The 226,952-nt window shown below is 40.1% G+C and overlaps 2 protein-coding genes across 6 annotated transcripts in view; one reads left to right on the plus strand and one right to left on the minus strand.

Annotated features, from left to right (window-relative positions):
- The window catches only part of LOC104383051 (riboflavin-binding protein), an 11,512-nt gene extending 9,644 nt beyond the window's left edge, over positions 1-1,868 (minus strand). The window contains exons 1-2 of the mRNA XM_086617624.1: positions 1,730-1,868; positions 909-1,008 (exon numbers count right to left, since the gene is read on the minus strand). Of these exons, the coding sequence (XP_086473750.1) occupies positions 909-1,008; positions 1,730-1,868 (239 nt within the window). The remainder of the gene's footprint in view (positions 1-908; positions 1,009-1,729) is intronic.
- Positions 1,869-12,244: 10,376 nt separating this feature from the next.
- MAST2 (microtubule associated serine/threonine kinase 2) lies at positions 12,245-207,112 on the plus strand. 5 transcript variants are annotated; one of them, XM_086617846.1, is made up of 31 exons: positions 12,245-12,430; positions 32,249-32,396; positions 36,097-36,239; positions 94,902-94,933; positions 103,829-104,035; positions 136,831-136,922; positions 143,756-143,831; positions 146,302-146,322; positions 148,893-148,971; positions 154,395-154,549; positions 163,139-163,214; positions 164,505-164,714; positions 170,844-170,945; positions 174,581-174,713; positions 176,370-176,431; positions 177,080-177,165; positions 179,117-179,325; positions 180,722-180,860; positions 181,291-181,423; positions 182,772-182,937; positions 183,975-184,076; positions 185,677-185,799; positions 188,038-188,147; positions 193,701-193,855; positions 194,536-194,840; positions 197,527-197,742; positions 199,546-199,772; positions 201,285-201,407; positions 202,457-202,593; positions 202,824-203,011; positions 203,705-207,112. In XM_086617846.1, the coding sequence occupies exons 1-31, from the start codon at positions 12,245-12,247 to the stop codon at positions 205,780-205,782; spliced, it is 6,219 nt and encodes a 2,072-aa protein (XP_086473972.1). In that variant the 3' UTR covers positions 205,783-207,112. The 5 variants fall into 5 exon arrangements, with proteins under 5 accessions (XP_086473972.1, XP_086473973.1, XP_086473975.1 ...); XM_086617847.1 differs by lacking the exon at positions 103,829-104,035 and adding an exon at positions 155,755-155,820; XM_086617849.1 differs by lacking the exon at positions 103,829-104,035 and adding an exon at positions 155,755-155,820 and having other exon boundaries at positions 12,245-12,418; positions 32,252-32,396.
- Positions 207,113-226,952: the final 19,840 nt, after the last annotated feature.

Genomic DNA, 226,952 nt, shown 5'->3' on the forward strand with positions numbered 1-226,952 from the left:
ATGCATATTTCAGCCCTATTTGTGTAAGCTTTCCGTAAACTTTTGAGGCCTTGACTTTTCCTGGCAAGAACTATTCCAGGCAATAATAAAATATAGTTTAAAACTATTGCACAAAATAACTTCTTTGCTGTAGCCTCGTGGCTTCACTAATCTTTAGATTTTCCCACAGCCCAGCTGAAGTTACTTAAAAACGCATGTTGTTGCTGCTCTTCTGGAAGTGGCAGGCAATAGCTGTTACTTTTGCACATCTGCTTTTGCTTAATTGTTTTGTACTTTCATTCTTTTATTTCTATAACTTGCCATGTTTCACAGCTCTAGCATCTAACGGGGTACTAAAAATCTTAATTATGAAGACATTCTTCATGGTTACAAAACCCACAGGACTACAAGCATTTTTATTCTAAATATTCAGAGGTTTTTGTTTGCATTTTGTTTGCAAGATTTAATCACCTACTTGATCTTTCTAAACAAAGAAAGAAGCCTCGTCAGTATTGACTGGGGGTCACACTCAATACTCACTGGTATATGATTGTTGCTTTGGAGAGCTACAGAGGTGCGGTGTGGTTGTCACCTACGGGGTTTATGACTTCTTTACATTGCTCAATCTGGTTTGATACTGAAAGCAAACTTGAAAAAACATAACCCTTTCTTGATAAAATGGCATGAATCCTTCTGCACAAATAATGTACACCTAGGCATTCATGGGCTTTTGTGAGAGGAGAAGAAGAAGAGCCAGATGTTGGTCAGGTATAGAAAAGAGGTGATGGGAACTAGACTGTGTGGCATCATCTCTAGGGCAACCTAGGGACTGTCCATCAGTAGCTCCAGGGGGAGTCACCATGAGCTGTGTGGCTGCTACAGCACAGATCTATTGAACCAGGACACAGACAACATCAAAGCTGACTTACGATTTACTGAGCTGCCCACATCTGTTCCAGTAGCTGTTGTTTACTTTAATTACTGGGGAATGAGCCAATTGTTCTGTGAAGTTTGCATAGCAACAGGAAGCTGTTAGGAATGAAACAGAGATCTTGCAATAAGGATTTCCTTTAATACTGCATTTGGAAGATTCAAAATGTAAGATAACTCTGTTTTGATCTGTAACATGATAAAGTCTCTTAGTGCTCACTAGAAGATGTACTCAAGCTCTAACGTTTTTGGTTTTGGAAGTAGCAGAGTAAACGTTAAGTGAGGTGGACTGGCATCAACTGTGCTTCGTCAAGGCGTGCCCAAAGAGTTTGAAGAATTTTAATAGTGTTGTGCCAGGTGTTATGTCCTGAGGCATACTAACGTTGAAAGCTACCAAACATAAAAAAAGAGTTGAAGAAATATTATAAATACTATACTTTGCTTACTGTAGAATTTTGATTTTAAACTTTCCCAATTGGTGTCTGCTACAATTAATTATTTTTTATACTTAATCACAATAAGCCACATTCATCCCTGCTGTAAGCTTTTTTAAGCAGATGGAGCTACAAGAGAAGTAAACTGCATGAGAATTTTTTAAACATAATAAATGAAGACAATTAGAGTTTTGCAGCTGACTTGCTAAGAACCAGAATCTTACTTTTGATTTGCATGCAGGAAAATGCCAATGAAGGAAGCTTTTCAAATGCAACTTATTCTGCATCTTAAGTATTTTTGAGAAATTAAGGGAGCTGCCAGAACAATTAGTGTGTACAAAGCGGTACTTCTAGGCTATCTTAAGCAGAAATTAAACTCCTCTTACATTCAGAGTACAGTGTGCATTCCTGCATATCTGGCTCAGGACTTGGCTTCAGTTTGTGGGTGTCCCCTTCCAGACATCCGTATTTTTGGCAAGTACATGATGTTACGACAGCAAAGAGGGTGATGGCAAACCTCAGCATTGCTGTTCAGTTCTTTTTCCTGTATGGAGAGAAGTCTTTATTTACATCCTTTATTTCTAGGAGATGCCATGTCATTAAAAGGAAGGACTGTTTAAAAGAGTTACATATATAACCAAATAAAATATGCTCAGCAAAGATGCACACGTAAATATTAAGGCACATTCTTCCTTTCTTTTGCTTCTATCTGAACACTTATACTTCCGCTACATATTTTTGAGGTTTGGTGGTGAGTGATAAAGGCTATTTATGAAAATGTTATAATTTTCAGTATTTAAGAAAATGATTTAAAATTTGTTACACCGACCTGAATTTATCTTTGAACCTTCCAAGGGACATTTCTCTGCTTCACTAGATTTGAAGAAAAGATTGATTAGTTCCAAAACTTGCAGAGTTGTTTTGCACACTTGGAAATTACACTCTTGATACAGCTCCAAGGGAGCTAGTAGAGTTCAGCCCCTGAGCTGGATAAATTACATTGATAAATTGCCTTTGCTGAGGCTATGCTAGGTTATATTTAAGAATCTGATCCATTATTTTTTGTCTCTTTCGTAGAGTTTGGTCAAAAATGCAAGATAAAAGTGTTTTGTCTGTGGAACTAAAATTTCTCTAAACACAGACTACATATTAGGGAGCTATACAGATGAATCTAGAACCTGTTACATAAATCAATGCATAATTCTTTATACATGTTATTAATTTAACCCTTCATTCTTTTGTTAAATATTCCTGTTATCTTTTTGGAATCATTTTACCCAAATGAAGACTGCAGCTCCTCTATCTGCCTAGACTTTTCAGATATAAAGAAAACATGTTACAGAAGAAGACTGTCTCTCCAATTTCTCAGTAGTTTCTCACCTCTTTTGCTGTCCTTCTGGGTGATACTTGTCCCTGGAACAGGAACACAGTAAATTGCTTTTCTTATTTTCCGGTTTATATACACACCATCTGGCATCAATGTTCCAGAATTTGTTTGCCCTGGAAGAGTTCCTTGACCTTTTGGAATGCTAACATAGATTTATCTCAAAAGCAGATGCAATGACCAGCACATAATGCCCTTTTATTGCTTGCAAAGGTGGACACAGTAGAGAGGAAAGTACAAACACAGGTAAGAATTAGAAAAACAACAGCTCTCCTATACACCAAGTACCACTAACCCCGCTGTCTGATTTTTCAGTGATTCCTTTTATTATTCATTATTAGATTCATTTCTACAATGGTTTCATGGGGCTTTTATCACAGATTAGGACTCCACTGAATTAGAGACATTAAAAACAATGCTTCATATTTCAGCCTGACTGGCTTAATTTTGACTATAGAGATGGTGGCTTCCTTCATTTACACAGTAACTTTACTGCAGCCCCTGGAGGACAATCCACATCTCCCGATTCCCAGGTCTTTGCTCTTTGTTCACAAGATGCCTTTAAAACCTTCTGCTGTTTCCTCTGGTTGCTCTGCCTGCCTCACATGGACTCTCCAACCAGTGTCACAAGCACTGCAAGAAACTGTTGCTTGTACCATTGATAGCGATTCCTGATGGGATTTCATTGTGAGATCTGCTTTCTGCAAAGAGAATTCTGCATCTGAACATAAACCATTGCATGAGGTAGACATGGTGATTACAAAGAGTTACACTTAATTTCACAGATCAAATCTGTAAAGAGAAGTACCGCTCACTACCTTGCAATTATTTAGATGCACAAGGAAAGTAGCAGCTGTTGCTTTTGTGTTTAAAACAGAACACTGGTTTGTCAGATAATACTCTGGGGCCATTATTTACAAACATTTTTTTATTGAAAAAACTAACAGTGGAAGTGTGGTATGAATCTCATTGAGCAAACTCACTGAGCATGATAATAAAACAATCTCTATGAACTATAAGCACTGATTCTTATCCTAGCTCTAGTAAATGCCTCAAGGCAAAAGTGTTGCTGGCCTAAAAAAAGCCATTTCCAGATCAGTGGAAACTGAGCGATTTTTATGTTCCAGAATGAATTTAATTAAGACAAGTTTAAAGAATGGATTTAATTAAGGCGAGTTTAAAAAGGCATAAAGTAACTACAGGAGAAACCAAAGTAAATCTAACGGCTGATTACCCCACGCCTTCACCTCAAGTAGCCTGATGTAGTGTTGGCCGAAATAAATGGACCTCCTTGCTGGTTTGTCATGTAAGGGATTTGTGCGCACTGCTTGGCACCTGGATCTGCGCATTCATACAAAATAAAGACCACTGTCTAACACGAACACTCGCTTTCAGCATCGCGACGAGGGAATGGGCCATCCAGCCTGGTGAAAAGAACAGAAACAGTACGTGCTGTCTGCCTCACTGCTCCGTTTGCACAAAATATATGCACGCCTGTAAAGGTGCAAGGATGCCAGGAGGTTTCTTGTAACGCCTCTGTTCACTGAATTGACACACAAATTATATTAAGCTATAGGAAACTGGGATCTCTCTCAGCTTTGAGCGTGAGCCAAATGGGACCACTTGCTGGGAGATTAGGCAGTGTCTAGCAGCAGGAAGGAAAATTGTCATATGTTTGTGATTTCTCAGACTTGGCTTTGGCTCGCAATACGTGTAAGCTGGCTCAGGCTAAGGAGCTTTTTGAGATCTCGGCTATACATGTTCGTCACCTGAGAAGTGAATCTCGATTCTTTTTCCTTAAAGTATTCTCTGACTAGTTATTTTGTGCCATGTCTTATACTGAGAAATTCGTTAAAGGGAGTTTCTTACCCCTTCCCATACTTGAATGGGACATTTCTCTTTATTTGTTAAAATTGAACTTATTTTCAAGTTCTTAGCGATTTTCTTGTGCTTTTAAGGCTCCTGCTGCCATTTAATTTTAATATCAGTGCCCTGCAACTACTGATCATCTTTTCAAGAGCTGGAGTTAAAGCATGCATGATGTTAAGAGAAAGAGCTAAAGCATGCACAATGTTAAGATATCACCAGAGACAGCAATTCAGTCACCACAACATTAAATTACTATTGTCATTATCATCTGATGATCTAATTGATAGTGGCCTACGATGCAGGTAAAAGCATGCATCTATTCCAAAACCACAAACACTGCTATACTAGGTCTCAAGAGCCATCTACATGAGCAACTTGCTTCTGGCAAGAGCCATTAGCAGAAGATTAAGGAAAAAACTGTTGCTAACTTCCCAGCTTCTGGCAATCAGTTTAGTAACTATGTCAACTGACATCTCCTAACTCAACATAGCGATTCCTTTTTTGTGAGTCAGATCTCTTTAATGACTGAAGTAAGCTTTTGCGGTTTTATGTGCTTGGTAACTCTGCAAAGCCGAGATGGTTAAGGGAAAAATTGTCTGCACTTCCAACCAGTGACAATTGCCAGATCCATTTCCCTTCTTGGCACCCTGAAAGTGTAACAACAGTGTGACCAGAGGGAGACAGAGCTTCAGGAATGTAAATTAGAGCACTTGGCCTGTTATAGCTTTATTATAGATGGCAATGTGTGGTAATGAAATTAATCTGTTTGTTCCTCATATCTCAGCGTGAGCCTGCATGCTCAGAAGTTGCAAGTGTTTTTCTCCTCAACCACAACAAGAAATGTAATTAGGAGCACAGGTTCTTGGCTAATTTAGTGTCATTCCTGAAGCTCCTTTGCAGAACTGCATTTAAAGTTCCAACAAGGGCACATTATTCGATGCTCAGTTAAGCATATATTCTCTGCTTTCATTACGTTAGACTTCAGAACCGAGCGTTTGTGTTCGTAAGTCTCTCTGCTGAACGTATCGTGTCACAAGTCAAGCTGAATGCCAAAAGAGATGCTCCTGATGGACTCGGTCTGGCACTCCTGACTCTGGAAAAAAAAAGCTGAGGTCAAATCTTAACGCGACTGAATTTAAGGTGTGATTTGTTTCTGTTCACTTTGGTGGGGCTGGGATTTCTCCTTTTATTTTGTCTGTGTAAGGAATACACCATGGCACAAAGTAAGGCTTACTTGCTTTATTTGAGTACACAAATGTTGCTGAGCTAGTTCTCCAACCGGGCACGGGAATGACAAAAGCACCCGTAATTTTATGTAACCAAGAGAGTGAGTCAGTGGGAAGAAAAAAAGCAGATATTTTAATGAATAGTAGGTTTAAAAAGCAATCACAGCCCAAACAACAAAATTATCATTGTAAAAATCTTATTTTAAGCCTCATGTTAGCTTTTTCAAAATTAAAGGGGACAAAAACCTACTTATTTTAGCTTATTACCGACTTGAAAGCACCCCTTGAAAGCGTAACTGAATGCTCTTCCTTCGCCCTGGTCTTTCATTTGCCCTTCACATCCTGCTAGGCTGTTACTGTGAGGTTCCCTGAGCCACGGACAGTTACTGTTATTTTTTCTACAAAGAACGGGCTTTGGTTTGGATAGCTACTGGCTGGGCGGTGTGATGTGGGCTCTTGCAAGTCACACAGAAAATCTGGGTCCGGCTTGACCTACACTCCAGAATTAACCAACTCCAATCTTGTTTCTAATTTAGACTGTTAATGTTTGACTGAAATTTCTACAATAACTCATGAATGATGAATTTCTTCTTAGGGGAGTATAAATACTATTTTCTTTTACTTACACTTTTATTATGGGTATTTATTATTTGTGTAGAGGCAATGCCTAGGTGTCCCTGCATAAAGCCGTGATGCAGTGTTTTAAAGTATTTGGTGCTGATACTGGATAAGGGATGGCCGTGTCACACAGCCCCCTTTTCTGCCCTGATACTGTGCTGCCCCTTTCCCTCCATTGTGCTGGCACAACCCAGGTGGGGTTGTACCCCTGACCAGGTGAGGGAACTGATCCAGCAAAAAGAAATCGAGCACTTCCCCCTGCCTCCAGTGTTTCCAGGCAAATCCATGGCAGATTTCAGTTTATAGCACAGCTGTAGAAGGGTTGTGTTGCTGTGAGGAAAAGGGTGGTGTACCACCATGAGAGAGACAAAGAGGGGAGGGTAGGACTGGCAGTACTTTAAGTCAGAACTGCCAACCTCTAAGCCTCATTGTGTTAGTGTTCTGGCGTTTTTTAATTGTTATGTTGAACACCTTGTAAGAAACATTAAGAACTGACAGGTCTATAAAGAAAACAAATAATGCAAGCACAAGGTAACAGTGAAATCATACTGGCCAACATATTAAAAGGCAGCGACTGGAAACCACCAGATTAATCATTGCTGAGCTTTTCCTGTTTGTGTCACAGCAGCGATGGATTTTAAGGAAGACACAGTTGAGGTCCATGGAGTGTCTCTGGAGACATCTCTGAGGAGTGACTCCCATATATGTCGTATTAGTTCTAGATAGCTTGACTCATTGCCCTGAGATGAATCTGTGGTTAGAAAATCGACCACAGCACTCATGGAAAAGGTATTTTTTCCCAATACCTTTCTTTATATTGTCCTCTCTCTCTGCATCCCTCAAATGGCTCCCCTCTCTGTTGTGTCAATCAAAAGCTGTTTTCACTTCCAACTCCCTTATCAGTTTAGCTATGCCCCTTCTGTCTGTTCTCTTTCAATACAGACACGTTCAGTCTCTTTAAGTGTCCTGATGCCAGTCTCCACTGAATACACCTGTTGGATTTCCATGGTTTGCTTTCTTGTATTTGTCATCTCTATCTGGGAGGCATTTCTATAAGTGGCAGTAAAACTGTGTGTAATCTTTGCCCTAGCCACCCTTACAACTCATCTTTCTTTGAGTGCCCAAAGAAAGGGTGACAACAGTTAGGATATTCCTAAAGCGCGTCCCTTTCTGGACCTTTCAGAAATACAGACAAATATACATATTTATATGCATATGTAATTTGTTAGCACCTGGGGGTGACAGCTCAACTGTGGCAATTGCTGTGCAATCCCGTCCAGGCTGACAGTGAAAGCAGCAGATTCACCGGTCTCCTCCTGTCTCTTTAAAGCTATAATGTCTTTGATGAGCTTTCGTTGCTAAGAAGTGCTGTTAGCTTAGCTGTTGCACTAAGCTCTCCCTAAAAGCCATACTTTCAACTTCTTTTGTATATTTGCGTATTTATATCTTCTATCTCCTTATCAGATGTAAATATGATATCTAGAAAAGGGTTACAGCAGTGCAAAGCTGTCACTTTGACATACTGCATCACTGCAAGCAAGTATGTCTTTCATGGTATATAGAGAAGGAAAATAACAATTGGAAACCAAACCATATCCAGTTAGGACTGGATTTTTTATATCTAGATCTAGTACTTGCCATCCTGGACCAAGCTGTCAGTTGGTTTAATTCATTATTCTGTCCCTAAGACTGACTAATAGTAGTAGTTTCCAGTGAAGATGCACTGGAATAATATACTGTATAATATACTTTTATGGAATAACCTGCCTGTAAGAAATGTCTTTCTAATCATCCTTAATTCAATGATTAGCTTGTGCCTTGAGACGTGTTTATATCCTTCCTCTAAAACGTCCTCATGTATCTACGAGTATTTTTATTAATTACACAAATGTCTAATGCGTAACTTCTCAAGCAGCAGACCTCACTAGATTCAGATAGTGAGTAAATTTTGCCTCAATTGTGTCAAGGTCCCAGACTTACTGATTCTCCTGCATTCTTTTGGAAAATCCTGTATTTCTTACCATTTCCCTGGAGCTTAAGGGTGGTGGTGGGAGCTGCACTCTGTGGCTGCAGTTCCCAGCTGTGCAGGCAGCATGCACTGCTTGGCGAGCCGGGCAGAGCTGCGATCGGTGTCTTGCTTTTTGCTGAACAAAATGATGCATCATTCTGTGAGGAGTAATTGATTTGTCTTAGTCAAAGCTGTTCCTAGCAAATCTCACTCTCACTGCAGCTCATGTAGCTACTTTCTTACCCTTGTTTTTTATTTTGTTCCTAACTGGTATTCTTTAGTTGTATCATGCTGGGGTTGTTTTTGTGAATCTCGAAAAAAGAATGCTGTCACAGGGGTGAAGTTAAGGAAATAGGCAGGAGTCATGGAGATGATGTGCAGCCTGTGTAATTACTGGTCATTACTGACATTCTATGCAGGCGTAGTACAACATCCTAAAGTACCATGCTGTCGTCCGGGCTGACCGCGTATTGCCCATTGCCAAACATGAGTATTCCAGTGTAACGACTAACACTTCTCTGTGGGTGCCATCAGAACTGGGTCACTAGCAGAAGGCGTGTGACAGCTTAACATGCAGAAAAACTAAAACCATTTCCTCCGTCTCACACAGAGCAGAAGTACCGAGAGCGAAGATTATGTGTTCAGTGTGAGCGGAATGACAAATGATGAGCTTTAGCAATAACTTGTTTGGCAGCGTTAGCGATGCGGTTCTGCCTTGGAAACAGAGAAACTAGGTGACCAGCTGCATTTTGTGCTGCACTGGTTTTGCTAAATGTTCAAATTTAACAGGAATTCAAACGATCAAGCTAAGTATTTCATTTTGTAGAGGAAATTCTCTTGCTCAGCAGCATCCTAATAACATCCAGTATTTAGCATTTTCTATTCTGTTTGGAATAAAGAGGTTTTAACCTCACAGCCTCAAGCTGTATATTTCTATTCCAGCTCTGGGAATTATTGCTGTAGCTGTGTGCTCAGCAGTCACAAAAATGCTGCAGATGGATTTATGTCATTTCAGAAAATACTATGGAATAAGCTGGACTGGACTCTGTGTTCTGCCTTAGCAAAGTCCCTTTAAACCAGCTAGAGAAGAATGGAAGGGAACTCTTCCCGGATAGCGTCACTCCAGCTACCTTCTGAATCAGAAGGGCATGCTGAGACCTTCTTTATATGCAGAAAACGGAAGGTGGAAGCCAGGGAAAGGCTGAAACTGCAAAGAAAAACAGGATTAACTGAGTATCAGTAAGTGGGCTATGCAGGCTCTCTGTGGTCCCCTGCTTCTGCTCCGCGTTAGTCAGTCTGGATAACAGGAGAATCAGCCCCTTTATACGCCTTTATTAATTACCCTTCTATCTGTTTTGGATGTGACCGAGTATTTCTGGAGACAAACACACTGAGCCCAGGCATGGCACTGCACCATGCTCTGCCTCATTCATCTGTACCCCTTTTCCCTGCCACACCTCTCATGATTCGGTCACTTTTATTTAAAGTTGGAAAAAAAAAGCTCAGAAAACTAGCTCATACGGAAAAGAAAAATCAGGTCACTCAGACTGGTCTGCAGATTCAGGTCATATTCAGTGACGAGTTTAAACGGAAAAAATACAGGAGAATCAGTAAAATGACGAGTATTTTTCCATTTCTTCAACTTGAAACCTCACTGTTCTTTTGTTTCAAAAATATTGTAAAGACATCTTCAGTCTAAAATACAAAACAGGGATTAAACAGAGGACAAAATAAACCAGAGGCAAATCAAACACAACCTTTTCACAAGCAAAATGTCCTGTTAACCCCCAAACGGCTTTTGGATTTGGAATGATCAAAAAGGTTTTTAAACCGTTTTGAGTAAAATATTGAACCAGAAGGCAACTATTTGCAATTCTACCTAAAACTAACAACCGAAGATTTGTTTTTCACGTGTTTCAAAGGCAGGTAGAGTTATTCAAATCCTCATTGTGACTTTTCTTTCCGAACTCATGAATTCTCTTTTGGCACACGAAGTGAACAGGTGTGAGTCAGTGCAAGGTGGCCCACAGGCCATAACCAACAAATAACTAATTGGCATCTGTGTTGCAACAGGGCAAAGATCCAGCCAAATTATGACGAGGCACCCTGCCATCCTAATAGACTCACATTATCACGGATGCCAAGATTCCATAAATTTGCATTATTTACATTTTGTTAGGGCGAGATTCCCAGATGGGAAATTCCACATGGTTGTCCATCTCTATCATATACAATTATGATGGAAAAAGATCTCTCTGACTAATCCAGCATCCTGAAAGGGTTTTCAGCAAGAATTTACATATTCTTAATAACTATTTAAAAACGCTCCTGCTCATCAACATCAATAAATCACTTGAAAATGTATTTTTGTTGTCTTTGTTTGTACAAAATAAATAAAAAATTTATAAAATCAGACTTCTGGTTGAAGATGTATGAGCCTTTTCAGCCTAGTAAAAAAGGAGAAAGGATTGTTTTTTCTGCAGCAGTAGCAAGGTTCCTGACTATGTAATAGTGGAAAAAAAGAAGAGACAGCTTTGAAGTTGCTTTTTGTGAAAAACGAATGCAGAAACTGGTAACTTCCACCCTCAGGAAATGATTTGCAAAGAGAAAAATGCCGAGAGGGTGTGAATTACTGAGATGAAACACAAATGATGATATATGCTCTGATTACTCCTTGAGGTAATGAAATCTCTGTCGGTTTGTCTCTTCCACCAAGAAGATAGTGAACTACATCCTAATATGCTCCGTAATAAAGTGGGCTACAGCACCTGACAGCACAGCTGGTAAATGTTCTCCTGCAGCTCAGCAGCTTGAAGCTGCCCAGAGATGCTCCAGTCACCTGAGCACTGGGATGGGCTGCGGCTCACTTCCCACTGTGTCACGCTGGAGGAGCTGGTGGGCCTCTCGGAACAAAGCAGTTTGGCGTTTTCCAAAATATTCCCTACTGCTGGTGACCCCACTCAGGAAAGGTCCTCTGCTCACCTTACGTTTTCAGGGGCAATCACGAATTTGACACAGAAGCTGGACACCTGATGATGATGATGGGGGCAGAAACGCTGCCCTCGCCCCTGGGAGACACCACTGCATCGCGCACCCTCAGCTGACGCTCCTGAGCCTCCTTTCGCGACCGCAGCGAGCCGGCCCTGTTCCTCCTTTCCCAGCGTGGAAGCGGAGCCTCCGCAGCCCGGAGGCACCGCTTGTCCGGACAGCTCCGTGGGAGCCCGGCTGCCGGGGCGGTGCGGCCGGTGCCCCCCGGTTTACTCCTCATTTCCGAGCGTTCTCACCGGCGGCGTGCGGGGCCCTGCGGACCACCCGCCCCGGGACTGCAGCGGCGGCAGCAGCAGTAGCGACCCCCTCCATCCGCTCAGCGGGACCCACCGCTTTCCCAGGCTACCCCGCGCCCTTTCCCGCCTCGCACCTCCCGCCCGCCCCTCGTGACGAGTCTCGCGCGCTCCTCTCCTTCCCCGCCCCCTCCTTCCAAGTCTCGCGCCTCTTCCCCGCCGCGAGGCCGGTGCTCTCGCGATAGGCAGCGGCCGGCGAGAGGGCGGGCGCGCGCGCCGTCGGGGGGGGGGGGGCGCCGCAGCAGCAGGCGCGGCGCTCGCGCTCCCTGACAGGCGGGCGGCGGGAGCGGCGGCGGCGGCGGGCGGGCATGTCCCTCCGCCCCGCGCGCAGGTGGTGGCGGCGGCGGTGGCGGCGGCGCCGCTCCGGCTCTCCGTGACTCCCGCCGGCCATGGCCGGCTCCGCGCCGCGGAGGCCCGAGTCGTGCCGCAGCCGCCGCTGAGGAGAAGCCGCCGCGATGAGGAAGGGCCGCTCCCGGGGGGACAAAGCGGCGGCGCCGCCGCCGCCGCCGCGGAGGGAGCCCGGGCGGGCGGTGGCCGCCAGCGCGGCGGAGCGGAGAGCCACGCTGCTGGGGGGCGGCGGCAGGAAGGAGCCGGAGGACGCCAGGGCCACGGGGGCGCCTTGCCGGGAGGCGCTGGAGAGGGTAAAGCCGGGGCGTGGGGCGGGGGGGCCCCGCCGGGCCGGTGGCGGCCGTTGGCATGGCGACGCGCGCCCCGCGTGGCGGCACCGCGGCGGGCGGGGGCGCCCGGCGGCGCCGCCCTCCGCGCCCGCCCGGGTGCGGCTGCCGCAGTCGCGGGCAGCGGAGCGCCCGGCCCGGGCGGGGGCTGCCCGGCTCCAGCGCGGGGAGGGTGGCCGGGGGGCGGCGAGGTGCTGCGCCCGGCGGGAGGGGTCGGCGCGGGGGGGGGGTGGCATCCTCCAAGCATCCTTTCGCGTTACGTGCGCGTCCGCGGACAGGTGACCCCAGAAAGGGAGAGGGTAGATGCGGCGGTCAGAAACGGAGGGGTGGTGTGTCAGTGGTCTGACGGCGTGGCCTGGAGTGAGTGGTGGGGCAGTCGCCGTGGTGCCAGAAGTCCTGCCTGCGTGCCGATGGAGAAGCGAGAGAGGATGCAGTGAAGTCTAGCGTGTGTTATGTGCTTGCTGGTGTTAAGAATTGCGGAATACTTCTTGCTAGTAACCTTCTGTAGGTCACTTCCAGTTGTGACGTTAATTATGATGCATTTTCGAGCGTTTTTTTAGGTCTTAATTCTTAACGTAAGAAGTATTTTATTTAGGAAGCACACCTTTGCAGTATTTGAAAACACGTAGGCTCGTTAAGAGTGAGAGTTGCCTAAGTTCAGTGTGTCCGCTTTTATGTCTTTGACTCCCACAAAAAAAGGATCTACTGATTGCTGCTTCGGGTTACAGGGATGAGAGACCCAAGAGATCTTAAACTCTGTTTCGATGTGTTTTGACATTCCTAGTTTTACAAGAGAGAAAAACGGGGGATGAGATTTGGCAGTTTAAAAACGTACATGGAAACTAATGCTTTTTTTTTTTTTTTTTTTAAAGAGAATGAGAAAGCATCACAAGTATAAAGACTCCCAGAATGCAGTGATTCAGTGCTTTGTTTTACCTCTTTTAGGGGCAAAGTGAAAAACTAGGTTCTTCTACTTTTCTGGTCAATAAGGTGTCTTAAGTTTATCTTGTTGCAGATGCACAGGTTTACTCTATTTTTGTAATAATTTCTTAGGTTTTTCTAGAAAAGCTGCATTACATTTCCTTCAGTTATAGGAGACTTGTATTTTGGCTTAGACTAGTGGGAATCTCTTGAATATTGATTTCTCAGACTGGGCCCTGGAAGAGGAGAGCTCTTTTTATTTTATTCCTTGTGCCATGTTAAGCTAGGTGGCGAAGAGGTGCTGCTGCTTTTGATGCTTATCACTTCCTGAAACAATTAAAGAACACTAATATCCTTATTCAGAGGAAAAAAAAAAGAATCTAAAAGCAGAAGAGGTGACTTAATTTCTTCCCAACTGACTATTAAAATAGCGGCTTGTAGAGCTATCAAATGCAGTAGCAAGGTGTTTGTTGTACTGTTTTGATATATTGTGTATGATATTGACACAGGAATTAGAGGAAATTATTTCCATTTTTGGTAGCTGCACACTAAGCTTTCTACAAATCATGCGAATAGAACACAGCGGGTACCATAAAATGTATTGAACACTCGGGAAGCTTCACCGAAACAACATTAATATTGCAAAACAGGAAAGGCTGCAAATTCAGAAATGCCCGTTTTTGAGATGCACAAGGCTTTTTAATGGGAGATGCTGGCAGCTTGTTTTTAGCTTGAGTGCTCTAAGACCTGATGTGACTTGTAGGAACAGATCTTTATGTGCGGGCAAGAATTCAATGTGATGGAGTCCTTGAGAAGTTTTGCAGCTAAAGTTAAGAAAGCCTCTACTCAACCTGTGTGAGACGCCTCCCAGACTTCTTAGGAGAACCTCTCATCCCCTCTCCCTTTTTTATCTTCCGTTTGAAGTTGTGGAAGTCTTGTAAATGTGGTAAGGAACTGGAAAGAAATAGATATGTTGGACAAATTTAATAAACAGGACAAATAAGTCTACACAGCATTTCTGTCTTTAATGTTGATAATTCAGTATTTCTTCAAACATCAGGAGTTGGTAGTGTGGATGTGGTGGAAAGGGCCTTCTGAGATGGAAAAGGCAGGGTGATACTCTGTTTCCACTGATGCAGCTTGTAGCTTGACAAATATTTCCTTTGGGGCCACTTCTGATTTAAGTAGCCCTGTTATTTCCAAGCCTGCAACAGTGTGCACAGCTGCAGGGAACCGTTCTGAATTAAATTCAGATTTCACAGTTTGCTTGCTGTACATTTGCACAAGTTTGTGGTTGGGGAAACGGAGCTACTCTAATGTTGGAAAAAGTACTTATCAGACTGTGACCGCAGTAGTTAATCGCTGTACTGACCTTTAAGCCTTTGGAAATCTGGTCCTTTGATGTGCTGCGCTTATAGTTCTGACATGTACGTACGATTGATGTTTTCACTTCTTTATGAGTTATGTAAGAACATGAAAATGACAGAACTTGGTCATGTTAAAGATCCCTCTAGCCCAGTATCCTGCCTCTCTGAGCTGCCGAAGCAGATGCTAGGAGAAGAGTATAGTGTATATTGAGGAAATGCCTCTCCCAGCCTCCAGTAATTTGTGGCTCACAGGTTTCCGGAACTAGAGGTGATATTTGTTTTTAGTGCCCCCAGTGGGTTTTTTCTTCTATGAATTTGTCTGATCAGTATTTGAAGCCATGTATGCTTGTAGCATCCACAACATCCTGTGGCTGAGTGTTGTAAGCCTTAAACACATTTCGTGTGGAAAATAAACACTTCCTTTTGTTTGTTTTTAAGCTTTCTACCTGCTTGTTTCATGCCTTGTTTGTTAATTCTTGTATTGGAAGAGGCAGTGAAAAAGAGAATATATGTTACTCTGTGTTGCTTACGGGTTGATAAATTTTATTTATCGTCCCTTGCTTGTGATTTTTCAAGAGGCATTTTAGAGAAATGACTCTGTCCTTTTCATTGTCCTTGCTGTTTTCTTGGCACCTTTTGTAGGTGTGCTCCTGATTGGAGACAGTGGTGCAGGGATCAGAGGAACAGGGTTGGGGAACAACCACCAGGGCTGCCTACCATATTTCGGCGATGATACCCTGTAAACTTACGTAGCGTGTTAGGTTTTATTCTTTAATCTTCTACCTGCCTTCTCTTGACGATATGTAAGCGTTGGGTTGGCGTGTCCCTGGAGCTCTGTTATGCCTCCACAATCACTTTTTAAAGTGGTAATAGCTAGTTTAGAATTTGTCATTGTGTATATAAATTTAGGATTTTTTTTTTTTTTACACTATGCATCACTTCACATTTATCTACATTTAATCTTATCTGCTGTTTTACAGCCCACTTAAACAGTATCATTAAGATCTTCAGATCTTTGGCCATCGCTTTTGCAACCTTGAGTAACTTTAAGCATTGTTAGCACATTGCCTCACATGAGTTTTAAGTTTCTTTGCCAGATTTTGCTTTAAAATGTTGAATGTGTTGATCCCAAAACAGATCCTTGTGGGACTTCACTGGTGATCCTTCTTTTTTTGGGAAAAGGGCCAATTGTTCCAACTTCTTATTTCCTGTTAGTCCATCATTAATTCGTAGTTGAATTGTGCTTCTTATCCTGTGACAGTTTAGTTTCCATGAGTGAAGGCATCTTTGTCAAACACAGCCCCTTGGATTTACATGAAGTACCAGTGTAATCATCCTGTGTTTGCTGACTACATCGAAGGAGAAGAACGGAAAGGTGAGGTGAAAGTTATTGTTGCTTATGAATGACAGTCGCCCTCATCCAGAAGCACGTTAAAAGCATTAGATTTCCCATGTTGTGCTTGGATAATTAGTTTGAGACATTGTGATGTCGTAAAAGATCTCGCGTGGATCATAGCCAATATTTGTCGGAGGTGCTTTTATGAGCATTTTCTGCTTGGGGTAGAAGTCAAAGGTCAAAGTTCGCACATAAAGGACTCTGGTGTCTAGAAGATATGGCTTAAGGGGGTTATGATGGAAGTATACAAGACCATGGTTAGTATGTAGAGGGAAGACAGCAAACAGCAGCTGACTATTTTCCCTGGTATAAGCTAGGAGTCAGGCTTAAAAAGAGATGGATCTTCATGCAAAAGATAATGCATGTATGTTTTTTTTTTTTTTTTTTTGGCCTAGAGATGTAATGGATGCAAAAAGCGTGCAGAGGAGGAGTGATCTAGTGAAGATTATTACGTAGACAGACTCCATCCACCAGAGGAAAACAACTGAAATTAACTCCTTTCTAGAAAAACATTAGAATGGGGCAAATGCGTGATGCTTCCCTTTACTTGTCTGTAGGGACTGTCATTGCTATTTTTATATTTTTTTTTTTCCATGAGGAGTGGATGTTAGCCCGTTGTTAACCCTAACAAATCTAAATCCTGCCTTCCTCTGAAAGCAGGGGGAAAATAAACAGATATGAGGAAAGCTAAAGTATTGTGGCAGGTCTAGGAGGATGGAGGTTGAAGGTCAAAAGATTAAAAATAGAGGACACTGAGCATCGTTGAACAGCATCCTCTGCTCTAAAGGCATCCAGGGAACAAGTGGTGCTGCACAGTGGTGCTTTGCTCAGAGATGTGACAGGGTGAGGGAACAGAAACCGACCCTGTGCTTGTCAGCATTTTACCCTCACTTCTGTCGAGCTTCCCTTTCCTCTTGCTATGGATGGCTAGAGTCAGGCAAGGACTTCTGAGCAGATTCCATGACTTTGTGATTTTGTAGGATAATAAAGAGGTGAAGGGGACAACAGTAGCAGAATCTCAGCAAACACTTCAAGGGGCTGACAGAGGGACTGCAAGTTGTAGAGGTGAGGTTTCGGGTTAGAGGAACCCTTTTTCTGGTATGAAGTTTAGCTTTGCTGCTGCTGAAGAGTTGGACTGAAATGTCCAAGGTGGAGACTCCTCTCCTGCACATGTGTTTGTTGTATGGGAAATGTTCAGCTGATGCCAACAGGCAAGCTGCACATATAATACAGAGAAAGATTAAACCCCTCCTTCATCCAGGTTAGTTTTGTGTTGGGAGAGCCCTTTCTTTAGGATAGTTTGGCATGCCTGGAGAAGAGGGATCTTGTGTGTTCCCCAGACAGTATCCCTCAGTTCTGCATCGGATAGAAAGTATTTCCTGAGCTTTGAACAAGACAGCTGACTTGCAATCAAATCATTTAACTGTTACACTCCTTTGGAACCGTAGTGCTACGAACTTTCTGAGAGTAGCAAAAGTATTCCTTTCTCTCCATGTGTCTTTGAAACTTTGTAGATCTGTACGTCCGAAGCCAAAATGGATTACTGTGCTTGTCCAGTGTGATTTCCCCACGTGTCCAGACTGTGGAGCTTTCCTGAAACATAAATTAAAATGTCTTTCTTAGAAATTGATCTTATCTTAGCCTTAGATCATGGTGTGTCTGTCACCTCTTCTGGAAAGCTCTGCCAATGTTTAATTATTCTTGCAGTCAGGAAACTAAACCACATCTTACTTCAAGGCTTTTTTTTGGTCTAATGTCCAACTTTTAGCTCTGGAATATGGCTGTGCTAGCATAGGCAGTAAAAATTCTCTACTATCTGATATCTTTTCCATGTATGAGTATTTTAAATGTAAAATCTAGTTTCAGTTGGAACAGAAGACACTGAGTTCTTTTGCTTCTAGCACTTTGTACTTTGCCCCCAGTTGTTCTTGGAGTGTGTGCATTGAAAATAGGTAGTATTCTGGCAGCAGCCTGGAATAGTGTGATCACAGACAAGGTTATATCTCCACTACTGTTTGATACTTGTCTTTTTACAATTTCTGGAATTGCATTACCACAGTTGGGTGTGTCATATGAGAGAGTTTTGTAACGTTATGCCTGTGTGGATATTTCTACTCCCTGTATTCAGGACATTGTGCAAATTGGTCCAAGACTACTTATATATGTTAGGTTAGAAAGCTTATCCCCTCTTTCCTGTTGTCTTTATATTTTGATTTTTTTTTTTTTTTTTGAAGGAATAACAAAGGATCCTCTCCACTGGCTTCTCACCCTGTCTGTTTTTTTTGGAAACCAGTCAGTGACCGTCAAGGAGAAACTGGCCAAACCCCAGAGTGCTAGTCAGATTTGTTTTGCCTCCACAGCTGCAAAGAAGCCGTTGCCATGCTTTCCTTGCTGCGTGGCAAGCCTGGAAAGTGAAGAGATTTTTTTTTTTTTTTTTTCCTAATCAGAACTTCTGTGCTTCAAATATAATAAGAGTTTTTTTTTCTTTTCCCTCTGGGTGCCATCAGTCCTATTAAAGGCAGTGCTTCTATTATGATGAGCCCTGTATGTAGACTGCATAACAGTTTGATGTTCTTTGATTATTTCTACCATGAGTCTTCCCTTTTGTTTGATAGGTGAAGAAGCAAGGTTTTGGAGTTCATTTGACGCTTTGCTTCTGAGCTTTCTCTACACCTCTGTCTTTCAGGCTGCTGATCAGAGAGAGCTCTGTTGCAGCTCCTGTTCTGCTCCCCCAGCCATGGACCCTATGATTAACAGCTCACAACGCTCAAAGCTAACTTCATATCAAAACCTACAAAGTGAGATGAAACTTAATCTGAAGAAGATGGAAGTTTATTTCCAAAATTCCAGCAAATAAACAGAATCAAACGGATGTATTGCTGGCAATGCAGATTGCATTTGGAGTAAAGTGTAGTTTTTAATATTCACATTACAGATTCCATAAAAGCAAACGAAGATTAAATGTAGCCAATATGTTCTGTAAGCATAACTGTCCCTTCTTATCAAAGGAGAGAGGGAATGCTGCTGACTTCTAGAAGATCAGGAACCATCTGTTTACATAAATACTTCTAGCTACCTGTTTTGGGATATTGTTGCTGTTTAGGGCTGATTTTAGGGCAATTCTGTTCTGTGCCTGTTTTGTGAAGGAACCTAAAGAAAGTGTTAAGACAGATGTCGGTAAAGACTCCTAAATTATGAGCTGTGGATGTGACTTACCATTAAAAGCTCAGTTGCTGTTTGCAGACCTCGGGCTTCCTTTTCCCATCTCTCTTTCTTTGTTGGTGTCTAGCTCTTTTTCTCATTACAGGGAAGGGGCAAAAAATAAGAGTTTTTTTAATAAAAAGATGCCATGTTCTAGCCCATAAAGCTTCTAATAGGGTGAACCAGAGTCCAGAGCATATGGCTGGCCGGCAGGCATTCTTACTCATCCTCAGAGTGTGATTTCTTAAGTTTATCCCCTTCTCTGTGGAGAAATAAAGGTAGTGAAGAAGCCAGAGTATAGCTTTGGAAGAAGGAGCTGTTCCCTATGACATGTATAGTTCTGTCTCTTTTTCTTTCTGACCTTTTCCTGAGGAGGCAAGAAAAGAAAATGGAAAGAACAAACCTCTCAATGTCCTGTGGGTATGTCTCACTGCCTTCCATAAGCTGTTTCTGGTTGATGCCTGAGCTACTCCTGCGTGACTTCTTCCTTAGCCATAGTTTTGCCTTTCTGTGTTTCAACCGGGCAGCAATGGCAGCTGCTGGTAACACGTCGTGCTGAGTTCACTTGTATGTTCATACTGATGTTTAGAAGAACAGGGTCGGGAGAAAAGTAACTGAAGAAAAGTGTCGTGTAAAAGCAGGCAAAGAGGTATAAAGTCAAGTGATCCATTCTGCCATGTGCTTGTTGGATAATAGCAGAATTGAGCCACAAGGTTCATCTAGAAGCAGACCAAAGGGGCATAGAGTCAAGTGAGCAATTCTGCCATAGGCTTGTTAGAGCACAATAGAGCCAGAGGGCATATGGCACTTCTCAGGCCTGATGTAGTAGAAACATCACCTCCCTCAAAGTTGAATAGCAATGGGAAAACCTAATTTGTTTAAATCTGTTTTTGGAAATCAATGAGCAGGTAGGCATTGCATCAGCATCTTAGATAATTCAGCCCGCCCATGTGAGATTTCAGTTTCCTGTCACAAGTGAAGAGTAAGAGCAAACTCTGCGCATGAGCCCTGTTAATTTCGTGTCTTTCAAATGAAATAGCTAAGCAGACAGTGGGGAGATTGTGAATTTATCGGTGTTCATCTTGCTGGTGATTTGCATCTGAGTTCAGCAGTGCACTGTATTGTCCGAAAGGAGTATAGAAGTGAAGGAACCGAGAGAAGTAATCTACCAGAAGTGGCTGGATTTGGTGTGGGACTACTTGTCTTTATAATCGTAGTCAATTATTAGCTCGAAGGGAAAAGCTGCTGCTACTTAGAATTTGTTACAGAGCAGTTCAGGATAACAGTGTGATGCTGTTGGAGGCTGGGATTAGACATCTACAAAACACTCAGAAAGCCTGGATGTGTTCCTGGCTATAGGCTTCGGGAAGCCAAGCAACATTTTGTGTATTGCGTTGGAGGAATGGGTGTGCATTACTGACTTTGCGTCTAGAAGTTGGCTGACTTCTTGAGCAGGCTTATATGCCTCACAGCGCAAAGAACGCGAGTGTTGACCTGCCTGTCCAGGTAGTTCTTAGAGCTCTGGAAGAGGCAATTCTGTATTTGTATCTGGTGGGTTATTTTTATAACCTGAGTGTCCTGGTGTGCTCCATAAGCCAACATAGCTTTGGCACTTACAAGAAATGCAGTGGATTATTGATAATAGGCATTTATTTAAAATAAAAGGTTTTTCTGCTCTTATTTAGTTCTTATTCTTTGAACCTGAGTAGCTGAAGCTAAGGAAGCAGTGAAGACAACCAGGTCAGTGAACTGTTTGAGACTAAACCAAAGAGCTTTATCATCTATCAAGACCTTGTTCCTCAAGAACCACAAGCTAAATCAACAGGTCGTGTAGAGTCTTAACAATTTCATTTCCACATCAAATAATGATGTGCTGTGGTCAGTGTCTTTTTGCAGGGATGTAGTACTATTTGAACCCTGGTGAAAATGCTGCTCTTTGGGGAAGAAGCTGAGTCCATGGTCACTCAAAAAATTCTACCTTTTTGCATGGTAGTAGAAAAATCTGTTTCAGGTGAGGAAAATGCACTTGATTTGTTGTTGCCTTGATAGGTGTCACTCTTGGCCATAGGAATTAGATGCTCTGTGATGTGTCATTGTAGTAGAAAGATCTGAAGGCCTTGTTTGGTTTGTAACGAAGTAGCTCTGTTGTTACCTTTAAAACCTGCATTAAACTTTTTTCACTTGCTCTCCTCTAAGCTGTGTTTTTTATGATAGTGTATTACCTCACTTACAGCTCAGGTCCCATGAACCCTAAAACTAGTAATCTGTCAGAAATTATTTTCAAATATTCTGTTACAAATACACATTACAGTGCAGTGAGGGAAGAGAGCTCAGGACTGAAAACCCAGCAAACAAAAAAATCTAGCTGTCTAGCTTGTCAGTTTTTTGCTGTTTGGAATTGCTCTAGCATTTATGGAGATTCACTATTTACATGGAAAATAGGATGATGCTCTGTTTCTTTCCAGGAAAAAGTCATGCCTTTGCTATTAGAACCACATCGTAAATATTTTCACTTTTTGCTATACGTATAGTAAACAATTTAACAGTAAAATATTTCTAAAACCTTTTAGTTGGTCTGGATTTTCATGAATGTAAAAGCAAGACTGCTTTAAAACATTACATGTACCTGTTTGAATTTCCAGGAGCAGATAGCACTGTAAAGGTTGGACTGTGGAGAGTTTAAGAATTTTTGAAATAAATTTCTGATTCAGTTTCAGTACACGTCTTCATGAACTGACTATATAGGAAGACTTTCTCTAGTGTTTTTTGCTATATGGCATGACAAGCAATCCACTGTAACAACAATACAAAGACAAAATAAGTTATTTAACTACTTAATTGAATGACACTTGGATAATTTTTTTTGGCCTTTACTGTGTTGTGCTAGTATTTCTAACATTCTTGTTGTAGGTGTTTGGCCTCTCAGCTAATTCTGCTAATAGTAAAAATACTTAGCAATAGTTCTAATAAGCTAAATTTCAGTGCACTTCTGGAGTGCCACTTCCGTTATCTGCACGTTGTCCAAATGTACAGCAATGCGTTCAAGGCAGATTTCCAGTAACACTTGCATTTGTTGCTTGTGTGAGGCTGCATTCTGCTGGCCCGAACTTCTCGCAGTGACTGTGAGCTGTCTGATGGAAATTAGCTCAGTATATGCTACGTGTGTTTATCACTTGAATATGTTAGTTTATAGCACACTAGGATTTAAAAAAAAAAAAAAAAAAGATTTTGTAGGTCCTAACGTTCCCATTGACTTTTCTGTGCTTGATTTGATGGAAGAGTTCACAGACCAGTTTATCTTTCATGACGGAAGAGAAAGTACAGAATGGTTACAATGGTAAACAAATGCTAGCCTGTAGCATATAGAGAGCAGTTTTACTGAAGTCTGAATTAGGTGTATGGCTGGACCCAACTTAATTTGTACCCTCTGAACTTCTGGTGCTGTCCAGAACGGTTAATGTCAGTCCTGAACACTTGATTTCCTTTCAAAGGTCTTTTCATAGATTCATAGATTTCTAGGTTGGAAAGGACCTTAGAGATCATCGAGTCCAACCATCCCTAATCCCCGTTAAACCATATCCCCAAGTAGATCATCCACCCTATTCTTAAACACATCCAGGGATGGGACTCAACCACCTCCCTGGGCAGCCTATTCCAGTGGCTGACAACCCTTTCAGAGAAGAATACTTCCTAACATCCAACCTGAATCTCCCCTGACTAAGCTTATACCCATTTCCTCTTGTTCTATCACCCAACACTAATGTAAAGAGCCCTTCCCCTACCTTCCCACCATCTTTTCTCAAGTATTTGTAGGCTGTAATCAGGTCTCCCCTCAGCTTCCTCTTCTCCAGGCTAAACAGCCCCAACTCCCTCAGCCGCTTGTCATAAGTTTTATTTTCCAGCCCCTTGACCAGTTTAGTCGCCCTTCTTTGGACCCGCTCCAGGAGCTCAATATCTCTCTTAAAGCGAGGGGCCCAAAACTGGACACAATATTCCAGGTGCGGCCTCACCAGTGCCGAGTACAGGGGCAGGATCACTTCCCTGCTCCTGCTGGTCACACTATTCTTGATACACGCCAGTATCCCATTGGCCTTTTTGGTCACCTGGGCACACTGCTGGCTCATATCAAGCCGGTAGTCAACCAACACCCCCAGGTCCTTCTCCGCCAGGCAGCTCTCCAGCCACTCTTCCCCGAGCCTATAGCGATGCTTGGGGTTTTTATACCCCAAGTGAAGGACTCTGCACTTGGCCTTATTAAAGCTCATGCCATTGGCCTCAGCCCAACGATCCAGTCTGTTCAAATCCCTCTGAAGGGCCTCCCTACCCTCAAGCAGATCGACACAGCCTCCCAGATTGGTGTCGTCCGCAAATTTACTGAGGGTACATTCAATTCCCTCATCCAGGTCATTGATAAAGATGTTAAACAGAACTGGACCCAGCACTGAGCCCTGGGGAACGCCACTGGTGACCGGCCTCCAGCCGGATTTAGACTTTTCTAAGACTCCATATTAAAATGTTATTTTAACAGTGATTGAGTTTGAGGGAAAACTTGTTCTCAGGAAAACTTCACATAAGGGCTTCTTATTTTTGCTGTGCATTGATGTGCTTATCTCATTTGTGGTAGGAAGTGAGAAGATTCCAGATGGTTCATGGAGACAAAAATATTGATGCCAAGTATTGGAACTTCCATCATCACAAACAAAAGAAAAGTATTTTTTTTTTCCTACTGTGGATATCTATTCCTCAGTGATGATAACACCAGATTAAAATATATCTTGGTCTTTGTCATGTATACAAGCAAATAGTGTTCTAACTCTTAGCAGACCATTGTGCCTTGTTAGATTTTATTTTGCCACTAATCTCTGTCTAAGGACAGGTAGTTCCACTACCACTGTTCAGGTGATAGTTGCAATATATAAAAGCATCCTGGGCAAAACGGTAGTGTGGTTGGAGAGAATTCCTGTGGTGGTGTTTGATTTCGTGCTTCTCTTTCTGTGCAGTGTGCACTATTCAAGTGAGCTTTATAAATTAAATCTTAAAATTGTGTTGTGCATCTATAAGCAGTCGTTGAATGTCTAATCTGAAAAGCCCCTTTAACTCCCCTGCGCAGTTCCCTGCCGAGGTTCAGTTCATGAGTTACCTTTTTCTTCTCTTTGTAGGCAGCTTCATTTGAAACAAGCCTTGGAACAGCAGCTGGGTATGGATTTCTCTCTTCTAGCCCCCTTAGCCTTGGGACACTTTTTTAAGGGCTGTATCTCGTACTGAACCAACAGAGACTTTCATTTGAGACTCTGCTTCAAACTTAACAACTCTTAACCTATTTCTTTGGGAAGTGCTTTTTTCAAAAGAAGTTTAGAACTCTGCACTACTAGTAAATAAGTAATTTTTATACAGCATGCGCATTTTAATACACTATCTTATTGTTCACTTGCCAAACTTGGTATTTTTCAGCTAGTATTTTAATTTTATATATATAAAATATATTTATTTGTGCCTATTCTATATTGTTTTGGGCTGAGAATCAAATATTAATACAGATAACTTCTCAGTTTTTGAAATGTGACCCAGAGGTTCCTGTCTGTAATGTATAAAATCGAGTGACACTCTCTTCCAGATCCTATTGCCATGAAGCAATTGTTCGTTTATGTAAATTGAATGAACTTTAAACCTATCACTAGGTTTTGTTCATGTCTCACCATAGACAAACAGGGAGTTTACATTGCCAGAGAAAATGACTCGATAGTAACTTTGTTTGTAGACATTAAACAGAATTTACACAGGTATAAGTAGGTATTTTGTGTTGTTTTGCCCCTTTCCTGATAATGAGACAGTGAGGCAGTGTTAGTACTGTGAACAAAAATAAATGTAGTTGGAGATCTGAAAGCTCACTCATTGGAAAAAAAAATAGCATCAATGTTGCAGAGAATCAAGGCACCCTGCAGAATGGTCTCCTAATTCTCTCCCTTTTCACAGCAAATGTGAAATCGTAGGTCTTTTTACACGCACAGCTTAAGATGCAGCTGTGTTTCTGCTTCCTCCCTGGTTCCTTCAGCAGTTCTCATTCTGATCTTTCTTACGGCATAATCATAATAAAAGGTGTTAAATTTGGTGTTTTCTGTGTAATAAATATCTAAATAAATCTGTAAGAAACTGGCAAATGAGAACAATTTTAGCTTGTTGATACTGTGAATTATGGTCTTTAGCAAATCTAAACATCCATCTCCAACTCTGTAAGATATAATAGACAAGAATATAGAAGGTGATGGGATGCTAAGAGACTTTGCAGCAATGCTGGTCAGTGATGTTGGGACACATTGCATGCTTGGCACATCTGCTGAGTTCAATGGAAGAAAGTTTTCAGAGAGAAGGTGTTATTGATGTCTTCTAACAACGCTTTTTTTTACAAATCACTTTTTTTTTGGGTCAAAATTCTTTTAATCTTTACAGCAGACAGGATTCTAGTACAGATGATGAATTATAGAGTTGCTTATGTGTGTTTTTTTTTTTTTTATCTGGCCAGGAAATACTTTCCCTGCTCTAGACACCTTTTAAATACTCATGCTAGAATACCAACGATAAAGGAACGATGTGGCCTTCAACGTGCAGTGTCTTTGTTCAGGCTGGTTTTGTTTTCAGTGTAACTAGTGAGCATGTAGTGGGGTTTTGAGTCTTGATATATTGGTAGTGGTTTGTTTGGGCTTCTGTAAAGTTTAGTAGAGACTCTAGTAGAGGCTTCGTTGCTCTTTCTTTCATAGATGAAATTCTTTTGACTTTAGGCATTTACGAGCTGAATTCAGGAATTGCACTACCCGTTTGTCTCTTAGTTGGGAGATCCTGAAGTAGGATCAAATACTTTGCTTGTGCAAACCGATGTGGTGGTGGTTGTTGTATTTTCATATAAGGACTGAACATTCAAGCTGATATCATTTAATCACAGATTACCTCATCTTCTAGACCATGGTTCCATTTTGCATCCCAGTGATCCTCAGGAAGGGGGTAATAATGTACATAATTGTAAATATTTACTTTTACTTTTTAACAAGCTTTTTAATGTGTTCCTGCAGCTGGGAACACTTGGCAACAAAGTTAACAACTTGGACTTCCCTGCTGAAACAACTTTGAAGCTCTGATTGATTAATTCTCATGAAACATACCTTGTAGTTGTTTTCTGAAAGAGTTAAGAAAAAAGTCTTCCCATTGGAAGAACAAGAAAAGGAGGGTTTATCTCATAGTATAGGTTTCTGATACTATGTCTTTCAGGAAACATTTTTTTCATGTTCATTTGTTTTTAACTGGGGGATTTTTTTTTTTTTTTTATAGAAGGATTTAAATGTCTTGTAACTTTTCTGTAATGTGTGTTATAACTACAGATGAATGTACAGAGGAAGCTAAAGGTATTCAGAATGTGCATGTTACACTGTATAACTATTGAAAACATCACTGTGGCAATAATGCTGAGCTTTCCGGTCATTTTGAATACTTAATATTGACATTAAATTAAGTTTTTATATTTACCTTTGTGAGAATATTGGGATTTGTTGCAAAGTTCTTCAAATAAATCTATTAAAGAGAAAAAAATTCCAAAACTCATTTCTGTCTTTAAAATACTGAAAATTTTATGTAATGTAATATATTCTGTAAAGCTTTTCTCTCCTGTTGATGTAGTAAACCAATATATTATAGTCTCTAGCAGGCTATGTTGATTTAATGTAATTTTTCTTGATTCTGCTGTCTGACATTTTTCAGGATTCTGCTGGCAAGTTCATGAGTTAAGCAGATACAGTTAAGAAGAGTCTTAGTTGCAAGTTCTCTTTCAGCCTACAATTTTGGTCACATTTGGGATCACCTCAGCTTTCTGGTAAACTGTGGGCCCTCTTCCCTCAATATGTAATGTCCAGGCTAGAAAGTTAAGGCAGATTTCAGTACTAAATACTAAAGCATAAATACTATGATTCCGTTGCGTTAATTGCTGCTTATTTAGATAGATATTGGGTTTGTGATATGTTCTCTAGGCCTTTAATTTGCTTTTTCAATGTATTTTAAAGTATATTAGAGCAGACTTAATGACAGGATCAGATTTATCTTTTTTTAAGAGTATGTACACACGTTATATAAAGTGATGAGGAAAGGCTGAGAAAGAAAAGAATGCTTCTCAGATACATGTACATAATCCTGACACAACAGGCTTTTATCTTTTAAAGGACAAATGATACTGTATTAAAAAATGGGAAATGCGTCTTTCAACATTGACTACAGCTTAAAAAAAATTCAGAAAGTGTCAGGTTATCCTTGAGTTGCATTACTCACTGGTTTTCGTCCTTACAAAATAGGGCAGTATTAGTGCATTCTTTGCTAATTTATTGTATTTAAATTTTCATTCTTTTCTTTGTTTCTATAGTTTGCTAGAAATCACTTCCAGATAACCTTAGGTGGTTATGCTCATTAGGCTTAAAAAACCAAATGATTTCTCATTTTTCTTGTTCATGGATTACCCGTTCATATAAAACTTTCTTGTAGATTTATTTTTTTTCCCTGCCCACCTCAGCTAATAGTTTAACATGTTTTGACCTGCAGATTTGAATATCTGTTAGTCATATTTGAGTATTTCTGCTTGTTGTAGAGACCTCTAGGAAACAGATATTTTTGAATTAGTTATACACAGTTACATTTAAGGAAGTGCTCCTTTGTATGATCTGTTACACCTTACATGTAGGCCATAAAGACAGGTCTTAAGAAAGTTTTTTCCTAACATTTGTCTAGTGCTTCTGTGTTAGACTCACTAACTGTGCGGTACTTCATCTGGCAGTTCAGGGAATTACTTTGACAGGCATCCACACCTTCAGGATTCACCTGCCATTTTGAGGGTCTGTGCTGCTGTGTTACTCTTTTGCAGCCCTGTTAAATGAACATGAAAAAAGAAAAGCTGCTGAAAAGCATTGCAGTGGTGTATGTGCTTGTTCTTTTATTTCTTGCTTGAATTGCTTGGGAGACTTTCACTGTGCAATGGAATGGGAAAAGGTGACTGAGGAGGTACCTTTTAGCTATATTCTGAAATTACCAGATCAGGATTTTAATGTAGGATATTATCGTAATCTTATGTATCAGGAAGCACATTGAGTTTCTTATCTTTTGTCTGCAGCTACTGTTGGAGTCTGTCTGGTTCTCCATCTTGCTGAGTGTAATAATCCCTATGTGAGATTCCAGGCAAGACGAGCAGGCTTGTGTGTATATCCAGTGCCACAACTGTTTTAACTGTGTTTCTGTGCAAGCGTGGTAAGTGGCTGAGCTGAAAAATGCAGAGCCCCTCACTCTTCAAGAAAAGCCTTTGCTGTTCTTCATATCCTACTGTCTCAAGTTATGTGAGCAAATTTTGGTGTACCTTTGAAGGGACCGATAGGAAAAATCTTTGCCTAGCACATCAAGGTTGTTTGTGTGATTCTTTTATCTTCAGCCCTAAGCTTTGCAGGATTCATCTGGCTGTTTGAATCTGATTTTTAGCTTGTGGCAAAAGCTACAAGGCCAAAGTAAATTAAGAAGTTTTTTTTTTCTGTCACCTTTGAAAAGAAATTAATGGAGAGAGGCTCACAGTCCCTTTCACGCTGTGTGAACAAAGTGTGTCTGTTACGTGCTTACCAATACTTTCATTTCTAAAGCCGTGAGAATTTTTTCCTTTCGGAAGTGGAAGTAGAGTCCTTAAAATTACTTACGCTGGCAGTCGTATTTACTAATTTAAAAGCATGTAAGCAAAATTTTGCTTAATCACTGCAGAGTTTTCTTTGTCTGTTGATTGGGAATGCTGTGTAAGACTTTTCTGTCCTTTGTATTTATTGCATCTTGCTTTGAGGAAAGGACAAGGAAAGATCTCTTCCTGTAGGTTTTTTTTCTTCCTTGTTTAAGAGTGGTATCATAAACCACTGCTATTTCCATGTAGTTCGTCTGTGAACTGTAATAGTAAAGCTGTTTTTTGGTGGATGAGTGAAACAAATTGCAGTCTTATGAAAGACAACTCTATTGTTGTCAAGTTAAAACTTTCTCTTTTCGTTGTTTCACTGACACGATATAGGCATAGCTCTTAGAAAATGAAGTTTTAAATTGACCGTGTTGTACTTAGCATTTTTAAAAACATAATAAGCTGTTTCAGAAGAGGGCACTGGATTTTTTTTTTTTTTTTAATATTTGAAAAGTGAGTTTAATGGTATATAAACCTGCATGGTGGAAGAGCAACTACAGTTGCTGCATCAGCCTGACAAGCAAGACTGTACTTCCCCTTCCTAAAGGAACCTGAGTGCACTGATGAAGGCAAGACAATCATGGCAATGACCTGTGCAGGCCGAGAGTGGGGAAAAAGCTGGCTTTTCTAGGGATTTATGTAAGAGGGCACTACATGGGCTGCGGGGTTGACCAGTAGCATCTTGTGCATAGGGCCTTTCAAGGGAGTTATGACTAGTTTCAGGGAAGTCACTAGATATTGAAGGATGCTGGGAACATTTGTTGGAATTGAAGCATAGGGAGTGTGACAGGGTAGGCTGGATGGTTTGCTTGAAACCTGGACTGCCCATGGTTGGCTTTTGTTTGTTTTTTTGTTTTTTTTTGAGGTATGGTAATTCTTGACTGTCACAGTTGGGGAAACACATGACAGATTTTTAGATGTTATAGGCATTTAGGACAGGCCATATTAAAAGTGTGTGTGTGTATATGTCTGTGTATCTACTTAGATATGTGTACACATGTAACCACCTTCCACTATCCCAAATAGAAACAGCACAGACTTCCTGCCCTTGGCCTCCACAGCTTTCAGAGGCCTGCTGGGGGACTGCTAATGTTGCAATTTAAAATTACTTAGCTTACTCTTAAGTACAAACAGAAAGTGTGGTACGTGTCTTTTCAGCTCTCCAAATGACAGAAAAACAGAATCATAGAATGGTTAGGGTTGGAAGGGACCTTAAAGATCATCTAGTTCCAACCTCCCTGCCATGGGCAGAGAAATCCTCCACTACACCAGGTTGCCCAAAGCCTCATCTAACCTGGCCTTGAACACTTCCAGGGATGGGGCATCCACAACTAGTGGCTGCTGGAAGTACAGGCTGCTGGAAATGAAGGTCTTCAGTACCTTTGTGGAAAGATCAGAGGCAAATGAAAATGTGAGGTTCTTTTCTCCAAGATGTGTGAGGAACCTACCTTAAGATTAAAGCAGTTTTCAGCTCAAGCAGTTTTCTCTACCCCTGGTCACTTGTTTTTGTGCCTCTCTCCACTCTTGTGCCAACACAAGTGTTTGCAGCTGTGTGATGAACTGGATGAGTGAACTGACCTACTTGAAGTTGCCCAAGTCTCTCTCTTGGTCTGGTTTAGACAGGGCAGTGACTGAATGTCTCACCATAACCAGAGGAAGAAATTACATCAGAGCAGTATCTCTCAACCTGTGAAAGGTGCACCACCAAAGCAGATGTGGAGCAAAGCATTCCTGTCCCTCAAACAAATAACAATGAGGTGCCAAAAGATTCCGTGATTAAAAGGAGATGGAGTCTACGAAAGGTCGAGAATGAGTGACTCAGAGCTAAGTGAGGATTCTATTTCAAATCCAAATTCAGTTGTTTTCAGGTGAAGCCACTTTATTCGTGTCCTCTCTTCCTTCCCTCCCCCACCCCAAAAAACCCCCACAACAACAGCAAAAACCAAACCAAAACCCAAACACTCGCGTAAATTCTTGACGTTTTAAAGCGTGTAGTCCTGGTCTGGATTTGGTAGTTTGAGGCATAACACTGTAGACTGAATAGATTTGAATTAATGACCTCAGAAATAGATTTTGACTGGAATCTGCAAATTTTAATTAAAACCCGCTACTGGTAGATTAATTTTTGATTTAAACATGATTTAAATCTACGTTAAACCACGCGGTGATGTATCATGCAGGGAAAGTGTTCCTTTCAGTTTATTTTCTGCCTCAGATGAGATTTTTATGAGGATAAGCATGGCTTGAAGTGCTGCATAGCTAATGAGAGGCATTTGAAATAACATGGAGCAATCCATTAAGACATGTGGAATGCTTTGTGATACTGCAGAGAAGGGAGAACTTCATCCATATAGCCTATAATGGAAGGTGTGACATTATCTTCAAATCCGTGTGTGGTAGCTATGCTCATAATCCTTCTTTGGTTGTGAAATGAGTTTGACACCCCCAGAACAATTAAATGCGTGAGGAAAACGCTTTGGTTGTGCTTGCCACTGTTCTACCTACTGCTATTTTGATGGAAAGTTTGCTGTATGGTGTGAAAGGAGTTTACATGTGTGAGAGTGTTCCTGACAAATACGTGTCTAATTTTGTTTATAGTAATAACAAGGACGTTGCACGAAGGATGATCTCTATCCTAATTATTATGTAGTGATACATATGGTCTTGTAGTAGAGCTGTAACTTATAGTAGGAGTTTTGGGTTACAATTAGACATTGCAGGAGTTTCTTTATGAGTATATTACTCAAAGACTGGATGGAATAAATATTCAAGAAATTAGGAGAAAATACTCTTCGCTTTAGCTGGATATAGCTTGAATCGAAACAGCCTGATTTTTCAGTAGCTTCTTTTCCTACATACACTGCAAGAGCAAATAACTACTGTACCATAATTACCTTTTTCTGACTATTGTTAATGATGTTCCTTACAGCACCAGTGTTCAAGGCCCATATTTGACTGGGATCTTGTGATATGCTTTCCATGCAGATACGTGGCACAAAAGAGGTTTTAATTTTAAGCAGGTTTTTTTTGTGTGTGTGATGTGTTTGATGGTTGATTGTTTTTTTATTATTATTATTTTATAGTCTCCTTTATGCTTTTGAGATTGTGTGTTTCAGAAAACATATACTTAGCTGTCATTAACAAACTTCTGGTTGTTTTCGTTTCTACAGGAGATGATAACAGAGTCCGCTCCATTACGTTGCAGGAAGCTCAGCAATCCTGACATCTTTTCATCTGCTGGGAAAACCAAGCTCCATCGTCAGCTAAGTCAAGATGACTGCAAGCTGCGAAGAGGTAGTTTGGCAAGCTCTTTGTCAGGTAGGCCGTTTTGTAAAGACCATATGACAGTTCATTAGTATTAAAGATGCAGTATTACTTGTTGGCATAGCAACATAGTAATAAAAGATATTGATAAGTCATTTCTTTAAAACCAGGGGCGACCTCTTGTTAGGAGGGCATGCATAAAATTTTGTAAGAGAAAGATGCAAAAAGAGATATTAGTAGAAAAGAGTGAAAAAGAGAGATTGGGTTTGGAGAAATTCTGTATGTTGCCCAGAGTGAAAAGTTGGAAGCTAAGAGTTTATGTGCAATGTTAAAAGAAGAGAATGATGGAGCTTAAGGCGACACAATGATGTGTTCTGGCCTCTTACTTTTAAGGTCAGAACTGACAGTAAGCTTACCTACTTTGCTGTATTGTTTCTCACTGGAAAGCTGACTTTTATATCAGGTGCGAATTATTATTTACTTTCTTTTTGGCTTCAAAGCACTGTAGGCATTTGTAATTCAAAGTAAAAAATCTTGCTTATTAACTAGGTGTTTTTCAGTTTATATGTTTGTTTTTTTCTTGTGAACAGTCTTTGGCCCTGTCAGAGAATTTAGTTTGTCTACTGTGCAATGATGGAGTGAGCATCATCTAGTAATTAGCCAAAAACTGGAGGACCAAGCTCAGTAGTTTTCTTTTTCACAGACATCGTCAATGGGCTGGGTGATGGCTTCACAAATGTTTAAAGCTGGTATCAAAGTCTGTGATGCTGGCATTGGAACATACAGAGCTGCATGATCAGTCTAGAATGAAATAGCTGATCTGCCTGAACACCACTGTTGTTCTGTAGGGTTAACTTGCAGCCCGTTTCCTCCCTAATGAGGCTGACTGTTTGACTATTTGCATGTCAGGGAAAGAATGAAAGGCTGGAAACCCTCAGGTGGGAGGGGAAGAGGAAGAGGGTGAAACCACCCATTTTGACAGCAACGTAGGCTTGACTTACATGATTGTGAAAATGCATCCAGTCCTGGTCCGTCCGTCCTTCATCGGGGAAGAAAAATATTTTAATGTTCAAACATTAGGTGCTAGGTCTGTTAGAATTAAATAAGCAGTAGAGTGTTCACATTTTATTTTGGCTTGGCCTTGTCTTAACGTTTTGTTTGTCATAAGTGGCTTGTTTCTGAAAAATGGAAACATCCATAATGTTTTATGCTCATGTAAGTTTGTTTTCTAAGGCAGGTTAATTGCTAGAGGAGAGCAGAAGTTTAAGTACATGGTTGTTGGCTGATTACAATAGCTGAAGATAGTACTGTAGTTGGTGTGGGGTTTTTTTTTGTTTTGTTTAGTTTTGGAGTGTTTTTTTTTCTTTGAGTAGGAGTAAGCAAAGAAAAGTAAATAGGAGGAAGCATGAAAACTGAAGTAGTTCTGTTTCTTTTTTAAAAATAATTTTTCTGTTTGAAGTTAACATTATTCTAAATTTTCTGTTCTGAGATGATAATGTTCTCCAGAACTTGTTGCTTCATCTTAACGACTTTTCAATCTACTATAGCCTGATTCAGGAAGGAAAAAAGGGCCCCAACAAGACTGGTTTGACCCAATTGGATAAAGGAAATGTAGATGTTTAGATATATATTTTAAATGTAGGTGTCTGAGACATGGCAGAGAAAGGCTTTAGCTTCAAGCTGCATCCCAAAAATAATTACACCTTATTTTTGCAACAGAAGAAAATAATTTTAAAGAGTATAGATGATTGTGCATACAAACTGGTTGGCTTAGATTTGACTCTTGATGGAATTCTGTCTTCCGGCTTCAGATTTTGTGAAACTAAAAGAAGATATCGATAACTACGTCTTATGGAGATTTAAATAATGTTACTTTTGCTCTCAAGCACTGGTATTTTGAACTGTTAGATAATTATATAGTTTGAATTGCTCTTGTAGGATATCTTTGTCAGTGCTTTACTGAGATAACTACAGCAATGTACATTTCTGTAGTTTTAGATCTCTTTAGACAAGAGGAGTTACTGTATTTACACATAATCTTGAAAACGAGCAAACCATGAAAATCATGTCCACAGCTGTAAGCAGCTTGAGTGGGACTGGGAAAAAGGTACTAATATGCTGTGTCTCTGTTGGCTGGATTTGAGCCTTCTCATCTCTCATGCACTTTGACTCATTCTATTAATGTGTACTTGTCCCCTTGCTTGTAACTTTCACAGAAAATTAAAGCAAGTTAAAAAAACAACAGCAAAAAAAGACAAAAAAGAAAGACACCACTCCCACTGCTCACCCCCCTGGCATCATGACTAATCATTTTGTGTGACAGTCTTCCAAATAGTGTAGCTGCTTTTATGTAGTGAATGTGGTATTTCACATCTGATTCTAAGGTGAAGGTGAATTTGCAAAATAGCTTGCAGCCTCTGCGGAAAAAGTGTTTTTCTGCAGTATATGGGAGTAAAGACGTAGACGACTTCCTGCTAATTATTACAATAAATGTCTTAGTCCCCTGTGATTCCCATGGCAGTATCTGAGCATGTAATAATCTGTTGAATGCAATTATCTTCACCATGCTTGGAAGGGAGGGATGTGTGTTATTTGGTCTCACAGTCCTAATTTTAAGGACAAGAGGTATTATTCACCCCCATTTTGCAGATGGTGAAACTGAAGCACAGAGGTTGACTGACCAAAGTTACAGAGGAAGTCATCTGGAAGCTAATAATGGAACCCAGATTTACAGATTTTTTCACTTATGTGTTTTTAACCACAAGACTATCTTTCTTCTCTTTTTTTTTTTTTTTTTTTTTTTTTGTGAATGACATCGTGCATAAAAGGAAACTGTCAAGCTTGATGGAGTCAAAACACTAAATACTCTGACTTTGGGTCTTTCTCTTTGTGGAAATTTACTGCTTGACATTTTTCAAAAAGGAGTGTTATGTTGACTAGAAAAAAACATGTTGAGCAGATCCTTTTAAATGATTATTGTTCTTCCTGCAGTAAAGTGCAATGGTGTGGACTTGTTGAGACAGGAACTACTCTTCGCACTGTTTGTGTATATAGCACTGGTGATTAGAGTCTACACTAATCAATCAGATACCAGGGAGACTTGGGAAAGCTACAGAGCATTTTGCTTTTGAGATAATGTGATATTGCTGAACAGTGAAACTTTTTAGGTAGAAAATATCCATCCATGGTTCAAAGCAAAACAATATTTAAACATAGACTATATTCTGATCACAGCTGCATGAAATCTGCTGCTGAATGTTCCAACAGTAGGGGAACGTCAGTGTGTCTAGATGGCTAAGCTATTTGGAAGAGGTAATATTTTACAATTATGAATGTATTTGCACAAGAATTTTAAGAATTATACTTAAGAGATTTTGCAACATTAATGTTTCCTCTCTATAGGGCAATAAAGTGTTTAATTGGCTGGCAAATACTGTTTCCTTTTTGAGCTGTGTGAAGTATGGAAAGGTAAAAAGTGGTAGAAGTCTGTTTCTACAAGGCTTTGGATTTACCCATTATCTCATAATGTAAACTAGATTTTGGTGGAAATACTTAGTTATCAAACACAATGAATTCGCAGGTAGTTTGCTCTTACAAGTTCTAACCTATGAAAACCTGTAAATTGTTTGTTTTTGTTTTTTTTTTTTTTATTAAACACTTTTTTCCACATGGAATAGTTGTTTTCAGAATTGTATTTTAAACTTGCACACTTTTTTAAAAACAAGCTGATATTATTTTGGTTTTATTTTTAAAGGAAAACAGTTACTTCCCTTATCAAATAGTGTCCACAGTGGAGTGGGACAGACGGTGTGGCAGCCACCTGGAGATACCTCAAACCTGGTTCGCATGAGAAATCAGTCTCTAGGACAATCTGCTCCTTCACTTACTGCTGGTTTGGTGAGTGAGTCTGGGAATACTCATGATGATTTTGTGCTATAAATAAAAAGTGGTGTGATCCTGTGCTTTAGTTTTTACCTTGCTTTTACACTGCTCCTGCTCAGTGAATGCAACGTTTTGTTCCTGTGGGCCCTTTTTAGGATAGAAGGTGAATTAGGAGGAGAATGTTCATTGTGCTTTTGACAAAAAGCAGGAAAAAAGATGTGTGTGTGAAGAATAATTTCTTTTTTGGGAAGCTCCATCTCAATGCTACTTAAGCTGCCTGATACCTGAAAGAAAATATTCCTGGAAGCCTAGGGAGTTGTGGGCGTGGGAACTTGACCATTTAAAACAAGTTTAGTTGGGAAACAGCTTTCTGAGTAGCTACCTCTGCCTATTTCCCTAGAGAATAGCTAGGGGAGATGAAGCTGAAAGGGATAACTGTCCAAGGAATTGAAGAGCTGGAGCTGACATCTGCTCTTCTGCATGGTTTCTGTCGAAATGTTTTGGTGAAGTGAACATATTTTTGAAGAATGTTGCTAAATTAGCTAATCTGCTAAATTAGCATTTTCTATGTAGAGAGTATTCTGTATAGGGGGGAAATTCAAATGGATGTAGTCAAGACTGAATTGCAAACCAAAAGGGACATACAGTTTGTTTGTAGATGTTCCTTATTACCTCTAAATATCTGAAATCGCTGAAGTGCAAGGAGAAAAGAGTAGGAAAAGATAGTTATTTGTGAGCAGTCATATATGCAACAGAAATTGTTGTTAAACAGTAGACTAAAAGCAAAGCTAGAAGCTTTTTTTGCTGAACTTCCGTAGAGTTGCCTGTATAACAAGTTTTACTCAAACGAGGAAATATTGGTGTGCACTGCTCTATAGAGCTGCAAGTAACTGGGTGAATTTATATTACGTGGTAAGGCTGATTAGAAGCAATAACCTCTTAAGTGAACGGGTGTACCTTGGATGTATCACTGGGATTGTTAGCCCTTGGAATTTTTAGGGGGATCTAGACAGTTTTGCACCATCAGGCTGTGAAAAGAAACTTAAATCTTTAAAGTTCAAAAAGCAGTGTACTTGTGTTACCACTAATTTTGATTTCACAATGAGGTGTTTGTGGTCCTAGCAATTTCAGACATGCTACTATGTTGAAATTCTTCTGATTTGATTTAATTGCCTTGTGTCTTAGTTTGGTGCCTGTTTGGTGTTTGCCTTAAATTTCTGTTCTTAAGAGTGGTTATAATTTGACTATATCAACAGGAAGGGAAAATGCTCGTGTGAACTTGGCATCTAAGTACTTATCTGACGGGGATTAAAAAAAGTAATGTTAAAATACGGGCCTGTTCTCTAGAGGCAGGCAAATGCCTTGAAGCTTCATAGCTTAAGTTAATGAAAATAACTGTGCTTTAAAACAAAGCATTAGTTCTCAGAGATTTAATGTGGAATACTCGTTTGTTGCTTTGTGTACAGTTCAGTGAGCTGCAGAGATGTTTGTGTGCTGCAATTCTGTGTGTTACTAATATGATGTATTTTCAGTTTGTCATGGCAGTGTTTGTGCTGTCCATCAAATGTTGCGATATGAAATGTAATGCCAATAACTTATTTTAAAATAAATAAAAATTCTCTGCTTTCTAATTAAAGCAGTATTTGTCCCTCTGTCATGGTGTTAGGTACTGAAGTATATGGTCCCTTTCCTATCTGTATACTTTATGGTGGGCTGTATGTTAATTACAGTTGCAGTTAATTAAGTCTAGAAATTAAAAATTTTTATATGAAGTGGACTTCTAAAGCAATGACTAAAGAGCTGGTCACAAGATGAACACCTAATTAAATGCAGTGAGTCCTGGGATCCTGGAGCTAGTTACATGTTTGCAGCTGTTTTAATATGCTTATGGTATTGAAATACGTTTCTCAAATTAGAATAGCAAAAGGTCTCTTGCCAGTATAATTAATCTCCTTTGAAGAACAGCTCTATTAAGAGATGAGTAGGTTCAGTAATGCAGAGTGTCATTTTAATATGCCAGCCTTGATTGCTAGAGCATTTAATTCTTTTATTATTTGTTATAGTACAATAGACAGATAGCTAGAGCGAAGTGGGAGTGTGGTACGGGAAAGCCAGAACACTCAAAGCTATGTGCATTGTTTCCGCTCCCTCTTTTTGGCACTGTAGATATCAGTGGATTTTCCTTTGCTAAATTGCTTTGCTGGCATTCAGAAATGTGGTGTGTTTTTTTGGTGTGTGTTTTTTTGTTTGTTTTGTTGTTTTTTTTTTTTTTTTAAATTTGTAACCACTACTAACCCTACATATTGTTTGCTGTGCTTTAATTACATTCTTTTCAACTTTGAAAGTATTTGTAAAGCTATAAAAAAAAAGATAAATGAACAATAGCAAATCTATAAAAATTAATCTACAGCTTCTGGAACAAGACTGATAGCTAGGCTACTTATCAGCAACAACTCAAGAACTGGAAATATATCAAATTCTAACATGCTAAACTACATAAGCACAATTTATCGTTGTACAGAATCTTTCAGCTTGTACAAGTGTGATAGGCTGGATTAATGTGTCTGCATAGCAGCTGCCACTAGATCCTTGACTTGAGAAAGAAGCCAGGGCAGACTGAATGCCGAGTGCTGCCATCGTGGAATGATGGATGTTGATCTGATCTGTGTGCCTTCTAAATATACGTGAGGATTTCAGAGGATGACCTTCAGTTGATCATCTACGCTTAAGACGCATGGCTCTGATCCTCGTAGATTGAATTCTGGTGGAGAACATCCTATTTAAGACTTATAAATCCTTAAGATAACCAAGGAAGTAATCAGAGAAAAAAAAGACATAAAGCATCATTCTGGACATCTGTGTGGTGTTTTCTGTTCTCAAGACTCAGATATAGCAAAAGCTAGGGGTGCAGGGAGTGCGTGTGAAAGTATGTGTTTAAGGAACAGAAGGATAATAATGTGGAAAATCTCTTTTGACTTAGTTTGGGTGTTTACCCGAAATCTCGACCTGCAGGCACCCTGTCATAAAAAGAGCTAGAAGTTGGACTGTGTTTTGAAGGCAACTGATGTGAATGATCAGGAATACGGATGCATTTCTCTTATGAAGAAAGTCCTGAAGAGCGTCTGGGTCGTTAATTTTAGAAAGGAAAAAGAGCTTGTGAAGAGAAGGTTGTGATTGTTGTGGAGGAGGTAATTGGGAGTGTCTTTCTTGCAAGTATTTATTTTGACAAAACTCAATGTGAATGAAATTGATTGCCAGAAGCAATGCTGTAAGGTATTAATATTCCAGGGCTGGAGCGTTTATGGGTGGGCAAGGGAAGATTTTCCCCTCATGTTTGTTATTAAGGACAGGTGGCTCAAGTAGAGCACTACACTAATGCCGAATATGTATTTACATTTGTGGAGAGAGAGGTGGGATTTTTTGTGTGTCTCTCTCACCCCCTCACAGAGAGCATCTCGAGCCCCATTTCCAGCGTTTTGTGAAAATAACATCTGATGGTGTGCTACTATTAATTAGGGCTACATCTTACATGCATTGCTCACTGCCTAATGCCTGGAAAAGTTTGAGATGTTCCAAGAATTAAGAAACCATGCATGTTCCTTCTGCCAACCGTCGTGATGGGAAAACATCTGAAGAAGCCCGTTAGTGGAAAATTAGATACTTCTGTGAAAGAGATTTTTAACTTTTATTTTTATTTTTTCTTCTTTTTTAATATAAAAACTTCAGTTTTCTAAACTGTTCCCAGTACTGAACTGAAACTCGCTGTACTCCTTGAACTGGAAAACTGGACATCATTTTTGAAAATGAGGTTGAGGATTCTAGCCAGGTGGTTGCAGTTCTCTCTTTGGTGTAAACTTTCTTCCTTATATTCTGTACCACATGGTATGTGGTCAGAGCCATTTCTTCATCTTCAGAGACTGCTGACTAAGCAGTTGGTGCTCTGATAATCCTCCGATGCCAGATGTGCAAGATTTCCTTGTAGAGTCAGTCTCCTCTTTGGAGACAATTTCAAATGACTTAGGGTTTTATATTTACTTTGCAAGATAACGGTTAAAACAAAATGAGGCAATTCTTTGCTGTTGTAGAGAGTGCCAGATAGTTCCCCTTTCCCTGGTTTTGCTCTAGAGGAAGTGATTAGAAAAAAAAAAAAAAGCCTCTTGGATTTTGCATAACGATCTGGAGGACAGAAAGGCTCAAATGGGGAGATTTGAAATTGCTGCCAAACTGAAGAACTTCCCGTGTTGAATAACACTGAGCTGGTGACTCTGCCCGTTCAGCCTGATTTATTCTGAAGGTTTAATTCCCCAAAGCTGTGCGGATTAGGCAGTACGGAGTGGAACGAGAAAACGGCCGTCCTCGAGGTGGTGGGTCCTTGGCTCCGCAAGGAAGTGCATGTTGGAAACCTGGTAACTGAGATAGACTTCACACGGTGGCATGTTATCCTTGATGTCCAAGTTGGAGCACGCTTTTTAGGTGTAGGAGAGAACATTACTGTTCTCCATTCTTACTCCTTTGCTTTTCTTAATTTCATTTTGGATATATTGGGATCAATTGTACCTCATACATAAACTTCCTGTAAGAGTGTATTTCCCCTGGGCAGGTTGCTCTCCTTTACAAAAGGAAGTAATTCAAATCTGTGTCATTCCTGGCTAGCAGGAAGCGTGGCTAGCTGCCCGCAGGTTCGGGCTTGTGGGTGAGCAGCTTCAGGCGATTCCCTTATCCGCCCGGGAAAGGTGCCGCCGCCGGCGGTTTTTCCCGTCTCCTGCCGAGGCGTCCGCGGAGCAGCTCCGCCCTCTGCCGGCCCGACCGCGCCGCGCCGAGCGGTCGGGAAGCGTTTTATGGAGATCCTGCGGGCTGTTCGTGGGTTTACAGCACAGGCGTGCAGTTTCTGGGATCGTGTTCCGCAGTAAGTACTTGCTAGTAAGCTGGCTTTTTTTTTTTTTTCCCAGCTGAAGTATGAATTAGCTTCATATTTTAATACTAAACCGTGTTTGCAATGTTCTTTGGTAACAGAGAGATGATGGTTGGGATAGTTATGAAAAAAATAAGATGATTGTTATTATTTTTTTAACTATTTGGAGCTAATTATGTAAACCATCATTGTTTGCAGTTTTTGGGTCAGCAGCTGTTGCCTAGTTGTGTTTTGGTCTGTGGCCTGCTAGGTGGTGCTGGAGTACTGGAGGTCTCCGGATCGTGAATTGCGTTTTAGACACGAAATGACGCCATTGCTACAGAGACAACCTAAAGAAGAGCTAGAGGTGTTTTCCTGTAGGCTATAGCTGAAGGAGACCCGAATTCTGTGTCGATTGTCACTTCAGTGCAGAAATTAATAATTCAAAAGGCTTGATGAAGTGTAGTGGAACTAGAAGTTCAAGCTTCTTTATGCTTTGCTTCAAAAATCCTCCTAGTTATGAAAGAAAATTCTCTGTCTCCTACTTAGTCCCTAATGCTTTAATGGATTTGCTGTTTGTTATTTAGGATCTCTGCTTTATGCACGCATCTGGGTAGTGGTTGTTAATTTCGCAGCGGTGAGGTCTTGCAAGGAATAGAGCTTGTAGTGACTAGCTGGTATCTGATGAGCAAATCAAATGTTAGTTTGCAAAGCACAATAGCTGGTCTTCCACTGCGCTCTCGCCTTTCTGCTTGATATGTATGATGGCGGAGAGGTGAGTTTCATAGGGTTTAGACTTGTACCTCCTCATAAAAGAGTTAGATGTAGTCGCTTTTTATTGAAAAATACAATACTAGTTGGGGGACAAGTCATTAATGCCGGTTGTGCATAGAGCTGCCTCCTGCCGAACGACTGTGTGCTTACTACAGAAGCAGACATTTGAATCTGACCAGACAACTTCATTTACATTTGTGCGTTCTGAAACGTGCAGCTGCTCTTTTCCCAAAATGTTTTGTCACAGATAACTTCACTTTTAATTTGCATTTTAGGTGGTATCATGTTGACTATTTAAATGTTGCTAACACAGCTGAAAATATTTTTGTCTAAGAATATGCTGATGAAGATCATAAATTGTTTTAGGGAGTAGAGAACTTTCAATACTTGACTGTACAAATACAATTTGATATTTTTATATTGTTAGAAAGGCAGAAGATAACAGAAACTATAGTTGTATGAATGGATTTTATTACTGTGTAAAGTCATGGAAATTGTATTTTAAAATAGCAGTTGTAATTGTAATAACCTGAGGTGGAAAGTAAGTGGATTTCCAAATTAAGACCATGTGAAGTCTAAGTTTATGTCATACTAATTAAAAATTTGCATTTACTTATGCTGCAGAGTCTATGGGTGAATCTGTCAGAGTTTGGGCATGTTATCAATTTTGGAAGATGTGGTTATAAGGAGATAGATAGAAGATGGATGTTGCTCGAAGAAATAAAGCAGTGTCCAAGCTTGCATTTGTTCGAAAGAACTGGATTTGAGGAAGAAGTAGGGAGCAAGTTCTAGACAGAGTTGAACGTATTGGCATGAGCTGAATTTTGAAACTTGAAAGTAAGAACAAGGAATTGGGATCTGATAATGAGTAACATTAGTATAAGGCCTTTGCAGAGAAGTAAATGATGTAAGCAAGCTGCAGAAGAGCTTCTTTGAATGTGTTTAAGTATTCTGAGCATTGGGCAGTGTTTAGAGTGCACACGGAGACTTACCTTTGTCACAGCTTTAAAGTGTCTCTGGTAGGAAAACTAAAATGCATATGCTATAATTCCGTGTGATTTCATGGTAGATTCAGGACGCCTGCTTCACAGTGACATTCAGAACTGACAGTCCTGATAAGTTTTTCACTAGTAAACTCCATTCTGAATAATTCGCGTGTATCTTCGTAAAGAACAGCAAATAATTGTGATAAGTTCTGTACTAAAGTTACATTTAATATATAGTGCATGTTACTTAAACACAGTCAGCATCTTGCTCTGAAGAAACTTCAGCATATTACTTAAATGCAGTCAGCATCTTTTTACTTTCTTCAGTTAAGTGAATTCCAGTTTGGAGTGGACTCATTGGCTCAGAGGAGATTTTCATACTTGAAAGAAAATTTGAACACCCTTCTGGTAACCTGAGGCTTGTCATCGTAGGAAATATGAATTCATAAAACTTGCCTTGTGATAATTGTTAGGCACTAGACTGTCAGTTTGAATGATTGCAGTTCTCATTATCTTCAGATGCTGCATGTTATTTTTTTTTTGTCTATGAATATGTTGAATTGATTTTTGGCACATGCAGTCAGTTCTGTTCCTGACAGCAGCACTATAGTAGTTGTAAAGTGAGAAACTGCTGTAGTGTGCATGGAAAATTAGCTTTTTGCTTGGGGAGCTGTGAGGAACTTAAGATAAAATATAAAGAATTATTCAAACTGTCTTGAACACACATTTTCACAGAGGCTTTGTTCCATGAGAGTGTTATTCTGTGGTGCTTATTGACCTCTATATGAAAACTTACTCATGTAGACAATAGACATTCCAGTTTTTAATTTAAAATAGTTGAAAATTGGCTGTTTTTTGGTTATTTTTGGCAGATATTTCTGTAGAAAGGCAGCATGAGATGTCTGCATTTAGTATTTTAATATGACTGCCTTCTGTGTCTGGTAACACTTCTGGGAACTGTTTCCTAGGATGTGATAATAGGAGGATCAGTCTTTAAAAATGAAATAGCTTGTTTGCGTAGGTTTCCAACTACTTTGTTCCAGTAATGTAAACTGTTTTGAGCTTTAGGACATCTATAAAAATCGCCTGTAACTCTTTGAGAAAAAGCTTTGGAGATGCTCTAGAAATTAGTATCATAATCCTCCAGGTTTGACTCCCGGTTTTTGGTCGGTATGTTTTCCTATACTGTATCATTCTGGTTTATCCATGCCATGCAGTGTGTCATTCCAGCTATCCAAACAGTGTTAGCTTGAGACTCAGTGACTGCTTATTTTACCACTTGGAGGAAAACGGGAATATGGTGGTTTATATGCTTCATCTCTGAACAGCTGCAGCTCAGAATCTCTCCTAAGAGTTAATCTAAAGTCCTTATTACCTTGAGATTACTAGAGGGAGAGAGGTGAAATCTCTTGGCAGAGATAAGTGTGGCCTTGTAAGTGAAACACAGCACTAAAGCCTGAGACTTATGCAACAATCCTGATACCTGAACTTTGATAAACTAAGATACAGAGAGGTTAAGTCATTTGGTCATCAGTAGAACTGGGAGTAGAGCATACCTCACAGACTTCCTGTCAAGCACAGTTTATTAATGCTTGCAAAATGTTTGAAGCTCAAATGGATGGTGCTATGAAATAACTTATCCCTGCAGTCACTGTATATAGTGTGCCTGTGTCATTCTCTAATTTCTGACTGTTAAAGATAATTAGATTTTAAAGTAATTGTTCAAAAGCCAGGGAATACCTTGATCTCCTGCCTGGCTTTGCTATGTTGTTATTGCTAACTCAAGTGAGTTTGAAACTCTTCTCTGGTGAGAGCTGCAGAGTCCTTGTGCTGTGAGAACATGAGGTATGAAGTCAGAATAACCATTACGCTAGCGAGCTTGATTTAGAGTCAGTATCTGTAGTTTTTCTCTTTGTGAACAGGGACTAGGATAAATAATGGCCAGGCTGTGTTTTCAAAGCTTTCTTCATTATAGGAATAGATGAGGAGAATTCTTGTATTGTGGCACTTTGGATTGATGAGTGTTTTTTTCACTGAAAAGCAGTTGTGGCTAAGTAAGTATGTATAGTGCAAAATTTGCTGAGAGGGTGCCTTATGTGTTCAAAAAAACAAGCTTACCCAAGCTGTTTTATTAGTAAATAGTGTGGAACATCTGACTGAGGTGCTTCACGCTTTTGTTATTTATTGCAATGACCAAGTTTCCATTAAAAAAAAAAATTCTGTATACATCACGAATATAAAATGCTGTCATGTTAAGACTATAATGCGAGTATGCAAAAATGTGTGTCAATGTGAACTTAAAGTTATTGGCAAGGGGAAGTGTTTGTAATAGAGGATTGAAAGTTGTGCAGGGTTTCAGATCTGTCATAAAAGGATGTGAAATGTAATTAACCTAAAATAACCTTTAAAATATTTTTTGAGCCTGATAAATTAAATGAGCTGTTGAGATAACTTAATGAGAGATTTTAATTTTATACCTTAAATAATATCCTGTTAAAATCCTGAAGATTTTGCTTTGTGATGAAATCCATTGAGACTTACATTTTCACAATGACCTCATGATTCAGTAACACTATTAATATATTTGGTGCATATTTGAGGGGTAAGGTCTAGGTTAATGGCAGCATTTGTTCTTTAAGTGCTTGAAGCCACAAAGCTGTAATTGAAGATATGAATGCTGAAACCTCATTATTTTAATGTGGTCATTCGGCGTAGTGACAGTAAAAGTAGTTACATGATGAACTTTGATGGCAAGGTTCATAATTTGTGCATGAAAACAAATTATTACGTGAAACTTGGAATTAAAATTCTCTGCCTTGGAGTTTAAATAAAACATGAAACTTCATGTCTAAAGTGGTTTCTGTATTTGTCTTCACTCAATTAGAAATAAGTATTTGCGCACCTTTAATATAGAGAATACTGCTGTGTGGTTTGTTTACACGAATAAAGTTACAGTGCACGCACTAAATTTTTCACACAAAGACTTGAAACTTTATTACATATTTGTTTCAAATAGTTAAGTCTGCAAAGGTACTTTTGGCAAATTTGCATCTTAAATTTTCCAAATATTGGTCATGGAACTAATTTAATGGATGAGCCGTTGCCAAGGAAAATACGTAGTGTGTTTATCACAGTGTGGAGAATCCAAGGGTTGAAGACAAAGGTCAGAATGTTCATTACTACTCACGTTTCATCAGTGTTGCTCACCTTGGTTGCCTGTTTGCGGCTTTGCACACTGCTGTCTCTAGCATGAGCTAGATCCCTTTTAAGATCCCTCCTGCCTGCTCTGATGTTTCTAACCTCTCCTTTCCTTCCTGTGTTCTCTCAGAAGTGTTTATTTTTCTCTGTGGCTTCCCCTGCTCCCAGAAAACAGGAACAAGACCTCTCCACAGTAAAAATTAGTTCTTATTATTTGATGATAGCCAAAAAAGTTGTGAATTCGGACTGCTTTGTGCGCAACTGTACTTCTACTGTGACTTCCTTAGTCCTGCTCCACTGTAAATTCTTTGGGCTGTGGACTGTTGCTCTGGGAATCTTAGTGTGAAAGCTCCGGAGTTGTCTCTTGTGCTAGTTTTACGATTGCTCAAAATGTCATAGAATCACAGAATGGTTAGGGTTGGAAGGGACCTCAAAGATCATCTAGTTCCAACCCCCCTGCCATGGGCAGGGAAACCCTCCACTGCACCAGGTTGCCCAAAGCCTCATCCAACCTGGCCTTGAACACCTCCAGGGATGGGGCATCCACTTTTCTGGGCAACTTGTTCCAGTGCCTCACCACCCTCAGAGTGAAGAATTTCTTCCTTAGATCTAATCTAAATCTCCCCTCTTTCAGTTTAAAGCCATCACCCCTTGTCCTATCACTACATGACCCTGTAAAAAGTCCCTCTCCAGCTTTCTTGTAGGTCCCTTTTAAGTGCTAGAAGGAAAAATTTCCACATCTTTCTTACAATACTAGTTCTAGTTCAACCTTTGTTTCTGTAGTATCTCCTTGCTAAATGAACGGTGTTCTGAATCATGGGATTTTATCCACAAGCTCTTTGACTCTGCTCAAATGACAGTATATAATGTAAAATTGTTTGTGGGTATTAAATCTATTGATAACTATTTGTTTGGTCTTAAGTAAATTTTTGTTGTTTTGCCTTAAAATTAAATTATTCAAATAATTTATTTCAAACTCAAGTAAAATATGTAGAGTGTTGTGAATTTAAAACACATGCATACATTTATTACCAATGAAGTTTTAAATCTTATTAGAACAAAATAGGCCAATTAAATAATTAGAGAACTTTGGCAAGATAAAATGATGAGGTTTGTGAAAGAAAAGAGGAACAATTTCTAGTATCGCGTTCAGGCAGAACTATCTGGATTGAGAGGAAAAGTACCATGTCAATATTGTCAAATTATATTGATCAGGCATCAGCATAAATCCTGATTAAATTGGCAGCTGTTTAAAGTGGTATATTTGACAATGACATCTTCTGATTTTCTGTATGGTTACTTGCCTCCTGACATGTTTATTTTCTTGATGTAAGTTACATACTGCATTTAAAATGTTGCTGACTGAGAAATAGTTGAATTATACCAGGCATAGAGTAGAAAGAAAATTAGACCTTCTTATGGCTGATATGAATATGTGTGAATATCAGGTAATATCTACAAACAAACCAGCTGATTTATGTACCAACTTAATTCCAAGAGAGCACTCTCATAAATTGAATGGAAGGTTTATCTTCTTTTTTTTTCTCTTTTTTTTTTTTAATGCTAAAGGTTATTTAGAAATTATATGTAGATTATATTTAAAAAGAAAATGGCAGCACATCTTTCTATAAATGAGATGAGATGAAAACCTTGTGGGACTCCGTTCCATGCGGATTATTGTCAGACAAATCTGTGGTATCAGCTTCTCTGGGAAAGTGTGAAGAATGGATTAAAACCCATTTAACTGGAGGCATGCTTGGCCGTTAAACTTGGCTCTACGATGATGTGATAGGTATCCCTTACTGTTCTAATTGCTGAATTCCTCTATTTTTCCATAAGCAAAAGGTAAACTGCTGATCTTCCCTCTGGCTTACTATAAATTGCAAGAATTTCAAGGTAAAGGTATTGTGTTGCCTAACTTCATTGAAGAAGTACAGTAATGATGCGTGCCCTTCCATCTGCTATCTGATTTCTTTTTTATCTTATTATTAACAAGGCTCTTACAATGCCGGCAAAGCTTGATGATTATCAAATCTCCATCTGAGAATAGTTACAGAGAACCATTAGTAATTGTTAGCTCCGTTTTTCCTTGCACATCAGGAAACTTCAGTAGTTTAGGGGTTCAAAATAGGTAATCACAATTTCACACTCTGGAGCAAGCAGTGAAAGGTTGGTTAAACTCCATTTTGTGTTAAGTAAAATGGATAAAGTTGATTTAACTCCCATTTCACCTATGCTACATAATTGAGCTTATCGTTTTTGTTATAAGCTTCTGTTCTGTGGTGAATCCCTCAGTTCAGAGTAGTGGAAAGTGTATAATAATGTTCACTACTTGTAAGTATAGTTATTACTTTTCTTACTATATGTTTTACAGATAATTACTGTAATCCCATAAAATGCTGGAATTCTGACATGGCTATGCTGAGGACTGGCTGTCTCATTTATATGCAGTTCTGTGTCCCAATATTGTGTCCTCAAAGTACATGGGAAAGGTTAAATGGTTGGGGTAGACCAGGATAGGTGATGTCTGACCAGGATAGGTGATGCTGACTGCAGTGTGCCGAGGAGGATCAGACACTGCAGAATGAAATGCTGGTGGGAGACTTCTGTTACTTATGTGCAGACTGGAGACATGCCACACTGGGACATGGTGAGAGTAGACTTTACATGTTCAGTGACTGTTTCATAAGAGAGGTGAAGCTCTAGCAAAGAGCCCATGGGGAGGAGAGGTAACCTTGCTTTTATCCATAGCAGTGCTCAGTTCTGGTTCAAAATATAAGTCGAAAATGCCGAATAATGTTATATGCGTGACTGTTCTGTTGACGCAGAATGGTCATACTCAGTAGCAGTTCTTCTTCTGACAGCTACTTTTACAAATACAATTGATTGGCAGGTTCTTAACCCAGAAAGTTTTGCTGTTCCCTAGAGATACATTTTTTAGAAATGCAGTTTGCAGACAACTGAAAAGCTCTAAACAATTCCAAGTCTGATGTCTACATGTTTATCAGCAGAGGCAGTAATTTAAACACTCTGACCCTCACCTTCTCCATCCAAAAACACTTAAGAACTTTTCTCAGGAATTGCAGTGATTTATTTGCAACCTTATTTTTCCATAAAAATCTCAACAACTGATGTTACTTCTACTTCAATTGAAAAAGCTGATACAGGATTAAAATAATTATTTTATCCGGGATTGACATCATCCTAGCTGCTCTGAAACCTTGTGGATAATCTGCTTACTCCTCGACTCTTGTTTGGCTGTGTGGAAATTGTCTTTTTTTTGACTTTTCCTCTGCTTCCTGTTGCAAAAGAAGCTTTGAAGGCAGTACTGAGAAAGAAAGGAGGCTGCTAGTGTGGGAAATTAAGGAGTGCAGGACAGAGCAAACTCCTACAATAAACTGATAGTGCTGATGCCCGATAACTTTGATGAGGTATATTTAGAATCGTGCTGCTGTTGTCGTGTTTCTGTTTTGTCCATTGCAGCTCACGCTTTCATTTAGTTGCTTTCTACTTCAGTGACTTGAGAAGGAAACCTTGGGAGACAGGTGTTTCTTCAGCTTCATTACCTATTCTGGAAAGAGCTTCTCCTTCCCTTGAATTCTGCCTTGACTGTTCAGATTTGAGTTCTGCTGTGAGATCTTTCTGTCAATATAGGCTTGTTTACTTCACAACTTTGGCAATTTCGGAAGGCTCCTTTCAATATTAAACCATCCACCTTTTGCATTAGCAGTTTATTTTCCAGCATGGAACTGTGGATTGCTACTGGCGATTGCCAGTGTTTCTTTCTTATATGAAGACCTAATGCTTTGGTAGAATTGAATGCTCTGTTTTCTAATGTAGTTTCCTGCATTAATTAGTTTCTTTCTGAATCTTGTCAGGCTCAGTATCATACCAGTCTTCTGAGAAGCTTCTTTTGTTTCATGCATTTAGGAAAAGCTCTACTTCTTTCACAGAAACAATTTTCTCTAGGGATGCTGCCAAGACTCAGAAGACCAAGAAATCTTACGGCTTTGTGTTTGAATGTAATCAAACTGACACTGATCATCCTTTTGTCTGTTTAGAGCTGGAACAGATCTGTAGATAAATATGTATTTTTGACATTGGCTTTAACCAAAGTTGAAAGTAATGGTGTAAATGATTCTGAGTACCAGAAACATTGAGCAGTGGTAGGAAATCAAAGTTTCTGCAATTATTCCTTCTTTCCTGGTAACTTCCAAGCCACTGGCCAATTTCATCCAGGCTTGAAAAGAAGAAGAAATGTCAAAAATAATTATAATTGCAATTCTTATGAAATTGGAACTGAGTAAGAGACGCTCCCCCACGTTCTCTGAGAGATACACAGTTCGTTGTTTATTGTGGCTTGGCAGCACTGGTTGACATTCAAATATGACAGCTCTTGGTTAGCGGGAGGAGATGCTGTCTCCAGTTGGGTGGAGGTAAAACAGGAGTTACCTCTGTAAGGGCTATGGGAGGGAGCATGATGGCAAACTCAAGCCTGTAGGAAACTGGGTGTCTTTAGTTCTGTTGCTTGAGAAGCAGCTTGTTTATATTGCAGTACTGACAGAATCTGACATCCTTCTGTTTCCAAAAACAATGATGTTGGTGACCTAACTCTGGGCAAGGCTGGAAGGACAGCTTTTGAAACATTTTTTGTAACACTTCCTTGCTGTCAGTTTGACATGTTACTTTTGCTGTGGAAGGAATGGCGGGATGCTACTCCACCAAATTGAAGATCTTCCCACACGCTGCCTTTGCAGTGTTCTGTGGTTGTCCTAAGCTGAGACTGCACAGAAAGGTTCACACAAGAAAGTGCTGGGTGTCTTTCCTGGACCCTAAATCTGACCTTTCAGAAAGGAGGGAAGGGAACCCTCACATTTTGGTAGTGTGCATTGGAGCAGAGCATACTTGTGGCATCATCTGCAGTTTATTTCTTTGCTTTTCACTACTAAAGACATTAAAAAATTAGTATTCTACAAGCTTGAAAGAGACACTATTATCTAATTGGCTTTTGGTTAGGAGGATACTGATTTCTAGGTCAATGTAAAACAAATGAGCGTTTAAATTGAAGAGGAGCAGCTGTTCCAAAGCCCCTTTCCACAGTGCCTGGTTTTGTTAAGGATAATTATGTCTAATTTTAAATTATGATAGCTTTGAGTATTGAGCTTTGCCTTGTTACATCCACAAGCTCATTCTCCTTCATCAGTAAGCATGTTCCATCATGGAGCTAGGTTTCTGATTGGTTTTATTTTTCTGGGCCTTTTGAATTATAAAGAGAAATAAGGCTTTAAAGATGGGGTTTTCAATGCTTTCATGGCGATGTTACCATACTGCCACTTTATTTTTTGAGGTCTCAAAACAGAGACACAAAATGTTGTGTGATTCCTGTGGAAAGACACTGCTGTGAAAATACATATTAATGTAAACATGTAAGACTTTTATTCATATTTTTAGCTTGAAAATGGAAGCGTTAGACTCCAGTGCTGCAAAATCCAAGAAAGCTCTTCTCAGTCCTTGGAAAGAAACATATGCTAAAGATGTCCTGTGGATTACACTGCTTGTTTCAATTAACACATTGATATTCTCTGTCAGTTCTTGAGACAAAAGCCCAGGTGACAATTCAAATGATGCATGAAAATCATATTTCAGTTTTTTTCTGGTAAGCGTAGATATTTTTTTAAACAAAGAACAAGAGATTTCAACTGCTAAGCTCAATGTTATATTAGTAATTTAATAGGATGTCTGAACACTTTAAAGAACATATATTGTAAAAGTATTGCTGCTGCAATGAACCACGTTTGTTTTTATGAATGTTCATTGCTGGACATGGCAGTATTGTAGTGTCATGCACAGGAATTGTGTGTTTTAATTGTATTTGGAGTAAAGTGTAACTATAACTATAAAGAACTGTAAAAGATACATTTTTTGCTTTTTATTTTGAAATCCAAGCATTTTTTTGCCTGCTAGTTTTATGGAAAGAGATTGTCTTCACATGCCTTTTAAAATAACAAATGTCACACTTTTCCTCTGAGAAATATTCTTTGAGGCTCTAAGTCAACATCTCTTACTGACTTTTGTTTCTTCTCCCCTAACTAAATGTAATAGGTTCTGTTAAACAAAACCAAAAAAGTTTGAGATGGCCAAATTATTATTATGTATCTGTTTTTTTTGACAAAAATTAGATTTTAAAGAAAAAAATCAAACAAAACAATACAAGAGAACTCATTAAAATAGGAGGTCTGACACAGATCCTGGAGGAGAGGAAGAATAAAAAAAAAAATAAAATCACAGAATCATAGAATGGTTAGGGTTGGAAGGGACCTCAAAGATCATCTAGTTCCAACCCCCCTGCCATGGGCAGGGAAACCTTCCACTGCACCAGGTTGCCCAAAGCCTCATCCAACCTGGGCTTGAACACCTCCGGGGATGGGGCACCCACAGCTTCTCTGGGCAACCTGTTCCAGTGCCTCACCACCCTCAGAGTGAAAAATTTTTCTTATATTTCATCTAAATCTCCTCTCTTCCAGTTTAAATCCATCACCCCTTGTCCTATCACTACATGCCCTTGTAAAAAGTCCCTCTCCAGCTTTCCTGTAGGCCCCCTTTAGGTACTGGAAGGCTGCAATAAGATCGCCCTGGAGCCTTCTCTTCTCCAGGCTGAACAGCCCCAACTCTCTCAGCCTGTCTTTATAGCAGAGGTGCTCCAGCCCTCAGATCATCTTCATGGCCCTCCTCTGGACCTGGTCCAACAGGTCCGTTTCCTTCTCATGGTGGGGACTCCAGAGCTGAATGCAGTATTCCAGGTGGGGTCTCACGAGAGCAGAGTAGAGGGGCAGAATCACCTCCCTCGACCTGCTGGCCACACTTCTTTTGATGCAGCCCAGGACACGGTTGGCTTTCTGGGCTGCCAGCGCACATTGCTGGCTCATGTTGAGCTTAAATGAACGTCTTTTAAAATGAACATCTTTTAACCTGTGTAGTGTTTTAAGGGGATGACAAAATTGTGAGAGGTGAATAGCAATATTTTGTCTGAGACCAGAAAAGGAAGAATAAAAATCTGTCAGAATCCATCAGCAAAAAACTGCTGTGAGATGCCTCAATGCAAGCTTAGTCTGGTATAGACAAGGAGAGTAGGGGAGAGTAAAACCCTCTGACTCCAAATGTTTTGGCTTATCATCTTCAAGTGATTATTTCAAAGGCAGTGTTTGAACGCATGTCATCTTAAGCAGGCAAAATGGTATGATCTTGGGAGACTTGTCCAAGCACTTTAATGTCAGCTGGAAACCAAAGTAAAATTCAAGGTGTATTGAAATGAATTGCATGTGGATTAAATTGGAAAAATATATTCAGTGATGTAGACTCTATTCTGAGCAGAATAATTAAAGAAAAATCAGTTGTTAACTCTCTTTTCCTAATGAGTATGTTTGGCAGTCTAATTAATTATTTGTAAATGTTATGCTAGTTTAGTAGAAGAGTTCCTTATTTTGCGAAGCGTTAAGTGTTTGTTCTGAAGAACCAAGTGTCCAAAATGACAAATACTCTATGGATACAAGTGAGTGGAAAATACAGTGAAATACAGCTTGGTAGAGACTCATACCTCTGCAATTTCTTGTGCTTAAAACTCTTTAACTCTGTAAAGGAAGTGCTATCTCTATGTGAAAATTGTCTAGCTTGTACTTCAAAGTTAAGTGTGGTTTTATTGATGAAGTATGAAGTGGAAGCAGGAAAGTTGGGAAGAGTTTACAGAGAATTTGTATAGGTATATGCGAACCACTACTGCTGTGGTGAGGCAGCAGGAAGAGTGCTACTAGCCAGGAGTGTGGAAGAACTGAAGAGGACAGTGGAGGAAATCTTACGTATAGTAAAATTTTGGGGGTGTTTCCCAGCGTGTGCCTGCATGAGATATGAGATCCGTCCATATTTTGTAGCTTTAGTATAAACAATTTCTATGGCAAAATAGCTCCTGGACTAGCTGGATTCTTGACGTCTTTCGTGTGGGATTCTTGAAACTACAGGTTTTGCTGTTTCTATAAACTTTTCAGTAAATATCAATACCTTTCATTCGGGAAGCACACAAGTTGGTATTGGGTGCTCGAGCTTTAGTTTTGTCGCCATTCTGATTAGAGGTATTCACTGCTGATGTTTAAATCTGAATGTCTCTAGAGCATGAGGATTGTCTTATATTAAAGTAAGAGAATGCCAATTTTGGCAATGTCATCTAAATGTTCTTTAAACAGAAATTATATTTCTTCAGGTTTAAATTTGCAGCGTATATTGAAAAAGGCTTCTCTACCTATCGAAAAATGTGGTATTGTACTTGAAATGTGACATCAGAGAAGCTAGTTTCCATTCTGTTCTAATGCCAGTTTAACTTCAGAACAAGAACGTTTGCACAGTGAATTCAACATTCTGTAAATACCAAAGTTTAATTGAAGATTCCTTTCCAAAGGTGTTAGCTTTCGAAGGGGCTTGCGCCAAGGAACTTGTTTCTGCCTGGAAGCTGGTGTCTCTTTGGAATATACTTGCTATGGTACAGTATGAAAACAGTTGGTCTGTAGATGAATGAACTCTTTCCTCCACCCTTGTCGACAGCGAATTTACATTTGTATGGAAGATTAGTGGGTGTGCAGCCTTTCATAGTGTATTGAATGTGGGGGATGGGGCAGTCTTGCCCAGGAATCTAAAGCTAAGAAACGAAACAGAAAATTCACTGTGAAAGCTTGGTTGCTGTGTAAACCTTGAGGATTTTAGACGGTTTTTTTTTTCCAGCATTTCTTCTCCCTGGGACCAAGCCTCCTAAGTGGAGTTTGTTGTGGTTCAGAGTGAGTTCCTATTGTGGTTCATTGTTAATGCACAGCTTTGCTCCAAAGGTCTTAGTTTATCAAACTGAATCTTGTAAATAGGCAGGAAATCCAGAAGAAATTCAGACAAGCTGTCAGACTAGTTTCCTTGGGTTGACTGCCAAGTATTTTTTTTTTTTAAACAAGTTACCTCATCAACCTTCCTTGTTTCAGTAGTCTGTCAGTTTATCTCAAAGGGATACATTTTAAAATCTCCAGATAAACATAGTTTGATCAAAATAAATAAATTTTAAAAAAAGCCCAAACACTTAAGTTTCAGATTGACAGTGAAACATTTTGCTTGTTTTGGTTGCAGAGACAAATGTTACCAAAGACTTAAGAAAAAAATTCCATTGAAGTTGTCAGCTGATAAACTTTCAGAAAGCGATCTCTTTTTCCCAAAAGACAGTATGTTATGTAAGGAAATGTTATATCTTTAAGGTTTGCCACAGCTTGATGTTCTGTTGTTTTTAGTTTTGACTAAATAAGAAATATAATGAATTTTGATAATGAAAAATGTGCATTTTGAGTCTTAGTGTTTTAGATCAAGGAATTGTTCTTTTCAAAGTTCCTTGATAAGGTATTCATCGTTGGATCATTGTGTAACGTTTACATCCTTCAGACCATATCTCCCATGATGAGGTCTCAGTTGTGTTGAGAGGCTTTATGGTGTTTCTGCAGTCCATAAGTTGTCAATGTAAGTGAACTCAGACTTGTGGTGTTAGGAGTTTATGGTGTGCAGCTATTGAATTCACTTTAGCTATACTAGAGAGCACACAATTTTTTGATCCACAACGTAGTGATTTGATTGCTGAGATAGCCTTTACTGGTTTTGCTTTTATGGTACTGGTAGGTTTCCATTCTGATGCAACAGTATAAACCTCAAAAGATGGCAGGATGCAGCGCCAAAACCCTGAAAGTACTAGGAAGCCATGGCAAAATGAATTATTCTCCTCTTCATATTGTACTTAATAAACTGGATGAAACTTTTCCTGTGAATGTTGAATTGGCAAGCTGAAATATGCCTCAAGTTTCAATTACAATTTAAGATACGTAGAAAGTATTTTATATTTGGCATACATAGTACAAGAAGCAAACTGAGCACAGCTCAAGATGAGCCATGTGATGCTACATAGATAAGTCTTTGTGCATGTGTATATGTGCACTATAATATGGTAGATACAGCCTTCTTTCTTATTTATCTCCCTTTGCAGTTGCTTTGTGATTAGAAAATATGAGTAACAGGATAATAGCTTATTCACAATTTCTCAATGATTTTTTTGTAAGATGTATTGTACGTAGGAACAATCATGCTGCTTCATAGTGACTTCCTGTGGTCATGGCTTTCCTAATTGAAATTGGTATGCCTTTGGTCATCTTCTGCTGATGCTCTTCAGAAACCTGTGGGCTACAGAATAACTGGAAGAATTGTTTCTTTGATTATAGTGAAGTTAAGAGATGGAAAACTCCAGTCATCTTCAAACAGTTATTGGAACTGCTCTAACCTTTCAGATTTTTCTTCTACAGGACAGAGCAGTAATAGATTTTGGTAGCAGGCAGCAGAATGAGGTCTGAATCAGCATCAGTGAGAAGAGATTTCTTCTTATCAACAGAAATGAAATACTTTTGGAGTCTGCTCACAAGTATGTAATGTGAAGAGAAGGTACTGACTGAAATCTAAACACAGATCACACGTGGAGTTGACGTGCGTGTTGGCACATGAATAGGGAGTGATTGGACCAACAGATCTTTGACCTTTTTGCACTGAGAGGTAGGATTGGTCGCTGTTTAGCGAGTAAGTAAAATTCCAGGTCCTCTTAATATTCTTGAATGTCTTGTTACACTTGTGGTCTTTCCTGTGATAATTAAAGGAGATTGAGTTGCTGAAGTCTTTTAACTCCGATCGTTTCTCTACCGTGAAAACATTTCTTTTGGATCTTTGCATTTTGTCAATACTTATTTTGAAATATAGCTAACAGACATGATTTTCCATAATGTTCCCATGAATATCATATACAGAGACAACATCACTTACTTATGACATGTGAGTTCTTTGATCTGTTCAGGGCTTACATGAACTGTCATAACTATAGCACTATTTTTTGGAATTATTTGTTAGTTTACAATTTCACTATTACCCCTAGTTCCTTTGTGGAGTTGATGCCTTTTAAGATGCTGTTACTGTTGCCTTCAGCAAGCACTGCCTTTGTACTTTCTACCTGAGTCAAAACATAGAATCATTATGCTGGGTGAGCCCATCAGCTTACCTCTGATAGCAGCTGATAGCAGATGTCTAAGGCAGAGTCTCTTCCCAGAACACTTGCAACTGTTTGTGACTCTGGGTCGTCTTCAGTGTATTTTCCTCTCCTAAAAGTCCTTGGCAGATTCTTCAAAGAATTTGTCCAAAGGCTTTTAGCAATGCTCTTGATTTTTTTTTTTTCCAGCCTTTTACAGCAAGAAATAGCCCAATGTGATTATTGTGCAAGGTAGTACCTCCCTTTGTTTCTTTGGAAATTGCTCTTAGCCTCATTTAATTCATCCTAGTATTGGCAAGCTGATAAACTATCCTTCCCTACTTATCAGACTAACCATTGTAGGAACATACTTACTGGAAGTTCATGGCTCTTCCTGTTTCTTGATGTCTTCAAATCAAGATGGAATAGCTTTTTCAGACAAAGCGCTGCAGCCAAACAGGAATTGGTGTGATTATGTCTAAATGATCCTATACCACACAACCCTTTCTCTTTTTTTGTTGCTGCAGAGTGAAGCAAAATTTTCCCCAAACTTATTAATTCGATGCAGGGAGTTGGGAGCTTACTAAAGTTATTGGTGAAAAAACTCTGAATTCCTTCTTTTTATCTTCCTTTCTGATTTTTTTTTTTTTAGTGAAGTTGAGTGCTAAGGTAGATACTGTAACTCCTGAAGAGTTCAAATATCACACGACCTCTTTATTTTGAATTTTTCTTCTGATAAACAGATATTTTATTACACCCTTTCTAAATGCTCTCTGCATCTGAAAACTGAGACGTTTGTTCTATGATAACTTTTAATATAATTGATAACATTTTATGAACTTCAGTTTCTTTAATATCTTTCAGTAATATATCTCTTAGTGAAATGCCTTTATACAAATACATTCTCATCTTTCATTGGAGACTTATCTGCTGACCTTTTGAGGTGTTAAAATGAATGTCTAAGAATGGAGTAATCTTGTGATGAAATGACAGATAAATTTCTAAAGGTAATGTTTTCTAAGAAAAATTTTCCATGTCAGAGAGTTGCTTTTGAATTCCATTTGTCCTTTGCTTGATTGAGTTTGGTACAAAGTAGTATCGCTCACCCTCTTTCATCATTGTTTTTCTGTGGTAGATTTGGTTGAAGGAAGAAAAAGGGAGAGTGGATGAGTGTTAACAGTTAAATAGGAGGAGAGAAAAGGTGGTTACCACATTTGGGATCTTTTTGGTGGTGGTTTTTGATCTGACATTTAAATTAGAATTGTTTGCTCTGAAGAAGGGAAGAGGAGAGAGAAGCTAGAGGAAAAACCATGCCTGCTTTTTTGCAGCAGCCCTGATTGGCTTCTCTACCCCAGAAACTGGGTAAGCGTGGCAGGCAGCCAATTTGAAAGCATTCTCCCCAAGAAAGCTTGAAATTTGGAAGAGAACAGATGATTCTTGTGGTATTTTGAGATTTGTGCCAGCCTCAATCAATTATTAGTCACTTGTGAAGACATTTTGAGAATTGGCATCGTCTGAATATTAAGGTAAACAATCCAAGAAGGATTAGGTGTGTGTATGTACTAATAAGAATGTTTAAAATTACGTTATAGAAATAAGTGGGGCTATGTACACATGTGTTATCACGCTCAAACCTTTTCATTTAGTGGTTGATTTAGGAAGAAAATGTAACGTGAATGGGATTGCATGATTTTTAAGATTGATTCCTCTCACAGTGTATGTTGTTTAATGCTGGTCACCGTAGTCAGATGAGGTAAGACAATGATCCAGTTGGTTCATGATCGAATATAAATATTATCTATTGCCTATTATAGACTAAAATGAACTGTAAAATGCATGTAATATATCTGTGCATGCATGCCCAAACTTGTTTCTATGGGCTTTTTAAAGTAAAAATAGGATTTGTTTGACACTAATGTCTAATAAGTGAAGTTCCAGCCTTCGGAATATTTTTCCAAGGAAGCTTATTTGATAGCAAAATGCAGGAAATAATACTGAAATCCGTCATAAATACTATCACAGTGAAGAAATATGATCATCTCATGTTTTGGTCTGCTCTTAAACAGAGCTTTATCTGTGTTTTTACGTTGCCGTTCTCCCTGGTGACGTGTTGTTAAGTTCCCCTGCGGAGTTTTGCGCTAGCTTGATGTTTTCCAGTTCTGTTTGCAAAAGAAGATACTGTTCCTTTAAAATGAAGTGGCGCACGGAGTTGTTTTTACTAGTGCGCTGCTTTTTCCATGGTACAGGATACTCCATGCAAATGAGCCGCCTGCTCAGCCTCCGTGTGGCTGCGAGCCCTGTTGGGGAGGCACAAAGGCTCTGCAGACCTAATTCAGCATTCAGTTGTTCGGAACGGCAGATGGAAGGAGGTATCGGCAAGATGAGGATTTATTAGCTGCTCACAATAAAAGAACACGCTCGCTCCACCGAGGATCAGAAAAAGCCTGGTGAATGGGATTGAGTTGTATCTGCCTTCAGCTGACTTTACAATGATGTGTTTATCTCATGTGACTTGGCCACTTAGCATGAAGATCAGCTAAAGATTTCCATGTAAATATATTTTCCTTTAAGCACCAGCAACCTGTGTGCCTGTACTGAGACTTTTTTTGGCTTGCAGCTGTCATAACTGTGGGAACAGGAACACTTCCTCACGCTGTGGTAGGCAGCCTACGGTCTGGGCTCTCATTGTTGGTGCATTTGCACACTTCAGGATGTCTGGCTGAAATCCCCTCATAAACACAGCTCTCGATGAAGTTTGATTTCTTTGATATCAATCTCGGGAAATCATTCAGAGACTGAAGTTAGGTTCTTTTTAAATACAGTATTTATATTCAGAAGTTATAAATAGGCTCTTCCTAAGCTTTTATGAGGAGATGAAATCTGTTGCTTTAGGGTTTTGCTAAAAAAATTGAAGGTCGTTGCGGCAGTAGGTTGTTCATTATATTTGCAATATTTCCTTTTTTCCTTTCTAATATAGAACAGGCGTGTGTAGGACAAAGGCTCCTTGACGTGCTCAGTAATTTAAATAATACTGGGATGAGCATATCTAGATTTTTATTTTTTATTGAAATGGTGTTTGGTATAGCTAGAAGCGTTATCATTGTTTGTTTTTCAACACACGCTAACAGCTCATTTTAAAATGTGATAGAGATACTGTATATAAAGGGGCAAAGCCTTTTTTGACCTTGCTGGAGTTGTCCGTGTGAAGGTAGCTGGAAAACAGAAACTGCAGGACAGACTGAAAAAGCCTCAGCTGAACTGTGCTTTTTTTTTTTTTTTTTTTTTTTTTCCTTTTTGCCATGGATGACGAAGAAGGAAGGGCTTCTTAAGACAGCTCTGTCAGTGATGAATAGATGAATGAATTCTTAAATGTTCAGAACTTGCAACATGTGTTCCAGACCCTTCAGCACGTAAGAGTTGCAAGATCTCAGCAATGAAGTAAAGAATGTGCCATGTCTGCTGCATACGAGGAGGAGACCAGCATACCTCAGAGATAGCAGAAACAAAAGAATGTGCGACAGTATCTGAGGAATCTGACATTTGCTTTGTCCTACAAAGGAGTAAAGGAATTTTCAAAATTTGAAAAAAAAAATTTATATTTTTTGCATAGTGAGGTTTTTCTGTATTTTAAATAGTGCTGTATCCTGTGTGTCCACAGAATTGATTTTTTTTTTTTTAGTTAAGTGTGACCATGTGTTTTTTAAAGGAAATGTGAGCTGGATTTTGTGAGCTTATTATAAACAGTAAATGAAGGCAGCTGTTGTAGTTTACTGATCCCTTATAACAGCTCCAGTAAATTGAAATAAAGCAAAAATATGTGTGTGGGGGATTGAATTAAATTCCACTCTTTGGCCTTATATGGAGTCATGGATTATTATATATTTCTAGACAGTTGTGTATATGAGGAGAATGAGACATCCAACCTTGAAAAGATTTAGCAAAGTCAAACAGATTTTTTCCAATATCACCTGCTAAATCTGCCACTAAAGAGGCAGGCAAAATTATGTACAGATAGTCAGAGACCGTGGCTGCAGTTCTTCATGACAGGCAAGTGAAAGACCATGTCCTATTTTTAGAAAGTGAACGGAGAGGGGGTGGGAGAGGGAGAAAAGTTTGAAAATAATGGACTTCTTTAACAGTTAGAGAGCAAAGCTAGCCAGAAGCAAGTGAGCTTTAGCAGGAATTTGTGATCAGCAGAGTTGAAATATGGATGATTCAAGTATTCTTCGAAGAAGAGGACTGCAGGTAAGGGTAACTTCAGTCTACGTTGTTTTTTTTCCTGCTTGCAATGTTGACAGTCTCTTAAAACGATGACAATCTTTTGAAATAAATCAGGTTGACTGAGTACATAGCAGAGATGCTGGAATTTCAGTTCTTCTGTTTTCACCCAGTGTATATTTTATTAACTGAAAGTAAGATTTTGTATAAAGTAATAAAATGCAGATTTTAAATTTCTTGGTTTGTATCCAGTAGTCTTGTGAGTGTTCTTATGGCAAGAAGCGAAGTCTAAACTCTAAGGCTTACCTTATTTTTGAAACTTCCCTTTTACAGATACTTAAAAACCTGTTAAGTGACTTTTCAGACTTGCCTTAAAGTAGCCATTTTAGTTGAGCATTATTTAGAAATTAAATGTCAAAGCAGAGTGAATACTTTTGTTTATTTTAGAGCTATGCTTCTTTATTACTTAAAATACACAGTAACCCAAAACCAGAATGCAATTCTACAATGGAAATAATATTTATATTTTGTTTTCAACAGCTATCATTAAGTTGGAATAAATGCTGCCACAATTTGTTTTGAACTTGAATGTACTAGTGAGGTTTAACTTTGTAGTGGTGCTGTGGAAGTTTTATTCAACTGCAATAGGATGACAAATGTGGCAATCTGGGTTAGTGTCAGTGGCGTATGACGACTGAACCGATTCTTACGGATTAAAACAGCTGGAAGTGAGCGAGCTCCAAAATCTTATGTGAGCTGGGCAGGGAATAGATTTTTGCTTGAAAGCACCATATTCCTTTTTTTGCATTGCAATGTGATGTAGCCTATTTCATACTTGCTAGCATAAATAATTGTTTATAGACCATGAACCTTGCCTATTAAACAATAGGACAGGCATGGTTAATTTAACTTCCTTTGAGGAAAATAAATCTACCATTTTATCATACTACCATTCATACCTTACTGACACTTTAAGGTAATTACAGAATTATTATTGCATTATCTGAATATGTTCTGTGTCTCATCTTTTTATATTTTGTGTATGTTTTTATTTTTCTTTGTGCCATCTTATTCTATGATTAATATTACTGACATAGTCTGACAGTATGCTGCATATAATACAGTGACAGTGTGTTATGGTAGTGCATTTGCTCATCATAAAATTATCTGTATTTAATTTTTGTATAACTGAGGATATAGGAATAAGATTGTTTGTGGATAAACTGGTATTTATTTTCAATGTATTTAACTAGTTGGAACTTCATAACCAAGAAAATTGTTTCTGACCACAGATAATAAAAATTTTTCAAGCCCTATGTGCTGATTGATTAGAGCCTAGAATTTCTCTGGGATGTTGTATCTGACATGTGGGGAGTGATTTGCATGATGATGCTTCAGGAGAGTATTGGAAAAGGAAGGGAGGTTGGAGGAGCCCAGATGTCTACCAATGTCAGCAGAAGACATGCTGGGAGTGAGAATGCATTTCCCTGGTTTAACTGTGTAGTATGTTGGAATTTGATAATTTCGGTAGTCTTGAGTATTTACGGTCTATATGTGGTGCTGTGTCCGTACACAGTTGAGTAGACATTTATAAATACACATGCACACATATATATATATGTGTGTGTGTGTGTAACTAATATCTACATCAAAAATGCTTCTGGAACTAAGAAAATATGGTGAAAGGACATCAGGAAGTAAGGCAGATGTGTAAACTCAAAAGGAAGTTAATGTAGGATTTTTTTTTCTGCATGTTGGAGTAGACTTTTTAGAAGAAATTGTGGCTCAGAAAAGTGACCATTTTGTAGATAACTTCAAGTTTAACAATCAGGAAAAGTTAAAAAGCTGCTGATTCATGTTGGCACTGCCAAGGCAATATGTTTTAATTACTTTTTTGGGGAGCTGGGTGATAATAGTTTGGAAAGTCACTGATGAAAAAAAATTGCTTTCCTAATTCAAACTGGATGTTGATGGCTTTTAAAATGAACATCACAGCCTAAATTAGGTCCTCTAATCCAACCTCTCTGCTCAAAGCAGAGCTAATTCCAAAAAGTTAGATCAGGTTACTGAAGATCTTGTCCAGGCTGTTTTGGGGTATTTCTAGGGATGGAGATTTTGCAGCCCTTCTTGGCACCTGTTCTGGTACTTAATCACTTGCACTGTGAAAATGCCGTTTCCTTTGTGCTTTGGTGTAGAAGAACACTTTCCACAACCTCTTAGTACTATTTCATGTAATACTTGCAAATTGATTATTGAAGACTGATTGAGATGAACAAATTGATTATCTTAGTTTATTTTTTTTTCAAGGCTAGTTTTCCTGGCTCTTCTTCATAATCTGTGATTTTTTAAACTGTTTTTAACAGTTGATTTAGACTTGTACTGATGTGGCTTTGCTGAGTCTGCTGTGTTTTAGGGTTTTGTCCTTTTTTGTTTTCGTATCTTCCTGCTCATTTGACATCTTACGTGGCGGAATCTTTTTTCTGGTGATGTTTCAGACTTCCTTCTCTTCTACCTTTCCTCATATTCTTTCCTGCAACTGAGTTCTCACTATAAAGACAACAAACATACCTCTCCTTTCCTGTGTTATTCCTGCTGACTAACAAAAGCAAACTGATTTTTTTGTTTGTTTTCCTTTTTTCTGTTCCTATGGAGAGTACCATCTATAAATCTGAATTTCCAGTTGCTTTTCCAGTCTCCCCACTCCTTGTTCATATCAATGGAAATTTTAAATTTGAATTACTGAATCAAACTCTCTAACTTTTCTGGAGTTTCTCTGACTATTTTGGAAGTATTATTGGTCTATTGCTTTTGTATTTTCAGTGGTCACCACCTGTTCAAGGACCTGAGTTGCTTGACTTTCAAGTTTCCTTGTGCTCATCACTCACAGGTGGCTTACTCTTTTCAAAACCTATTCCTTTTTTTCCCTGTTGAATAATCCATTTGCCATCACTAGCTCTTCCTGTTTTCTGTCAAACGCATGTGGATGTTTTCCTTGTGCTTCTTGTTACCTCTATTACCTGACATATACTTGATATCACTACTGTGATACTTTCTATCTTCTCTGGGAAGTCTCTTCTGCTTGATCCCTGCAGTAAATAGCTATGTAGTGTAAGCAGATAACCTCAAGAAATGGGAATTGTTCCTATAGGCAAAGTCAATATATTGGCATGTGGCCCATCTCAATCACCTTCCTCATTTGTTCAGTTTGCTTTTGTTGCATCCTGTTTGGTGTCACGAATTTAATATACAAATTTGTAATAGTGAGATACGTGGAAATGAAGATCCAGGAGGGGCAAATCAAATTTTCTGTGTATGTATTAATATATATATATAAACACATACCTACACACATATGTAGCATTCTCACAGTCTGATGTAGCTGTGCAATAGTATTGATAGAAGGCTGAGAAAGTCCTTCTAGTAATAGAATATTCTTTTAATTTCTAGGCTTTTGTTTTAGCTAATGAACTTGGACTGTTGACATAAGTTACTGCCTAGGGACAAGGGCTAATGCAGGTGGTAGAGCTGCTTCTGCTGCATTGGGCAGAGATGTAGGTTTTTTTAATTATTTGTCATGATGTTAGCCGCTAATGTTATGAGACTGCCTAGGTTTGTTTTTGTTCCCATACATGTGTGTCATTTGTTGTTGGTGATATTTTTGTGCAGATGAAAAGTAGTAGTACCCAGTGACTCCCTGTGAAGATGAGCTTGTATTTTGAACATCATCTTGTACTAGAAATTTGTGATTTTTTTTTTTTTTTTTTTTGCATTGCGGTAGCTGCTGCATGTATGCTTTTACTCCTCATATATACAAGGAATTTGAGTTTCTAGCCACAAAATCCTTACAAGTAAGTGCAAGTAAGAAAAGTAATGCAGAGTATGATATTCCAAATTTCAGATGTTTGTCATGGAGCTTATATTCTGCCATTTGTGGTACTTGAGCAGTATTCAGATGTTGTTGGACATTATCATCACCACAGTTATCTGTGTGTTAGCCCTCTTTCATTTTCTACTGAAATTCAGGCTAAGTTCATCTTGTTAATTTACTTTGGACCCTTTCTGTGCTGGTTCAGTGCAGATGTGAAACACAAACTGCATCACAGTATTTGAATGTGTTTATCTTGGCTAGTGTTTTCTACTACATGGTATATTTGGCTAAAATATATATTTAAAAATATAGAAAATCCCCAGTAGAATGATTTCTTCATTCTAAAGATAAATCTTACATTTTTCCCCTGAGGGGGAGTGTGTGGGGAAATAGGGCCTGGAGAATATAATCTCAGAATATTTGGTGGGCTTGTTTTTGAACTTATTTATTTTACTTGAAGGACTGAGCACTTCTTTTATTTTATGGGGAAAGGGAATCAGGGAATCGGTGGTTACAGAAACGCTAAGCTTCAGTATACTTAACAAGAGAAAGCTTACTGTACTCCTCGGTTTTCCGTGCAGTTTAAACCTGTAAACCTGCTTTCGGACATCTTTGGACATAATTTAGAAACCCTGAAAATTGTCACGCTCTTCAATTTTGTTTCCTTAAGAGTATCTTTCATTATCACTGAAGACATTTTTTACTGGCTACAGAGCTGGTTACAAGATCTAATAAAGCATGCCGTTAGTAAGAATGTTGCTTTTTACAGTATTTTTATTAAAAAGTTAAAGTAGAAATTCTGTCCTATAGAGGAAAAGAAGCTGTTTATGGTGGGGGGAGACTGTGAATGGGACTCAAAATTAGATTTTTTTTTTGTTCTGCTTTTTAAAAACTTTTGAAATATGTGTTAACTGAAAAGTTAATACCTAAATTTTTAAATTACTTTAAATTAAAGGTTAAATTTAGCATGAAAGTGCATGCATATATTCACACATGAAAATTTTTAGATATTATGAGTCTATTGGATTTGAGGTTTTGGAACTGCCCACTACAAGGTATCTTGCTATGGGAAATATTGTCACCTCCTCCCAGGAGAAATCTAGCTTTGCTTTTATAGTCTTTGGAAGAAATTTTGTGGCTTTTTAGAATTATATACACCTTTGATTCTTGTGGTGCGTTTTTCTTGACTGACTTGTTTTCTAGTGCTATGCTGAGCTGTGAAAACAATCTGTTAACTTTCAGTTACTCTGCACCCTCCTTAAAACTCCCTCCACTCCCCTAGAACCTCACTTCAGTGTTCCCCAAACTAAACTTTGTCTGGCAAGGGATGTTGTTTGCCTTGGTTTGGGGTTTGGCCTGGACTATATAATTTTCTTTGTACTTGAGACTTGGTGGGAGACAATGGAAAGTATGCTGAAATGAAAGAAAGCATTTAGCTTTTGAAGGGGATTGGTTTCTCTTTCATACTAGAGATTTATATCCTTTTGGGATACCTACGATATGTTTAGAAGAAACAAAGGGAAAAAACCCTTACAAATTGAGATAAAAAAGTTTGAGCATCTTTCCCCATAATCTTTGAGGGAATTGTTTTAAATAGTATTCTAAAATCTTTGAATAATAAGCAGCATAAATTAGACAATATTTCTCTTAATCGAGCTAGACACTGGTGCATATGCTGACTTCCTCTAATTACCAGTAGTATTCTCATGTGTATGTGGAATAATGACTCTGCTCTGTTCTTAAGACAGCAGAAGAATGACAGTGTTATATCAAAGCAAAGCTGACAGGTCTGATTTGAAAGCACAAGCTTAAAAGTTCTTTAGAAAGAAAAAAACCAAAACATTTTATTGAAATTATGTTTAGAAAAAATGTGGATATTTCGCTGAGTTATGAAATTTGCCTCTGGAAGATAACATTAGAAACTTGGGTGTAAAGTGTCACATTTGAAGTCTGGAATAACTTAGGGTAGTTTTCTGCAGTTACTTGTCATTTTAGTTACTTGAAGAATTCAGAGCTCCAAAAGCAAGACCAAATTTCTCATGGAACATAATCACGTTTTCTTTCTCATTTTAGATTCTTTAACAAGACTTATTTTATACTGCTTACAGATTTACCAGGAATATAACTGAATCCACAGATCAGATGTCTGCTGAAGGGCTTCCAACAGTGATGATGTAGGCAGTCACTAGTTATTTGACACCTGAAGAAGAGGTGCTAATGCGAGAAGATAAATTTATGCCGATACTGAAATTGTCGACGTATCTTAGGATACAAGAAATTGCATACTGTTTTAAAAATGTGAGTTTTAAAAAACCTTATATTTTTAGGCTAACTTCCAAAAGAAACAATGTTTTTATGCTCAGGCTTGGTTCCTATTCTCACAGTAAATTTTCAACACCTGATATTAATTGAAATTTGGACTGGAGATGATATCCAAAAGGTAGTCTGAGTTCTTCACCTTCTGTGAAAATTAGCAGCTGACAGAAGGAGAGGGGTCTGCAGTAGCATTAGCACAGTGGTGAAGGCCAAATGAACTTGCTGTTACACGTAGGTTGGCTGGTCAATAGCTGTGGGTGTCCACACTAGCTGGACAATGTGCACTGTCCTTTGCTCAGGTGGAGCATCTGAAGGGACTTGAGTGAGGGGAAGAAGGACTGGACAACACTGACTACAGATTAATGGTTCCTAGAATTCATTAACCAGATCAGTCATGAGCAACTCGTGGAAACAAATTGAGAAGTTTTAGTATGTGAGTCCATTATAATCTTGTGCTTGGATGCCGTATAACATAGGAAAATGTATTGTTATGATGTATATGAGTGCACTACATCTCTTTGTAGGACTGAGGATTCATGCTCAGAGAGGTATGGAGCATCGCTGATGTTTGGTGGATAGCCGCCGGGCATGTGAGCTTTCACACTGGTTTGATTTTTTCAGGATTGGTGCTTGTGGTCCACTTCACAATAGAGTAGAAAATGGAACTGTGGGGAGCGTATGCTGCTGGCATGCATTTTGAAGACATTAGAAAATATACCAAGGAAAAAATGTGAAAGCTTGTCAGAATAAAAAGTCCTTGAAATATGGACAAGGATAAAAGGTTAAATGGTTTGCTCAGGCAGAAAAGGTAGTATTTAGCTGCTGTCTTTGGGGTATTGCTAAATTGGTCTGATAATTTGCTATAGTTATGTTTAAATAAGTGCTTTCAGTTTGTCAGTAAGCATTCACTTTGTGAATGCTTGTATAGCTGAACTAAACTTTTTATTTTCAGCCTGTGAGAAAAAATAAAAATGCCAGTAATTCATTCTCCTACTTCAGGAAGAAAGGTTTTGTTAGCAGATGACTGCATGAAAGAATGGTTGTACGTGTGTGCATCTGAGTCTAAGTAGATGTTGGACAAAGGGGTTCTTCCCGGAGATAAACAGTAATATCTTTTTCATATGTTTCATTGGCTTGAAAGCATCTGCTTGATAGACTTGCTCGTTGCCACGAGGGCAAGACGAACAGTTTTTGCTGCTGCTGCTAGTTGCAGGGGTTGCTGTGTACAGAGTGGCTTTTGTTTCTTTTCCTTGCCAGTAGCCACATGAGGTGCTTCACTTCTGTTAATATAACTTCATTTTGTACTTGCTTAATGCTAGAAATCCCAGATCTTAAAAGGAAACCCAGTTCTCCAGCCTAGCAACATAAAATGCTGCTACTGTGCTGCAAGACCAGTGTTTAATCTGCTTATCTTTAATAGTCTTCACTGCTTACACAGACCCACTTACCTCTTTAATGAGAAGAAATGTCCTGCAGTGAGGCAGCATGTATTTTGCTTCTAGGCTTATGTCATCAGCCTGGAGGTTGAATTTGGTTAGAGCACTTTTTTATTTTCCTGTCAGTTCTGTTGATTGTGGTTGCCTTTTCAGTTTTTCCAATACATTGAAAGATAGTGTTTATTTAAAAAAAAAAAAGAATCCCAGCAGATTTTTTTTTGTAAAAAAAACCCAACACCTAATTAAAACATGCCAAGTGAAAATATAATTTTGAAAAGCTATCAATATTGATTGAGGGCAGGTAGTCCTTTCATATTTTCAAGGGATAAATATGAAGTATCTTTGTATTCTGAATATTTTAAAATTCTGGCTACTAGTCAAATAAATGACAAAAGTATATTATGAGTTGGAGAATTTTGATAACACCTAGAAAAGGCTCTCTAAAATGTCAAGAGACATTTAAAGTCAGTTGTAAATATGTAGCAGTATTTCCCATATGATTTAACAGTTGTTCTTCTTTTACTTTGTATTAAATTGCTTTACCCAAGCCATTAGTATTTATGGAACTTACAGAAGGTATGAGATCTTACCATTTCTGGGATCAAGACAGGATAGGCTTTTCAAAGTTGGTTGTTCTTGAATTTCTAGAAGCTACTACCAAAAAATAGAGTAATTTGTAGACACGAAAGTGTCTGTGCGAAATATCTGTGGTGTATTTGTGTTATTTATTTATTTTGTGTTATTGTGTTATATTTGTTATATTAAATCTTCAAATGGTGTTTATTTTTAAGAGTTGCATACCCTAGACTTTTTTGATACGCATACTTGGCAGAACAGTGAGATGCAGGTATCTGGATTACTTTATTCAGCAGCTGCAGGAGTGCAGAGTCTTTTTGGCCACCAGAGCAGCGTGCAAACACAGCTATTTTTCTCTTAGCATCCAAGACAGTTCAGGTATTCCCTGTAGGGAATTGTGTTCAACTGTGAGGATGTGTGCTGAATTTTCGTATCTGTGAATATACTTTAGGAGCCTTTTTCATTACAGGAACAAGCTGTTTAAAGTTTACATACTCTTTCAGGAATCAAAGAAATGGGGTTGGCTTTGCGGATTTACTAAAATTTTTCCTATCTGAATGCTCATATTTCTACCTGTTTTCTTAATTGTCATTTTTCTTAATTTTCATGCAGGTTAAGTAGTATAATGTCTCCCCTGGTTATCAGTGGCATGTTTGAAACAAATTGCTAAACAAAATAAAAGCCACCTAAAAATACAGGAAATTCAAGTGACAGGGAAATGATGTATTAGGCTAGATTTAACGTAGCCGGGTATGCTTTAGAAATACGCCTTTTCACTTTGCTCATCTTGTGTGAAAACATTGTATTTATACCATAAATAATGCAGTGCAGAGTTCCTTAAACTTGGCTTATGAGGTCTGAAATCATTATCTCGATTTGGAAAATTTAGTACAAATCACATTTTGTAGTTTTGTGATTCAGAGACAAAAAGAAAGACTGGTAGGTTGTGCATCTATTCATTTGAATTTGCTAATCTTGTTTATTCCATACTAGAAAGCTAATTTCAGTTTGAATTCAATTATTGTATACTATAGCATAAATACATAATACATGGCATTTTACATGATTAAACTTTGAAGTTTCTCTTTTTGCCTTAAGGGTCAAGAATGATATCCAGTAAAAAGTATTGTTGTTTGATTTTGATGGTCTATATTTTAACGTTCAGCCTCACTGTCCTTAACTATTCTTCCATATCAATTTTGTTGATAAATCTGAAGGTAATAAGGTCCATTTTATTCTGACATGCTGTTGTCTGCTGCGGGCATTTGGGTGTGGAGTGTTCTACTGCAGGCTTTTAATTTAACAGTGAATAGAGAGTTTAATTCTTCTGCTTTCTATGCAGGATATCCTGACATAGTCATTGTTGTGCTTTTAATGAATTTCTTCTTCATTTTTTATTAAATTACTGCATTTACAGTTTTGTATTCTTGTTTCTCTTTAGAGATGAGATATATATAATTAAAATTGGCGCTTTGAAGTTTGCAGCACTTCGTCTATGAATACAAACAAGTAATTCTCTAGATGGAAGGTGGTTCAACTTTGTTTTTTACCTGTCTTTGGTCAAATCTATAAATGACTCATTTTGCTAATGGCAATGCTCTTTTTAAATCAGATTGTTTTAGCACAACAGATGCTTTTGTAGCTGAAGGTTACTCTTTCCAAAATACTCTTGGATATTAGCGTGATAAAATCATGTTTGGAATGAGGATGAATATAATTCTTGCCTATTGTATGGCATATCTTAAACAACTGTAACCTGATATAATTACTTTTAAATTACTTCAATCAAAATATGAAAATATTAATTGACTTTGACATTTATCACTTGCTTTATATCAGCATAGGCTAATAAGTGTCACTTGTATTGGCAGCCAAAAAAATGAAATTATATCAGATGTCATTGGGGTATGTTAGTGTCGTCCGTGAATAAGGTCCTTTCTGCTCCATTTGTTCTGTGAGCCGTGGCTTGTACATGCTGGTAATGACTCTAGGCTACGTTGGTTTGAAATAGAACAAGCCAACCCATGGTCGTCTCCTTCCCAGCAGATTTCAGGCCCTCAGACTATTATAAAGTGGTTCCAATATTATGCTGCTTTTTGTGTTTAGGTATATGTAGTGATCTCCTCTGTCAAAATGCATGTAGTTTAGCTTTATTTTTCATAATTGTGACAAACAGTTTGGCTAAGGTGGAAGAATCAGAATATACTGACTAGAAAAGAGATCCCCCTGTGGGGGCTAATTGTTGGATGCCTGTTGGGAGGGGATTAGGGTCTTAAAAAACTTAAACAATGAGGATAAATGTAAAGGCCAGCGTAATGGATTGTGGTGAGGTAAGGGCAATAAAAACATTGGAGGTGACTTAAACAGGGACGTGAGTGGTTTTACATGTCAGATTGATATGAGGATTACAAAGCCTGTGGGCTGACAGTTTATTCTCTCTAATGGTTTCCAGTCATTTACTATTTGGTTTTCTAGCTTTTATCTTCTCTTCCTTTCTTAAATGCGAATGTCACACAGCTTCATGTTCTTAGCTGTGTTGACTGTTTTGGCAGGCCATGCCTTAAAACTCTGTGGGCCAAATTTAAACCTGGCAGTTCTGTTCAACCTGTGCCTCAAAACGTTTTGTTGTGAAATAACACCCAAAACATGTTGAATTGAAATGGGCAAATATGAAAGTTGGTTTTTTTTTTAACACCTGTATGATTGAGGACAGTTTTGCTGTGTACTGGTGACTGCCCGCTTGTAAATTTTGATAGTTTGACAATGCTGAGCTGATATTTTTCTTCCAAAGTGGCTACTGTGAAGAAAGCCCCTCAGGGATGTGAGACTACTGTAGACTTTCAGAAAGCAATGTTGTGCTTGATTAAGTTTAGACAGATGATGGAGTGATGTAGTAAAATCATTTTTGTTAAGGCATAATATAACAGAGAATGCAATGTAGTACCATTGGGACTGCTAAAAATGAAATAGTAAAGAAGAACCATGCCCTTACATATAGCTTTCAGCAGCAGACACAATAGACGTAATTTAGTTGTGTGGTGCTGGAAACATAATATTGATTTACCATGAATCAAGAGAAATAGCTTGTATCTTGCCTGGTTGTATGGATTACAGCAATCTTGGTGAAACGAGTTACTAAAAATGGTACTGTAAGAGAATTCCGTCTTTTCGATAGAGATGGGGAGGCAGTTGTAGCTAGGTTAAAAAAAAAAACAGTTTCATGTCTAAATGAGGATCTGAGAGGTACTTCATGTGCCACTGCTGGGAACTGCCAATTTTCCATGTACTTAACTCACACTTTTTAAAGAATAATTTCTTGAAAGCTACGCTTCACATAACGTGCATAAAATTGAAAGCAGAGATTTAATGGAATGAGAGGGGTTTGGGGTAGAACGTGCCTTGCATTACTTGCAAGTATAACTTAGTCTTTTTTGTGGTATTTGTGTACCACAGGATAACCATGTTTTTTTCCTGTTTTAAAGAAATCAAACACAGTAGTATTTGAGATAAAAGTGCGATGACTTTGGAGAAGGTTAGCTTGGTTACTGCATGGCGTGTAACTTCTATTTTTCTCTTGGTCTTTGCTAGATGAATTACTCGAAGTGATTTCCATTCCTTGCTTGTGTGTTTTGGCAGACAACATAATGCTAACAGTCAGTTTTACTAACTTCGCTTTTCAACCAGAAACAAATGCGTTTTCTTATTGTTTAAGAAGTTGGTGTATGGCTTTAATTAATTTTTTTCCTTTATCCTCAGGTGACCTAGTTTTTTTGTGAAGTAGAATGAATTAAATACTCTTAATATATACATTGATATTTTAAATAAAGCATTTTAGTATTGGTGTCTTGGGTTCTTGAAAACTCTCGTGTCTTGGGTTCTTGAAAACTCTCGTGTCTTGGGTTCTTGAAAACTCTCGTGTCTTGGGTCTCTTGATGCACTGATCATTAATATCAGGTGAAAGTGAATATTCGAGAAATGACTACTTATTTTTATTTTATACTTGAACTTACAAAAATTCCCCATTGTAGGCAAATGAAAGCCTTCTTACAGGAGGCCTTTACCTCCCTTCATTATTCCTCATTTATCCTTAAGCCACGGTGTGCAGATCTTAGTTGTTCTGCAGGTGAAGTCAAACAGCATTGCAGAACTGTGCATATTGTATAGTAGGACTCAAAAGTATCTTCTCTTTTCTGAAAACTTTGGATTTGAACAGCAATCCTTTCAATATTCTCTACTTTTCTGTCAGTATGCTTGATTAGAGAACTGCTAAATTAATGGCAGCAGGGTGCATTGTGCAAATGAAACTTGACCACTAGAGAAGAGATGTTTTAAATGGAACAGTGGCATTTTTCTTCTTCTAGCTAGCCAGCTCAATTTCTACCGAAGTATTCTTGGTGAAGAATTAGTGCTTCTAAACTCCTAGGAGGCAGATTTGAGAAAGCATTAAAATAATTCCTTTTGGTATTTCAGGAGCCCCCTGCTCTCCTGAAATAAAAAAATGCAGCAAGATATTTAGCTGGAAAAGCAGAAATAGGCAACCTTTGTATACGGACTGGGCTTTTGGGTCTTTTCTGAGTGTTTTTTATGGAGCTGTTGATTTGGCTTTTTTTTTTTTTTTAAATTTTATTTTATAAAAAGGGTGAAACGAACAGTTAGTTTTCGTGAGCCAAAGAGCGGCATAAATTTGTAGTCGTCTTATGTGGAACAAGTTGTTGTTAGGAGGAGGAAGGTTGAGTGACCAAATTATATATGAAAGCGCAAGTGCTCAAACAGTTTGAGATGCTGAGTCAATTCTGATAGAACTCTCTCTCTCAAAAAGAAGTCTGTTTGATACTTGTATAACAGGCAGGTTTAGGTACTGTATTATGCTATAGAAGGGAGAAAAACCTTCTATAACCCTTGAAATGAATGAGGATTCTTTCCTGAATATCAACCATGTCCCACATTCTCTGTCACGTGTAGTTTTGGACATGTGTCGATTTTAAAAAAGCAAAACCAGAATAAAATAATTTTATTAGTGTAATAGATAGTGATTGATAGTTGGTGTTATGGCTAGAAATTGGTTTTAGGCATGGTATTTTGGAACAGTTTGAGCAATAATGTAGACTTTCCTGTGCCTCTCTTACAAATCTTGTTTCTGCTGTCTCTCACAGTCTTTCAACCAGGCACACAGATGTATTTGATCAAGATAGCTTTTTTTGATCAGTTTGAAATGACATTCACTTTACTGTTAAATACTTACTATTCTTTCCCCCCTCCCCCCTCTTCCATTTGGAATTTGTGTTGTTGCTAGTTTGTGTACTCTAAAATGTTGTGTGCTTCACAGCAGTTGGAAAACCACATAGAAACAGAAAATGAAAAATTATGCAAAGTATAAAAATATCTGTAAATATATTTTAAGTTATAGCAAAAGACTGTGATTCCCTGAATGGAGTACAGATTTTCCAGATGGAGGGCATGTTAAAGACTTGTACTTAGAAGATGCAAACAAGAGAGCCAAAGTAACTCTAAAGGTCATAAAATACAGCTGAAAGAGCATTAAGGTAGAGATAAACATTCATAGAATCTGAACATGATACTATTTTTTAAAGGTTAAAATTTTAAATGAAATTCAGAGGAAATGTTTTAATTTAAAAATGAGGTAATATAAGAATAAGGAATGTTGAAATGTTAAACCAAGGACTACTAGGAACAAAAAGACCATCTACTCATCCAGCTATCAAGTAGCTGTCAAGTTCTTAGGGAAAACTACAGAATTGAATAGAAAAATCACAGATGGAAACAAACAAAATGCTACTTCAAAATAATTTTATAAGGTTACATGAGAGACGTACTAAAGGGATTGCTTTGGAAATATATTGTCTCTTAATTGCCCCATCAGAGAAGACGATCTAGTGAATGGTTAAGTTTTATTTCTCATATTAAAATCTTTGTTTAGGTCTTGTAAATGCTTCCTTAGACCATCTATTTGTATTATCTTTTACTACACTTCTGAGATAAGTTTTAAACTGAGAGAGTTGGTTTCAAATGCATATTATAGAAGAAAGATTGGAGTGAATGTTGAATCTGATCACATGGATATACTGTCTTTTGAACATTTCTGGAAGCAAATCTTATTTTGCTGCTTTAATATGTTTGAAGTCCAAATTAATCTTACACCTAGATTAGCATTACTGGGATGTGATAATGGATTAAGTACTGATCTTTTTTGCCCCCCGTTTCATCAGCTGCTTTCTTCTGTGGGAGTGGTAATTGCTTTGGAATGGAAATCTTCAAACAGTATTTCAGTTGATAAAGATTTGTGCAATATCCATGCAGATATTCTTTTGCATTAAGAAGGATTTTTCTACTATTTATTTTGACACATACTAAATAGTGTAAGAGATATCAGAATGTGAATTGTAAGTCCTTAAAGAACTAGTGTAATAGCTATATGAGTAGTCTTGTGGAAATACAAAATCGTAACATGGAGATCAGCTCATGAAAATTTTAGGCTAAAAATATGACTAGAACATTTATCACAGTTATACACCTAATGCCACAGGATTGAATGTATACAAAGTAGAACTATCATAAGGGAACAATGTACAGTATTAGCTAAAGAAGAAAAGTAGAAACATTAGTACTAACATTAGAAGAAAAGTGCTAACATTACTAATGTGAATAAGGTCTCCTATTTTTGATCCAGGTAAAAATTCATCTATACTATTTTGGTCTGGAAGATTAAAGACATAGCTGCAAATTTGATGGAAATTCAACCTCAGAACAAATAGAAACAGAAGTCAGCTTTCAACATCAGATGAATTCACCAGAGCAGGCGAGTGTTAAGAAAATTAATGAAGATAATGTAAGTAAGGCTTGTAATGGACTTTCAGCTGTGCACGTGGCTAGCTACTGCATCTGAACTGAGATGTGGCAGCTTTGTGTCCTGTCCTTACCTGACTGCTCACAATAGTTTGACCATGGGCTGGTTTGCAGGCAGTTTGAGAGTTAACTGAGAAATAAGACCGTTTGTGCTGTTCCTCAATGACAATCTCAAAACAATGGGAAAAACTTCATTGCAATTTGTAAGGGCAGCCAGTATGCCACTGGGATTATGATGGTAACTCTTGGTTGCAGGAAAGAGAGTAGAACTCCACCGACAGCAAAATATTGAATAAGAACACTTGCTAAACACAATTTGAACTTTCAACAGAGAAAAACATTGCAGAGGACAAAAGTGGGAAAAACTGCCAACGAGTGACATAAATTTACAAGAAATTGATATCTGGAGGTGGGAAGTTACCTTCTGATGCACAAGACACTATAACGCGCTAATACTAGAAGAACAGCCACATATTGTATAAACTCCCTTTGTCGCCTGGTGGTGGACAAAGTAAAACTTTCTCAACAGTACATAGAAATCTCATTTTCACAAGTAATACAAGATGCTGATGCATTAACAACACTGCCAGCAATCAGTTTTAGAAGATCTGAAATAATTCCTTCTCAGTTTATAAAGCTTGCATCTTCATCTCCAGAAGCTGATCAGGAGAGACCTGTCACTCTCCTTTTATTGCAGTACTAATGGTGGCGATTAATCAACCAGTGTATTTCCAAAGTCTATATCATAAGAATGTGTAATATGACATGTAATAACCAAGTCAGAATTAAAAATATTGTCATTGATTAACGTAAAGGTGCTAATTCTCTTTTCAGTGGTGAAAGCCTTATTGTTTAGAGATGCAAAAACCTGAAATAACCACTCATGATAGTTGCTGGTGGAATAGAGTCAAATGAGAAAGCCCTTGGATTCTTGGTAGCTCTTTCTTCTCCTGGAAAAAAATCCCGATCCACAGTGTCTCCTTCACCATTTCGATTCCTTGTACTGGAGTGCATCCTCTTGTGAAAAGACCTGGTGATTTAGCTCCATCCATCCCAAACAACACATTTGTGGCTTAAGTAGTATTTCAGCTTCGTCCTCAGCATATCTTCAGCAGATCCTTCTGTAGTCTTCACTTGCTGAAAATTGGGGCTGATGGTCTTGCAGGTCGCCTCTTATAAGGTTACTTGTAGCGCAGTGTGCTAACAGAGTGCAGTAAAAAGTCAAAAAGGTCGTATGTAACTAGAGAGGATTTACTGAAGATGAGCCACAAAACAAACAAAAAAGTGCCCCCGCAGAAAATGGCAATGGCAGCCGTAAAATCAGATAATAAAGCGATCCTACCATGAAGGCAAAAAAGCAAAAAACAATTAATCCTCCCCAGAGAATCAAACTAAACAGAAAACAAAAAGCAAACAGGCTTAGAGCACAGAAACACAGGCATATAGCAGCAGCCATGTTGCCACTAAAAAAATCCTGTCCTTAAGCAGATTAGGAAAATTCCTCTTGTGCTAAGCTTTCACAGTTTGCCTGCTATATATATAGTAGGCTGTTTCGAATGCCTCCATAAATTGTACGTCTAGAAAATGCATTCCAGAAACCTGTGGCTTTTAAGCCTTTTGTTTTCTAACGAAAGAAGTCAGTTGTAAAAGAAGATCACAGAATCATAGAATCATTAGGGTTGGTAGGGACCTTAAAGATCATAGAATCATAGAATGGTTTGGGTTGGAAGGGACCTCAAAGATCATCTAGTTCCAACGCCCCTGCCATGGGCAGGGACACTTTCAACTAGAACAGGTTGCTCAAATCCTCATCCAACCTGGCCTCAAACACCTCCAGGGATCAGGCACCCACAACTTCTCTGGGCAACCTGTTCCAGTGCCTCATCACCCTCATTGTAAAAATTTTCTTCCTTAGATCTAATTGAAATCTCCCCTCTTCCAGTTTAAAGCCATTGCCCTTTGTCTTGTAAATAATACTGCCAATCTATGCTGCATCAGTGCATTGGAATAAATTTTTTTTTTTTTTTAAAGTTTGCATATGTACAAATGAAAATGTGTCAGCTTTCTATTTATCCCAAGAAACCAAAATTTCTTTGTATGTGTGTTTATTCATAGAAATTGTGTGTGTATATGTCAGTATGTATGGCATAATGTATATATACTGTCCAATTGTATCTCCTTAGGACCACCGAGAATGTAGGTACTTCATAACCTGTATTGCTACTGTTTCAGAAGCATGGTCTTCTGAAAATTAGAAACTTATAATTTCCATTTCCAGCACACTTACATGCACCCATTTGTATGCATCATTTCTTGTGCCAGCATTGTCCTTTGTTTTGAGTTGCTTCCCTTTCATGGGAATTCTCACTTGATTTTACTCAATGAATCCAAGAGACTGTCCTCACTGCAGCCAAAGACTACTTTTGCTGGAATGATGTCTGCAAGCATTTGAATATTCATTTCTTTTATATGAACTGGAGATGCTCCTTGCCGAACTATGGAAGGCACTGCTCAATGCCTGTGCTGTCACACTGCAGGCCGTTGAAGCTACCTCTCTTCTTTTGGCTAGAAGGCCAAGTTATTTCCTCTCTTCTGAAAACTTATTCCTTGAAGTTGGTGCTTGGAGGTTTTTTCTAGTTTCGGGCTCAAGTATAATGTTACATAGGAAAATGAATTTCAAGAATAGTAGCTAGCCGTCTCGGCTGGAGTCTGGGATTTGTCTTTGTGAATGACATGACCAGACATGGCATCATAGCTGCTGATGTGTTTCTGATTGAGCTAATGGCATTATAATAATTTCCATTTTCTGTTCCATCCTGTTCTTGACGCTGCCTAACAGCTTGTTTGCCTTTTTTTCCAGACTCCAGTTGTACATTGTCTTCAGTGAACCGTTCACACTTTCTCCCCTATCCATTTTGAAATCAGTGCTAGCTTGGCCTTGCGTGAGTGTATGAGCAGTTAGTTGTGTATGTATGGATTCTGGCATTGTGTTGACCATTCACCTAATAAATTCCTCACACTGCCAGGGATTTACAGAAAATCTGCGCGTTTGTTCTTGTGCAGTATCTACTAATATACTGTGTGGTGGAATTAATGGAAAATCTTGAGGTCTCCTATCTAACATTTTGCTGTAATAAAATAATTTACTTCTGATATTGTGCATTTTTTTTCACTTCTGTATGTAAGATGTTTCACACGCCTAAAACATTACCCAGCTTTCTGTCTGAGCATATGGAATACTGAGAATAAGCCTATTCAGAGATGCAGGAGTGCAAGTAACAGAATTTTCTAATTTGTACAGTCAACAGGGGACAACAAAGAGGTTGGCTCTCAGTGAAGAGAGAGAATGCCTCAAGTCAGCATTAAAAAAAACCCAAACATCCACCACTAAACCCACCAAAACAACAAACGAAACATGCTTTTGGATATATCTCACCTATTTCTAATTTGCTTAATAAAAGTAGAATAGTGTGGGAAGAGAATAATCTTAATCACTTACTTAAAGGAGGAGCTTAACTAGTATTAGCTTCCAATACCTAACACATTGTAAACACAAGATACAAGTAAAAATCTAGCATCTAAGTGGAGAGTTCTCTAGTGATTGCAGAGAATGCAGAACACATGTTTGTATAGGCAGGGAGCAGGCCTGATGTGTGCATGTGGTTCGAGGAGCTCCCAGCACTAAGAGAATAGATTTGCTCTTTTAAGCTGAAAGTAGCTGAACTGGACCAACTTAGTAGAGAGGTTCATGGATGAGACATACAGAGACATGATAGGATATTCCCATCTTAATTGTGGCAGCCTCTGCTGCTGCTGAGGATGTGCATTTCAGAAAGAGGGCAACCTTCTGGGAAGCACGGACCCAATCTTTTGGACAAGACCCACCTTCCAGGTGATGTCACTGTATCCTGAGGCTCCTGCAGCAGAGGTGATCGCTAAGGATAAGGGGAAGCTGATTGTGATAGTGGGAGATTCTGTTAGTAGATGCAGATGAATGGATTTCTGGTGTAGGATGTTAAAGGAGGGATACTCTGGAGGCTTACTTCAGGTTCCCAAGTGGGTCGCTGAAATACGAGATTTCTGTGATAACTTTCTGCGTAATACTCGCCAGCTCCATGTGTGGGAATTGGTAGATGAGAGATTAGCAGCCCCCATGTGTGGATGACATAATGGTGTAAAAAGAAGGGATTAGGTGCGATGGGAGCTGATCAACCTTTTAGGACTGAAGGCAACTGCCCAGGAGGAATGCTGCACCTCAGTCAAGATGGAATCATGTTGTGGGCTCTAAAAATTATAAAGAATGTAGAAGACTGGAGACAAATCCAAAATAGTATCTCTTCTTGGAGTTTAGACTGATCTTGCAGGAAGCAATTATTTTATTATGTCCAAAATCTTCTCTCTATTGCTAATCCTGATGAGGCACTGGCCCAGTCTGTGTGGACAACTGAAATCTGTTCTCATGACTTGTCCTGACTTTGCAGCTTCCCTAACCTTATTTACTATTTCCTGATTGTTGTCACTGTTGTGATGTGAGAGTTGGTAGCACAGTCCTGGAACTGCATATTTTTGGGGGATTCCTACCCAAAGAGATTCCGTGATGTTTTTCTTCTGTAATATTGTCATCCTGGTAAACTTCATGTACAGTGCTGTTTCCCTGCCCATACATCTTAATCCATCATTCCTGAGAAGTAGATACTGACAACACTATCCCATATGTTATCCTCGTGTGGGTACGTGTGTGGCATGTGTGTTCCAGAGGGTGTTTGTTTGATGCCAAACGTACTTTGGTTTTATTTTTCAGGCTTCTAGAATTAATGTGGAAGCACTTGTAAGTTCTGCTTTTCTCCATTGCTCAGTATTGCACATGGCAGCTAACTGCCATTGTAGGCAGATTCATTTCCCTTCCCTGTATCTTGCTATTATATCATTTATTTGCCTGTTGGCTTTTTGAGCCCTTTTTTGCTCCCTGTGTTTCTCAGGCTCCAGAGAGTTGTTTACCTTGATAGGAATACCTGAGTCTATGGAAGGCAAAAGCCTGTTAGGTATGAAGGAAACAACAGATGGAGGTTTTCAGGCAGTACAGTGAACTTAATTTCCCACTTTTTCCATTGAAATTAATGGAAATTTGTGCAGTGAGATCCCTATACTGTTTTGAAAATACTATCTTTTTGTCAGTCATTTGCTTTATCAGTTTTCTATCCTGTTCATTATCTCTCTAGGACTGGACAGGCAGTGGAATGCTATTTAAGTACACAGAAATTAGCAGAACTTGAAGTATTAAGACTGAAAATAAAGTTTAGTACTCTTCAGTAGTTGTTATTTTACAAATAATTCTTTCTAGTTTGTTTTACAGTACAGATTCTGCTTCCTAGAACCAGTACACATTTAAATGCTCTGTGTATTTCTGCATTTAATGTTAAACTTGGGTAGAGGCTTATAAATATTTAATTAGAATTATTGGGAAAATGAAAAGAATATTATTCCTCTATAATGTCTATTGATTTTTAAATAAGTAGGCATAATGTCTATTGATTTTATTTTTTTAAGCAAGTTGTACATTGCAATTTAAGCAGACTAGGCATAAATGTTGGCTAGCTTCTTACAGCTTCAGTCGGGGAAGGGAATGTGATTTGAGTTGCTTTACCTCCAACTGAAAAATATTCCAACACCATGTTAACAAAGCAATGCACTTTCCCAGGGGCTCATCTCCTAGCAAGACAGCAGACTTACATCTGATAAACTGCTTTTTGATCTGTAGATACATTTTTTTTTTTTGCCAAACCTCTGATAGTTCTTGTCTCTGTGTGAGCTATCTCAGTATTTTTTAGAGAAATGTCAAGATGATGTTTTAATTTATTTCAAAGATAAATGCTTCTATAAAAATAAATGATGAGAAGAAAAAAATCATAGTCTAATTAATTATTTAAGAAGATAGTGGGGAATTAACAAAAGTGGAAAAAAACCCAAGAGTTTTACCTGTGACTTGCTTTTTTTTTTTTAACATTTAAGTGAGAAAAGAACATTTAAGATATTAAGTAAAAAATGTCACTTAGCATGTATGTAAATCTGCAGTAACCCCAGAAGCTGCACTGGGATTACTTTGGGTTTATGTATGTTACTTAAGTCCCCCTATAGCCAGTCATCTGTTATTTCTGGACAAGATGGTGGTTTTACTTTCTGATGTTAAAATTCTGAATTCAACAAATATGAAGTCTGTATTAAAAATAAACACTTTAATTCCGAAAGTTTCTGTCTGAAGGTGTATCTTTCCTCTTAAGTAAATGGAAATGCTTAAAATGCGGTGGCAAATTTTGTGTAATGGTTTAGCCTGAAGAATAGAATTCAAATGGGAATCACTGTCTTTCCTTTTTTTTGCTGTGCTTTTACTTTGTGAGAAAAGAAAAAGTGAAAATATGTTAAAGAGCTTTGAACCTGTTGCCGTCAGAAAATGTTGCAACTATGTTATCAATTTCTAGACTGTTATATTGAAATGAAAAATACCAGTTATGACAGAATTTAACTTCGGAGGAGAATGAATGATCTTAATTCAGTTTTTGTGTATGCAATGAATGATTTTACAGGATCGCTTTAATTCTTCTAATAACCTTTCGTTCTGGCTGCTGAAATTGCACTTCTCCTGTGAGAATCTGGTGTGCACCAGTACAGCTTGTGATAGCACTGGCTGAGAGAAAACATTAATGTCTAAATATGGATTACTGAGTTAAACATCTAAAGGAAATAAACTGAGGATTTTCTTGATGGAGAAGACAACTTACCATACCAAAGAGTACATAGGTAGAAGGTTGCTATTAAAAAGGTAAATCTCGAGTCTTTGCAAGCTATTTAGGTTATTTCTTCATAGATGGTCACTAAACTTTTATTTTTTTAGCTTTTTCTTTGTAGTTTAGTCCATCTCAAACAAAAATACAAAAAGTTCTGTGAAAAGTCTTATAAGAATTTTTTCTCATTAGCGGACGTCGTAAAAATTAAGCGTTTTAACATCCACAACAAATATCCACGTAAAATGTCCTCTAAGATACAGGGCAAGCACATCAAAATTGTAACTTCTACTCTGAGAAAAGCTGTTGAATTGGGGCCTGTTGTTTGCGGAGTGAGATAGGCAAATGAAAACTGCAACAACTTGAAAAACAACAGCGAGAAAGCTTGTGCAGAGGTATACAGCTCTTTTTTAGGTGCTTCCACACTTTTGTACTTAATTGTTCTGATGTACTAAAAATTTGCCTGTTATATGGTTTACACTTTACATGCTATTTTTTCTTTCCAGTACATATAACGTTCTGTAGGTTGCGTGAAACGTGTATCGGAGAAGCACGGACTTTGATTCTGGTGCTCTGGTTCTTCTGTAGAACGGTAAAGATGTTGAGTTAAAAAACACGTTAAAGACTTTTTGACTCCTCAGAAGCTGTTGTAAGCCAAATGCTTTAACCATCTATTGAATTGAACCTGAAGGTGTGAACAAAGACATTGACTAGATGAGCTGTCGTGAGATCTATCAGGTTCAGGAAAAACCTCTTCCCAAATCCTCTTTGGAGAAGAGGACTGTTCAATGACAATTTTTGATGAATTTGCAAGTCTTGCAAAGGCTTCAGAAATTTCTTCTGTACCCATAAGTACAAACTGGAATATAACTTAACACTTGCCTTTGAAGCCAACACCTGAATGAAATAAAACCCTTGCAGTTTCTTCCAAAAGGTGTAGAGGATGCAGAGAACTGCGTGCTTGATAGTATGGAAGAACAATGACAGAACAGACAGACCTGAGTACCTGAGAGGCCTTTCCTGATGATGAAATCAGTGTTTGTTCTAATTTGAAGTATGGTAAGGACAAAGGACAGAAGTTTCAGAGATTGATTAATATCTTGTGTCTTCATATATTTTCAAGACAGTTCATATTTATAATTTAAATGCAACAGAAAGAAAATCCTAGCCAGAACATGTCCTTGTAATAGAATCAGCTGTTTCTGTCAGTCCATTACAGAGCACACTAATCGCCCATCAGAACTAAAAGTCATTAGGCACAGTCTGCAGTTTCTCAAATCTGTGCTTTGGGAGTGCGTGCCTGTATTTTACCAGTACTTTAATTGCGAATGATTTTTCCTTTACTCTGAAACAGATCTCTTGGCATCAAGTAAGTCTGAATTATCCAACTGTATTAAACGTAAGGTTGTTCAGAAATAAAATCTGTGAAAGATATTTAGATGTATCACATGCTTTTTCATATGAGAAATCTTAGTGATCCAGAAACCTTAGTTCACTGGACATTTGCGCAATTTATGATATACCTGAAGGACAGGACTGGATGTGGTTATTTAAAAAAATACACCCAGGGATGAGGTCAGTCAGTGCCTATGGTTCCCAGCTCTGCTCTCTTTCATTTTGAAAGGAATAGATGTTGCTTTTCCGAGTTATGTTCCGTCTCCTCTTAAGCCTGAAGATTGTCTTGCATACACCAGTATAAACCTTTCCCCACACCCAGTTTGATCTGTAAATTAATCTTGGGTTTGGCCTAGCACCACTTTGCAGTTTCCCATTTTATATTGCACCTCAGAGCACTGTCATATGTGAATACAACAGGCAGTGTTGTTCCTTTGAAATGAAGATATTCCAAGATTATACTTTTAAAATTATGGTGAGGTTGGTGGTTATTACAGTTCTACCTCACCAAACTTAAGAGGACCATTTAATTGCCTTTTTTTTCTCCTTTGTGGTTAATTTAAATATTCCTAAGTAGATAAAATATCTGTTTGAAAGTATGTGTGAAAGAGATTATAGGAGAGCATGTTTCAATTTAATGTTTGTTTTTCACTGAAAATGTTTTTTTCGAGAACTAATTATAAAAAGGTAGTTGTAGAAATACTTTGTGTTGTAACTCTGAAAGGAGTCACGCTCAGTGTGTAACCACCTTGGATTTCCAGGGGATGAATGTCTTTCTATACATATAATATAAATGTAAAACTTCTGCAGCTATTTCCTTTTGCTGTAAAAAAAAAATTATTATCTGGGAATGAAGCAACAGAGCCCTTTCTTTCATCACTTCTGGCAAGGATTTATGTTTCGGTTTGGCTGCAGTTTGGAGCCCAGCAGACATAAGCAGTATCAGAGACCATCACTTTTGAGGGCAAAAGGAGAAGTTAAAATTCTATTGTCTGCTTATGAAGATGTAAATGCTGGCTGGCACCTGCTTCTTCCAGATTTTCACATGGTGCTCAGTGTGTGGATTTCTTTAAGCAGATGATGGCCTTTAACTATTCCTTTGCAAAAAAAGATCAGAGCATGCTTAGCCTGTCCCTCCTTCCCTGCTTCTCTTGAGAAGCAGCGATTTGAGAGGGGTAAGCTGAAGTGCCTCCTGTAGACCAGCTAAGCAATGAAAAATTACATCTGCTTGTTCTGTAAATAATGTCCAGTCAGAGCAGATGTAATTAACTACTGAACTTAATGGATGCCTCGTGAGGTTACAGATGCTATCAGTCATAAACTAGATGAAGGCAAGGAAGCTTTATATGCTTGGAATTCCTTTTAGGACTAATTACTAAATATCTTTAAAATTGATTGCTTTTGCTTTCAATTTCTGAGAGTGTTTTCACATGATCTATGTGGAATGGGCTTGCCGCAGCTTTAGGGGAGGATGGGAGACACCTCTATTGTTGAGGCTTTTTCAGGAACTCAAAAGTTTATCTTCCCTAGGACTTTCTCCCAGAGCTTTACTATTGGGAAACTTGGTCTCATTTCAGGGGTTGCCAAGCTGTCCTGCTGTCTTGGGAGACTGGTCTGACACAGATGTTGTCTAAATTAGTTGAGAAATACACAATTGTAAAGATAAAATTCTGTTGACATGTCAAAAGTCTTAGCCTAACATTGACAAAGCAATTGGAGACTTGTGGAGTGCCTCTCAGAAACAACCACCAAAACTTTATTTCTGCCTGTCTGCTTCCAAATGCTTTACAACTGTGGAGTCAGTGAGAAACCAACCTGACCGAATAAACAGAACCCTTTGGACTATTGCGAGATACCTGCTGATGATGTTAGTATTGAGCTGTCCATGTACCTTTTCTTGGTTCAACTAAAGTGTTGGAGGTTGTCTCTCAGTCAATGTGTTTCAATATAATTTTCTCTGTAACCTTTGATCTTTGTTCAGAGTACATATTAACAGTGCACTGGATGGATATGAGCTGGTGAGCAGGTCCAGGAGTTTTTGTGAGATGCACATTGTTTTATATAACTTTTATGTAGGATGAACCAGAAGGGTCCCCAAACTCAGCAAAACTATGCTGGGCTTTGTTACTCAGTTTTAAATTCAGTAAAGGATGTTTAAAGAGTTACAATAAATAAAATTGGTGGTCAGGTAGCCCTGATGCCAACTTCCAATTCTTTTAGAAACAACCTTTTAAGGAGTAGATGTGTGTATAGCAGAAATGACAACTGACTTAATCATAGATTAATATTAGTACCAGCCAACAAGGGAGAGAATAAAACCGGATTTGTTTATTTGTAATGCTCCTGGCATTTTTAGCAGCTGTGACTGTTTCCTTGTGATCACGGCATGCCCAGTCTTGAAGGAATTTTTGGTGCAAGTCAAGACAGAGTAATTTTAAGAGCAGTTTCTAACAATAGTGTTACAGTTGCAGTCTTGTATGTCTCCAAGATGACACTCTTTTCTGCATTTTCCAAAATTTTGTAGAACGTGACCTTTTGACTTAAATTTCTGAAACTGGTAGAGTCTGGCAAAATGAAAGAGTTTCAAACAGTTGCTCCCATTATTTCGGACGACTGTTCAGTGCTGGGCAGGCTGTTTCATACATAGGGTGGGTCAATAATCTGCTTCATGGCCTTTTAAAACTAGAATTAAGTAATGAGAAAGATTAATGAGCTAAGCTGTGCACTTCATTCTTCTCAATATGCCTTCTCCCTTAGGCTAATTTGTGCAAAAATATAATACATGTAAGGAAGATTTGGAGCATTTATTAAGGGTGTTATTTCTCAAGTTTTAAGGTATAACCTGCCTTTTATTTCCCATCTATCTCACTTTTTATTTTGTTGATCCACCCGCACATTTTGGGTAGCTGTTACTGTTTATTTCCGGGAATAAGTTCTGAAGCTACTGCTGTTGCAATTTATGGATTGTCTGTTATGAGAGCAAATTCACTTTTTTTTTTTCTTCTGCTTTGCTGTTTTTTCTATGCTTCTGCAACACGTCTAGGACTCTGGGTTGCAAAATTCAAGCTGTAATCTTTAAATTTACTTTTTCCTGCAAATGAAACTACATCTTCAAAACATAATATTCTATGTGCTATGTATCGCTTGAGAATAAGTTTGGTAAGTGTATTGGAAGAGGGCTGCTGCTACAGTTTTTTTTTAAGCCTTGGGGAAAACAATGAAGTTGATAGTAAATTAGTTTGTTGTCATCTAAGGATTGAACAGCTGAGTTACTGTACCTGCCATTCTTGATATGACCAGGGTTCTCGGAGGTTGTCTTTAATTTTCAGAAACCATTTGCTGTTTAACCTCAGCTGAAAAGCCTGGGATCGAATATGAAACTAGCTATTTTCTTTACTGTGAAAAGAAAGAGACTGCTGCTTGACTGATAGCATGAAATTAGAGTAACCCTGTGCTCTTAGTCCCAAATAACAGAGATAGGCATGAATCCTGCGGAGGAAATGAGACTTGGAGAATTGCAAGTCATTCACCACTCCGGCTAGCGAGGGATGTGTGTGTACCACCCTGCCCTGGGCTGCAGACGCCCACTCCTCGAGTAATCTGTAGCTCAGCTGTGGCAGCTGGATTATTCCTGGGGCTGGGCAACTCTCCGTTCACTTGGGAATGTGGTTTGCATATATCATTTTATTGTCACCTGCCCGTCCAAGCCATGATGTGCGGTTTCAGTCGTATTTGTTACAATGAGTGGGTTCAGTCTGGCCTGTGGTGTACTGCGTAATGTTGTATTTTGGGCTTGAAAACATGATGCAACGTCCAAAATATGGAATAGGCACTTCAGCTGACTAGAAAATATATATATATATATATATATCTCTATATATATCTATATCTATCTATCTATCTGGGACTGAACACTGAAAATATTTCTGAGAAAAGTGGGAATTCTTGTCTGTTTTGAGATGTATTCTGGAATTATTTTAGGTCAAGTAACCAATACCCTTAATCTTATGGAAAGCCCTGAAGTTAAGTGATAGGAAAGGTTAGCAGGCAACTTTTGGAGCCATATATTCTTGACAGGTTAATGCACAGATATGGCCTGGATCTTAAGCTTTACCTACAAAAGAAGAACTTTGTTTGCCCCTTCAGGAGAGCTGGTGGGGGAGGTAATTTGCTGTGTTTGAGAATTTTGCTTAAAGTTTAAAGGGCTTTTAGCTTTATTCCTTCTGCAGTAACTATAATTTGAAATAAACCCAAAGGCTTTTCTTTCTTTTCTTTTTTTCTTTCTTTTTTTTTCTTTTTTTTTTTTTTTTCCCCTGACTAGAAAGGGATTTCTAAGCTGAAGAGAAGAGAAAGGCTGGAAGATGCTAAAAATGTTAAATGCATCATTGGTTGATTCATGACCCGTGGGTTTGAAGACTGATTATTTAGTGAAATAGGGTTGCCTGTTAGTTAACAGCTGAGGTTTTTTCCCCATTTGGTTTTATATGTTAATGTACTTCGCAAAAGGCATTTCTACTGACACGAAAACTTCTGTTGAGGTAGAGAACTAAGCCAAATAATACGTTTAATTTGCTTTGAACTTGTAGGATGTTTTGGATAACACTGGGTGAACAGGTATACTGTTAACTATTCTCATGCTATGCACATTGTCCTGAAGGCCCTGGAACCTTATAGAATCATAGAATGGTTTGGGGTGGAAGGGACCTCAAAGATCATCTAATCCCAACCCCCCTGCCATGGGCAGGGACATCCTCCACTACACCAGGTGAGATTTCTTAGGAAAGAGCAGTTACAAGCAGTTTGGCTGGTACTGGAAATTCAGGGAGATGCATTGGGACTAAGATTTCCATGGCAATTCAAAATTCATGTGATTGCAGACATAATTCTATACACTGTGGAGAAAGGTCTGGGGATTAAACTCTGTGTCCTCTCAGTATTTTGAATGATATTGGAAAGAGCTCAGGTATTCATTTCTGTATTTTAAGCATCCCTGTAGCTAAGCAGATGATCTAACAGTATGATCCTGAGTTATTTTCTAGAAAGTCAGAAAATTATAGAAAATATCTGCAGCATATTCCATAGTTAATCTGACATTCAATACAGATACGGTTTTAGTGCTGCTGTTTAAAATTCCTTGCTGATGAGTTTGGGAAATAAGTTCAGATGTAATCATTTCTAGAGAGAGAAATTGAGAAGTACTGTTTTTAATAACCATTTACAATTATGTGGTGAAAAGAAGGAAATTATTTTTCTTGACAGATTCTGATAGGAGAAAGAGAAGCTTAGTGTGGGGTGTTTTTTTTAATCACCATGAAAAATTCCTTCCTGTTAATCTGATGGATGGATTAGAGTTTGTCCTTGCATGGCCAGGTTGTATTTTCCATCAGAACTGGAGATTCCAACCCTCATTATATCATTTCTGTAATGCAAATGGTTATGTATAGAAAGAGATCTAATTAATCCCCTGCTGGTTTGTAGTATACCCTAAAGCAAACATAGTCAGCAAAGGAAAAAAATTAAAACATGAGTGCATGGTACCAGGTCAATGAGTGTCAGTGGAATTTCATCATCTGTGAAATATTAACTTATTAACTGAAATGTATTTACTGTTTTAGCTGTAAAAATATTTGTCTATTGTCCCAGCTGGTATGACAGTGAGTTACCTTGCAAGAAAGCCAAGGTCATAGGCAATTTCAGGAATCATGCTGTCTGGCAAAAATATGGAACATCCTGAGTGTAGTGATGGTTCTCACTTTAATTTGAAAGGACTACATTTAAGCTGCCATCAGTGCAGACTCTAGCATCCAACTTTGCCTGTGGGTCTGTGCCATATGCGCAGCTACATATTCAAGGACAAATTACAAGACTGAGAGAAAGTGACAATTTTGAGTGATGGGCTCCTGGTTTCTTCACATTTTTATAACGTAACATACCCATTTAAAAGATATGAATTATACTGTAGGTCAATGAACAAATAGATTTCCAGACTTTATTTCTGCTTCCTATTGTGTACTTATACGCATGCAAAAAGCCACCACTCTTTCTGCTCCCTGAAACATTCCTGTTTTCAGACGCAGTTTCTGTATACAAGAGGTTACAATAGAATATATTTTCAGTACCTATGCACTAAACAATATACTGTGTAAACAGAAAAGTGATGCTTAAAACGTCCAATATGTTTCGTCCTTGGACTTCCTTGCTGCCTCAAAAAAGATAGGGCCAGTGAGGATTCAGTCCTATTGTGAAACCTGAACTGTGTGTGTTATGGTGTCCAACTGATTTTATATCTGCATGATCAGAGACAATAAACTTAAGACAAAAGGAAACAAATATAAGCAACTCTTTTGAAGGAAGGTATTCAAACCAGCTTTCTATAAATTCCATGATGCTCAGTTTCTTTCCCAAGGTTCATTTTTAACTAGTTGTCTGAAAATCTGCTTCTTCTTTGGTCATGTTAGAGATCAAGTTGCATGTTTGATAATAATGCCTTGAAATATGGAAATGATACAAAAAATTAACTTTCAGAACAGTCTGTTCCCGTCATTTGGGTACTTCAAGATTTAATACACTCCTTATTTTTTTACGATCTGTGAAAGTAGTTAATTGTTTCCGCTTCTGAAAGTTCTATGTGAATAATGTGCAACAAGCTTTTAAAATTTTGTTGTGTTATTTATCACTTCATATAAATCAAATATAAATGCAAGCCTCTACTTTGAGAGTTATATTGTTGACCTAGAGAGCAGGTGGCACGAAGGCTGGCTGAAGTAATAATGGTAATATATATAGGTACTGGCAGCAAAAGTGCTCAGAGAGGCGGATGTGCTGTCGGAAGAGGCGGTTTGAAATCCTGAATGTTCATGTGTCATTCTCATCAGAGGAGTGGTCTTAAATGTAAAATGTCCTTTGGGATAAACTAGCATGTTTCCTTAAAGGATTACAGCTGCACCCTGTAAATAGTGTTTCAGACCAAGCAGTCTCAGCTCAGTACTCTTTTATTAGTTATCTTACCTCTTAAAATGTGATTTAGTTTTTCAGGATCCGTGGAAACGTAACGCCAAACTCCTTCGTGGAGTGGGTGGAAACCAGTCAGATCACACCACCTCCCTCATCATTTACTATCTAAAACCTTTATTCTACAAGACTGACTCTGAGCAGAGTTTCGCCTTCGTAGGGTATTTGTGAAATGCCGTTGGACTTTTCTTTTACGTTTCGCATGATTATTTAATCAGTGTTTTTGTGGTGCTACTTTGTATGTTTGGAACTACCTTGTCATTTTTAAATGTAAACTCTCAGTTGGTCCCATTGCACACATGAAAGTGTTAAGCTGTCTTAAGACCCAGCTGCGTCTCCACCCTGTGAGCGTATCCCCATCTCTGGTAGGCATTTTCATTGTCCATTCTGTCCCCTGGAGATCTGCAATGTTCTCCTGACAGTGGACATCCTCAAATAAGTGCCCTGAAATAGGCCATCAGCCCTGCCTGCAGTCTGCTCACTCTTGCTTCCATTTCCAGGCATTTTCTTTCTTTCTTCTTCCCTGGGATGTAACTGTTTTAGACACTATCTCACCGGTGATTCAGGAAAAGCCAAGCTCATAAATATGCTGCTCACAGTCGTGTAACTTCCAGCTCTGATGCTGTTGCGTTGGCTCCACCATTCATGATCTGGTTTGGAGGATTGTTAAGAAGTGCTGTACCAGCCCTGCTTTGGAGAAGCACAAAAGGGTGCAGAGCTGGGAGGGTGCAGGTTTGGCCTTTCTCCAGAGGACAGGAAAAGTGCTGCGAGACTCGGGCACAGCATGGTGTGTGGCTCATAGGGGTTTTTGAAGGGGAATTTAAGACTAACACGAAATGAGGCAGTGGAACAACAGGTATAAAAATTGATTGTTTTGATTGTGCTCTTTGTTGTCAAGACCACAGAGGTATTAAATTTGAGCTACTGCCTATTGATTCCACAGCTGCACTGTGTTTGTCAAGGTGGAGGTGCACAATGAAAGCAATTGCTACATGGATAGAATAATATTTCAGTTGCATTGAGATGTCATCTGCTGGTGCTTTTTCCTCCTTTTTTGGAAACTCATTTGATCACAGATTTCAAAAGATGATTTCAGGAACAAATCCCAGATCAGGCCTTCTTTAACCTTGCATGCATTTAATCCTGAATTAGCTACATTATAGGAAGTATTAAAGGTAATGTGTGATTAAAACAAGTGTACAGCAGAGGAAAGGAAAAGATTTGCCCGCTCCTGTTGCTGGATCACGATTCCTGTGGTGTATGTGTGTAAGTCTATCGCTGGAGCCGTGCTGCTACAAGGAAGCATTCTCTCTTTAAGTGACTTTTCAGCCCTCATGACTAGAGCAAAGCTTGTAAAAATGAACCCTAAAGGCTTGAAAATTAGAAGGTAGATAAAGAGATTTAAAGGTCGCTGTTTTCCTCTTTCAGCCAGTTCTGTGAAATTCCAGAGCTTTATACATTCATTCTGAAAATTTCTGGGGCTGACTGTGTTGGAATAAATGGAAATGCGCCATTTGAATAGAAAAAGTACCCTCTGTTAAGCACTTTTGTTATATCAGATCTTCTTTAAAGTGGATAAATTAAATGCATCTGCTCATATGATGTGAGAGATATATACACATGTATAGGTAATGTACTAGATACACAAATGGAATGATCCATAATAACTATATCTTACCTGTTTATCCATTTGCAGTGGCAAAAAGCTGTCATTGCTATGTAGACTTCACAATTGGAAACTAATGCTTTTTAACAAATGAAAGTGGAAGAAGTACCTTTTTAGAATATAAAACACACAACCTGTTATAGATGCTAATGATTTATTATCTTACATACTTGAAATGTTTTGATTAGGTCTTGACAAGTTTGTCTGATGACAGGAATTTGTTTCTTGATGCTGTAAGCTGTCAGCCTTGTGATAATTCACACATGAAATTTGCTCAGTACTGTTAAACTGTAATGAAATTTCAAATTGTAGAGAACATACTTGAAAATAATAAGATTTAATTATTTTTTAAATTTGTTTTTTTTAGTTCTAATAGCTGTAACTTTTTGATATCTTTGAACAACTTTGCTAAGTTATGTCCAATGTATTACTTAACAGACCAGCCATCGACAGTTTGTCAATAACATTGTTAGTCATTTAAGTCAGCAGGCACCCCATAACTAAATACGGAAAGAGGTTACCAGATTTTATGAATTTGTTTTTTTCTATTGACTTTTTTCAATATTCCGTGAAAACACATATTTTATTTTTTTTTTCGTAGTGGGGATGAAAAATACAGCACATAGACCAGTATCCTGCAAGTCAGAAATGGAAATTTACTGTATTGTTCCTTCCCGTTTTGTTGTGAAAAGCCGAAGCAGCCCTGGACCAGCACCAGGGGGTCTCCGCTTGCCCGCTCCGGCACCGGCGCGTCGGCCGCGGCCGGTGTCGGTGTCGGCTCCGCCCGGCGTGCTGCCGGTCCGGGAGCGGCCCGTGTGATGTTCCCGTCGCGCCGGGGCGGTGCGGAGCGGAGCGGAGCGGGAGGCGCGGGCGGCGGGCGGCTCCCACCTGCTGTCGCCCGGCGGAAGCGCAGGAGCCGGCGGCAGCAGCGCTGAGCTGAGATGGACCTGGGAAACCGAACCAAGCACGGCTGGGCCGTGTCTCGTGGTGCTGTATCCATCGCTGTCTGTGCCTTGAGGGTGCTCGTGGTCGATTCACTTAAATAAAAACCTGAAAATCCCTTTGCTTTTGCTGGTTAGGTTCAAAATGTTGCTTGTAAGTCAGAGTGGATTCATTGGCCTGGGATTTTTTTGTGATAATATATAACACAAGTAATGTGTACGTTTAAAAATAACAAACCCAAAGCCAGTCTGTTGCATTAATTTTTTCCTTTTGGTGAGGATGTGAGAACATACATGCAGCAGGTGCTGGGCGTGTTGCATACTGGTGGTTCTGATACGATGCTGATGTGGTGCGTAGGACAGAATTAATTACTGTCTTATCTGTGTTTAGGCTTGGATTTCGAAGTTACATTTGCTCTGTTGAGGCTTATGGTTTTGTGAGTGCAAAGGCAATGATTGCTCAGACAAAACGAGTAGCTTTTGTACCCCAGTTTACTGTGCGACGAAGGGGTGCAGATTCACCTCTTAACGCGCAGCAGTGCTGTGCGCAGTTATACACCGAGCATGTGTTCAGAAATGGCCAGCTGCTTATCAATTTCTCCTCAGTCATTTACTGATAAATAAATGAGTGATACATTATAACAAGTGATATTAACTCAAGGTTTTCATCCTTTTTTTTTTTTTCAGAAGGAGCTCAGTCTACCCAGAAGAGGAAGCTTGTAAGTATCTTTATTCTTTATTCATCACTTAGTTTGTTTTGAACATGCATATCTGCTCAGTTGTGGAAATAATGTAAACAGGCAGATATTCTGTTTTCTCTGTTAGCATTTTCAAGAATCTGTCATGCACTTGGAAAACAGCTAGCCTGCATTTCTCTGAGACTCTATTCATTTCCTTAAGTGTAGTAGGAAAAGTAGTAGTAGTGTAAGTTTACCTCTAATTATCAGCTTGAGCTGATGCTGATATGGAGGTAGATGCGGTGTTGAGTGTTGCTTGCACTGACGTCGCTGAAGTGACTCCGCAGAAGTCACTGATTATTTATGTGATATGGACAACTTTGATCACTGCTCTTCAAACAGTCTGTTGACAGAAATCTAAGTACACAGTTCCTGGACCATGCAGGTCAGGTGTTTGTGGAGCAGTCAGTGTAACGGACATATTTTGACAAAGTAGCAAATGTCAGAAAAAGTACACTTTTAAAAATGCAGTTTAAACAAATAGCGATTTTTCTTTTTTTTAAAAAAAATTATGTTTAAAGAATTTTAGTAAACTAACTGTGTTTCAATGATATTATGAGAGAAGTTAGCTTCTGCTATGCTTTCAAATTTATGGTGGAAGAAATTGTGTTATTGATTGCATTATATAAAAGAGAAAGCTTTTGTACTGCCTGCTGTTGCATTATGATTTGAAATTGTTTCCCAAAGCTTGTAGGCTACAGGCATGAAGCTCAGCAAACGCATATAACCTTTCTTCCTTCAGTTTCTGGTTCTAATGAGAAATGATTTTCAGTCTTTTAATGTAAGCTCTCCCGTTTGTATAAGAAACAGCTTTTGGATAATGCAGTGTTTGGAAAGTGCCAGTGATTCAGGGCTGAACAATGCAACTGATCAAAAGGCCTTTTTTTTTAAAATGGGGCATGACCAGGTCTTTTTGTGTAGTTCATATGACAATGGTAAACGAGTCAGGGAGTTATTTAAAGAACATGAAACACTGACTGAATTTTTTATTTTTAAACTCGTATGGCTTAAAGGCTAGCTTGACTATATTTGATAGATTTTTAAAAGAGGTGGTGCTCATGATTTGAAGACTGTGAAGGTTGTTTGAACAGATGGTGGACCGGTGAGTTGCCAGTACGTTTTTTGTTTAATGTAACTTACATATTTTTGTACAAAACCTTTGGAATTGAAATTGAGGATGCCAGAGATATTCCCTTCCCTCGGTCAAGCGTGGAGGTGGGTATGAACAAAACTACTGATGTATTTACATTTGAAATATCTGAGATACAAATAAAGTGCTTCGAATGTGTAGTGTTTTATTTAGTAGTAACTAAGCCGAATGACTGAATGTTTTATTTTTATATTGACCTAACACCTGCAGTTTTCATTACTTCACTTTAGTTTTCTTTCACAAGTGAGTGCCTTTTAAGCCATCATTATGTGAAGAAATTTAGCAACCTGTATCAGGAAGATCCAGGCCATAAATTTTAAGCACAAGGTTGCAGCTACTAGCGAGACTGAAAATCTATGAAGAATTGAAATGTCTTCAGTTAGTTGCCTGTGTTATCTAGTTGATTATTTGATTGTGGTTTCTGAAATTACAGATTCTTTAATCTTTTAATAGACTTTTTTTTCTTTTAATAGACTCACTGAACAGGGTCTTGTGGAGCTGATGTCCATCATTTGCATATCCCAGTATCAGAATGCTTACTTGATTTAAAAAAAAATCCACTCTTAGTCTTCAAATCAGGACTTAGAGAAATTTATGTCAAGAAAGAGAGTAATTATGTGTGTGTATATATGTATAAAAAATATAATATGTATGCATTTGTTCAACCGTTCTGTCGCAAAGGATGGCCTAATGATGTGCAGTGAAATACAGACCGCAGGCAGTTCTCAGTTCTTCTGGAGGCTTTTCTCCGCTTGAATCAATTTAACAGTGAACCTTATAAGCAAAAATAACTTCTGAAAATAAAATTTATTCTGAAAAGCTGTTGTTGTACTGTAGCTAATGAGTAGGGATAGTTATGGATGTAGCTAGATCTTGATTCATTGACTGTCATTCATTGACTTTTCTTCACTGACAGGAGCAGAAGCAGGAATTGACGGAAGGATGAAGTACCTGGCTTGGAGCCAGAGGTGCATCCGTTTTCTGCACAAATTCCAGCCTTTGTAGCAGTTTGGTAGCAATTGTATTATACAGAAATATACATCCACTCAGCATTTTTCCGTGTGCTACTCTGGACGCTGGGGTGCATTTACTACTGTAAAAAGATCATATTTGGGGAGGAAGTCATTGTTTTCCAGCCAGCCAGAAGCAGAAGGAATACTTGATTCTTGCTGCTTGCTAGGTGATTGTTTTGATTGATTGTTGAGTTAGAAAAGTTTTAGACTGTGGTTTAGCTAGGGTGTTTGCCATCGCTGAATGGAAAGGGTGAGTTCTTCCTGACAATGCTTCTGACTTTATCTGACTCATATTGCTTCATATTTACTTGGGTCAGTACATTGTGCATCAACTGATTGTAGGCATGGACCGCAGCAGTTGCTGCGTTTGTAAAGGAAAAGAAGGAGTGAAGTTAGATGTCAGTATTTTTGACAGGAGATGATGAGAAATTTTGTCATCTAGAGAAAGTCTTGGGTAGAAGCTGAACAGACCGAATGGTGGGATGGAGCCTTGTGAAGTCTGCTGATTAGCAACTCTTCTTCCATATTAGCAGAAGGGAAGATGAGCACACCGTAAATGATGACTTTGCCCTTGGAGATCTCGCAGTCTAGTCTTGAAATAATCAGCACAGAGTGAGCAGGCACGTAAAACAGACGGGGGAATTGTATGCAGGGTGACATTAAGAGGAATACCTGATTATTTAGATACCATTTTGTTGTTAGTGTGCTTAAAGTATGTGTGTTTCTGTAGGGGGAAATTATACTGAACTGAGCTGTAGGCTGCAAAGAGGTTGAATAATACGAGAACAGGAACAAGTAGTTATAGTCTGTCTCTGGTGTGGTTCAATAATCAGAGTTCAAAGTTTTCCTTTAATAAATTATGCATATAAATATATTGGTTATGTTTTTCTCATGCTTTGTTCACAAAAAATAATTACCGTTCATGAATATTTTCTTTAATTTCAAATAGTGCATGTGAAATGATGGACCCAAACTTTGATCTCCATCCTATTAGTGGAAGTGGTTTAATTATTTTCAGCTATTACTCCATTCTGTTCTATTGGTGCTGCAACGTGTACAGAGATTGTTTTTTGAATTGTTTGCGTCAGCTTTCAAACGATTTTGAAGTGCACCTGCACCTGAAGCGCATGGGAGACGTCCCAGACTTGAAGGGACAAAGGTGGGGACGGTGCAGCAAGATGAGGCTTGCGATGAAGCGCTCGTGTGCGCTCATGTGTGTAACAGCAGCTCAGTATCCGGAAGACCAGGCTGTAAACTGCAGATTTTCATGGCGGCTGCAGGATGCGCAACACCATCCTGGAGCTTGCTATTTCTTCTGATTGCCTCCTTGCCTAATCAGCAGTCACTCAATTGAGTTGGGGTTGCATTTGAGCCATCTGGTTTCGTGTTCAGTACCCCATTTTCAATGAATTTGGTTGTTTATAACATGAACTTTATTGTCTCGTGCAGGTTTTTTATGAAAAATATGGATTTATATTTGAAATCCTCATGGTTTCTTAGGCAGAGTTACTAGCTTGGGTTGCTGTAATTTTTGTTCTGTCTAAACGTAGAATTTTCTGAAAAGAAAATATTGCTTTCCCACATTATATCTAAATTTGAAAAGAGTAATTTTCTCAGCAAACTAAATTTGCTAAAACAGTTTTTAATTTCAGATGCAAGTTATTTTTGTTAGTTCTTTTCTGCTGTCAACCATCTGTATCAAATACACTTTTAAAGTCTGTGTACAAGTGCAAAGAGAACATGGAGGCATAAGAAAGATGAAAAACATTATAATCCAGAATATATCCGGTAAAAATACACATTTAAATAGATCAAATATTAAAACCTGCTGTTTTGATGGTGATAGGTGCTGATAAGAAATAGTATTTTATGTCTACCTTTGTGAAATGTGGTCAGCAACATAATAGTGTTTGCTAAAGACATGTGCAAGGCTTTTATGGTGGTTTTTATTCCTTCTAATCTTTTTTTAAGGCAATTTATGTCCACTGTGGGGCTCGTTTTCTCTCTTTCTCTCCCTCCTGCTCTGCTCTCCCCTTCTAGCTGTAAACCTCCACAGATTCTTAGTTTCTACAGCCCTAGACATTTCATAGGGTGTTTCATTAAACATTCATCATAATTTGTTAAACTTAACCCCCAGCTTCCTGACAGTAAAATAGCACACAAACACACCAAGGAATTTCTTTGGGAGGATATGCTGAATACCAGTTCATACCAGTTTCTACTTGTATTCTTTTTAATGCTTAGACCTTGGAAACAACGAGGAGTTTGATGGCAGGAAAAAAGAATTCTGACCTTTGGTGCTGGTTTATGTCTTTATCTTGCCATGCTCAGGTGCTGTGGGAATTTCCTCTGAATCTGCAGTGAAATGGAGTATATCATTCCATTTCTGTTTGTCTTGGTGGGTAAGCATTTCTGCTGGGGATCGATCAATCCCATTTGCCTGCAAGGAGCAAGTGCTGTGCCTCAAGTGTGGAGAAGCCAAAGGGCTGGAAATGGAGAGAAAAATGGTTCTGAAAAGGAGTAGGGAGTTTTGCTACTTTTGTGCTCTGTTCTGTCTTGAATCTGAAAATAGAGTAAGAAATAATGCCTCCATTCAATGCTTTCTGCTCATGATACCTTGTATAGATTGGGAGAGAAAGAGGTGGTATTTTCTAATCACTCCATCCTTCTTTGAGCTGCGTGGAAGCAGCTCACAAGCAGTTCATCAGAAACAACCCAGTGCTCTTAAGCCAATATGCGAGGCTGGCTCTGGAGGTGGAACGTGCCTGTCTTCAGACTGTGAGAGTTGAGGCTCTTCAGCCGGGAGAAGAGAAGGTTCTGGGGTGATCTTATTTGCTGCCTTCCAGTACCTAAAGGGGGCCTACAAGAAAGCTGGAGAGGGACTTTTGACAAGGGCATGTAGTGATAGGACAGGGTGTAATGGCTTTAAACTGAGAGGGAGTAGTTGTAGATCAGATCTAAGGAAGAAATTCTTCACTTTGACAGTGGTGAGGCACTGGCACAGGCTGTGCAGAGAAGTTGTGGATGCCTCATTCCTGGAGGTGTTCAAGGCCAGGTTGGATGAGGCTTTGAGCAACCTGATCTAGGGGAAGGTGTCCCTGCCCATGGCAGGGGGGTTGAAACTAAGTGATCTTTAAGGTCCTTTCCAAACCAAACCATTCTATGATCATTCCTGCAGGGTTCCGTAGGAGTGTTGCTGTTTGCAGATTAGGCTTTAAAAATAATTTGAAAGCATTGTTTCTATAAAAGTGATTTAGTAAGGGGGGAGGAGGGGGTTAGTGTTCTGTATATACTGTAATCTCAGAGATAAAGAGTTTATGGAGGTTTTTGTCAAGGATTTAAAAGTGAGAAAAGTTTTTCGTGCAGATTTTATTATCAAGTTCCCACTACTTAATCCCAGTTCTCATTTAAGAAGTATAATAAAATTATACATAATATACCAAATTTGTACCTTTTGTTGCTTGCTGTGCTTTCTTACTCTGAAGGCACTGAGTGAAGGGCAGGGGCTCTGGTTGTTTAAGGAACAGCCACCCTGGGCACCCTGGACCTTACTCTAGAGACTGGAAGTTGGTTCTCCTGATGGGAAATAGCTGTTGAGAGGTTGTGATCTTGTAGTGTGGGATGCTCCTGCTGTGATTTGAATGATGGGAGGATCTGAAGATATGAATTGTCACCTGGAATTTGACTTGGTTGATGAGTACTTGTGAATAGCAGTCCTTACCTGCCTAAATACAGTCTTTAACACTTTGAAGTCTATCAAAGATATGTATTTGGATTTTTTTTTGAGGAAAGCTACCTGCTTACAAATACACATTTAAAAAATGTTGGATGTCGTTTTGGGAAAGTTTTGTTAATAGCATGAAATTGATTTTGAGCTGATTGAAATGGCCATTCGTAAACAAAAACGCAAGACTTGCATTGTACAAGGGAACATTGTCTCCTAATGAAGGTGTTTCCCCCACCCCCTCTTTCAGCATTTGGCTCCCCAGGCTGCTGCAATTGCTGTTGCTCTGTTTTCAGTGCTAAAATCCATAAAGTTTGTAGCTGAAACACAGCTTGGGAGTTACAGGAAGACGTTTTAAGATTAAAGTTGTGTGTGTTCTTAAGGGGATTGATTTCTGAAAAAGGGATGGTTCCATGTTCCCCCGCGGGTCGGGAACAGCTGCTCTGCACCGCTGATGACTCTGCAAGGGCTTTGGGTGGGAGCAGGGACTCTGTTCCTATTGCAGTGTGAGTTTTCAAGCTGCTATGCGAGATGTCTGCCAGAATCCTTTCAAGTGTGCCATCACTGCCTTTGGCTTTACGCTTTCATTTTGATTTGGTGAGAGCGACTGTTCCTGCTCCTTGAAGCCCAGAGGTTTGTCGCTGATTTGCTGTGGGCTCAGCCGGAGGGTGTCAGGACTCGGTTGCTGGCTGCGTGACGGGTCAGATAGCGAGTTTGTGTCCTGGACTTTTCTGTGCCTTCGTTTCGTACTGGTGGGCTTCATTTCCTTTCTCTGGATGCTGTGAATAGACTCATAGAAGATTTTTTTTTTTTTTAAATAATCAGGTTTTTGACATGAGCTGTGTGATTAATCTGGACCATTACTGAACTCCTGAGGTCTTTATGACACTGGGAGTACGTGAAGAGCTTGGAATTGCACTGATTGTTCTGTGCTCTGCGTTGGAGTGATAACGGTGGGCTCTCCTTCCTGGCTCTAAGCCTCTTATGCTGGGAAGAAGCACAGTGTATCAGCACAATGATGAAACGGAGGAAACAGAGACTTGGAGCCCCGTCTCTGCGGATCCAGTAAGGACTGTTGTGAAAAATAAATTGCACTTAAACATTTCAAATTGAAACTATGAAGAAAAGCAAGCCAGAGTTTTCTGTGGCCAGTAGGCATAGCTTTTATTTGTTAGAACTTCCTTTATCTGTCATATTTATTTGGCTGTACATGAAATTTCATTTGGAAGCTTTAACATTTTACTCTTGTGGAGCATTTACCATAAAGTATAGCCAAAAAAGAGCAATATTTAGGTGTTTTTAAATGGGGTATGTTGTGGTTAGGTTTTGCCACATTTGTCATTACAAATGAATGTTTGTAACTCTGTCTTTCTAGTTTGATCACTCTTCAGATTTAAAAAGTACTTTTAATAATCTGCCATAGAACAGTCACAGGGCTCAAATCTACAGAAACCTTTGCCCTTTATTATCTTTCTAAATTAAGAATGCTCTTGAAAACTTTCAGATTCGAAGCAAAAAATCTTTATATCGCCACATGTATTTCTACAAATGAATTTTAAACAAGCAATTCCTTTTTAATGGTTGCATCTTTTATAAATGCTTTGAAATCTACTAATGAGAACTGCTATTTATGATGTTCATAATTATTTTTATTATTTTATTAGTTAAAATTAAGGAAATTATATATTTAATACTATGTGTATAAGTAGAGGAGGTTAAATGAATCCATCATATAATCGGTGATGGCAGGAGCAGGGTAAGAGGCAGGCTTAACCTTTTCTGTCTGCGGACTGTAAAGCTCATCAGCTGTTTAAGCAGCAATTGCTAGTGGGAAGGGTTTCCAATACGTAAAGGTTACTTACTGATAAGTATTTGGATTCATTAGGAAATTTAAAGCAAGGAACATTGACCAACATGCTTGACTTCAGGACTTTCAATGTAAAATGTCTGAATACTGAACAAAACTGAAGCATGTCCCGGATTTCTCTTTGCTCGCTTTTATGCTTGAATATGGTAAACAGAAACTCTTTTTCATCCCTCAATCAAAATCAGATTTATAGCTGTAAAATTACAATGGTACTAGTTTGTTTTCTAACACGTAAGTACACTTTATATTACCAATAGTTGTTAAGTTAACTTTTACTTTATTTCTAGTGAAGGACATCTCATCGTGTATAGTTCAATAAAGTAGGTGTTAGAAGCTCTTTTTTATATTTGTGTAGAAGTCTGTTTGCAGCTTTTTGGAAAGCAGCTATTTTGAGAAATTTTCTGTGCTCTCTGTGTATACGAATATATGTTGGCTGCTAACCCTGCAAAAGCAGTATAGTTTACAGAACTAAGCACAGAGCTGGGAATCAGTGTCCTCAGCTGTGATCCTGATGCTGCCATAGGTGTGCTATGGACGAGTCACTTAAGCTCTTTGTGCCTCAGTTTCCCTATTGCTAAAATTAAAATAAAGCCATTTTGCAGTGCTGCTTTCTGCTTTAATTAGTTGTTGTTACAAAACATTGTCAGTGCTAAATGTCGTTTTCTGGTTAATAGTTCATGTGATTGATGTTTTCACAGTTGCCTATCTCTGTTGTTGCCACAGCCACGGTGTGGAACCATGGCTCCCAAACTGTGAAGGCTGTGATATGAATGGTCCACGTCTGTTACTGGTGCCATTATCAACTTTGTTAATTTTTCTCAATTAAATGTTTAACATTAAGGATTGAAAGTGGTGTGTGTTCCAGAAAGCCTGGAAAGCACTACAAAAAGGATGGTTACAAGATTTTCATAGTGGAAAAATAATATTGACTAGATATTATATTGACTGAAAAATACATTTGGATTTGGATGGTAACTGAAAGGATGACTGACTTAGTTTATTGCGCTTATTAAGAAGATATAACTTGTATTCTGGAATTATCTTTTTTTTTTTTTTTTTAATTGAAACAGAAGATGTGATATTGACCCTATTTTATTTTTTTTCTACCGTGGTACCTTGTCAGAATCTCCTCTCCTTTGTACTCCCACTGCCGAGGAAGTGATGTTCATCAGCACATGTTCTCTCCTACATCTGCTCCAGGTCTGCAGCACCTTAAATTCCCATTTAGTGCTGACTGTGCACTTGTTACATCTCCTCTAGTATTTTACCTGAACTCACAAGCCCAGAGCAATCCGTCTAGTCCATGCTACAGCCATCCTTTTCAGTGGAGGTAAGGAGAGGTATCAACTAGGAATTTCTAACAGTTTGGTGTTGGTGTAACCGTGAATGGACTTACCAGCTTTATAGTTTGAGAGAATAATATCTAACAGAAGGAAACAGCTTTGTAGTTGTAATTTACTTCCAGTCACTTAGAGTTCAGCTTGATGTTGCTTATTGGTACAAATTTTTCTAGTTCATGTGTAGTTTAAGGCCTTACGTAGAGAAGAATGTAAAATTAATTGAGGAATGGAAACCTGCTTACCGTGTGTGCATGCAAATTCCTGGTTGTACCTTGTGCTAGCTTCTGAGTGCATGTGCAACTGGTACCATGGACCGAAGGAACCCTCACAGGTATTGCTGATGTCAAGAAAACCATCTTAAAGGTAAACCAGCCTAGCGTAGCGTCCCTAAAAATCTGTGCCTGGAGTAGCGGCTCTGTGCTTATGTACTGCACTGTAAATCCATGTTGGTTTCTTACAGAAGCTAGCGGGCTGAAGCCTCTGTCTCCAGACACAGGATCTACTAAAGATAATGAATAAAATCAAGCCTGTTGTTAGGAGGCTTAAATATGAGATACTACAAGAGTTTGTAAACTGAAAAAAGTCCAAAACAGCTCAGTTTGTATGAAAGCATTTTAGAGCTTGGCTGATGTATTTTTCCTTCAGGAATAGCCCTTCCTCCACATTGTGCTATTATGGAACATGTATGACCATCAGCAGCCCCAGTGGAAACCTTCAGCTTCTTCACTAAGGAGAAAGTTCTCCCAGTGAGATAGTCACTGACAAAGGCTAACACAAGCTAGAGATCTTTGTGTGTGCGGCTGTGAAATCGGAGCTCAGTGGTACCTACTTAAAACTTGAGCCAGCAGAGCTGTCAGAGGGCTGGTTTTGAAGTTCACATGCTGCAGCGTGGATGTAGCTGGTCAAATTTCAGTTACTCATCAGGTGGTAATTCAATAGCCCCTGAATCTAGACTGCTATTTCAGAGGGACGTTGCTTTTGCTGGCCAGCTCTGCCAGGAGTAACCAGAAAATGTGAAGTTGAGCTATTTTAGACATCTGTCCCTCTGATGGAGAGTAACGTATCCTACATCTGTTGGGTGGAAATCAGGTTGTGTGTGTCTGAACTTGATGTGTTTTGCCCTGCCATGAAGAGAGAAGTGGTTGGCCAGTGTGCCTGCCACTTTCTCTGCACGTTGGGCAGCACTTGGTGAAAATTCTTACGATGGTGCTCATTTTGGCAGCACTTGCAGTGGAGGGCAGGGCAGTGACTAAAGAGCAGTCTCAACATTTTAGTGTCATTGTCATTGATGTAATTTAAAAATATTTTTTGTTATTTAAAAGCTGGTATTGGGTAATGTTCCTTTACAAGGGTGATTAAATGTGATTAAATGCTGTTTAGCATTAGGGCTAATTTAACAGACTCATAAGTAGTAATTAATTATCAAAATTAGATTACTGTTAAAGTCAATCGAGAACGGTTCTTTTTGGAGAGGAGGTCTAATGATTATCGATTATTTTCAAAAGCCTTTTTGGAACTTCGCTTTTTTTCTGCTGAGACTTCTCCAATCTTCAGACTTTTGACATGGGCCAGTGAATAATTTTCTCTTTAAGAATAGGTCGTATAAAAGTCTTAGTGTCGAGTTATATTCCGCTGTTACTATGGACTCATCTTGATAATAATCTTTTTCACATATGGAGACCTTCCAGCCATCTGCTCTCTAAATACTGAATGGTTGATGATTCACAGATACATAGCTCTGTGTAAGAACATAGGTCTACTATAATAACTTTTTATTTTCGTCCTGTTACTTTCACCTGTGCAGCTTTTGATCCTGTTTTATCCTGTCTTTCTTTGTTGTAGTTTTGTTTACTTGGTAACAGCACCAGTGATAGCCATTCCTGCTTGCTTAGAGCAAAGGTTTATCTTGGCGAGTTACGACCATCATTGATCTACTCAGCTTAACACCCTCAGGTTAGCCAGGCTGTGGCTCATTTCCATGACTATAAAAGTGATACTAGGAGCTGGTGGTAAATGTAACTAGAAAAGCGTGTGCCTTAATGTTAAATCTTTCTCATTTTCTATCATCTTTATGTTTACGAGTATCTACATAGGTTTCCCCTTCCCTGTTTTTCAAGATGTTGATATTTTTACATGGATGGATGGACAACTTGTTGGTGCATCTGACAACAAGGGTGTTCTACAGCTAGCATGGAAGTTCATGGCTTCTGAAAGAGCTAATCTAATTAAGAGTGAAAATATGTTATATATAGCCTTTGAGCAATTAAAAATAATGTAAACCTTTCACAAAAGTAAAAGGAAATGTGAAGTAGCATGATTACAATAAAAATAAATCGATAGCAGGTGAAATAAGACTGCTATAGTTGATGCAACTGTGGGTTGGAATTAAGGTCATGTATCTTTAGGAAGAAGAGAATGATGTCCAAAATTAGACTGAAGCATTGGCTCTCATATTTGGGATCTGGCTTGCACTCTTCTAGGGGTAGCAGGGAAGTCATGTTACTGAAGAAGAAAATGAGGCCATGTTTCACAGCTGGTCCTCTTTATGAGTTGGCAAGTCTTTGTACACCCATATTTGTCCTTTAATCGAAATATAGATTTACAGCATTTCTTTAGATCAAATTGCTTAAAAGATGTCATGAATTAATTGTTGTAACTTAGAAGTGATGGGCCTTGAGATTAAAGGAACATGCATTTCCCTGTTTCAAAAAATGTGGCACTTTCTGTATCGCTTTCAGCAAGATACAGACTACTTTCAATACTTCGAGAAATGGATTCATTTGTTTATGGTTGTGGAACATGTTCTTATAGGGATATATGGTAGAGGTTATTTTTATAGGACTGTTTTCTCTTGGAGGTTCTAGCCTTAATAAACTCTATTGACAATAACTTATTTTTTTATAGCTTTGCAGAATAGTTTCATGGATTTTTTTTCTAGTTTGTACAAAATCTGGTCACCATTTCTGAATCAGTGGTGGTCAGATCCTTGCTATCTGATTTAAGTAAAACAAAATGGGAAACCTAATGTTGCTCCAAAACACTCAGTGTTTGAGCACAGTGCATAATTACTTGATCAGTGTGTAATTATAATGTTACGAGTTTTATATAATTAGGATTTTATGGACATCTGTGATATAATTTAGGACTACATTAATTTATTTACATAAAACCCCTATTCTAGGAAACAAGCATTTAATCAATAACTGTGGTAAGTAACAAGAATATGTTATACATAGACATTCAACAAATGTACTGGGAGGGTTGCCTGCCTCTATTTAAAGACTTTTTTGTATAAGCTGTTGCAGAGGATGAGGAGACACCTGTGTTTAAATCTATGGCTTGTTTGGGTGTGTGAGTGCAATTTGGTGTGCAGCGCCCTCAGCTATAGTAAGCAGATGAGCTTCCCGGGCGTTGCAGGGTGCTGGCCAGCTCACCTTCACCGAAGGTGGGGATGGCGTTATCTGCCTTGTTCGAATGGGTCTCCTGTTAGACTGTGGTTCTTTTTCTTATGTGTTGGGATTGCTGGTGTGTCGTGATGAGAGTCTTGTAACTCCGGTCTTTCTACTTCAAGGCAGGTGCAGAAATCCCTTCTATAGCATAAGGATGTATTCTCGGCACGCACCGCCCCATATCACCTGTGTTTTGGATTTTGAAGCGTACGTATATTTTAAAACAGCAGGGCAACACCTGTAAACAGGAGTTCCATATTTTTAAGGAAGATAAAAAACATTTCAGAATTCAAGCTTGTTGAAGTTCTTTATATGCCTCAAGGCTTGTCAAGAGTTGGTGATAGTTTCCTATCTCTACTTAAATTTCCTTTTAGTTTAAAGTCACTTGATCCAGGTTTTTAGAGTTTGTTATAGTGAGAATTTCTTATTTGATAAATGTCAGAGGATTAATGAAGAGGACTATATTCAGCTTGAATGACATATGGAAATTGTTCTGGTTTTGCAGCAAGTGATAGACTCCTGGTGCTTGATTTGGTACAGGTTCTGCTTTCTTAAATGTGCTAAATAATTGGTCAGACTTGACTGGAAGACAGTATAATGTCACTTTTGGAAACAATGTAGATAAGCAATTCAGGAATAATGAGTAACAGAACAACTTTGTGACTGTATCATTATGCATAATGTGAAATGGTGAATTTTGAGTAGGTAATCTTTCGGCAACTGAATTGTGATCTACATCTCACATTGAATGAATGAATGAGTTTCCCAGAATTCATTTCTTTTTTAATGGAAATTTTTCTCTTTATTCCTTTTCTTTTGTTCTAGTTATTATTCTTGGGAATAGTTTTTCCCATCTATGTGATGGAGACTACAGGGGAGGGACATGTTGGTGATACCTAAAACTTGACAGGCTCAGATAACTTTTTGTCTTTCTTACCCTGATTGGAAACTGTCCGTTCGCTTGCCACATGGTTGGAAATATTGAGGTATGGTGGCATGAATGGTGTCATTTTTCATGTGACGACGTTACGTAAATGCTAAATCCCTGCGTCCTGCCTGGAGCTGCAGTAGCAGAAGAGTTAAACACTGGGATTTGGAGCCCGAGGTGTGAATTCTTGTCTTGTTCCAGGCTCACCGTTTGGCTGCCCTCCCTGTGACCACTTGTAAAGCATAACTTGGTGGTTTGACCTGGGAAATCGGAGGCTCCCAGAGGGGAGGATGCACTTGTGACTTCAGAAGTTGGAGGGCTTTAATGTTTGCCAGCCATTTCACCTATAAACCAAATGGTTCATAACTGGTTTTTCGATACAATTGTGTTTGAAGGCTGTGATCTGCTGAGGTACACCTGCTTATGAGCTGACTCATTTACTGCCCCTGCGCTATTCAAAGAATTTGAGATGGCTGGGACAAGCTAGCAACTTCCAGTGAGCAATGAAAAGCTCAGAAGGTTCTTAAGAGACTGTAGTAAATATCAAAGCTTTTATTTTTCCGTCCTCATCCTCAAATAAGAGTGATTTCCACAAACTATACTAGTGTGCTCAGTTCTGTACAAATTTCTTCCTTCCATGTAGTCTCTCTCTCAAAAACCTTTTGATCTTGAATACAGATACAGAAACAACCCATGCGCAGAAAGATTCCTGGCGAGGGAATCATTCCGAGAAAGAAATATATATACTTAACCGGTCAGTCATGTGTTTATTATTGTTGATAGACAGTCCCATGCATCTTCCAAAACTTCTTTTGATTTGTACTATGAGACAACCAGGTGCTATTTTTAGTTTTGACTTGGAAAATCGGTGAGTGTGCAAACAGTGCTGTTAACATTCCTTTACTGAAGTACTCATAGTAGAGACATACTAACAGCAAGTACCTACTGTCAGCTTAATGGGCTTGAGCTGAGGAGAAGCAGAGATTATAAGACGCAGCTGTTTGCATTAGCACAGGACTCTTCCTGCCCATGAGCAGGAGATTCCTTTCAGTTCTGTTTTCTTAAAAAATTACTGTTTGAAGCCATGAGATGCAATTTCTCATTTAGATAGATAAACCATTTAGTGGATCAATACTAAACTGAAAGCGTAGGGAAAGGTTAGGACATAAAGAAGGAAAGAAGGTTTCAGGGAAACATTGCACCACTTTTAAGAATTGTATCCCATTTCAGTTTTGTCTTGCTATCCTGAGCTAAGCTGAACTTTTGCCTCAAATTTAAGCTTTTGTTTGAATATTCAAAATTGTACCATGGCAGAAGGCCCGCAGCGGAGCTTCACCCTCTATAACAGATCCTTTTGTGCTCTCTTTTCGACAGGCTATGTCCATACTCCCCTTTTCTTCAGTATCTCTCTATTCCTGTTTTTGTTTGTTCATCTAAAATATGCTTCGTCTAGTCCCTCAGGTTCTCTCTTCCCCTCATTTATCTCCTAAAATTTTGCTGCTTTGGCTAGTGGTTGTTATTCTGTCATTCAATCCCTTGTGTGGTACTTGAGAGCATAATCATCTAACCTAGTTTACATTACACTGTCATTATGAATTATTAATGTTCTAAAATAAAATCTTCAAACAGTAATCTTTGCTGTGGTGAAAGAGCTCTGTGTGCTTTTGTTTTGCTTCCTGTCCTCCCTGTCTTTTCCTTTCTTTAGACCTTCAGGTCTTTAGAGCAGGCATGTTATTGATCCAGCTGTCTGGGAAAGACTTGCTGTGCAATGAGAGTCACGTTGTCACATCTCTGGGCTGAGATAGGCATTTATTTATGTAAAGACTGAAAAAAAAAAAGTTGTGGAAGTAATAATTTTGATTCAATTAGAAGACTTGCTGCACAGGTAGAAGTGATAATGTATGTTTGGGTTATAGCTTGCTTGAGAAGGTGAATAATATTTTTTGTGCTCTCTGTCATATTGTCCCTATTTTTGTTCCTGTGATTCTCAGTTTTATTTGTCACTAGAAGAGAAATTTAAAATAACAACAAAACAGGTCAAGTTACAATTCTCAGCAAATTTTTAGGGCAAAGAAGTTCAACCAAAAGAAATCTGGTAAAAACCCCTATCAGCTTTCCTCCACGCTTCATTTTAAGACAACTGTTTGTCCAGTCTGCTTCCAAGAAATTGGAAGATTCCAAAATCATTAAACGTCCAATTTTCCAAGTGAATCAACCACAAATATTGACCAGAAGTGTTCCTTTAAGTCACAAGTGTCTGCATTGCCCTCGCAGAGAACTTGTGATTAATTTGCACAAAATGGAGTTGATTACAGCTGCATTCATCTTTGGCATAGAGGAACAGCCCATGGGGACATGTTCCAGCCTGCGCCCCATGGCTTAGTGTGCGCAGCCTCCTCCGGTATCAAGATGGATCATAAAACTGTGACCTGTCGCTTCTGCAACTTTCCCCTTCTTATTGAAAATATGGGCAGCTGCAGACTGCACTGTAGAACGCCACAGTCTGTTTTTTACATACCGCTGTTGTAAGTGGTTGGTGTTCTGAAAAGTACTTTATTTATTAATTTTGCAAGTCATGTTTTCTCTGCAGAAAGTACATTCTTCGGACAAGCAGGTGGTGTTCATTTGCATGCATGATCTATGCTGTCTCGGCTTATCTGTTTGTGTAGTAGTTTGTGTGTCGTACCAAATAATTTGACGAGCTGGAAATATTATTTGCTTTTATTATTAGTTGCATTTTTATAGGTATCGCACAGAACTGAATTAGGTTTTGTTAGAAAATATTTAAAAATTGCATGCATTTTTCTTGTATTTTGATTTTTTTGTTCTTCCCTGTATCTATAAAATCTGTATAAGGCTAAATCTGCTGATCAAAATTTGGAAGAAAAGAAAGTAAAGTGAGTAGAAGATGAATATTCCCATTTATCAACATTTTGTTTTTTCTTTATATCAAAGATAGTTTAAAAGGTCATTGGTGAGGTGGGCTATGTAAGTCATATTTATTTAAAAAATGAGCCATTCTCTTATATTTTGTTTGTTTCTAGCTATATTATTTAGATTTATTTGTGCCATTGTTAATGCATTACGGTAAAGTGTAGTAACATTTAGCATTGCAAACTTTTAAATTTTGTTTTTAGTGTTTTAAAATGAATTTTTCTCTGGAGACTGCAGAAATCATTAAGAGTTCCATATCTGTCCATTTTGTGCTTTATTTCAAGGCAGAGAATTCAGTTTTAGCCAATTTATCTTAGTTTGTTAAATCTGCTTCTGTGTCCCAGACCTGTAACATGTATGTCCACCTATATATAAGTAAAGACATACATGTTAGAAGTCATATATAAAATAAATATCTTTGTTAGAAGAGCTTCTAAATTTTATGTAAATTTTAGGAAACATTTTTGTAATGCATCACCTTTGTAGGTTTCTCAGAATTACTATAAAACAGTTCATAGAGTTGTAGTAGTCTGAGGTTATATAAAAATCAGTCTTCTGGACTTGTTCTTATGTTCATATTGTCTCGTACATTATATATTTTTCTGAGGCTCACAACCTTGAGTAGTTTGTTTGCCTGTTGGGTGATATGTTACCATGGATTTCCCAGACTTTAAGATTAAAAGCTAAGGTTTTGCTGTGAAAATTCGTATTATTCCAAAGGAATAGCTAAAATAGGGACTGATTTCTGTTAAAAATTCATGGCCAAATTAGGGTGTAATTCTGCCTTTAAAACTGGATGAACTTTTATCCTTTTTTTTTTTTTTTGGCATACCAGCACTCATGGTGTTTCCCAGGCATGGTTTTGATTTCTCATGTCTCTTCTGTACCATGACTTATTTTGTAAAGTCTATTCTTATCTCATGTTCTAACTTCATTAAGAATTTATACTTGAAAATGTAAAATTCATCCTCGTAGTCTGTTCATTACATTAGCATTACCCTTGCTCTCAGAATAACTCTTCTTAGTCAATATCCTACAAAATAAGCTTTTTCTCTCGGAAAAGCCATGGTAAAAGCAAGGGCTTTACAGTATCCTTAACATTTCAGCTGAACTAAGAAATGGGGAAACAAGCTGCGGAGTGGAAGGTTCTGCACTGGAGATTCAGATTGGAGCAAACAGCCTGAATTATACCTAGAAACAAATCAGATGGCAGAGCTTGTTTTAGAGTTCAGGCTTGATTTGATCTTCTGGGTCACAGGCTGCCAGGTAGGCGAAAGCACGCCCCGCTGGCTGGTTATCAAGTGTGGCCCCGAGCCTGGGGGCACCGTGTTGATCCTGGCACGGTGTCTGTCCTGTGACAGGGGGGTCAGGGCTGCTGCCGTGAGATGGGTGGCGGAAGTTTGTGGTCTTGTATAGATGAGGGGAGCCCTTTTTGCTGTTGTGACCTATTAGTTGTGATCAGAGTAACAAAAAGCCCTCTGATTCACCCACTTAAATACAGCTCTGTTCCCTCTCTTTGCTGTTGGCTTTGTTCACTTTACCTTACTGGCTTGTGTGTTGTCTTGGTTTAGTTTTAACCATCCACTGGTGGTTCTTCAGTCCTCAATCTCTGCGAAGACACAAAGTGTGCCAGCCACCTTTGATGCTGCTTTTTCTCTTGATTTGTCACTTAAGCTCTGTGCTGTAGTTTCACTGTAAACCAGAGGGTAATAACACCTGCTTTTTCAAATTGCTTTGATGCAGCAGTCTTGCTGGAGTGGGTTGTGCACAATGTCTGTAAGGGACTGTGTGTTACAGTTCTTAGGGATGTATACAAAAACCCTGTTATGGGAGAATATAGCAATAGCCCTGTCTTGTTACTCAGCACAGGCATCCAGAGGTGGAAGAATTCTGCAAAGAACTGAAGCCGATGCAAGTGCTGTACTACTTCATGGAGAGGCTGATGCAGGTTGGAGTTGCAGGAGAAGAGATTAAGATACTTTCCTGTTTGCAAATGGTGTTGCACAGTGGATTCATTAACACTGTATTACAGGTTAGAAAGTTTTAAGTGTATCATGATAAATGATACATGATAAAGATGAAGAAATGCTATGGTGGCAACAGGAGGCTCAATCTGTGTTTTCCTTTGGGTAAATTTGGCTGGTGAAGAGGGAAAATCTTTGGATGAGGACGTCAAGGTTATAGCAGCGCTCTGTGATGCTGCGTTTCTTGCAAGTGTTACTGGGTGTCTTCAAGAACACTTTGGATAAAGTGTTAGAAGGTTTCTGTATAAATGTGAAGTGAGATTCTTAGAACTGATGTTCAGTATTGTTATTTTTCAAATAACATTTCTCTCTTTTTATGGTGTTTGGAATCGCATATTGTGGTTACATTTGATTAAATCAGACAACTGACATTTGAATCACACATGAAGAAGACAGGGCTAGGGAAAGAATGTGAGTTCTAGTAAATTATTTAAAGAGGATAATTGACCTTTCCATGGCATCTGAACCCAATCATCAATTTTTTGAGCTTGAAGTAATGTGAAGCTTATGTTATATTGAAGTTGCCAAGCATTCTACTAGTGTTATTTGAGAAGACCACTGTTGTATGGGATATTAGCATACTAATAAGTGATATTTTTGTAAATAGAAATACAAAGAAAGAATCTTTCTTATTAAATATTCCTAGGATTTTGGGCACAATTAACTTTGTGGTTTAGAAGTGCTTGCTTCTTATCACTATTTGGTAGTGTTTTCATTTAGAAAATACTAATCATGATGATACAGCATTAGTTAACATCCTCTGTATCCACGTGAGTACAATTTTGTAGGAGTTGTTTTAGGACTAGGAAATCAGAGCAGTTGCTTGTGTTTAAGAAGTGCAGTGATGTTGTAGTGAATTAGATAGCATTTCAGGGTATCCACTATGATGGCAACCCCTGTTAATTCAGTAACTGTGCCAGATTAAAGTTACATGAGAAGTTGTCAGCTTTTATTCAGGTATGTGAATGTACAACACCTGGTAGCTAATTTTGCCTCAGTTTGGTAAATGTTTCTGATCCTTTTGAAGCATTAACTGGTGTGGTCACTAGGATGTTTCCTGTATGGGAAATGCACACCAGAAGGAAGTTTGATTGTTCTTCACCCCCAGAAAACTTGACCATCAGTTCTTTGTTTAATCTCAGATAAATGTGTCTTTGGGAGCCCTTTTACACAGAGATAACGAATGAAATCTGCGTGAACCACTGTAATAGAAGAGTATGGCTCTTCAGTTCTGTACTGGCTTGGTGATTTCTGCCAAAAAAGGAAGAATCATAGAATCATAGAATCGTTAGGGTTGGAATGGTTAAGAAATCTAAGATTATATAACCTAGCAAATAATGACCGAAAAATGAACCTTACAGATACATTCAACTTCATGTTTTCTGTCAGACTGTTACTTACAGGTCTTGAGATTGTACTCCGCTCAAAGACAGTCTGTTCTTCGTTTGCATAGGTCACTGTTCAAATAATAATGATGCCTCAAATAGCTCAACACACATCTTCCATGTAAATTTTATTTTAAAGGAACCCTCCTTTTTTAGAAGCATATAGGAAGAACATTTTTCCTTTCTTTGTATTGAAAGACCAAAGTTTTCTACTGCAATTTTCACGTTTCACAGTTTTAACTACATTGTTAGTGGTATAGAGCAGAAGTTTTGTCAGTTCATATGCATTAACTTACACTTATAGTAGAATAATTTTCTGTGGTTGTTGCGTATACCATTTAAAGTTTAAAATTAAATTGATATTCTCTTTGTAGAGAAAGACTATATCTTCTCTTTTGTGACTCCTCCAAACAATTTAACTTTGCTAGTAAAACAGTTTTAATTTCTGGATATTTCCAGTGAAAAATTTGTGGGTTTAAGGCTACTCAAAGAAGTTATATGGCTATTCAAAAAACTTAAGTCTGAAAGTATTAGGTATTTATGTGACTATTCAAGTGATTGAATAATTAGGAAGAGGTAGATTTTTTCCAGTTAGTATTTCAACTGGTTTCCATTTTAAGTTTTCCTTTACCATAATGTGACTTGGGAAAGTTATGTTTGTTTGAAAACTACTGCATTAGTACATGTTTCATCCTGGTTAAAGTATTAAAAAAAATATAGTCAAGAATATTTTGTAGGAACTTTTCTTGATATATAGTCAACTTAAAATGTAGTCAGTCACAGGAGTTTTGGCCTTTGGGATATTCTTTTTCAAAATGACCTCAATGATCTCCTTGGTACCACTTCAAACTTTACAAAGAGTTCAGCTTACTTTTAAAATGACAAGTTTTATTTAAAAGAAGATGGTCTTATGTCAAGTAAATTTATTTAATGATAAATGTAGCTTCTATGAAAGAAGTCCAGAAAGTAATGGTTTTCATGTGGACTGTTTGCCTAATTGCATTCTCATTTAATGTCAGGCTTAATTAATGTTCCACTTTGTTAATGGTAAAGATGAGAAATCGGGGAAGTCCTTGACATTGGCTATTTATAACTGTCCAGTGGATGCAGTGTCATTAGAGGGCCCTGGAAAATACACATTTGGTGGGCAGAGAAATACTCCATCATCACATGAACTGGCGAAAAGTTCTGCAGGTGGTCTTTTCTGAGGACAAGTTGGGCATGAAGAGGAGAATGTGCATTAGAGAGATTGATGGAGACTGAATATCCTGAAAGGCGGGTGGAAGAATTTTATAAAGAAAGAGGTTTTTCAGTCTTGGAATAGCTCAGGATTGGGAATTCACAAAGACATATTAATGTTTTTGAGTTAAATGAAATAGAAAACTCATCTTGCAACCTCTTTGTGTGAGTACGCTATTTTTCTTGACATGCTTTCTGATATGTAGAAGGCTATGTGTTTGAACTAGTGAGAAATTTCTAGTCCTAATTTTGCAAAATGTTTTGCTTATCTTTCAGAGACAGTAAATATGATTCCTTAGAAGGATTTCATTTGTCATTGTAAATGTGAGAAAATCCTTATGCTTCATACATTCGTTACAACTAAAGTGAATTCTGCAAATGTTGACATTGTTATATTTTAAGACGTGACATATTTTAAAAAGACTTTTGACAGTTTCATTGTGTTCTTCTGTTTTTCTAGCAAAAACACTGCATCTCCAAGTATGGTGTCTTCACATTTTTTTGCTACTCTGAACTTCTCTGTAGCTAACGTCTGGGGACAGTCCCAAAATAAGCTCTTTGCAGATGCTGGTTTGCAAGATCAGATTTTGCTATTGGCATGTGGAACACGTGTTTTGAGAAGCAGGAATATGAAGTGTTAAAGAAATTTCTGCTGTTTGTGAACCAGTGTTACATAATTCACAAAGTGCTTTTTGCGGTTCTTGAGTAAGTGCTGCTGTGCAGAACCATGTTAAATAGCAAGATGGGTGGATGGATGGGTTTCAGATGATGGCAAACATCCCGTTTCCCCTGTCCTGCTTGGAATGCCAGAGCAGCAGAGCATGGACAGGGTTTCAGTGGGTTAATACTGCCATAGAGCAGCATCAGTCACTGATGCCCATGGAGAGTGTTTTCCTAAAATGGCTTCTCCTTTTTTCTCCTTCCTGTGACATCCTGTAAGAGATGTGAAAGTGCTGGTGCTGAGTACAGTGATATTATGAGTGATATGTCTGCAACTGCTGAGTTTTCAACCACTTTTGAGAAAAGCAAAATGAATATAAAATTAGGGGGTTTAGCTGGTTGTGATTTTATTTGCTAACTATAAGCAGTCCGGAATTTATGTTTGTTGTGATGGGTTTATGTTGTTAGTTAACTGAGCACTTCCCCCCCCCATTATTGCTTGGGAATTTCAATTCACATTTTAGCTGACAGAGTAAATCTGAGTATTTTTTCAAAACAAGGGTTTATTGGAATTGGAAGGTCACATAATATCCTGAATATAGTGCTAAAATGCTATTCTTTAGTCTCTGCACTTGATTGGTATATGTTACTATGTGGGTGCAAAAATGAGTATGTTTATTCTTTCTCATCAGTAGTAGATAGTGGCAGAGTTTTGTCTGGTGATACCCTAAATTAACTTTGTGAAATCAAACCAGAAAGTGATTTAGATTAATTTGACACAGATGTTTAAAAGCACTAGAAGAGGTGGTTTTGTTGAACAGAGATTCAGTTCCTGCAGCTTGCAAAATTGCATTTTCCTGTTCTGAAGCTCAGATGGAAGGGCATGTTTTGCTGAATCAGATACTGTGATTCCTGATAAATCTCTATATTAAAAATGTGCCATTATTTAATAGAAAGTTATAAAGACTGTCTAGTTCTTTCATGTGATTCTGTGGAAAGCTAAAGGGAGCCTACTGGGATTTCTTTCTCCCAGACATTTATGTGTAATTTTTAAGGGCTGTACTGTGCATGGAAGGCAGTGCCAGCTGTTGATTGTCATCTTTCTCATGTCTGTGATAAAAAGCCACTCAAGAAGGCTGAAATATGAGAACGTCATTAGCTTTCCTACTGGCAGAAGTGCTTAAAAAAGCCACAATAGAAAGAAAATAGATTGCATATTGAAATTAAAAAAAAAAAAAAAAGAAAAAAGGAGGCAGCTACAATGAGGTTTTGTTTAGACCCTGGAAAAAGCAAAAACATGGCAAGGAGCTTCTACTGGCACAAAGGGGGGAAAAGCGAACTTGTAGCTGATGTGCAGGGGTGTGTGGGAAACCTCTGATGTGCATCACACGAGTCCCGCTTGGGTTTTGTTGTCAGAATTCAGCCGGTTGAGTTGTTTTGTGGGCACCAGGTGCTATGTAGGAGTTCGTGTTTACTGTGACTGACGTGTATGTGCTGTGGCTGACTTCAGGGGGAGAATGGATTTCTGTTTTTGAACTGATCTCAGGTGGCATTGTAAGCTTATTTTTTAAAAATTTAAAATCCGCTCGGGTTACTTCAGATAAAAGGTGGGATTTGTTTAAAGATGGAAGATTATGTAAAAAAATAAGGAAAATACCCCCGATGTGCCTTATTGCAGTTAGGAAGCAGAAGGGCCACCATTTCAAAATAAAAACACAAACTAGGCAGTCTGTGGTGCAGACACAGCTTAAAAAACGTGTGTTGTTTAGGATTGGAAACAGAGCCTGTTTATGGTTTTGCTTGAAAATCTTTTGATTGTTTTGGATGAACACAGAGAGATGGATATAAAGCATGTATGCTGTGTATACAACAAACTCCAGTTTTAAAGTGTACATATGAGGAAGGGAATAAATATCTCATTTTGCACTGCCTCCTAAGGTGGAGGGAGGGAGGCAGGGATGGAGTCGGGAGAAAACGGAGGCAGTGGAAACAGCAGCAATATGTACGCTTGCCTGCCTGTCTCACATTAATGGAACAGCTTGCAAGGTCTACAGGGAATTTGCATTGGCTCTGTCACTGGTATTATTTAGTTCCTTATTTATTGCTAGTGGCTTGATTGTGCTGTATTTTCCCAGCAATGAAAGCTTTTAAAGATCATGTCTGACTCCTTTTGGACAGTGCTGTCCAATTTCTCTCTGCCTGCTACCAGCATGTTGAGACGATCCAAAAGGTAATCGAAGGATTTTGCAAGTAATTCTTACGATGTTTTTCTCAGCTACTTGTTTTATTACTGTTTAGGTTTGCTTTCTTCTTATTTTAACAGATTAATTCATGTTCCTTGTACGTTAGATATGATTTCTTAATTTCTTAATGATTTGTAATTGTATTCATTGTAAAAATCACACTGCGGAGATCCACTGATCATTCTTTTTTAAGATATTTATTTAAATGCATTGTTCCTTACTTCTCATAGTATGTGAATGTGATAAGGAGTTTGTTTCTACGAAATGATGGATAGATGCTTTACTGAGAACAAGCTGCCTTAGTATTCAAAGTAGCAAAACAGTATTATGATGATATAGGCAGCAGTAGGCAGGGCTTGTAAATATTTTGACTTATAGCACATAGTTTCCTTAGAGATATGCATAACCTTAAATTTTAAGTCATTCCTAATACCTTTAGCGTTTTTCCTGGGAGATGTAAATATGTTAACGTAGTAGTTAATAGGACCGGTGTTTGTAGTCACACTACTCTGTGGATTGTGATAAAATCACATTCGAGTGTATGAACTGATGAACAATATCAGATCTGATGCAGTACAGTAGTGTCCCTTCAAGACTGGGAAATATCAACGTAATTATTACTCATCAGGTGCTCTGTGGAGCTTAACGTGTGTAGCCTGAAAACTTACGGAAGGAATAGACTTGGTGGGTACGGTAGGTGGTTAGTCTCGAGTAAAGCAATACATTCAGGTTTATGAGTAGATGATTGCAGCTAGTATCAGAATTTCTCATCAGCTGATTTGTTAATACAAAATTAAAAAATCTATATAAGACAGAATATAAGCTTTGACTTGATTTTTAGGGTGAATTTTGTTCATCATCCATCAGAAATGAAATTCATCGCTTTTAGAGGATTGTAGCTTCTAAACAGAAATATATTGTTATATTTATTTCCTACTGTAGTTCCACTTTTGTGATTTAAATTTTATCGGTTAGTGATTTTTAGAAATTTTACTGGTGATGGTGAAAGATTTTGTAAATAAATTTAGATCTTAGTTGTAAAGAATTGCGTTAGAGATGTTACCCTTTTCAAATACAAGTTTTGTTGTCTTTAACCTAGTTTTTAAAGGAAAAGAGCTCCTTGAGATTCAAGTTGTATGTTGATCTCTACTCCCAGCAGTAACTTTCAAACTTATTGAGCTGTTGCAGCAGTGGTTTGAGGAGGAACAGAAGTGGTAGAGGTAAAGCTCAGTATGTCCTTACTGGTTTCTTAAACTTGACTGGGGAGAGGAAAGGGAGGCAAATTATTGTTCTGTGCCTCCATTTCCAAAGGATCAGGTAGGTAGAAGTTGGCTTTCAGGTGCTTCTTGGCTGCCAACCAATGAGCATGGAAGCATCGTGGTACAATGAGACTTGGCTCACTGTGCGAGTTTGTGTAGGTGAGGCAGAGGGGGCTTTGGTGAAGGAGGACACTGTTCTGAAAGAAAATAACCTCTGTTAGACTTGAAGCTTATGGAGCAACTTGTTTATTCCTCCTGCTTGCAGAACTTAATTTTTCTAAAGCTCACTAAATTCTAGGTGGTGTTCTGCATGCGTACAGGTAATATTTTGTGAGAATTCAACAATCATGGACTTCCATACAGAGTGGACACCTACATCTTTCTCATAACAGGAATAAAGTATCTTTATTTTTCAGTACCTTGTTAGTGTACCATCTTGAATTTAAAATTAGACATCAAGGACAGAAAGAATTTGAGAGATACTAACAAGGTTTCAGGTGCAATATTTTGTCAGAAAACTCCTACTCAAAATTTACAGTTCCATGTATTCGTTAGTAGTTGAAGTACAAAAAAACTGAAATTGATCTGTAAATCTACTGCACATCTTAATGGAAAAGAGATGACTTTTTATTGATTTAATCACATAAATGAGTATTAGCTATTTCAAAATGATCAAACAGCTCTATGAGGATTCATAGCAGAGGGGAGCTGCACGAAGTCGTGTGGTGGAAATCCTATTTCGCACAGCATGGAAACCACAGCTTGCAGTCAGCCTTAGAAATGAAATATTTGAACATGTGTGGCAGTTTGCTGGGAATATCACCTTCTGCCGTGCTCCACTGGCGGCCTGCCAGCGCTTTGCCTGCCGTCTTGGGGGAGATGGGTAGGCAGGTTGGTCTGGTCTTAAGTGTGTTGTGATAAATTGGGTAGTTCACACAGCACACTGTTACACTGCGACTCTTGCGAGGGCATTGCTCCTGAGAACACGTGCACACCTATGTCAGAACTTTGATCCCAAGAGCATCTGGGCTATGAGAGCCGTCACTACATCTCGTGTGCTGCAGTGCCGGGAACTGGACGATGTGTTAATGTTCTCAGGATTGTGGCATCTGGGCACTTGGAATGAAGTACCATGTTGTTAAATGAATAAATATTTTTCAGTTTAATTGATCCCCTTTCAAAGCTTAATGTTCACTTTTAGTAAACTTCTTACTTTTAAAAATTATGATAGCAATTTAAATTTCTTCTGTAGCATTGCAATCTTGGGCATTTTTAGCAGCAGAGATTTTTTTTTCTGTGTCAAATATTTGATACTATTTTCCTTTATCTGTTTGTAAAACTTATGTACGGTCCTGCTGCATTTATAATAGCTTGTGTGCTCTTAATTCTGGGCTTCTCCACCTTTGATTTCTCTTAGTTTTTAATTTGTTTTTTGCATCACAAGCGTGGGTTACTAGTGGTGTTCTGACTATATGACACATTTCTCGGTAATGATGGCTTCTGATACATACTAAAAATCCTAAAGGGCTACACTCCCATATGGCTTTTCCTACATTAGGAGGCAAATGGGAAGGACTCCTCTTTCTCCTTGGTACATTATGTTGAAATGAGCTCTCTCGTGCAGCTGGTGGGATTATTGCTGCAGCTAATGGTACTGTAAAAGTGAACCATCTGCTCCTCCGGTCAAAGTGGCTGGATTGTTTCTTCTTGAGCATATTCCCGGAAGGACAGAGAAAGTCAAGAGCAAACTGTAAATATGTAAGTTTGTCATGGAAGGGGTGACATAAACATAAATCAGATTTACCTGTCAGACTGGTTCTGTGTAAATATTTATGATTTTAAACTACAGAAGAAATATGAGAATTCCTTGGTTCAAAGAGCATGTGGGGTTGGTATTCTGGTATCAGCTGTACTGAGGCATTACCTATTGAAATTGGATTATGGAAAGATAAAGCATCATTCTGACATATTGAAATTAAATGTCTGTTTTTAAATCCTTTTGTTTCTTTGAGCTTTGGGCATATCTTGAATATATTCTTGCAATGTGATATTATTAACAGCAGCATAGAATTGTGCAAGTGGGTGTTTGTTGGTCTTGGAAAACTGTCTTAGAATGACTATTTCTAATGTTTCCTCATTTTTTCAGCGGTTTCATCCTGTCTGGGTGGAACAGGCTGTGACTATGGATTTTAATAATTTCACTTTTGTTTAGTGACTCTTTTTGCAAAGTTAAGAGAGGGGAGATTTGTGTATTGAAGTGACTTGAAAGATAGCTCTGGTGGATGACAAAGGTGGATTGCTGTTAGGAAGGACATGCTGGTTTTGTGTCCACAGTTGTCATTGATGCTTTAATTCTCTTCCCTCACTTTTCCTTTCAGTGAAAGGCCATCAGAGATGCAGTAATTTTGTAATTTGTTACAAATCACAGGAATTAACTATCCTTAAAGTGTAAAACAATTTTTAAGTTGCAAGACACCTCTAAAATCAGTGATTCTGTAGAAATCACTGTATTTCGTTGTAAACAATTCCTTGGTAACTAAGAAAAATGCTCTTCATTATTGAAATATTTATAAACAATGAGAGAAACCACCTTTCACTGGGACGTGAATGAGTGAGTGCGAAATAATTAGGTGGCCAAGGGCAAGTCAGTCGTGCTTTCTGATGCATTGGTGTATTTGTGCTAACTTTTAAGCTATCCTAACAGGACCGTGTTAGACAGTGAGTCCATACATAGCCCCTCGAATGTATTCAGTGTCTCTTTTATGCTGATTCATCTAGATTGACATTAAAAGCTGTGTATGTCAGAAGGATGCCACCTCCTCCGTATATATGTTGTCACTTTGAAGGAAAACAATTAGTTCGATGCTAGCGGAATACTTACTTTTTTGTGGTAACATAAAACTAATCTTAAAAATGTGAGTCTATGCTATAGCTAACTTTAAAGTGACAGCTGTCATGCCACACATTTCCTTGCTCAAATGAATAAAGAAAGAAATGTTTCCCTTATGTTGGGAAGGATGTGAAAGACCTGGAAATCTGATGCTTTCGATAATATTTAGCTCCAGTTTTTTACCTAGCTCAGCATATTAAATGGCCTCCTGACACTCCTAATTTGAGGGGAAATTTCTTTCAAATTGCTTTTGCTAGTATTTCAATATGGCCTTAGGACAAAAACACTGTTTAGGGGGAGAAAAGAATTCTACCTTATCTCCTGAAAAGCTCTTTATGAGAATAGTCTTTTGGATTGCATGAAACTGTAACGGGCATTTTGCTCACTGAAGGATGAGTTTTGGGGAGCTTCTAGTACACTCTCCATTACGGAATATTTGTGCTATTTCAATGCAATGAAAGAGATCGGTGTGCCATGAGTGGAAGGAAGGAGCCTAATATCCAAAATAATTGTGATGATTCAGAGAATACACCTGGATTGTTTGTAATTTCTAGTTTATTTGGGATTCTTGTCTGTGTAAATCAGATTTTAAATTTGTTTTCAATACTGTTAGCTGTTTCCCTGCTAGACTAAAACCCAAAGTATCCTACAGGGTTAACACTGAAGTTTTAAGCCTTGAAAGCTCTTTGTTCAGATGGAAACTCTCTTGTATGAACACTTGGCTATAGCCCAGGCCAAACCAGTTTTTCAAGTCAGAACTTTTGTGGAGAGGAAACCAAGCAACACATTAATCGTGGACAATTTCATGAATTATTTGGATCCTTCTCATGAAAGAGGCTGCTGAATATAAAATAATTTTACCCTGATACTTTAAGCAAGCAAAGAAATATATTGAGGAAAGAAATTGGTTTCAGAAGAGGTAGAAGGAAAAGGGAGATTCTGAACTTCACAAAGGACACTGAGATCAGTGGAAAATGAGACAGAAAAAGTACATACTGGCATGTGTTTGGCCTGGAAATGTGCAGTTCTTGTGTTTAATTGAAGTCGACACATTTGGGTTTTGGAATCCTTACAAAGTCTGTGCATCTGCTTATTTCAACTGTTGTTTTTCTCTGACAAGTGAATTTTAAATCCAGAGTGCCCATCAGCTTAAAGCTCTGGGGTGGACTTGTAGATATATCTGGTTCTGAGGAACTTTACTCATGCCATGACGTTACTCTTTGCAGGTCCTTGGTCTTCTTTGAAGAGATGCTGGGTTGTGGTGAGGAGCAAACTGAGAGATGTTCTCTGGTGCACTTGGGATTCCCCTTATTTTAATGGCAGCTGAGTGCTGATGTTAATAAGGAACTGTACACCTTAGGGCAAAATGTTTTTTATAAAAAGCAGACCTTATTTAAGGAACTGAGAGAAACAGTGTATGACATGTCACCTTCTGTCACCATACACCTACCTGGAGGCAAATGACTTAGTTTTCAAGCAGGTGCTGAACACTTAGTACTGACCACCAACTCAGTTACCATATTGACAAAGTATACATTTTTTCAAAGCATTAAGGAAAACACCTTTGAAGTGATTTGATTCTACACTTGTAGAATTATCAGGTATCCTGTGAATAGTTTTTCCCAGTCCATAGCCCTATTTTTTTTTCTATTATTTTGAGAACTGCAGAGTAATATCTATGTGCTCTTTAGAGTAGATTCATGGATAAAATAATAAACACTGCAGTAGTGAAAACTAATGGTTTATTCCAAGCTTCTTAAAAGATTAGTTTTAAAGACTGTTCTGGTGTGTTTGCTTTTGGTACTACATCAGCCGAAGGTAGAAGGGTCCAGAGAATTTGAATTCAGAAGGGGAACGCTTACAAATCCTTATGCCAAATGTGAAATCCAATCTGCCTGATACCAGTCTCCTTGGCTAAAATTTTAGGCAATGCTGTGCTGTAAATTGACTGTGTTTTGAGATTGTAAGCTTAATAAATTGTAGTCTTTCCCACAAAATGCCTCAAGTTTGAGGAGTTGGTATTTGACTGTGGTATTTTGTATGAAGACAATGTTTAGTCATGTATTGAAAATCTGAGCAAATGTTATGCTTATATAGCGATATGATGCTCGCATTAGTCTCCCTGTATCTGTTGCTGCCTGCTGTGTTTACGTAGAACTAAGCATATCACTTAAACTACTTCAGAATAAATAGAAGATGTAAATGTCACTTCACATCTTTTATTTGATGCTGAAGGAGTTACTTTTGGTATCATAAAACACTGCCAGTGAGCATGTCCTGTAGGAGAGCCACCAGGACCCACAGAAACGTGAGCCTCTGTAGCTTAAAATGTTCTGCAAGCACATACGAGAACACTCCTTCCCTGAATATTTGATCTCTAGGGGAACTAGCTTGAATCCTGTGGTGGCATTTGAGATTACCTATTTGCAGTATATTGTATGTTTTCTTGTCCTTTAATTTTGTTTCAGTCCTGATTGCGTAGTAAATTAATATGTTAGAATTAGCAGACTTAATTTAAATTAAGCATGATTGCTATGGAATTTGAAGACCTGACTTTCTGTAAGTGTTTGCATTTGTCTTCCTGTGTGTCTTCATTTTTGTACTTTCTGTAATTTTCTTGGGTTTCGTTTTGTTTCATGCTGGCCATGTTGGTTTCAGACTTCATGATGGAGCAGAACTCCATCAGACTTCATGATGGAGAAAGCTGGGATATGACAATACCTGGCTCTCGGAAATTTATTTTACAATAATCTGTTATTTATACAGAACTAGGCTAATTTTATTTAACAGTCCTATCTTTCCCTACTTTGTCTCAGAGAACATTTGGGCCATGTTTGTCTACGCTTGTGAGTTTGTGGTAAAATTTGTTACACATCATGTGTAAATATAATACTTACCTGTTTCGAGTTCCTTTAATCATGAATAAGTACATAAAGCATTAAAAAAGCTTTTAGTGTTTCTTTGTTTGCGTTGTGATCTGGTATTAGAAGAGCTACATTTATTAGATACCTGCTTGTTTTTAATTGCTGTATGAATTATGTGTCTGTAATTTTACTAGGATTTAGTTTTTTCCTATTTTCTTTTATGATACCTTTTTGGCATTGCTGCTACCATCCATTTATTTTTTGATACATTCTTGTATTTCTACTTACTGCTCTTCACCATCTTACTGTAAGTGAAATTGATTTTGATTTTAATCTTCAGCCTTCTTAAGTAGAACAGCTTTTAAAACAAGGATATTTTCTTAGGCAATGGCAGAACTGCAGCAAGCTTTAGCTTTCAGCTTGTGGCTTTTGATGTTTGTGTTTTTTCTTCTGCTTAGTTTTGTGAATGATTGTTTCAGTGTCTAGCTCCTAAAATTTCAAAACTCTCTTGTGTGTGTGTCTATCTGTAGTATGCATTTGTGTAGTTATTAAACTGGAATGACCATCCTTGTATGAAAAATTGATAGCAATTGGGTAATGAACATTTGGCTCAGATAGCAAGTAAGCTTTACACAAAAGAATGAGGTTTAACATGTAATCAGGCTTGATTGTTCCAGAAACACCCTTGCTGGAGATCTGGAAGCTGCTTTTGTGCCAGGGGAGGGATCCGCACCCTGTGCCTCCTCCTCTTGTTCTGCCTTTTTGTGGTTTCATTGCTCCATTAACTTGAAATGCCTTCTACAGGCGTATTTTCTTATTATTTTAAAGTAGGCTGGTTATTTGATACGATATACACTGCAATATAGTTAGCTAATGTGTTTTTTAAGTCTTTTTTCATGTCTTTTAAGTTTGTTGTTTTTATCTGAGACAATGGTTTATTGACAGGCCTGCCTTCCTGAACAAGTAAGGACCAAATAACTGGATACTTGATTTGCAAGTGTAGCGTATCTCTGTGCATAAATTTATTCCGGTTTTACTTGCTACACTGAGCATTTTCTGTGTCCACAGAACTCCAGCTCCTGTCTGTCAAGTTCTTTGACATTTAGAACCAACTCTTATCTAGGTATCCTTTTTCCCTCTCTGTCATTCAATGAGTGTATTGATTAGAAGGGTCCCAAGCAGCATTTCTTTTCGCAAAGCTGAAGGAAACAAACTAAGCAGTATGTATTCTCTCTCAATGTTGATTTTGGATTAAAGCAGCATGCCAGCAGGCACGTCTCATCTTTATCTTGCTTTGGTGGGGAACAGCTCTGCTCAGCCCCTCTTGAATCCGTGTGGACTGGATCTGCTTCATTATCTACTATGTTTTACTGTAGGAGATGAACTTGTAAATGGTTTACACATTCAGTAATTTTTTTTTTTTTTTTTTATATCGAAGCTCTGCAATGTTATAAAAGGGAGAGCTGCAGTCCCAGTATGATAAAAGAACACAGTTCTCGTAACAGGCAATATTTGGAGCAATGCATTGCTCTGAAATGTAGGAGGGATGAAGGAGTCGATGTACCAGTGGTGCAAAGCATGGTAATATATGTTGCAGCTTACCTTGGATTTTTTTCAAAGGTCAGATATTTTGGTCACTGACTTCTGAGAGGAAGTGCTTGTATCTAAAGCATGAGGAAATGAAAAATCGAGGGATGGTGATTTTACCCAAAGCTACCTGAAATGCTGAGGAATTCGCTGTAGATGAGGACTGGGGAGGTGTGTCTGACAACACACTCTGCCTGGTGTCTGCTCTTCTGACATGCTTGTCCAGATCTGGTGCTGTGTTCTGTTCAGGCTTTTCTGTACTCTAATGGATTGTAAGTTAAATAAGCCAGATGGTTCTTAGGAAAGTTGATGTTGTCCATCTTTGGCACTGTTGTCCAGTATTTGACACTGTCCCACGTGACATCCTTGTCTCTAAATTTGAGAGACATGGATTTGATGGATGGACCAGTCGGTGGATAAGGAATTGGCTGGATGGTCGCACTCAAAGAGTTGTGGTCAACGGTTCAGTGTCCAAGTGGAGGCCAGTGACGAGTGGTGTTCCTCAGGGGTCAGTACTAGGGCCAATGCTATTTAACATCTTTGTTGGCGACATGGACAGTGGGATCGAGTGCACCCTCGGAAAGTTTGCTGATGACACCAAGCTGTGTGGTGTTTTGGACACGCTGAAGGGAAGGGTTGCCATCCAGAGGGATCTCGACAGTCTGGAGAGGTGGGCCTGTGAGAACCTCATGAAGTTCAACAAGGCCAAGTGCAAGGTCCGGCATATGGGTTGGAGCAATCCCAAGCACAAGTACAGGCTGGGTGGAGAATGGATTGAGAGCAGCCCTGAGGAGAAGGACTTGGGGTGTTGGTTGATGACAAGCTCAACATGAGCCGACAATGTGCGCTGGCCGCCCAGAAAGCCAACCGTATCCTGGGCTGCATCAAAAGAAGTGTGACCAGCAGGTTGAGGGAGGTAATTCTGCCCCTCTGCTCTCATGAGACCCCACCTGGAATACTGTGTTCAGCTCTGGAGTCCCCACCATGAGAAGGAAATGGACCTGTTGGACCGGGTCCAGAGGATGATCAGAGGGCTGGAGCACCTCTGTTATAAAGACAGGCTGAGAGAATTGGGGCTGTTCAGCCTGGAGAACAGAAGGCTCTAGGAAGACCTTTTTGCAGCCTTCCAGTACCTAAAGGGGGCCTACAGGAAAGCTGGAGAGGGAGTTTTTACAAGGGCGTGTAGTGATAGGACAAGGAATAATGGCTTTAAAGAGAAAAAGAGTAGATTTTGATTAGATCTAAGGAAGGAATTTTTCATTGTGAGGGTGGTGAGGCACTGGCACAGGTTGCCCAGAGAAGTTGTGAATGCCCCATCCCTGGAAGTGTTCAAGACCGGATTGGATGAGGCTTTGAGCAGCCTGATATAGTGGAAGATACCCCTGCCTATGGCAGGGGGTTTGCAGCTAGGTGATCTTTAATGTCCCTTCCAACCCAAACCATTCTATGAGTCTATGTCGTGCTGACTTATGGACGGGTAGATTTGCTTTCCACCTACAGACTAAGCCTCTTTTCAGCTTGGGGTCTGCTAAACCACAAGTATTTCTGCATTCTCTTTTTTGGAGGGAGGGTGGCATTCAGAGACAGAGAGAGAGAGAGAATTACTTTTTTATTCTCCATGCTCTGTCTGAAGTAGAGTGTCCTTTGAGTTGTGTCTACTCTGGCATTTGCCCTATCTGGCAATAATTTAAGACCGGTCAGACTTGACAATTTGTATGAACTAGAGGAACAGCTTTTCAACTCCGTGGAGTTGTGAAAATCTATGTAGTTACAAAGGTATCGTTGGCACATCATCTTCTATGAGCTTCTGCATAAAATCTATTGAGTTTTTGACCGTGAATCATCACTAGAGAATAAACCCCGAATGCTGTTTTTTTTAGGTAAAAGCTTAACTTTCGATTTGAGTATTTGACATAGAAAAAGTGTAGATTTTATCACCCATGTGTATCGATTTTATTGGTCTAACCTTCAGAATATGTATTTTTTAAATTTGGCAAATAATTTAATTGCAAACATCTTAGTCCCATTTACATTCATAATGCTTCCACCTGGTTATTACTCTATTGTATGACCGTGTGAAAAATCTGTGCTCTGTGCAGAGAGGGCAACTCCAATGACACAGTCTGATTTGGAGATTATCTCCAAAATAATGTATTGTTAGAATAACTTTTACATTAGATATGTAATTTATCCTTGCACTGAGATTTGGAACTGGAATTAGCTGATAAAGAGCTAATTTCTAACATTTTTTGATACTTAAAGGAAGAAAGTGCTCTGAAACAAAATGGAGAGAACTGTTCACGTTGTGTGCTACATAGCAACTGAGTGACTTTCGTATTTTTTTGTGCAAGATTTATATTAAACCTCCTCCCTTTTGAATCTTGGAAAACTGTTTCTTTTCATTTGCAGCTCATACGCTTAGTTTTCTGGATGCATCTTTGGAGGAAGTTTTGTTATGTGACACATCTGTATATCATTGTAAGCTACATGGTTAAAAGATTTGAAACAATATAAAATCACTGTCATTTCATTCTTGAATTTGCTTGCTTGGATTTTTTGGAGGAAAAAAAATGCGATAAACTATCTTTGTGTGAATTGCCGAGTAGAGACTTATTTAAAAAGCAGTTATGCTACATGGAGCATTTAATAATAGAGTTGGAGGAAATGGGAAATGAAAGTATGCAGTTATGCTTAATTTTCATTAAATCATCTTTTCACACTTTGTGATGTCACTTCATGGCATCGTAATGCATAACACAACTGAAGTAGGAGACAGTAATGCTTGAGAAGGTCGGTGTATGTTTTCTCCCATTAATACTGTCTACATTTATTCTGGGATGTCTCTTCCATAATCAGAGATTTTTTTTTCTTATCTTTTTTTTCTTTTCATATAAGAAGGAAGGTAGGTTTGGAGTGTATTTGTGAGGGAGGAATATTTCAGAATGAAGTGGCTTGCTTTAGTTGAGAATGGCTGTACCAGTCATTGTAATTTGTTGTGACATTTCATTTTGTTTGGCTTTGCAGAGTTGTTCCTATGTTGTTAATAATGCAAAAGGTCTAGACTATCCAGCGTGGTGTAAGCAGGTGTGCACCACCCTCAAACATTAGGCAAATTAGACATAAATTTGGTGTTAACTGGCAATTTTAGCCTTTTCTTTCATAATTTCTTAGCTTGAGGTGATGCTGCTTCTTGAATTTGAGCTCCAAGTGAAGAAATAGAAGGTTTTATCTAACGCAGAGTACTAAGATATTGATTTTCCTTAAAACAAAGGAAATAGTCTACACCCAACTTACCACATGCTTTGGAAGTCTTGCGTTGCTCAACTCCTTATTCACTTCAGTTAACGTGTTCATTAGCGTGCTGAAATGTGATCTGAAAAAAGACATCGATCATGGATTTTACCCTCCATGCACTCTTTGAATATCTGTACAGAAGTGGAGCCCACATTTCACAAATTGACTGTGTCTTTTATCTCTGTGCTCCTTGTCTCACAGAATTCACATCTTTCCACAGTCATCCACACAGTGACTCTAATTTACTGGTACCATCATGAGGCATGGGAGCACCCCTGAACATCTTGCTTTAATACAGAAGGGGTAGTCTTCAACCATACAGGCAGGACTTTTCTCTGGTTTCATGACAAAGTGAAGTCGTCTTCACTTTCCAAGACTTTTCATATCTCATAGATGACTCTGCAAAATTTTTTCCTCTGAAGCAGCTCGTACATTGCACATATCTGGATTAATATGAAATAGGCTTTAAAAAAAAGAAGGGAGAGAGGTGAAGCTTTTCATCTCGTGTGGAACAAATGCCCTTGAACACAGAGTGTACCAGCAGCCTGGTACAACTGTCACCTACAGCAAGCCAGAAAACTTGGAGCAAAATGTCCAGCTTCAAAACAATGAGCAACACAAATTCAAGGGGCTTGGCTTGTTGAACAACTTGCACCTGTTTCTGTGGTTGTAGTCATCGTGGTTGTAGTAACTAGTCCATGCAACTTTTTGTGGGAGAGGATCCTGCAGTCATGCAGTTGAAATTTGAAATTCTTTGACAAGATGGCGGAAACAGGAATGCTGCAACCCAGTCTCAAGGTCCTGGGAGTTGGGGTTTGACCTTACAAAGAAATGGATAGCAGGGAAAAACTGTCTAGAGATGTGCTGGAGGAAGGATCCTTAGTTGTTTAGTCTGGACAAGGCAACCAGGAAAAGATTCAAATTAAGGATCTTTCCCTGCTTATGGAACTTAATGACAGGAAATACATGACGTTTTCCTGGGTGGCACTGCGAAGAGGATAGTTCTATGTCTATTGTGATGGAGGATCTGTCTTCAATCCTTAAAAAGTGCTTGTTGGACTTGTGCTTTCATTCTTCAAGTCTTTGGAGAGTGTAACTGTACTTCCTTAAGAGAAAATAAGAAGCGTTTAATGTAGGAATGTGCAAACCACCAGACCTACACCATGAATAATAACATTTTTTCCCCCAGTTATTCTAGGATGAATAACTTTTAAACTATTCTTGAACGTGAAAAAAAAAAATCATTTGAACCAGATGCTTACTTATTCTTATCTATTTTAGAGAACTAATTATCCCTGTTGTTGGTAGTGCTAAAGCTTACAAAATTGCTTCCATCTTTGAATTACTATAATTAAGACAATAACTTCCACATCTAGTTAACATTGCTGCGCAGCTGGTGCATTCATTGACATGCAGATTTTGGATTTTGTAAATTTTCTGCCATTGTGAATAAAAATTTTAAATACTTATTTTCATTTCCAAAATGTCTGTTTCTCATAAAGAAGTCTTTATGAAGCAAATCAACTGAAACCAAACTCCTGTAACATCAGAGGAGAATCTAGTTAAATTTGTTTAGGTGATGGTACATTTTAGGAAAATATGTAACCACAGATAGCTTTTGTAGGTGTGATTGCTCTAAATTTTGGATCCCATTTTGTAAGGACTCCCTGAATTAAATGTCAAGTCTGGAACAAGTCTGATGCTGGAATTCTGAAATTTTACTTTGAAAGGAGTTATTAGTTAATGCAAGAGTTAATCTGGCACTCTGGCAACCTGAGGTGGTTTACAAAACTAGAACTCTGTAATTAAAAATCACTAATACAAGTCATATGTGTTGATGATTACTAACCAAAGTGTGATTTAAACTGTAATTTTTTTGTACATCTTTTTGCCTCAAGTCAATTTGTACCAAAGTCTACGGGAAGACCCGGGCAATCGATGCTAATCTCGTTTACTTCCACATTCAGCAGCTTCAACTATGAGAAATTTTTCAAGGCCTATAAATTTAGTTGAGAAACTTCCTTATTATTCACTTGTGATTATCAGCGAAGCTATGAAATTGCTTGATAGTGGTGGTGTTTGGTTTTTTTTTTTTTTTTGTTTTTTTGGTGGCCCTTGGTTTCATTACATGAATACCTCATGGATGTTAATTAGTTTTGCTCAGTGAGTTAAGAGATATCCCCTGAGTAAACTGCTAAAATAAAGAATCAAATATTGATTTATGCTGAAACTGAAACATCGATTTCTTTTTCAGACTGAAAATGCATATGGAACCAGGTGTACTAATGGTGCTCATTTTAGAGGCTTGACATGGAGTTGTCTGTTGGTGCAGGGTGTAGTTGAAGAGCAGCCGGGCTGCGTGCGGCTCGCAGGTACACTACCAAATGTTCTCATAAATAACGCTGGCCAAGGTTGCTGGCTCCAGAGCACATTGCAGTGGGTCCAAAACCAGTGTCCAGTTACTGGACCCATGTCTGATATCCCGCAGTGTTCAGTTTCAAGAATGTGCTGGGAACGCTTCAGTACACGTAACAAATGTTATTTTTACTGCAGGCAGAGAAGTTAGCTCTAGAAATAGAAAAAGCACAATTTCCGTAGCGATGGCAAGAGGCATTGTTTCAAATGTTTCGATATAAACTACCCATTTTGCTGTGTGTGTTCGGAATTAAATCAAGTTGCTCTTGTACCTTCGTAGATTTCTGAACTTGAGTTGGGCAGCGTGGGTGTGCGACCTCAGTGGCAGCAGGGGCACTTTCGTGTTGACAGCCCTCCGAAGCACTCCGCTGGCCGCAGCTCGACCCTGCAGCTCCGGGCTAGTACAGAAACTCTGCGCTGTTAAAATCGTGTTTTTGCCTAAACTGCAAGACCTGGAGGGGATTTGTTCTCTGAAATTATGAAGTGGGATCTGAGGAAAAAAAAGGTTAATGAGACCCATACCAAATTGTGAGAGGAAAGGAAGGAGGGTCAGAGTCAGGATTGCCTTGCGTCTGATGAAAATAGCAAAACTTTGGCTTATAAACAAATAATAATGCTTGGAGTCTCTCTGGACTGCTTAAGAACTTTCTTTTTTTTCTAGTTATAATACTCAGAGATATATAGGTAACATTTTCCCTTTCTACTTTCTCCTTCTACTCCTGTTTTTTATGTAGATTGAATTATTTTTAGGATCAGGAAACATATAGTATTGTTTGGAGAATTTGTGAACAGTAATAAACAATAATTAATACGATTTAAAGAAATGATAATATGATCCCCTCATTATCATTGTCCTTGTAGCTCAGTATGGAGCCCAGTACCGTCTGTCTGGCTAAAGTGCATCTTCCAGGAAATAATTTTTTCTTCATTTGAACTGTTCCTGCCAGCTCTTAAATTGGCTAGTTTGAATTTCTTTGGCACAAAGCCCTCGTTAAAGACAGCTTTACTTCTTTCATATTTAGCTGTTCTTCTTTAGGAGGTGCTCAAACGCTGTCGTAGTGACTTCTTAGGAGAGGTCACCCAACTGAATTCTTCATGTTGCCTCCTCCCTTCCCCCTTTTTAATGTTTTCAAAACTACCAGAACTTCATCACTGTTGTTCTGTAGTTTCTCTGGGATTCCAAGATCTATTAAAAGAACTGTGTATATACCCAGAGAGCTCTCTTCAACCAGTAGAGAGTACGATTGTATTTGTCTGCTTATTTTCCTCATAATATAACATAGATTCAAGAAATTAGAAATTCTGTTTCAGCCCCTGTGTTTAAGCTTTGCCTTATTGCCAACACACATGGTTCAGAGAAATGGCTAAAGAGGCCTAAGTGATGTTGCTCCTTCCTAGGTTAGAGATCCAGGGAAACTGGAAGTTATCCAAGTCTGGGAGTGTAAAGAGAATAATGTTTTATTTCTAACTTGGGGATAGGCTTTCACTCAGAGCCATCCCCTCCACTGGGTACCTTTGTTAAACCTGACCTATTTTAACGGGTCTCAGCTGTGCTTGCTCTCCAGCCACTTAACCCTTTCTCTTTTGGTTCCTCATCTTTGCAAGTGCAGCAGAGAAAATGGGTTTGTAAAACTTGGTGCAATTTGGCAAATGCAGGCAAGCAGTTAAAAAGCTCTGAGTTTGGGACAGTTCATGTTCCCCGTTATGCCGTGATTTAAATATACCAAGTTTCCATAGTGAGCTCCAGACGTTGTTGTGGTAAAGTGTATTTTAGAAACTCTTTTTAGCAAAGGGATAGGACCATAGGGGATGGAGCTCTGTTTTCTTATTGTACTAGTGTTTTATATTGAGCGAGATCTTAAATTCTTACATTGTAATTTGTATTAAAATATGCAAGGTTTTTTTTTATTTCTTACATAGTAATATATATTATATCAGAATACTTAGGCTTTAGTATTGTGAGAAAGATTTTCTGGTAATATAAACATAATGATTATCTGGTATTAATATTGGAATTGAGTATTCCATTTTTTTCAACAGTTACTGGAATAGAGTAAATGAAAACATATTAAAAAAAAATCCATGAACTGAGATTTGAAGCTTCTTAAAATCAGGCTGTTATTTTTTCCTTACGATGTACACAATGACAATCAGTTTTTGGATGGACTGTTGTTGAATAATACATGAATGTAAATGGAGATTGTATGGAATCAGTTGGATAATTTTGGGGAATGCTTTAAGTACACTGAAGAGCCTGAATAGCAGTTAATGCTGCTTCAACTTTATTACTGTTTATTATAGTTGGCAGTTCAGTTGTATTTTTTTCTGCATCGAGTTCTCTAGTTTCCTATAGAACAGCAATAAAAAAAGCTTACAAATAATAATAGTCAGATGCACTGTATCCTGTGGCAGCAAAATATTTTTGCATTAAATTGTAGTTTTTGGCAGTCTGAGCGTGTTTATTGTTGGGCAGCTCCAGAAGATCAGCCGGTGCAGGAGGGACCGAGGCAGACGTCAGCGTGCGGAGCTCTGCAAGCAGCCAGGCTTTGCATGCGCCTGCGGTAACCCAACGTGGAGCTTCTCAGGACACCTCCGGAGCTCCTTGGACCCGCAAGCTCCTTGTACAGCCTTTGCTCAGCCTTCCCCGCTCCCATCTATTCTCCCACTCCCTATCAAGACCTATATGATTTTAGTTACCTGTTTTGAGAACTGCTGAAGTAAGCAGAAATGTTTCTGCCATCTAGAAGGCAAATCAGAGGTGCAATAGTGCTCTTGTTCACAGCTCCCATGATTTAAAAATGTTTCCCTTGACCATTACAATTACTTTCATCCTCTTTAGAGCTAAATGTTTGCTACTAGCAATCGCAGGCTGGGAAGCAAATGGAGGAACACTTCCTGCTCTTAATTTGGCTAAGTTCTGAAACTCCAGTGGGGAGAAAAGTAAATCTGAGCTGCCTCATACGGAAGTGTCACTTTCTTTGTTGGAAAAAAGTCATGGCAGTAAGTGGAGCTGATTCAGAGGGCAGAGGGCTTGTCTGAAACTTGCTTTGCAGAGTTCTCTATCAGTATTGCCACATGTGTTTGCGAAGATTCTTGAATCTCAAGTTTTAAGTTTTATTAGTAATCCTGCTCATCTGCTGAAGTGTGCTAACACTTTGCTTCATAATTTTAACTCTACCCTAAGGAATATGCTCTGGTTTCTTATAGTAATAGCCAATAAATGTAGCAGATTTATTTGCTAGGTTGGATACTACTAAGAATATCTGAAGCACTCTGGGGTATTTTACAGTTTTCTGCTTTTTGTGTGGTTTGTAAAGCATGAGTTGCATATATTTTGTGAATCTGGAATGTGTTGTCAGCTATCTCTAGTGGCCTGTGCAGCACAAGATACAGTTTTTATATTGCTTCCAGCATACTAAAAAACTTGTTGCTGACAAAGTATGTTTCAGCCCTGGCTGTTTACTTCTTTGCAGGATCACTACCGAGAGAGTGTGAGGAAATACCGACCTAAACACTGAAAGATTCCTCCTTAGCTGAAAAACATCTGCAGGACCTGCCTTCAGGTGCTTTTGTTCATCTGACCATGCCTTATAATTTATTTTTCTTTCTTTCAGCTGTCGGACAAGCAACAGAAAGAGTTTGATTGTAACATCCAGCACATCTCCAACTCTCCCGCGACCACATTCTCCTCTTCATGGACATGCAGGTAACTCTCTAGGACTGCTTTACCTGGGAATCATTAGGAAAAATATCAGTGTTCATTGTAGTGAGTTTGAACATATTGATACTCTACATCAAAATACACCCTTTGAAACTTATTATGACTACAGTTTTTTACCTTTTCTAACTTGTAAGAGAGTCCTTATAGTTTCAAAATAAATATTTCTGTGTCCTCATCTGTTCTACACTTTCTAGTTTGCTGCTATATCTGTCCTCCACTCTTTCTGAGGAATTCAGTCCTCTTATGTCCTGCAAAAGAATCTGAGATGGAGAACAAAGTAAAATAAAATTCAATAAATACATTGAAGTGAATATCTTATTTTGAATCTCTTAGCATGGTCAATTTGTGCCAGTGATTTAACTGCAGTTCTCATGAGAAGGAACACCCTGCTTGTTTCTGTATCCCTCTGGCAGCCAGTCAGCCGTGCAGCATGCCATCTTATGGTCTCTCTATCTGCTACTTAGCACAACCTTGAGATGTTTAGGATTCTTTTCTTTTTTTTACATTACTGCCAGTTTAACCATGGCAGCAACTGGGAAACACTCATTTCAAGAGCACATGGGCAACTGCTTGTTAGTCATCGAGGTGAAGTGTGTGGAGATGTACTTTCTATAGAAAAAGAAAGAACGATTTTTCAGCCTGCACTGGTTACGGATTTTCAGAAAGGGTCACACATGCAGATTCAACAGCTTGCCTGAACAGCATGTCTCCTTGGTGTTTTTATTGATGAGGGAGGTAGATGATGTGTGACTACATTGTTTTCAATATTTCAAAATGCCAGAGAAGATGTTTGGGCTTCAGGTAAGGTCCTAATGGGCACCAGTCAGTAGCAAGAAACAGCTTGAACATTTGTGGCACATGATCCACAGTGGAGCGTGTCTGGAAGCACATCACTGTTGCAAGTAAGACAAGTAACTGTTGTTTTCATTATAATCAGACTTTCCTCCTCCTACATGGCAGTATGTTCTGAAAATACTTTCTGGAAATTGAAACTAAGGATAATGCTGAGAAAGAACAGCAAATTGATAGTAGCTCAGCTAGAAGGAACCATCTGTTTCTATTTGCAGAACATTGCATCTTGAGAGGTGACATCCAGCCTGTTGAAAGGAAAAAGACCAAAGTTATTGGTCAGAGATGCCCATGAAATCCTTAACCGCTCTAAGCTTTCATAAAACTTTGTCATATTTGCTTGAGATTCTATAAAGCGCAGCAATGGAAGGCTGAGAAGTTACTTTAATGGCATTGTTTTATTAAAATGGCCCATGATTTTCAAATTAAAATACTAACAAAATCATAAAAGTAGTATATTAAAAACATTTTCTTTTTCCTTCAGCATCTCAGATAAAACACAAGGCTGAAAATGTGCATAGGGCAATTCCCTTTCACTTCAAGCTCACTTGATTCCGTTGAGTGTGATTATGATAGCGATAGCTTTGTAAAAGTTGGTTTCAACAAGGCATTTTTCTTGGTAGAGATTCTCCACTTAGTTACGTTGTGCTCTTTTCTTTGTTCTCAGCATTGATTCTAAATTAGCTGCACAAGCCTGTAACTAAAATTGTTAGAGAAAAATGCTCCTCAGAATATGGAAGAAGCGTCCTTGCTTGAGAGATTGCAACAAGATGTTGACATGATCATTGCTCAGAAAACAACTGCAGAAATGTTCACAAAACAAACATTTATATTTTCTCTTGATTTGCTTTTCTCCTCTGTCTATTTAAAAAACGAAAAACTACCCTTAGTGGTTTTGATGCTGTCTCAGGCTTTACAAACTTATCTTTTATTAGAAGTATGCGGCTGTCTTCTAGAAACTGAAGTAACTAATCAGTGGTATGCCATCTTTCTTCAGCAGTAATTGAAAAACATACCCATTTATTTGTTGCATAAGGGATTTAAAACTATTAATTAAAAGGATATCCTTTGTGACCTCCAAGAATAGCCAGTAAAGCATAGGAAGATAAATTACTTGTAATTTGAGTTCTCTACCAGTACTATATTTAGAGTCTTCCCTGAGAAAAATAATTTATTCAGGAGACAAAAGTAGATGAAATTTAGAGTAGAGTCACAAATATTTTCTTAAGAAATATCATATATGAGATGAGAATTTGAGAACAGGCTGTGATATTTGTTTAGTATTTGAACAGAATCTATCAATCTGTTTGTTCAGGTTCATACGCTGATAAGTTACTAAGAAATGCTGGAGCCTCTCTGTGGCCTCTTTTGTCTTTAACACGTTCTTAATGCCTATTCTGAACGTCTCTTATGAATCAAAGGAACAGCAAGCATGCAGAGAAATCAAGGAGGCTTTCTGAAATTATTCTGTTCAGAAACCACTCTAAAATTGAGTCCTGTATGGCAGTAGCCTCAGGAGTTACTCTTCTGTGCCTAACATAAAAGTCAGTGGGTGTGATACAGCACAGTTGACTGGCCATCAGGGAAACCTGCCTCCTAATGAACGCTGATCCAGGCAGATACACTTATTATCTGAAACAGCATCCAGATAAAGTGCCAGGCAATTTCATATCTTAGAAAATTTAGAGGAAAAGTAATACTTAAGAGATCTCAACATTTGAGATGAAAGTAAATCCAAACTTCTGATTCAAGGACACTTAATGGATTTGAAGTGTGCTAATTCGGTTTTCAAACTGTATGAAATAGCATTTTCCAAAGTAAGCTGGGACCTTGGTATAGAAACCTACTGCTTGTTAACTTCATGAGAAAGTCACTCTGCTTGTCTAATCACCCAAACTTGGATTGAAGTGACCAGTTGTAGGAGTACAGGTTTGAAAATCCTCCCTTTATTCTAAATTCTTTTTCTTTCAAAATCAGAGGAAAAAAAAGGTCTACAGGTACGTTCCTTACGTTTTGTGGTTTTTTTTTGTATTTGTTTGAATCCATTTTTGAAAATCTGAAAATTAGAGAGAAGGTGTGCGCAGTGCACCTGTTATAACATACCCATCATGAGGGTGTTACTAAGTCACCATTAGATTATATTTTAAAGCGAAAAGCTTAAAATCAGTCAAAGAAAAAACATCATCTTTATAATTCAGTAAGAAAGAAATAGGTTCTTACAGCTGGATGACTGAAGTTCAGGCTATTTTAAAATTTACTGTCCACAACTGTAAGGTAGCCAACTCGGTCGCTGGCTTCCAGTGAAGACACTTGTCACTGCTGGGACCTCTGTCCTGCTCCCATCTGTAAGGGCAGGTGGAGGGAGCTGCTCACAGGCAGTGCTGTGGTACTGAATTAAATTATTCTGCTCTTTCACTGCAAGTTCAGTTTCACCTTCTGGCAGAAAAATGGCTATTACTAAGGCTTCTATTTATTTATTATTTTTAGAGTGGGCAGAGTACGTAACATACCACTCTAGATCCTGCCCTTTGTTACCAAAGCTGCAGTTCATCAGCATTTCATGTGTGTGATCCTCGCATGGTGTGAGAACTGTACGTGAGACAGGTGGTACACAAGGTGCTTAAACTTTTTTGGACATTTTAAGCTTTGCGTGCACTGGAAGGCAGCTAGTTCTGTACTATGCAGCAAGATCTTTAGCTGCTTGTGTTAATATTCAGCAAATAATGTTAGTGTGTCCTAGGTAGAAGACCTTAACAACTTCATCTTTTGTTTATTTTTTACTTATTTATTTTTGCAAGTCTCAGAAACAGGTTTTACAACATGGTTCTAGTGTAAGTTTTTGGACTCATTACTTATCTGAAGAATGTCATGTCTGTAGGTGATAGCTGAGACTTTCACCTAGCTATTGCCTGTAAGATCCAGTTTTGTACTTTTGAGGGCAGCGGATGTACAAATACTTTGGCTGCATCCTTCTTCCTGTGTCCGGAAAATGTAAAGGTTCATGCCTGAATTATTAACGTTCATGTAACGGTGTTGATTTACCTAATGGATAATAATTTTGTGTAACAGTCTCCCTTGAGACAGAGTCCTTTCAGGTTCAGTAGTAGCCAACTATAACCCTTGAGCAACAGGGGAATTTACCCTTGCTAACACAATAAATAGGGTTTCGATCAGCCTTGGTGAGTGAGACCATTCTCTTATTAAAATTCCTTCAACTATAGCAGATGCAGCAGTACTGGGAAATTTTAGGGAAAAGTGGTAATTCCCCTTCTCCCTGTTGTTGTTTTAAAAGCTTCACCCAGACTTGAATTGAGTAGAAAAACTAATTGCTTTTCATTTTAAAACTAGAAGCAACTCACAGGGGATCCAATTAAAATTCCAGTATCTGGAAGGAAATATGCCATATAAATCTGAAAAAGTAGTTGCTTAAAAATTAGTAATACCTGTGTACCACATTGCGCAGGCTCAGAAGAGATCAAACACCCACATACTTAATTTCAAAATTTAAAAACTGTCGTTACCCAATTTGCTTAGTTATTCTGAAATCCTATTTTGATCATAATCTGGAAAGTTTACAGAAGATTGATGAAAATATAAAAAGGCAATGACAGTTCATTGCTTGTTTATAACAGCATCAGGCAACGGGCTTTTTGTTCAAAAAGATCATCTTGACACAGTAGTGTTTGTCGGCTGTTAAGCTTGAAAAATGGGAAAGCAAAGACCAAGCTTCCCACCAAAACTGACAGCTCTCCTTGCTTTGTTAAAAGATCTGCATAACCACGGGTAAGCCTTGTTCGTGCTGCGTTTCCTCCTGACCTAAAATGATCCTTCAGCTATCTGCTAGCAAATAAATGGTGACCCTAACTCTAGCTGTGTGCTGCTACCAGGACAGGTGTGTTTTGCACCATTGAGTTGTTCACTTTGCGGCTATCGTAGCCTCCTTCTGTCTTTCTTGTAAGCTTGCAGTGCCATCTAGACTGTCGAACCACTCAGTCTTCCCTTAGTTCAAAAGCAGCATAATGTCTATTTTTCCACTGTGACCGTAAGAATTAAAATGAGTACAAGCTTAATAAATGAAGCACCACAAGTCATCTAGTTATTGATTTCTGATCACTTTGTCTCCTTCCCACTTGGGATATACTGGGAATGAGTTAAATGGTATCCAGTTTGGAGTGAAGACTCGCATTGTGTTATGTTACACTGTGAACTCATTGTCAGTTCTTAACTAATATTTAATAACAAAGCATTATAATACAAAAGAAAAGTGAGCCAAAGGGAAACGAACCTGTTGCTCAAGCCTTTTGTTTTTAGTTCAGTTTGCTCCTGGTGCAGCAGATTGTGAAGTTGTCTGGAATTCACTTACCTCTCCAGTTCTCTCATCACCCCTTGACACATGTTAGATCAGCCTGAGGCTGCTTTAATCTCAACCAGCTGCTATTCTTCTCCTTGTAGACTCGTAGACCAGATGGAGTTTGCTGGCCTGTGCTGTGGCCATCCTCATACCCCCGAAGGCATCAGCTTGTTCTCCCTCTCCTCCTCCCTACCTGCCCAGGCATGCTTGCCAGGTGTGCACACACCTTGCTCACAAGAAGTTATGGGAGATGCTAGTGCAGATTTTTGTGAACTGTTTGTGTAGCTGAAGTGTGAGTGAATGTTACCTTCAACTGAGCACAGTGCTTATATTCTGTTTCTGCTCAGTGTAACAGTTAAATTGTACCAATAACTTGGGTTGAAATTAATGCAAATTAATTATAAGCTTCAGTACAGTGCTGGATGGGACCGTAACCTCGCAAACAGTGCTGACTTGGGGGTGAGCTGGGCACCTAGTACTTCTCCCGAATTTTCCCTGTGCAGATGACTCATCATAGACATTTCACTTTTCAACATGACTTTGAAAATAAATCCTTTTATGTGAGATCTGAATTTGAAAACATTTCTGGTGACTGCAGTTAGGTACCTGGCAGTGCATTGCTTGTCCACTATTTAGTTTTCCTGCTCTTATTTTAATGTTATTTTATTGTCTGTACACAAAGAAAGTGCTGTTGGCATGTGTTTATGATGTGTAGTTTTTCTTTTGTGCTTGTATTAAGGATCTGAAAGAGCAAACCACTTAAGAGTATGCCTGATAGAAAGCATATTCGCTGATACGAAGCTTCTAATTCATCCACAACTTCAAAGGTTTCTGCAGTTAGTCTGTAAATTATTCTGGCTTTCAGAAGGGCTTTCTATGAAATAGTTGCTTTTTACTGTGAAATAAAATACATTGCAATATACCACTTACCAACCATATGCTTACACATCATATGACAAAGCCCAGGAAAAGTATTCTTGTGCCAAGTGAAAAAGTGCAAACTGTTATTTTTTCCTCGCTGTATAAATTCACTGAAACTTTCATTTTCAAGCAAGTAGTATTATATCAGATGGTAGTTTGGGAGAAGGCTGCTATGTTATAGCCTGATCATCTTACGTGTATGTAGTCCTTTTATTATCATGTGCAGTTCCTTTGGTATGTCTTTTTTTTCCTCAGTGAATTTTGCATTCAGCCTTTATTTACATTGTGAAGAAATAGTTTCATACTATTTATTATTCCTGAAACTATCATTGATGTAATTTCTAACTCGGATTTTTCATTGAGAAGTGTTTGGAAAAGCTTGTATATAGAAATTATTGTAAAATATTAAGAGACTAGATTGTGTATGTGTGATACATTACTTACCTGAAAGCAAGAAGGAAAATATAAACATTAAATTTAAAAGGAGGGAAAATACGGATACATCCGTATGAGAACATTTCTTTAGCAAACTAATGCTTAAATGATCAAAGACTCAAAGCTCCATATTTTCAATTATTTGCGACTACGACTTGCAGTGGAAAGTCTTTCTGCTCAGTCCGTTTGTTGCAAATGTGAATTAAATGGTTTTGGGTGTTTTTTGTTTTGGTTTGGTTTGTTTTTTTACTTTCTCAAACAGGTAGCAGCCCTTTGGACAGTCCCAGGAACTTCTCTCCCAATGCACCTGCTCATTTTTCCTTTGTTCCTGCCCGAAGGTAAGACAAGATCTATTTACTTTGCACTGGCAAACAAGTAGTCTATATACTTTTATTTGGAAATGGCCTATGGGTAAGAATTTTTTTTTATGGTATTCTACTTTCTGTGATATGTTTTGTTTTGCTCCTTTGTTGTTTTGCTTTGTTCTTTTTTTGTTTTGTTTTGTTCTTTTTTGTTTAGATCTTGACAGCACCCAGAACACATTAGTTAGTTTTCGGACCTAGAAGAAGATAAAGTAAATTTAGTAGTTAATACTGCCTAGGGAAGGGAGACAACATTCTCCCAGATGGATGACATACAGGGCATGTGATAAAACAAATAATTTAGTCATAATGGCATTAAAATCAGTTATGATTAGGATGATCATATCTTAGTTGTGGTCTTAGCTGCTCTTCTCACTGAATAACTGAGGTGTATTCTAAGTGTACTGATCTTCTTTGCTATGTCTCCACAAAGATGTAAACATACCTAAAATTAGGTGTGCACAACTGTGTGTGCATTCATTCACCACATTCTGTCGTGGGCATTGGTGTCAAGAGTACGTTAATGCTCTAATGAGGAAAGTGGCTGATAATTGAAATTGCAAGTCTCGAACAACTTCGAGAACAGCAGCATTGAGAGACGTGATGGTGAAGCTATCATCAGTCCTGCAGTGAACGCTAGAGAAGTGCTGGTCATGCCGTGTATCAGACTGGTGGAAAGAAATGTGATACTATAGTGACGAATTTAGTGTAAGGAGTAGGATGGAAAGAACAAAGACAGCTGGGAGAAGCAGACAAATGGTGTATTAATGTTGTACCCCAGCAGGTAGGCAGAAATGGATAATGGTACAGAAAGTTAAATTTTGTAGAGAAATAACAAACAGGAAAAAAGAGATCCCAAGCAGGGTTTGGGCATAGTAGCAGATTATTAGATTCAAGTGTGAGGAAGATATTTTTGATTTGACAAACTCTGCCGCAGCTGAAAAAAACCTAATCTGTGTTAAAATGATCTGAGAATGGGAAACGTGTGATCATCTTGAGAAGAAATAAGTTTTCTGAGAATGACAGGTTTAGCTTGAGGACTAGTTAGAAAAATGATAGGCCTCAAAACTTCAAAGAAGAATAAAGGGTTAGGATTTGACCAGATAAGGTACACCCTTTGTCTGAATGGCAGGTAAATCCTGGAGCGTTTCTCCATTGAGGTGATTTGCTAGAAGACCTGGTGTCCTTGAATACCGTTTGAAGTAGACTTTGGTATTCAGGTCTTATGTAAGAAAAAGCTTTATCATAGCCTGTGAAATGTGGTAGACTGGATATGTATTTTCCTGTTGCCTCAGAGGGAAAAATTGGCTCCTGCTGAAACAATTCAAATGGACTCACAGCATCCACCTTTATTTTTAAAGAGGTATTTGAGCTTGATCTGGGTGTATTCTGCAATTTCTGTTGAAGTCAACTGAATTTTTACAAGGTTTCACAGTATCTGGAGTTCTGAACCCTGGAATACAGGAGGAAAGTTGCAGCTGAAACCATTGTCAAAACTTAAAATAATTTTTCAACATCATGTTTCAACTTGATGTTTCAGTATCAGTGCTTTCTAAAATTCCAAGCAGAAAACAAATGTTTTAATAATAAAACTCTGAAGAGTGCCCTTTCATACTTTTCCACGTTTTAAATCTAATTTTTAAAGAAATAGACGAATAAAGGTTAAGCCTGTCCTATCAAATACTGTGCTTCATTTTACAGCATGTGTGTTGCTTTCTATACTTTTTCTGTCATTTAAAAGAACACTTAGCGCGGCTTGTTTTAGAAACTTGTTTCTATTTTCTGCTTGCATTACACCCTCAGTAGCTATGCCAGCAGTACCAATACGTATTTATGAGATTATGACATAGCAGTATCAAAATAACTCCTATATGATTAAGTAACTGCAGATGTGGTGCTCTGTTACCCCAGACAAATGGATATTTCACTGTACCCTTTTTATTGGTGCTGTGTGGGTCTTAAGAGATGGTTTGTACCTGATTTCTTCCCTTCGCCATCACAGAAATTATTTGTTGCTGATTTTCTGCCTTTTATATTTGGTGTAATTCCTTCATTTATGATCTTGTTTGGACATTGTGATTTCCATTCTTTCGTTATAGCCCTGTGATGAGTTGATCCTTGAGACAGAATAGGAAGCACATTTGGAAAACTCATTTTATTGTAAAGCCAATTTCAGTACAATATACTGCAAGACTGTCCTTAGTTTGACAAGTGATTAATTGTAAATCCCTTGCTAGACACCCTTTCAATGATTGTGTCATAGCCACGAAGTTAGCACGTTCAGGAATCCTCCTGGTAGAGCAGGGAAATGTATGGTTAATTCTGTCCCTATTCACTAAAACTGATCTTAGTGGAATACCAGAAGATGACGGTGTTTTTCAGAAATCACATGTGCACCTTTTTCTTCTCCCTCTCTCATTATCATTGTACAATTTCTTCCATACAGCCACGGGCACAGAGCAGACAGGTAATGTGTATCCTATTGCTGTTGTTTGTGTATGTGTATGAACTATACTTCTGTGGAGCTGAGCCTGTGTCCCTAACAAGTTCATGCTGTAATAACCCCATATAGGCATTCAGCTTCTATTCTTTGGTAATCAAAACAGGAAATTTTTGCATTTTGGCTTAAAATGATAAACAGGTAGTGCTCTGGAGAAGATGTGTTGTTCTTCTAGCACCTTCCTGTTTTGAAATTGATCTATTGTTCATTGAATAGCATTTAACTATCTCCTTAATTAACTCATTAAAATGTCATTTTAAAGGCAAAATTTGTTGTTCGCATGTTTTTATTGTGCTAGCAAATGTTATATTATAAATAAAAGACCTAAAAATTTCTTTCCAAGTATCTTTTCCTGAAGCAATAATGCATGAGGTCTCTGTAAAAATACGTTTATTAACAAAATACTGAAGTACCTTTGTAATGTTTTGCATAAATGAAGAAGGAATTTTCTTTTAAAGTTTTTTCCCATTCCCTTTGATTTCGAAGATTTCTACACTTGTCCCACTTCTTTCTGCTAGAATAGAGCTGATATGCATTGTCCTGACTGCTTAGCACATTGCTTGCCTAGGTTGCATCAGCAGAAAATAGCCCAAGCATGAAGAGATATTCCGTAATTTTCTAATTAAGAAAGACTTTTTTGGTTAACTTTGTCAAAATGAAAATTCTGAAGTGATTTCAATACATAATTTAGGCAACTCAGTAAAAAAGGGATTAGGCTTTTCTTTTGCAAAAAATGACTGACTTGTGTGTTCCTGTCTACTGTTTGAGAGGACAGGAACATACTGTTAAGCTTTGGGACTGAGAATCCAAACTGAGATTGAATCGTTGACCTAAACATTTCCCCAGTACTCCTTTATGTTACAAGAAACTGAAGATCATTGAAGTTTGATGTTCAGTCACTGACCGCATCATGCAGCGACTTTGTCATTCTGTCATTTGTTGTTTTTTGAGGATAAGAAAGGAATTTAATTTCTTTTGGAATTTTTTGAGATTGTTCTTTTACATGTAATTGTCTTGCCAAAGAAAATATCACCTGTGGCTAAATGGGATTTAGCTATAACATCGGCATGCAATAGAAATCTGCATTACAACTTGATGTTATTTTTTCCCTAGTGCATGAAGCATGAATCTTTTTAAAAACTCTCTTGACGTAATATTCTTTCAGTGATGTAGAACAGTGAGTTTATTTTCCTCTCATCCTAAGATAGATGACAAAGAAGAGTCATGTGTATCAGTGCCTGAAAATAAAAGGAACTAGATCTGGAAAAAATATAAACAGACGTTTATGTCTGAGTGTGCACTGAACTTTTTTTTGAAGATGAGTCTTCATGGATGTGGATAGTGGGATGAGAGATATTACTGTGAAGATGATAATAGTTGAGTTTTTTTATAAGCACTAAGCACTATTTCACACCTGTACCAAACATCCTATTTTATAATGCACTTGCATAAATGTACTGTATCTACGTGTACCAAAAACCCCCAAATCTTTTCAAAGTAAGTTAGAACAATGAACTGCTCTAATTCAGCTTCACTTTGTGACCAGTTACTGATGATCTGCTGTAATAAAAGAAACAAGCAGAGGGAAACTGATGTGAGGAAAAGACTTAACATCCATCCCATTGTGCAACAGGCAACGTTTGTCCGCTATAGCACACTAAATGCATGCGAGACTGGAATGAAATCAGAGGCAGAAAAAGTGATGGGAGACTGATCTGAGTAGCTCTTTTTTGATCCTCTCTGAGGTGGGTTTTGGGGAGAGAAGAGAGTTTCAGGGAGGGCAATGCACATTCTTCTCAAAGCAGTTGTATAGTTCCTCGGTTTTGACGTTGGTAAAACAAGACCTTTTCTGTAATATCTCCAGGATGTTTTGGCTATTTTCCCTGAGGGTCATGTTTCTTTGGCTATGATAGCGAAATAACTACAAATATTATATTGACTGGAGGAGAAAGAGACTCTACGTGGAATTTCTGTGATTTCTGTCTCCTCTGTATTTCGAGTGGACTCATCAGCTCTGCTCAGATCGGCTGTTGTGGATTTAATTCACCAGCTGTGTCAGGGGATGCAGTAGGCAGAATGCCCTCTGACGAGAAATGAGACCGCTCTCAGTTGATTCTTGATCTGATAGGATTTTTCCCCTCAATTTTAAACTTTATTTGACATGGAACTGCATGAGTAATAATCTTAGGCATGACTGTCTTTTTCAAAGAAGTTTGAAATGAGCTGATTTCGTTTGTCCATTCTTGAAACTTCAGTTTTTGCATGACTGGTAATATTTGCAAAGCATCTACTTAGTGAAGGAATCTGATGTCCATTTGCTTTATCTTTTCCAAGGTCACTTAATTTTGCTCTTAAAACTTACCCTAGCTGCTTTTTCGCAAAGGTCATTGTAAATAGGATACCTGATTTATCTGAGTAACTTGAGACTTTAATAAAAACGTGTGGTTGAGAGATTTGAGGGAGGAAAATGCTTATTTCCCCCAAGTATTAGCCACGATATATCCCTGATAATAATCTCCCTTACTTCTTTTCCCCAGAACGGATGGACGCCGCTGGTCCTTGGCCTCCCTTCCTTCCTCTGGATATGGAACAAACACTCCCAGTTCAACAGTTTCAGTAAGTGACACAGACTTTTTCAAACAATTCAGTTTGTACAAACACAGCCTAACAAATCAGCTTCTGAGTCTACTAAAATATCTGATTTTTCTTCATTGTTTTGCTAACATTATTTAATATACTAATTATTTAAAAAATTATTTTTAATTATTTGTTCTGCTGCTTTTCTTCCATTTCCCAGCTCCTATCATCTTGCACTTTGCCTTTAGCATTGGTGAAATCCCAGTGCAGCACTTGGCTCGACTGATCAGTTGAGAGGCACCATATGTCAGAAGTGGCAGGACTCTTAAGATAGTGCATAATTACTAGCAAGCTCTCAGCTTTTTTGTAACTGGGAAATGAAATTATTGTCTGCTTTCAAGTTCTTAGTATGAAAACCTCTGCTAACTGGCTAGCAGAAAGAAAAACTGATAATCCATATCTGTTACTTAACTTCAATAATTTGAACCTCCTAATGAAACTTTTCAGCTCTCACACATGTCATTGGAAAGGCTGGCTGCAGCTTGAGTTCTGTACTTTCAAAAGGCTAGTATGTCATTAATACCAGTAAGGAAGGAGCACCGTGTTAACCCTGCTAACTCTCAGATACTTGAAACAATGAATCTTATTATTTAGTTTATGCAAACTAGATGTTGTGGTTATCCACATAACAAACTTGCAAAGCCCAGTATGAAAAAATTAGAAATGTTAAGGCTACCTCTACAGGCTTAATGTAACACGCTTTTGTATGTGTGTTATGGTGAGTGTCTTCAACTGTCAACTGTGTGGTCACATATCACTGCCTCTTTCCATAACACTTCTGTGATCTTTTCGTTTTGTATGTACTATTTAGAGTATGTTTCTAATAACTGTAATACCTGCATTAATTAGGACTCAGTATTCCACGTTATGCAAATCTTACACTGAATGCAGTATCACTGTTTCCCTCATGAGCTGTTCTATTAAGTTAATCCATGAACTTTCTAGTGCCTGTCAAACACAAATTTGTCATCACAGTTCCTTAGGAGTTGAGTGTTAAATTCAGTCTATATAGCAAGAGAAGAAATTAGGGCCAAAAGTTTCCTTTTAGTATAAATTAATATGATTAAAATTTGATTTTGCAATGTTAGTGTCATCTTTATAGCTTCATATGTTCAGGCACATTCCTGCAGATTCTAGTTTGCACAGTTTCCACAGTTTAATATTTTTTGTCCTTCAAGACAGTTGTTTTCGGTTTTTTATTGGGTGGTTTGGAGGGTTTTTTGTCTCCTTAGAAGGCAGGTGACTTGATTTCAGTCTCTTGTGGGAGAAGTCTTTGTGTGTGTGTGTACAGATATATGGGCAGGAGCACAGAAAAACATGGGGAAAGATTTCATTATCAATGCAAAAAAGACACCCCTGGTTTCATTGCCAAGCAATATCATATATTCAGGGACCTTGAGAGAAGCTGTTAAAAAGGAGCTCTGCTTTTGCCTTTATAGTCTTAGGTTAAATCTTTATGGGCATAAGCCGTGGCTAAGTCCTCTTCTGGATGCAAGCTATGAGAGCATGGAGCAAGTACAATTGCTTTCTGTACAGATGACACCCAAATAGTTCGATCGTTAGTTGTCACTATGAGAACTTCCAAGATGCCTGTGAAGATGACACCTTTGGAGACCGAACTACCTGCAATGTGTAAGTCCTTCTTAGCCCGCAGGTGTCATCAGTAGTTTTTCAGCAGTTTATAGTTTGATCAGCCTTTGCATAGATGTCCGCAGAGAGAGCAAAACTAACAACAAAAAAAAATCTGTTGGAAGTATCAGTCCTTGCTTTCAAATAGGGACATGAAAGCTACTTTTAGAAAGTTCTTAGCTTTTGGACATGGGAGAGAAAGCTTATTTATCTCTTGTTATATTCCCAGAAATAGCTAGATCATTTTGATTGAGATTCTACCAGACAAAAAACCCCACAAACAGCAAATCTGAGATAGACATGTCACACAGAAAGCATCAGTTCAAATGGTGGAAGTATTATAAGGTTCTAAGCGATAGAAAACAGGGTGGTGTAATAAGAAACATGAACTGATAGTCGTATGTACATCTGAATTCACCTTCCTGTAGGAAATAGTTAAATTAAAACCTGTAATACCAAGAAATTTTTTTTTTAAATGGCTGAGTTTCTCATCTCTTGTCCTTCTGCTGGTTCAGTGTTAGAATCTCAGAAAAACATTGAAATGGACTGTTTAGTAAGTAGTGATGCAATTTTTGGAGCTATTAAACTTAGTATTATATTTCTAAGCCAATCCTACTTACTACTTGTCTATGAAAATGCGATTATTATAGCATTTCATTGATGAGAATTAATTTGAATTGATCTGAATAACACGTCTGAAGTTGATAAGCAGCATTATTCTTGTGTAGACTTCAAAACTGAAGTAAGAAGTAGTCAAGGGGTTTGTCAAAAGCACAGAATGAATTAATGCCATAGAGGTGAACAGAATTTTGGGCTTCCGTTTGGTGTGATCAGTCCTTTAGATTACAGTTCTTTTTCAAGCAAAACAGAAGGAAGCCAGTAGACCTTCTTTCTGGTGTACATATCAGTAGGAAATACCAAAAGCAGCGTTGGTTCTGTGTTCTGCTGGCCCGAGTTTCTGTATGACCGTTATGACCTGCATCTCTCTGGTCATAGATCAGCTGCTCTGTCAGCCAACCAGCTGAACAAACCAGGACATTTACCTAGTCTGAGGTCGGTGGAAACCTGTGGATTCTGCTTTATTTTTTGCTTCCAAATGAGGGATGACACTTTAAAAGTACATATTTGCCCTTTTCATACAAATCATGAAGACCAGATATATATCATCAGACCAACACTGAAAAAGCTGGAGAAGACCTACTTTCAAGTTAGGTGAATATAGAACAGTCGGTTGAATGGATCAACATACAATTATTTTAAAATATCTAATATGCTATTTGTTCTCTAGATGCAAAGTTAATATATAAGCTACTATAGTATTAGCTTGATTTTTTTTTTTCTGGAAAAGAGTTGGCTAATCCTGCATCTGTAATTAAGACAGCAGGGGGATGTTTGTATTAGTCTGCTGCAAATATTGAATACAGTGATGTGATTACTTAAAAATCAATACTTTGAAAGCGCTTCACTTTGCTTTCACGCTTTTTCATTGAAAGGTTGTATGCCTTAAGACTACTAGAGAAGCTGTTGGCAGAGGAAAGTCCATTTCTCATCATGGTCTTTATCTTTAGGGCTCTCTTTAATTATTCTCTGGAATTGCAAACTTTGTGATCTGATTGCTTTTAAGGAGAGAAAGTGGACAGAGGATTTTGTTGAGTCATCCATGACTTGACTAGCACGGCTTCTCCAGTGATTTTACTGTTGGGAAGTAGTTTTTAATGCTTTTTCTAGAATATCAGTTTTGATTTTTTTTTCCCCTAAGTTTAGTAACTATGTGCTAACCTTCCTTAATGTGGTAGTTTTAGGTTTGGTTTTTTTTTTTTTTTAATAAGACATGTATTTGTAATGCCAGAACTAGAGTACCTGCTAATGCAGGTTTGTAAGACCGTGTCTTTAGTATTTCCTGCTCTGTTGCAGAATGCATGTTGTTCATCAGGAATGGGATGTCACCTGACACGTACCTTTTCTTTGAAAAGTGTTGCTGTTTTTTCATAGGCAGGTACTTCTTCCTCCTCATTGTATTTTGTAAGACACAAAGACAGACATCAAAGAAAGCTCTGAAAGTCAAACAGAGCTTACATAATTCTGTACTACAGGGAGAAAATCTTTCCTGTATTGGCGTAAGCAGTGTGCACGGCAGAATAGCTGTGGGCAAAGGGGCTATCAAATACCCAGCCAGTCTTGGCTTCATTGTGGATTAGGCCAGTGTAAGCTGACACACCATCTCGATAATCATCACTGTGTGGACACTAAGCTGGAGATGACTTCCCAGCATGATTTCTGCACCTAGACCTGCATGAGAGAAAAGATTGGAAGTGGTGGCTTCCAGTTCCAGCCACGCTTGGGGACTTCGTCCATGTCCCAAGGCTTTCAAGGTGGTTCTTTGTTCTTTTCTGTAAATACTTCTGTGCAGTGCAGAGGGAGTAGTACTGGAGTAGTGCTGGGGTCAGGAGCCAATTATATTTCTATCAAAGAATATGATATTTAGGTTTATAAGTTCTCGTATTCAGATTTCCACCTCCGTCTTGGCTAGAATTCTCTACAGAAGACTGTGGTTAAGATCTGCAACAATCTGCTTAGTTTTAATTTGTTTCAACTGTAGCTGTTACCTTCTTGACAAATTTGGATGTACCTGTTTTAGGTGCTTTCAGAGTATTTTCTCTTTGGTGTCAACTTTACAAACATGCAGGACTCGATGAGAAGCCTTGTCAGCATTTGGCTTTTGTTGCTTGGCCGTACTTCTTAGCTTTCTTTCACAAAAAGATAACTTTTTCCACTGGAAAAGTGCACATAATTAATTTAATCAGATCAATAATGAGCATTGGAAATTAGATTAGGATGGCATTTTTAATAAGGCCCACTTGTGTTATTCAGTGCTGCTCTGGTTACTCAACACTTCCCTCCTCACTTTTTTTTTTTAATTTGTCCTTACATAATAGATTTTCTTACTTCTGTAACATGGAAATGGGCTTTGAAAAAATCACAAGAAAATATGCATTCATTAGTTGACCTACAGCTTTTTCCCCTGGAACATCCAACATTTGATGTTATTAACACTTCCCACAAACATTTGTTTTAATCTCAGGTTTCTTGAGGTTCAAGAATTTAAAAAGTTTCATGTCTGTCATTTTCACAGGATGTGCGTCAACTTATTTAAAGATGAATAAGCTGTTAATAACAAGAAACTGTTAATCTTACAACTCTGCAAAGTCAGCTACTTTCGTTTTATTATTGCCTACTTGGTTAGAGAAGCTTGATGGGTAAAGGAAGGGAGAAATAAAATCCTGACCATTTACAATAGCAATTTCCAATAAGAGCCAATAATCAGCAAAAACTCTCACGTTTACACAGCTCCATAGCATTCTGCATGCCAGTGAACTCCTGAGCTAAGAGAGCATGAGGGAAAAGGAAAGAAAGTTGCTCACCACTCCAGGAACCTCCTTTTCCTTTCCAGAGTAGCACTGATAGTTGTGTACCTTCCTTTCTGTCTCTTGATAGTAAATTATCTGCGTGATCAGATGTAATGGTTCCAGAATTGGATGCAATGGTTCCCTAGCCTTCTCCCAAAGTTTTCCTGATCTCACCAGCTCTGTCATTGTACGTAAGGGTTGGTGTAGCTAATGAGAACAGTAAAAAGAGGCACCTGGTCTGATAAGTAGCTTCCTTTTCCGCTGGAGTGTGCAGTGTCTGGCAGAATCCGTTCCTCTTCCATTCATTAGCTGACCCCTATGCATGCGTTTAGTGCATTTCTTTTCTGTATTTTTTTCTGTACTCAGTCATCATGCTCATCTCAGGAGAAGCTGCACCAGCTGCCCTTTCAGCCCACGGCAGATGAACTTCATTTCCTGACAAAGCATTTCAGTACTGAGAGCATCACTGATGAAGAAGGGCGCCATTCTCCAGCCTTGAGGCCTCGATCTCGCAGTCTCAGGTGAGCTTCAGGTTGTTTATTGACTTTTTAAGATGTTAGGCACATGTATTGCATTTCTATGTGTGCTTTCAGATTTGAGAATAGTCATTTGTAGTTGTTTTGTTACATGTTTTTGTAATTATTTTAATAAACATTTAACCCACCTCACCTAATCAGAAAGGATTTTTTTTTTTTTTTTTACATTTGACACTGAGATTTTGGGTTGCAGAATGGTTGGCATAGTCTGCTTTTGTATTTTCACAATAACTCTATGAAAACATAATCTACAAGCCTCTTGGGCTAAATCTATAGGATGTAGATTTCCATTAGTGCAGTTTCTTCTCAGAATTTTGCTGCATTAATATAAGGAAGTGATTACAGTCACTGTTAAGAAGTTATCCAACATTGCTTCTGAAGGGGTTTGAAAACCAGAGCAGATGAAGTCAAAACCTTGAATGGAATTACACCCTAGAGCAATTTTGTAATAGTGCTGAAAACATTTCTCCTGCATTAACAGTTGAATAATTTTTACTGTTGCTTCAGAGAACTGGTGCTCAAAGATAGCTATCCAGGGGCTATTTCCTTGTGCAGTTGATTTTTCCATACTTAAAACCAGAAGCAACTAGAGCTTCATCTTTCACAAAATTACAGAATGACTGAGGTTGGAAAGGACCTCTGGAGATCATCTTGTCCAAACCCCTGCTCGAGCAGATTGCCCAGGACCATGTGCAGATGACTTTTGAATATCTTCAAGCATGGAGATTCCACAAACTCTCTGTGCAATCTTTCTTGCAAGTCTTTAACAATTATGTGGAATAAATCCACAAATGTTTTGTGTATCGTGGCAGAAGCCTTAGGTTTTGCTATGCATTTAGTGCTGGACCAAGTGAGTGAAAGTCTAGCAATGCATACCTCTAGACACAGCATCTTGTGAAAGAAAAAGGATTTATACAAGCAGGGGACGAGGGGGTGAAGTCTCTCTTCTGTTTCTCAACTGAGTGTGTCAGAGGTCATTATCACATTTAAATTAAAGGACAAGATTCAGAAACTTTGCCAAGTGGAAATACTGAATCAGTGTGCCTAGCTCAGAACCTAGGCCAGGGTTTGTAATAGAAGGAAGTGAAAAGGCCGTGAGAACAAAAAAAAAAATCCATGGTAAGTATCATGTCATGGCAGGACTGACCTTTCATTATTATTTGTAATTATTTGTATGTTCTAAACTTCAGTGCAGGCTGCATGGTAATTGCATATGGATCTACTAAGTGTAGTTACACAGTAATCTACAGGAGCAGGTAAGTTCTGTGGGTAGTAGCACACTTCGCCCATGATTTCCGCAAATTGTCATGTAGTAAAAGACTAGTTACATGATTTGTACTAAGTCTCTTTGAACAATAGTCCTACTTCAGTCCTTTTGCTGTCACTCTTAACAGACTATTGCTGAGTAGTGTAACTGTAGTAGTACTAATTATTTGTAGATAAGACAGCTACTGTAGGTAGACAACACATCACTAAAGTAATTATTGTCCTTTCTAACACAGACGAATTACTGTTGGCATAATGAAGTATAAAAGACTCCTGCTAATGCAAGAATGATGTAAACAATAAAATGAAGAGCCCAATTTTATTTTTTTCCTTGTTAATACGGATTTTCAACTTGCTGAGAATTTTACCTCTGTGAGCCAATTTAAAAGCAGAGTTATCATATAGTAGGTTTATAATTTGTGACAGGACTAGATTAATTCAGTGTTTCATAGAACTATGTGATTAATCTTCTTCCTCTCTTGAATGCTTTTTCTTGCTCTCTCCAGTTTTCAGTGTGATAATAGCCAGCCTTATTGGTATTCTAAAGCCTGGAATGAAGTAATTTAATTTTTTAGACTTACTGTGCCTGATTTGTTTTTCATTTTGCTTATTGCTAGTGCTGTGGTGCTATGTGACTCTAAAGCACCCTTGCCACTGCCAAGCATTCATGCTGGCCCTTGCACCTCAAAGGAAAATTGATATGTCAATCCAACCAATTGGAGCAATGTTTGCAGGAGTAAATACACTCTTTGACAGAGGGTAGCGTGTCCTTGTAAACAAACAAGTACTGAAACATGTGAGTCTCTGCACAGCTTGCCTATTTGTTTGCCCACATGATAGAGTTAGCTCACTTGATGAGATGATGTTTTTACTTACTTAAAAAATCAAAAAATAAAATCTGAGCTGTTAATATACTGAAAATCAAGCAGGAATTTCCTAAAAATGTAATATTTTCACAGTCATTTAATGATCTTGTTTGATCAGCTTTAATGAAAAGCAGATGAACAAAATACATCAGACATTTTCCTTAAATGTCAGTCACAGCTTTGTAGTTCAAAAGATGGTCTGATATTTATGACTGATTGTTAACATGTATTAATTTTTCATCCTTTATGACTGCAGCCTTACATCTCGTTTTATGAGAGAGGAACTGGTATTTTGAGATGTCACTGTCAAATACTGGGACTGTTGTTTCTGAGAGTCTCTGTAACTCAAGATTTTTTAGAAGTGTCAGATGGTCCTTTTATGCTCCTAGATACAGGAATGGCTAGATGTAACTTTTGCAAAAATCTACTGCTTCGACTAGAAATTTACTGTTTTCTTGTATCTAGCTGCAAATGTTCTATTCATACAGAGCAGTCTTAATGATCAAAATGGATGAAAAAAGTAACAATGTGTACAGTCACGGAGGGTAGCGTTGGCTGATGTACCATTAGTAGCACCTCTGTTGTTTGACGTGTTCTGCCAGTGAGGCTTGAGGATACTCATCACTTAGCTAATCAAGTCTTATTTGAAATCTTCTGAATTTCTATGCACTGATTCTTTCCCAGCTGCTTTCCTGTTCAGGGGAAAGGAGGTAGCCTTAGACCAACACTGCAATGCAAAAGTGTGACTTGCCTATAAAGCTGGTTGGTAAAGCCAGGAGGCTGTTCTCTCATCCGTCTCCAATAGATCCGATACTCACATGCTAAACGAAAGAACATGTTTCCATGTGACCCACCTGTTTTGGTACTTACAGTGTGTCTTCAGTAGAAAAGAATATTTCTTTATTACCTGCAGAAATAGTTTCTATATATCATCTCTGAACTGTTCTTTTTTCTTTGTAATGCAGCCTTCAAATCCTTCAAGTTCTTGGCTAACAGAGAGATGCCCAGGCTACCTTCACTTTATTTGGAGCAATCCTGGGCTTTACCTCAAGATCTTTTCTCCCAGGAGTGAAAAGCATGGAGAGTGTGAATTCTTGTACTAAACTTGACATCGTTACTCTTTTAAAGTTACAGAGATGTTACCCTCCATCTTTTCCCAGTTCTCTTTACTTGTCATCCTTTAGCAGTTGCTAACACGTGGGAATGTGTGGAGAATGTCAGAGATAAAAGTAGAGTTAACTAATAACGACTTCTTCAAGAGCTGCCTTTGTGCAGTCACTCAGCCCACCAATCTGCCCATTTTTCTTGATCTCTTTTCGTATTTCAGGATAATGTTGTCTAGGGAAAAAGGGTTGAAGTTTGTAGCAGTGAATTTTTATGTAGTTGAAGTAGATGAAATCATCCTTAATCAAATATGTGCCTTCATCTCTTTGCTGAGTAGTGGTTTTTAAATGCAGTCCTCCAACCTGACTTTTGACATGCTAGATCCTGCCATTAAGAATATACAAAGACAGCTCCTAGAAAATGCCAGTTGCCAAAAAAGAAGCTTTTGACCATAAAATGCTCAAGATGGGAAGAAGGAATAGGTGTTGTGAAACCACACCGGTGGCCCACAGAGTCCATTTTTATCTTAAAAATTGATCCTGCAGGTTATGGAACTCTCTCTTCTCGCTGCACTTAAGCGTCAGCTTTAACCACTTGAGTAATTTTGGTGGTTTCATCACTTCATGCCTCTGCTTTCAGAGAGTGCCGTCTGCCACAAGCTGCAGAGGAGCAGGCGGTGCTCCCTGCAGAGCGGAGGTTCACACAGGCATGGATTCACTAGATATGGATAATAATTTTATATTCTGAAGCATAAGGCATCTAATTCTTATGAAAATACATTCTAACTACATTACAGATAATGTTGGACTCAGTTTTCTCTCTCAAGACAGTGAGTTTTGTGAACTTGATTTTAAAAAGTTCTTCAAAGTGATTGTTTTAAATTTATTAACTTTTGGTTTCATTTGTCATCTTTATGATTTTCTATTGTGTGTAAAACTGGGTGTTCTTATTTGCCCTCTGTGCTGCTCACTACTGTAACTTTCTAGTGTTTTCTGTCTGAAGCAGTACCGGTCTTTGTTGGCATCCATTAAAAAACCTGAAGTATTGGAAGGAGATAGTTGCAGCCTCTGTGTAAGTCTGTAGAAAAAACTCATTAGTGCTTACTTTCAAGGAGATTGCAGTTGGAATATATTCCCTTTCCCTTAATGTTTTCTCATATATATACATATATAATAATTATTATTTTATTAATAATTATAAATATTTTTAAACCCCTTACATTTATAATAATGTCACTCCTAGTATAAATAAGGGCTTGTGGAAAAGAGTTAAGTGATAAAAACCCAATCACAAGTAGTATTTGTCTGCAGACTAAACGTAGCGGAAGCTCAGTGTTTGTAAAAATGAATAAAAAAAAATCAAAAAGTATGTAAGCAGCTCAGAAATTACTTTTCAAAGCTCTCAATAAGAAAGAATCTTACTGTTCTGTTTTACTGCTTGCCTGTTCCATAAGAAGAATTACTTTATTTCATTCTGCTGCTTTGCCTCAGGTTCCCTTTTTTCTAGCAGCACTAGAATTAACTGCTTGGTGTGAACTTACCGTGCTGTTAGGTTATGATTCTGCTGGAAGAAGGATTCTTGAATAAATACTGAAAAATAATCTAAAGTTAAACGCTTAATTTTCTACATTTCCTCCATGATGCAGATTGTTGTAATTCTGTGGGAAACTATTTCACTATTATCGTGCATGTTGCATAAATTCAGAGTTTAGCAGATGGATTCTGCTCTACTGAGGCCAGTTCTGCTTTGATCATTGTCCTGTCCAGAAACAAGATCAGGTCCCAAGGTTTAGTTGTTGTGGCCTGTGTGAAGCACTGAGTCATATTTGCTCTCAAGTTTGACAGACAGATGGAGATTTTCCTTATTTGCTTCTGCTTTATTGTATCTTTTTTCAAGGGGACTTTTCTGACTTACTGCTAGTATTAATGTAATTTGTATGAGGTCAAAGATTTATACATTTATTTCTTGAGGGAAGAGGAAGGCTGATGCACTGCTCACCTTCAGCAGAAGGTTTAACTTAGTTTCTACTTCATACAACTTTGACTCTCTAGTTTTAAAATTCTTTATTTTGTGTGTCTGGAAATGACAGAAAATTAAAGCCTCTGGTTTTAATTATCCTGTGGACGCTGACTTTGATAACGTGCTGTAAGTATGTCCTAATTAAACCTTCATGTGTGGGGTAAAACAGAGAAGAGTACAGAGTGCTTTTAGCTTCTCTGCATTTGCCTAATAAATACAGCTGTCACAGTGAAGGAAAAATTAGATATTCATAAACATCTCAGTTTTATTTAGTCACAGTTAAACTAGATTTTGTAAGATTTAATTTATTACTATAAATGCTACTCCTTGAAATAGCTGTCTATAAGCTATTTTCACTGTCTAACATCAGATAGAGACACATGAGTTTTGACAAGTTGAAGGCTAGAAACCTTTGCGGGAGATAGGTGTCACTGAAAGTCTGGCACCACGTCGTTTCATGAAGTGGAGGGAGGGTGAAGAAGGGGAGAAGAGAGAGGAGTTTTTCATTCTGCTGTTAAGCTTAAGGGGACAGATATTCTTCTAATGTCTGCTCTGCTGAGATGAAAAACTCACTGACAACAATAATTTCTTTGACCTACCTATCTACACCAAAAAAAGAGAAGCAGCCTGCTTTTTGTCTTAAAACATTATGCATGTGCACAGTACATGTCCTCTGTTTTACAGAAAATAATGCGTTCCTTTGTGAGCCTCGAAGTGTTAGACTGGTTTAGTTCTGTATGTGAAATTTTTGATACCAGGTAGACGTGTGAAGCTTTAGCATTTGAAAAGCTGTCATGCCAATAAAATATATTAAACCTTTTTTTTTCTTTTTTCTAAATTTTCTTACATTCTCCTTTGGTGGAATTCAGTTTGGTTTCTTTTTCACCTGATTGTGTCTCAGAGGTGCCGTAAAGTAACCAGCAGTGCCTGGCAGCTAGCCTTTGGTTAGTTAGTCAGTTATGCATCTAATTATTTCTGTAGTTTCCCAGGCTAAGCATCAATGTAAAAAATTATGGTGCAGTATATTATGTCGCAGTCTTGCTATAGTCAGCTAGACGTTTAATTCGACCTGTTATATTGAGCAAATTTTATTTCGAATGAGAATTTGAACCATGATCCCACATTTTATCCAGAGTTGTTTAGATGCTCTGTTGGTTTAGGTGGTAAAAAGTGGCAGTAATCACCTTCCGAAGATGAGAGACAAAACTGCCAGTGCCCAAGGAAGCTAAGGAAGCTAAGGGATGAAGGGATTACCCTTTTGCCAACCCTAGACTCTTGTGCAAAGAGATTACTTTGTTTCAGAATTGTGTAAAAAAAAAAAAAAAAAAGAAAAAAAGAAAACCCTATAAACTCACATATCATTGTGGCTCTCCTTAAGGAAACACCACGTCTGCTGGCAGGACAGCTCCAGTAGCATGATTTCTGCATCGCTCTCCATTTCCTGTATCCATATGAATAAAGTGCCTTGAAAGTCAAAGGCAAAACCCCTCGCGTGTTATTGTAGCCTTAAGACAGCGAATACTTAAGCATGCACAAATTTTAGTAGGACTGCTGTAGTGTTAAAATGAAATATGTATGTGCCTCCATATTTCTCTAGTCAGTATCAAAGGGCTTAATATATTTTTGTAACTTACACCTCACTTAAATCACACAGAGAATTAATACATTACAGAAAAATAAATTCTTCAATAACTATGTTCACCAAGTTCTTCAGCTCCATATGAACTGCCAGTAAACAACTGTCATGTGTTTGTGTCAGTGTGTTTAGTTTTAGATAAGAAAGGATAAAGATAGCAGGCTACATGTGGGAGAGAATTTGCTTCTAAGTCTGCACTTGAACTGTTCTTATCCTTCTTTTTATTATGAATATAAATGTAAGTTTCTCTTTTAAGAAAATTTTCCTTGATTAAAAATAGCTATCTACCAAGCTAAGGGATATGTTTTCTTCAAAAAGAGTTGATGAAAATGTGTTTTTACTTGGTATCCAAAACATCCAGATCAGTTTTTCTCCTTTAACATAAGGATTCAGTGAGAGATTTAATCTGAAGTGCATTTTCTTAAACTGAGGGGTGAACCTTAATAAAAACAAGACACAATGTAATTCATGGAATTCCAGTGCCAGGCAGGAAAATAAATTGGTATTGCTATATTCTGTGAGCCAGTGAGTTAAATTTTCTTTGAATTGTAAATATATATTCCCAAAAGAATGTTTTTTGCTTTAAATAGATTATCAGCAAGGTAGTAACTGTAACACATTCCAAGTTTAAAATGCATTTATTCCATTTAGAGATAATAATTTCATCCTTCATATGAAATTTTAAAATGTTTGAACTCATTCAAGATAAAATTGTGGGTTTTGACATAGAGAAAATATTTTTAGCAACATGTAGTACTCTTAAAATCATAAAGCCAATGATCATGTAAGATGCCAAACAATTGAAACCCTTGCTTGTCTCGAACATTAAAACAAGGTAACCAGAGAAATGAGATGCTGTAGGCGATCCTGGAGCTAGAGATTATCTGCATTACCTCACTCCAGCTGTCCTCGGTGGCAGAATGAGTCAGAGCATGGCATACCATCAGATGTGATGAAATGAGATGCAACTCTTCTTCAAAAAAAAATATACCCAAACAGTAATATAAATGCAGTTTGTCAAGATTTAGTGTCCTGTTTTTTGGTGTGCCTTGAAGTTGCTTGCTAACCTATGCATACATGCATATGCATCCGTGGTGTAACACGCCTCAAGGGAGCGCAGTTTTCGTAAAAGTATTCTGTTCCTATTGCTTGTGGTATTTATATGTAAGATTTAACACTGCTCATGCAGCATTCCTGTAGCGTGGTATTCTTCAGACAAAGGAAAACAAGTCATCTCAAGTTCCTTGTTTCTTTTTGCTCTACTCTTTTCCAGCACTAGAAACTCCAGAGATAATGGTGATTTCTTCCTGGGCAGGGCTGCTGCCACTGCCGTGGAGGGCAGTAAGAGAGTGAGGGAAATAACAGATGTACCTGCAACAAATGCACTGCTTTTTTACGTGCTTGTATGTCAGGGCTTGCATTTGCTGAAAATAGGTGGGTTTCTTCCTGCACTCATGTGAAGACAGTAGTGTTGGCAGTTTTCAGATGGGTTAACTGTGAGAGCCGCAAATTGCCATTGCTTGCTAGGATTTTCTCTGAAGTTAAGCATCTTCCTGTTACTGAAATGAAGTCAAAGCTTTGGAAGGGCTACAGTCAGTGTGGCAGCATTATGACCAGCATTGGATTTTGGAGGATTTTGATGTGATATCTGTAAATGATAATATACTTTCTTTTTTCCTCTAGCCCGGGTCGCTCCCCAATTTCCTTTGACAGTGAAATAATAATGATGAATCATGTGTACAAAGAAAGATTTCCAAAGGTAAGGAATCACTTTTTTGAATAGTGCATTCAATGAACTTGTGTCCAAACTCAGAATTAATTTGTACTCATTGGAGAAGGAGCCCAGCTCTTACCTCTGGTTTCCAAGCAGTGCAGTTTGCTGAGAGTTTGAAGCTGCCTTCCCTGCTTCACATGTTAATTCTGAGTAGAAGAAATAGAAAAGCTTTGTGTATTTATGTATGTACATCATATTTACTAAATTTCTCATGTCTTTTATTAGCATGACAAATGCTCGCAGGAATGAGAAGAGCCATGATCTGACTGCTCAGTCCATTTATTTTGTTTATGAGGCCAGTGTCTCCATCTATTTTTAACTAATCCTTGTCTTTTTCTTTAAATTCTGAATCAGATAAACACTGGAAGAGGGATGTTTTGCTTAGTTTTATATATACTTAAAAAAGCTATTTTAAAGTAATTTAAAATTATGTTGAATAATATTCTCTCATTATTCCCTTGTATAACTGCATTAAATTTACTTTATACTGATCCAAACTTCTTTGGTTTTGGTAGGCTTTCCATTTACATATTGGAAATGCAAAGTTTTCTTTTAAAGTAGTTCCAAATTATACTGGGGGTTTTGGCAAAAAACAAGTTTGCCACTGGGGCTTTTGGTACCAGAGAAGCAATGAAGATAGATTTGGATTTTTAGAAAAGTCAATCTGAATTCAATCACGCTGAAATGTGCTGAAGTGATTTGCAGTGAAAATAAGTGTGTTTTTTTTAAAAAAAGCTGAACATGGAAATCTGTGGAATCAAGCCTTTGAACTGAGTGTGAGAAGATCGTGTGTCCCAGACCTGTCGATATGGCCATTCCTTCCTGGTTTACCAATAGCAAAACTAGATGTTTCTCTGGAGACAGGATATCAGTGCTTATAGTGATAGAAATGCTGTGTGTCTGTTGCTTGGCGCAGTGATTTTCAGGTTCCATGGTCTTGCCTAAAAGTTCTGAAAACTGCCACATACCTTACATCCTTGCTCTGGAGACCCAGGGAGGAATATAGCCTCGAGACCAGGATATTTTTGTAGTCATTTGCATTTTCAGAAAGTGTGTTCCGACTAATTTTTGTTGTTTGCTCATGTGAACATAACTTTTGCCTATGGTATACTATTTTTATTCTCAGCAAAATGCTGAAATTGGTATTTTGGAATATTTTTTAAGCCTCATGCATTTTAGAATTAAGAATATATTACTTTAGCACCCTACTTGTTTATGTGTAAGTTCTGGGATAGTAAAATTTAAGAGTAATTTCTGTTTATTCTTTACTCTTAGGCCACGGCACAGATGGAAGAACGGCTGGCTGAGTTTATTGCCTCTAATGCTCCAGAGAACGTGCTGCAATTAGCAGATGGGGTCCTAAGTTTCATTCATCATCAAGTTATTGAACTGGCCAGAGATTGCCTAGATAAATCACGTGAAGGTCTTATTACTTCTCGGTACTTTTATGAGCTGCAGGAAAACTTGGAGAAACTTCTCCAGGATGTAAGTGCTCTCTGGAAAATAGAATATGTTATTTTGATTGAAACTTTAAACAATAAGCCAGAGCTTTGATTTTAGGAGAGACGATGTGGATTGCAGGAGAAGGGCAGTGGGTGGGGGTGTCAGGAGATCTGAGCTGTTCCAATCTGATGTTGATCTACCGTGGGTGAATTTGAGCAAATCACTTCACCTGTGTACTTCATTTGTACAAAAGTTAAATATGCATATGAGTAAGTCAAAGGCAGTCTTTATCATTTATGAAAATTGAGTTCATCCAGATGAAGGGAATTACTGAACTTTTTTTTCATGTACTTCAAGACTCTGAATGACTTATTAATTACAATAGTGCCTTCAAGGAGTGAAAACACCATAGTTTGTAGTGTTGCTATAAATTTTTCATAAAAGACTTTCTCTAGCTGAACTTAATCCACTTGTGGGTTTTTTAGTACTTCGATGTGTTTTGTGGTGTTCAAAGCATATGAAAATACACAAGGGGGCACAATTTTAATGCATGCTCAGTATGCTTCAGCTGCTCATTAAAAATTGCTCTTTTCCTTTAAAATGAAAATAATATTAAATTAAAAACGTCTCTTAGAATTTATGCTGTAGCTGTTGTGAAGAGTCAGTGCTCCTACTAGTTGCTGGGTCCAGACCTCTTTTTGGGAATGTCTTCCTAATCCTCTGCTTTGATATAAGGGATAGCAGGCTGAAAACACAGAATTTATAAAGATCACAGTCTCAGATAACAAATATTATAGAGACACCTAGAAACAGAACACCTGAAATAATTTTTCTGTGTTGCTTTTTAATCTACTTGGTGAAGATGTGTTTATACATCATTGATCAGTTTGCCAGCCCACTGACGTGAATTGCACTAGTTTGTGCTCCTTTGCCACGCCTTCCAGACATTAGAAAATGGCAGATGAATAAAAATACTATATTAAGATACAATTATTGTATCAAAAAACTTTGTGAAAACTGCAAGATCTTCTCTTGTATCAGCTAAAAACTTTGGCTACCTGTGTTATATGAACGTGGCTGTAATTTCCCTGATATTTTGTTATGCATGGGAGAAAAATGACTCATGTTTGGTTTTGTGGTGTTCTGCCTGGATGGGGAATATAATTTTGACAGAGAGAAAGGGAATATATTTCCAGAGCCTATATGGTTGTCTGCCTATGGAATATCAGTAACCACTGTGGATGCATTTAATAGTAAAAATGTGTTTCCTGGTAAAAGTGGTGTTCTTTGGATGCCATGCAAGGGTTTGACCATTGATGCTACCATCCAGGGCTGGAGAAACTGCATCTCATCAAAGAAATTGTTCAGTATTTGTAGTCTTTAAAAAAAAGGAAAACATTTCTGGAGTTTGAAAGCGGCAGCGTAGCCTTCCTGGGCAGGATAAGCGTCACCCAGCCCTTACTGCCAGACCTGGCGACGGCTGGCCGCGGGTGGGCAGGTGGGTGGGCAGTCCTGGGGCATGGGGCAGGCACCGTGGGGCTGCTGGTGCGAAGGGTGGATGGAGAGATTTCCTGCAGCCAGGTGAGCACGTTTCAGCGGGTCCGCCTTCTACCTCCGGAGTCTGGAAGCAGGGTATTTGCACACGTCAGCTATGAAATAAGGGATCAGGCCTCTTTGGATGACGGTTTGGAAGTTGAAAAGATTTTACTAAAAGTGGATGCATGTGCTCGGTAAAATGGCTGGCATTTCAAGTGGCACAAGGGGACTACAGTGTGTTTTACTGCTTGCGATAGCAGGTACTTGGAGCTTGAAATTCTCTCACTCCCAGGCTTTCCTCCTCTGTGTGTGGACAATGATTTCTCATACCGTGAGGAATTGAGAGAGTAATAAATTGGGTCTGGCCACTTCCAGTCTGTACTTTCTGGCCTGAAGAGGTTAATCAGGATCTCGGAGAAGGTGTGGGTCAGATAAATCTACTTTTTCCTTTCCTCTCCCCTCCTTCAGAACAAATCTTCAAAATATACATCTTAAATGTCCTTTTCCCCTTGATCCTGCATGCATTACACTGCTGCTCCTAAGCACAGGGAAAGATGACATTGAACTGTTATTGGAGAAGAACGATGGTCATCTCTGGGCTTATTCAGGAATTGACATTCAACGCTTACTTTGACCTCTTCCTCCTTGACATCTTCTGCAGAGTGGGGGTGAGAGAAGAGTCAGCTCTTAAGTTTAATTGATTTACTTTAGGAAGTGAGGTGGGCTATAGACTGTTAAGGGGAAGGCTTAGAGAGACAAGGGAGGCAGAACAGACCTGGAAGGAAGAGGACAAAGAAATTAAGGACAGCAGAGGAATGCCAAAGACTTAATTCCACATCTTTCTCATTTGTTTTTTCTGTCCTATCATAGTTCCTTGGCTTCTCTTTTATATTTTAATATTTAAAAGCTACTTCTTTTCCCCTGCTTGCCAGTCTGCTTTGCCCTTCAGCCTGCATTCTAGAAGGAAATAATTGGGACGTTTCAGTCTAAATATACAGAAATTGGTGATAGTATTTCTTTTGGAAGACTTGCCCGAAATACAAAAGTTTGGAGTCAAGTTTAGATTATTCCAAATTTTAGGGCAGGGTCATTACCTTTGCTTAGCTTGTTAGGTATCACACAAAGTTACACACTATATAAATAACACCAACTGCAAGGTCATCAGAAAGGCTCTTCCACTTGGCAGTTGTATGGTCTGTGCAGTAGGATGTATAGTTTTATGATATATTTTTATAACATATAGAAAGATAGGCAAGATGATTTATTGGTGAATAAGGAGGTCAGCAAGTGGTAGGAATACCCACAAATTTTCATACAGTTTTACTGTGAAAGAATGGATTGTCTTGAAATTCCTTTTTGAGGTGTCAGTTCTAACACGTGGTAACAAACTAAACTCATGCAGTATTTCAAACCATAGAAAGGAAACTTGATTTAATATGTTGCAGTTTGAGTCTACTTTATATTGTAAAAATATATCTGTAAAACAGAGTAATTTGATATGTAAATAATGAGCTGTTTAAATATACCAAACCAGAAAGCTTTTAAAAGTTTTTAGATCCTGGCTTTTGTAATAAAATGCCAACAAATCTCATTAGTTATGGCAAATGAGATCTTCTCCCTTGTTTGCAGCATGAAATACTGTCTTTTAGCCAGAAAAACCTATCGCTTATTGCATCATGGAAATTACCCTGAATTAAAAATGAATTTTCTTTATTTTGGAAAACATGAACTCGAATGTCACACTTCATACTTAAAGTAAAAATATTGAAAAATAAGATGAAGCACTTATAAAAAGGAATATATGAGATTCAACTCCTAATCTCTTACTGTGGGATGAGCTTAGAGGATGGGATAGGACCTCAGGTTACTGGGGAAAAAAGGTTATAGTCAGTTATTACTGGGCTGAATTGACGAGGTAAAACTAGCCAAAAGAAATTTAATGGCTTTCGCGTAGGTGTAGCCAATTGGTGAGGAAGGTGAAGGATTACAGGTGTTTCTGTGCATGGAACAAAAGCAGCAGAGGAGGGTATTAGTGTTATACGGCGCTGACTGATGCTGCACGTTGGCCGATGGATATTCTGATTGGGATCGCTTTCTTAATACGAGCCCGAGCGTAAATTTATTGGTTCTTGGCATTGCAGGTCTATTGTTTTGGTTTCCATCAGTATATTAGCTCAATTACAGCATTGTGACTTGCATATCCCAGTTATTGGTGCTGCTGAACCCCAGGGGAGGACAGTGATTTTAATTTCATGCCCCAGTAGCTACAGTTAGTGACGGATGGGTCTTTCAGATAAGGCAATCGGTTTGTAAATTACCCGTTGCTACCTCCTGTACGCGTGTCACTGGCAATGTGTGTAGGAATGGCATCAGCCTCTACCCACAACCCCTATAGCTTCTCCCTCCTCCCCGTGGGAGACCATGGGGGGGAAAACCCTGAAATGCCACCAGCAGCAACCTTCAGACAAGCGTGTCGTCATTGGGAACTGCTAATTAGATGGCACGGCTCGTACCGAGGCACATGGAAGCGGCAGGCAGCGCTCGCCTATATAACCCGCCGGTTCCCAGATACTGTCCCCGGGACAGATTGTACATGAGACCTCTGTAGGGATGTCCGGGCTGTCCTGCGCAAGAAGGAAACAAGAAGAGGCAGTTTTACTGAGGATTTTGGAAGAGCAGCGCTGTGCAGAGATGATGGCTGAGTGGCTGTTACAAGTTGTGTTTGATTTTTGTAATCTTTTTTTCTTTTTTTTTCCCTTTTGCTTTTCTGAATCGTTTGGCAGTCATGGTCTAGCTTTTCATTTTCAAAACAGACACCTGATTAAATTAGTTACGTTTTTAAATTATTTTGCCGAAATTGTCATAGATGAGAAAAGGAGAAAACAAAAGGACTTGATTTAAAAGAATAAGTTTGCTTTAACAGTATAAACGGAGACAAAATGATGAATTATATATATTATATTATATTTCTCGCATAATATAAGATGTAGGGGAGAAAGGACTTTCCAATTGCATGGCTCATATTTCGAATAATACATGGTTGTTGATGTTTTATTTATTCATTTCAACACAGCTAACCCCTGGTGATCTGGAATGGCTTTTCAAATATGAAAGCATTAATTTCTTTCTAGTAGTCATATTTTAACTTACAAGTTTGCGTAATGCATTAGGGGACACAGAGTGAATACTAATCATCCTAATTTTGATTATTTTCTGATTTGTAATTAGAAAATGCCTTTTAATTGCAACTTATTTCAATGCTTTCAAAATAATCTTCTTTTTAAGGCTCTATAGCTGGGAAGCGTCTCTGATACTGTTTTTAGATGATGTACTAGCAGGTACATTGTTTTCTTCAAGATTAAAATTCTAGCCCTAGCTTATCACTTAACAGTGCTGATGTAGACAATCAACATTTCTTATTCTGACCTGTGTCAAAATGAGAAATAGTGAACTTTTACAATTTTTTTGTTTGGTAACAAATTATCAGGGGTATATTATTTAAAATGCTCCCTATATATTTCTATCTCTGAATTTCTGCTTCCTGTGTTTTTATTCTTTTAGGTGATCACCAGCGTGATTTGACTTCTCACCCATATATGTCTTTTTCTTAGATGGTGTTAATGAACAATGCTAAATGAATCTTTTCGTTTATTGCTACTTGCATCCTTGTTGATAAAATATCATTCCTATAAGCAACTGGCTCATTGCCAGCATAAGCTTATTGGTTAAGTTCTGGACTTCACATTTGTGGCTGTGCTAAAGCCTAATTTTTTTCCTTGGGGAAAAGATAGCTATACTTTGTGTCGGAGTTTTTACATATCATTGGAACCATCTTTTTATCACCCTGCAATGAAATACTATTTTGTTTGTGCCTCAGGAATCGTAATGTAACCATTGTGTGCTTGAGCAAAAGCAGAGTAATTTGGGGGGGTTTGTTCAAATTTGTCTTTGTGGTTTTTTTTAATTTTGTTTTATTTTTTTAAAATTATAGCTTTAGTATGTTTATTGTTATAAAAAGACACCCGCTCACACACACATACACCTTGAAACCCAGCCTTGAATTTATACTGAAATCTGGTAAAGTAAAGGGAGTGGACAAGAATAAATTCTCTGAATTAAATAAGTTTCTATATGCTCTTTGCTTCGCCTGTCTGGTCCGACATAGCCTACAATTCAATGCTGTAGTTGTTCAGCAGGATTTCTAAAATTAAATAAAGAGAAACTAAAGTTTAGTTTTTCTTGATGATGAACAGAAGTAATTTAAATTCTAGCTGAAAGTAAAGCCCAGAAATATGTGTGGCTGTTAGTAATTATCTAGATGTCAGTATTGTGTGGAAGGTAAAATTGAAAAAAAGTCAGTATTCCTATTTTCATTTTTAAAAATAAAATAAACCCACATTGAATCTAATATAATTGATAGATGATATAATGCATAGGAAGCCTTTGAAATATCCCTTGCATGATAAAAGGAGTCAGTTGTAATGGAAAAGCTGTATGTAACTTGGCCTGACTCAGTCATGCCTTTGCTGCCCAATTACAGTTACTGAGCTGTTGGTTGCTCTGCCTTCAGCATCTGACATATAAAAATGAGAAGTTCACTGCTAGGACCATAATGGGATGTTCTGCTCTCCACAGGCCCACGAGCGATCCGAGAGCTCCGAGGTTGCCTTTGTTACCCAACTTGTGAAGAAGCTGATGATTATCATTGCACGACCAGCTCGGCTGCTTGAGTGCCTGGTAGGTTTGGTCCTTGGGATACTGCATGTATGATCTAAATAGTCTAGTGTGGGTTTGAGGAGATAAGGAACACAAAGCCTTCAAGAGAAAGCTTTAAATTCTCATTAAAATAGTGAAAAAAAATCAGTATTTTAAAAAAAGAAACACCAAATGTCTTTTATGTTAATATAGAAGTATCTTTCCAATGGACTGTCAACTGCAAGAGCAGCTAAACTATATTTTCGTATAAAGTTTATGGCTGAGGGTCCAGATGTAGCTGTTGACATCATTTCATGCTTCTTGGTGCCACCTGATTTCCTCATGTTGTTAATAGCTACAATAAAGAGCCTGTAAATGTGTGGTGTGTGTACGTTGCCTGGAGAGCCATGCTAAGAAAGAACTGTCACTGAAGAAGAAATTCCCCTCCATGATGTAAATGATGTTTGGGCTTTTGGACTCAAACTCTTACCAGAGACCCAGCAATTACAGAGAAACTTGGTGTCAGGTTTTCCAGCTGTGAACAGTGAGAGATCCAAGCAGGTTTGGAAGCCTGGGTCTGAAATCCTATTTGGTGCTATTAGAATACATGGCAAAGCAAGTCTTTTTGCTTTTTTAACAACTCACTCTGGCAAATAAGAATATATTTTTTTTATTTCATTCTAGAAAATGGTGAAAAGTGTTTAGGCCACCGCAACGAAATAGGCCACTGCGTCCTAAAGTTCTGCAGCTCCAAAAATACCTTGTAGCTACAGGGGAGGAGTGGTGGCTACAGGGGAGGAGTGGTGGCGAACAGTGTTTTGGTGGTTATTGGTTATAGGAGTCCGTTCTGTGACTGTATTTCAAAAGAATGTTGAAAAATTGGTGTGAGTGTAGGGAAGAGTCACAAAAAATTGTTGGAATGCTGGAGAAGGTGTCACAAACCTACAGTGGAAACATATGAAATGACAGGATGAAATTCCTTGGCGTGTTGAAACACACAATCTGATGGTTCTTTCTGGATATAAAAATAACAGGGAAGCTACATCTGTTTGAGATATCAGGGAAGTTGGCTGAACTAGGAATCTGTGGCTGAATATAGATGTACAGTTAATACTTGAAGCATGTTGAGGGCAGCATGTCCATGGGCGACTTTTAGCAAAGATAAATGAGTTTCGCAGAGCTTCCTTTGACAAAGTAGACAAGAGTGGTCCAATCTTTTCAGTGATACCGGCCTTTGAAAACACTTGCAGAAGTACTGAGAACTAGTAGATTTTTGAGGATTCCTGTATTCCTCCTCCATGACTGTCAGATGGATGGTTTTGCTGGGAACCCTATAGTGCAAGGAAGATCACTGTCAGTAGTGAAGACGTAGGCTGCACAACCAGCAAGATAGATGCCTACATTTACTTATTCAAGAAGTCTTCACTAGATTACATTGAAAATCCTGGGCACAACTCCATTCGCACTGGGAATTCTTTGGCTTTCAAAAACATTTTTGTGATTTAGATGAGTTTTTGTGACTCGAGTTATCTTCCAGCACTTACTCAAAATGTTTTTTTGGAAGTGAAGACAATGGAGGAAGGAGATAAACTTAAGCTTATTGTATTTGTATTTGCTGCATTCACCATTGTCATTTGTGCTTGTGCACGCTCTACTAGTAACACATCGTCTAGGAAAACATGAAACCTCAGTAAGTTTTGTGAACCCATCTCTATACCTGCAAGAAGCTCCAAACTCAAGCCAGCTTTTAGCTGCAAATCAAGGTCTCCAGGTTCCTTCACTGTCTTCTGCACCTGATGTTCTGCAAAATGAGTGGGAGCAGGTGGAAGCAGTAAAGTCATTGAGATTTGTATAATGAACTCCAAAGCATGTAGTGACAACCTTGACAGTGAAGTGGCTAGACTGAAGTCTATAGTATAAAGTATAAAAATAATATTTGGATCTATTTGTTAGTCTTACCTGTTTTTTTAACCTGCATTGCCTTTCTAGCATTTTTTTTTCCAAATATATATTTTGTTCTGCTAACATGAAGAATTAAATACTAGTGTTCCTTTTATCCTATAAAAGAATGAGAAATACAGTAATGGATAGTCAACCATTTAAATAGCCTAAGAGCTACATTTAATTTTCATTTTTTAACATTTTTTTTATACTTTAACCTTTAGCTTGAATGGTTTGTGAATTTATAAAGAGTTTTTTTAAGATTGAGTATTAAGATTCATTTTAGTAACACAACTCATTCTTATTTCTTCATCGTAAATGAAATAACTGGCTATATAGGCAGTGGTTGTGATAGTTGTGATTGTTTTAATGGGGGTGAAGGCATTGAAGTATTTTAAACTTCAGTTATTTGGCTTCAATCTTTGTATTACGTGTTGGACTGTGAAATGTTTATTTATGGACTGAGACTCTGGGACTTCATAATGTGTTTTGTCCATCACTGAAACCGTCTTTGGGAAAAAGTATGTAATTTATTCTTTTTTCAGATTATTTTTACATAGCACCTGCCTCCCTTTGTACAGGTCTTTATTCTGTATTCAAACAATTAAATAAATCCACAAAAAATAACACAAAACTGGAATTTATTTCATTTCATCATTTTTGTGTGTTTGAATTTTTTGTCACCAGGCTTTTTTTCCTTCTGTCCTTCTTTCACCAGTAAATGACTTCCAGTTGTATCTTGAAGAGTCCTTCCTTGACTCCATTTTCCCTTTCACCTTGTTCTATTGTGCTGCAGTCTGTTGACCATCTCTCCCGTGGGCCTCTCTGGTCTGGCTTCTGCTCTGTGCCAATTCTGAGACAGTTCACGGAATCATTTAAGTTGGAAAAGACCCTTAAGATCATCAAGTCCAACCATTGAATGAAACAGCTTCTACAAATATTAATCCTTTTCCAGAGGAGTTAGGAATGAACTTTTCTTGCATTGTTGCTGTCTTTGGTGACAGCGTGTATCGAAGCAGCATTGCTTAGAGCAATCAAGAAAAAGTGCATCTTTTCTCTGTTTCTTTAACCATTCTAATAGCTTTACATTGTCACAATCTCTAATTTCTTTTTCCTGTTTGCAGTTCTGTGCTCTGTTTTCTCTTGTGCTGCTGACCACACTCACGTCAGTTCTTTTCTGATGCCCTCACAGCTGTATGCTGTAACTCTTCCCCTTTTATCCTTCCATTTCACTAGAAAATTTTTGAAGAGTCTTGGCAAAGCTGCTCATTGCTGGTGAATCATGAGGTTTATCGGGGAGAGTTAAAATTAACTAGTGAACTTGCTGCTGAGCAGGATGCTTCTGCACCCAAAAGCTTGTCTTTTATTTCCAGCTGTATCTGTTGGTCTAGTAAAAGAGATGACACCTTCTTATAACCTTTTCTTGCCTTAGAGATCACATACACCAAGACTAGGTTGATAAGATGATCCGTGCTGTATATAGTGTAAGAAATACTGCAGCAGTATTTCTTACATAGAAGGTGAAATCCAGCAGGCTGTAAACGTCTTGTCATTTTTGCGGAGCAGAGTGGAATGCATTGACTTACTGCTTGTAACTGTGAATGTTTTTCGTCACTGCTGAGCCTAGAATTAACTTTGGATGTTTCTGAGGGATCTCCTATATGGGGAAGAAACCTTTCGTAATTGTAAAGCTGAATCATTTACCACTTTCCTTCTCTCTCACTACCTTGCTGTAGGAGTTTGATCCTGAAGAGTTCTACCATTTGTTAGAAGCTGCAGAAGGCCATGCCAAGGAAGGGCAAGGAATTAAATGCGACATTCCTCGTTATATTATCAGCCAGCTGGGACTCACCAGGGATCCCCTGGAGGGTGAGGACTCTTGTTTTATGCTCTCCAAACTGCTGAAAGGATAACCAGATCTCCTGGTCACTACATAGCTGAAGGAGACTTTTATTTTATTGGTTTAATTTCTATTCCATTTTCCCTTGTTTTCCAGTTTGCTGTCAAATTCTAGACTGTCCTTTCCAGCCCCATGTCTCAAAGGAATGTTGCTGGGGTAGGGATTGCACATCAACAGTGACAATTCTTTACTTATAATGTTAATAATGTCTCTCTGTATTATAGCTGAAACAATGTTAGAAAATGGCTTTATGATTTAACTGTTTTCTCTGTGCCATTGGACAGTAAAAGTAAATTCACCCTTTGTTTTTCTGATCTGCCTGCCTGCTGGTGGCCTGGTTGGAAAGTATCCTGTCATCCTGTTTTGATGTCCTCTGTGGGAAAAATGTATTTGTTGTGATTTTCCATGTGAAACCAGGACTAGGATGAATTTTTAGGTGGAGATGAGATTGTATTTTTACATCTTGCATAGCAGCGAAAAGAGAGAGAGTAATGCCTTAGAAGACAGTAACAGCTTTTCTGCTGGGTGCCAGAATTGCATATGGTAAACTGAATATGCTGTAAATGTACAGAGGCCCAGAAGATCCTAACTTTGGAATTTGTGAGTTAATATTTCTGCCTGGCACTTTGCTAGCTGAATCTCCTCTCTTATGACAAGTTTTATGATCATGTACAGCTTGCTCAGCAACAATAGAAAGTGTGATAGAGACTGGAGGTTACCGTGGAATATTTCAGCAATCGAACCGTATTTTTGTTTCTCAGGAGAGCATAATTTTAGCATAAATTAGTAGTCTGGATAGGACTAGTTTAACTTCTGCGGTGTTTACTGGAATGACAGTGACAGGTTGACTTCAAGTGAAGAGCTCTTCGGGAAAATTTCTACCAAAGATTGCTAAATGCAATTTAATAGCATTTGTTGAAATCTGACATTAAAGTGAAATTTCTTTTGATCCCTGTCATGGGAGAGAACCTTTCCATCACTAATTCCCCTTACTAAAGTCAAATTTTCTTTAGAAATGTGTGGAGATGTCAAGGTGCCTTATTTTCTTTCTGTAAGGAGGGCACCCAGAAATGTCAACGATGTCTGTGCAGACACTAGTAGTTAATGTAGGATTTGGTTTTGCAAAGTTTATAGCATCTCCTAAGACAGCTGAGTAGCCTCAACTAACTGACTTTCTTCCAGTTTGCTGCTGCTTAGCATTTTGCAGAATGAGACACATTCCATGGAGGGAGGTTGTTTGAAATGTAATACTTTTCTTTTCTGGAGTACGGAGGTGCCACCAGCCTATATGCAGATATATATATATGCATGGAATAGGTTTTAATTGTAACTAGCTAGTGATTTCCCCAAACTTGCATTTATTGCTTTTACTTATTATAGAAACCACCTAGAATAAGTCAGGCTGAAATTAGAACAAGTAATTATATTTGTCTTTCTGTAAAATACTGCCTACAGCTTAAAAGATGTTAAAGGTTATCGCTGTATAATTGGAGTGACTTTTTGCAGAGGGGAAAAATGTCCTTCCTCCTCTACAAGCACCTCTTAAAATCCTGTTTGTCTTGTATAAACAAAGAGAATAGTGTTTGATTGAGATCATTAGAAGTAATCTTTCCTCTTCTTTTCAGAAATGGCCCAGCTGAATAGCTATGACAGCCCAGACACTCCTGAGACAGATGATTCAGTCGAGGTAAAGCAGTAATACACTCATTCTGTCTAGCGCTTTTTTTCCTCTGGAAAAAAGTAGTCTACAGTAAGGAATTAATTATAATGCAGAGTAATTTTATTTTTTTTTAAAAAGTGCTGACATTTAAAAGCGCATGCTAAAACTAGAGTATACACTCATAAAAATGTGGAAATCTATGTTGTTGGGGTGAAATGCTAAAAAGTTGCAAACAGGCATTATCATCAAGTTCTGTTGATGTTTTTTTAGAGTTGCAAACAAAAATCATCTGGAGAACTTATTTATATCTGCATTTGTAAAACGCGATGGGTATTGAGGATAGTTTGCTTTAGTAATGGATTGTTGGAAAAATTTAATTGTATAACTCACTAGGTTTCAAAAATCCTTAGTTGTTTAGTTTATTCACATTTAAAAAATATAATGTTGGAGAAAGGCCTGAATCTTATAATCTACTGATTGTGCTAATAATTGTGGAGGGAATCTGCAACGGTCCTAGAGATACAGATGATTATCCTAAGGCTGAGGACTCCAGGGGTTTAGAAATATATTGAGTTTGAGTGAATACTGGTTAAAGAAGAAAAAGGACAAAAAAGTGACATGCAGAACGAAGTCATTCCTGCTCCTGATTTCCATTTTCTTGTCTTCTTTCCCCAGAGCCGTGGGGCCTCTGTCCAGTCAAAGAAAACTCCATCTGAAGAAGAGTTTGAAACTATTAAACTGATCAGTAATGGTGCTTATGGGTAAGGCTTTTAGACTTTGCTTTAGAAGAAAATGCTGTTATTGTCCTACTCAGGGTAGGGATATAGCAAAGTTTGGCGAATTGGTTTTTGTTGGGTCTGTAGCATAAATTAATTTTTCTTGGGTCTTACAGAGGTTGCACACTTGTGAAGTCTTTTACATTCTTCTGGGAGATGCATATTCTTGCATGTTCTCAGGGTTTCTTAGTCAGTAGCCCCTGTGCTTGGACATAGTTCCTGGCTGTGAAGTCCTTACTTTGCGCTGAACTGACACACAGCTTCCAGCTCAGGAAAATTAGTTGCCCTGCGTTAAAGCTTTCAGAATATGGTGTTCCTAATCCCTCTGTGGCACAAGTTTTCTGAAGCTCTTCCTAGCTGTGATCTCAAGCGTGTTTTTCCACTATTTCTGCACTGTTTCTTTATGGTAGGTAGATAAAATATAGGTGCGTCAGAACCTTAGCTTGAGATGACAAAAGCACCTTCCCTAAACATTGTCTCTAGGGAAAATATTGTTGGTTGATTGTGAGATTTCCTAAGTAATAGTAAAAAAATGTGGTTCCATGAGTCTGAGGAAATTATTTTGCACCCATTTCCTTATTGCTTGTCAAGGCATTCTGTATTTCCTTTCACGCTGTCTGGTTAAGTCCTGTGATTTGTGTTTGTTTAAAGGCTAAATGAATGAGGATAAAATTCTGTAGTTGCAAATGTTATTGGTGATTCATTGAAACAGCAAGAATATTGAGGGAGAAGTAGTTTATGCTTTTCCATTCTTCCATCTATTCAGGTTATAGATGTAACATGTGGCTGTTTGTAAGCACTTGAAATACTAAAAGAAATGCTAAAATTACATTGGGGCAAATCTACTGTGAGAAGTAATACAATAGAAACGCTATTAGATTTTATTATCCGTTGAAGAATCCAGAATGAAGTTGGTCAGTTAAAATTTTAACCACTCATGCAAACCTATCCAGAATTTTAAAGACAGTTCCTGATACTTTGCAGTTCGTAAATCCTTAGCAGTGAAGTCATTAGGCTGGAAGTGAAAAGCAGAGATATTCAGTAGGTCATAGCCACAAAACTTGAGCATATACTTGAGTGTTTTGTTAAAGTGGGTGCTTAGTTAATAGCAACTCATTTTTTTAAAATTACATGTGGAAAAAGCATAAGGGCATTTTTTAGTTAGTGAAGACATAATGAAGCATGTCGAAGAGCCATATTGTTAGACAAGAAGATTTTATATCTTTTCAGTCATATTTCTGCACTGGCCCCGTGATTTAAATGTAATTTTGTAAAAAGTGGAGAGAGAGGTGGTAGTTTTGCTGTTAGTCATATCTGTCTTTATCCTGGGTGTATTTTAGAGTCAGCTGCTGGTGAGACACAATACTATGTTAAATGTAATACACTCCAGAGAAAAGGAAACAAGTACTGATTCAATAAGGCAGGCAAACTGGGTGAAAATTTTATTTGCAAACTATATTATTTATGTACAGGAATCTAATGATCTTCAAATGATAGAAATGAAAGAAATACTTTACTGAAGGAAATCCCTGGTGACAGTGTTGTGTCAAGTTGATTTTATGGAGCTTGGAAAGAAATTGTGCTGGGTCCATACGTTTTGGACAATTTTTTAAGTGAAATGGTGACTGTAATGTTGAAAAATACATGCCTCTCTGCAATGATGCTTAAGGAAGTTTGTGACATTTTTGTCTGAAATATTTCCTTGTTAGTCACATCAGCAAAAATGCTCCATAATTCAAGAAGGCAGAGTAGCTTTTGGAAGGAAGCATCATGGAGTTCCTTCTTTCTTAGGGGAGCTTGGCACTGAGATGGGTTTTTATGGGATCACAGATAAGTTGTCAGGATCCATCTGAAGCATTTGCCATCACTGTTTAAAACAAAACAAAACAGTTTGAACTGAAAATGGAACTTTTCCTCTTGGTATGTGGTTTTCTAGAGCAGTGTATTTGGTGCGACACAAGACCACTCGTCAGCGTTTTGCCATGAAGAAGATCAACAAACAGAACCTAATTTTGAGAAACCAGATCCAACAGGCTTTTGTCGAGAGAGATATCTTGACTTTTGCTGAGAACCCCTTTGTGGTCAGCATGTTCTGCTCCTTTGAGACCAAGCGCCACCTGTGCATGGTTATGGAGTATGTGGAAGGTATGGTTGTCATTATCTACACCTGTAAAGGGACCTTAGATAGGATGGACGTGTAGTGTGTATGCAGTGTGTCTCCTTGTAAAGGATGATGTTTCTGAGTGATTTTATAAGATGTATGATTTTGAGCATAATACTGATCAGTGCACTATTCTGAACATGATATACGGGAAGACCATCTCATGTATGTGCTCATCCTTTCTTCATGGAATGTGAGCTCAGTCAGCCCTGCAGTCGCAGGGGACGTCGTGATGCACTTTTAAGGAGGAGTGTACGTATGGACTGCTTGGGCTGAAACGGAGAAATGAGTCATTCTACTGCTGGTACAGTTTAGCGTAAGAAGATACTCCGTTTGTAAATCCCTGTGACTAATGCAACATGATTGCAGTGGAGCGGAGAGAACACAAAGCCACATGTAGAAAACTGCTGGGATCAGAAGTCAGCACGAACTTTCCAATCCTCATTGGAAAGAGATCCTCCTGCTCTCCTGTGGGATGGCGTGGCTAGATCCGTAGCACATTTGCTTGGCCTTACAGTTAGAAAAAGACAGTTGAGAAACATCACCGAGCAACACAGTCTTGGTTATTTACCAGCCTGTTTAAAAATACGTTGCTATTTTATGCTGGTTTTTTGTTTGTTTGTTTCACTTATTTTTTGGGATATTGTTTGATTTCATTTTATTACTATATCTTATTGCAAGCAATATGTTTCCACTGCTGGATAGGATTAATTTCTTATGCCTGGCTTGCTTGGCTGAATGGTTATGAGAAATAAGCTTATAGTCACTATATCAGTGCTCTTTCAGATAGATTAGTGGAATGAAAACAGATGTATTGACATAACAAATTTTAATATTAATTCCTATTTGCACGTAGATATGAAGGTCGAATGAAATGTGTGGCCAGTGTTTCTTAAGAAGCTTGAATCAGGGACCCACAAACTTATTTTCATGAGTACCACCGTGTCCAAAGGCACAACTGCCTCTCCATGTGTAAGGAGAGCCGGTTAGTAGTTGTAGAGGTGTTTGCTTACTATTTTAAGAAGCTTGTAGATCAGAAATAGTGTGTATCTCAGTGGTGGAAAGCAAAGAAATTTATAGAGAAGCCAAACAGTCATGAACTGCTCTTTCTTCAAGGCTTGCTTAACAGTTTGGAAACGACATCTCTATGGTTCTTGGACAAGCCTGCCCAGCGTACATGAATCTCAGTTTTCCTAAGTTTTTAATATTTATTTGAAGCTCAAGATGGAGTGTAGAGAGAGCTTTAGAATTCAGGCTAACAGGGTTGAGAGAGACAGCCTTTTGCTGTCTAACTCGCCCTAATCTAGTATTGTAGACCCTCAGCTGTTCTTTACTGATATTTGCCATTTCACTGTGCCACATTTGCATTTTTTTTTCTAGGAGGTGATTGCGCTACACTTCTGAAGAACATTGGTGCCCTACCTGTTGATATGGCAAGGATGTATTTTGCTGAGACCGTTCTGGCGCTGGAGTACCTACATAATTATGGGATTGTTCACCGTGACCTAAAACCCGATAAGTAAGTCTTTAGGTCTTCAGAAGCTGGAGGGAGAGAGACAGTTCTTCAGAGGCTTTCTCCGTAGGCAAGAGGTCATGGAGTCTAGAGACAGTGGAGATCTTCAATGGCATCTGACATGTAGGAGATTTTATGGAGGCTCTTGCTACTGATGTAGAAGCAGATAGACACTGAGAAAGGGTGGGAAGAATGTCTTCAGGTATTGTCTCAAAGCTGTTGCTACACTGATGAAATTATGGCAGAAGGTAGTCTGATTTCTAGTCGCCTTGGCAGCTCTGTGATATTCAGTTGCATAGGAGGTTCCTTCCAGGTGTTTGATGGGGACATAACACTGAGAACTTGCTTAGCCTTATCTTGTTCTTCTTATTTTAAATTGCTTTTGGGAAACGATTAATTGAACATTGAATTATTTCGCTGTTTTTCTCTCTTCTAGTCTCCTGATAACTTCCATGGGTCACATTAAACTAACAGACTTCGGACTGTCTAAAATTGGGTTAATGAGTCTTACAACTAATCTTTACGAGGGACACATTGAGAAGGATACCAGGGAATTCTTGGACAAGCAGGTAGGCTGAAAAATTTTGTCCATAGATGGGGGATCAGATGCAGGATTCTGTCTCGGGATAGAATCAAGAGTTTGTAGCACTCCCTCTCTACCTCGATGCTGGGCTGTGCGTTGTAGAATGGGAGGAAAAGATACAAGTCCATCCTCATGTTTGTGCATAAATTGGTGGTGTTTGTTATTTCAAATGCTTGTTTTGGAGTGATGAACTTCAGCTCTTGGTTTAAGATATTGAAGGTGTGGCCCAGGCAGCAGTGCAGGTGCGAACAGAAGTTGGCTTAGGGATGTAACATGGATTTTGCCAGAAGGTTGTTCCACGGTCTCCCCCTTCTGGTGCATAGAAAGTTCATGGCAAGTTCCTATATGTTTCTACTTATAATTTTGTCTGATGGCTTAAACATTGATTTTTATCCCCATGATATTTACTAAGGGTAATTTTTCTCCTTAGCCTTCATTTTGCAAGCCTTAACCAGCAAAGTTCAAGATAGATTTTCCTTTGATGAATGAGTAGGTCTTCCATGCACCTGTTTCAGCCTGAGTTGATATTTCCTGGGCATAGTTGACAGGAGCTATACTGTTCTGGATGCAGGCTCACCAGTGCCTTGTATAATGGGATTAAAAAATACTTCTCTCTTCTGAAAATACCTAGGATCACAGCTGAGTTTTCTTTTTTAGCTTGCCAAGTGTTAATTCGTAATCTTCCTGGGTATTGTCTTCCTTTGCTTTTGAGTAATGTTTTTTTTTCTAGCAGGAACTCTCTTTGGTCACTAGATCATAGTCTTGCACCTTGCAGTGTTATATTTTTTACAATTATTTTGTAATTGTTGTTGCTTCTAAGCCTGAGGCAACCTAGATCTTCCAACATGATTTCCTTAGCCGTTGTCTGTGCCAGCTATACCTCCCAAGTTCAAATGCTGAAGTGTGTAATCGTGCTGTGCTGCTAATTCTGCATCTGTGAAACTAAATTCTGCTAGCACAGAGATGCGCGAGGTTTGTCAAAACTCAGTTCCCAATAGCTGTAGCTGTGCCAGTAGACATCCATCAAGCAGACAGACCTACACACACAGAATTTGCATTTTTCCCATATGCTTTAGTATACGTGCACCACAAAACTACTTAGCTGGCATGTCCACACTAGGAACATTTCACAGTATGTGATATCATTTCTGTGCAGGTGACATGTTCCTCAGATATAGACTCTTGCTCTATGGAAGTAGTTCAGAGCATAAAGTGATTAGTGGCAAAACAGAAACTTCCTTGTAAAGCTCTGAGGGGAAAAAAATAAAAAAGACAGCTTTGATGTGAATTTGGCAATTTGTAGATTTAGTGCTTTCTTGTGTGTTTCTCTTGAGGTCTGTGGGACTCCAGAATACATTGCACCAGAAGTGATCCTGCGCCAGGGCTATGGGAAGCCTGTGGACTGGTGGGCCATGGGAATTATCCTGTACGAGTTTCTAGTCGGCTGCGTTCCCTTCTTTGGGGACACGCCTGAAGAGCTGTTTGGACAAGTGATCAGTGGTATGTTTCTGTTCTGATTCTGAAGGATTTCAAAGTGTGCCATGAAGTAAAACCTTGAAAATATTGAGAATCCAGAATTTAGTCAGGAAAGATGAGATATAAAATAATGGTTTTTAATTTTAAAATATCTATATTTCTCTGTCAAAGTAGCATCCATCTGATTCCAGCTATTGAAAGTTGTTGAGTTGTTTGACATCTTGCTAGATAGTTCTGTCATTGTGTGTGGTGTGGGAGTCATGCAAATCCTTGTGGGATTGGGGAACGTATTTGGGGATTTTTTTGTTCTGCCTTTTAACTTAAATGATGGAGGATATGAAAGGAGCAGCCTCCAACTGGTCTAATTCAGTTTGATCTTGGTTATTGCTTCTGTAGTTGCAAACGTCAGTCAATTAGTAATTGTATAAATGAAATAAAAAGGAAATTTTAAGCAAAACACATTGAAGTTATTGTACTCAGTACCTTCATGTCTTGTGACTTTTTAAAGCTATCTCCTGCTTGGCGTTGAACAGATGATTGCTTTGTGTTCTTTCAGTGAACATGCCAGTGAAAACATTTCCTATTGGGAATGCTTTCTGAAACAGTAAATTTTTAACACACTTGGTAAACGTCCTTTGTCAAATGCAAATTTCAGCAAAGAACTAAATATGATGCATGAAATTGTTACCTGCGAATTGTTCTCTGTTCCAAGTAGAATGAGTGCGGAAAGTGCAGGCACGAGATACAGCCGCAGTATTGTCAGTGTCATTGTTTTCTGGATTGTCATGGAAGTCCCATTTCATACTTTATTAATAGAGTTCTTAATGCTTTTTTTCTCCACAAGCACTGCTTGGATTGACAGCAGCTTTAGCTGACGCTGAATTTTATGCATTTTGGAAAATGTCAATGCTTGAATTATATTAAATATGCGAGCTGCTGAATTCAAGGTATTTACAGTTCTGGGGCAGTAGTGAACACTGTGTTTTACAGTACAGGAATGTGAATGGTTATTCAAATCGATCGTGAAGCTGGTAGAAAGCGTCAAATCTCTTTGTCCCCAGATGAAATTGCCTGGCCAGAAGGTGATGATGCACTGCCACCAGATGCCCAGGACCTCATTTCTAAGCTTCTCCGCCAAAATCCTCTGGAAAGAATGGGAACAGGTAGGAGGAACCTTGTGCATAGGAAAGCACTAGCCAGAAGCAGGTAAAAACACTACCTTGCCAGTGATGCACACCCACCCTCATCTAGAGCTAGGAGTCAGTTTATACTGGATTCAATGAATCCTGTGTGATGAAGCTCTGAGAATTAGTGTGGGTTGTACATGAGTCAGACAGATATGACTGTCTTGTCTGGGAAACAAGAAAAGAGCGCCGTCAGCTTGGCAACACAACTTCTCAAATTTGTGCTGTTCCATTAAAGGCTTGAGGATTGTGTCTCCATTTGAACAGTGTATAATCACATCTCTTTGAAGTTCCCTTTGGTTAGGGGCTTAATCCCCTACATGGATGTGAACTCCTGGATGTAATAAAATAAATGAAAACTTCCCCATTCCTAGAGGCCTGTACTGTAGAATTTTCCAAACATATAACGAAGTCTCTTTGGCAAAGTCAAATGCCTATGTCAATCTTTCTGTATATAATGTCAGATTTAAAGCTTTACAAGTCAACACTTCTCATTTCCCATCAGTAAATAACCATAAATAATCTCTAGCTACGCTCTTGTTTTAAAATCATTTATGCAACATTGCAGCTTCACATCACAGGTTATCTGTTTCATTGATTTGATTTATTTGATTTAATTTTGGATTTTCAATTGGAAACTACACTTTAAGGATAAAATAAAACCTAAATATGTAACAATTCCAAAAGGCACATGTATTCAGCAGACTTAACGCGTGTGCACACAAGGGTGATGAATAGATCATGAATTAATAATAATATCAGATGGTTTTCGCATGTTATTCTTTAGTTCCAATCCATGTACTTGAAAGATGTTGCTGTTATGGAAAAGATGTAGAGTATCTTGCCTTATAAAATGAGTTGATGGACTGATTTTTTTGTTTGTTTCTTATATACCTGTAATGCTGAGACTGCTGTTCCACTTGGCATCTCTTAGTGCCACTGGCACTCAGCAAACCTTTTATCTCTTTTCCTCTGCTACTCTCTTTTTTAAAAAGACAGTAACATATTTTATGAATATTAATTTCATTTGGAAAAAAAGGCACATATTGGTAGACACATAATCCTTAGTTTCTCCTGGGTACCCAGGCTTTTGAGTTTAATAACAAAAGATACTAATTCAGGGAGATATGTAAGCCCCTGCCTTGTTTTAAGTGCATGGACAAGTTTATTAATAACAGTGGAGCCACTCACATGCTAAGTACCTTGCTGAGTTTCCTCTCTTTATTTAGCTACAAACAACATGGTATTTAGAGTTTGGAAATTTTAAATTAAGATGTTAATTAGTTCTTAAGCTTGCAACTTGCTGTGGAATGTAACAGCAGATGCTGTCTTCCAGCCAGTTTAGTCATGTGTTGTCATTAAATAGGAAGAGGAGGTGGGAAGGAGGAAATCTGGTTCAGATTTTATCCTGTATCACCACTTTGGTAAAAGGATAATTTTTTTCTCAAAATTCCTGGAAAATGTGTGACCTAAGTGTACTCAGGTACATTCTTTTAGGCTCTTGATATTTTTAGGGTTTGTTTTTCTTGTTATGCAAATGCTGAAAGAAATACTCTGCAATAAAAGATGCTTATTTCAGGTAGTGCCTTTGAAGTGAAACAGCATCGGTTCTTTAAAGATTTGGACTGGAATGGATTACTACGGCAGAAAGCTGAATTCATCCCACAGTTGGAATCTGAGGATGACACAAGCTATTTTGACAGTAAGACTAAACATTCAACCTAAATGGCATCATATTTTTAATGCTTGAAATTGTTAGAGATAAGTCATTTTTAGAAATTGAATAAAACACTTGATGGAAATTGCTTTAAAAGTTTCTATTGAATGCCAAGTCAGGTTTCTTTGAAAGCAAATTAATTTTAAGTGAAAAAATTTTGCTGCTGAAGTCAGTTGACCTTTCACTGCTGCCTGTGGTCCTGCCAGCCATGGCCCTGCAGTGAGAGGGGCTGCAGTTGTTATGCTGGGTGCTCCCAAAGTGTTTGGTATATCCAACTTCCATGAGTTTTTGAGCAGTATTATCTTTCCCTAGTGACCGTTTTTAGCCAATAAATGTTTGGGTTTTTTTTTTTTGTTTGTTTTTTTTTTTAAATCAAACAAACCCAAAGTTTGAAGACAGGTATGCAGGGAAAATTCTTTAGAGATTTAAATAAATTATTTTCACTGCAAGTGTATCACCTTATTTCAGTGTTGTTAACTCTAATGAGATATGAAATCAAGTGCCTGTCTGGTGTGTATAAATGTCTGGAAACTGCCATGGTATCAGTGCTGTGTAAGATTCCTGGTATTTCCAGATAAGCACCAGGCAGAGTCAGTGCCCTTGGAAGAGAAGGGAGGAGTGTCATGTGATCGATGGAGAGGTCTCTGTCGCCAGAGCCTCTGCTCCCTCGCTTTTCTCATTTGACTTGGGAAGCTGAGCAGGTGGAAGGGTCTTGGGCTTGTCACTGGTCAGGGGGGTCTTTCCCCCAACTCCAGCTGCAACACAGGATGATGCTGGGCTATTTGAGTTTTCTGAGCTCTGGAAATTTCTGCTCTACGTCAATGGGATCTCTTCTGTCCGTCTTCCAGGACCATGGGACTCACTGATTCCATATGAAGCACATTTCTGCTCTGCTCCCATGTGTTGCTCAGGGTGAAGGGAGGGAGAGAGCAGTCGGCCTCTAGACCCTCGGCTGCCGCGCTGCAAAAGCAACGATCCTATTTAGATAACGCACTCCCAGTTTGGGGAAGAGGCTTTTAAGTTAGGGGTTGGGCGGAGAGGTAGGATGGGGAGAGAGAGATATGCAGAAATCTCCATGTGCTTGCTGCAGAGGACAATTTGAGTCAAGCTGTGCAGAGGAGACAGAGGTGTGTTTTACCTGTACTGAGGTTGTATTTGGTACAGTGTGTAGGAACCGAGGCTGTGATGTGTTTCTACTGCTAACTGGACTTACTGGACATTGAAACCTGAGCTCTGGTCACTGAATTGGGTCAGTGATAGGGAAAGGCTCAGCACAACAGCTGTGACAGATTCTGGTGGGGAACAGCACCGCGTTAGGTTCCGTGGTGCAAATCACCAGGTCTCTGAAGTAGGAATGACGGCAAACCCCCCAAGTGCCCAGGCATGCTCAGCAGGTTATCGGGGCGACTTTGAGGTAAGGCCTTGTAAAGGCTGGAATTCTCACACCAGGAGATATCTCACATAAGCAGTGATAAGAGTTGGTGTTGCTGTTACAAACCCTAATGCAGAAAATTTCAGAATTTACAAAAGTAGCTTTCTGGCTGATACAGTGCAGCAAATTTGGCTCAGTATAACTATCAGCTTTCTGTAGCCAAACTTATTAATGCCTGCTCCGCAAAATCCAATGTGGCTGGCTTAGAAAATCTCAAAGCACAAAATCTCTTTGGAGGCAGTTTAGATTTTTGCATTAAAAAATAGCTTTGCATATTGGCTGCTTGCCCATTTTCTTTCACAAAATCTAATCCTTTTTCCAGTTGTAGGAGAGAGAAGAGGAAATATTTTTGGGGGGTAGATATATTTATTTTTTTAAAGAAGGCTTGTATGTTTGTATGCAGGACAGACTTCGTAAAACCATAAAGCTGTTTACTGGAAATTGGGACAGTGAATTGTTTCCATGTTTCCTGCCATATGATTGTTTGCTGTAGGGAAGAAATATCCCCACCATGAAGGGTCTACAGGATTAGACACCTGCTGAGTATCAGCTGCTTTTAGAATATAATATAGCTTATGATATAAGATAAATTCAGTAGGAAGGAGGTATTCTTTACTGCTAATTATACAGGATGAGCAAAACTGGCTGAGTATGTTTCAGTATAAAGGAAAATACCCTGCGTGGTGTATGAACACTCAAAGCTCTTTTTAAGAAGACAAGTAGGAAAGCTTGAAGTGTGAGAGTTATCACCGCTCCCTGCACTGATGACTTGTGCCACGTTTTGTTCACAGCCCGTTCAGAACGATACCAACACCTGGATTCAGAAGAAGAGGAGGACACTAATGATGATGATCATGTGGAAATTCGGCAATTTTCCTCCTGCTCGCCGAGGTTCAGCAAGGTAGGAGCATGCTACTTGTGGAAAGAAAATATCTAGAGAGGAACACAGTTTCATTGCTTCGTATAGGGTAGGTTTTAGTCGTGAAGATGATATGTGGGAGTTGCATGGTGTTTAGTATTCACTGAGGAAACTAAAAATGGGTTTATTCTGTGATAGTTTGTGGCCTATTAGGAGGTGAGTACAAGAATAAGCTGAGAATGAGATTTTGCATTTTATTAATGTTTCACTAATATTGAGGGTACTGTGGAGGTCTCTCCTGAGTCTGATATGGTTTAATGTTTTTACTAATGACTTGGATGCTGGCATAGGGAATGTCTAAAGCTTATTTGCTTTGAACAGTGTCATTCTGAAAGGGTCTTCCAGTAGGTGCCAAGATGGTATTAGGATTAAAATTGATTCTGACACTTTGGAATAATGGTGTGAAATGAAAGGGATGCCATGCAGTAAGAGCAAAGATGGAGTTTACACCTCTGCTGTTCATTGTCTCACATACAGCCTGAGGAACAAAAGGCAGGGTGACGATTTCAAAGAGAACGATCTGGGCAGATAGTGCATTGTGAGTTAGATGTGCCAAATTACTGAAGCGGAAAGGCAGTTACCATACTGGGCGAGCAAAATATTTTCTGCAAGGCAAATGAAGAAATCCTTTCCATCTGCTTAGCAGTAGGAAAGCCATAGCTGGGGTACTTTGTCCAGTTCTGGGCAATGTTCTTGAAAATAAACATGGACCAATAAAAGAGGGTCCAGAGGAAAGCAACAAGAATGATCCGAGATCTACAAAACATAAAATCGAATGTGTTTCAAAATATGTAACTGCTAAAAGGAAAGGAGTACATTGGCCTTCCTGTTCTACCCAGAATTCATATGAAATGATGGACACAAAGGAGGTATAGGGTAGATGGTAAGAAAAAGTTTCCAATGTTGAATGTTAAGTAAGCCCTGGCATGGGTTGCCTGGGGAATTTGTGGAATTTCTATCACTGGCGGCTTTTAAGAACAAGTTGGAGAAACATCTGTCAAGTGATTACAAGAGAGCTGGTTGTGCTTTGAGGTGAGGAAATGGACAGGAAGCCTTGAGGAGGTCCGTTCTAGCCATGCTTTCTGGATTCAGGTCTGTGCAGGTGTCTCATTCTTACTCAGGTGATCTGAAATAAAAAAGTGGAATTTTGGACATTTTGAAGAAGTACAACTCCACTGTTAGCTTGGATAAAACAAAGTATGGTTGGGGAGGGGCAGAAGGAAGAAGAAATGCTGTTTTGAAGTCAGCCCGCTCTATGAATTGTATTTCCCTCTTTTTGATGAGACGAGAGTAGAAATTTTACTTAGGGCCTCTGAAAGGTGTTTTTCATGACAGTTTCTCCAGATTTTCACTACCAAAGTCAGTTTTAAAGCACTAGTTCATTCTTCTTTGTTCACAACCAGGCTACAGTGGTTTAAATAACAGTTACCGTTAATTTTACGGAGTTGCTCCTCATTTGCATCACCAAAAGTATGTTTAAAATTGGACCTGAGGATTAGTTGAGGTTTTGAAAAAGTTCTCAGGAGTACGTAAGGGTTTCTTTTTTCTGCCTTTTCTCACCGTGAGTATTATACATCTGTAAGACTGAAGCTTTTCTTTAGGGTTCAGTGTTTTTGCCACAAAGAGAGAAAGTTCACTTTTAATGAATTTATTTTAAGACCTGGAAAATTATACAGCATTTGTAATGTGGGAGGCATAAAAGGCTCATTGTATTTTGAAATTCTTGTCTGACAATTCAGCCATATGATTTATTAATAGTTATCTTGTTGATGCTCTGAATTTTTAATAACATTATTTTCATTAATCTCTTCTTATGTAAATTAGGTCCACAGTCAAGTGTAGTTTTAAAAGGATGGATTTTTTTGCTTAATCATTTAATTATTTAGAGACGGCTGTAAAACCAAGAAAGGCACTTTCATTAAGCTGTCAGCATTATAGTAGATTCCTTGAGGAGGGCAGGACTTTTTTGTTCTGAAATAAGCTTGGGGCAATGCTGATAGACTGATGATAATGAAATGGGGTCATGAGCGTGATGCCTATCACTCAATTGAATTTGTGTAGTAAAATTTCAAGATCCGGATGCCAGTCTTCAAGGCTTGTGGAGCCTGCTTTAGCAATATCTCCTCGTAGATTTGAGAATCATTAAAAACAAAAATCAAGTCGTTTCAAAAAGTCTTAGTATTTCTGCGGTGTGCTGGACTGTTTTCAGAGGACAGGTGTAGGGTGCTGTTGTAGAAAAGCATGTTTAGTGTTTCTCAAACTTGCGTTTTTCCTTTCCTCCCTGGCACACTTTCATAGATTTCATAGATTTCTAGGTTGGAAAAGACCTTAGAGATCATCGAGTCCAACCATCCCTAATCCCCATTAAACCATATCCTCAAGTAGCTCATCCACCCTATTCTTAAACACATCCAGGGATGGGGACTCAACCACTTCCCTGGGCAGCCTATTCCAGTGGCTGACAACCCTTTCAGAGAAGAAATACTTCCTAACATCCAACCTGAATCTCCCCTGACTAAGCTTATGCCCATTTCCTCTTGTTCTATCTCCCATCACTAATGTAAAGAGCCCTTCCCCTAACTCCCCACCATCTTTTCTCAAGTACTTATAGGCCGTAATCAGGTCTCCCCTCAGCCTCCTCTTCTCCAGGCTAAACAGCCCCAACTCCCTCAGCCGCTCCTCATAAGTTTTATTTTCCAGCCCCTTGACCAGTTTAGTCGCCCTTCTTTGGACTCGCTCCAGGAGCTCAATATCTCTCTTAAAGCGAGGGGCCCAAAACTGGACACAATATTCCAGGTGCGGCCTCACCAGTGCCGAGTACAGGGGCAGGATCACCTCCCTGCTCCTGCTGGTTACACTATTCTTGATACATGCCAGTATCCCATTGGCCTTTTTGGCCACCTGGGCACACTGCTGGCTCATATCAAGCCGGTAGTCAACCAACACCCCCAGGTCCTTCTCCGCCAGGCAGCTCTCCAGCCACTCCTCCCCGAGCCTATAGCGATGCTTGGGGTTTTTATACCCCAAGTGAAGGACTCTGCACTTGGCCTTATTAAAGCTCATGCCATTGGCCTCAGCCCAACGATCCAGTCTGTTCAAATCCCTCTGAAGGGCCTCCCTACCCTCAAGCAGATCGACACAGCCTCCCAGCTTGGTGTCATCCGCAAATTTACTGAGGGTACATTCAATCCCCTCATCCAGGTCATTGATAAAGATGTTAAACAGAACTGGACCCAGCACTGAGCCCTGGGGAACCCCACTGGTGACCGGCCTCCAGCCGGATTTAGCCCCATTTACCACCACTCTTTGGGCCCGGCCATCCAGCCAGTTTTTAACCCAAAGGAGGGTGTGCCTATCCAGGCCAGCAGTTACCAGTTTCTCCACCAGAACACTATGAGAAACTGTATCAAAGGCTTTACTGAGGTCCAGGAAAACTACATCCACAGCCCTTCCCTCGTCAACCAGGCGGGTCACCCTGTCATAGAAGGTGATCAGGTTTGATTGGCAAGACCTGCCTTTCATAAACCCATGTTGACTGGGCCTGATCACCCGGTTAACCTGTATGTGCTCATTAATAGCACTCAAGATAACCTGTTCCATGACTTTGCCTGTCACCGAGGTCAGACTGACAGGCCTGTAGTTCCCCGGATCCTCCTTCCGCCCTTTTTTGTAAATGGGGGTAACATCCGCCAGCCTCCAGTCCAGCGGAACTTCCCCAGTGAGCCAAGACTGCCCAAAGATAATGGACAGGGGTTTGGCAATGACATCCGCCAGCTCTCTCAGGACTCTCGGGTGGATACCATCAGGCCCCATAGACTTGTGGGCATCCAGCCGAAGGAGCAGATCCTTGACCCGTTCCTCTTGGATCACAGGAGCTTCGATCTGCTCTCCCTCCCTGCACTCAGACACCGAAGGCCAGCTCACCTGGGAACTGCTGACCTTATTATTAAAGACTGAGGCAAAGAAGGCATTAAGGACCTCAGCCTTGTCTTCATCCCTAGTGACTAACGTACCCCCTGAGTCCAGTAGGGGCTGGAGGTGATCTTTAGCCCTCCTTTTGTTATTAATATATTTATAGAAAGACTTTTTGTTGTCCCTTACGGAGCAGGCTAGTCTAAGTTCCAATTGGGCTTTTGCCTCCCTGATTATCTCCCTACATGCCCTAACTTCCTCCCTGTATTGATTCCTGGATGCCTGCCCATTCTTCCAAGACTTGTAGACATCCCTTTTTCTTTTGAGATGTTCCCAAATCTCCTTTGTCATCCAAGCTGGTTTTCTACCCCGGCGGCTCGACTTCCGGCACACAGGGATAGCTCGCTCCTGTGCCTCCAGAATTTCCTTTTTGAATAGTAACCATCCCTCCTGCGCCCCCTTACCCTTGAGAGCTGTCTCCCATTGGACTTTGTTAACCAGACTTCTAAACAGCCCAAAGTCAGCTCGCCCAAAGTCCAGCTTGGCCGTTTTAGTGTTCCCTCTCCTAACTTCCCCTAGAATTGAGAATTCTATTATCTCGTGGTCACTAAGCCCCAGGCGTCCTCCAACCTTCACATCTCCCACAAGACCCTCTCTGTTCACAAACAGCAGGTCTAGGGGAGCTCCTTCTCTAGTCGGTTCACTAACCAGTTGTGAGAGGAAGTTGTCCTCCACACTCTGCAGGAACCGCCTAGACTGTTTCCTGACTGCCATGTTATACTTCCAACAGACATCAGGCAGGTTAAAGTCACCCATAAGGACAAGGGCTAGTGAGCGCGAGACTTCCCCCAGTTGTTTAAAGAATAGCTCATCAGTCTCACTGTCCTGATAGGGTGGCCTATAGCAGATACCCACTACAATATCCGCCTTCATAGGCCCCTCTTTGATTTTCACCCACAGACATTCTACTAGGTCATCCCCAACATTTAACTCTAAACAGTTTAGATCTTCCCTTACATACAGGGCAACCCCACCACCCCTTCTACCTCTCCTATCCCTCCTGAAGAGTTTGTAGCCATCCATGGTAGCACTCCAGTTATACGAGTCATCCCACCATGTTTCAGTGATGGCAACTATGTCGTAGTTTCCCCGGATAGCAAGAGCTTCCAGTTCCTCTTGTTTATTGCCCATACTACGTGCGTTTGTATAGAAGCACGTAAGTTGGGCTTTCGACCCCACGGCACCCCTAGCGGGGGAAGTTTTATTACCTGAGCTGTTATTTTTGGGATTCTCTTTAACCTCTAGGCAACTTGTGTGTTGCTCTTGACTACACATATCACCCCCTAGTATCACTGAGGCAGCAGGCCGAAGGCACCTGCCTACACTCCCTTCATCAGACAATGGAGGGCCGTCCTCAGCTGTTAATCCTCTAAGTCTGATAATACCCCCCACCCCCTTCACATGAGCATGTCATATCTACACTGTGTTATTCAGTCAAAGAATATTGCCAAGTTCATGCTTTCGGGGAGCATCTTCCAGTTTGAGAAGAGAGTATTCCCCTTGATCAGAAAAGGCCATGTAGGTTTGTCCCCTCTGTACAGAATGATCTTTTGCTATATGCAGGTGTACAGCAGCATGGAACGTCTTTCCATCCATGAAGAGAGGAAGACTCCACCACCTACTAAACGGAGTCTGAGTGAAGAAAAAGACGACCGACTGGACAGCCTTGGCAGCTTGAAGAGTCGAGACCGCAGCTGGGTGATTGGATCTCCTGAAATGTAAGTTCTGTAGAATGAAGTCTTTTGGTTTCTCGTAGCATCTGAGAAAGACAGACCTGTGCCAAAACTTCATGTGATTTATTTCCACAGGTGAAGCCTGAAGAGTGGAATAAAGAGCTGAAAATGAAGGTGTAGAAGTGACATAGTCCTTAAATGTACTTAATTAAGTACAAACATCTCCTAAATTTGTAACAAAGATTTTACATGAATTTAAAGGGATTCTAACCTTAAGTAAAGCTTTTATTTGTGGAAAGGCTAGTTATGTTGGAGATGTATCAACAGCATTTTTTTCTTAAACATTAGCAAATCCGAAGTCTGGTGTTGCCAGAGTTTTACCATTTGTCACAAATTAGTGAAACCCTTAGGAAAGTCCAAAGTTTCCAAAGTTCAGAATATCAAAAAAAATCTTATGTTCTTATAAAAATGTTAGTAAAATTTATGAATGCCCAGAATTTGGTTTTATTCCTTCATTTCTTAGAAGCTTAACAATACTGGAAATTTAGATTCAGGTGATGCCCCAAGCCTTTGCTGTTTTAAGTCCTAATGATGTAGCTCTATCTTCTAACTTGACCATATATTGGCTTCAGATACATGAGTTGGGTCTGTGCACTATTTTCACCCTTTAAAGTTCATTATCCCTCTAACTTAATTGAGGGGCTCTGTCTCGTTTTTTCTCTTAGATTGCGTAAGCGCTTGTCTATGTCTGAATCCTCACACACGGAGAGTGACTCCAGCCCACCCTTGACAGTTCGACGACGCTGCTCAGGGCTTCTCGATATGCCCCGATTTGCCATCTCCACCGAGGACGAGGGAGCCGTTCTCAAAAGGCCACAGTCCGAGGGGATGCTCTTATCTGCTGTGCAGTCACGGGAAGGGCTGCCGGTGCCCATTCCAGAACAACCTGTGGAGCAAGAGCTGCAGCTGGAAGGTGATGTTGGACCCACCACCCCCTCCACGGCCATCAGCAGCACCTCAACGCTGACAGGTATGTTGCCTTGGTGTGTGATGATGTGTTAGCTTGCAGACATTAACTCTGTAATACTGTGGATTTGGATGTAGGGTGATGCAAATGTCCCATGACAAGCGGTTATGTCAGTATAGTTTTGTGGCTGTGCTTGTCTTTAAAATAACATCAGTGGTTTAATCTCTTAAAATTACATCTGATACTTCAGTCCTGTCACTTCAACTTGATTAAGGTCTTCTCATACTTGAGACCCATATGATCTATTCCTGCTTACAACCACTGGGTGCCTACCTGAAGCAGCATTATTTTAAGCATTAGTCAGAGCAGATCACTGGTGAGCTGGGGCTGGAGAATATGGGTGTCAGCCATACTAAAAGATCCAGGGTTTCTATAGTTTTATTTATCTGAAAAGCTCTAATTTGGAGTAGAGACTTGAAATTTGCTAGGAGAGTGGGGTTTGTTTAAGGGACATGCTACTTACTGTCTCAGCCAAATATCCTGAAATTTAGCCAAGTTGCAGGCTTAAAAAAGTGCATAATAGATTTAGTAGACCGAATCTTAGAAGTCAATGTTTGACTTCTCAGAAGCTTTGCCTGTCTTGGGGCCCCATTCTCCAGCACTGGGCTGAGCTGGACCTTCCCTGTGATGGTGTCCTGGACTGCTGCAGTGCAGGGCTGGGCTCTGGGTGCTAGAGTGTCTCCATCTCCCGCCCCTTTCAGGACACCGGGAAGGCAGAGGGCGAAGCTGCCTGTTTCTGAGAACAGAGGAGGCCAGAGCTGGGAACTGGCGGGAAGTAGTAAGGAGGAGAAAAAAGGAAATTTGGACCAATGGAAGAGAGCAGAGAAGTTGAGCTGAAGGTTAGCAAGATGATATTTGAGAGGAAAGCATATTTTGCAGAAGAGCTAGATTGTAGTGTTGAAGAACAAGGACTAACTGGGTGAGAAAATAAGAAACAAGTTGCTGGGGAAACTGGGAGCAAGCAAAGCTATTATGGATGCCCTGAGGATGGAAAGGAGAGGAAAGGGGTACTGGGCAAGGAGTCAGAGTGGCCACAAGACTGGACAAAGACAAGATGAAGGGCACTGGGCAGATGTGATGGTGGATTGATAGCAGAAGGTGGATGTGCCTTAAAGGAAATTTACCTCCAGACTAGAATAAAGCCAAAAATCACCACACCTTATTATCCCTATTCTGCTGTCCGTGAAATTTCCTCCAAATTGTCCCATTCCCCTCTATGGCTCATCCTCCCAGAAAAGGCCCGATGCTGCCATCACGTACTCCATTAAACCATGAGAAAAGGTGTAGGAATGAAGGAAGTAAGCTGCCGCGTACTTGGAAAACGCTGGTGCTATAGTGGAGCCTTAGTTTCTCAATTTCATACTAAAAGCCTAGAAACGTGCTATTAAAAATTGCAAGAACACTTTCATTGCAAATTTGAATATCTACAAGTCGAAATAGGCAAAAATGAAGCTTCTCTGGGCAGACTGCTCCCCTGAGCCTAATGCATTAGAGCAGTCTTTAATCCAGCACACGGGATTCATGGATACCATTGCTTCAGTGTCTGCAGGCTGCAAAGTTAAGTCAGAGGCAGGGGATTGCAAGACAAGAATTTCATTCCTGTCACTCCTTTCTCGGAGTGCTCCTCTAGTGTATATCGCAGCCTTTTCACACGCAGCCTCCGATTGCGAGTTCCTCATTGTCTGGGAGCCTTATTTGAAACCCTGTGGCTGTTACATGTTGAACTGGCATCTGGTACTGAGGTCAATGGGAATGGTGCTTTGAATTTTTATTTTCATGGTGCTTCCTGCTTTATTTAGTATGCAGAGCAGTGGTGCCCACTTAAATAACGATGATCAATGTTTTGTTCCGTCCTCATTGTTCAAAATGTGGCCCTTAGGCTTTATTTATTGCACGCTGCTTAAAATTTGCTTTTGAAGACAGAATGATTAATTTCCCTTGTGGACTTGCCGTGATGCTCACCACTTTCATTTCTCAGCACCTTGTAAATTCTAATTAATGTATTTTCACAGTGCCCCTTTAAGGTATCAGATGGGGAACTGAGGCACCGAGCTTGAGTACAGCACCCCAGCCCCTAGCATCTGCTATTGTTGCATGCCCAGTCTGATTTTCAAGACTACTTTGCATTTTATGTATAATTATAGCAGGTTAAGTAATTCAGGACTAAATTGCAATGGTGCACAGAAGGGGGCAAATTTGGGTTGTCTTTGCAATCCATATCTTTACTTTCCCTGACTTTAGTACCTTAGTATTCTCTTAAAGTAGTTTTTTTATGTGCAACTCCAGTAGAACCTGGTTCTTCTGTTACAGGCGGTTTTAACTTGAAGATTGACAGTTCTTGCTGGTTGTAAAAATGGAGCACATTCCATAAACTTGTTTCTGTCTATGAATGATCCCATTGAAATGGCTTGCCTGCAGAACTGCACCGCAGCTTTAGGATTCGTGTAACTGCTGCTGAGCAATATGATTTCATTAGTGAGCTTTTCCAACAGAACAGAAGCCGCTAATTTTCTGTATTCAGAATAACACCATTTCTGTAAATAAAAATTCAAGCTCTGGGGTTTCTTCTTAGGAAAATTTACTCTTGGACTTCATGTAAACATGACTTTGATTTAATGTATTTTGCCTGTAGGGGAATAGACTGTTAGGAATTCCCTGTGGTTCTAATCTGTTTTAATTTAAACTGTAGCTGGGAGCACTGCAGATTTCTCTGATCCACGAGCTCGCAGTAATAGCAATGAAGGCCCAGACTTTACCGCTCCAAAAGCCATCAGCGATTTGGCAGTGCGGCGGGCACGACACAGGTTGCTCTCTGGGGAATCAGGGGAGAAACGTACCTCAAGACCTGTCAATAAAGTGATTAAATCAGCATCCGCCACTGCCTTGTCTCTCCTGATTCCCTCAGGTAAGAAGTGCCTCGGGTGAGGCATGGTCAGAATCTGCAAGCACTAAACAAAAGGTCTGCAGACAGATCCTCCCCCTTCCCTCTCCTGGAATAACGCCCTAGCTGGCAGGAGGGGAGAGATCTAACTTTTACAATCGGTTTAATATTTTCTGCTCGGCAGGATAACGAATACCGCTTTGCCACAGCCAGCAGCGTTGTGCGTGTGGTCTGACTGCAGCTTCTGCAAGTGGCAGCCGGGCCTTATTCTTTCCCTAGTTTTGTTTAAATTGGCTCCTAGCTGGTCTCTAGACAATGGTGCAGCAAGGAGGTGTGGGAACAGGGATGATTTTAACCCTCAAGGTACTATTTTTTGGGGTCACATGCTAACTACAGTGTTGTTCGGGAACTGAACGTGTCTGATGCGTTCATGCACCAGGAAATTCCAGTAACTCCAGATAACTTGGTGGAGATTAAGTGTTCAAGAATTCAATAGTGTAAGTGACTCACAAAGCAAATTAACACTGAATTTCTCACCTTGTTGGCCCGGCTCTGTCTCCAAGCAGAGCCAGACCTTGATGGTTCCTTATTCCAGGTGGTAACTTATAGTGAGCAGCCCAACCATGCCGAGCTACGGCAGACTGGTTCAGCGGGAGGCTCTCCCCACAAGGACTTTGTCCTTCTTTCCAGTGAGTAAGTCCTTGATGCATTTCCAGGGCTGTCCCCGTTCCTGCGTAGATGGGAGCAGGAAATTGCAGCTGTGCCACGAGTGCCAGCCCAGCAGAACCTACTGGCAGAGCGGTGCCTGCCCCTCACAGCCAGGCAGCTGGAGGCAGGGATGCACCTGCTTCTTGGCACTGTCGTGGTGATGCACGGTACATAGTTTGGGTGTTGGTTGCTTTTCGAACTACAGACTCCCTCATGAAAACCTCTACAATGTGTATTTAATCACCCAGCAAAGGTTCCTCCAGAGCTGCTCTCATTTGCCAGGTAAATATGTGCTGGGCGATTCAGCAGGTGTTTCTTAATGGATTAGAGATTACCTTTTACAGCTGCGTTTAATATTCCTGCTCTGTGGGTTTATTTTGCTGATGTTGACCAGCTTCAATTTAAAATGAGAGTTCTGTATTTGCTTTGTGTTTTTAAAAGTGGATGTTGTTCCACTAGCAAGCAGAGTCAGATATTTAGCCGATAGCCCAGGCCGCGGCTGTTCGTTTGAGAAATGCACTCTAAAATACACTTGTGATGTTTTTTGGTAGCAAAGTCCCTGCAGTAGCTGATTTTTTAGAGTTAAATATTTTCGCCCCTGTGAATTTAAAACACTACCGAAACTACCTACATGTAGTTGTTGTCTGATTGCCTACTGACTTTTTGTTTGTTTGTTTTAATGCTACCTGATTTTGATTTATCTCAGCACCAACATGTAACTTGCACCAAGATCTAGAAACTATCTGATCTTTTGGAGGGAGGCAGTATATCATAACCTTGAAATGGGGTGTTTCAGGATTGTGCCTAGAGCAAATGCTTATGATGGGTTGTAAATCTCTGAAAGAGGAGAAGTAAACACTGTGACCCAGCTATAATCCTTGGCGAGCAGTGCTGCTGTATTAAATACACTCCTCCAAATGGGCTTTTGGGAAACTCTGCTGATTTTTGTATTTCAAAGCATGAATTAGTTGAAGCTGCAGGCAAACCCAGCTCTGGTGAAGACCACCAGCTTTAAGAGCATTGGGAGAGATGGTTTCCTAGCTGTTCTCTAACAAGAATTTTCTCTCTTTTGGAGATCTGATTTCCTAATTTTTGCCCACCTTTGTGTCATCACTGTAGATCACCACACGTGTTCTCCATTGGCCAGTCCAATGTCACCTCATTCTCTATCCTCCAACCCATCTTCGAGGGACTCCTCACCCAGCCGTGACTTTTCTCCTGCTATCGCAAACCTGAAACCACCAATCATCATCCATCGGGCTGGAAAGAAATATGGTTTCACTCTCCGTGCCATTCGCGTCTATATGGGTGACAGTGATATCTACACTGTGCATCACATGGTCTGGGTATGTCTCTGCTTTTCTAAAAAGAGTACCCTTGGGGCCAGAAATGGATTTAGCCAGGGTTGTGGGATTTAGCTTCATAAATTGTGTTTTGCCACCCTGTTTTCTCTTTCCTTATTTGGACCCAAAGTTATCTTTTCGGGGTGAGGGATTCCCTTTAAAGAGAAATATATTAGTAACAGCACTTTGGGTTTTACCTGTAGCAGTTTTCAAGCCCATCACAGAACCACAGCAACCTTTCTTTCCTTCTTTCTTCCCTGGTTACATGAATCCACCTTCTCTCACCTTTAGCACATACTTTAAAGCATGTTTCTGTGTACATACCCTCTTTCTCTTTATTGGGGTTGTTGCATGAGGGCCAGTCTTAGCTAATTTATTCAGACCTGTGTTAGCGATTATAGCCTGCTTTGGATCAGTTCAGTCTGCTGGGGTTTTCCAAGCAGTCACTTGGAATTGATTACCAGCCTTAAAGCATCACTGCTGCTATGCTGATTGCGTAGGGATTTAGCTCTTGGCTTAGTTGTGCTGAAAAGTCTGGTTTCCATGTCTGTATCTCTTCCTTCCTGTTATTTCTGGTGCTTGATCTTTATGTTCCTTTTTTGTTAACGTATATGACTTCTAGGAATGATCCATTCCCCGAAGCAGTGTTGTTTGAATTGTGTAGTTAGGGAGAGCAGAGTCAGGGTGAAGATTATTCATTCTTTTCCTTGTATCTCTGTGTTCATTAGACAATTTGGACTTCATATGCTTTAGTCATCATTTAACACTCATTCTTACCTAGAAGAATAATCTGAAGCTGCATTTTTCCCTTGCTCCTCTGCTTTCCTTGAAAAATGCTGAGTTTACCAAGAAAACTGATTTATAGTCTTTTCTGGCTAGAGGGAGAGTTGCAGTATTCTCAAGTATATCTGTCTCCTCACTGTAAAAGAGGCTTGCCTTTCTGAACAGTGATGGGGAAAGGCAGTGTGGTCATGGGGGAAAAGATCTGATGTCAGATAGATTGATAAAGGACAGAAAGTGGAAAAAGAAGCTCTGTTTGGGATGAGATGCAATATAGGCACCCTAAACACATGGCACAGAGTCTTATTTAAGTCTGTTGGCCTTCATAGATTCCAGCATGTACATGGAAGGATGCTGGATTTGAAATGGCACAGAAATTGAAAAAGACTGAATGCTTGTCTGGAAATCAAGAGTATCTAGTTAACGTTCCCGAGTGCTGAAAATTTTTGGAAGTGCATTAAGCCTTTTGGTTTGGGAGGAGCTGGTCTCCTGATCGGCTTAACCATCCTGGCTGGCTGCCTTGGATCGGGAGAAGACTGGCAGGATGCTGGGGGAGGAGTGGAAGAACGCAGATTTTTGTGCTTGGCTGTGCCAGTCGGTAGTTTCTTTCGCCCTTCTTTGAAGCAGCTGATGCTGGCTGCAGCAAGAGAGGAGATGGATGGGCTTTGAGTCTGATCTGGCCAGCGATCTCGTATGTTCCTCTTCTCAAATCAGTCATCTCCTTCTCGTTGCCAGCACGTGGAGGAAGGTGGTCCAGCGAACGAAGCAGGTCTGCGTGAAGGGGATCTGATAACCCATGTCAATGGGGAGCCGGTCCATGGACTGGTGCACACAGAAGTGGTGGAGCTGATTCTGAAGGTAGGGACTCGGCACTCGTAGACTTTGAAAAACAGGTAACATGCAAAATATGAGACAGCTTGTTTAAAACGCCGTAGGTATCTAATTGGCATTGTCTGAAATACAAGTATGTACACAGCACCTGGCCTTTGTTTTGTGAAAACTCATTGCTTTGGCTTGATCCCTAAATCTCAAAAATTGTCTGCTTATAATTTAAGCTGAACTCAGATGTTTTGTATAAGAAATAAGGACCCATCAGATACGTTTTTATCAGCGGTAGAGACAAAGGTTAATAAGATTTAAGTATACCTTTCCTTAAACATCACTTTAAGAAACAAATACTTGAAAATTTTTCTGATTCACTTTTGTTTTTTGCCTTTAGGCTGTGCTGATGTTATTAGCTCTTAATGCTGCTTTCTCAAGGATTATTCCTAGTGGTATTTAAAAGCAGCTTTGTAATGGTCGGTCTTAAAATTATCCAGTTAAATTACTTGCATTTTGATACCTCCTCTAGCTGAATCCATTTATGGAAATAAAACCCAAAGTTTTAGACCGTTCCAAGAGACACAGAGTCTTTGGGATTGCAAACAGAGGAGCAATCAGGATTATTGTGGGGTTTTTCTTAAGATGAATGAGACAAGCCATGCTCTATGTTGCAGATTTATCATGATAGATGCCTGATATGCTCACATCTGCCATCAGTCAGAGCACTGGGAATAGGATTGGTGACAGAATATCACTGTGTTCGAGTTTCAAAGTATCACAAGTATTAAATTGAGGCGGTTGGGATCTCAATGGGAGAGGTCAGATGCTGTGTTCTCCCTGTGCTCTGGGAAGCTTTACCTACCAGCTGAGGTCTGAGCTAATCATTTGTGAAAGCCTGACTAAAGAGGGCTCTCTCTCAGCATTTCCTTAATAAACGATAGGTGGAAATGCAAAGGGAAAATGGAATTTGACAAAGGATTACAAAATGGCAGGCAGCAATAAACTAGCAGCCTACCTGCTTAGCCTACAGATCTGCTTCAAATAGTCATGTTCTAAGCAATGTCCCTGTGTTTTGTTTCTGACAGAGTGGAAATAAAGTGTCCATCTCCACCACGCCATTTGAGAACACGTCCATCAAAGTTGGTCCAGCTCGAAAGGCCAGCTACAAATCCAAGATGGCTCGTAGGAACAAGAAGAGCAAAACTAAGGATGGTCAGGAAAGGTTCGTTTTGATGCTTCTCTGTGAAAATTAAATGGTAACCAAGATAATGTAAGAGAAATCTTGTGAAAGCAATGTGCAAATAATGTACATCAGCAGGTACATCGTTTAGTTCTTCTTTTGTTTTTCTTTTCTTTCTTTCTTTAACTGTGTCATAAAATTGACTGAAGTATGCCAATAAAGGTAAATAAATTATCTGGGCTTGTAAACAACTTTTGAATGCTCTTCCACAGTAAGAAGAAGAGTTCTTTGTTGAGGAAGATCACTAAACAAGCATCGCTACTTCACACCAGCCGGAGTTTATCTTCACTAAACCGCTCTCTGTCTTCTGGAGAGAGTGTGCCTGGCTCTCCAACTCACAACTTGTCTCCTCGGTCACCAACGCAGAGTTACAGATCCACTCCCGAGTCTGTACACTCAGGTAAAAAGAGAAAGAAACAAACAAAAACTCCCCAAAATCCTCACAAACAGAAAAAAAATTGGAGAAGATTTTTGCTTATTGATTAATGTTTGAAGTAAAATACACAGCGGCAGGTAGTAGATCTGTTTGTGAAGTAAAATGACGACTGTGATGTTGATTACCTTAAGGATGGATGTATTCTCATTCATTGATTCATTTAAAAGTGAAAATCCATACATCCTTTTAAGAATGCACTTGCTGTACTCCAGGATCCTTTCACTTTGATGTAAATGTGTATTGTAAGTTGCAATGTTTTTGTAGCAGTTTGACACATTTTCTATATTAGTTCAGAGAAAAGGAATCAAAACAGTGTGGCAAAGTCATATTTGAAAATTGAATCAGCTGATGGAATAAAGAGATTTGCATCCTGAGAACAGCAATGAAACGTGGCTTATCAGCTTGGAGGCTTTTTTGCAGAAAAAATGTTCTGATAGCAGAATGTTTCTTACTGTGTTCTGGTGTTGTGGGATTATAATGTGAATTTTCCGTCAGAAGCCACGCAATATTACCGTGTAATATTACTGCAGTGCTTTGTGGTAACATGGCACTTGGTCTTGATTTTGCATGTCTCATTTTCAATACCTTGTTTTAAATGTCAAATATGTATTAATCTTCTTAGTTTTGTTTGTTTGTTTGTTTTTTTCCTCTTTCAAGTTGGTGGCAATTCTTCCCAGAGTAGCTCTCCCAGTTCCAGTGTTCCCAATTCTCCAGCCAGCTCTGGACACATCCGACCCAGCTCTCTGCATGGACTAGCACCAAAGCTTCAAAGGCAGTACAGATCTCCAAGGCGTAAATCTGCAGGAAACATCCCTCTGTCACCACTAGCTCACACTCCCTCACCAACCCCACAGTCCACATCGCCACAGCGCTCCCCATCTCCTTTACCAGGACACTCAATTGGCAGCTCCAGTATTATTCAGTCTTTTCCAGTAAAACTACACTCCTCTCCACCACTGGTGAGACAAATTTCTCGCCCCAAAAGTGCTGAGCCCCCTCGGTCTCCTTTGCTAAAGAGAGTGCAGTCGGCTGAGAAACTGGCTGCCTCACTGTCCTCTTCTGAGAAGAAGCTGGCTTCCTCCCGTAAGCATAGCTTGGATATCTCTCACTCGGAGTTTAAGAAGGAGATGCTACAGAGGGATCCCAGTCTCCAGAGCTTACAAGAATCTGCGAACGAAACAACAGGTGGCAAACTTGGGCTGGCGGAAAAAGGGATGTTGCAGAAGCCAGGCTCACGGAAGTTGGGTGCTATTCGACAGGACAGGGTGGAGAGGAGGGAGTCTCTTCAAAAGCAAGAGGCTATCCGAGAAGTAGATTCTTCCGAAGATGAAACGGATGATGGTTCAGAAGATAGTCAAGATGGGAGAAGACTGGACAAGCCCCCTGACAGTGGAGACCAGGGCTCAGATTCTTTTAATGAGGATAATAAGTTTTCATCTAAATTGGAAAGCAAGGACAGTATTGAAGATGATGCCTTTCTACCTGAGGATCCAAAAGGTACAGAGGCTTTGCAGAAGGGAAATAATCAACAAGCCAAGCCTGTTTCAGAGCCACTGCAAATCAGTGTGCACCCTTCCCCATCAGAGGTCCTCCTGAGAACTTCTTCAGAAAAACTAGCTAGTTCAGAAAAGCCATTCCTAAGATCAGAAACAACTGCAAAGGAACATAAATTGCCAGAAATAAAAACTTTTGAGTGTTTTGGTCCAAAAGACAAGTCTTCCGAAGCAATCAAAGACCAAGGGAGAACTGCAAGTGCTCAAAAAACTGTAGATCGCACAGAACATATACAGTGCCCATCTATCAAACTCCTGGAACTTCAACAAGGTGACTCTTCAGGGGCCTCATGTGCTAAGCTTGACCTGAAAGACCCTCTGCTAACAGAAAGCAGTCAGAAAAAACAGGATTCCAAACCTCTGCTGGCACTTTCTTCATGGTGCACGGCAAGTGTGAGCACTTCCCTCTCGGTAAGTCCCGCAGATCGCAGTGAGAAGGATCTCAAGGAGACACTTAAGCCTGCAGAACAGCACAGCACCTCATATCTGTCTCCTGGAAGCATGAGTCAAATATCCCAAAAAATTCCTGGTACTGAAAAGCAACCCAGCTCGTCCCAGGCAGAGAATGCTTTAGCCGCCAGCAAAACGAGCCCAGCAGGTCCTGTGTCCTCCACGCTCCTCGTCCCCAGTGCTATGGAAAGAACTCCCTCCATGTCTCAGTTAGTGCCGCTAGCTCAGAGCGTGTTAGGCCCTTTGAAGCTCAGTATGTCTGGTTCTGGAGAGGTGGAAAAGAGGAAGGATTTCCCCCATTTGGCTGCCTCCTGTAAAGAAGAGAGAGATTTGAAACCAAAAAAACAGGAAACTTCACAAGCAGGAGCGTGTCAAGAGAAAGCCAAACTGTCTAGCGCAGGTGGTCTGACGACAAGGAGCAGGTCCTGCACAGAGTCACTGAACTCAGCGAAGCCCTGGGAGGCAACGTGTCCCGTGGTGGCAAAAAAGGAGGCAGCTTTTTGCAGTGCTAAAGCATCTGAAGTGTTGGGAGGTAGCTGCAAAATCACTCCGTCGAAAGAGCTGCCTCACACCCTTGGACAAGCAGCTCTGAGAGCCTCTCCTCTGCCAGATGGCAGCACGAGGCCCGGTAAAGAAGGGACTCTGGCGCAAGGGAAAAGCAAAGAGCTTGGAAGTCAGTTAAAAATACAAGACTTTCCCCTGTCACATGACGGTGCTGTAAAGAAAACATAGCAGCATCCCTGGTACACGTGGACTGGAGCATTCTACATTCAAAATAGAGACTGCATGTTTGAATTTTGTAATATACACTAATATAAAATAGAACTTGTGTACATCTATTTTTGGGAGGGTTTTTTTCATACTGTTTTTTGTGTTTTTTCATCCTTGCTATTCTATTTTTGTACACAGTAATGCTTGCCGTTTGAGGTCTCTTTAGAACAGGGTATCTTTAAAGCAGGGCTTAAGAAACAGTTTGTTCATTTTTTTTTTTTTTCCCTTCCAGACCTTTTATTTTGCCTGAGTTTAGAGCCTGTTGTGCTTTTCCCTGTAATCCTGCATTTATTTGCCATCCTAAAAATTCTGAGTACAAAAAAAAAGCAGCTTACTTTTAAATTTCTGCTTTTCAGCCTCCTCTTTGAAATGCCACTGAAATTCACAAATTTCGAGTATTTTCTTTGAAATTACAATCTGGCATCCTTTGGCAAGGAGAAGAAAATACTCTCTTGTCTGCAAGTTTTTCTGGAACTACAAACTCTCTTTGGTGCAAGTAAGGCCTCTTCATCACCGTGTGTGTTCACCATCCTGCACGCGTCCTTAGAGGGTACAGAGGCAAGGGACTTGGCTGGAGGGGCGGACAGAGAGAGATCCCTGTCTTCTCTTTAAACCAAGTAAAAGTATTTTTCAATGGAATTATCAGAAAGAGAAATCTCCAATCTGTAAGCTGTTTTTTTGGGGGGATTGTTTTTACTTATCCTTTACGGGACACATGGCAACTTTTCCCTCTGTTTTTAAAATTTTAATGATGTTTTATCTTCCTTTCTCTGGCTTCAATTCATAACTTGCCCTGCCTCAGAGTAAGTGACCCCAGGAAAGGGGTGCCTTGTAGGTTGATTTTAAAGTAGAGAAATTTGTAGTTGCAAGTTCTCCAGTATGTCTCGGACAAAGTTGTCTCGATGATAAATTTGGAGACTTTTCCTTCTCTTGGTGAGTCTCAATAGGTAGGGTTTTAAGGTGTTCCTTAACGTTTCTGAATTGGGGCTTGGGAAACTTGCTGAGTTTTCTGAATCTGCCTGTTTTAAAAACAAAAAAACTTATGAAGAGTTCTGACTCCTCAAGTTCTGTGGACAAACTGCAAGCAGACTTCAAAACACATGATATTTTAAGATTTCAACTTTGATCATTTCCACTGCTGAGGTCACCTGGTTCTGTTAAAATTTACTGTTCGCTCTTAGGTTTAGCCATTGCTTTGCTTTAAGTGTGACCCACTGGATAACAGTGCTCTTTGCTGAGGATTAGATCAATAATAATGCACCAATAAACGTGTCGAGTGGTGACACCTATAGCACTGTAAGCCGTTTCTTCATCCAATTAAAGGTTCCTCTCAATGAACACTCCCGTCATTTGTCCCAGATTGTGCTCAGCTTTTACTCTAGTCTTGTCTGAGTGTATCTCGCTGCGGATCACCCGCAAGGTCTAGTATCCTACTCACTGGCTTACTGTTAGAAGCAGAATGACCGTGCAACAGTATTTCAAGCTAAAACCTGCCCGTGTTGGTGTGATTTCATTACACCGCCACCATTTTTCATCGTCTTGGCCTTTTCTGGACTTGAAGTTTTGATTAGCTTCCCCTAAATGCAAATATGTTTTTATATAGGAATATAATTTCTCCATCTCTCTCAACTTGATTTTAGCTCAATCCACAAATCACAAAAATCTCTCGAATCTTGCCCTGCTTCTTTCTGTATGACCATTGTTTTCCCCCCATTATATACTTGATTTTGGCTGCTTGGATTTAATTTCTGGACCAAGTTTTGGTTTGAGCTTTTTTTTTTTAAAAAACATGTTTGAATGAGTGTTTACTCCGTGTGTCTGCGTGAACATGTATGGTGTTGTTACTACACTAACCAAAGCCTCGATGGTCCCAGATAACACGTTAATAAATTTTGCTGTGATGGTATTGAGAGCAGAGCCTGCTGTGCTGTCTCTTTGCTCTTTTTCCTGGAATTCATAGGCTACTCGTATACACTTGGTTTGTGATTATAAACTGCAATATTTCCACTGCCTTGTCAGGGTCCTGAGTGTCTCCTGCCTCTCAAAGCACTTTTGTTGATTAGCCGTTAGTCGTTCTGTGCCGATTTGGAGCAATAGCAAGTAAGGAACAAGGCAGGATCTGGTACTTATCTGGCTGGCTTTCTCCCTGATGGGTTGATCTACTAAAAAATTGCTGAGAAACAAGGTCCGATTGTCAGTACAGTGTATGATAAAATGGGCAGGAATAGTGAAAAATTGGTTCAGCATCCTGAGTCTGTGGTACTTACAAAGACAAGCCTTGAGCTTAACTCCTGAGAGCACCTAACCTTGGTGAGATGGAAGTCTCCATGCCATGAGAGAGCCCAGAGCTGCGTGAGGATGTGGTCCGACCTGGCTATTCCCTGGGTGGCAGGTCCCTGTTTCCTTCTCCTTGCAGGGACACAGCTGCTTCTGTGGCCGTGCTCCTGGGCATCCACAAAGGACTCTGCGTTTAAAAAACTTACGGGGAAAATCAACCTCTCTCTTAGGAGAGAGGGCTTTGTAACCTGGCTCATCCCATGCAGGTTGGGATGAGACTCCTGAAGGTACCAGCTGTATTAGCCGCCGGCTCCCTCCCTTTGCAGCCGGTGGTTCCAGCACTGAATTACAGAGTTATCCTTCCTCACGCATAAAGAGAGGAGTGAAAAACCTTGCTATGTCACAGCTTTTGTTCCTTTTGCCTGAATTGGCCAAAGAAGAGGTGAGGTGTGTGTTTGTTCACCTCTTTCCTAGCTACGGTACGGAAAGTGATTGGTGCAATTAAAAAAACTCTGTTTTTTTGGAAGCCAAAGCCAAACAGCATTACCAGGAAAGCATCCTAGTGAAGCTCCATGTCCCCTGCTCCTGGTCAGTCCTGCAGTTTCCTTCGGTGTGCTAGGTGCCCTGTTGTCCTAGTTCCACCTTCTGTCAAATTTAGATGGTGCACCTTAGCAAAAAGTTTAGGCAAAAAGACTTTTTCCATGAAACTGTGATAATAAACCAGGTAGATACACCAAGATTTATTCCTTCCTCTGCTAAGACTTGTTTAAATACCTTCTCAGAGAAGCTTGCAAAACATGTCAGAGAGGAATGAGATGTTGGAAAAGCTGAGTGTGAAGAGCGAGAGTGCATTTCCCAGTGCAGGATCAGACCCGTGGTACCCGAGCAAAGCGTTCAGCGAGCCAAGAACTTAGCCTCCGTAGAGAACCCTGAGTCAGACAGGCAGGAGGTAGAAGTTGTGTGCATGTGGTGTGCGTTTGCTGAACGAGCCGTGCATATAACCATCCAAATACGTTGCTTTCCTGCTTTGTTTCCCCTGTTTCCTTCTGTCGGCTTGGATATGTCTTCTGCTCTTCGTCCATTTTGGGATAATGGCTGGTTCCAACCTTTGCAGCTCCTCTCTGCTTCTGCGTCCAGCTGGCGTGTTCCTGCCCCATGCTTCATTTCAGTGTTATTTTTTCCCTTTGTCTCTTACTGTTGCAAACTAAGAGAAATGGATGATATTTATTGTAAATATTAGACTTTAGCATTGTAATGGCCACTCCTGGGTCCGGATGTCAGAGGCCTTGGGCTGCTAATGTACTAAAGAGCGCTTGCTGGAGAAGGGGTAGGAGTGACCAGTGGTTTTGGTTGCCACACTTGCATTAAGGTGTGATTTGGAGTATTTGAATTTTTTATTTTTTTTTTTTTTTCTTCCGAAGAGGGGAGGATAAAGTCTTTCTCTGGTTTTCTCTTACTGGATGTGAAGGATAATTCTGTACTTCTAGTAGAAGATTTGACAGAAGTGTGTGTTTACTTTGTGTTTGATTACCATATCCAGGTGGCTGTGAGAGCACCTCCTGAGCTGGGCTCCGCCGAGCTGTGTCACTCAGCACTTAGCTAGATAAGAGAAAGTGTGGAATTTCTGTGTTTTTAGAAACTTGAACAATTGCCACATAATAGCGGTGCAATAATTTTTATTCATGTTGTACCTGCATGTCGATGTTCGAATCCTCCTCTGAAATAAATAATTTTTTTTTTTTTTTTACATAAATTCAGACTCTTGTGTGTTTCTTATTCAGTCTCCCCTTGCTGTCCTGCCGTGCCGGGGGTGGCTGTGCCATCAGCCCCGCAGGCTCAAGCAGCTGAGGTAGCCTGTGGAGTGTCTGGGCATCGGAGTAAATCTGCCAGGCTATTTGGGATTTTCTTCTCCATGGGTCAGATGTATGGATAAGCCAAAGAATTCCATTCTCTGGAATGCAAGCCCAGAATTTACCATCCTCTGCCAAGAGTCCCTTAAGTAGATTGTGTCCTGTGTCCCTGCTTGTGCAGAGTCCTAATGGTCAGTCCTTACTAAAGGGGTGAAAATGTCTAAACGTGTAAGAGAGAAAACTTAATTGAGCGACAGAAGAAAATGGCAAGACAAGGAGAGAATGGGACTGACGGCCATGGAACGGCGTACGCTGGGTGCGTGAATTACGCGCACAATAAAATCCAAAGGACAGCGGCTGGCAGCGGCACGGGTACTGCGTTGGCTTGGATGAGCCAAACGGCACGAGGCAGCAGGAGCCACGTAGCCCACTTGTGCACCAGGTTCTTTAGGCTTCTCTTGATAATATATCAAAACCTTTCCAGAAACAGCCCTTCGCTTCTAACATTTGCAGATGCGCACCTGCCGTGCGAAGAGCCTTCAAAGGCTTATCCCTGTCCTTGGAAATAAAGAGCTGGGGAGACGCTTGTGTCTGGGGGATTGGGCTCAGCCTCGTTCGCTGCTGCCAAAGGTGCTCAAAATATCCCGTGTCTCCGTGCTCCAGAGAAGCTGCCGAGCAGAAATCAGGGACACGGCACAGCTCCGTCCACAGGAGATTTGCAGTGCCTCTGCCGGCAGCCTCTCGCCGCGCCGCTGGTCGTCACTGCTGACGTCGGTTCATAAAAGAGTGATGTTCCTGCCCACGCGGAGAGGGACAGCATGGCTCAAAGGGGTGGGGGTGCAGAGTGTGCCGTGAAAGGACACCATTACATCTCCTGCAGTGTTGAACACAACGGCCTTTCTCTGCCATGGCAAAGCTCGCAGCTCCTGCAGCCGCTGCTGGATCCATGCAGGAACCTGGCGCAGGGCAAGGGCCGAGTCCGGAGCGTTGCAGTCCATCGACACGGGGGGCTGGGAGCATCCCTCTGGTCCTGCCCCTTGGCGATGAGCAGAGGCGAGGCAACAAGAGCTGTTCAAATTGCATCTTCATGACAACTTCCATTTTTCCTCCTTATTTTAAGACTCGCTAGCTGGAGTTTAATCAGGGTTAAGTTTCAAGCCTGCAGCCCTCCTGTAAAGGATCCCCAGTCAGAAGTTGCTTTTAGTCCACAGCAATTTACTCTTCCAGAGGACTAGGGCACAACAAATAGGGGCCGTTGTCCTCCCAGGTGATGTCGCACACGTGGGCAGCTTGGTGGGCTTCCGGTGCCCACTCACCAATGCTGACGCCAAGATTCGACTCCTTCCCCTAAGATCAGAGGGCACGAGCAAGACTCCAGCCTACCCGGAATTTTGAAGATGGGCATTAGGGGCAAAGCTGAAACAATCTACATGGGCACCCGCCCCCGCCCCCCCCTGCTGTGGACAGTTTGCCCTGAATGGAAATCGCAGCTGGAATTGCTGTTGGATGCACCAAATGGCGACTCTTGGCCCCATCAAAATCTGACATCAACAGCAACAGCGCTTGCTGTGCCCTGCAAGTGGGGGGGGGTCAGGGCTTGTCACCTCTGCAAGCCTTTTCTCCCTTTTTTCAGGAATAATAATAGTAATGATAATAATAATGGTCTGTGCTGTGGGAGGGCTGGATGGCTTTGTGAGTGGGAGGCTGCCCTTGCCGGGAGGACAGGGTGACCCCACGGGAGGTTTTGCAGCATCCTTTAGCCCTGTGAGACGGGGCAGGCAGGTTGGGTTGGGCTGAGCGAGGGGCACGTCCCAGGGCTGGGAGGGTCTGCGCTGTCCCAGTGAAGTGTGTGATGCTCATGTGAGCTTTCAGCTCTGACTTTGCGTGGGTTTAGGTGAGCTCACGCTCCGGCTCAGGCCGTTTGCCCGCAGCTGGGCTGCCGGACGAGTGACACGTGTGACTTCGGACCCCAGTCCGGGCGCCGGGTGCAGCCAGGAGGGGAACCAGGTTGCAAAGTGCTGATTCCCACTTGGTTTGGTGAGAAGGTGGACCTGGAAAGCTGTTACTGGGCAGGTGATGCCCAATAATACCCGTCTGCGGTGCGAGAGGATGAGTTTATTTTGCCTTTGTGTGCATTAAAAAATAATTTTAATGTATTTTGCTTCAAATTGGGGCTTTACTGGCAGAACTGGGCTCTCTTGCGGTATTGCTCCTCTGCCCCTTCCTGGGGACTTTTCTTCTCTGGCCTTTCCTGGCACGATGATGTTTGCAGCTGCCCATTAAAACCCATCCTCTTGCTCCCCTCTGGAAAGCCCCGGAGTAGTGCTAATTGCTAAGGGTATTTACCATGGCTGCTCCTCCATCCCTGCTGCTGCTGGTCCTCATAGACATGAGGGTCCCTGTCTGCGGGATGGCCCCTCTCTGGCTTTCTAGCCGGGAAAACCTGGTTGCAGGGGGCAAAGTGAGAGGTTTCGGTGTAGCAGAGGGGTGCTGTGAGCCCTGGGGCAGTGTCCAGTGGGCACAGCAAGGAACGAGACTTGAGAGGGACTTGAGGCATCTCATGTGCTGCCACCCTGAATGCCACCACCTGTGCCCAGCATGGAGCCAGGACGTGCACCGAGGTGGGGGAGCTTGAGATTTGGGGTGATGTGCAGATGGTTGTGGCCCCGTGGGGTTTAACCCTTCACAGCTGGTTCTGCCCTGCCGTTCCCTCTGACCATGGAAGCCCTCGGGGCTGGCCCACAGCCATCCCCCTCTCTCCCACCTCCATCACGTGCCAGTGGGCTTTATATTTTAAACGCTGATTAGGGCTGACCTCATATTTCAGAGCTTACTTCATAGTTGCTAATGAGGGATTAGGAATGTTAAGCTAATTAGCAATCAGCAAAAGAGGACTCAGTCAGTCTTCTCAGTCTGACGTCCTGTCAATGAACCAGTTATTTGATGATTATCGTAAACCTGCTCAAACAGGGCAGCTAATTCTGATGGGCAGCTGGGAAGGGGGGTGAGCTGTGGCCGAGGCGATGGGAGCCCATGGCCCTGGCCGCTCTCCACAGGCTGGATGGTGCAGGGGTCAAGGGACTTCATGAATAAAGAAATTGTGAGGAGTTTTTGTCCAGCTGAAATTTATTGAGTGATAGTCTGACCCATCTGCCTGCCCTCCGTGCTCTGCGAGAGGCTTTACCTGATGGGCCACCTAAGGAGGAATTTGGCCACCCTTGGATGCTGCTCAGCTCTGTGGTGGCCGGGAATCCCACAGCAGCATCTGGGCTTGGAGCTTGTGCCAAGCCCTGGGAATGTGGGGGCACATTAGTCCTTGTGCTTGGCTCATGGCAGGAGCTGCAGCTGCATTTCGGGGTGCTGCAGACAGCTCAGCAGCGACCAGATCAATAATTCACACTGACAAGGGGGGAAAAAAAAACCAAACAAAAACCAAAATATCAAATCCCAGAGCCCTTGTGGGAATGTAGCAAAGGGGAGAACAAATGGGACTATCGGGACATCCGGGCTCAGGAGGGTCCAAGGAGTTGGGGGTGTTGAACTCTGTCCTGGCTGCTGTTTCTCTGCTCTTTTCAGTATATTTAAAGCCCAAGGAAGTCCAGCTCCACACCTGGTGACACCCCATGGGGACAGGGGGCTCAGCCATGTGCCAGGGATGGGCTCCTGCTGTGCTGAGGGACAGTGGGGGAACAAGGGACAGGATGGGAACCGGTGGCATTGCTGCCAGGCCACTGCCACTGCACAGGGATGGGGCCCCGAGGACGGAGGAGCTGCCTCTGCCCTGGACATGGCAGTGCTTTGTGCTGGGTGATGCCAAAAAGGGCCGTTTTCAACCCTGGATGAGAGTCAGGGGGGTGACAGAGGCTCATGGATGGACCCGTGGCAGGGACTGGGCAGAGATGCTCCTGTTGCTCCATTTTCCTGCCTTTCTGGGGGAAAAAAAGGCTTCTTCCTCCTTTACATCTGGTGGTGCTGGAGGTTTCCTTCCCACGGGGGCTCAGCACTGGCCAGGACCTGAGGCCGGGGTCCCCTCCTGCCCCTCCAGCACCGGCCAGGGATGGATCCGTTCTATCCTGTGCCCTTCCCCATGTGCCACCATGGCTTGACAGCCCAGGAGCTAAAAATAAGCGAAATGCAGGGGATAACCAGGTGCCTAAATATATCCTGTCTTTAATTAGCAGGCAACTGCCTCACTGTCACGTCCCACTGATCTGGGTAAGCTGTGCTGGTGTCAGAGGGCTGCCCCAACCAGCGTCCTCTCCGCCTCTCCTCTCTGGCCGTGGGAGCAGCCTCGCCACTGGCCCAAACTGGGGCCTCGGCATGGAGGGGCTGCGTCACGGGTGGGTGAAATCAGCGTGGAGGGGTCAGCGGCAAGGTGGGAGCATCACTCCTGATCCTGAGACGTGTGAGACAGGGACAGGGTGCTGCGTGCTGGGGTCAGGGCTGCTGGACTGGCTGGAGAACAGAGCCCCACATCTGGAGCAGATGTTTTCCTGGACTCTTGGTGGGACACATGGCAGCCTAGAGCATGATGAGGATATTGAGAGGATGAGGAGGGGAGCAGGAATCCCTTGTTCCCCCGCCCCATGTCCCCCCAGCCCCTGAATTTCCCGGTCGCTTTAGCCCGGAAGCACTTTGGGCCAGGAGGAATTCTGCCCCCACTTGCCTCTTTCCCAAGACTTCAGCCAGCTGCAACCCTGGCCAGTGGAAAGTGGCTGGGCCGCAGCCGCTGTCATGGGAAGGAAAACTTCACTTTAGGATGTCAGTCTTCAAATGCAAGGGAATGGTGGTGGAGCAGCGTAGTGGAGCAGCCGAGCCCTTGCCCTGCCTGCACCATGCTGTTGGATCAGGCTGGGGGGCACGGGCAGCCCAACCAGCTGTTTTGCAGCTGGATGGAGGCTTCGCTTTTCCTCTTTCCCAGAAAAATCTCCAGCTGCCGGAGTCAGGCCAGCACTGCCCGTGCAGCGAGTGGCACAAGGCTCCCTGTTTTCATGAAAATCCCTATCTAGCGCCCGGGAAAACCCCTCCCGTTGGTGGGACGCACATGTTTCAGCCCCGCTTTTCTGTCCTTGTGCTGGAGGGACGGGTGCTGGATCGGACAGGAGTCTTTTTCAGGGGCTTTGGGGTTTGGCAGCTGGAGCTGGTGCAAGATTGCAGTCAGAGCTGGGCTGGCGCTCCTTTTTCCGACTGCCTGCCAGGACCGTTCTGTGATGGGGGAGGACACGCACACGCGTGTGCAGGCACACCCCATATTCAGGGCAATCTGGCCCATCCTGCCCCAATTCCTGCTCCCTGGGGAGCGGTGCTGGGGCTCCACTAGAGCTGCCCCAGCCCTCCGGGGATGCTCCGGGCAGGTGCTGGTGAAGCTCCAGGGTTGGCTTGCCCTTTGGACAGCCCAGGGAGCAAACACCAGGGGGTTTTTGGGCAGGTGCTGCACCAGTGAGTACAGGGGAGTGATGCTTCTTTTGGGCTCTGTTTGCTTGGTGGAGCATTTGCTGCTCAGGGAGAGAGGGATGAGCCCTGAATACTGTCGATGCTCATGGGGAGGGCTGCAGGGATGTGCCCGAAGATGCCTGGGGATGCAGTGGCAGAGCCAGGAAATGCCCTGTGGCACCTGCAGCCCCATTGCACGGACCATCCTGGAGCTGCAGCTGGTCCACAGCTCAGCTGGGACCCAAAGTATCTCCCAGCCTGAGGGGAAGTGGCGTAGTCCCACGCGGGGAATACCTGGCACTCTTCCCGGTGAGCTGGCAAGGAGCATCGTCCATATCCCATGTTTGGTGGTGTCAACCCATCCCTTGGTGGGGGGATGAAGCACCATTCCACCAGCACGGGGCTGACCCCCGTGGGCTGCTGCAGTTTGGGGTTCCCTGTTCCTGATGGTGGTGGGGGGCGGCCGCTGCTGGCAGCACAGCGGGGTGTCCGGCTGGATGCCGGCACTGGGGAGTGGGGGGACACTTTATGCACCCGCAGGTGCTCCCCTGGAAAGCAAAGCGCTGCCTGCAGTGGGCAGGGCCGGGGTTTGGCTGACGTCCCGGCGCGCAGCCGGCAATGGATTCCAGATGGCCTGTGGGTGCACGGGCCTCACCACAGCGTTTTTTTCAGCAGCTGGGCTGAGAGAGGGTCCCGTCCAAAGGCAACACCCATCAGAAGGTGGCTGGTGGGGCCAGAGGGAGGAGGAGGAGGACGAGGGGAGGGGATTGGTTTTATTCCTTTGGCTGCCAGCTCACAGGGCAGTGGTGGTCTCACAGGGCTGACTTCATTTCTCCATCCCATCCCTGTGCAGGAGGCTGGTGGCAGCATAGGCACGTTTCCTGCTGCCTAAAAACATTTGGGGTGTGGGCAGGGGAAGCTTAGCCCGCCCCCATGGGGGTGTTGTGTGCACCCCACGTCATGGCGGGGTACGGGCTCATGAGGACCCTCTCATGTGCTGCAGGAGGGGACAGCGCGTGGCTGGCATGGCTACGGCTGGGCTGGGGGGGGGAGTGTCCCCTCCCTCTGCTTTTGGGGTGGAGTGGAGGATTTGAGGCAGGTGACAGAAAAATTGATTGGAAATCCGGCAGATCTGGGGGCTGGTCAGGAGGAAGATGCTCATCCTCATTGTCTGGAGAGGGTCTGAAAGGCCACCTGTGTGTGCCAGCTCCCGGGTCCTCGAGCAGGGGCATGATTTGGGACAAAGGTGCGTGGCAGCAGAGGTCTTTGGGTTTCCCACCCAGAGCATGGCTGGACTTTATCAGATGGGTTCAGAAACCACCCTCTGAGCTGAAAACGAAGATGCTGGACACCTGTGCCTGCAGCAAGCCCTGCGGGGAGGGATGTCTCTCCCTTGGGGTGCCCTGTCCTCAGAGGGGCTGTGGGAGCCACATGCTGCCATGCTGCTCCTGAAATCCTCTGCAGAAAGGGTGACTCAAGCCTTGCTCCTCAGAGAAAAGCCATGACAGGGTGCAGGGCCGTGCATCACCTGCCTCTTGCTCCCTGCAAGATGTTTCCATCTCCCCTGGAACACACAGCCGCCCCACACCTCCGGCTGGGCACCCATCTCCCTGGAGCGGGCTGGTTTCAGCTCCCAGAGCAGCAAGAAATTCCTTCTAAAAATTAAAACACTCCCAAAAATTATGCCTTGAAGCAAGAGGCAAAAAAAGAGAGTGACATGGAGAAGGAAAGTAAAAAAAACAACAAACCAACCGAACAACCCTCCCCGTGCCCGGGATCAAAGCTTGGTGCCGTTTGGAAGCCTTTGGACAGGAATATTCCCCGGTTTCTTTGGCCAAGCCGCTGCCGTGAAAGGCCGCTTTGTTCCCAGGGCCTCGGCCTCACGTTTTCCCCTGTGGACTTCGGTCCAGCCGGCAGCCGGGGAGGCTGCGCTCCGCCGCCGCCGTCCCGCGCTGCCGGGCAGGTGCCGGGGCCGGGGGGACCAGCCCAGCTCTGAGTCACCCGCGGAGCTTTGATGGGCGCAGAGGAGTGAGACGAGGAGCCGCCGCCGCTCCTCTCCCCACCGCCTGCCCGCCACTGAGGGCAGGTACACAACACCCGGAGCTATTTATTCCACGAGTGATGTTGGTCCAAGTGCCCTCACATTCCTGCTCGCCCCCTCTTCCGCCCTGATTCCTGTCTTCTCCTCACGTCTTCCCAGACTTTAGGCCAAAGTTACACTCCTTTTTTAATCTTTTTAGCTATTTTTGTTGTCCTGGCCTATTTCATAAGCTGCACCACTCCATGAAACTGGAATTTCCCTCCAGCAGCTGCTTCTAGTTACAGGAGCTCATCACCTCTGCAGGGCTGAGGACAACCAGGTTGGCCAAAGCTCTCCTTGCCAGAAGCAAGAATTGGGGTCCCACATCCTCCAGGTCCTGTATCCTCCAGGTCCCAAATCTCCTGGGTCCTAAATCCCCAGGTCTCACATCCCCCTGGATCCGCATTCCCCAGGTCCTGGATTCCCTGGACCCACATCCCCAAGATCCTGCATCCCTGGGTCTCATATCCCCCTGGATCCACATCCCCAGCTCCTGCCCTGAGGACATGGAGGAACTCTGAGGCTGACTCAAGTCCCTTCAACTCCGAAGTGTTCCGCACAAGGCCGGATTAAATCCTTGCCAGGTCTCGAACTTGTTCACGTTGACTTGTTTCGGTGAATCCACTGCAGGGCGGGAAGGGCGGCCCTGGCCCAAGCCCAGCCCGGAAAGCTCAGCCGGGCTCTTGCCCAGCCCGGCGGTGCACTGGGGAAAGCTGCCCAGGACAGACCAGCCCTGCGCAAAAATGGGAACCTGTGTTGCTGATGAAAAGTGCTTTCTTTGGGTCGGATGTTTGTGTTTCTTTTGGCAGAGCGGCTGCAGGAACGTGGACAGCACCTGCCCGGGGCAGGCGGGCTGGCTCTGCACCCATCCAGCCCCTTCCCTTGAAAGTGGGAGGAAAGGGAAAAGGTTTGGGAAACGCTCCAGCGCCGGTTCTGCTCAAAGCAGGCTTGCGGCTAGCGAGCGTCTCGCCTGGGCAGAGACCCACGACAGCAGCCTGAAAAGCTGGGATCTCTCCCAGGACCCCATGCAGGAGCCTGGAGAGAGTTTTATCTGCCACCCTGGCAGAACCCATGGGATGGAGAGGGCATATCCTGGCCCCTGCCCTCCCAGTCTGCCCAAGCTGCTCCATCTCAGGACATGCCTTCGCTCATCCCCGGGGCCCTGTGACAGTTAATGCTCCTCTTCCTGCTCCTTATCCCTCTTCTAGGAACCGGCCCCTGGATTGCTCTGGTTTGCATCAGGGCTGGGAGGCTGAGCCAGCTGGATGTGAGGAGCCGGAGGCTGTCTGCCCTCCTCCTCTTGCTCCGAGGGAGAGTTCAAGACTCTGCCCTGCAGCTCAGGTCTGGCAGGGATGGGGAAGGGAAAGAAGTCCGGGGCACATGGCTGTTCAGAAAAGAGCGGGAGCCCACGAGGACGCTGGAGTCAGGCTTGGTTCTGTGGTGTGCAAGCTGGTGTTCAGTCTAGGGGCGAGCGGCTGGGCGGTCATGGCTGAGATGTTTCCCAAAACCACCACCACCACCAAGGTTAGGTTTGTAGACAGGGGTGGGCAGCAGCACCTTTCCTTCCCTTCCCTTCTCTGCTGTGTGCTCTGCTCCAGAGAGCACAAAGCCGCCAAGCAAAAGGTGCCCCGGCAGTCTGTCCTCTACCCATCACTTCTCCACAAAAAACAGTTCCATTTCCCCAGGGAGAAATTTTGCCATCAGAAAGCGCAGATTTGATGAAAATTCAGGGAGAACATAACAACCAGTGAAGCTTTTGTCTCAGTCAGGGTGAAGCCTCCATCCTTCAGACCTTCCTCTGCGTTCAGATTGTATTGGTGGAGAAAGGCTAATGCTGGTGTGGGACTGTGCCAGCAGAACAAAATTGTTGTGTTGGGGTTTTTTCCTCCCCTTGCAAGTATTGTCCAGAGTCAAATTTTGTATTTTAACATTTTGTTCCAATTTGGATGAAACCTGGTGAATGAGATGACGAGATTTCCTGTGAAATGGGGATTCTGGGTCCGTGGCCAACCCTAATCCGCCGATTTACTTGAAAGCTGCCGTTGCCGGCCCCTGCTCCAAGCTTGGACTTGATGCTCCGGGGAGGGAAATGCTGTATCTCACGTCTCGCTGGGAGGAATTGTGGCTCATGGCCGGGAGAAAGCTCCTCCATGCTCTTTGTGTCTCTCTGGGGCTTGGCCACGTTGTGCATCCCTGGGAGGGTCCTGCTCCCAGGGGATGCCGGCTGCTCCCTTCTTCTTGGGCGCCTTTCCATCCACCCAGGCCCTGGTCATTGTGGGGACTGGTGGGAGAAGCAGCTGCCTCAGCTGCATTTCCATGTTCAGCTGCTTTGTTCATGGCAAAGGCTGATGGTTCCCATGCACCAGCCATGCATGTTGGAGCAGGATGGAGAGGCGAGATGATCATGTCCCTCATGGTTTCCATAGGGGACTCTCCATCCTTTTGGGTGCCTCGATGAGCCGTGCAGCTCACCTTAACCACCTTGCCATTTATTTATGAATGTGTCTGTAGTACCTTGAGCTATGGCTGATGGTCACCTGCCAGCATGGTATCTATTAAACTAAATTATTAGACTAAAATAAGTCTATTTTGAGAGCTGAAACCAAGGAGAAGCGGCACAGCTTAGTTGCTGCAACAAGTCCTTCGCTTTCGAACCAAATCCTGATGCCTTATGTTTAGGCGTTTTGGCTGGAAGAGGACTGGCTTTATCCTGCCCTCCCTGAATTTTTCCCATGGGGAAGATTCACTCCCTAAAGCTCCCACTTGAACTGTCTTGTGGCCTAGGGAAACAGGAATCCTGTGAAAGCATCCCAGGGGTGTTTGTCCATCCATCCCATACCCCTGCCCTGCCTGGGGGGTGCCAGGCCATCGCCTGCCCCCAGGAATGGTCCTGTGTGTGACAGGGAGGAACCCAGGGGACTCGCAGGAAGCTCCGCGGCATTGCCGAGGATGGAAAAATCCCAGGGATCTGCCCTTTCTCTGAGAAGACATCCAAGCTGGGAGGTGTTTTTCTTTCCATCCAGTCAGCACAGCCGCTTGGAAATTTCCTACCCCGGCTCCTGGCTGTAATGTTTTCATAACAAAACGACCCGTCTGGCAAAGCCCTGAAAAATGATTCGCCAATTAGTGACTTACATCTTTCCTGTAATTCTACCTCATTAGCCTTTTTTAAAGAGAAATACATTAAAAATAATAATCATAAAAAAGAGCCAGTCCCCAGGAGCGCCTGGCAGAATCTTCCCAGTTTCTCGCTGACATTTCCCCTTCGCTCTCCTCCCACTGTGGTGCCCGGGGGTGCCAATGTGGTGAGCACCAGCCTGCAACACCCATGGCTCATCCGTCGGGAGCCGCGTGGCTCCTGCCGCCTCCGGGTGATGATGCTGGGCTGGCTGCTGCGCCCCGTCCCTGCCGGCAGCACTGCGGGGAGCACGCGGCGGGCAGAGGGGACCTGAGCTCGGGTTGCTTTAATGTGGGGCACCCTCCTTGCTGGGTGCAAAGACAGCAAGTCCCCAGGGTCCACATGGACCCTGCACCATGACCAGGGGCTTTTCTGCCCTTTTTGGTGCTTCCCGCCTGCTGGCAGAGGGGCCTGGGGCTGGGATGATGGAGGGAGTGTGCTGGCTCAGTGGCTGAGAAGGCTTACTTGGCAATGTGAGAAAATGCTGGCACAGCATTTTTTGGGGAAATGGTCAACTCAGCAGGTTGGATAAATGTTGCTCAGCAGTCAGCAAAAAACGTCGACTCATTGGGTTGCAAAAACACGGAGCCATTTGCAACCCCGGCCAGCCGAGCCATGCGCAGACCAGTTCTGCCCCCGCCCTAATTTTCCAAGGATGCTGCTGCAGTATCCTATCTGGATCCCAAATTTGAGGGGTGAAGCCCCACCGCATTTGCCCTTGACAGCCGTCAAGCTTTCCCAAGCCCTTTGGGGGGCCACCCTCAGGCTGCCCCACACAACTCGGGCTTCTCCCCAGCAGCTCCCAAAACTTCGACTGGAAAAATGCAAAACATGGATAGGGAGAGGGGGCTGCTGCAGTAACCACCCCCTCAGCTCATGTGGCTGCAGTGGAACCTGGCACCATAAATCCTGGGGCTGTGGGTGAGGGGCTGTGCCATCGCAGTACCCAAAGCTCGGCAGTGTGGCACCACCAGTGTGCTGGGATCCTCCTGCTACCGCCTGCGGGGGAAAGGGAAGAGGATGAGCAATGCCATCTGCAACTTGCTGATTTTTTTCAGTGGTCCCAGTGCCTGGTGCTCATGAAGGAATTGGGAAACCAAACGGTCGTTTCCCAAACTCCTGCAAAATTAAGGATCTAAGCAAACCAGGTCTTTCAGAAGGCTGCCTCAGACCCCTCTCCCCCGGGCACCAGGAGCGGCATCACCAAAGGTGGTTTTCCCTGATGGCAGAGGAAGCACCGAGGCATGCAAGAACACTGCTGATGGCTCCCGCTCTCTCTAAAGACACTGTAAAAGGAAGGGAGGAAAGGCTCTGTTAAGGAACGCGCATGTGCTACGTGTATTCCTCCCCTCTATCAGCCCCCACACGGTTTTGGGGCTTCAGCTCCAGCCAAAAGAGTGGACCAGATTTCTGCAAGTCTTTTTTTTTAAAAAAGTCTGTTAAAGATGATGCTCATGGCTCCGGCCGGAAGACACAAACACAGCTAACACCACGACAGCCCGACCACGCTGCAGTTCTGAATTTATTAGAAACAGCTGTCAGTACATCCTTCTAAAACATTACATGTCAATGTGCTTTATTGCAATTTTTTTATTGCATTTTTTTGATCTAGAGCAAGTAGGCCCAGGATGCTTAGTGTCTGGGATTTAAAAGCCCAACCATCTAGTAAAAGAAAGTACAGCAAAATCGTAACACACCTGGTGACAAGTACAGTGTTGCATTACTGAGCTAGAAACTACAGGATGACTTGCCTGAAAACACTAACATACAATTGGTTTCCTTATGAAGCAGTTTGTTTCTTTTTTTTTTTTTAAAGTTAAACTACATGAATTCCTTTTCCCCCCCCTCCCTCGACTACACCATAAACGACAGAAGAACAGGTTTTACACAAATAACAAACAAGAGTACCAAAGTTACATGCTGGAATTCATCTGGAAAACAAAATAACCCGATAGCTTCTGGAGAAGCAGGTTCTTAACAGATGCAGTTTCCCTTAAAGAAAATAGAAGTCAAAGAAAAGCAGAAACATTAATGCAAACGGTTGTACAAAGGAGTGTGCTGTTATTTCAGCCCTCGATACAAGATCAAACACCCACTCATGCTTTACACTGAACCACACCTTATACAAAGAGTCCACTCACAAAGGGACACGTACCAACACCACCCATTGCACATCGGCTCTGGACAGGGGGTCTGGGGGTCTACTCAAACGTGCAAACGCTCCCTGCGTCTCGCAGGAGAGCACGAGAGTTTCTTTTGCTAAACCTTTGCTCGGAACAAATTTGAGTGCTTCGTCCCACAGTTAGTAACACCCAAATTCAATTCAGTTTACAAACAGAGCAGTAAGCCCCCAAGGAAATCCAGAGTTCGGCATTTCAGAAGCATGTATGCGAGATGAACGCAAGAAACTCCTTTTCATTTGACAAAAACAAACCCAGTTCTGCCTGAGCGCATGGCAGAAGGTGCTAACAGTGACTTTTGTTTTATTTTTAAGGGGCAGTGCCATTTACAGCTAAGGTATATAAACGTGTACGTGAATATATTTTACATATATCTATATACATACAGTACATATACACACACGCACGCACACACACACACAGATGATGCAGACCATTACAATCCCGTGGTGCAATAAACAGCCAGATATACAAAATTAACAGGTTTCATCAAACATATCTTTTCCGGATGTGTAAGTCACTCACGAAAACAAAACAGACCAAAACCCCAACCAGCCAACTGAACATGAACACCCACCGCACCCAACAGAGAGCTGGGGGCAGCACCCCAGCATCCTACAACTCCCCTGAAGCGACAAGACTGATGCCAGGGGTGATATTTGCTCTTGGACACCTTTTTTTTGTCTTTGGATGCAATCATTTTTCCAAATGATCCCGAGTCCCTTGCTAAGAGCGCTCCAAAACTTGGGGAGCACACGGGTATGGCGCTGCAGAATTCAAGGGGAAATATTCCCCCTCCTCGTTTGCCAACACCAATCTTGCAGAAGCAATCCCAAGGGAAGCTGGTGGAGGGGGGGAATAAAATTAAAGCTGCTTTGTCTATTATGGGTTGATCAACGAGGCGGTTCTATCAATAAGGACCTGTTCTCACTATATTTTTGCCTCTGAACTCATATTGCATTTTTTAAAGGCAAATTTTAGAGCAAGTGGTGAGTCTAGTCATAAAATGTCGAGTCTATGCCAATAACAATTAAAAAAATGCAAATTCTGCATTAATTGTATGAAGCCAGCCCCAAAGACCAGCACTTCAAGCACTATCATCATCTAAACGGTTAACAAGCTAAAGCTCCCTATCTGCCCCTGTGAACAAACAGGAAGAAGTTGAAAAGATTTCAAGAGAGACTTTTTTTTTCCCTTTCCCATTCGGTGGAAAGTATTTCTGCCCACAGAATGCAAGATTCACAAAAATGCTGGACAAACTTCAGCTAACCCCATCCAAAGCTACTCCTCACGCTGTACTTAACTAGCCGAGCTGCTTCACAAACAGGCCCGCGTTTATCTGGGCTAGTAACTCTGTTCCCTTCTCCTGGCACAACCTGTGCAACCAAGGGAAATAAGGGGATCAGCGATGCAAGTTCCCTTCCAATACAGAAAAAGGAGCAACTCCTTAAGGATTTCTATTAATTTCTTGATTATCTCCTTCCTTGCACGCACATTTAAGGAGTGTACAACCGATTATTCCAAAGGGAAGGGTCTGCTCTGGCATCTCCTCTTTCTTTCGTGGTTCAAGGCAGAGGTCCTACTTCACGGTCTGTCTACTGCTTCATCAAACTACAACCAGAGTGATGCTTTAGGATGCCGACCCTTCGTCTTCATTAAACCTGTTTGCTTTGAACACTGAATTTGAGAAAGCCCAACCCCTCCCCTCCCCTCACAGCACCTTTGTTCTTCAGGAACATTATTTTGATTTTGCATTTCCAAAAAGCAGAGGTTGCAAACCAACACAAGAAAACTACACACAAGAAAATCTGATTTTAAACATGATCTAAACAAAACAACCCCCAACCCATCATAGTGCTTTGTAAAACCGTGTTTGAACCTGTTTCTTACCTCTCCTGATCCACAAGCAGTACCTGTTTCATGTCTGCACAATGCAGCAAGCATACAAGACTCACTAACGTCTCAGATTTTTATTCCCTGTTAGTGTAACAAAAATTAAAAAATAAACAGACATTCAAAAACTGAAGCAAGATTGTTCAAGTACCAAATAAGGGGCTTTTCCAAACTTAAGGTGTGACACTCCTATAGCAATTCCGCTGTTTTAAACAGCCACAGCATTCAGTAACAGACTCGGTGCCACCCAAGCCTGCAGAGAGCCCAGGATTTGGGGCAACCAAGACTGTCCTGCTTCCCCCGTCCTCCCCAAAACAGCACTAAGTGTCAACATTCATTTCCACAGTCCTCATTACAGTTGCCTGGCTTTGTGAAGGACAAACTTTGATTTTGGCCCTACTATGACTTGAATTCAGGTATGATTAAATACACGCTCTTTTCCTGGGAATGGTTTTTGGTTGTGGAAGTCCTGCTTACACTAGTGTCAGCGAGAAAAGAATCAGGTCCACCAAATTAAATGGAAACTTCTTGACCATCTGCCACATCAAGAGAGATGAGCATGGAAAGAGCGTTTCATTTTTGGCATAAGACAGAGGGCTGTACTGGATGTAACTCTAGATTGCAACTACCAATGGTGCAAAGCAGCAACCCAATCCACTGCTGCTGAGAATTAAAAAAAAAATACACAACAAAATAAACCGCCAAATCTAGAGCACTCCAGTATCAGAGGGTGGCTGATCACACACATATTACTACTTCACACAGTAGTGAAGTGTCTGTCAGGACATCCCTCTGTTTCTAGGTTGGATCTCCCCATGCTAAGATTACTTGCAATCAATAAAGAAACTAGTGGGAAAAGATTTGTAAGTTACTAACTCCAAAAACATGGCACTCGTGGCTGACGCAATGGGGCCAATGGCAACTGTGGAAGTAGACCTGATTTCCATCCATACGAATACAAAATACTGAATCACCCCTGATCCCTGCAAATATACTTCAAAACAGATTAGAAGAAACTGTGCATATTCGTTTCAACGTTCCCCTCCCCCCCCCCCCCCCATTTAACACTGTGCAAAAGTTATTCCACTAATCCTACAGCTATATTTCATACAACATGGGAAAACGAGATCAGTATTCCTCTAACTGCAGTGCAGTCCGGTAACAGAGGGCTGCTGAAACAGTGAGGCTATTTCCCCCTTTTCCTCCTGACATTTTGACTCTTGAAACCAAAACCTTCTCGCATCTTACTGTTTTAAAAGAACTCGAGTTGCTTTGTTTTGCCTTTATGTTCCCATTTCCTGTCTTTGTTTTAGGCTTAACAGATGCTTTTTGTACTAGGGTATGGTCCTGCACCTCACAGGCCCATTGCTGACTTCTCAGTCATGCAAGTGTGGAATAGCTCTTGGAAGCCACGGGTTTTCTCACAGGTCTGGCACTGCTAAGCACAATGAGTGCAGCAGGACAAAGCCTGTGCCCTGTGGATGGCACCAACTACATGTGTCAGTCAGTTTTAGACCCGTTTTCATTCGCCCTACGAGTGCAAAACGGATGCAAAAAGAATCTGTGCAATGGCACGTGAGAGTCAAAGGGGAGCAAGTGTAGCAGCTGGGACTTCAGGTGCCTAAACCAAACACAAAGAGATACAGCGGCAAAACACAGCCTCAGAGAGTGCTGAGGACAACACAGCCAAATACAAGGAACCTGTGCTTGGTCTGCCCATAGCCCTGGTCTGAAGGTCTGGGCAAAACAGAATTTCAAAGAATGCTTCAGGATGGCTTATTGGCTCCAAGTGCATCATTCACAGCAAATACATCACCTGCGATTAGCAAAGAGATCTCAGGGAGCAAGGGGCCAGAATCCCAACTCACTCACACCACTATAAAGCCAAGCTACCTTCATGGACGCCAATGGAATTACACTGTATTTACCTTGGCAGACCTGAGCCCGAAGCCTGGACCAAGACCTCACAAGATCAGTTAGATTCCACTATGGGGAAAGTTCAGACAGCCCCACTTTGCTGTCCCACTGCTGTCAGTGCTGCAAGGGTGTGCCAGAATTTATAAGCCTGAAAGTAGACCTGTGCTTTTTTAAAACAAAACTGAGTCCTGCCTAAAAATGAGGCAGATGTGAAACACTTCAGCCAGGTTGTCTGTGTCAAAGAAGCAGGGATCAGAAGTATGTGCCCCCCCCAGCCTCAACAGGAGAGCCCAGAGAGATCACAAGGGCAAAGAAAATAATCA

This window comes from Tauraco erythrolophus, chromosome 10, assembly GCF_009769465.1.
Source record: "Tauraco erythrolophus isolate bTauEry1 chromosome 10, bTauEry1.pri, whole genome shotgun sequence".
In the NCBI taxonomy this organism is placed as follows: Eukaryota; Metazoa; Chordata; class Aves; order Musophagiformes; family Musophagidae; genus Tauraco; species Tauraco erythrolophus.

Bases quoted from the DNA above. Each gene is read 5' to 3' on its own strand.
- MAST2 (XM_086617846.1), top strand. From the start codon at position 12,245: ATGAGGAAGGGCCGCTCCCGGGGGGACAAAGCGGCGGCGCCGCCGCCG. The intron at 164,715-170,843 runs GTAAGTGCTCTC...TGCTCTCCACAG, and splicing joins TGGAGAAACTTCTCCAGGAT to GCCCACGAGCGATCCGAGAG. The intron at 199,773-201,284 runs GTATGTCTCTGC...TCTCGTTGCCAG, and splicing joins CTGTGCATCACATGGTCTGG to CACGTGGAGGAAGGTGGTCC.